The sequence below is a fragment of the Neolamprologus multifasciatus genome, chromosome 14 (genome assembly GCF_963576455.1).
Source record: "Neolamprologus multifasciatus chromosome 14, fNeoMul1.2, whole genome shotgun sequence".
NCBI lineage: Eukaryota > Metazoa > Chordata > Actinopteri > Cichliformes > Cichlidae > Neolamprologus > Neolamprologus multifasciatus.
The window spans coordinates 23,095,516-23,383,873 of NC_140452.1; the positions used below are offsets into that span (position 1 = coordinate 23,095,516).

The following is a 288,358-nucleotide window of genomic DNA, read 5'->3' on the forward strand; positions in this document are numbered from 1 at the left end:
CAGAGAGTCTTAAAAATAAAATAAAACATCATTTGGACATAGTGATTATTAAATATTATCATGGAATCTTCTTCATCTAAATGTCACATTACATTGTCACATAATTGGTTAACACTAGCAAGCAGAGAATCTGAACACTAACACTGCTTCACTCGTATATTAAAATGTAACTTCTTCTAGTTTACAGTTTAATTGTATAAGCCTGCCTGCGTGAGGATGTGTCATGCTGATGATTTGGTGTGGTTGTTTCCTGTCACTCAGGCATGTAGTTAAAAAAAATGTTAAATGAGGGCTGAAACCCATTAAGTTTGACTATAAGTGAACGAATAATGTAACCCATGACTGGAAGGAGGTTAAAAAATACAGAGAAAAAAACAGACAACCTGAGAGAAGGCATCTCAGAGATCAGCTCTCCTCTTGTTGAAAAAACAAGGATCTAAAGGAGGTGATGAATAGAGAGTGAAGGAGTGAAGGAGTTTAAAGAAGAGAAGAAAAGGTGATCATGTTTGTATGTAGTCTCCAAAGGTGATAAAAAAAAGCCCCTGCCTGGCAGCAAACTCTCCTTAAATTTTAATGGAACTGCACCGATCCCCAAGCAACACTGGATAACAGTTTTAGTAGCTGAGAAAAAGGATGTTTCATTTGTGTCTTCTCATACCTCAGCACGTTTGTCCTGTCTCCTGAGCATTAACGCTTCAGCTGTTCTTTTTCCACATTTTCGTTCGTGTGTGTGTGTTTCCTGCTATTGTATTTTGTTTCAACGTCCACCCAGCAGTGTGGGTGTGTTCCACGATAGGTCATGACTTTTTGTCATAATAGGTATTCCTGATTTTAAATGCCCAGGTGATCTTGCCTATAAATCATGATGTCATTAATTTCTCCAAAGTTGTGTGCGAGTATATTGTGTAGGTATTAAATCTCTATTTTAGTTACAGTATTCAGTGTAGTTCTTGATTTCTTTCGTCGCTCATTACAAAAGCAGGAGCAAAGTGCATGTGATAAAAACAAAACAGATTGTGGTTCTTGTTATCACGTGTTCAGGAATGAGTCTGCTATTCAAGAAAGTTGGAAAGTTGGAAAGACTCGCCGGAACTTTTTGTAAAATCGCTGCTGGACCTTTGAAATATTGACATTCATGCAGGCAAATAATCCACGCTTACATCCGGAGAAAGAGGCCAGAAAGAGGGATTCCTAATGCACAAAACTTGTTACTATTTGGATACAAGTGTATGCGAGCCCTTATTCCATCTACTAATGCATCTAATATGTCATAATGAATCTCTTAAAAGATGGATAGAGGGAGTGATATGTAAGGATGAGACGCTTGAGAATTAACTGAATGTGGCAGATGGGAAAAATGTCCAAGGTGACGGGAGAAATGCTGTTCAGGCTAAAACACTTCAGAAACACTCTTCTTATCCTGCGAGGCTAAATATAGGCTCATTAAAAATCTAAAGAGCCCATGAAGGGGGGGGAGGGTTGGGGTAGATGGAAAAAGAGGTTGTCAGAAACACAGAGAGAGTGAGATTAGAGGGAGAGACGGACAGGTAAAAGAGATTTAAGGGGAAACAGCGATGATGAGAGATACAAAGTAATGTTAGGTACAATGAAAAATTGAGGCATAGAGAGTGAGCAGTGGGGTATTTCTGTTTTGTACCACACAGGAGAGAGGAGCATGTCACTTACATCACATAGCAGCAACCAGCTTGCCCACTTCGCCTCTTTATTCTCTGGTCTCATCCAGTATTCAATAGCCTTTCCCCTTTTTGGCCAGCAGAAAAAGATAAATGCCTCTTTGTTATGTTTCACTATTTCTTCTGTAATTGAAAAGTGAGGTGGAGAAGTACTGGATGGGGGTTTCAAAAGAGAGGAATAATGTAGATGAGGCACTGATGAAAGCTGTAATCAAAAGATGAATATTTTTAGAAACATCAATTTAAAACCTTATATTTAAAACAAAGTTGAAAGTACCCAAAGCACAGGATAGAAAAGATGCAGCGTGCAGTCTTCAGAGACACAAGTGTTTCTCATGATTCCAATAAAAATATTTGAAACGCAAGTAAATGGTCCAAACAGTTTGGTACAATGCACAGTTATCTCTGATTCCTGTGGTTTTCAGACATTTTGTGCTCAAGGCACACCAGAGGGCAAGTCAAAATTTCAGAGCAAACCTGCAATCATATCTGTGGAAAATAGCCTCTTTGCCATCTGACATGTTATCAGCTTTACTCTCTTTGGACTGAACATGAGGGTACTTTTAATCATCTTGATGTAGTAAGACAACTCCGTTATTTATTTAGTTATTCTCACTTTACAAATAACAAATTAGCGGTTTTTCAAAACTTTTAGTAGAACCAACACAATTAGTCAATAAAGCATTGCAAATGAAAATTGTCAGTCATGCATTAGACTAGCGACCTGTCCAAGGCTTGCACTGCCTCTTGCCCTATGTCAGGTTTAGCCTATTAGCCAGTCCCTGCAAACCTAAACTGGATAAGCCAGTAAAATGGATGGGATGGATGGAAAACTGCATCTCTTTCTTTATTTAAGAAGCTTGGATGTGTAAGGTCTGTTAGGGATGAAACAAGAAATCTAAGCCTACTGCAACCATAAACTTTGATTAGGAGGAAATCAGACATATGATATAAACTTTTCTTCCATTTTGCTTTCTGCACATGGCTGGATGCCTAATTTGTTCAAACTAATTGAAGTTATTTTTAATCAGAGCATCTTTTGTGGGAGGAGGGGGGGTTCACTATAATTCTCTAATACTAAGGACTGGATAAACTTCTGGGTCATTTAAGGTTAAAAAAAAAAAGGGTGTTTCATTTTAACCCAGAGACTTAAAGCCACTCCTCTTTGATTTTGAACCTGAATTTCAAGATTTTTGGATAAGAGGGTATTCAACACAATACAACAGCAGATGGAAATGGACAAGGAAATGAAACTCATGCTGGGTCATTTTTAATGTGATCAGATAACTAACAGAAATCTAGAGGACACAGAGTGTGTGAAGGTTTGGATTTTGTAATGAGGGCTGAGAGGTACCCAGGTGCAAGGCCATAGATTCCTTTATGGAATAAATGCAAGTACATCACCACAAACCAGAGGATAACACCAACTCAGCTATGAAGAGGGAAAAGAGAAAGAGACAGAAACAGAGAGAAAGGTCTTGAGAGGAATGAGAGCAGAAGAAGAGCGAGACAGCCTTTGAGGAGAGAGCAGCTGTTCAGTGGAACAGCCTAAGGGCAAATTTCAGAATGCATGACAAGGGGAACCTCGAAGGCCCGGGTACATACGCTGACACACAAACACATCCAAGATGGGATATGATTCATGCCGTGATGTATACTCTCATATGCATGGACAGATGTGTATTGTCTCTTTTTGCATAGCCATACAAAAAAGTTGTATATTGCTTCACAAACATATACCTAAATACACATGCATGATTTTTTTCTGATAAACATGTCAGTGTACCAATAAACACCATTTTCATCCATGGGAGGCTAATTTGAACTTTTAGTCAAAGGAATTTCAATGAACAAAGAGGTTTGTTTGGAACACTGGTTGCACTGGATTAGCCAAAATTACTCCATTTAACTCCAGTCCATAAGGTGACAAAGCAAGACGACTACCCGATCCATCAGAAATGTTTAGTACTACAGGTCACAGGCTTGCTTTGGAAAATTTCAACAGGACTTTTGGGGGCATAAAATTAGGTGTAATTTAGACCCATATTCCTGTAGAATACTTGTAGAGTACATGTAGAGTAAATATGACTGCACATTAGACCCTGAAAAGTATAGTGTTAACTGAAAGATTAATATTAGCGTCAATCATATTATGAGTGTTGATGTTGCATAGTATTCTCCACTCTGCAACTTCCCTGTTGACAACAGGGAAATAACTGGGAAGAATAAATCTCAGGGAATCTTTATGGTTTGTGTGTCTGAAAAAAAAAAAGACCACCGAAAAACAAAAAACGACAAATTTGTCGGTATCAGTTTTAAAAGTCTTAAAAATCTAAAATAGAACTACTACACACGGAGCTAGTGACAGTATAATCTTCAGTCTATAAATTGTGCCAGTGGTAAATAAACGGGCACGATGTTGAGTAATATTTCAGGCACATAAAGATGAAGAAAACAGCAATCATTTTAAAGTTTATTTTTTTTAAAAATCCAACTTACCCTGTGGGAGGTCTGCAAGTTTGGGTCCTCTCCCTTGGAGGTTGACGGCCTTGCAAAGAACTATAGCCGTCTTCCTCTTCTTGTCCACCACTACTATATCTGGTTGGTTAGCCATCACTAGTTTGTCTGACTGTTTCCAGAAGTCCCACAGGATCTTAGCCTGGCATTCTACCCTAGGAAGCATATCCCATTTTGACCTCGGGACTTCCAGGGCACACTCAGCACAGATGTTTCTGTATACTATGTCAGCCACTTGGTTATGGCATCCCATGTATGCTCTGCCTGCTAGCATCTTGCACCCTGCTGTTATGTGCTGGATTGTCTCAGGGGCATCTCTGCACAGCCTGCACCTGGAGTCTTGCCTGGTGTGGTAGTCCCCAGCCTTTATGGATCTATTTTACGTGAAATATTTTAGTAGATTGAGTTATTATTATCAGGTCATATCACAAATGTACCAAACAGAAAACTAGTCTGAGTAGTCTACTAAATATATAAATTTACTTTAAAGCTAATTAAGGCTAGCTGTACTGTATGTCTCTGGTATTGGCTCTAATTGGTGTCAAAAAATGACCTTCCTTCCTGTAGGGTCCCAGCGGGTATATTATATTGGTAATGTTTGAAATTCAGAATGGCTCTCAGTCATGCTCCATCAGGTATTGCTTAACCGCCTTATAGTGTCAGAATTTAATAACCAAAAAGGTTAAATGCACAAACGCAAACTCAGAGACTAGCCAATGTTTAATAGTAGAATCACCAGGGGGTCACAATGAACCCATTGGCCCCCTCTCAGGGTCTTGCACCTGAGAGGAGGAGGAGAAGACAATAGAGAGAAATAGAGAGGAAGGAAGAAAGGAGGAGAAGGAGGCAGGCACTGTACCATGACGTAGAGTATCATTCTCTCTTTCATTTCTCTTAAACACATTTCATCCCTTTTACTTACTGTCCTCTCGATTTCACAGGCTTTCAAGGCCAATTGGGTTATTTTATTGCAGTTCTGACTTTACTGCATGGGGAACAACACTGTAAATGCAAATTAGCACACAAAAGCACACATAGACAGACACACACACACACAATCACAACTGCCTGTGTGAAAGTTTTGCTTCATTGTCTGTCCACACCCCTTCAGACTGATCTATCTATCTATCTATCTATCTATCTATCTATCTATCTATCTATCTATCTATCTATCTATCTCTCTCTCTCTCTCTCTCTCTCTCTCTATATATATATATATATATATATATATATATATATATATATATATATATATATATATATATATATATATATATCAAATGCAAGCCAGAGGCCTACACAGAATTTCACAGCATGTGAGCGTGTACATGAGAACATTCTGTCTCTCTCACAAAAACACAGTCGCATGTAAACTGTTAAATATTGCTTCTTAGTCTCTTGTCTGTCAGAGAAAGACTTGGACCACACACTCTGCCCATAACTCTGACTTTCCTCTAGAGGGCTTTATGCTTGCGTAATTGCATGAGAATGTGTGTGATGACTAATACATCAGTCTGATAAAACTTAAAAGAAAACCTTGACTGTTGTTCCAAATGTAACGCCAGCCTTCCTGTGGAATGGGAGAAAAAGAGCTTGACATTCACAGACAGAATGGCACTGCAGAAATTTCTCAGTCTCCTTCAAAGGAAGCCACTCTGCGGTATTTGCTGAAGTGGTAGCATCTGTGTGTGCACATATGTGGGGTTTGTATGTATTTTTAAATGTTAAGTAGCTCTCTGTTTCTTACCAATCTTTAAAATGCATGGCGTAGCTCACGGCTGACAACTAGAAAGTACAAAATTTAAATATATTTCGCACATTTGCATGTGTGTCAAGAGGGACAAACTGAAGGAATTAGTTCATAAAGATAGCTTGAGAGCTGATGAAGAAGTAGAGATGAAGTGACAGGGCAAGTGTTTGTCTTGTCTGTGGAATGAACTGCAGCTTAATGAGCTTTTTTGATTAACTTTGGTCTGCTACAGTTTCACTTGTTCAAAATATAGACTTTCTTCTGCACAGATTATTATTATTATTATTAATTTGATTGTTTAGACAAAGAGAGCACCGTTAAGGTTAGGTGAAGATTTGGTCCAATTTAATGTAGAAAATATTCAGATTGACTTGAAAAACTTTGTGATCATAGATAATAGATAAATTTAAGACAGAAGTCACTTAAAGACTAAAGAGAGCATTTCATTTAATCCACAACCTGTCTTTTGTCTTCCTCCCCTCACCCCCAATTGGTCGAGGCGGATGGCTGCCCCTCCCTCAGCCTGGTTCTGCTGGAGGTTTCGTCCTGTTACAGTTTTTCTCCATTGGTTTGGCTCATTTCTTGAAACAGAAATGACATTCTCAAAATAACATGGACAAACCTCCAAACCTCTTGGCAAATGTTCACAACAGAATGGCATTTCTCATTCATTTTATCAAATGGCAAATGCCTTAGTACATGTCTCAATTGTCTCAGTGCATCTTTGCAAATGATTAAGTACAAGTAGCCTACAGTTATACAGTTAGCCCACATTTAGCACATTTTCCAAATGAATAGATCTTGTAGATCTAAAGTGATTAGTTGATTCTCAGTCTAATGATCATTCTCTCCAAAACATGTCAGCATGATTTCATTGTATAAGTACTCACATGCACAACCGTCTGTTCAATTGTCAAAATTGGTCAAGAACATAATACCATGAATACCATATATGAATTTCTTTGAATATTTGATAAACTGATGACAGTCATTGACAGTCAGGTGAAACTAGGTGTCACACGCAGGTGTGTTCCATGATTGTGTGCTGCCAAACACAGATGTATAGAGCTTGACCAGAGCCAGTCCGATCTCTGAACATGGATAGACAAGGCCAAGCAAACGGACAAGGGGAAGTTCTTCCTCAAGGAAGAGGAGGAAGAAGAAGAAGAAGAGGAGGACTGAGAATGCGTGGTGGAGGAATAGGGGGAAGAGGAGGCCGAGGAGCACGAAGACACTGTGCTGTCCCGAATGAAATTCGGGCCACAATTATAGACCATGTCATAAACCATGGCCTCACAATGTCAGAGGCAGGTCGTCGAGTGCAGCCTAATGTGCCTTGCTCTACAGTCTCCTCCATCATCCAAACCTTTCGCAGGGAAAACAGGTATGTACTCTATGTAATCTATAATGGAATTATATGTTATATAGGACGGGGCACTATGCGTGAGGCAAAAAATGTATAACTTACTGTAGAGATTTTGTGTGCATCTGCCTACAGTGGTAGGTCTATACTAGCAGGTGGAGAGGACTAGTGGAATGTTTTGATACTAAATATGACAAGAAATATATTGTACAAATTACTGTAAACTATGGAATTACCTAATTCATACAGTTTCGAGTAGTATTCCAGTCACTGTGCAGCGGGAGAATTAGTACAGCAACCACTGAATAAGTCCTTGTTTTTTGATTTTGTGTTCATACAATTTACTACTGTAATGTACATTTTCTTTTTACATATGTATGAAACTTTCTTTGCGTGTGAATAAAAAATGGTTATAATTTCCTTGGTAGTGTGAGTGCAATCTGTGATGTCAAACCTTGGAGGCTACTCTTTTCTGTTGTATATTGTTGGTCCTCTGCCATAGTGACAAAACATCTAAACATTTTGTATGGCAGTACTCACACAATGCCAAAGGGATGATGCATTTTGGGGGCACTGACTATTCAGATTAGAAAGAAATGTAGTTTTGACACATGAGTGAACTGTTTTAGGGGAGATATGAGCTTTTGCAGGTGGACCATGTTGTTGTGATCAACCATCCAGGTTTATTTTGACAAAAGCACCAAGAATGATGAGAATGTCCGATCTGTGTCGAGAAATGAGCCAAAGCTATTGAGAAGGATCTTTGCCATTTTGGAGACACTGACTGTTTAAATGAGAAAGAGATTTAGATTGAAGCCTGAGTGAACAGTTTTGGAAGAGATATGAGCATTTGCAGGTGAGCTATAGTGTTGTGCTAAACTGTAAGAGTGTTTTGCCAAATGATCTTAGAGTTTTGAGAATGTAATTTCTGTTTCAAGAAATGAGCCAAACCAATGGAGAAAAACTGTAATAGGGAGTTTTTCCTTCCCACTGTCACCAAAGTGCTTGCTCTTAGGGGGAGTGATTGTTGGGTTTGCTTTGTATTATTGTAGGGTCTCTATCTTATAATACAAAGCCCCTTTAGGTGACTGTTGTTGTGATTTGGTGCTATGTAAATAAAATGCAATTGAATTGAACTGAATTCTTGATAGATAAACCTCTCTCCACCTAATAAAAACAACTTTTTCTAATCTTTGCTCATGATTTTCAAACTAGGAAAAACGTGGCAGATTTTCAACTGTTTTTTTTTTCTTTTCCCTCATTACCTTTTATTTTCCACATACTTGACTAGAGTTCATTTACTTAGACACTGATAAAAGAGATATTTTTAATGCTGTAATAACCACAGACAAAATTTGATTAACTATAATTGTCTAAGGGTGGCACTATAAATCAATAAAACGTTGGCAAATAAAGCCAGAACTATCTGTTTCTTTTTGTTTTGTTTTGTTTGCCAGGGCTAGTGGCAGTTATTTGCCAGCTAATAGCATGGCTAGATGCCACAAGCTATGGCATTAAAAATGAAAAAAAAAAGTGCTTTCTTGACATTTGGCAAAAGAACCTTTGAATTTCATAAAGTGAATTAAACTTGGAAAGTGTTCAAGCATTTCATTTTGTTAAGAAAGAGTTTATTAGACCAATAAACGCACAGCATTGTTCTTCAGCCAAGGTTAACATCCATTTTTTTCAGTACAACTTTTTTAGTTTGGCAGTCGAAGGTAAAGGAAAACTGTATGAAGTAAAAAAAAACCAAAAAAAACCTTATGTTTTATTAAAAAAAAAAAATCATTTGCAGTCAGTGACAGGTTTGATCCAAGACACTGTCATGACTCTCTCACGGGTCTTTGATGAAGCCACCTTCAGCCTTTGCTTGCTGCTCACCTGTTGTGCAGTGTCTTTGCCTACAGTCTGGTCTTCAGTGAGTTGTATGCACTTCAGAATCATCAAGGATTCTCCATCTCTTTGTGCCAGTCTTTTTGTTGCTTTGCCTTTGTCAGCAAATGATCAAATGCCATCTGTGTTTTGATGCATTTCAAAAAAAGTTACGCCAAAGAGTACCTATTTATACTTATGCGTTCATCAGGATGAGTTAAACTCTCTTCTTTAGCAGTGCTGTCATCAGTACCGGTGCAACTTTACCATTTCCATTGGTTGGCAAACATGCCCAAGCCATACCTGAATCACTTTTTGAGTTACAAGATGTTCCTTTGTATTGTTCTTCTGGAGTTGCATCTTTGTTTTAAGTTGTTTTAACTAGACACCTCACTTGTGGAAAGCATTCTTTACTTTGCAGTGATAAAGGGTTTTTCTTCAGCATTCACAATCTTTTTATCCACATTTGCTCCACATTTTAACACATTTGCATTTGAACAGGTCATTTGGTATAGTCCTGTTCATATGTGAACGCTTTGCGATTTATTACCTCAACAGGGCACATCCGGTGATGAAGAGCATCGCTTCCACTTAGACTTATATAGACAGACAACTCCAGCTGAATTAATTGGAAAGTTTTACCTCTCATAAACTGGCCATATGCGATTGCTGCACAAATTTTGTGTGCTTTGGATATCTATCCATTTTCTCATCCATAACTTCTTACCCAGCTGTCATGTGGGCTTGGAGCCTATCACAGCAGACACTGGGCAAGAAACAGTGTCTAGCTTATTACAAGGCTAAACCAGGAAATCAGAAAACCATCATCCATCATTCAACCATTCATCTTTACATTCAAGATTGCAATTAATTTAAAGTCACCAGCTAACCAAACATTAAAGTCACCAGCTAACCAAACATTCATATAATTGGACATGAATTGGAGCAGGAGCACCAGAAGAAATTCCACCTTCTCCAAAAGAACATCCAACAATCCAAAAGTAAAAGGTCACAGCATACCAACAGGTTTGAACCCATAACAATCCTGTGTAAGTACTATAAGAACTTACTTTGTCTCTTTCAGTATGATCGCAAGTCAAAGAAAAACTGAGATTATATATATATATATTGTGTGTGTGTGTGTGTGTGTGTGTGTTTGGACTGAATGTGCATTTTTATTTTTATTTTTTTCTGTAAATGAGGTCACTGAGAGCATCAAGTTGCTTTAGTGTTATTCTTTTCTGTAGCTCTGACTGGACTCCATAAAATTATTTGCTGTTTACTTTGACAGCAAAAATTACATAAATATAGTATCCAACTGGGCTAATCAAAGGTAAAAAATTGATTTAGTACAAACATCAGGTACAAAAACAGAGAAGCCTGCTCCTCAACTGCGTCAGGCTTAAGGATGTTAGAAAGACACAAGAAGAGAGTGGTCCAGAGGAGAATTACTTGTTTGAACAAACCCAGAAAAAGTGGAATTATTAACTTGTTCTCTCTCCCTCCCTCTGTGTATGTGTGTTTCTCTGTGTGTGTGCATGTGGAAACAGGGTTGTCCCACCCTTCCTGCATTAGATGTGCTTCTGAGCACAGAGGCAATATGCAGTCAAGTAGCCATAAACACAACATTCACACACACACAACTACCAAATGCAAACTTTTGTAACTTCTTTTACACCCATATTTACATGCAAGCAGCTCCATTACACAACTTTACAGCTCAGATGTGGAGGGATGCTATTAATCTGTACATCCTATCACACTGACATGAGCATGAGCTTGTTTTCACTAACAGATGCTTGCTTCCTTCTGCAGTGATACCTTTGGCGAGTGTGGTTGTGCAGAAGAAAATATAGTTTCAACCAAAAACTGCTCAGATTTTTGTGAAACGTTGTGAGGAACAGTCAGTAACACTAACAGTCTTTTTTTTCTCTTGAAATAGACATTGCTACAAGACTTATATATTTATTTATTTATTTGGCACTGCGAGCACCACAAGGCAAATGCCAGTTAGTCTCATTATATTGCCAATATCTCCCAAACTGGGCAACTCACACAAAATGATATAGATGGAGAAACTGCAGCAGAGGAAAAATATGTAAATTTGTTTCAGGGGCAAGCTGTCTCTGTAAAAAATAAAATAAAATAAAAATCACTATTTGGTATAATTCAAGTAGAGGAAAAAATACTCTGTGATAAAAGTTGTGTGGTATTTTTGGTATCATAAGGTCATCATTTAAAGACCAATTTACAAAATTAAAGTTTCTTCTAAATTGCTAAAATGCCAGCCCTTTGTGATTGTGACTCACTCAGTATGAATCACAATCGCTGCAATGATAAACAATAGAACCAATTTAGCATCTGGAGTTGTGTGGAAAACAAAAGTGTAGGAAATCTGACAGACTCCAAAAGTGCAACAGCAATAAACAGCAGCAGAAATATTTGAGAAAAACTGGATAGTCAAAGTTAGATAAAAAGAAGAGGTTAGAGAATCACAAAACTCAACTTTTAATAATTCTGCTGGCACATTACCTTTTCCATAATGTAGTCACAACTCAGTTATATTCAAATAGAAAACTCAAACTTGCTCATAAAGGACCTATCATGTTCTGCCTTTGTTGTTCTGTAGCACCAAGAAAAGCTGGTGATGCTGCTACAATACTGTAGCCCCCAGCCAGACAGGAATTAGCAAAGGAGTTATTTCATACCACCATCAGCACTGGAAACACACACACAAAAATGTGCATGAATTTTACATATGTACAGTTTCACCGAATACATTTACAGCCATGAGGCGCTTAATATATTCTAAAGTGTACAAATGTGCCTCAAGCAAAACTTTGACACACCTGAACTCTGCTGAAGAATCATGAAGATAACAAGACTACGACTGCCTTGAACATGTGTGGCTTTAACGAGCTATTCACATTTACTGTATGACATACTCCGTTCATATTTAAACTTTGCATTAGGTATTGTTTTCACGTAGATGTGGTTATAACAGCTGCAACTAGTCTTGTTCCTCCCACATGCCATTTAAAGACCACTTTCCATGAGTCATAAAGTTTTCTTTTCACTCCTGTTTTTTAAGTGGATTTTATTTTCTTAAACGTCAGTAGATTCTGCACTCCCCCCCACCCCCCAATATAGTAGCTACCAGCAAAACAGATAGTGAAGACAAAGATAAATACGCAAGCATGTTAAATAAAGATATAAGGTAAAGCATATATTTTTATGAAACAATAACTTCGCTTCAATATTGTTTTGGGCAAATATGAAATTACAAAAGGACAACCGGAGTTGGTGTTGAGGTGGATGGAGGGGCAGATGAAAACATTAGGAGAGAAGCCACAAGTTTACTCATTCATTTTGGCTTAGCAGAAAGAATTTCTTCTGTATGTGTTGAGAAAAAGCAAACTCCGTCCATCCTTGTTTCCTTGCAGCTTCTGATTCAAAACAGCCTGGCTGCTGTCCAATACACAACCGCAAGAAGAAGAATCCCAATTTGAACCTAATCTCAACATTCATGAAACCAAACTAAAACACCTAATTGTACTAATAAGTCAGACTCTTTCACTACTGCCATAGGCTTTGAAATCTTGTCTGGAAGTTAATTTTATGAAGTGTCTGAGGTTCATTTTTATTTTATTATGTTCCTTCTGCTTTCATTTCTTGAATTCTTGAATCTCTTTCTGCTTGCACCATTGTAAATGCTGATAGTCACGTTATTATTTTGACTTCATAATGCTAAGTTATCCTTTTTTATCTTTAAGCTCTCTTTAACCTAACAGTAAGTCATTACAATTCTTAAATCAATAATTTAACATTTTTATAAATCCCTCAAAGCCCCTGGGTGACTCATTAGCTGGTATAGCCAACTTGCTGGAACTATAACTAACTAGAACAATAGAATAGAATAGAATAGAATAGAATATCCATCCATTCGCTTCCGCTTATCCTTTTCAGGGTCGCGGGGGGCGCTGGAGCCTATCCCAGCTGTCATAGGGCGAGAGGCGGGGTACACCCTGGACATGTCGCCGGTCTGTCGCAGGGCAGAATAGAATATATGCAACTATAATCAAAATCAACCAATCATTGGTTCCTTTGGACAAATCCCTACTGCTATATCATTTTCATTTGACATGAAATGTGCAACAAAAGACTTATCTGCACTATTTATCTAATTTTTTCAAGGAAACATCTGGTTGCTGATCTGCACCACCACAGGACACTGCCATCACTTGCATCACAATGCAAGTTTATTAATTACTTAGCATGTCTCCTGTAAGAACAGTCACATGCCCATGGGCTACTTACTGAAAGTAAATTCATAGGTTTTCTCGTAACATGACAAAAATACATTTCTAAATAAAGAACATGGTGCTTACAATATGTGGCACTGGCTGTGTACTGTATGTGCATAGATGCCTATGTGAGGGTGAGAGGAAAGTGGAAGGGACTTTTTGTGCATGTTCACCATTAGCAGGGTAGAGAGTGGCCTTCCTAATCTTCTTTCTTCTAATTAAAAGCCTGTGACTAAATGGACCAGCACCGGAGCTGTCTGCCAGGGAAATTAAAAAAGGAGAGATGATTAGAGGACAGGGGAAAGATGGAGGTGGCATAGAGGGACAGAGGGACAAAGGATGTAAGACACTGAGGATGGAGCAAAAACAATGGAAAGGGAGAATATGGAAGGCAGGAGTAAAGGATGGCAAAAGGTGTAGGGTGAGATTAAAGTAGAGACAACTTAGAGCAGCGGTCCGGTACCGGTCCGTGAGTCGTTTGGTACCGGGTCGCGAGAGTTGAGGCTCAGGTGTGAAATGTATAGTTTTCAGGGTTTTTATCGGTTTTCAGCGTTATTTTGTTATCGTTTTTATCGTTAACTCAGTTTTCCTTGGTCTTTTCACGTGTGTTATGAATAAATCTTCTTTTTTTGGTACCGGTACTAGTTTTATTTTGTTGTATTTATCCACCACACCTTAAAGGCCGGTCCGTGAAAATAATGTCGGGCATAAACCGGTCCGTGGCGCAATAAAGGTTGGGGACCGCTGACTTAGAGGACATAACAGTGACAGAACCAGATGGGAAAAGAAAGAGACATGGATGTGATGGGATGAGGAGAAGTTCGATCATGGAAAGATAAGAGTCACAAATAAATGGGATAGATATGCAAAACTAGAGTCATTCTGTGGTTCAGCTATACCAGAAGCTAAATTGTAAGGTAAAATGTATAATGTTAATGTTAATGTAATGTTCATTGTCTATCATGTACATGTGCGAACATTTGATACCTTGCTAAACACAGATTCCAGCTTCTTACAGATTAGAACACATTACTTTACATATTTGTGGTTTTATGAAAATGTAAACCTTGATGAAGTCAGAAGATCGACCAGTTTACTTAGTCAGGCTAGAGAGGTTCCCAGTGACTAGAACCATGGAAAGGGTCTTAAAGCTGGGAGTGCTGAAATTTTGTGTAAAGTGTATATAATATTCCATTCATTTTGTCACATTCTTATACAACTCTAAAACGTATTTTATTCTTGCAACTATCAGACCCTGCTGCACAAAACAGAAAAACAAAACGGGTCCACCAAGAAAAATATACTGGGAAACTTTTTGGTAAATCGCTTTTTGGTAGATCACTTTGTGCAAACTAGTGATGGATAGAGTTAACTTGCCATCTTTAATCGCTAAAAATACTTCAAATGCAGCCTCAGTCACTGGAAGAAACACTGAAGATAAATTGAAAATAAAAAGCAGAATGAAGACAGAGATAAAAAAAAAAAAAATGTTGCTCAATGAAAGGTATTATCCATTTTAATGTGAGGAATACTTCCATATCCAGCAGTAACAAGTGTGAACAAGACCTTTGGAGTTGCTGCAAAGAACTTTTGTCCTACAGCACATAAATCTAAACTTTAGAGGAAGCAGTCTTATGTGCTACTAAGCTTTGTAACCATAAGAAAACAAAGATTGAGAGTACAAGAAAAAAGATGAGGGAATGGAAGAAGGGGAGTAAGGGTGAACAGAAGAGACAGAAAAGATAAAGAGAAAAAAGTGCCCTCGAGACGAGACCGTTTGATCATCCCAGCTGAATCAGCCATGTACTTTAGCTGAATTTAAAAAAACTGATGTCGAAACTCTGCAATCCATTTATATGTATCACTCTCTCCCCTCGCTTACCCTGTTTCTAAGGATCTCTTTCCCAGTACTAACGCATGCCAATCTTCTCCCTTTTACACCCAAACCATAAAAAATGTCCCAGATAAGTTTTTTTTTTCCCTCAGCAGGACAAATTACCAAAAATGATTTACCCTGCAGCCTTAAATGTAAAAAAGAAAATATAAATGTAAAATGAAATAAACACTAAGTGAATGTAAGTGGGCGCTCTTATTGAGAATGTCTAGAGGTGCAGTGGGTGAAATAGCAGTAACAGCCTGACACCAGAGTTTGGACTGGCAAGCAGTGCATCTTTTTTAACTGCTTGGAAGAAGGATATCACCATCTTCATTTACAGTTTGCATTTCGTAAGTGCCAATCAAGCTTCACTACGAGCCAAAGGGGAATGAATAATTAGCTGGTAAATAATTGGGCAATGAACACAAGCAGTTGTTGTCTAGTTTGTTTGTCTCAGGGGTGGGACAAAGCACAACAATATCAATCTTCCCTGTTATTCAGCAACAGTTTGAGCGTGGGCAAGGACAAATTACTGTCAGTTCTTTCCAATATACAATGTTTACACGAAAGTGCATCGGCCCTTTATCTTGTTGCTGCTTAAAACTGCTCTGCTATACTGTTAAGAAAAAGACCCCTCCTGAGGGAATATACCACTCATAAAATAAAATAGTTACATGAAAAAAAAGAAGGGCAAAAGACTGCCTGGCATACTGATTGAGAGTCGAACCTGTAGGTTCTCATGCGCTGACATAACTTTGACCTACTGCAATGGTGATCTTGCATTCATTAGCAGAATAATAATAATTATGACCTGATTCACTTGCAACTCAAATTACCTCTATGGTAAATGTAAAGAATTCCTCAGTGACATCATTTCATATTTATGTAGTCTTTTCATGGCAGTGCTTCCGATAGAATAACACACATTTTATTCTTATGATTTTCCATGGCAGCATATGCAGATCTGACAGCCAGTAAGAGCTGAAAGGGATTTTATTTTCTCTGCTATTGCTTAAGTTATTATTAACTATTATTACTTGACAAAAATGCACTACTCAGTCTTAGAATAGCAAGCGCAGAAATCAGACTGCCCCAGGAGACGTTAACGTATCACTGTGGTATCCTCAGCCCAAGCCTGACCAAACATCATCAAAGGCAGCATGATTAACCCCGAAAGAGAGAGAAGAGAAACAAACATAGTATGTCTTCCACAAGTGCAGCGCTGTGTTATCAATGTAATCGGGTCATCTGTTCAAAATATAAGCCTGTAAAAAATTTTATTTTTACTGACGTGTCAACGATGTCTGACAGTTTCTTTTAATGAAATGATCAAGTATACGGTACCTCTGTAAGCAGAGTGCATAGCTGGTCTAATTTAGTTTAAAACAGTATCCATACTTATGTTACAGTATATCATGAGTTTGGTTTACTTATTTTTTTGGTAATGAAAAGCACTTTGTGTCCAAGCACTAGAAAAACAGGTTTTTTTTACTCTCTACAACAAAACAATTCCCAGCAAGCAAACATACTGCAAATACTGCCCTGGTAGAGTTCTGTGTTAGTTTAAATGGTGGTGACCTAAATATGAGAAAAGGCCATTTGAGAAGAGGATCATCATTTTGATTCCAAAGTTCAAAAAAAGCTAAATACATAAATAGCACAAAACAAAAAAAACCCAAGGCAAATAAACCCCTGCTGCTTCAACGGAGGAGCTCAGTAGTCAACGGTGGCCCCCTGTTGTGTGATTATGCGAAATGCAAGTGTGTATGAATGTGAAATAGGACACTATTTAAATAAGAAGTAAACTGAATGAAGAAAGTTTGACAAAATTATCACTGAAGGCAAAATAGGCCACAGACCTGTTTCCACTGAAACCCAAAAAGAGAAAAAAAAAATTCTGAATATTTTAAGAATAATTGCACAGATTCACGGATGGATGTTGAAGTCTGAATGGATGTCCTTGCCTTAACTATGCAGCTGTGTGCTTGAGGATCAGGGTATCCTGTCACATAGCAGAGTAAATACCTCTGCAGACCACCACCAGCCAAGCACGGGGATTAATGGGCCATTTGAGGCTACTTGACATTTCTGACGCCTATTTCTTCTGCAGAGAACAAGAAACACAACCCTGGAAAGCCCCAGTCGCCAACATGAACACACAGGCAAACAACACAGAACAACACAAAAATGATACTTGTTATACTGCAGGTGCATAAAATTATTTTACAGTTTTTATAAATTGAAAATTAAATACATGCCAAGCTACTGTATTACAAATGTTCTTCACATGCACACACAAAATAAATTGTACGAACAGAGAAAGAGATGCTGCTAAATAAAGCTGACTGATGGATTTCCAGTGAAATAATGTACTATAAGCACACATAATAATAAATCCGTAAATCTAGTCAAACTCTCTATTTGCTAAACTATTCAGAGTGCGTGCACTTTGTAACCCGTGGTATATCTACCAAATTAAAAGACCCTTACATTTAATGGAACTTAATCAAACAAAGTAAAAGTTTACCTCTGCGTGGCATGCAGAATTACTGGCCATTAATCTATGATTTTCCAAACACAGCTAGAATTATAGTATTGCTATATAAATTGCTATATAGAAACCCATAACAAGAAAATATATAGAAAAACTCAAAAGGCAAACAAAAGGCTGCCAATCAATGCATTGGTGTTTGTTTTTTACCAAATGCGAAATCTCACAGCTGTTCAAGAGAAGTCACCATCTTCTTTCAAACGGCTAAAAGTATACCGTAACATCATGCTAACTATTTATATAGAGTCAACAAGGATACATTTAGAAAAACAGTTTTTATTATAGTTTGTTCTTACTGTCTTTGAAACATTTCACTAATTAGAAAATGTTTAACACATTAACCTGCTACCTAGGGCTGTGCGATATGACCAAAATCTCATATCCCGATATTAAGACATCTATCGTCCGATAACAATATAAATCACAAAAATGTAACATTTTCTGTAAATTCTGTGAATCTCGGGCAGCTCGACTTGCGGGAAGTGTTTCCAGCTGCGCGTCATGTAGCTGGAGTCGAGTGTTTTAACCGATGCATGAAAAGATACATTTTTAGACATAAGTTGTAACGGCCGCCATTTTCTTTGTGAGTATTTATTACACGGCGTGCTGCGGGGAAAAGCCTGTTCTAACGTTTGAGTCTAAGGTTTATTTTTTAGCACCTGGCGGCTCTTTTTTACTTCTCATCCGTAAATAATCTGCTCTTTCACGTGGTTCAGTTTATTTTGAAAAGTCTCAACAGGATCTTGAGCTTTATTGTGAAAGGTTCATGTGGAACATAAACAAGAGGACACGCGATGGTTGTTGCTAACCATAACGCATAAAAACAGGCGCTTGTCCGTCCGTAGTGTGGCTATATAAAATATAAGAGAAAGAGAGAAGTTTAAGAAATTAATATAGCCACTACAGTGACCATCAACACGGTGAAAAAATATTGCCGTAAACAGTTTATTTTGCGACACTACGAAACAAAAGATAGCATAAAATGAAACAATAGATGTTTTTATATTTCATCTGATATATATCGTTATATTGAACAGCCCTACTGCTATCTATTATCCACACCATTCAAACCACTCAGTTTACCAATTAATGTAATCATACTGTTGGGTATATGTAGTGTTATGACCCAAGATCATGTGGATCATATGTGTGTGTGTGTGTGTGTTTGTGTGACTCCTTCCACCAGAGGATGGCTGTGGGGTTTTTCTCTCTTCCCTCTCTCTCAGGTGTGGAAATGGGCGTGTCTTAATGGAGATGGGTGTGTATTAATGGAGACCAGTGCCTGCTGAGTGGCTGGATTGAATTCATTCCTGTTACGGGATTGGATAATTGGTTGATCAACCAGTACTTAACCAACAGTCTGGGTTTGTGATTGTTACTTTGAGTGTCTCTGACTGAAAACTTAGCAAATTAGTATATTAGTAAGTATAAGTTGATGTGCATGTCTGATGCTAGAACATTACTGTTGTAAATAATTGTAAATTGCTTTGTAAAATAGTAATTTGTACCCTTTTCACTGTGTATATATTGTCCAATATAGTAGCCTGGTAGGAGTGAGAAGCCTTTTTCTGTTGACTCAGTTTTCTTCTCAGTTTTGAAGTAGAACATTAGGTAAGCAAATTGTCTTTTGGTTGACTTTTTTTTTTTGACAGGAAAGCTTAGTAACCTTTTTTGTTTGTTATTTTGGCATTGCTCACTGCCGACGTCAATAAATGGCTGCATAGCATTTTGGAAAGTGGGTAGTGTTGGCTCTCTCTTGGGTGGTGCGTGAGTGGGAGGTCACATTTCTTGTTGTGTTCGATTTACTCCTAGGCCAAGAACATAACAGTAGCTGAACAATTTTGGACTTCATCACAATAAACTAGAAATACGCTCAAACATTTATCTACCAAGTGTGAAGTGACCTGCGTTCGATTTAAAATGTAATGTTGAAATTTAATTTGGTGGCTGAAATTGTGTGTTGTATTTTTATTGAAACCTTTGCTCTCAAACCTTACACTCTTCATCAGTGTCTTTTGAGCCAAGCAAGGAGCGTGGTTCCAGGGATGAAAATCCACCGCTACATGTTTAACTGCAGACGTTCAGTCACCGTGCCTTTACAGAGCATTGCTCCAAAAGACGACTTCTTCTCACAATACAACACTTTGAATATAATCAAATACCCACAAAACTAACAGTCCCATTGTCATACTTACACATGCACTAAGTAAACCGTACCCCTGCTCATGTTGTCATTGTGAGATTGTTGGAATGTTAGTATTGACTATTCTGCTCAAGCTGCACAGAGTAATCAGCATTTCTACTGACTCTTGTATAACTGATTTGGGGTTTTGAATCAAGTAGAGTCTGAGATGTCATTTAAAGTTAAGAAAGTAACTCTGCGTTATACTTTTAAATTCAATGAAAATTGCATTTAGATGCCGGTGGATAACTGGTATTTAATGCTTAGGAAGTAAATAAAGAGTTTATTTTTTTTAATTCATGTAATGGCTGTAAAGGATTTAATTTCACATTGTGTGACTCTGTTGTGTGCTTGATAATAAGGAGCTAAGGCAATTAAGCCTTATCATCTGTGTCGGGAAGCACTGTGTACACTAATCTTTTGTTTGCATATAGTGTGTGTGTTTGTGTGTATGAGAGAGAGAGAGAGAGCGAACGCAAAAGAGAAAAGGGGGGATATGAATATATTCTTGGCTATGTTGTTTTCACATGTGCATTTGTTTGACTCAGGCGTGACTCAAGCATGTCCAGTAAGTGCTTGTTTGTGTATTGTGAGTTTTCTAGAGCATTGGTCCTCATGGATCAGTACGACGCACAATGCCTGTTAAACACTACTTTTCTTGTATGCATGTCAAAGTTTATTTGCTCTCACGAGAATCAGGAATAACTCACCTACATATATCTATATGCCGTACGTGAATGTATGCATTTTAATATGAGTCTTTGAGTGTGTTTGTGTGCATTTAATGTCTCCTAGTTGACTTTATATACAGAATGTAAGTGTGTGGAGGCAAGAGAACTCTGTCAGTGGAGCAAAAACAGTGCTTGAATAATTCTCCCTTTGCCTTATTGCCTTTTGTATCAAACCTGCTAAGAACACCTACCTATTGATAATCTGCTCCAAACACAACACATCAGACAACAGACAACCCTACACAAAATACACACAACACACATATAGAGTAACCGCAATGACAACAGAATACAACTAGCACTATCAGAAATACAAAAACAAACTGTTATTAAAAAAAGATCCTTGATGCTTATTGCTATAACACTACACAAAAGGTTTTTGCTTGAACTGCTTGAAAAAAAAAATGTGTTTGAACACATCCATCAAATTACTGCTTATCCGTTTATTGTTGCAAGGGCTGGAGTACAACTAAAAGTATTCTGAAGGGCACGGAGGAAGCAAACTTTGCAGAGTTTGATACACAATCAATACCCAATCTTAAAAGGTAAAAGAAAACAGGTTGTTAATGTGTAGGTTTTGCAAACTCTTTGCACAGTGGGACAAAGCAAAAAACAATAACAACACTGAAGACCTCTGCCTTTTGTGGATAAGCTCATAAACCAGAGCTGGATGATCCATGTTTTTTTTTTATCCACACCCAACACTTAAGCATAAATTAGCAACTTCTAGGGAGTTGTCTTAACAGATTAATTTAGTGCAAGACGGATATTGTGAGTTGCACAAGTTGGACTAGTGGACAGTCTCTTTAATTTATGCATTATGACCTGATCACCACTTATGCTAGCTTTCCTCTTTAACCTTACTGGCACCTAGAGAGATTACTATTTGTCTATAGGCATTATTGATTGGATTAACAATTTCAGCCTTCATATTCTGAGAGATTACCCTATATAGTCCTGTAAGTCAGTGATGTATGCCAAGATTCCCACAGAGACTGCTTCAAGATTCCCCTGAGAAGTTTCGTGCCTTTCAGCAGAGATGCCTTTAGCCGTTCACTGAATTCAGGCATGCATGAGTGTAGTACAGGACATTGTGGTTATCAAACTATCAGCAAGGCTTGGAGTGATCATATTTCCATTTAGGTGGCTAGATAGCACAGCTGGCTTCATGCATTCTCAAAAGCTGAGATCAGTGGTTATGTATGAACTGTGTTTTAAACATATAATCAAATATCGGCATCAGTGATCGTAAACAGGTAATATTACACTATAGGGAAAGACGGACAAAGCAAGTTCATGTGCTGGGTCACTGTTGGTTCTTAATGGCTGTCCGTGGTTTGTTCCCCCCAAAAATTCAGTCTTATATACTTAAACTACAATGCAAAAGGTAGAACAAATTTTATGTTTTGATTACAGCAAACATTTTTTACTAATGAATGCTTTATATCGTTGGTGTCAAAATCAAACCCTTGTCAAAAATGAGAGCTGATTTGTCTCTGTATGTGCATGCGACCAAGCTGTTGTTACACATGATGGTCAACCTCTTTGCGCTGGACACAGGATGCCATAACTCACACTACAGTTATGGAATTACTAATTGATGAAAACTGGAAATAGAAAGCAATATGTTCCACACATATTTGTGAGAAAACACCCACACATGCAGCACTCAATTAGGAATTCAAATCCACATACTCCAGGGACATGCACTCACCTCTCTTCTCACCTACACACCCATACAGTGCAAGCACAGCACAAGAAACCGGGAAGTGCATGCCTCATTGCTCACATTGCGACACTCACACACACAGCTACGTAGGTAAGCACACACTTGTGTGTTCATGCACACACCGAGAGATGTTGAGCTCATTAAGAGATTCTCACAGGGCAGTCAAGAAAGACAGGCTACTGTGGGAACCAGGAATCTGCCACTCTACTGACCTAAACAGGCACATCTATTATGTACAGGAAATAAAACAACAGAAGAAGACAATATGATGCTTTATTCTGATGAGGGACCATACACCATTGATAAGTAGTCCCACATTGATTTGAACATTTGTTTTTTACTTTTTTTGATACTTTATCCTAGAATTGATGATTTTAGTGGCTTTTTGCCAGGCTTGGGCAAAGTTCTAATGGCTTTGGTCATGACTGGTTAATTTTATGACACTTATAGGAAAGCATACATTACAGGAAAATAAAGAAACATCTACAAGCAGTTGTTCAACATTATCCACTCCTGTATGCACACTATATTTCACACTCATACAAATGTAAACTTAATTCTGTTAAAGCAGGTTGATTGTTTCAGCTAGCTCAAATTACTGCTTCTACAAAGTGCTGTTGTTGTTTCACCTGGACTGTCCAACCTATAACTAGCTTCACTTTTTACAGTTTGACTTGTACAAGTTAATGAGTAAAGATTGCTTCAGTTTTCATGTCATGGCTCCCAGGGAGATCTGTACACACATACCCAAGTTGCCCTCATGCTAGCACACACACACACTAAAACACTGGGCACATCTCCATCTGCTAAAACATAATCCCCCTTCATCTGATACTAAGCCAAAAGATGGAAGGATGAGGAGGTAAACAGAGGATGAGACAGGGAGACAGAACTATGCAGAGAAAATCTAAAGATAACAATCCTCTTCGCCCTATTTCCCCTTGACCTCTGGCTATTAATCTGACACAATGTGTCTGAAGAGATTTTGACATTTTGAGGCAAATAGTTAGTTTAGGTTTGAGACCTGAACTTTGTAACAAAGCTTTGACTGTTTATGCAAGCTTGCATGCAACTTTAACTTAAGAGAATCGTGCATTAATACAAGCACCTAAAAAGATGCAATTGCAATAAACAAAGATGGCAATAGTTTCATGGAGGCACTCAGCCACTAATAGAGACAGTTTCCACGTTTCTTTCCTTCCTTTGATTGTCTCTGGACTACTTTCAGGAAAATACAGCCCAGAGTGAGAATAGATACACCTTTTTGTGTGTCCGGTCTTTATGAAATCATCAGGGCTGCCACATTTCGAGACTTAATGATGAATACATGCAAAACCTAAAAACCTATTTGACTAAACAAACTCAAGTTCAAGTTACTCTCTATTTTTTTACCTTGTAAAAAAGCATCGTCTGACCTCTTTTGGATCACCTCTGACCTCATTACTATATGTGATCATTCTCAGATGTAGCACAGACTCTCTTTTGACTACTTTTTATGGCTTCTTTGTTTTCTTTTTGCCCTTTACATCCTTTTTTGAATTTCCATTCCATCCCTTCTTTCACTTTTTATGTTATATCATGATAAACCAGGAGCTGACCCAAAACACTAAGCTAAGGAAGAGAGAGAGAGAGAGAAGTCTACCCTTAAAAATATTTTGGTTCGCATGTGATTTTGTTTTTGAAAATATTTATTTAACAGAAAATTAATAAGATAGAAATGTTTAAAATGATAAACTTAAAAATAGAGGCTCTAACATGCAAATATTGCTAACTATAGTATTCCTAAATATATCTAAAATTTTCAGAAGGCTAATAGTGGATCACCTCTCTTGGACCAGTAACAAGACAGTGGCGTCCAATGGGTTATAATCAATAATTAATTAATCAATGAATCAATAATCAATAATTCATAAGTCATTCATTCCTGAGCCCAGTTTCATTTTGCTACCGCTGAGGACATCCTGGTAAACCAAGGGTGAAGTCAACATTCACTGTGGACCATCGAGATCACCCTTAAGCTAAATCCGTTGTTTGGAATATTCAGACTTTAAGGCCGAAGTGTTGCTTCACCAGGCTCAGAACTATGCAGAGCTTTGCTCCAAGTGGCTTCCAAAGTTTCAACAGGCCTGTCAGTGCTTAAGATTAAATCAACAGATTAAGCGGATAGCCCACTGCACCCATAAACAAAGACACAGAAGAGACATTAGTTCTACAGCACATCCATACAATGCATGCTTGCTTTAGCAAAAAAAAAAGTTTACTTAGGCTGACACTTAACACAGGCATGAAACACAAGTGAAAAGACAATACCTGCTACTGTAACTGCATTTTAATGTATGTTTGTAGTCTAGATAGAAACTAATGACACAGATTAGCATTATTTTAAAATTCATGGTAATTCAGTTGCGTCAACATGGCTAGTTGGTCTCAGCTGTCTATGGTTTTACATATGAGCAACTTATTTTAATTTAAGATCCAAATATTGCTACCCTGTTACTACATTCTTGGCAGGTTAAAGTTTTAATACCATAAGAAGATTTCATGTCTGTGTGCACATGTGTGCGTGTCCATACACATTGTGTATGACAACAACCGATCTCTACATATACAGTACTTACAAATTCACTCCCGTGGTGCATATGCCTTTGAAGCTCAGCAGGGTAGTCTAATAGCTTTTAATTTTAATTAAATTTCTCTCCCTATTAATAACCTATATAATTCCCTAAGTGGTTTCAAGTTTTAGAGGTGCTACATTAGTCATTAGCCAATTGCTCAGTAATGGGTAGGCTTTCTGCTGACTCAGCAGAAACCCGAAGTTGGCAAGTTCATTTTATAAAGTCTAAATAACTCTGATAATTTTTGTGACTATGCACATGAACATGGTGCAAAAGAAATGAAAGCAAACAAGACATGCCAACAGTATTTGTGTGACCAGGGAAAAAGTGATAAAAACAACAGTGAGTCAAGTCAAGTCTGAAACACACTGATATTTTACGGTGGTGGTTAGATCACTGTTAGGGAGTGATTCCAAACAGTTCATTTCCGGATTTATCACATGTGCTGTGTTATCTTAGATGGGTTGCAACACCTCATTTTGAATTACAGAAAATATATGACATTAACGTCGCTCAGGCAGAGCAAAGTGATGTTGTAACTGCCAAGTGATGAAACGTTTCTCACACTGAAAAACACAACATCTAGATGCTCAGGTCCAGCTTTCCTTACCCAGATGATCATGCATGCATTGCACAATGCTGTCACTTACTGTGACTGCTTGGTTAAAACTTGTGTAACAGATCTCATCCCCTGGATTTACTTGTATCTCATATTTCCTCAGCATGATTCAACATTTAAGACCTGAGGCAAGAAAATTTCCCAGTAAGTCCTGGACAAGTTCATGACACATTTCCTTTCATGTAACTGGTGACACCCCCCATTTCCTCTGGATTTTCTAAAAAAAAAAAAAAAAAAAAAAAAAATCCACTTTCGCGTTTGCTCATTTCCTCATTCAAGTGTGTTTTAACAATCAAGTACTTAATTACAATAATCAGAAAGAAAAAGATGGATCAATAGAACGAATATATACGAAGAAAACTTTAAAATACATTTTATCGATGTTTCTTTTGAAAGGTTTTCTTTCTTTTTTTTTTTCTTTTTTTTAAATTATCCTGTATAACTTTACACCCAAGCATCTCACCCGCACTCCCACAGCAAGCTGGACGCTCACACACGGTGCGCACGCGCCACTATTTGGCAAAGTTTGACGCCCCAACTTTAAAAGTGCAGATGCATTAGAAACTGGAAAACTATGCGGGATATTTCTCAGTGGCAGAATAGATTTTTTTTTAGTTGTTTCACAGAGATAAGAAGTCCGGCGCCTACAGTCTCTAGTCTGACCGTGAGCGTGGCTATATTACCCTCCACCTGCGCTGAGCTATTTCAGAGTTTTGCACTTGGTACGCCTGTGCGCGCATAACTTTTTAAAGAAAGCAAAGACTTCCATATTTTTTGGCACTTTGGAACAAGACGGAGCATAGAGTCCGACAGACTTCAAGCGTTGGAATCAACAAGTGATTCCAATTTACGGGTAAAGGAGAGAGCTACTCAAAGCTCGCAGTTATTGCAAACGTTAATGGAAAGCTTTAGATAACTTTTGAAGTACATCATTTTTCGCTTAAGCCACTAGAAGGCGAAGAGGACATTTACTCATTTTTAACCTAGCATCATTCTCAGCAACATGAGAGGACCGGTGTTTTTCCACATGTGGACGGTTCTAATTTTGGGAACTTTAACAGGAGTCATGAGGGCTCAGGTCTCTACGACCAAAGTAATGAGGGGCAACAACAGAAGAGACGGTGAGATTACCTTTTTAAAAAACTTTCTTTAGCTTTAATATCGATGTAGTTGTAATAACATGTTTTGTGGTGCACAGTGTGTACGTGGATGTGTGTGCAAACGACTGACTTGGTGGTGAAAGTTAAGTGATCTAAAAATAAGCGATGGAGAAACAGGAAGCGCATAAATTCCGTTGAATAACAATTGAATTTTTTTAAATGAAATAAAGAACGGGCATCACTTCGTCCCACTGGGTGTTAAAAACCTTTTGTAGCATAATTATCATGCATCGCTACATAATTTAAGATAAGGTCTTCAGATTCTCAGAGTCTCGTGGCTGTATAAATTTCTGGATGTGTGCCATGCTTACTTTGCGCTCGTGCCTGAGGGCAAAGTCACGGTGAAGTAGCGCTGAGTACCAAGCGCGCGCACATCCAAACAGCTGCAGCGTTGCTTTTGGCTGGAAAGCATGAAAATACCTGTGTATTAGGTTCTGACCTGGATAGCTGCCCCTGAGGCCTGTTTGACTAAACTCTCTCCTGTGTGGGTGTAGAAAACACAAGGTTGCATGGGGAGCTCATCCATGAATAATAATTATAATAATAATAATAATGGATTGGATTTATATAGCGCTTTTCAAGGCACCCAAAGCGCTTTACAATGCCACTATTCCTTCACTCTCGCATTCACACACTGGTGGAGGCAAGCTACGGTTGTAGCCACAGCTGCAACCGTGGCAGACTGACAGAAGCGAGGCTGCCATATCGCGCCATCGGCCCCTCTTGCCAACACCAGTAGGCGGTAGGGTAAAGTGTCTTGCCCAAGGACACAACGACCAGGACAGAGAGCCCAGGGATAGAACCGGCGACCTTCCGGTTACAGATACGCTTCCCAACCCCTTGAGCCACGGTCGCCCCAATAGTGAATGAGTGAATGAAAGTCTGACACAATAAAACCCTATTAGACACGTCTTAAACTATCTTTAGTTTATTATTATTATTATTATTATTATTATTATTATTATTATTATTATTATTATTATTATTAGCTTTTTCATCATTTCCAATTTTATGAATCATCTCAACCAAACCTGTCAACAAAACGGTCAGTATTTGAGTTTTATCATTTGAATCCAACCGTGTAACATCCACCCGAAGGACGTTTCATTGTACCCCGTTACATAAATGCATCTATTTACGGCAAACATCACAATAGCCATTGCAGTGCTCTAGCAGCATTATGAGGACAAGCAGACGGAATAGAAAAGCGGCGAGTGATGGAAGAAATGGTGCAGATTAAAAGTTGGTGCTTTAAAAAGACAGCACTGTTTGGGCGAGGTTCAAAATAGCAGCAGGATGAAAAGTGTTTGTTCCCTCACAGAACAGGAAAAGAAACGGTATTAGCTGCAAAGATCAGAAGAAGGCAGCGTTAACACTGGAGTAAGTTTTCACAATACTGTTGAAATCTGAGTTTTTAATACGTGTTCCAACTTTTGTTTTTCTTTTTACAGCTCTGTAGAAAATCTCCCTTGGTGGTTGCTATTGTTGCTATTGTTTTCAGGTTTTATGTTACTGATGTCTGTCTCAGACTGCAGTTGTAAACACAGTTGTTCCACTCTTTTAGTATTCCAGACACTGATACCAAAGTCAGTATTTAATAATAGTCTTTGACCTTCATGACCTCTAATAATATATTTACAGTTATTTTCTAACAAGCATTTATAACAGCTGCTAAATGAAAATTTAAAAAATAAAGAAACAGGAGGAACACCCTCCAAACGTACTATCAGCGTCAGCATATTTGTTGAAACACCACAAACACAAGAACGAACTGATATGAGTTAAGTAGAGCCTTGTGGTGACATTAAAACAAGATTATTTTTAAAATGCACTGTCATATTATCTCTGTAAGAACATATGAATAAATTCACATACAAAATGTTACGGAAATCCTTTTCATCTGTTGAAAAGAAAAACGACATCATCCATTACATTGGATTTTTAAGTCACAAACGACTGGTAACAGTATCAGTCTTAAAGTTCCTACATCAGTCAAACTCTAGACATCATTGTACATTATACTGTTATTTATGCTCTTGTCCTTCTTGAAATTATTTGACAATAACATAGCTAACCATTGAATGGTCTTGGGGAACTTTTCAGCTTTAATCCTTGTCCAGGGAGGTTTGCTGCAATACCTCAAGTTTCAAACACAGAGATTATTATACCAGCATATCATGTTTACAATGAAAGATTTTTCTTTTCTCTCTCAACTTTTGAGACACCTCACTTATATCTGCTTTAAAATAGGTTAATCAAGCAAATCCAGCGCTGCTTTAGAGGTACTTATATACTTTTTGCAGCAGCTTTGTATTGTTGCAACTATTAAATGAACAAAGTCAGGATAAAAAGTTTGAAGCTTAAAAATCAGTCCCACAAGTCAACACATACAACACATGCATGCATGATTATTCATAAATTGGTAAATTGTTTTTTTCTCCCACAAACTGGTTTTATTCTAACATTTTTAAAAAAGCTGTTATACTAGAGTCTCATTGTTTCCCATGTATTGTAATCCAAACTCCTTAGTCACTAAAACAACAGCGTCTTATCAGTCTAACTTTTTTTACACACTCACACTCAATGAGATGAGGTCAGCCATTCGATAATAGAGCCTCTTGACACAGTTGTCAAACCATCTATATTTTCTAATAATACCAAATCAGACCGATAAGATCAAAGTGAAGTCGAGTCATGTGGAATCGAAGCTGCTGTCCAGTCAGCCTGATTGCAAGATGCTTAGATTCAACAGCTCTTTAATCCATTGCAGAGTCTTAAAATAATACACTGCTACAAAGTTATCTTTACTTGTGTGTTTGTGTCTAGTTTTTGCCAAAACAACCAGCTTATGTGGAATATGAGAGCTTAGTTCTGTTATTTGATTGACTGTAGCTGATTAGAGTTGTTTCCAACCTAAAGCTGATAGGGCCTCCACAGCTTTCTTTCATCCATTAACCATTGCGAATGTGCTCATATGTGTGTATTTGTGTGTAAATGTTCTGACAGAATGTCTTAGCTCATTTCAAGGAATTCCCACCAAGGTTTTGTTTTTTTTTCCTCTTGTGTTTGTTCAGCATTTTTCTCATTCTTTTTGCCTGCTATTGAAGTGAGTCTACGTGTGCTTTAAAGGGGTTTGGGTGGTGTGGAGATCGGGAGGGGGGGGGGGGGGGTTGTGAGCCAGGGAGACGGCGTCTTTTTGTAGAGAAGGAAACACAAAAGTACACATGTAAACACATACAACAAAATAAACACTATTTGGCCTTTCTGCTCAGAGGAATTTGTCATCTCCACTGAAAAGACAAGATGACCCAAATACAATAGAAACGAATACACAAGCACAAACATATACACAGACTCGGCTACTACCATCGAAAACATCATAAAATATCACAGATGTTCAACTATTTCCCATACTGCTTATATTCTGTGAACCACTCTAATATTGCTCAAGATATTTATTATTATAATAACAATTTACAACAACTTGTTAATATGCAGGACTAATAATACAGCGAAATGTTGAGCAACTGATGGTAAAGGTGACTGCTCTGCACTGGTTTTTAACAGAGGTATAACTTAACTAGGGGCAATCGTGGCTCAAGAGTTGGCCGTTTGTCTTGTAATCAGAAGGTTGCCAGTTCAAGCCCTGGCTCTGACAGTCTCGGTCGTTGTGTCCATGGGCAAGACACTTCACCCGTTCCCTACTGGTGGTGGTCAGAGGGCCTGGTGGCGCCAGTGTCTGGCAGCCTCGCCTCTGTCAGTGTGTCCCAGGGCAGCTGTGGCTACAATGTAGCTTGCCATCACCAGTGTGTGAATGGGTGGATGACTGAATATATTGTGACGCGCTTTGGGGTCCTTAGAGATTAAGTAAAGCGCTATATAAATACAGGCCATTTACCATTTAATACTGTCAGAGTCAACTCAGTATTCATCTCAGAGAAATGATATCCTTAGGTATTGAGAATGCAGCAGATGGATGCAAAGCCCGTCCTACATCACATAGAATTGCACATGATAGAATGGCATAGATTCAACAATGTATTGGAAGCATCCATCAGAGATTTTAGTCAATGTTGACGTGACAGCATCACACGATTTGTTGCCTGCAGATCCATGATGATCCCCTCCTGTTCCACCACATCCCAAAGGTGCTCTATTGGATTGAGATCTAGTGACTGTGGAGGTTGTTTGAGTACAGTGAACTTATTGTCACGTTCAAGAAACCAATTTGAGATTATTTAGGCTGATTCATATGGTGCGTTAACCTGCAGAATAGATACACTGTGGTCATAAATGGATGGACAGGGTCAGCAGCAGTACCCAGGTACAGTGTGTTACTCAGCTGGTACTGAGCAAAGTCCCCTAAGTGTGTCAAGAAAATATCCTCCACGCCGTTACACCATTGATTGAAGGCAGGATGGATTCATGCTTTCATGTTGTTTATGTCAATTGCTGAACCCGTCATCTGAATTGAGAATCATAATTTTTTCAATATCTCATTATCCTATTATTTAGTGAGCCCGTGCAAATTGGAGCCTCATTTTCCAGTTGTAGCTGACAGGAGTGGCACCCTCTGTGGTCTTAAGTTGCTGTAGTTTATCGGCTGTAGTACTTATGCTCTTCTGCATTTATTGATTGCAACGAGTGGCTATCTAAGTAACTGTTGCCTTCCTATGAGTTCAAAGCAGCGGGTTATTCTCCTCAGACATCAACATGGTGTTTACTCCTAGAGAACCGCTGCTCACTGGATATTCTTTCATTTTTAGATGTTTCTCTGTAAACCTTGGAGATGGTTGTGATGGAAAATCCCAGTAGATCAGCAGTTTTTGAGATACCCAGACCAACCCATCTGCCAGCAATAACTGTGCCACATTCAGAATAATTTCAAACACTTTTCCTCCCCATTTTGATTTTGATTTTAACTTCAGCAGTAAATCATGTGTACATGGTGTGTGTGTGTGTTTGTGTGTAGATATGTTGTGTATATGTGGAAAAACAGAAAAAAAATTAATCTTTTTAATACACCATCAACAATCCTTGTGAGACTCCTCATATCATAGCCTAAAATTTATTTTCGCGTAAAATAAAACTGCTGATGTCAGCTGTAATGAAAATGTCAAAATGGTCATTTTAAGTTAATTACTCCATAGATATTATATTAAGATTTCTCCTTGTAATATTACATTTTATTGGTGCAGCTGGGCTAATCTAAATGTACACTGGTGTGTTTAGCTACTTAGCATACTGAAGTCTAAGGCAGACAATATGTGACTTTGAGAGAATGTGGTAAAGTGAAATTCTCTAGCGATATAAGAGCACTGATATCTTCTTTTTAACTGTTTGCTTCAGGATTAAAGTTACGCAAAACGAATACACACACTTTGGAGCTTAATATGATAGCATATTACATATTCAGGGGGCTTGTATTATACTGCATTTGTACACTCTTGTCCCTTTTGCTTCCATGTATTCCTCAAAGGAGACAAAAAGGGCCTGAAAAGCACAGGCAGAGGCTATGATGGACACTTTTCCTTGTTTTTAACAGTCACTTTAGCTCTTTGTATGTTATACATGCAGCCAATTGAAAGACTAACAACAACAGAAGTGTGAGTTGCCAACAGTTTGGTTGTTTGTAACACTGCCCCCTGGTGACACTAAACAGTTGTAACATGTGGATGATTTGCAAAGTTGTGCGTAGGCTCTGTGTAGGGCCAAAGCACAACTATGTTTGAGCCATTAGCACGAACGCTAACATGCACCACATACAGAGTTATACTTGGAGTATGAAAAATAGAGAGTAACCATAATTGCAGTTAGTCTCAGTGATAACCAGCTCTCTACTAGCAACAGGTTAGACATACAGGTTTCTGTGTTTTTGTCACAAAACCATCATTTAGTCATGGAGTGCAACGGGTCACTTTGCCAGACAGAGATTAGAAGTGACACATCTTGTATTGAGCACAATATTTTTTTTATGAAGAGTCGTGGCGTATCTTTCTGAATCCTTCTCTTTCTTCCAATAATTCTTATCTTTGCCGTCCTCTCAGTGCCGTCTTATCAGTCTGTGCCTCGCTACATATCACTTCATCTCTGCAGATCCTCCTCTTTCAATGACTCTCTTTCTCATGTCTGTCTCTATCTCTCAGCCTTCACCCATCTGTTTCAGCTGTTTTTAATCAAAAGCTATTTCACCCCGTTGGCTCTGTGGGCAAATACAATGTGACAAACAGTGTCACAGACAGGCATACTAAGACAAAACAGAGACACCTGCACAAGGATAACACATTTAGTCAAATGTATTGTATCAGACACTATGGATGCACTTGACAGACCTTTATTTACCTTTGTATACTGAAAAAAGGGCACAGATTAAGAGAAAAAAGCCACAAGCTGCACAGCAATTCAGATAGATATTTGTACAGATAATGTCCTCGCAAAAATATGTTTGCATTATCAATAACTGTGATGTCCTGCGGGCCCTCAGTGTGTATGAGTGCTCAGTGTGGCCAGGGACACACAGCACAGACACACAGAAGCACAATCACACCCCCATCAAAACAGTCTTGTGGATTGGTGCACCACTGGACTTGTAATACACTCGTGGAAACCCAGTGAAGAACAGTTCAAAGTAGAGATTCATGTTTGACTAAACAATTTCACCTCTGTATCTGTTGGTAGATGTCTTGGAGCTTTTCCAAATGTTCACATTCTTATGGAACTGTGTATTCCATTTTCCATTTCCTAGACCACTTCCGGCTTCCTTTTACTCGTGTTGGCTTAAAAGTTGAGATGCAAAGTTTGTACATACTTGACCTTCTTAAGCATCACCTGTGAAAATATATCCTCTCTAGTGTTTATTTACTAGCTATTGTGGAACTTTACATTAATATCTTCTCAAATCAAAATCATGTCTAAAAAAGCTATTTGGCAATTAGACTCAGATCAGGAATAGGATAGGAAGTAGGACAGGAGTCTAGATGCTGGTGGTGGTGAAAATGAAGATAGAGATGTGAATGATTTCCCTTGTTGAATTTAGACATATGCTTCATCAGGATAATGATGGAACCAAAAGTCAGTGATTCTGTTTTGTGTGTTACATCACAATGTCACTCTGTCTTGTGATATCACACAAGCCTGGCGAAACTGAATAATGACAGGATGTAAATGGGTTCCAAATGTTTTTCTGGGACTATATTAAACACAGGGGTGACAGCAGGGAGGATTATGACTGAGGTTATTTGGAATTCATGACTCACATTTAGGACACCCAACATGAAGCTACTCCCCACCCGCCCACCCAGGCTGAATCAAACACAATTACAGGATCTCCCTTTCAAGGGAATCCCCCAATAAACACTTTTCATCACGCACATACACACACACGCATGCTTTGCCACACACTTTGCATGAGCCAAAGTTACCCCACCTCTAAACGTTTGGCAGACGGTCTTTTCCTCCCCTGCACAGAAAAAAAAATAGGGCGGTGACCACTTGGACAGTGTAGTGGGAGAGGAGTGTGTGCTGTTTGTGTGGCGAGAGAGAGAGAGTAAGGGAGAAAGAGAGGCAAAGGGTGAAATGATGGCTTGGAAATTGAGTGGGTCTAGGTGTAGAGCCATGTATGATATGGTGCTCATATTTTAGGAGGAGGAAGCGAGGGCGGTGGGAGAGAAGTGGTAGTTTTAAAGGAAGCTTAGAGGGCACAGAGGAGGAGAACGGGGAAAAGGTGTGTAGAGAGAGATATGCCAAGTTAAAAGACCTGTCCTTCTACTTTTCTGCCTCGTCAGCTTCCAAAGATATATAGTGAATCCAATTGCAAGCCAAATGGACAGAGAAGATGAAGGTAAGCAGAACTGATAGAGGAGGGAAAGATAAGCTATTTCTGACGAGGGAGGGGGTCAAGATCAAGAACAGTGCCAAACATCAGCAGATTATCTGATATCTCAGTATTTGATTAAAACTTGCATGATGCAAAAAAAAAAATCCTTTCACCCCTTCTCTAAAATACTAATGTCTAAACAAGAACAATAAATTCCTCAATATTATCCAAAGTTTACAGGAGTTTACAGAAAGAAAGAAAGAAAAGAAGCAATGACAGGATCGCCCCATTAACCACAGCAATGTGAGAACCCAAGAACTGTAAATTCATGATTTAAAGAAAAATTAACCGGGACCATATCGTCTTGCAGAAATGTGATTATACTGTAACAATTTAGAAAAACACGATGACAAAAAAGCGGGGATGAGGAAAGTTTTGCAGTAAATGTTACAGTTTTAGGGGCATGTTTATAATCTAATTCAGTCGAGTGAAATAGCTTGTTTGTATTTGTACCAATGCCAAGCTTAAACATTTTCATTTTAGCTTTATTTTTCTGATGTGATCATTTATCTTTATCTTTCTTGCACATGAACATATTACAGTGTTTGGGGAATCTCTGTACACAGTTGCAGACATTTTCTCGAAGGTTGCACACAAAAGAAGATCAGTTGTGTTCTTACTACTAAAAAATGCTCTGGATGGTTTAAGTGAGAGTGCTAGATGCATGGGAATTACCAAAATAATGAATATACATAATTTAAATTATGTGTTGGGTGTAACACATTACAATGCATTACTGCACTAAATCCAGTAATTAAATGACAGTTACAACTATGTTATTACTTGCTTTAAAAAGGTGTTTACAAAGGTGTGGGGGGGATAGAAAAAAAAACAAACCACAAAATTATGTCTCAATGCATTTCAAGTCATTTTACGGAGTAATCAGAATATAATGTAACGAGTAGTGTAACAAATTAAAAATCCAGAAAATATACGCATTACTATTACGAAAGTAACGATTAATGTGTAATAGATTACTATTTTGAATAACAACACTTCCATTTGAATATTTGTATTCTGATGTTTTCCTTATCTTATCCCCCCATAAGATGTGATATATGTATGAGGAAAACAGTTGACATATTTAATGTTCCTCCAGCCAAAGTGAGCTGAAAACATAAACTCTAATGTGCGATCATGCCAAAAGTGGGATAATTCAAAAGTATTGTGGTAGAATATTTTGTAATACTTTCTAGTCTATACTGTGTATAGACTTTGATTACTTAGGGTTCCCATAACTGGCAACTATGGCACTTGTTAATGCAAGCTTGTTATGAGTTGTGCAGAATCATTTATCTCTGTTGATGTGTATTGTCTTCCTTAGCTGTAATAACTGAATTTACAAGCCAACAATGCACTTTTGAAAATGAGCTGAGTTGGGGACTCAGTAGAGGAGAATTAGAGAGTGTGCTAGAAAGAAAGGGAGACAGATGTTTAGTCCTTGTAGAGTGTCAGTCTTGGCAGCTGAGCCATCGGACTGCCAAATAGCAGGGTGCAAATAACAGAGGAGGGAAAGAGCAAGGAGGTGGAGGTGCACAGAAACAGAAAGCAGTTGGACTAGTGGGTGAAACAAAAGAACAGATTCAAATAAAAGACAGAGAAGATAATGAAGGTTGAATAAGATAAAGTGAAGGTAGCTAAACAAGGAAGAAGGGAAGCTAAACAAGTAGAAATGTATAACTGTATAGAAGGTAAGAGGTTGACTGGGGTAAAACAAAGAGGAAAGGCTCAAAAAAGGGTGGTGAGAGATGCTGCATTCTGCCAGTGTGTTACAAAAACAGCTGACAAGCAGACAAAAGAGAGAGCTTGTGAAAGTAAGAGGGATAACTTCAGACAACAGAAACTGAGTGATTGATATGGAGAGAGACTGTAGAGGTGTGAAAAGAGCGATATAGAGTGCATGGCATCAAAAAGGAGAAGTATGAGTGGGAGAGGGTTGTGCTGAATAAGCAGTGAATGTGAGATAAACAAGAGATTGAGGGATAAGAAGAGGATAGGAGGAGACAAAAATTTGGAGAGAGAGGAGGGAGGGAGTCTCTGAACAAAGATTCACAGCACCCCCTCAACCTCAGAGAAACACAGATGAAAAAGAATGAGGAATATTAATAGGGAGAAAACATAGTGTGAAGAAATGGAAGTGTGTACTTTGAAGGTAGTAGATTAGTTGCATAGTGAGCTTCTCTCATGGCGTTTAGTCTGCTCCAGTCCTTCACAAACAAAGCTAATGTGAGTCAACAGTTCATGCATGAGAAAACTTCTCATCTGTTTGTATGAGTGTGTTAACGATACAAGAGAGGAGGACTGTGTAGGTATGAGTCCAATAATACCTATTGTGCTCTAGAAGTTTTATTTATTGATCTAGATTTACATCCCTTCATTTTCCCTAAAACTACTCACCTGTAAAACAGCATTTCAGCTCAAATGTTGTCTATAACATGTGGAAAAGTGAAGTTTACATGTTCAAAGCTTACAGAGTAATTAAGTAACACGTGGAACAAAGTATTAAATGCAGTAAAATGAATAAATAAAAAGATAAGTCGCCTACTTAAGGCGCCTGACTTCCACGACCTGTCAGAACAGCTTCTGCTTCCTATTTACACAAACAAATGAACTCTAATTAACAACGCCACTGTAGTTGTACTTGCAGCAGGTGTGTTAATTACATCAATGTCCCTTGGTGCAAGGTGGTACTTTGAAACATGCTCTCTGAGGGGATGGAGAGTGCAATTAAAAGAGTCTGTCATGCAGCTATTTGGCAGTCATTTGGACTTGAGTTGGAAAGCTGCTGATCTATATCACGCTGCAGGGAACATAGATGCATAAAACCAAAAGATGATAACATCCTCAGTTTGGCACAACAAGAACTGAAACCAAGTGAAAATGATTTCCTGCTGAGCTGCTTTGAAGCAAAATTTGACCTTGCCATCACAGACCTCTCCCCTTATGGCTCTGTAAGGTTTAATTATTGTATTTTAGGTACTATAAGGTGTACGTTTTTAGCATCAATGCATAAATGGTTAACTTCATGAGAATGCGTCTTAAAAACTGCTCACAGTTGGGTCAAATTGCTTAATAAGTCATTTTATACATGGGATTAAGAATTAAAACATAATTGTTTTGTTTTGTTTTGAGTTATTTCCAAATCAAAGACTACAGCTATTGCACTATAACTTTTTTTTTTTAATCTGATAGGTTTATTTTGTTTTTTAGTAATAAAAAATAAAGGACTAATTTTACCTCTGGACCTCAAATTTAGAATTTCAGCAGAAAAAAAAGCTCCCAACTACAAGTTCAACATTTGGAATGAACTCCAGATCGTCTATCTTCTTAGGTTGTGACGAAATAGTGAAAGAGCAGGACTCACTTGGCAGTCCAACTACTTGTCGGTCAGTTGGCCAATTACTTCTCAGAACTGGAAAAGTCTGTGTATATAAATGGCTGCAATTACTAAACAGCTAATGCAATACCTTTTTGATAAACCCAGTAAATTAAAGCTGAAAATCTGCGTTTCAGTCACATCTTGGTTGTTTGATATAAAACCCACTGTGGTGGCAGCAGTACAAAAATAATGTCCTAAAGCTTTGTAAAGCATATTTGCTACCATTTATCCACCTATTTCCCCTAAGGGCTGGGTTATCCTTGGAGAAAAATTATTCCATCACTCCTCAATATCTGCTGTTCTGACCCTGAAGCATCCTTCAGTGGTTTAATGAGCTCAGTGCCTTGAGACCAATAATCAACTCAACATATCCTGTATTCTTAAAACAATCTGTGTCAACTTACCAAGTTATCTTTTTTCAGACTTGTGTTCATACAAATCTTTACAATACAGTTTTTGCAAAAACAAAACAAAACAGTGGGCAGCAAAAAGAATTTACTTCAAGCATTGTGTACAGTGAGAACTCATAAAGGGTGCTGTGCAAAAATGATGCAGAATTTAGCATTCCAGTCATTAATCGTGTGAAAGATTGCTTATGGGTCACGTTTGAGGGTGAAACCGAGGTGAAACACACTGGTGCAGGTAAATGGTGGTTCGATTATTTTCTCAAACTACACAAAGGTATAAAGTCTTTCAGATGTTTTCAATGCCTGCTGAAACTTGAATGAGGGGGAGAACATGACAAATGTCAGAAGTGACACTGCAGAAAGATGAGAGCAGGAGCTGCTCTCACCCCAGGAGATTCGTCCCTGCTGAAGGAAAGAGATAAACACCCTGTGTATTTATGTTTCGTGCTTTTTATATATATGTGTGTTTGAGTGTGCGAAAGGGAAAGTGTGTTTGACAAATCCTCCAGTGCACTGTGAGAGCTATGTCTTTGTTACTCTGACAATGGCGCGCTGACACAAATGAAAAAGATTCCTTTTTTCCTCCTCTGTCAAACACTTTTATCCTTCCTTCCCCTACTGTCAGCGTTTCTGCCCCATATTCACTCTCTGTCTGATTCTCAGTTTGTGTATCTCAGCATTCCTCACACCGTCTCCTACCCTCTACCCCTGTCTTCTCTCTTCTTCATTAGCTTTTCCTCTTCTGTTTTCATTTCATAATTAATGAATATTGGTATCTGAGCAGCAGAGAACGAAGAGAAGGGAGCCGCAAGTGTTGAGGGGGAGAAGCAGGGACTTATTAGTGCAGAGAAATGGGGATAGGGGACCTGGATAGGAGTAAAGGGAAATGGCATTGTTGGAGGGCTATCAAAGAGGGAAAATGAGAGAGAGTGGCAGAAAGATTAAGTTTAAAAAGAAAAGGAAAGAAGGAGAAACTAATATGTCTGTGAAGGTTCTCAGTTATCCAGGTCATCGTAGTCAAAGGAGCTTGCAAAGAAAAGCGTCTGGACTTCTTTAAGTTACTTGAAGACGTTTCACCTCTCATCCGAGAAGCTTCTTCAGTTCTAAGGTCAAATGGTGGAGAGTCCCAGATATAAACCTAGTGGGAGTGTCCCCCCACAGAGGGACAAAAGGACCCCCTGATGATCCTCTAATCACATGAGCCAAGGTGTGGAACTGGGTGTGGGTCCCAATCAGCCAGAGTTTCGGGTGAGTTCATTGTGAAACCTGGCCCCACCTTATCATGCGAATTCCTGAGGTCAGATGGCCCAGGATGTGAGTGGGCGTTAAGGCGTCTGGGAAGGGATCTCAAAACTGGATTATAGATGGCAGAGAGTTGGTGTCGTAAACCAGCGCCTCTGTTCAAAGATGGTCGCTCACAGTGGACATAGATGGCTTCTTTCACTCCTCTTTCAAACCATCTGTCCTCTCTGTCCAAAATGTGAACATTGGCATCCTCAATGTGAACATTGGCAAGGAGAAACTAAGAAAGAAATGACAGGAGGATGGTGCCGTGTGCTACTGTGGAGCCTGCAGAAGGATAAGTGATCCCAGTAGTAGATAGAAGGTCAGATACTCACTGACAGTGAGACCACTGTTTAACCCTGCACTAAGACCACACACACACGTGCACACACGTACAGCTTGTGCTTGCGTGCATGCTTTCTACAACAAACACGAATGCACATTTGCAGACACACACAGCTGACGTGAGGCGGACAGACTGAGAGCAGGATGGCTGTCAAAACATCAGCATCTGCTCAGGATCACACACAGCGCTCAGAGCAAACACACACACAAGCATACATCGAGCAAACAGCATCCAGGCCGCCCTTAGAGGGATTGAGTCTGATTTTTAATAAACTCGCGCTACTCCAGCTGGGGCATAACAAACACACATACACACACAGACACACATGGGCAGATAGTGCCACAGCCCAGCACCATGTCTCCTCATTTCTTCTTTCATACAGTAGAGAAGTTAGAGTTTTTTTGGAACGGTGACAAAATTTCAAGATAAAAATGCTTTTTTTTTGCTAATGAAATTCATTAGATGTTGATCATGTTGTATATAATGTTGTTTATAATACAATACTGTATAATGTGTGTTTAGATCAGTGCGCATTGGTATGCAGCTATCACTGTGTGTGTATGGATATGGGCAAATCAGGGCTAATTGATTATCCTCGTCAGCCCTGCTGTTCAGACTGCAGTAGCTGTCAGCAGGAGCCAACTGCTACTCTAACAAGCCTTACAAACACACACTTTTATATTCTCACAAGTACACGCATTATTACATTAACTCTTAATGCAGAGACGCACAGACTTGTGATAAATGTAGAGTCACAGGAAATACAAATCTATGCAGGAAGACAGCTTAACAGGTATATAAAAAACAGATGTCAGTTCTGATATTTACCATTTGTATTTGAATGATGGATTTTATCTTAAGAATCAGTTTTGAGCTGTTTACCTTCTATTTGCCTTAAAGGAACAGTAACCAACAGTTCACAATGTTACTTGTAAAGGTACCTCATCAAACAAAGTGAGTACAATGGAATATAATGAAAATGGCAAATAAAACTCTGTATCAAGACACACTCTCATATGGGGACGATATGGCTGATGAGGGCTTAGTAAATGCTCTGCATCAAGGAGTTAGAGGCTACGTCGGGACGAGCCCCTCTCATCCCTCATCCTTCCCTTCTCCCTGTCCTGCCCCTCCCTCAGAACCTCCTTAAAATCTGTTGTTACAACTTGAGCTGACTCCCCTCACCTACCTGCTTTCTCCTCTTACTTTCTCTCCTGCTTGCAGGCGGCACAGATTCCTCTCGTGTCTCACTCAGTCGTCACCCTTCCAACATTCTAGTTCTTTCCTCCTGTCAGTCTTACTTTTAACATAATTACAAGGAAATTTTTGCTTCATCTTCCTTATTTAGCAAGATGGGAAAAGATGTCAGACACCATGCTGTGATTCCCTCTCCATCCTTCACTTGGTGCCGCACTGTATTTGTGTATGGCACCACACAGCATGTACAACACTGTGGCAAGAAAAGGATTTATTCATGTTATGCATAAGCCACAATCTGTATTCAGCTTAGATGTCGGAGAAAAAAACCTTCTGATGGAAATACCCACAAGTTTTAGTTTAGTTAGCTTGTTACACAAGTAAATGTAAAAGTTATAAAAATGTTTTTGGCTTTAGTAATGCTGCATTTTTGTGTTTATTTGAATTGTATTTAATAAAGGAGGCAAATATAATTGAAGTTACTGACATAAATTGGGCTCTAATATGTGTAGTTAGTATGCCACGATGTATTGGTGAAGTGGTTGGAATGTGTTGACTATGGAACATGCTTTAATCTGCATTGATTATGCATTTGAGCCCCATCTCCCTAATTCGATTTCTGTGTTTATGTGAATATGTCGCATCTGCTTATGCGGACTGCCTCTGCATTCATGTGTCGAGTCGCTAAACCACAGTGTCTCCGCTGACCTGTCCTCAGTGCTGATTCAGCGAGTTGTCCCCCCCACTGCATTATTCAGCGAGCTTAGCCAAGGTGTTAAACAGGAGCACATCACTGCAGAGGATGGGAGCATGCTAAGTGGACTGGCAGAAGGCGAGGAGAATGTAGAGATGTTAACTTAGTGCTATGGAGAGATTAGCGTATAGAAACACGACTAAAGCTGTATCCTGTTTGGATTTACGGATGTTAAAAACCCACGGTAAATCAGCTTGAGTATTTAATTCAGATTAATACATTATCCTTCTATGTAATGCATAAGTAATGTGGGAGATTGTCACAGTCAAAATAAGATTCTTCAAGGGACTTAAAAACAAGTAATGTGTCTTTAAACGCCCGAAACACTGGCTCGTCTTGATTTTAGTTTGGAAAAGCGTGGAAATTGTTTGTGTGCAAATCAGGAGGAGCATGAAGTAACATTTTTCGCTGTTGATTTAATGCTACTCATTCAAGTTGTTTACAACTTAAAGGTGCTGTTCTCCACTGCTGAACAATGAGGCAGTTTTCACAAAGAGCCACTTGTAAGAATGACCCAAAAGCAAATCAAAGCCAGTCCCATGACTCACACGTTAAAATCCCATCTTAACAGTAGAAGTACAATAGTAACAGCAATGACAAAGAAGCCATGTATCGAAGAAAGAAGTTAAGTTCTTTTTCATCTAGTTTTTTTTAAATTGTCTAAGGAGCTTGGAAAGAAAAGCGTCTGGACTTCTTTGAGTTGCTTGAAAACGTTTCACCTCTCATCTGAGAAGCTTCTTCAGTTCTAAGGTCAAAAGGTGGAGAGTCCCAGATATGAACTCAGTGGGAGTTTCCCCCCAAAGAGGGACAAAGAACCCCCTGATGATCCTCTACCTAATCACATGAGCCAAGGTGTGAAAGCGGGTGTGGGTCACAATCAGCCAGGGTTTCGGGTGAGCTCATTGTGAAACCTGGCCCCACCCTATCATGTGATTTCCTGAGGTCAGATGCCCCAGGATGTGAGTGGGCGTTAAGGCGTCTGGGAAGGGAACTCAAAACTGGATTATAGATGGCAGACAGTTGGTGTCGTAAACCACCGCCTCTGTTCAAAGATGGTCGCTCACAGTGGACGTAAATGGCTTCTTTCACTCCTCTTTCAAACCATCTGTCCTCTCTGTCCAAAATGTGAACATTGGCATCCTCGAAAGAGTGACCTTTGTCCTTAACATGCAGATGGACTGCTGAGTCTTGTCCTGTGGAGGTGGCTCTTCTATGTTGTGCTATGCGCTTGTGAAGTGGCTGTTTGGTCTCTCCAATGTAGAGGTCTGGGTATTCCTCGCTGCACTGTACAGCATACACAGCATTGTTAAGTTTGTGTTTAGGAGTTTTGTCTTTCAGGTCTTTCAGGTGAACCAGTTTTTGTCTACCAGACAAAAACTGGTTCACTACGATGACCTGGATGACTGAGAACCTTCACATTTTTTTAAAAATTATAAGTAAGATTTCCTACATGTTACAGCAGCACACAGGACAACAAAGCAAATTAGAGATATATTAGAAAAATAAATAAGAAAAGCAGTGCACAGATAAACCCATACAGTAACCTACATACACAGAGATTTTTTATGTGCATAAAGTGCAGTTGAAGTGATACATGTATATTTTAGCAAGCATGTATTGTACCGTCCGACTGTAATGAAGTACCTATGATTGGTACTACACGCTGGCTGCACGGAGCTGTTGGGCCACTGCAGTCTCATGTAGCAGGTGAGAGGTGTTGTCCATAATGGAAATTAACTTGGCTGAGATCCTCCTTTCACCCACCTCCTCAGTTTAGGAGACTGGCCAGGACAGAGGTGGCCCTCTTTACCAGTCTACAAAGTCATTTCCTCCTCTTCTCTGTGCTGCCACCCCAGCAGACAACTACATAAATGATTGCAGAAGCCATCAATGTGTCATAAAAGGTTCTCAGTAATGTCCTGGACATCGCAAAAGACATAAGCATGCCCAGCAGCTGGCTTTGACTCTTGTACAGAAATGGGTGTTTTATTTAGAGATTGTAAAGGTGAAAAGCATTTTAGAATCGACTGATAAACAAAGGGTACAACAAAAAACACAAAACCTTACACATCCTAATAATTCATTTATTGTAGAAGAGTTTAAAATCAATTTTAGATCATGTGTTTAAAAGAATTACACAAAAACCTCATTCAAAATCGAATCCACGGGCAATCTTTTCACCTTTACATTGTGCTCCACTCCTGTTAATTAAAAAATCTTTGCTGGCAAATAACATGTTTAGTCACCTGACCTGATCTAGTAGAAATAAAATATAAAGTCTTTCATTCTTGATGGATGTGAATAACACTGTAGCAAAGCACTCCACAGCTGTGAGATCCCTCCACATTTGACATTTATTCTGCTGCTTTAGAAAAAGTGCATTAGGGGCATGTTGGCCATTCTCCTGAAGTGATCATTACGCTCCGTGTTTAGTGGACACATATCTTTGAACAAACAGTATGTGATCGTGTTGGTGATTTCACTGCATCTTTGTGAGCTACAAGAATACACCAATGGCCTGTACAGACTCACATTTATGGATGTGTGAGTTGATGTTTGATGATTCACCTTAGCAACAACCACCGCATTGTTTTTCTTCACTGATTATACTTTTTATGGTGTGTTTTTTTTAGATGGTTGAATAAGTTGCCTTTGCAGTGCTTTGGTTAACATCACAAAGTATTTCCAAACAACTGATGATGATCCACTTTCAGGGACAAGCTTTTTTTTGCCCTCTGCTTTGCCAGATGTCAGAGTTTTGCTTTAAGTCTGTCTCCTAATGTAGTTTGACTTGGCCAGGCTAGTCCAGGAAACATAAAGCTACACAGAGAAGATGTGATCGGCACGGTGATTTAGGGAGCACTTGATTGACTTCAATTGGCGGAGCACACATTTTCAGTATCAGTCAGTTATGTTCCTTTTATTGTGGGAAGCCAAAATCACGATGGAGATTAAAATTTGATTAATTGTGCAGAAGGCATAAGAAACAACAAGTTCAGTGCCTACATTTTAAAATTGATCCAACAGTTGGCTACAACAAAATATAAATGAAAAAAATTATTGTAAAAGCAGAACAGAGAAAGTTTATCATCCACATCAGTCTCCTGATCACCAGACCTGAGGTCTCTCTCTCATCCACTGTTCCCACTGCTCTGCTTTAGTCTGCAGCCCTCCTCAGTTCTGCTCCTCAGGCCTGATACATGTCCGTCGGGCTGCCCTGCTTCAGATTTCCTTTATTATTAGTTCCTATTAGTTTTCCACACCCTGGACTCTCTGCTCAGTTCAACTACAGCTCCCCTGCTGCTCTGCATAGCCAGCAATGTACCCAGTTCTCCACGTATCCAAATGTGTAAACAATTCTTATTTTTTCTTGAGCACAGCATTTTACATTGATTTCTATGGAGTCAAAAACATTATCAGTGGTTTTACAAAAGACCATTTAAAAGAAAGTCACAAAATATCAGTTGATGGGCTTTATTTTAACACTAGAACTGGAGGGCAGTCAGTTTGACCCTGTCGGGAGGCATAAAAAACAACTACAGTCCCCTGTTTAATCAATCATATTCACCTAGCTTTGACTAATGTTATAGCAACAATCATGTTGCTTGGAAATGCCGCATCCTGCAGTAGTGGTTTTAGATTCATTTCTATGAGGTCAAAATGACTTTTTTCTTCCAGACACCCCAAAATTCAGAATTTGGTAAATAAGTCTGATTTAGTAAAAGTTATGAGATGGTGGATTTCATTTTAACAGAGTTACAAGGTTTTTAACAGTGTTAACATGACTTTAAAATCTCAGTGGGTCAAAATGTCATGTTGGTGGTTCTAATGTTAGGAGAAGAAATAAACAGGTCTTCAGCCTGGAAAACAAAAACAAAACAAAAACAAAATCAGCTTAGGACTCCCTTCTCTTTAAGGCAACTTTAAAGATAAGTTGCCTTATCTTTTAGATTGGAGTTTCAGTCAGGTGGGTACCCTCACTGCCAAAACACCAAACTTTAGCCTTAAAAGTGTCATCCACAGAATACTGGGTTATATGATGACTTTTTTGCAGTGTATAATACTTAACATCCTTTATCATACATATCAATAAACATCATTAAGACATTTTAACATATTATCTTTTCAACTCAAACTTAATTCCTGATTTCCACTCACTCAGGCACAAATCATTGAGAGCTGTTTGTCCCTTTTCTTTGTATCCATTAGACTAATTTGCCCTCATCAACAGGTGTTGAGTCATAGATGCCTGAGAGCCTCTTGGAAAAGTTAAGTGGATGCTAATGCTAATCAAAGGCTTAAAAGGATCATTGAAACTCACTGGTGATGTTGTGAGGACCAGCTAAAAAGCTCCAGTACCGAAGGAAATTTAAATGCATTGCTGTCATGGCTTTGCATTGATGTTTTGTCTTTGTTTATGCCTTTGAAATAGATGAAAAAAAACAAGATAATGATGAATTTGCACAAATCTGTGCACATCATAACAAAGCAAGTGGAACACTTACACAAACATACACATAGACTCATATATATATATGCACACATAATAATACATTTTTTGCATATTTATGAGCCCAACTCAGATATGCTCTTTTGTGTAACTTACACAGTTTTCATGTGTTGAGATATCTTGGGGCTTCTCTTGTTGTTTTCGCTGCACAGTAGCCGTGGCCACTGCTCCATCTTTCCTTTTTTGTCCTGACCATCGTTTCCTCTTTTCCTCTTGTTTTTCTCAACATCGCAGAGTTTCCCAGTTTTTCTCACACCCATTCCAGCTTTTTTCATCTCTACTCCATCTCTCTTATTGTTTTGCATCCCATATCTTTCTCTTCCCCAACCCTACCGTCTTTCCCTGCGAGGATGTCCACAAAGAGTTTTCTAGCTCAGTTAACAATAATTTGGTCACATCTGTTTGTCTAACCTCATCTGTCCGTGTCACAGGGCACGCCTTTGTTTCAGCTTCAAAGGGCCACGAAACTCTTTCTCACACATATTCACACGTGCACATTCCCTGAAATGAAAAGAAAAACAAAACTTCTAAATCCACCCTACAACTCACAAACTGTTTCTTATGCTCTGTTTCAAATGCTCATGCTGTCACCCTGAAAACATCCACCCACGCAGACACTCACAGTGGGTGTAACTACTGCTGCGAGTGGAGAATGGAGAGAGGCGAACACCCTACAGTGTTTTGGAATTGCCCCCAGGCAGGGGGTTATAAGGATAAGTGCCCTGTCCTGATAAGTTTGGTCATGATAAGCATTTTCACAAGTGACAAGAAAAATGAATGGATCTGACATGGTAGTTTTACCTGCAGGAATCTGAAAAAAAGAGTGAGAGCGTGATGTTTGCATGTGAAAAGTTAAATATGCATGTAAATCAATGTATTTACAGCCCTGACACTGATATGACTCAGACACCAAAAGCTTTGAAATGCAAAGTTCTGCCTGATAATGTTGCCTGGCAACTAAGAGCTTTCTTAGCAAATGTTTCAAAAGTCAAACGTTAGTGTGTTGCACACATTTATAGTCCAGACGAAGCATTTGCCTCACTTTTTACCTAAAAGGAATCAAAATGAAAGTATGATGATCTGGCAGGTATGGTACATAGTTCTGAGCAAAGTCACAGGGAAGCAGTTGAATGACAGGTTGTTGCAAGAGATGTTTAGTCGTCTTCCGCAGCTTGCAACTACATCGTAAGCGAGTATATCTCAAGATATTTTCCCCTGTTTTCCAGCAAGTAGATGTAGCTCATGTTAAATATAAGCATTAACCTGTGAGCCTTAAAAATGAAGCCAATGTGGTGTAAAAATTGCAGCTTGAAACCGGCTTTAAGGGAACCAGTACCCATATGTGTTGTGGCTGTTACTCAAAATAATATATTACAACATTGTATTACTTTAGTTTTTTGTTTTTAAGTGATGCATGACATTACTAAATTACTCATTTGACAAAGTAATTGTTGACTCTACATTGGACATTACTTTTACATTACTTTTACATTACTCAGTAACAGCTTTCATATAGTTACCAGTTAATAATAATAATAAAGTTTATATATATATATATATATATATATATATATATATATATATATATATATATATATATATATATATATATATATAGCAAGTCATTTTCAGAAACAATAAAAAAGTACAAAAAAAGAAGAAAATTATAACTCAGCTATATTAGGCCAGTAAAATGAACATCAGTTCATCAGCAAACCTTATCATAATGAGGACAAACGGGATCTTTCTTTAAGTCTTTAAGTAAGTTATCCAGCCCAACGAGCACTTCACAGTGATTCTTTTATAGATACTGGTCAGGGTAGAAATACGAGGTTATGGACCTGTCTGCTCATCACTGCTTTTTGGTTACCTGCTGAAGATCACACTCTGGCTGCGTGATGGAGTCAGCATACTCATCTTTAATATCACTCTAGATTCTTCATTACTAATGTTGTATTCGTGTGTTGTCTTTGTAGAGGCTTCAGAAAAGTCAGTGTTGTGATATCAGCAGCAGGTTGCTCTTTCTGACCTGGGCACAGTTTGCACATCATGTTCTCCTTTTTTTAGAAATAAAAATAATTTCTCCACTCCTCAAATGTTGTAGAATGCTCCTCTATTTTCCTCCTTCACTGAAGTTTGCATTAGCAAGTGTGAAGGAAAAAGGGCATGTTATTTTTCCCATCTGCCCATTGTGCAGACATCGTAACAATAGTAACAACAGTAAAAATAGTATTGCAATACTGGCATTACTGTGTTATAAAAAAAATTCATTACAAAGTAAGACACTACACCCACACACTGATTTCCACTGACTTGTTAAAATAGCCAACATGTTTGCAGCTTGGTACAAACATTTTTTGGTCTTTTACCCTTAGGAAAAGCTGTGCAAGTGTAATCATCTATTTATAGTTTTTTAATTATGTAGTGACTGAACCGAACCTCTTAACTCCTTGGTAACTTTTAAAGCATTTTAAATGCAAATATTCTTATATATATTAATGCACATATTCTTTGGTGGTTTTTAGTACGCAGTACATCTAAAGCTGGTCGATATACTTTCTAACCACGACTTGATTGCTTACAAATATGGCAGAAGCTCTGTTTTGTGTGAGATAATAAATGTAGTGTGTCCACACTATATTTGCCTTGGCACATGCATGCCCATGTGGGCTGGTTAACACTATGCAGTCCCATACACCCTTCTATTAAACACATATTTTCATTCTTGATCATCTCACAAGTTATATCAAATGATTGCCGTCTTTTCTCTCAGTCAATTCAATTCAATTCAACAACAGTCGCCTCAAGGCGCTTTATATTGTAAGGTAGACCCTACAATAATAGATATAGAGTAAAACCCAACAATCATATGACCCCTTCATGAGCAAGCACTTTGGGGTCAGTGGGAAGGAAAAACTCCCGTTTAACAGAACGAAACCTCCAGCAGAACCAGGCTCAGGGAGGGGCGGCCATCTGCCTCGACTAAGAGCCGTTTGTCTTTGCCTCCTTCATAGTGCAATCAGTCCACAAAAATATCCCAACACCACACAGTTTGACAATGAATGCAGAGGGCATGCATCAATTTGAATAAAAGAAAATGGCACAGATTAATGTAGGCCAGTAATAATCGTAAAGAAAATGTAAAATATCAGAAAAATATGTAATATAATGATTAATTATAGTTTTTTTTAACTACATACACCACAGGTTTGACCTTGTCACGATTCATGAAATATTATTAAATGTTAAATATAAGACTTAACATTAGGCATCTATTACTAGGGAAACAAGAAAAAAGTGATTCATCGTGATTAGAAACAGAGTGAAACAGAGGAGATGGTGCAGAAATGAGCAAAGAGAAGAAGCCAAGAGGGAGTAGATATGTGGGGTAAGAACTGATGCTGACCAGAGCTGACACCCCTCGGCATGCACTGTTCACCCCAGGATATATATGTGCGTGTGGGTGTGTGTGTGTGTATATGTGTGTGACTTTTTCATGCCTTTGTGCTTGTGTTTTGAGCATGACAGAGAAACAAAGGGGCATGTTTACAGCTGATTTGTCATGAGAAAGTGGTAAAACAATGAGCCTGCATAAGCATTACAGTGAAGCACACACACACACACACATATATATCTATATGTATATATATATATATATATATATATATATATATATATATATATATATATATATATATGTGTGTGTGTGTGTGTGTGTGTATATATATATATAAATATATATATACATATATATATATACACACACACATATATGTATATACACACACATATATATGCCTTGAGCATTTAGCCAGATGGAAAAGGCTTTGGTTATTTCTCATGGGTGGAAATACTCTGAGCATGTAAGTGCAGCTCTCACATCCACAACCAATACACACTCACATGTACACAAACACAGGAACAGCGACCCATATATACCCCAGTTCCTAACAGATATGCCCATATGAACCTATTGCATACACATAAACAACTAATGATAAAAACGAATACACAGACGCACACATTTACACATGCTCGCTGTGTTTATCAGCAGTTTTGCTGTTAATGGGCAGTACACTCTGTTACCAAACACAGATGAATAAACAACTCAGCAGATAACGCAGATGGGTCTGTCGTCAAAATATTTTGGGGGGTTTTAAGCTAATATTTGAAAGATCATATTTTTTATTTATACTATGACAAGTATTTTTGTCACAGTATGAATAAAGTTGGCCAAAGTGCTGCATACAAACTACTACGCAACATGCTGAATGGTTTATTGTTAGTGTTTCCGTTTCTATACTTTTTGAGGCACATCTATCTAAACTGATCATTGAATGCTTTCATGGTGCTGTCGTTATAACATCCTTGCTCTGTTTGCGTACTCAGACCAGAAATAGTCCAGGGCTAGCATTACTCAATTCTACACACAGCTTTATTCTTATCTTTTTATGTTTTTCTAGACACCAAGGTGAGATGCTTCAGCAAATTGAAGTGATGCATATATTACCTTTTCCAGACTAGCTGTTTCTCTCTGCTGTCAATAAACTAGCTGGCTGTAGTTTTAACAGACAGTCTATCACTATGTCATCTTAACTCTCCACTAGAAAGCAAGTAAAGCACATTTTCCCCCCAAAAAAGTATTTTGACCTGTCCATTAAATACTTAACTGTGATTTTTGAAACAGGCGTAAATACTTAGTTAATAATTGTGAAGCACATCAAAAATAAACACCTGCTTTTCTTTGCCACCTTGAATGAAAACAGCAATCTCTGGGTAGTTTTTCACAGCTGAAAGTGAATCCATTACGTGTGTCCTGCTCTCTTGTATATGTGTGTGTTTGTGTGTGAAAGTTATGAGAATTCATTGTTAGGAGATGAAAGTCAGACAGGATATGTTAGACAGGGGATGGCAGATGTAAGAAATGGGGTCGCCTTGTTATAGGTAATGTCCTCTGGGACTGTGTCTCTGTGTGGGAATTCATCATACAGTATGTAAACTGTCACTCAAGAAAAACAGAGTTTGCTTCACACAGAATAGACACTTGAACTAAAAAACAGATTTATTTTTTAATATTTACTCTTTGCACACCTGTGACTTCACCAAAATCTGATTTTAATTAAGAGAGAAATATAAAAGTTTCATATCTTAGCTTCAACATCAGTTCCCTCCGAGCAACTTCAGTGCTTTCTCTAAAGAGCTATTTTTCCTTCCGTGATGCATCATGTTGCTGGTGATTAGAGTGTGATTGGCACCGGGATCAGAAATAGATTTCAGCACCATGGAGAACATTACACTCTGACACTGGAGGTAGGAGAGTTAAATTTAATTAGGGAAAAATTAACCACATACATCCTTCAAGACATGCATGCATCCAAATACACACATGTATAGTCTAAACCTTTTTCTTGTAACCTGCCACATCCATAAACACACACAGCCATGTATCCATGACTTCAGATGACATTGCATTAACTTCCATTCATCTGATAGAAACGTACTCTAACCTTATCAAAACGCTAATGCTTAAGTCAACTTTATAAAGAGCTCTTCATCTCGAAAGGGAAGGATTTAAATTTAAGGTACTTGTTTTTTTGTCTCATAAGGGAGACACAGACCCATAAAGTAGCAGGTTGTAGGTCCTCGCAAAATGATTAACACACACAGAAACTGACTGCCAATTAAACTCTCAGACTCCTGATCTGACACTTAAATAACTGTGACAATGATGCTGCGTGACTGTGTGGTGAGTTTGTGAGTGTGGAGCAGACGACAATGTGCGTGCATGTTTGTGTGTGTGAGCAAGATGGTGGGGGTTGGAGGGGGTGGCTAAATGTAGGATTTGAGTCAGACAGTGATATTATCAGCACAATATAATTTTCTGTGACTGCAGAATGTTGACTTTCTGCCCAATTTCATTTCATATAAATTATATGACTAGTTTAGATTAAAGATCCTATAATCAATAAGTTATAATGTGACTGAGGCTTATGTCTTGCAAAAATAGAAATAACAACAGCAAGGAATAATAATAATTAATGGCAGATGGGTTGGAGTGGACTATCACGTAGCAAGATGTTACAACTCCATCGCAAGACCTATAGAAGAGCCCTATATACATTCACACTCCTACAGCCATAATCACTAATTAAATTATTAATATTGATATTTTAAATAATAATAATAATAATAATAATAGTAGAACCTACACTGAACAAAGCCACCTCACCGTGGAAACAGATTGAAGTTAATCTTATCAGAAAATGAAAATGAAAATATAAAAAAAGACTAATATAAGTACAAACCTGTAAAAACCTGTCCCTGTCCTAATATTTCCAGACTGCACTGCATATCCATCTGTGCCCGCTGATATGTCTGCTGGTTTCCGGATTCTGCTTAGTCCGTGTGAGCCATTTACCGAGAATCCTCAGCAGTCTGATAAATTGCACCAGTTAGTTTCTCCCACTGTTGATTCTGTGGACTGGATTTTTAATAGAAACTTCCTTTATAATCACTGTGTCATTTGCATTAATTTGCAACAGTGTCACTGACATCACCGCATGATTTATATTAAGGTCATGATGTGACTGCAGAACATCATCCAGAAGAGCTCACTGCTTTTCAAGCACATTTGCATATTTCCTCATTTTAGTGTCTGCCCTCTTCTTACACACATAGACCTAGACCTGTGCGCATGGACAGGTGCATTAATGGATGGGTGCATTAATTGGGTTGTGGCTTTACAGCAATTATGTGCTAGATTATTTCATGGTCAGAAGCACTGACTTCTATCTCTTGATGTATTTCAGTAGATCGATGCTTCATGGTGTGTTAAAAAGTGGCACTAACATGTATTTACGGTTATATGTATTGGACATTGTAAGCAATGCACACGCTGTGCTTGCGACCACTTGCAGTCACATGAGATTTAATGCAAATTCTTTATGAAAAGAACTGAAACAGACACACTCTGTTCACCAGGGATATAGTTAGGTTAGAGTTCCTCACATATAAGCACTTCTTTTGACTCAGTGGACTTACACAGCCAGGCTTCTGATCAGCAAAGCGGGAAGAATTTTATTACAAATAAAATTGTGCCCCAGTACACACATGCAGTCACATTTACACACATGCTCCAGACTAGAAGTACATGCTGCATTAATGCCCGCTGCCCATGATACACACTGGAGTGCTGTGTTAACTGTTGGAGCTGGAATTAGCAGACTGTTGAAGAGAGCAGAATGACCGGTGACTGAGGCGGAACTGCGGCACTGTAGAGAAGAGAAACACAGAGAGGAGGTGAAAGGTAAAGACCGGGCTGAGCAAGAGGAGGAATTAAGAGAAGCTCAGAGTGAAGAGGAGGAGGAGGCCAAAGCTTCATCATCACCATCAACTCCCAGGGGTGCAGGCTGTGCCTTGATTATGCATTCAGTGCTCTAAAAAACACACACCACTCAGAAAATACAGCCCTGTCAGCCTACTTCAGCACACAGCCTGACCTTAGGGAATGTGTGTAAGAGCTTTTTTTTCCCCTCTTGAATTTTCAGGAACTCGGGAATAGATTTAGATTCATGATGCCAATTAATGATTATTGTTATGAAATGTCAAAAATAGATTTATGATTGCATTGGTTAGTTAGGGCAGCATTTTGAGTGGTTGTAATTTCATGTTCACCACCAATGAGCAGTCGTTTTACTTAAAACATAACTTTAGAACCTACCCATACACCTTCTGTACATATAAAGTTGTTACCTATATATAAACACGAATCAAGAATATTTCTTCCAGATACTTTAAGTATTTTTGTTACAATAGATTGATGTGTTCACACAGATAATACTCCTCAAATAGAAGGTGCCCAGGAGGCAGCTTAGTCAGATACCGAACCACCCCAACTGGTTCCTTTCGATGTGGAGGAGCAACGGCTCTACTCTGAGCCTCTCCCGATTGTCCGAACTCCTCGCCTTATCTCTAAGGGAGAGGCCAGCCACCCTTTGGACAAAGCTAATTTTTGCTTGTGTCCACGATCTCATTCTTTTGGTCACTATCCAGAGATCGTGATCATAGGTGAGGGTAGGGATGAAGACCGACCGGGAAATTAAGCGCTTTGCTTTTGCACTCAGTTCTCTCTTCACCACGACAGACCGGTACAGCGTCCGCATCACGGCTGCCAGGGCACTGACCCTGACGGTTCGGTCCCCGGCTACCAAAACTAGCAATGACTCTTGGTTCCAAGAGAATTATTCTGAATGATTTTGGTGGGTGACCAGTTATTGTTGATATTCATGACCTTCAGGGAATGCATGTGAATATTTTTTGACCTTTTCTGCAGAATAATAATAGCAAGACAAATTTAGTTAGTGACAAATGTTTACTTGAACTGAAATATTCAAATGTAATCGGTGTGAAAAGGTCAGACAATAATATTGTTATTTGATGGACACCAGTATATAAATACATGTTTGATAGAAACCAAGTCTTTGCCCTATCTGAAAGATATCAGACATTTTTCATACTAAAACCCACATGTTATATTATACACTCTCATTGTACACTTGTTAGACATTTATTAAGTCCACAGTATTGAGTATTAAGTTCCAACTTACATGGAACTCAAAGCATTTGTAGAAATGGTTGAGACAACCTCCTGAAGTTCATCTTGTTGGAATAATATTTTCTTGGCACACTTTGGGCCCTTTAGTACTAACTGAGCACTGTTTAATTATCATGTCCTGACCATGTGCACCACTGTATGACCACAGTATACCATCTTCATTTGGCTGTTTTCAGCAGAATAATACATCATGTCACAAAACTCAGATGATCTTTTACTGGTTTCTTGAACATGACGATGAGTTTGCTGCACTAAATGGCCTCCACTATCAACTGATCAGTATTAGCGTAGCCCAGTATGAGCATATGTCATAATTAGGTTTTGTAGACATAAAATATTATGACATCAAAATGATGCATTGCTTGTAAAAAGGGTTAATAGGATGCAAAAATGGTAAAGATGGTTCACTTTTGCCATCAGCAGGTGGTTTCTCAACAACATGATGATGTCACAATATTAAGACGTACCCGTGTGCTAAGTGTGCCCACTGAAGTGTGGTCCCTTTATCATGTATGAGAAAATCGCGGGCAGACATTTGATGTATTATAGTTGGCTAGTCTTTGGGTAATAGTATATATGTGGGCTGATTAGTCGATAAAACTGCAGTATGGAGACGCCTGTTTAAAGATTTCAGATACAAAGAGTGGGGAGAAGTTTCGAACTGTGAAATGGCCTGCTGGGTAACTACCGCAGTCTCACTTAGAAAACAAAGACAAAGATAAACCCAAACAAATCTACGTGATCCATTTCAATATGTGTGCTCGGCACGCTCTTATTTAAATTAGTCTTTCGGTCTTTGCTGAGGATTGTTTCTGTATGAGCTGTTGTTTATATGTTTTGTGCTCCTCTTTTGCATGTCTTTGTGGGTGCCGACGTCTAAAAAAGTTTTTCTCTTGGGTGTGAAATTGCATCTGTGAACAATCTGCTTTGCTTCTTCTTCTATTATTAAATTGACTAACTAACTGATTAGCTGTAACCACTAACAGACAGCAATCGCCTCACCACAGACTTGTACCGCAAGGAGGAAAACATCACAGTAACGCCACAGGGTGGAGTCATCCACAGCCCACGCTACCCCAACGCTTACCCTCGCAACCTGCTGTTGTCATGGAAACTGCTGTCACCACCAGGAAGCCGCATACACCTGGAGTTTGACGGACACTTTGGACTGGAGGAGGCTGAGAATGGAATGTGCAGGTAAAACTTGACACAATACAGCACGCGAGAAGTAAGGAGGGTGACGTGAAATCCATTTAGGGAAAAAAAAGACAAGAGGAGCAAAGTAGAATACCGGAAACAAGGATTAAGGCAGTGAACAAAAAGAAGAAAGAACACTGATCATTTCTGAGCAGCTGTAAAGGAGAAACATCAGATGCAGGAAGAGTGATTTAGGAACCTGAGAGGGAAATAGACTGATGGAGAAATGTGACAGGGAGGACAGGAAAGTGTATTGTGTAAAAGCCTCGAGTCTGAACAATAGCAGCGGTAAAATATGTGTGAATTATTTGGTACTGTAGTCACATGGATCCACAATAAATTGGAATTTAAATGAACTGAGAGAAAATAATATTAAAAGGTATAAGGTGCTGGAATCACTGTAGGAGAGATGGATAGCTGAAGTTTGCTTTCTTGGCAAGAACTATAAGAAGTTTGTCCTTGAGGGCTGCAGGGAGAAAATAGACTTTTTAATCCCCATATGCAACTCAGCCGTCTTTGTAAGCACTTTCCTGAAAAGACAAGGGGGAGCAGCAGGGGGTGGGGGGGTTGAGAGGAGGGGGAGACAATTGAAAAGGTAGTAAGAAGGAGAGAGAGCTTTGCCCAGTCTTTCAAATCTTGTTTGTCACATTGATTATGTGTGTGTATCTTTGTGGGCTTATTATCATGCAGTTTATGGTGATGGTCTGCTTGGCCGAGAACTCATCATAAACTTCTATCATAACAAGTCTGATTACTCGAAGTGCCTCATAACCCTAAAAGTTACCTGAACCATTACAGAGGAAGTGTCCATAAAGGAAAAATAGGCTTTATTCCAAAGTTGGTGTTATTTGTTATGCTCTGCGTTCAGTCTAGCCATCTATCTACCAGCTGTTTGTGAGATTGGCACAAAATTGGAACAGAATTTCATGGTTGGCATCAGTGACACGTTTAAAATTGCTTCATCAGCCTTTAAAGTCTAGCTTTGCCCGTCAGGCTAGTTATAGCCATGGTGATGTCACATAGACAGTCATATATCCGGACATGATAAAAACAACAACAACATCTAGTCATTTGAAGGACTTAAAAATGTATTTAACATAAACTAAGCCAAAATGTAGAAGCCGTGAGTGAAAAACGGCAGCTTGTAGGTCCGGAGCATCTAGGTGTGTGTTAACAAAAAGTCAAGGAGGAAAGACATCAGCAGTGACCTTACAGGAGTACTGCTGCCTTTCAGTCTAGGAAGGTTTATATGGTCATTTCCAAACAATTTATAGTCCATCATTCTACAGTAAGAAAGATTATTCCCAAGTGGAACACATTCGATATAGTTGCCAGTCGTTCCCGGAGTGAATGTCCCATCAAATTCATGCCAAGGTCAGACTTTTAAATCCTCAAACTACAGCGAAAACCAAAAAGCTATATCTCAGACTCTGCGGACACATGACAGTAAAAGACTGCCAACTATGACTTGTTTGAAAGGTTTGTCAGGAGAAAGCCTCTTCTCTCTAAACAGGGTTAGCACTTGAACAACCACAAGACTTACCAAACAATGTCCTTTTGACTGATGAACTAAATTGGAGATGACCATCACTACAACTACTGCAGCCCTAGGATCTGGCCAACTCGCAATCACTGAGTCAATCCTGAGCGCTATATACCGAAATGTGAGGCCATATGTCTGACAGCTAAAGCTTGTCCACAATGGTCCCAATGGACCAAAATCCAGACCTTAACCCGATTGAAGACTGTGGTAGAACCTTAACCCTGGATAACCCATGGGGTCAAATTTGACCCCATGGTTTCCCTAGTAAACCAATGGGGTCGGATCTGACCCCATGAGTTCTCCAGGGTTAAAGGAGCTGTGCATAAACAAATGCCCACAAACCTGAACGAACTGAAGCAAGAGTGAGCCAGGGTTCCTCAAAATAATGATAGAGGAGAAAGATAAAGTGGCACAGAATACTTCAAGTTGTTGCTCAAAGCAATAACGACTGAATCAGGAGGTGTTTTGTTTTCACACATTGCTTCAGCATTTTGGTTTAGTTTTTATAAAATAAATAATGACATGATGTGATATGTCAAGTTTTTTGTTAGTCTCAGGTTGTATTTATCTAATTCTAAGTCCTGGTAAGGAGTTGATCATTTTTAATGTCCTTATATGCAAAACCTTAGAAGTGACAGAATTGTTATTGTGGCCACGCGTGCTGTGCTAGCAAAAACGGAGCATCAATTCTGCCACAAATCACTGAACTTTTAGCATTGCAGTGAATAATTAGCTTTGTTTTTAAGTCTTTGGGCATATTTATTTTGGCTATTGTCATGCCATAGCATGTTATTTAAAATGAACAGAATCAGAATCATCTTTATTTGTCCATCTTTATAAAAAACAAGTTACAGAAATTCTGATGTAACAGTATAAAAGATCGACGTAGCTACCGTAACCCAGTCCCAGTTCGAAGCCTTGAGATGAGCGTTTCTGTCATCGTCATCTTGGTTAGAAAAACCTAGATGTGACGAGGAATAACACGTTTGACTATAAAACTGCACGTTCTTGTGATTGATTGTAACTCAATCTTTAGTTTCATACCACTAAATAATCCTAATTTCAAAAAACATAATACAGTCAAGATTTACAAAATAGACTTATTTATTTATTCAGAATGACTCAAAATGAGTGACTGAGCTGATAAACTCAGCAGGAAAGTGTTGACAGAGGCCAAGAGTTAACTGAAATTTTGACAGTAGTAATCCTCGTCCCTGCAGGAGAAAATACAAGAATATTATATGAAGATAAATTGGTTTATAAACTGTCATGGCTGTTTACTGTTTTCCAGTTCTCTGGCTGCTTAATCATGACCTTAGCAAGAATAAGTTTTTTATTTCCAGAAATAATGTGCAAAAAAGTACCAAAAATCTAACTACCTGTGCTTAACTTGAACATAGTTTTTTGTGTGTGTGTACAGTTTTAATCCTCAGCCAGTCTCTCTTATTTCCTACGAATTAACATACTTCTATGTTGTTCTCACTCACACTGCAGGTATGACTTTGTTGAAGTGGAGGACCAATCGGAGACCAGCACTATAATTTGGGGTCGGTGGTGCGGGCAGAAGGCACCACCCAGTCTAAACTCGAAAACCAACAAGCTCAAAGTCACCTTCAAGTCTGATGATTACTTTGTTGCAAGGCCAGGATTTAAAATCTACTACACACCACTGGTAAGGGGCACACACACACACACACACACACACACACACACACACACACACGGCTGATGACGAATTATTGGCTGTTATTTGAAACACAACATAAAGTCCTTCATTCAAGTGTGTTTTTGTTTTTAAATCCGATCAGTTTCAGACTCAGTACCACAGCAGTGCCCTAGGTAAAATGCCTCTTTGACCATTTTACTTGTGGCGGCAATAAAGAAAAGGCATGAGATGGAGATAAATAGATCGGAGAGGCAGGAGCAACAGAAAAAACACAGGATCTTGTAACGCTGTCAGTAGACTGCCAACATGTGTAAGCCAACCGTGCTTTTCTCACATGTCCATTCAACAAAAGAGGAGAGATGAAGGGATAGGTGAAGGAGGGCAGGACGGTTGGGGGCAAAAGATGAGAACATGTTCTCTCAAAGCCTGTCAAACAAATTGATAAGGAGATTAGCTTTGTCATTCTGTCGGCAAGAGGAAAGAAGAAAGTGAGGGAATCCGATATGAAATGTTCACCCACCCTATTATCAGAGGGGAAAGGGGAAGAGAAAGATCAGTGGAGAGACGCACAGACATTTAAAGATGTTCCCAGACTTCCTCATTTATGACAGAGAGAAGAAGAGACACAGCATCACAGACAGGGTTGAACTGGTGGCACTGCTTATTATCCGAGAAAAAAGAGAGACAAAAGTGGTGTGAGCACAGAAGGAATAAAGGTCTTAGCTGGCAGAGAGAGGAAAAGATATCGCATTTATTGAAGATCCTTCCCTTTCCTAGTGCCATTTTCATATTACTTTTATTTACCCCTGCTGTTATTACAGTTTGTACTCTCCATAAACTGTATAGGGTGTTTAGGTTAAATTAGCCCTTAACTACCTCGACTGCAAACACTACACAGCAATGTCATTCAACCTAATGTAATGACAATGAAGTAAAAGCACTTCATAATAGAGCACTTGCCTAAATGTACCTACTTACTTCCTACCACTGGCGTAAACCACAAACTGCTCTCTTATCTCTCCCTCTCAGACTCTCATTGCATTTCGCTGCCATCCCTCCCTCCTCAGTCTTTGTTATTTCTCCTCTGGTCAAATAATCACCCCTCTGTACATTTAAAGCAGAATCCAGCTCCAGAGGCTTATCTCATTTAATCAGTTTTACCCATTTTTCAAAGCGCTCCCATGTTTGAGTGTGTGTTTGTCTCTTTCCGTCTTTCACACACACACACACACACACACACACACACACACACACGCGCACATAAACACAGTTTCCCTCCAGCTAGACTGGAGCTTTGTGTGTGGCTTAATTTAGCAGGTCTAATTTGTTCTCTCCAGACCTGTCGAACAGATAAGAAGGAGGAGGAGAAGAGGCAGAGGGAGGAAAGGAGGAAGTGAGAGGCAGGGAGAGGCAGGCAGAGAACGAGGAGAAGCAGCACTGGAAGGAGAGAACAGGTGTCTGAGATGGTATCGGCATGTCAGCTAATGACTAAAACAACCTGAACTGAGAGAGACAAAGAGAGAGAGACTCTTGTGAAGAAGTAAGTTATATGAAGTGGACTAAGGTGGATTAGATAAAAGAAAAAAAACATTAGGGAAAGTGAAACAGTCGGTATAATTGGGGGAAGGTAAAGCAGAGTCACACAAGTTAGCAAACAAAGAAAAAAAGTTAAATTCTTGCTGTGTTGACACCTAAAACACTTTATATCCAAACCTACTTCTCAGTTTGTTTGATAAAAAGCCTTCCTTGGTCCTAATGTCTTAGATACGAAGACCCAACTTTGGGACAAGCTGCATGCAAGCAGAGCAGCAGACTCAGTCCTCCATGAGTGTGACTACTTTGGAGGAGTTGTGGAAGGATAATGAACCATAGCTTTAGCTTTAGCATAAATTTAGCTGAATATTTGGTGTTGATCCATTGCCACATCTTGGGTTTACAGATCTATCGAAGTAGATTGCTGCAGACTCACTAGCAATTCTGCTTGTGTGTACGTCACAATATGAACCCAAGAAAAATGTGTTCTATAAAGCAAAATGAAAATTCTTAAACTGTGACATGTGGGGAAAATGGCACATCGCTGCTCATAATGAGCCTATATGGCTGCTCATTAATTAGTTAGGCTTCATGTTCTCCTTCTTTAAACTAGCTTTCTGGTGTTTATTTGAACCATCAGTATGTCAAATGCTGATCTAAATAAGATAGTGCTGCACAAAATAGCACAAGTCAAAAAAAAGTTGGATATCTTGCTAATGTTTGTCCAATGGGGGTATTTATGTGGCTAGATATAAACAGAAGTACATGGAAATGTATTTCTACTCTATTCTTAAAATCGAAACAGCAATTATAAGTGCAGTTCCATCATTTGGGTCATATTTCAGTTGGTATGCGAGTGTGTGAGTATGTGTGTCTTTATTTCACATCTGCTAAACCACCCAAACGAGAGACAGACAGATAAAACCCTGTAGGCATCACTGCAGTCAGAGGTCTAACTTGTTATTCATGTCAGTCACTGTTTTCTCCTAAAACATTGTTTTAAACTGGTTTTACTCACCACCTGCACTGCAGAATTACATGAAGCAAAGGGTGCATTTCATTGCACAAGAGAATCTTTTTATAAAGGCTCCAAAAATGTCTTTGAGCATCTAAATATGCCATCTATTTACTGTGAAGGGAAGCTTTTCTTTGTTTATGTTTGTTGTTTTCATTGGTTTTCATAGTGTTCCTAGTAAGTGCTGGTACGTCAAGCACAGAGAGTATTAGTTGCAAAACTTTGTGTCTTTTCTTTTCAGCCATGCTTGGGATCATTGTCCTGGTACATAACCCAATTGAGACCGAGCTTTAGCTTTCAGATGGTCTCACATCTGACTCTAGAGTAATTTGGTATACAGAGGGGTTTAGAGTCAACTCAGTGGCTGCATGGTGCCTGGGTCATGTGGCTGCAAAACCAGTTGAAGTCATCACCCCTCCACCACTTTGTTGACAGTTGTTATGAGGTGTTTGTGCAGCTAATATGCTGGGTTTGGTTTTCACCAAACGTAGTGATGGGCGTTATGCCGTAACAGCTCTATTTTGGTTTTCTCTTATGCTAACAGAGTCTCAGATGCAACTCTTTGATTTTTGGGAGTTTCTCTGAACATTGAATGGTCCAACCTTGGGCTAAATTTGCTTGTAGCACACATCTAAATGCTTCAGACCACCAAGTTGGTAAAACGTCTGCTTTTATCGAGGTGCTAACACTTGCTGATAATCAGTTAATCAAGTGCATTTGATTATCAGCACCTGGCTGCTATTTACTCTTTTAAATCCTACAGAAACAGTAAGGAGCCACTGCATATGACAGGACATATGTTTTGCATACTGACTAAACAGGCTCATACTTAATGTAATCCATTAAATATGAGCCTGAATTATTCCTAGATCAGGAGTGACACCAGAGGGTCCAATCGGGCCCACTGAATGTTTTTGCCAAGTAGAAAAATTGCAGTAAAAGTGAGTGGGTTTTTTGAACTGCAAATTTCATTTGAGTCAGAGGTGTGAGTCATCATTGCTGACAAAGGCATTACTTGTGGGTTGCCATGCCACACAGAAGCCAGGTGGTAAAGCCAAAGAGCTTTGCCCATGGTAATTTGCTTTGCAACAATAGCTTTTCTGGTAAACAAAATACTGAATGTGGAAAATCTGAGACGTGTTGTTGGAATTGCACTTATTTCCTTCGAGGCTTCTCAGACAAGACATCACCTGTTTTTTATGTATAATCTTTCGTGAAGAGTTTTAATCACTTGAGATCTAAACAGGCCGTGTGGGGTCCATGGACTAAAATTTCCTGCCACTGATCCACAAACCAAACCTCAATTGACACAGCTGCAGGAATAACTGCATTAGTTTCTGGTTGAATATGTATTACAAAAAACAAGAGAAATAAATAAATACAAATTAAACAAGGAACTGTAACAGTAAGTCTTGTCAGTTCTCTAAGCTGAACATTAGCGCACGACTCAAACATAGATGAGACACCATAAAATGTGGTCAGTGTGATTTAACTTCTAACTTAAATGTCCTCTGGCTGTGAGGGAGATAGCTGCTCATGCAGGGTAAAAGTCGACAGAAAAATGCTCTCTCCCTCCTCACCATCTACTGCTCACTTAATCCTCAGCTGCTCCACAGTCCAACTGTACAAAATGGAGGTTGAAAAGGGCAGCTCCCTGATGTCCCTGCCCTGGGCTGCTACTGTAAATAAGACTGCATCCTCTCAACATTAGAAAATGTGGTATAGTGCCTTGAAATATTAACGTTGCTTCAGTGATTAGCATTACTTTGTTGTTGGAAAATGAGATTCTCCTCTCTGTGTGTCCTTAAACTTTTCTCCTGACTTTTACTTCCTCTTCTCTGTTTTATCATGTGATATTTACAAAGAATCTTATTTAGATCTGCTAACATATATTGTTCAGGGCACATTGCAGAACTTTAATGAGTTAATCTGAAGATAATGACCTGACCTGCTTTTATGTTAATCACTTAGGCTTGTGTAATGCTATAAAAAAATACGGATTTTCTGATAAAGCATGACTTAAACATTTGTGAAGCATCCGTCTTTTCATCCATTTTTGATCTACTAATCCAATTCACAGTCACTGAGGGTTTGGGACCTATTCCAGCTGTCACTGGGCAAGAGGTGGTGTACACTCTGGACTGAATTGTAGCAACAAAATGGTGCTACAATTCAAAATCTGTTTTAGTGAATAAGTTCTTCCCCCGGCTCAGCTTGCCCACCATATGAACATAGCAGCAATCTGCTCCTAATGCTCCCATTTCCAGAAGAAAGGTGTTTAATCCAATATGAGAACTTTAGAGAATTAAATATCCTCTGGACCTGATGAGTTTGGTAGTGAATTTGGATTATTTAATCATTCATTACTGCAGATGCATCATTTTGTTGCTACAGTTCACAATTAATGATATCTTTTCAGTATCATCCAGGAATTCCCTCCTACCCTCGTGAGACCAAACTAATTCATTATGTCCTCTACAGTAGACAAAAAAAAAAAGAAAGTTACACTGAAAGATGTCTGTGTAGGTTCTCAGTCATCCAGATCATGGTGAACTTCTTCTTCAAGAAGTCCAGTCCTTCTCTTTCCAAACTCCTTAGACTAAACTGAAAGACACCGTTTCCTCAGCTCTCAGGAAAATAGACAGGTTGATGATTTAGTGCTCTCTTTGGATGCCGAGAAAGCTGTTGACCAAGTTGAATGGTCTTTTTAATTCATTGCTTGGACAAATTTGGTTTTAAGGACAATTATAGTGGATGGCTTAAGGTCCTGTATGAGGCCACTATTCTTGTTAATGGTCTTAGATCAGATAGCTTCCCAGTACATCAAATGTACTGAGACTCATACTGGTGAAAGGGCTAGACAATAAAAGAAAATACCAAATAGACAAATAAATAATGAAACATTAATAATGAAGCAAGCATTCTGCATTAATATGACATTGACCTTGAGTTGAGTTGAAAAAATTCTGTTTTTCATCTTTTTACTATTGAGTACTGAAAATTTGTTTCCATTGCACGAGAACACATTTTTAAAAAGAATTATCTCTATCCATGCCCTGTGATGAGTCAAGTCTCTTAATTCAATCCTATTAAGGATTCCATATGGTTGACATGAAGCTTTTGATCTTAAAAGCAAACGGGACTAGGCATCTATAAACATGCATTTACTCAAGCACACAGGCGTGTTTTTATCGCTGCAGAGGACATTGCATCAACGTACACTCATATCCTGTTGTATGTTAACCAGGCGTTAGGTAACCAAACATGACATAAACCTTACCTTACCCTAACCTTACCATGAAAATTTCAAAGTATGAGTCCTCATAACATGAGTAATATGAGTGCAAACACACACATGCTCTTACACAAAACCTTCTGACCTCATTCACAGCTGGTTTGAGTGTGCAGTTATTTGTATGAGTACATTTATCCAAAGGCCACATGGAAGAATCTGTTTAACAAAAAACCTTTGCACACCGACTATCTTTGATGTCAACTCTATTACTAGCACACACTAAGACAAAGCGAGGGCGCTGTGTGTTTGAAGTCCAGTCAAGACAGATTTACTGTTCCACATTGACTGGGGATGGTATTTAAGACTCTTCAAGGAGAGGGATTTGATAGCTAGAGAGATTTTATGTGTGTGTAAAAAGTGTGATCTCTCAGGCATTGTGTGTGTGTGTGCGCGCGTGTGTGTGTGTTTGTCTGTGTGAAAACAAAAGGGCAAAAAAGACAAGGAATGTGTGAATGAGTGCCAAATAATTCACTCGGATGAGCGTTTAGCGTCGAAAAATGCTTTGACCAGAGTCTGATTACGTTCCCAGACAGATGCACATACAAAGGCATGCTGTGACCGGCATCATTGAAAATTCTTTCAGGATTTCACTGACACACTGACAGTTTACCATCTGGACAGGCAGATACCTGAATATCTTGGAAAACATGCGAACGCTCCACCCCGTATCCTGCAAGTTGACTTCAAGGGCAGCGATGTGAGAGCATTGAATTGATAGATGGAAGCATTTACCTTTAGCAAGCAGAGTTTCCATTCTCACTCATCTTCACAGTCCTCTCCTAACCTTTACCTTGGATTTTATTTGCCTGACTTCAAATCCAATCATCACTTACAATAACTGTAGTTTCGCTGATATGTGAAGAAAAACACAGTTTGAAAAGATGTGGAAATATGTGCAGTATGTCTGTGATGTCTGAGAGATTTAAGAGAAAAGGTCACTTAGGTGGCATTATCACTACACTGAAATACATACCAATAGTGGCTATAGGTCAGTCATTCACCCCATGGAGCAGATACACTTAGGTTTCTTCACATAGCAAACCATGCATTAGAGGCGTATGCTGCAAAAGGTCACAGGGGATGGTGCAGTGACTGGGTGGGCTTAGAAAATGTTACTAAATGTTACAGACTTTACCAATAAAGAAAATTTTTAATGTCCTCTTAAGCAGCATTTAAAGGTAATTCATCTCATCCCCACAATCTTAACCTCAACTTACTCAGTTGTATCCACATTTCTGCATTGTCAGTCACCTTTGATGTGTCACGTGTCATATCCATGTAGCCTCTGTGTGCAGACTTTTTAGGAGCTTATTCAGCCATAAGCAATAACATCAGTTATTTCCATTTTCTTTTTCTGCAGTATGAGTCTCCTTTGCCTGCATCGAACACCAACTGGGAGGCTGTCACCGTGCCCATGTCGGTAAGCCATTCTCACGCAAACTTTATTCATGAGTTATGAGTATAAAAGCCTGCCTTCCAACACTTCCAACCCGTGCATAAATGCATTTGTAAGCACACCAGGAACAATGACTTGTAATTGTAACATATGGACCATTTGCATAGGCCAACACTCGCCCACACAGAATACATTATTGCATGCATGCACTGTATTTAATATGCATGACCTTAAAGTGTCAAATGACTTGCTTCGTTAAACTAATGTTTAAAGTACGTTCCGGAAATCAGTGTAATTTCTTTGACTTATCTGATCATAATAATTAATAATAAGTGGGCTTCTGGCTGTGAGGAAATTTTAATACATATGGGTTGGTTATATAAGTATGTGGGTGCACGTTTTACTCTGGTACATATACTCTTATACTCTTACAAGGATTAGATAATCCAAAAAGAAAAGCTAATACAAATGGTAACAGATGACAATGTCTTTATTTAAACAACAATGCAAATGGGCTTTAAACATTTTATTTCAATCTTCAGTTGAGCTCTTGTGAACATTTATTTTATATGAGCTTATTTCACATTTTGATAGGAAGATTTACTGATACTGAAATTATCATTTTTATAGGATACTTATTAAGCCACTTTATTTAAGAGCTTACAATAAATCTTAATAAATCTCAGCGGCTCTTGCCTGTTTCTACATTGGATGAATCCACGTTTCCCCCTTAAATTGCTGAAGCCTCATTAGGACCAATGTCCTCTGACCTTAATGAAAGTCATTGCTGTAAAGGCAGTCAGTGTCATACCTCTAATGTCCAACATGTCATAATGATTATACTCCTAGAGTAGTGATTATCCAAATATCTTTTGTTTAATCTGGTGCTACGTTTTGTGCACCCCTGTCCTGACTGTTGTTGGGAAGAACTGACAAGAAGGAGATTGTGATTTCAAGAGTGTATGTTCGATATAAGAAAATGTTTTTAAATAGCAGAAATTCTGTGTTTAATGTTTTCCCCCACATGTGTATACCTCAGACAGTAGGTTGACATATGCACAAACAGGTGACATATAGTTAAAAAGCATTGTTGCAAAGATTTTGGCATTAACAATATTCACATGACATAGAATTATGGAGTGATTGCAGGTTTAATAGGGTGTATTGTATTGTTAATATGTGCAATATATGCTGTAATGCTCATGTTCAACCATGTGATGACTGGTAGCATTTTCAAGTTTGATACAAGGTCAGCCTCTCACTCAAGATCGCTTACAGGCCTGGATGCACTCCTTCATTTGAGCAGAAGCGCTGTGTGTGTAAAGAGTGAACATTTACATTATAGTAAATGGAGTTTCTTAAAATCCAGATTTTGCTAAGTTTATAAATCTGATGTTTATTCAGATTTTTCAGAAATCTGTACAGAATTCTGATCAGAAACAAACAACAGCTCCAAAGTTATGGCTGTTGCTTCAGCTGTAATCCTTTAACTGTGGAAATTTAGGATAAACTGTGGAATTTAGGATAATTTAAATAGAATTATAGAACTAGTTTTACTTTTGACCTTTGCAGGACAGTGGTGGCGGGAAGGTGTCAGCGGCGGTCACAGAGCAGGCACCTTTTTCACTCGATGATTTAGACAGAACCATAGCTGCCTTCGACACTGTGGAGCAGCTTCTCAGATCCCTCAACCCAAACACATGGAGACAGGACCTGGACAGCATCTACACTCAAACACACATACATTATAGATCCAGGGCCTATCACCTGGCAGGCAGACATAATAAAGGTAAGTTTTACACTTTATGAAAGTTTGACCTTATCTGACCTTACAGAAGAGGTCAGACGCCCAAATTAAGGTTATATTTATGATCCCCATATATAATTCCCTATATGCCTATACACTGTCAATATAAACAGTGGCAGTAAGAACATAATTTTGAATACTCTGTATAGCATTATTATCATTTTGACCTTGAAATCAATCTGTTGACCTTGAAGGAGAGATCAGAGGTTAAATGGGACATGATATTTTAAATCTTTATATATACTTTCTATATGTTGACAATACAAACCACACCTGTAAAAATCATAGTTTCTAAGTTATAAGCTTATTATCTTTTACAAATAAATCATTAAGTTGACCTTGAACACCTCTATGCTCGTTATCAGTGTTGGGCAAGTTACTTTGAAAAAGTAATTAATTTACTTCTTCAAAAAAGTAACTGAGTTACAAGATTCTAAAAGTAATTAATTACTTGAAAGGTAACTATTGCATTACTTTTAAAAAAATGGTTAACCCTCTGGGGTCCAGGGTATACTTGGCATAAATAATTGGTATAAATGGTCATTGAATCATATTTCATAACTTTAAATGCAAATATAAATTGTCAGTTTTAAAATCATATGCACAAGTTTTGCAAACAACAAAGTTATTTGCAGCCATTCACCTTTTACCCTTTTTAAAATAACCATTTCAAACTATTTACAGAGCAATCAGCTGTTCTGCATTCAATAATTATTTGTGCCACTCCAAAAAATAATTTCTGTCCACTATAAAGGAGAACATCACAGCCTGATCCCTGCAGGTCTGACAGCAGGTGTATCACTCCTGTTTTCTACCTGGAGACAGCAATCGCCTCATTGTTCTGAAACACAACACAAAACTATCCACAACACTACACAAGACAACACATTAACTACACACTCCAAACACGCTAAACGTCACAAATCTCTCACATCTCAAAACTCGCTCTCTCTCTCTGTCTGCTGTCTTTCTCTCTCTCTCTCTCTCTCTCTCTCTCTCTCTCTCCCTCTCTAGCCGTCACTCCTAAAACTTCCCCCTCTTCCTTAACAACCAAATGTCATGTTGCCATATCATTTTTTGATTGGTCGACATGGTACATTTTTCCACCAACACGAAAGGGCTGGGGTTTTTGTTTTGTTTTTTCATGTTTTGGTCATAAGCAGAGAGTGCTTCCTAGCGCTGTCCTTAGACAGTAAACATGATGAAAGTATTGAGGAAAAAACGCTGCGTATATATTGTTAATCATGACTCTGATTTTACGTGGCCTATCAACACAATTTAAAAAACTGGTATATATCACCTTGTTGCTTTGTCATCTTGAAGTGGTCATGTGATTGGCTTACCACGACTACTTTATTCTTTCTCAGTCAAACAGCAGCACTCATGCGATTGTTTTGCCCCCTTAGCTCCAGGTGTTGTGCTAAAAAGTGATCATCTGCCAGAAAGTGATTGCCATCCGCAGGAGTGCGCGCAGCTGCTTAAAGCTGTAGCGCCCAGATTACTTACAGCTACTTCCGTGCAACTGATATAAGATGCGGTAAGCTGAACACAGCTTCAACCGACTGTTTGTTAAAAAATAGTAACTGCACCGTGTTTTCTTGTTAGTGATGGTAACGGCGCTGTAAAGATACAAATAGTAATTAGTTAGATTACTCATTACTGAAAAAAGTAACACCGTTAGTAACGCTGTTACTTGTAACGCTGTTACTTGTAACGCTGTTACTTGTAACGCCGTTATTCCTACCACTGCTCGTTATATAGTGTCTTTGTAGACTTATGTGTTGTAATGAGACCAGCTAACTAGTAGTAATATTGAATTAGTTTATCTTCAGTCAGACAGTCAGTACACAAGTGGATGCTGGGGTGGTGGAGGGGTTGAAAGAGCAGACAAATGTGGCGCTGACATGTCAGAAACAGAGATGAGAAATCTTGCAGCTGAAACAGGGCGTCTGGTATATGACACGAGGACGACGAGGCTTTTTATTGCGTGTGCTGTGTGACGCAGTGCAGTTCCTGAACCACCTCGCAGGCTTCGCTTCATTTGATGCCGTAGGATGAAAGTCATCCCTTTTTATTGTTCTACAGATGGTGATCCTCAAAATCTCTGCTGCGTGCACAGTATTTCTCCTCGTGCCGCTGCGGTCGGTCTCTGGTAGCTTGAAGGGGAGGGGAAGAGCGTGAAGCCTTGTGCTGACCCAGACAGACCCAAACAGCAGGAGGCCCATTCTAACATACCGAGCTATACATAAAACTCAGTGCTACACCACTGCAGAAGAAGTCTGTGCTGCTGTAATTTGAAGGAAATTAGTCATGTAATAACTTTGATGGAGCAAAATTGTTGCTGGATGTTCAAATATAGCACAGATGACAGCCAAAGACATCCCATGAAAAGGTGTATTAGCCAGCCTCTGTCACTTAAGAAAGAGATCTGTTGTAACATTAGGCTTTCTAGTAGGTGAGTGCATTAATACTTAATTTGGCTTTTAGGAAGGAATATATAACAGCAGGAAAAACACGCACATGCACTTCCAGCATAGTGATCAAAGTAACGGTGACAACTAAGAGAAGTCTGATTGACTATGATTGAAAAAGGAAACTTTAAAATATTTTTTCTGTTTATACCAGAGATCTTTTTTTTCGGGGGGTGCTCCATTTTATGTGCAAAAGTATTGCCGTAAGTTGTTGCATCATCGAATTGCCCTTTGGGAGGGTTTATAGTGAGTCAGTGACAAGTTTAAGGCGAGACAGAACAACGCAGCTCTTTACTGTGAAGTCAATGCCAGCGACCTGCAGTCATTCAAGCAGCAGATTTTATCCTTGGGGATACAGACTGCAGATGTCTTTGACTAGATATGAAAATTTATATGCTTATTCCATACACAATAGAAAGGGAGTGTTTGCGTGTGCATGTCTGTAAAAAAATGTTCAAGCTTGCAGCATTTGCAGTGCTTTTGAGCCATCTCTCTCCTGTTTCAGTCTTTCTACCTGAGGGCTGTCCTGTTCCTTAGTAAATATTTGTACTTGACAGCAAATCTATCTCATTTATTGCACGTGTGCGTGCGCATGCTGGATTGGCACAAGGACGAGGCGCTGTGTAGGGGCAGTTAGTGCATTTTGCAGGACTACCTAGAGCTGCATAGATGCTGCAGGTCTTCAATACACCAGTATAGCTCTCTCTAATTGGGAATTCAACCTGTGCAGTGGAGCAGAAATCTGCCACAGTCAGCAGCTTGGCTTTGCTTTCATTAAGACACACACACAAAGACACCCACCTCTGTTCTCATGAAGGACAGCGAGCCAGATGATAATATTAATTGGGTCGGCTCCAGGTCCGTAAAGTAACTCACACACATTCAGCCTCAAACATAAATCATTTCAAATGACGTCGTCGTAATGCTAATACAAATAAACTAATCTTCAAAGAAACTGAGGGGTAAACACTGGAGCAGAATATGTTTTATGATTTTCCACACGTGCTCAGACGCTATGCTGTGTTCACGTTGATACTGTGTGAGTGACACAGTCATTCTTGGAGTGTTGCTTGCTCATCTGTCAATGTGTTCTTTCCCTCCCCTTTCCACACCAGTGCCTTTCTGGGATTATACTCATTCTCTTTAAACAGACACAAGCTCAGCCCTGCAAGTCTCACACATATACACCTGCAAGCTCACAGCATAAAAAAACCCTAAAGAACCCCGTGCCTTCACCGTCAACCGTAAAAGCATGTGCCTTACCCCCAAAGTACACAAACACACTTACCGGTTACTGGATTTGCTCATTAGAGGCAATGCAGTAGCATTAGTCCGAATGTGCTGCTGTCACATTGTAAAATCTAAAGAAACATTACCTCACAATTCTGTCACCAGACATGAAATTATCCCTTGCTGAAAATGTGTCTTTTTTTATCTTTAGTAAAATCGCAGACTACCTACATGATGGGTTCACTGTCATTTGCAAGCATGGACAAGGAATAGAGGCTATAATATGGTTGTAAATGTAGATACATTTAGTTCAGCTGTATCCACACTTGACCATTCTCCAATTCAGGGTTGTGGGTGGGAGGCTAGATCCTATCCACTTGTCATTGGGGGGAAACAGACAGGATACGCCATGGATAGTTCATCACAGGGCTAATACGGACTGACAGAAAACCTGATACCCTCCCATCCACAATCTAGGGCCAATTTAGAATCACCAGTTAACCTGACAAGCATGTTCGAGCACCGGGGACCACCCAGAGGAAACCCATAAAGACACACAAAAGACCCCATCCAACCAGATGGTTCAAACCAGGAGTCTTTTTGTTGCGAGGTGCCAGGCTCCACATGGCAGTTCTTTCCCTTGTTAGAAAGAATTTGAGTAGCAAATGATCATTATTTTTAATTTCCTGACATTTTTATATGTATAATAAGATTTATTCAAATGAGCAGATAGCTTTAAACTGATTTCACACTATCTTCTCTACTTATCCAATATTGTCACACAGTTGTCCTCATTTAACCTGCTAATACTCACACAAATGCTGACATAATCCACTTTTCATTTAGTCTGATGCAGATGTGCAAATATCAGCTGCCTGTAAGACAGAATGTGAGGATTTTAAAGGAAGAGGCAAACGTGTGCAGCACCTCAACTAGAGATAGCTTTCATTTGATGCATTTCTTTTCTATATAACACATAAGTCTGTTCTTAAATTCTTATTACCATTTTACTGAAAAAGGAGGCCTAAAACAACCATCATCAGTGTTGTAAATGCAATATATATAGAGCGCTATCTACCTTCAGTTGTCCTTGTCTCTGCACTGCCAAAGGAAATGATAAAATCTTTCCTCGCATTTTCATAATGGCAGCCATGCTGTCTTGCTGCCAGTGGTTTGTTTTTTGTTTTTTTGTTGGGTTTGTTTTTTTTTGGGGGGGGGTTACAGCACTACCTGAACTGCTAATGAAGCTCTGCTAATGCTGACAGTTTTACCTTTAAATTGTTTCAAGTACATATATATGGACAAAAGCCCTGCTAGGGTTTCAGTGCTTAAGCATTTTTCAGGGAGGACAGTTGCTTTCTACTATTAAGGTGAACGTATCAGCAGTATCTTCTTGTTATGTTGCTTTTGCGAAGCTCCGACTCAGTCATGCGTCCCTGAAGTGGTTTCTGCAGGCGGTGGAACATCGGACTGTGGTATAGTAAGTGCTGAAGCCATGGTACTCGAGTATGACTCCAGCAAACTCTAGGAGACCACTGAATAAACATTTACAACTTTTACATCTACTTTTATCAATGCGATAAGTAAATCAAAGTGAACTGTGTATTCATTTCTTTAAAAAATAAAAAAGAGCTTGTGTTCTTATCCACTTTACGATCTCTATGCCGCGTGTGTTGTAAAGATTCACTGCCCTTGGTATGGACAGTGCAATGATTATTATTCTGCTGATGACCACAATCAGTGCGCAATCAAAGCACCACTGATTGTTGCTCTGCTTCAGCTGTCTTTTTTCTATTCTTCCTCTTATCATTTTGCCTTCAAACTGCCTTTGGTCTCTCTGAATTGCTCCCAGATTAAATTAAAACACTCGTGCTGTTTTTCATAGACAAAACAACACGAGTGTCGGTTTCATTTCTCTCATTTGTCTGTACACAACTGAGATAACTGTTGTAGTTCTCTGCTTAACCACATTACAAATCAATCTTTTCATCACAGTAGTTTGTTGGCATCAGAACAAATATTCACCTTCTACATTTTCACCGAGCAGACTTATGTGAATAATAAACGTATAAAGATTCTAGTCGAGCTCTTTAGCAACAAGTGCTTTAATTAATTATTTTCTGTCCACCTGTCAAATAATTCCCTTAATTCCCTCAAAATTAGTTTTGAGTCATTGCAGCAGGTCCAGTGTGTGCTAACTAGGTGATTTTTCTTCAAAGCGATCACACAAAGACAGGCTGTGATCTTCAATCAATGAATGTCCCCTGCTTTTTTTTACTGTCCCCCCTTCTTCATCTTTGTGTCTCTTTCAATCCTCTCTCCATCTCTACAGTCACTTGTCATTGAAGTTGTCCCCATAACTAATAGTGTCTCCACTTCTCAACCATTTTCACTCAGTCAATATTAAGGATATTTTCAATGTAAATCACTCCCGTCCTTCCACGCCATTCTTCATTCTGTGCCTCCACTGTCCCACACATTTGTCTTTATCATCACATAAAGCAATAACTGACCTGTCTCTTTCAATCTTAGTGTTAAAGGGAACTTTGCAGTGTAACACAGTATAAAAAGAGCTATTTTCCTGTATTTCTGTCATACCATAAAACACAACAGATTAAAAAAAGAGAAGGTAATTTGCTATTGTAAAAATTAGTAAGTCTTGATAAAAAGCACAAAGCGAGAGGGAAAAAAAATGTGATCGTTTGTTAATTTGATACTTTTCTGCATTATTGTCAAGTTGATCTGAACCGGCTTCACAACGATGTCAAGTGGTACAGCTGTACTCCTCGCAACTACTCTGTGAACTTGCGAGAAGAACTGAAGACCACCAACGCCGTCTTTTTCCCTCGATGTCTGCTGGTGAAACGCTGCGGGGGCAACTGTGGCTGTGGCACTACTAACTGGAATAATGGTTGTACCTGTCAGGCCTCCAAAACAACGCTCAAACTGCACGAGGTAGGTTTAGCACCATGGTAGCACTCACACAGAGTTCAGATAATTACAGATTTGGCAGATTACATCACAAAGAAAGAAAGAAAAGACATGCAAGCTATACAGACACCCACACAGGCACACTAAGATATTTGGATCTCACAGTAAACCAGCAGAAATCTTTTTTATATGGGGAAAAAGAGCAGAAAAATTAGAGGGTGTGAAAGGGAAATTTGCTAAATATTCCCTCTACTGCATCTATCTGGTGAGCAATGCCTTTCAAAGATGTTTTCCATAATGGCTCATGTGATATTTGAGACTTTTGGTGTAAGAGATGGTTTTGCTACTGTTACTGTTGAACTATGATGGAACCAGATCAGTCCACCAGAAGAAGCAAATTGTAACAACCATTACACTGTTTGTTAGTAAAACCGTTGTTTTCAATACATTCTGTTTCAAAAGAAAAAAAATGTTTCTTGTCCATAAAAACAATAGTTCAAATCATAAACGGTTTAATGGGGTAAAGTAAGATATCTACTCAATATTTTTCCGTGTATGTTTGTGCATATTGCAGCTGTAATTATGCAGCAGTACACGGGATCGTTAAGGGTTCTTCTTAAAAAGTCTGAAAATGAATTCAGCAAAAAATCGCCCTAAAATGTCTCACACTCCACAAACTTTTGCTGTCTTCATTAAATACTAACAGTGTGTTACTCCAGTCATCCGTCTTAACCACTTCTCAGACTTGCCTGTGAAAAGTGAGAGCTCACTTTGAACATGAGAGGGAGCAACAAATCATATTAACCTTGGTCACACATGGCGATGAATGAGTCAATGGACAAAATGTATAATTACAAATGTACTGTAATATTCACAAAGCCCAGTAATACAAACAGCGCATATATATATATATATATATATATATATATATATATATATATATATATATATATATATATATATATACATTTATATATATATATATGAAAATTGTGAAATCTTTTTCAACTCCATTCACCCCTTTCTGCTCATTGCTTCATTTAAATTCAATTCAATTCAGCTTTATTCTATTCATGTAGCACCAAATTACACAAATTACAACAACAGTTGCCTAAAGGCACTTTACATTCTAAGGTATAATATACAGAGAAAATCCCAACAATTGTCTCAATTATCGTATTGAGTGAAAGAAGAAAGGTGAAGGTGAAGAAGAAACACTCAGTGCATCATGGGAAATCCCCCAGCAGCCTAGACCTAACTCAACTGTAAAGGTTGAGAGGGTGTCAGGGAGCTAGTTCCACAGAACTTATCATTAAGCACTGAGATTTATCTGCAGTAGTTCTGTAAGAACATTTCTGCATCTATTACAAACAAAGAAAAACATTCCTATAATACACTTTTATTGCTAAATGTAATATATCAGAACTAAGACTAATATCACATCAATCATATCAAATTACAGGCCCATTGTAGATTTTTTTTTCTTTGTGTTACTCAGATATATGAAAATCCTCAGATACATAGCAACATTTTAAGCCCAGTGAAATGCTGAGCTGGCAATACACTAATAGGACTTTTTATTATTTATTTTTTTTATAATTATTTTTTATCAGCACTCCCAAATCCAAACAAAAAAACATCAATTAGGCCACAAAAATCATTCATTTAGATTTGTTTTTTTGTATGGTGCAGCGAGTCTGGTTACAGAAATGTTACAGAAAGGTGAAGCAGATTTATTCAAGCACGAGAACGACATTTAAAAGTTCCACTACGTGCTAGGTACACGATGCTGCGGAAGGAAGAGAGTGAGCGAATGAAAGAGGGACTGAGAGGACTGAGAGGAAGTGATTTAGATGCAGAGTGAGGAACAAGCAGGGAGAAATTGGGCGAGTAGTAGCGAGGGCTGCATCAACAATGAAACAGCAATGCACCATCAGTCTCGCGCTTTCTCCCCACTTCTCTTCTCAGTGCTTTGTATGCCGCCTCTGTCTTTCTCTTTCTAATCTCTCCATATCTCCATGCATTGTAAGCATTCTGTCTCTCCCTTCCTCTCTCTCTCTCTGGGTTTCCATCATCCTTTCATTCTACCCAATTCCCATTTTCAATTTATCCCTTTGCAATCCACCATTCTTGTTCTTTAAGCCTGCCATTCATTCTTCTCTGTCACTTCCCTCCATCTCTTTGTGTCTTTGTTCTTGCATAGCATCATTATTGAAACATAGTCCATAGGGCTCTCTCTCACTGTCTCTCTTTCTCTCACTGTTAAAAATCATACAATGACAGTTTAGACAAAAGTGGGATTTGGGGTTGTAATGGTGCTATGCTATGTGTGTGAAAAGGGAAAAAAAAGTGTATTGTGTCGGCACATTGCACTGCAGAGTACAGAACCACTGCAGTTTGGGTTCTCATGAGTGTGTTTGTGTGTCTAAGAGAGAGTAGGGTACAGAGACTGTGACGTCCTTTGTTCACTCTTCTCCTTGCCGGTAATCACGGACCTGTAGCTGCTTCCTTCAGTGACTTAACTTCTCTGGAAACACGTTATTACTCACACTAACGTTTCACTTCTGGGAAGTCCTGACATTAATCATTGGTCGCGTCTCTTTCATTGAGCTTTGGAAAACAAATTTGCTGCATCATTTGTGGAACAGTTTGTACCTTTGCTGTATTTTTATATTAACAGGAAATGCAGCCAATGGTGACTAAATCAAATTATGATTTCAGTGCTATATATTTCCCAGTAAACATTTCTTTTGGTAACTTGTGTTTTCCTTATTACCTGATAATGGGAAAAGCTCCTGCTCCCAAAGACTCTGAACATAAATAAGAAGACAGGTTAAGACATGAACAGATTTTCAGTGTAGCCACTTACAATAAACAGGGAGAACAGAAACTCCCGAAAAGCCAGGAGAAGATGATTTTCCATGACTACCCCATCATCATTGACTTTGTAATCTACATTTTTGACCTGCCCCACTTGCTTCAAAGCCAAGTTTTATGACATATTCAAATCCTCTCAGGTAGCAGTTCCTCTTTTTTGTTGTTGTTGTTGAACTCCTGTAGTGTTTTGTCACGACTGGTGTGCTTCCTCTTGATATTTCCTCTTTTATATTCAAACAGGATTCAACAAATACAATCACTTGACAACACAAAACAACGTCTGGGAACGAGACGGAAAACAAGAAATAATTTGTGCCCATTTTCATTCCCATTCTGCGTCCTTACCATTTTTTTTCCTTCTGTGCCTCTTCTAGGTGCTGAAGTACGCTCCAGACCCCATTCGGTATCAGCGCCATCAGAGTCCAAAGGTTCGCTGGGTCATTGATGAAATTTTCCTCTCACATCATGAACAGTGTGAGTGCGCGTGTCCCTCCCAGCCCCCTCGCTGAGGTGGGCACATCTGGAACTGTTAGACGAGTTGTCCTTTCTATCTATTTTGCAATGGACTTCATATAATAATAGCACCGCTGACAAACATGCAGCAAAGAAGAAGGTAAAAATTGACTTGTAAACTGCAGCTCGCGTCATGACTTACCTTTCCTCTGTCTATGGGCCAAACCTGTAAATCCTGTAAACGCAACTCCCATCCCAATGTTTGCTATTTACCATTCCTGCAACTTGGTATTTCTGTCTTCACTGTTCGTGCTGCATTTAAACATTACATGTATGGTATGAGTGTTCACGTCTTCCAAAGAAATCCCCATTAAACTCAATCCAATTTCTTTCCTCACAAATTTTAAAACGTCATTGTTGTAAACTTAAATTTACATTTTGAAGAAAGGATTTTAAGGGAGGCCAGCCTGATTGAACTGAACCTGAATTTTTCTCTAAGGCCTAGAAAAGAAGTCTTTTACTTTTATTTCACATGTTTTATTGCATTTTTTGTTTTAAATAAGACTGTTTCTAGAAACTTCAGGCAACTGCCAGGAGCATGCTGAGATGAGTGAGTATGAAACAGAAGGGGGGAGGGTGGGATGGGTTGAAGGAAGTTTACACAAAAATAACACTTTATCTTGATATGAACTACAACCTCCAGGCTAACTACAGCCCTCCACATTAACACATTTACATGCACACACATCCACTCCAGGCTTCCAAAACCCAAAAAACTGTAGTTATTTATACAGGATCCTGAAGCTTCTTCTACTTTGTCTGGATATCACGCTCCTCGTTATCTGTCCGTCCATCCACACAGCTCATGCGTCTTTCTTTTCTTTCTCTCTCGCTGCCTCCGAGTCGAACACATCAAAGAAAATGTCAGATCCGGCTCCTGCCCCGTGCCCAATTTTCCAAGCATTCCTGGCATTCCAGCTGCTAAGCGGAATTCTGCTAACGCGGATAAAACCGCGACACTTAGACCCTGAACGCACAGCAGAGGAAAGAGAGAGGGAAACAGGAAGTTTATAGGAGAGGAGGCTGATGGAAAAGGGGAAATCGAGCCTTCTATTTGTAGATCACCAGCACGTCGGGATAAGAGGAGCGCGATGCTTTTATGATAGATTCAAATTTTTTCTTGTATTTCCTAAATGCTCGTGTGTGTCACAGTCTCACACGCTGCCCTGTAAGTTTGCAGAGATCTGTGGGAATTACCGTGAGCGATGTTCTTGATCTCTGCTCATAACACGAGCAGCACTTGAGTGTGTGTATGCGTGTCAGTCCCCCTGTAGCAGCGCAGGAAGAGGTCCTTTTGTTTAAAGGGTGGAGGGTTACCAACAGTCTGTAAGAGCTGGCAGCGGATCCAAGGATGTGAATGCTCAGCATGTGACTGTGTGCGTGTGTGTGTAGCTGTCGGTTGAATGGAGAGTCAAAGCAGCAAAGCTAGAAATTAAATGAAATGCTCACATTGTAACACTGATGTATTATTAATAGATGACAAATCTGTAAAAGTTTAGGTAAAATGACAGATTTCTGAGGCTCTGCTGGAAAAGGTGTATATACATACAGGTGTATGTAGAAGGGACTAGAAGTGAAGTAAAGTACTTTACAGAACAAACATCTAAACATAAATTATGATTTTTCTTTAAACAAAAGCCAAATCATCTATGAATCGCTAATATATATTTTTTAATTTCTATGTGTTATTTCATTGTTAGACTTTTGGTACGCTCAGAAAATTGTTTTTCTTATCGATTCTCATTGGCTTCTCATTGACTCTGCTTAGAGTCATCACCATCACTAATCAGCATATCAGAGACATCACATTCTGCAAGTTAAATTCATGTTGTGTGGCCGACACACAGCATGAATTTAACTTCAGTTTTCCCCACTGTTGTCATTGTGTTGGGGTCATTACTCAAAAAGTAATGTTTACACATATTACACAAAACACTTTTTAAAAGTAATGCAGTACGTTACTTAATTATAACCAGGAGAAAGTAAATCATTAAACTACTCGTTATGTTACCTGACCCATGTCTTTGGACTGTGGGAAAAGGCCAGAGTACTTTCACAGAACCCACGCAGACGCTTAAAGAAGATGCAAACTCCACATACAAAGGCCCTGACTAGATGGCCAGGACCTTATTTCTTACCATGCCACTGTGCCTCGTTTACTCAAGTCATTTATGTTATTTCAACAAAATGCTGTGTTTTGCCAGGTCAACATTTTAGGCTAAAACGTTTTTAAAGGCATAGTATTGTGTTGAAGTAACACAAGTGACTCAAGTTAACTTTCTCCAATAAATCCAACTTAAGCAGAATCTTTAAAACCAACAGTAGTGAGGTTTGTTTTTTTAGAGCGCAAAAGGACATCGGCTGCTGCAGTTTCTGGACCATGCATATAAAATAAAGGAATAGTTTTTACATGCAAATTGATGTATTATAAAAGTAGCAGGACCTGTGGTTGTGCACCCGTGTGTGTGTGTGTGTGTGTGTGAGCGTGTGCATCCTGTGTCTGCCAGTTTGCTGCTGTTATCAGCACATTCCACTGTTGCATGCACCAGTGACATGCTCTTTTTTCCATGTAGCTGTTTTGTTTTCTCCTGCAGCTCTTGAATATGAGATCACATGTATCTCAGCGTAAAACTTTAACTAGTTTCTTAGATCAAACACAAACAGAGGGCCTTTGGGAACATTTGAGATTATCGTACCTTTCAAAGAGATTTGTTTCAGTTTCCCTTCCCAGAATTTCAACAGGTGGCTAAGTAGTTTTAACTCAGAGAAAAGCTGCTGATGTCTGTTTTAACGAACAAAAGTCAACCTCTGTTGCTCCATTCGAAATATATTAAAGACAAAACTGTATGCTTTACCTAAATAATTTATTGTCTTTTTCTGTTGTTTTATTAAAAAAAAAAATCAGTCTGTTGGTTTTGATAAATAAAATATTTCAAGCATTATTGGCTGGAATGCTTTGTGTTTTGTTATTTTTCCCCAGCCAAAAAATGATTTTATCAGGTCTTTGCCCAGGTTTGATATGCTATGGAACAATGACTTGTTTGATCACCTGTGCAAAGCAATGGCAAATCTGTGGCAGTTTTTTTTTTGTTTGTTTGTTCTTTGTTTTTTAGTGGATACCTCACACCCGATGTAGAGAAACACTGAGAACTGGAAAGAGCGAACGCAAACATAAGAAGAAGCTGTCAGATACCTTCTTACTCACAGGACACAGGTCACACAGGTCACCACTGAAACCGCAAATGCAATTTTTAAGAACAATGTAACACTAGTAGGTTCAGGAGGGGATAAATAATTGAGCCGATCGAGTGTTTATTAGTTTTCCACAATCACTTTTCAGGGCCGCTTCCACTTTGCTCTGAGCCGGTGATTCAGCTGCAGTCCAGCAACTTGGGAAAGATTTGGACAGCTGGATAATCGGACTGAGCTTTTATTTTTTTTCCCGCTTCGTCATTCACTCTGGGGAAAAATAAAAATAGAAAAACAAAATCTCTTCATTGCCGCTTTATTTCCTGTAGCTGAGGGACAGATGTTACGTTGAATACACAATGATGCATATTTTGTCATAATAATGCATTTTGTAATTTAACTGCATCAGTTTCATCAACACTTCTCGTAACGCTGGCACAAATTATTTTGCAATGTTGTCTGTGTGGTTGTTTTTCCAACATAATATGCTCACAGTTACATTATGGACATGTTAGTTTACTTTAGTTTGCTACTATCATAACAAGTATTAATTAGAACTAACCAGGAAGTCAACATGAACTTCAGAAAATATTAAAAAGATGTTGAGGAAACCAAATCTAATGCTGCTCAAACTTCTATATTAAAAGGCACATTCACACATTGCTTTAAGTGTTATTATTTTTAAACATCTATCACAGTGGTAGTTTAACCAAAAACCATTTGTCATGTGAACTATAGAAGCTTGAGAATTGAACCGCAGCCATCCTCTCTATGCTACTACCTGAATCATGGTAAACACACCAGGTGAGCATAATCTTTCATCATGCAGGATTAATGCGCTAAAAGGAAATGTTATGACCAAAACCTCCAAGACTGTTTTTGCTGCCTGACCTCTTAGCAGTCTCTTCATGACTAATTTCTTTGCTATCATCATTCCCAGCTGAGGATCGTTAAACAGCTGCTGTTAAACTGAAGCGCGTTCTGCAAACGCAGGTCACGCTTCAGTTTGAGGTCAGGTCTCTGGTCCGGCCAATTCGTCCACACCAAACTTGCTTTGTGCAGTTGTGCACAGTCATGTAGAAACAGGAAGGGGCCGTACCCAAACTGAACTTTGCAGTTGGCACAATGCAGTCAGACACTGTGTCAGCTTTTACATGGCCCACCACTATGTAGTTAAGTTCCTGTTGTTCCTTATCGCTTCCACTTTGTTATAATACCACTAATAGATTACAGTGGAATACTTAGTATTTAATTTCACAACTGAACTTGCACAGGTGGCGTCCTATCACTGTACCACGCTGGAATTCACTGAGCTCCAGAGAGCGACCCATTCTTTCACAAATGATTGTAGAAGCAGTCTGATTTTATACAAACATGTGGACATGAAAGTGACTGGAACACCTGAATTCAATGATTTTGATGGGTGAGAGATTACTTTTGGTATTATAGTGTAACATTAGTGGGCTATGAGCCTTATTAGGTGCCGTGGTAATCACACAGAGCAGATTAAAGCGAATCGGCTGTGTGTGATGTTATACAGGTCAACCTCACAACAACAAAGTAGAATGCTTAGGTCATCAGTAACAAGGGCTACCAGCTAATGTGACCCATGGCACTGTCACTGCCACTACAAGGCTAAACATGCACATTGTTTGCTGGATTCATCTGTAGAAAAGAGTTCGCTGTTTCAAGTTGTAATACTGCTACTCTTCCCATTTTATCCAAGTCTTTTTTACATATCTTAAGGCTGTTTCCTGTCCCAGTTGTTGCTGTGGCAACCCTTCCTGTGCTCTTATCGTTAAACAGCAGTCTCCCCTTATACAGCCCGACAGTCACATCCCAGTACAAACAGCCAGACATTTGTCCATCCATCCACCATACATCCATCCATAACTGAGTAGTTTTTGAGTTACCCAAAGAGAGAGAGAAAAAAAATCCAACAAAGTACACTGCTCTGAGTCCCTATGGACACGGAAAAGACTGAATATGAAACATAGCGCGAGATAAACAAGAGTGACCAGAATTAAGATTAAGCTTTAAAAAAGTGAAGTAAACAGAGAGAGACTGTAGGGAAAGGCAGATCAATCAGAAAAGAGAGAGAGTGAAGGTCAGAGAGAGACGGGGCATGTTGTTTGTTTGAGCCCATCATTCCTACACGGCTATTTTCGAGCCTGTCAGCAGCTTCTTATCTTTTCCTTGTGGGCAAACACACACAAAATGTCAACTCACTTTGTCTTACAGATTAGGCTGCCCTCGGGCTATTTTCATTTTTTCTTAAACATGCATACATTTAAATGACTGTCGTGCAGCCCCAGTAGTGAGGCTTTCTCATTCTTGACCTGATTCTCTGCTTCCTCATCTGTGCCTTAACCCTCCACTCAGTCTCTACTCCACTCACTCACACTCGTTTAGCACTTTCCTTTAGATCGAGGTGTGTTTCACGCGGTCTTTCTGTTATTTCCTTCTTATGTGACTCAGTCTCCCCTCTCTGTGGCGTAATGATTTCTGTCTTTCTCACAGCATCAGGATCACCCAGCGGTTAACTGAGAAACCAGGAAATTAAACCTGGAGGGAAACATTCAAGGACCTTCATTCAAACCTCTGTTATGATATTGGTCTCCTGCCACTTCTTGTATATTTTATATTCCTTTTGTCATCTCCCTTTCTCTAATGGCGTTTAAGTGTACTTCTGGAAGCAATGGTAAGGAGGCTGTCAATCTTTTTTTGTGATTTATTAATAATAGAGTTAGTATCTTATGATCATAATACCTCCCTGTGCTTGTGCTCTAACTGATTTTATATATATCTCCGTCTCAGCTGACTGGTGGTAATCCTAGATGATTTAATCTGGAAGATCTGAGGAGTCTGACAAAAGCAGAGGCAATGTTACAGATTAAACTGCTGCTCTCCCTCCTTATTTCTCAAGACTTTAAGTTATTCATTCCATGTGTTTGTGTAATGTGTAATGTTTAGTCACATTACAATCACCCATATTTTTCTAGTTTAAAGGTCAATCAAATGGCTGAATTAAATTGTAAAAGTATTGCTCATAGTGGCCCTTCAGCACTACTGAAATGTTGAGCGTCTTTAAGCTTGTTTTGGTTTATTGCCCTGACAAAGTTAGCATTAGAGAGTACATGGTCATTTTAAAAGCTTGCTTTTTAACATTTTTGTGTTCATACGAGCTGCAGTGCTGTTAAACTTGTCAACACTGAGTGCGTTTTTGTCTATCAAGACTTAAAGTTGAGTCGAAAGCACGATTTAATCTAGGGAGGAGGTTGAATTGTGCTTAATTAGCCTGGACAGTAGCTGGGATGGAAAGAGTTGGGTGAACTGATTAAGCGACAAACAGATTTCAGTGAGAAGAGAAATACACTTGACAAAGACAGACAGCGCCAGACAGGAAGATTTGAGGGGGCAAACCAATGGGAATTGACGGAGAGGAGAAGACTCACGAAGACAGAAAAAAAAGGCCTTAAGACAGAAGTGAGCATTTGAGAAAAAGCGACACATGGGCAGATGATGAGGAGGTGGAGGATGGCTGATGAAGTCATTGAGGCATGTAGGAAAGAATGGTGAGAATATGACCCTTAACTGAGACACGCTGTAGCGAGACAGCATTGCCCTACATCACACACAGTGTGAACTGACATGCAGCAGAGATGAATGGGAGGAGCGCTGTCAATCTGTCCTTTCTTTAAAAAAAAAAAAAAAAAAAATTATCTCTTTTTCTCCAGACAACTTCCAAGATAACAAAACAGCTTCTTTATGAGTATTTAGTCTTCAGCCACTTATATCACTCACAGAGTAACATGTGGCTGTTTTACTTTGTTGCCCAAAACGTGGGTGAGGATTGTCCTTTGACCACTTTGGAAAACATTGCACAGTTTTTCTTCCCTTTGACTGATTCCTCTAATTACCCTTTTTACTTATACGCACACACATACAAACACTCGCGACCTGCAGCTCTTCCTCCTTTTCCCTTGTCTCTTTCCCCTCTTTCACACTACATTATAGAACAGCTTTCATTTAGGTATGAATATTAGATATTTCTTTTGAATAATGGAGAGAGACTTTATGTGAGGAATCTGCAGACATAGGGAGAAAAAAGGACAGTCCTGCTCGCGGGTCTTCACTTGCACATTTAAAATAGTCCAATAAAAATGACATTCTCACATCCAAACTGTCCCATTAAATAAATGATTTACTTAAAGTGCAAGGCAAGAATTCAGGTCTGTGTCTTTCTGTACACTGTGTTGCTTCAAAAGGTGGGAAACTGGAGGTGTCTGCTTGCGATGCAACTGCAGCTCTTTCTGATATACTGCAAAGAAAGAGTACTGTGTACTCTGAGTGATACCATATTACAGCAGTTAGTGAAAAGACACCGATTTTTTTCTTTATTGGGACATTTTATGGTGCTTGGTGCTCTCTAGACTTTATGGCGGTGGAATGCATTAAAAGTTTCACACATGGCTTCTAAAAGAATGGAGACAAAAAACAAATATCAGACTTTCTTTTTTCAGTTCTCGAGAAGTCAGGTTTGAGAAATTACGTTTATAGTTGCATGATATTGGAAGAGAACAGGGAATTACAGAGAAAAAAGGAGAGCGAGGAGGGTACAGGAAAAAACAAATAACACAAGCCCCAAGGCGCAGGATACACTCAAATTTGATAAAAGTGATTCACTGCTGTGTGTGAGTGTGTGTGCGTGTGCGTGTGCACAGGTGTGTGTAGGTATTACTTATAAGAGTTCATTCTGTCAGGAACCTCATGGCACACTTGATTCTCGCAGCCTATTCAATTACCTGAATTATCCGGTGCACATACACACATACACACACACACACACACACACACACACACACACACACTCTGCTGTGTTTTTGGAGCTTGACAGGACATTACTTTGACTCTCATTCATTTAGTTGGGAACTTACCCTAATCACTAGTCACCATTATGTTCACAGGATCAATCATATCCATGCGTCTCCTCATTGTAACAAGCTATCCAATATGCTCTGGCATAAAATGTATTGCCCAGCTCCTCATTTGCATAATCATTATGTCTTTATGCAAATCAGGAGAGTCAAGTGTGACTCAGCGCCTCTGAAAAATCCCAATAATCTTTTAAACTAACCTTTTCTTATCTAAAATGAACACAGAGTCAACTTTGATTACTTTCAAAAACATGCCAGTGAACTGTTTCTGTAATAGAAGCAAATTTTGCAACCGCATTGCGAAATTTACAGTTTATTTTAAATCGGACCGTATGTAAAGGATGGACACCATCAGCATGATATTACCAATTGATTTTGGCCACCACCCTGTTGTTTTCTAAGGAGCTAAGAGTGATCATATTTACAAGGATAGGAAGTTGTATCCATAGATTCATTAGCATTTATGCACAGTCGCACATACCTGTTAGTGAATGTTAAATAAGCTAATAACTTCTCTTATCAAAATTGGTGCTCTGACCTCTTGGCCTATAACACAGCGGGCTTTGATTTTTTGTCACATAATCCCACACAGCAAACCTGGCTCATAACAGACATGAAACTTAGCAGACAGCTGTCAGGTACAGCTGCCAGTCACAGAGTCGTTGCAACTTTAAGTCTTAGCGGCACCTGAATGGATGAGTCATTAAAAAGTTGATCGCTTTAGTTTTGCACAGACTACATGTCTTTAATGCTTGTCATGTGGGCATTGTAACACTGCAGTCGCTTTACTCACCAGCCTCAAGAACCTCCAAGAACTGCAGTTTTTGGTACCTCCATGAAAACCTGCAATTAGTTTTTGTTCAATTAGCTACAGCTGAGTGTATATATGGTTGTAGAAGACTGCTGTACAGGGATAACACCTGCCAATTATAGCATGTTCATCTTCTTTTGAAAGCTGTGAAGTGGCAACAACACCCTGACGTGAACATGTACTATCACACCTATCCTTGTGCTTATTTTAAGCTGCATCTTCAGGCAAAATTTTAATAATTGACACCATATGGGGTCCAGCTTTTTAAAAGCACCTGTGTCAGCTGTAGAAAACCCAGCAGTGTGTTCTACTGGGTGGGCCATTTATATGGATACACCGCAATAACATGGGAATGGTTGGTGGTATTAAAGTCCTGTTTGTGGCATATTAGTATATGTGAGGGGGCAAACTCCTCAAGATGGGTGGTGACCATGGTGGCCATTTAAAAGTCAGCCATCTTGGATACAACCTTTGTTTTTTCAATAGGAAGAGGGCCATGTGACACATCAAACTTATTGGTAATGTCACAAGAAAACAATGGTGTGCTTAGTTTCAACGTAACTTTATTCTTTAATGAGATATTTACAAGTTTCTCTTTGTTCACAGCCATTGACATGTCGAAGAGGTTAACACGTGAGGAGCGGATCGAAATTGTGTTGATGTCTGGTGAACGCAGTAACCGGGTCATTGCGGCAGATTTCAATGCAGAAGACACCCTACGAGACCACCCATCTCCCATGCTACAGTTAGCAAACTGCTTGCTAAGTTTCGTGAAACTGGTTCAGTGTTGGATTTGACTTGAGGCGACATTTGTTGTGATTTGGCGCTATATAAATAAAATTGAATTGAATTGAATTGAATTTGCCAAAATGTGGACACAAGAAAACTGTCACTAATGAAGAAGCATCAGTGGCTGTCCTAGCTTCATTCAGCAAGAGCCCACAGCGTAGCACTCGCTGCATGTCACTGGAGAGTGGCATTAGTCGAACATCCCTTCGGCAGATATTAGCTACTCACAAATGGCACCCTTACAAACTCCAGCTACTGCAGCATCTCAACGAGGATGACCCAGATCGGCGCACAGAATTTGCAGAATGGGCAAAACAAAAATTGGAACAGGACCCTCAGTTCACGCAGAAGATTTTGTTCAGTGATGAGGCAAACGTTTATGTGAATGGTGAAGTTAACAAGCAAAACCACCGCTATTGGTCTGACACTAACCCACATTGGATGGATCCCTCCAAGACTGTTGGAACAACAAAAGTGATGGTTTGGTGTGGTATATGGGGTACAACGATAGTGCGTCCATTCTTCATCAATGGAAACCTCAAGGCCACTGGATATTTGAAATTGCTACATGATGATGTGTTTCCCTCTTTATGCACTGAAGCTGGCACGTTCCCTGAGTTTTTCCAGCAAGATGGTGCACCACCACATTATGGGTGCCAGGCCCAAGCATTCCTAGATGAACAGTTTCCTTGAACGTGGATTGGTCGTCGTGGGCCACTTGAATGGCCCCCAAGGTCTCCCGATCTGACCCCCTTAGACTCTTATCTTTGGGGTCATCTGAAGGCAATTGTCTATGGTGTGAAGATACGAGATGTGGAGCACCTGAAACTACAGATACTGGATGCCTGTGCTGGCATTTCTCCTGCGTTGTTGCTATCACTGTGTGAAGAGTGGGAGAAGAGGGTTGCATTGACAATCCAACACAATGGGCAGCACATTGAACACATTTCATAAGTGGTCAGAAACTTGTAAATAACTCACGAAAGAATAAAGTTACGTTGAAACCAAGCACACCATTGTTTTTCTTGTGACATTACCAATAAGTTTGATGTGTCACATGGCCCTCTTCCTATTGAAAAAACAAAAGTTGTATCGAAGATGGCCGACTTCTAAATGGCCACCATGGTTACCACCCATCTTGAGGAGTTTGCCCCCTCACATATACTAATGTGCCACAAACAGGACTTTAATATCACCAACCATTTCCATGTTATTACGGCGTATCCATATAAATGGCCCACCCTGTACATTACATTAGCAGTGGAATGTAGAAAGGATTAAGGGAGGATGACAAGAATGTTACTTATATGCAACAAAAAAATAACTTTTATATATGCTCTTTAGGACATTTTCACTTGAATTCATCATAAGTTACAAACTCGTAAGCTTCAAAAACAGAAAAGCCAGAAACTCTAGAAGAAGTCATTTCTATACTCAGATAACAAGCCTCATGTGGAAAGTGGCGATAAGACGAAGCATCTCATCCCAAAGCAAACAACGTGATCTGCCAGACCTGCTGATGGTTCTGTTATTGATTTGCATGTATTGCAGCCAAACAAAAAACACAATTATTATTATTAATGATTATTTAAAAGATGTATATATGAGTATTCTGTACACTCACATTTAGCCAAAACACTGAATATTTCAATTATTAGTGAATCAATGATCTTAAATGTAGGGCTAATTGTAAAGTTGAATTCTGCAATTCTCTGCACAACGTAAAGTGCTCCCACATACTTGCTAACTGTTCAAATAATTACTCTGAATTGGATATGTGAACACGGACCTTGCTTTGTTTAATGGGGACAGGATGGTGAGAGCAAAAATCCCCAGAGGGATTTGCACCCTGATCCTTCATGTTGTGAGGAAATAAGGCTAAAATAAACGTGCTTTCACCCAGGTTCAAATCTTGGCAGCGATGTATTTGGCTCGGCCTGTGCAACAAACAGAGTTGGCAGTGACTGCAGATAGGAACACTGCCAGTCATGTCCTGGTCACTGTATGGCTGCCAGCGGTTGATCAGGACCCCTGTTTTGAAGGGATGGAGCAATCTGCACGAGGCAACATGAAACTCTCGATGTGAAGCTCCACACTGTGTATCTGGTAACGGCTGATCTATGCTCTCTTCAGAGAATGACAAGGCTTGGCCTGGACACGGAATACAAACATACATGATGTGAATTTGTTAATGAACTGCTTTTTTCTTTTATACCACATGCCTGTGTTAACAGTGCTTTGTGTGCTACTTTTGGATGGCTATCAAGCAACTACAGATGAAAACTACTTGCAGAGTCAAAGTAAATTTCAAGTGCACATGCATTGGTCCTGAGCCTGTGCTATAAAATAAGTTTAACATCTTTATATCTGCATGCACTTACCCCAACATCTTCAGTCAGGATAATACACAATGCTCAACTAATTTCAACTTATTTATCAACTCATATCGACTCATCAAAAGTTAGCTCAGGGTTTCCTCTATGGGTTTAGATGAAAGAGGTAGTGTTGGCAGCATCTGACCAATCACAAACATGGATAATTACTTTCGGCAGAGCTGCTGATTTCACTAAGAAAGATTAAATTATAATATTAGAAAAAATATGAAGCTATTAGACTCCAAGAAGGCTGCATAAGCACACAATAGTCAGAACTCATTCCCCGGCCGGATGGTGCAGGGAAATAATCCTCTCATCCACAGGAAAAATCCCCATAGTTCAGGTAGCAAGTCGAGGAGATGCAAGAATACCCATCTTCCCTGCAACCTCTCACTGAGGGAATTTGCAGACTGGCACAGAGTCCATACCCTCTCCATGAGACTGGTTCCAAAACCCAAGATGTGCATTGAGGTGAGCTCAGCTATATCTCAACTATATCAGTCTCCTTCCCCACCAGAGAGGTGATATTCCATGTCCCAATAGTTAGCCTCAATAACAGGAGATTGGACCACCATGGCCCCCGCTGCACAACATACATTGCACCCAACCTTTACAGCGACTCCTGGAAGTGTAAGGCCAACAGGTGGCCAGGCCTATGTTGTTATTTTGGGCTGGGGCCCATGCACAAAGGGCCGGCTCCAGGGAGGGGCCCCGGTAAATGTATCCCAGGCAGGGTACATTGGTACGAGAGAGTTAATCATGAAAGCAAAGTTGGAGGAGATGGCTGGGGCGAGGAGGTTCGGACGTCCCCATGGCCTGGACCCGGACAAGTGAAAGAAAATGGATGGATGGATGGATGGTTGGAGTAGTAAAACACATAATACAGACTGAAATCAACACAGCTGCTCCAGACAAAGCAGCAATATAAGAGGAAAAGCACTGTACAGTAGTTAAAAGTGCTCTATGAGTGTGTGAGTCAGTAAGACTGGAGAAAACTACTATATTATTAATGTTTTGGCCTATTTGAGGCTAGGAAAGAAAGCTAGCAAAAATGCTACCTGTATAAGTTAACCGACTTCTCAGCATCAGAACTCTATTATTAAGACACGGGAGAAACTGATGGATTATAATGAGCATCTGATTCCATTAGTGTTTAAGAGGCAGTTATATTGCTTATTCTTTCAGCTGCAGCCTCAGTGGTGTCTCCCAGTAACAGTCTGAGAGAAACTAAAGAATAAATCTATAAACAGATTTTAAATACAGAATCAGTCTACTTGCAAATTTGATGTAAGGTCAGTTTTAGGATCATATATTAATATCTATCAAAAAATAAAATCATAAAATTGTTTGTAGCCAACAGGGAAAAAGTTAAGAAATAAAATTCCTTGTAAGAATTTATATTTCTTACTAATTATAAGGGAGATCTGAACACATTAGACACAAAAAAGACTTTACGCCTCCCTATCATTGTTTTCATATTTCCATTCAACACTCTGGCCAAGCTCTGAAAATATTCATGTTTTCCATGATCATACTCTTGTTTATCTCTCTCTTGAGGAAAGAATATCAAATAAAACAGAATCAAACACACACTTGTCCACTTCTGCAGATAAACAAAGGGAACATTGTGAAGACTACCACAATAAAAGTATAATAGAAGGAAAGCTCTTCAAAAAGAACACTTTGATGATCTCACAATCGTGTTCACATCAGAGCAAGAGTGTGTGTGTGGTATGTGGCTTCTCTACAAATTACAAATGATTTTTGTGTGCACGTGGAAAACCCATCCTGGAGATTAGGTTAGACAAAAAAAGGCAAAAAAAGAGGTGCAAAAAAACAGGAAACACATGTTAGCAGGGGCTACATAGCTCACCTTTGAGTATCTATCGCACACAATGTATTCTGAGAATGCTTTGATTGCCCTAGGGTTGTGTTGATAGATTCATACAATAGAAACCCAGAACATACAGAGCAATGTCTCCTATCACATCAAAGTAAAGGTAAGGTAAATGTGAGAAGCACCGCGCCTCATCTGTTTAATACCAAAAACTGGAAAAGAAAAATGCGATTTATCAGAGACAGGACTTAGAGCAGGACTGAGATCCTACTGTCACACCAGCTGTGGGCCATTAGCAGATTAGCAGCTCTGGCTCAGTGCGCCACTGTCAGTGAAAATGCTAATATGCTAATGTAGGTATAATGTGTACAAAAACACAAAGTACAGCTGACGCTAATGGTAATGTTGTGTTATGTTTGAACCAGAACTCCCAAGACACTGATGACGTGACACTGGAATTAACTTAAGAGATTTATGACAGTAATTCAGACCGACTTAAATTCAGGGTGGCTGGATCGAGAGGCCAAGGATTGTGAGTACTGCAGAGTGGGCATGCCAAACTAGAACGGAGCACTTGATGCTGAGACGCTTGCTGGCACAAAGTAAAGGTCTAGGGCACAGGAGAGCCAAGGTTATTCAGACAAAAAACAAAAAATCAATACACAAAACAGAGAAGGAGAGATTCACGAGGGAGCCTGAGCAATGCGAGTGACAGAACGATCTGGAAACGAGTGTGAGAAAGAGCTGACTGGAGACAGATGCTAGAGCTAGAGAACCAGGAGGAGCAGGTTGCCAAAACCCTGGGGAGACACAGGACCCCCCACACTCTCACACACACACACACACACACACACACAGTGGACAGATAGCAAGAGGCAGGTACGGATGGGAAGCATAAAGGACCAGATATTTTTGAAGGCATTGGATAAACTGAAGTGAGAAGACCTCCAAACTGATGAGGATTCACCTTCAGTGAGATGAATGTGTGTGCTGGTGTCACTGCAATAACAGTAGACCAGCGGGTTAGTATTGGATTTTGTGATAGGAAAATATGTAACAGGTCCACCGGCGAGTCATTACTCGGTTAACTTTGAAGGTGAGCTCTCTAATACATTTTTCACTATCAGATAAATAAATGTTTTTTTAGTCCAAACTACAATCTTTTCTTAATTCTCCAAAGTAATTTAGGTGCCTAAATATTAACCATGTGAAATAGTAAATGGACTGATACATATTTATACACTAACTGAGCACCCAAATCACTTTTTTCAAGCCTCATTCACCGAATCACACACATTCACACAAGCGCCTTTTCTATGCTTTAACAAATTGTCTGCCATGTAAGCACTCCGATGAATGGATCTGAGGAAACTCAGGGTTCAGTGTCCTGCCCGATACTTGGACATGTAGACTGGAGTAGTCGGGTATCGAATCGCATACTTTTTGATTGGTAGACAACCTGCTACCAGCCAGCAGCTATGGCTCAGGAGGAACAAGCTGTGTCTTTTGCCACCTGAAACCTAAGCATCATAAAAGTGAAAGTAAACATGGGCTGAAAGCACCAACATACGTCCAAAAAGTGATGCCATGATCCAAAGTCATATCACTTGCCTCCACCAACCTATCTGTCTTCTTACATCCAGCGCTGCTTGTTTTTTTGTGTGGAAACACTTTACTCATTATTTCAATTTAGCAAAACAGCACAACCACCATGAAATGAGATGAAGAAATGAGAAGCCTCCACCACTCTCAGCACTGGAGCCCCCTGCTGTACTCTTTGTACACATGTGACTGTGTGGCCACTACCAGCTCCACCACCATCATTAAGTTTGCTGACGACACCGTCGTGGTGGGCCTGATCTCTGACAACAACGAGACGCCCTACCTGAAGGAGATTAGGAATCTGGAGAACTGGTGCCAGAGGAACAACCTCCTTCTAAACGTCAGTAAGACAAAGGAGTTGATAGTGGACTTCAGCTCAGGTGGCAGAGCAGGTCAGCCACTAACCAGAAGGTCGGTGGTTTGATCCCAGGCTGCTCCAGTCTGCATGCCAAATATCCTTGGGCAAGATACTAACCCCGCGTTGCTCTCCGATGCATCCATCGGAGTGTGAATGTGTATGAATGGTAGACTACTTAGCACTTAGGTCAGAAAAAAGTGCTTGTGTGAATGGGTGTGATTGGGTGAATGAATTAGTTGTATAAAGCGCTTTGAGTGCTCAGACAGAGTAGAAAAGCGCTATATAAGAACAAGTCAATTTACCATTTACCATTTACTAAGCAGGAGAGGAACTACCAGACCCCTGTCATCAACGAGTGCCCAGTGGAGAGACTGGACAGCTTCAAATACCTCGGAGTTCACATCACGCAGGACCTGTCATGGTCCTGTAACATCAACACCGTGGTGAAAAAGGCCCGTCAGCGTCTCTACCACCTCAGACACTTGAGAGACTTCCAACTGCCCTCCAAGGTGCTCAGGAACTTTTACTCGTGCACCATAGAGAGCATCCTGACGGGAAACATCTTAACCTGGTTCGGGAACAGCACCATGCAGGACAGACGAGCTCTACAGAGGGTTGTGCGTTCAGCTGAGCGCACCATCCGCTCCGAGCTCCCTGACCTGCACTCAATCTACAGCAGGCGGTGCTGGACCAAGGCCAGAAAGATCGTGAAGGACCTCAGCCATCCCAACAACAGACTATTCTCTCTGTTGAGGTCAGGAAAGCGATTCCGCTCCCTGAAGACCAACACAGAGAGACTGAGGAGGAGCTTCTTCCCGCAGGCGACACGGTCTCTCAATCACACCACCACACAGTACTGACCCACACATATAGTTCTTACACACACACTGGACATTCTGGACATTGTTTTCACTTTATCACTTAAATCACTTTAAGCATATTTGCACTGCACAAGACACTAAATAATGTGGATTGCACAACACTGGACATTATATTCCTCATTTCCAGTTAATACTTGTACAGCTGCTGTTATTGTGTATATATATATATATTTATATTTCTTCATACATTCTTATATATTTCTATACTGTGTATTGTGTATTTTGTTGTACAGTTATTTTATTTTCAACATTTTTTTTTATATTTTATCTTATTCTTTCCCAGTTAAATTTACCCTTCATTCTAATTTGTGTTGTACAGTTATCTCATTTTTAACTTAATTTTTATATTTTATTTTATTTTATTCCTTCCTAGTTAAATTTACCCTTTTTAATTTTCATATTTATTTCCTTTCTTATTCATAGCCTTTTCTTTTTTTCTTTAGGTCACGAGCAGTTGTCTAAGCATTTCACTGCATATCGTACTGTGTATGACTGTGTATGTGACAAATAAAATTTGAATTTGAATTTGAATTTTTGAATTTTTGAATTTGAATTTGACACATCCATATTCAGCCTGATAATATTTGGAGGAGGATTTCTTCTGGTGATACTTGTGGGATCAACAGCTGTAGAGACATGTGCCCAGAAACAGCAATAGAACAAATCTAGAGATCACCACAGTCATTTGTCTGCATACATGTACCCAACAACTGACAGAAATTGGACCAATAGTGGACCATTAGTACATTTCCTGCCATTTCCTGCCTACCTACAAGGGTAGGTCTTTCCTTTTCAGGGAAAATAAACTGAATACTCCCAGTGCAGTGTAATGAATTTCATAGGTTTGCAATTATATTCCCAATTGCTCAGTTTCAAATGCTCGAGTGCTGTCTATACTCACTGATTATAGATTATAGTTAAAATATGCACAACTTTATCACATCAAGATAGAAGATGTCATTAAATTTAACAAGGAGGCATTTCTGATCAGCTACACGCAGCAGTGTGTGTTAGTGAATGACTGAGGCTTGAATTGACAGATGGGAAGCACTGATCATTCAGATTATCACATCGATGTCCTTTAAAACAGTGGTCCCCAACCCCCGGGCCTCGGACCGGTACCGGTACCGGTACGTGAGTCGTTTGGTACCGGGCCGCGAGAGTTGAGGCTCAGGTGTTAAATGTATGGTTTTCAGGGTTTTTATCGGTTTTCAGTGTTATTTTGTTATCGTTTTTATCGTTAACTCTGTTTTCCTGGGTCTTTTCACGTGTGTTATGAATAAATTTTCTTTTTTTCGGTACCGGTACTAGTTTTATTTTGTTGTATTTATCCGCGACACCTTAAAGGCCGGTCCGTGAAAATATTGTCGGGCATAAACTGGTCCGTGGCGCAAAAAAGGTTGGAGACCGCTGCTTTAAACTGAGAGTGACACACATTTTGTGGACATAAACCTTCCTTTCTGCCCCAAATTTCAACTTTGATTAAATTAAATCACATGGAAGATCTGTCATAAGAAAATCTCTGTTTGGAGGACAACTTATATATTAGGAATGCATTTTAATATTGAAGAAGTCTTGAAGAATGTTCTGTCCTGAAATCTTGAGTTTACCTTAAATACAAAGGATCTGCACCAAAAAGCCTTTTTACTCTGTGGCTCTTATGTTCTAGCATTGTACATCTCATGATGCTTGAATGAGCCTGAGACTTATTTGATAAAACTCTATAAGCAGCTAAATAAACAGCGAATAAAAACTCCATCTAAACTGCAGCTGCAGAGACATCTGTGCTCTTTGCACAAGTAAACACAACAAGCATCTCACTTTATCCTTGGCTACCTTCTAAAATCCCTTTACATTCCAAGGTTGTTTCCCTGACTTTGTGGATAAACACACAGCCACTCATGTTATGGGAAAGTTAACCGCACTAAAGACCCTGTTTACTTTGGGCTTTGGTATTTCAGCAGGTGCTGTGAAAGAATGCAGCAGAGTTTAGTGGAGTTTTTCTATAATAATGGTTATATAGAGTTTCAGGATGAAGGTGAAATGTCTCCTAAGGAGACTGGATTCAATATGACTGTTGTTCAATATATGTAGCATCAATATACAGCAAATAATAATTCTTATTCATTCTTTAATTCATTTCATTTCAATTGAATTGATTTGATTTTAAATCCTTATCCTTGACAATTAGACACTTAGGCCCCATCATATCTTAAAGATTTCATAGTGTCCTATAATCGAAGCAGAGCACTTCGCTCTCAGACTGCAGTCTCACTTCTGACTCTGAGTTCTGGGAGGCAGAGCCTTCAGCTTTCAGCCCCCTCTCCTGTGGAACCAGCTCCCACTTTGGATTCAGGAGACACCCTCTCTACCTTTAAGATTAGACTCAAAGCATTCTGATAGAGCTTGTAGTTAGGGCTGGGTCAGATGACTCTGAATTACTTATGCTGCTACAGGCTCAGGCTGCTCATATTATACTCTACAACCCTTATGAGCTGCTGAGGTTGGCCCAGAAGTCAACAAAAATAAAAAATAAAAAATACAGGACAGCAGTAATCCAGGAGTTTCAGCTGTTAGCACTTTTGCCTGACATCAAGGAACTCTCGGTTTGAAACCTGAGTAGGGCCCTTCGGTGTGGAGTGTGCCGTTAAAAACCACACTACGTTAAGGCTGCCCCTGTCAGCCCAGGACATTCCTGGAAAACACATTTTTAATCTCAAGAGTTTTCTGGTTAATAAAAGTATTTAAAAAAAACAACAACAAAACATCACATTATCATTATATCAGAAGTGCAGTGGTGCAAATACCCAATTGTACAAAATATGCAAACACTTACTGGCGTTGCTGTCATAAAAAACAAAATTCTTTACATCAGATCCTAACAAGATAAAATTGAAAAGCATCTTCAGAACAGCTTGCCGAAATAGACCATTCCTCCAGAACAGAAGTGTCTTCAAGGCCAAACAAATCAGACACGACTTCACCTACTGAGTAAGCAACCGGCACAAACTGAACACCTCCGAGCAACGCTCCCCTCTGCACAACAAATTTATGCTTCCCCACCAGTATCGGCTTTTTGACAAGATCTCCAAAATGCAATCACTTCCTCCTTTTTATTGCTGTCAAAATCCTTTTTGTGCAAAGCAATTTCAAAAAAAAAAAAAAAAAAAAAAAGATGGAGAGGATAGACCTCAAAGCTCAAACAAATTCTACAAAGCCATTTGGAGGGCTAGGTGACCACAACCTCCTCTAGTCTATTCTCCAACTGTGTGGGCATTGCACAAAGCTGTGGGGGTGGAGCCAAAAATGGCCTTTTTACTATTGTAAGACAAGATGTTTCCCATCATCTGTATTGTTAGAACACAGTCATTTCAACGACAGCTTTACCTACATTTCAGTAATAATAACTGTTATTACAGTTTATTATTGTATTGTTTGCTGTTATTACCTGGATGTGAGCATTTTTCCCTAGTGTGATAATCAGCCTGCATATTACAGAATAGTGTAATGGCATTTTGCTTATCTACGTGTGTGTTTGTGTGTGAATGCACGAACCACCCACCTCTCCCCCCCCCCCCCCCCCCCCTCTTCGTGGACAGGTTATCTGCCCTATGAAAGGAAGTCTGCTCTCTGACACCTCAGCGTGACTGCCATAACTCATAACTTACAACAGCCACAACACACACACGGGCACGCACACAACAGATACAGTGTGCAGATAACGATAAATGAATGCGCTCAGCTCAACACACATTTAAAAAACAGAGGCAGTCAGAGAGACACACACAACTCCACTAAATAAAGTCCAGACTGGCTGCCCTGAATGCCCTTCAGCTACATAATTTACGGTGAGTGTCTGCGAGTGTCTGACCTGTTTTTGATGATGTTGGTGGAAACTTGCAGAGCATTATTCATGTCTGTACAGAATCCTGACTCAGGGACACGCATTTTTTTATTCGAATGTAATACAATGTGCTTGACGGGAAAAGTTTATTTAGCTTTTTTTGACTTGGCGCTTCTAATGTGAAATGTGTTTATCTGAGATAATTGCAACCACATTCTGCAGTGCGGAGAGTCAATCATGTGGTGTGATAAACTGAGCTCGAGGCCCAGCTGCTGATTCTCAGTTGCGGTGGTTAGTATTAACAACCAAGTTGTTTGATCAAACCTTGACATCGGCAATATAATTTAACGGCGCTTTAAGAAATGACAAGGCATGGCGTATGATTTATCTACCCCTGTGGTAATTTGCTATCAAGATTCATCACCCTTCCATATTTTATTGAAAACTGTGATTATGGTGAACTTGATAAAACATGCAGACAGGATGTTTTTGTGCTGTACCTGTGATGTGCAAGACTTCATTCGCATCATAGCGTATCATTCAGATGTTTAATGCATACATGCACGACGTAGCAACAGATTCACAGTGTGAGGGAAATCTTGTAAAAATGACAGATTTATACTTTAATGAGGCAACTTTGAACAGACTTCAGCTTCTGGACAGATACAGTTCTTAGCCATTAATTAAATCTCCCTTTAAAGCCATAATAAGAGAAATGTATTACCCCTAGATGTTGTACAGCATACTAAACCAAAATAAGGTCCGTCAACCACACTTTCTACTACTACTACTAGTATGTTGACCAAAAGCATAAAGAGTTTCTTCAACCAGAACTTAAAGCCTGAGCCCAACATCTGAAACACACCAACCCCACACCCTAATCTCCCCTCCACCAAACTTTACACTTGGTACAGTGCAGTCAGACAAGTACTGTTCTCCCAGCAACCACCAAACCCAGACTAGTCCATTGGATTGCCAGACAGAGAAGCGTGATTCATCACTTCAGAGAACATATCTCCGCTGCTCTAGAGTCCAGTGGTGGCATGCCTTACACAACTGCATCTGCAGTTTGCATTGTGCTTGGTGATGCGGGGTTTGCATGCACCTGCTTGGACATGGAAACCCATTCCATGAAGTTCTCTATACACTGTTCCTGAGTTAATCTGAAGGCCACATGAAGATTGATCTGCAGCAATCGACTCTGCAGAAAGTTCTCAACCACTGCCCATTATACACGTCAGCATTCACTAATCCTCCTCTATGATTTTACCTGGCCTACCACTTTGTGGCTGAATTGCTGTCATTCCCAATCACTTCCACTTTGTTGCAATACCACTACCAGCTGACTGTGGAATATTTAGTAGTGGGTAAATTTATGCCTGGGCTCATTGCACAGGTGGCATCCTGTCACGGTACCACTATGGAACTCCTGAGAATGACCCATTCTTTCAAAAATATATGCAGAAGCAGTTTGCATGTTTAGTAGCTTAATTTTACTTTCCTGTGACCATGAAAGTGGTTGGAACACCTGCATTCAATGAGTTAGATAAATGAGTAAAATCTTTTGGCAATATAGTGTAGATTTTCAAAGGGAGTGATCCCCTACTCAGATCACAATACTCCCAGAGGAGTGTGGCATTAATATACTGGTAAGGACACAGTTGTATTTTGCTAAAAGATCTATAGTCACTTAGAAAAGTACATTACCCTTCTCTCTTTTTACTTTTACTTATACATATATTGTGCTTTTTACTCAATTTTGGCACTAGTAGTACTTTTCTTACAATGTGCATCATTCACCCCCTCACACAAGTGTTGTTTCCTATGCCTAAGCACTTTTTACCTAACATTTCACACTCCAATAAATCCATCACAGGCAACTCAGGTTTCAGTAACTTGCCCGAGGAAACTTCAACATAAAGGCTGGAATAGCCAGGGATCAAATCGTTGACCTTCCGCTCTACCTCCTGAGCCGCCTCCTATATCCAGTCAACCACTTACTGTGACACTCTCGGAATTCCTTCCACCAAGAAGGTTTCGGTATATAAGCTAACTGCATGTTGTGTATGCTGGTACAGTGTGGATTGAGACGGTACGTAGGTGGGTTTTTATATTTCACATGGTTTCTGCTTTGTTACTATGTTTGTTTGTTAAAACATGTGAAAGTGACATGTTTGCAACTGTTGTGAGATGCTTTATGAATACAGAATAAAGTCCTAATAAAACAACTTTCTTTTTTTTAAAGCCAACATTGTATCTTTACAGAGCTCATAGCTGTAATCTTTACATGACTCAGTTGCCTTTCTTTTCAAACCAAATTTGAAATCAAGAAGATTCCTTTTGTCTTTAAAGCACTGAGTAATGTGCTTTCCTTTCTTAAGCTCTCAAGCTATGAGCTCTCTATAAGAGCTCTCTTGCACTCTTGTCGCCTTGTTTCACCAAGGTCAGCTCATAGTTTGAAGTGTTTCTCCTGTCTTTTTATCATGTTTATACCTTTCAACACTGATGATGCAATTCTACATGTGCAATCTGCAGATAGAAGAAGTGGCTGATATTACAAAATCCTACCAGTGACTCAACAAAGGTGGACTGCAGTATAGCACAGAGGCACTTGATGCATAATAGCAGGGTGCAAGATGCTATCAGGCAGGGCATAAAAACTGAGCGCAGATCTTGTGGGACTTCCAGATACAGACAGACAAACTGGTGATGGCTAATCATACATAGTCATAGACATAGTAGCAGTGGACAAGCAGAGGAAGGTGGCTGCAGTGAAAGACTTAGCTACAACAAGTGAAGAAGGAGCATGCAAGGTCAAGCAATAGCAAGGGCTGAGAGAGGAGCTAGGGAAGGTATGGAGACCGAAAGCAACACCGGTCCCCATGGTAACTGGAACCATGGGGGCAGTGATCCCAAAACTGGTGGCTCCAGCAAATCTAGCTGATCCAGATCTAGAAGCTAGTGTAGCCTAATTCAAGCAAGTTCATTCACCCTGAGTTCAGCTCAAGCAAGTTCAGCTCAAACACCTTGTCTGAAATAAAGAGGTGGATACTGTCAATGGCTACAGGATTTACTAGGTCCAATACACAGACACACAAGTCATTTTTCAAAACTCAGAAACAGGCTGAAAGGCAGTTTCCAGCACTTTGTGGAACCACTCAGGAACATCCTAAGTTTCTGACAAGGTCCTGAGAATTGTAATAGCAAAAAGCAAGACAGGAAAGGCAGAAATCTGACTTGTGTGCATAGGACTGTTAAAAGCATTTCAGAGCCATTAACACCATTTTCTCTCCCTGCACAGTCTTTTAAAGGCAATACAGTCTGACACTCTTTCAGACTTGATGTGTGCTGTGACTGTGTATCTGTTTCTAACAGAAAGAGTGAGATTGTGTTGGATGACGATGAGTCAACTTCACACTCCTCCCTTAAAGAAGTTGTCATCTTCCTCAGCCTATCCCTCTTTTTCTTTCCATCTTGTCCATATTTGTCTAACTCTAGGCAGATGTGAACGCTCTCCCATTTCTTTCTTCCATTAGAGGAGCCCTATTCAGGCATATTATTTTTTTCTGACTCACAGCTTCCATCAATTTCTCTCTCTCCACGTTGCCCTCCTGAAATTCTTTCTCCTTAGTGTTTTGCCCTCGTCTTCCATCATATTAATTCTTACTTTTCATCTTATCTTGTTATGCTCTTATTTCATCTTCTATCTGCACCAGTAATATTTTCCCATTTTCAATTTTATGCTAAGAAATGTGACAATGAAATGCTTAGCTGTGCTAAGACATTGACATTTAACCTTTTTTACTTTCTCCACAGCTGATGGACTAAAAGCCTACCACGAGAAGGCTATTAACAAATACTTGCACATCTACTCAGTATTTGATATCGCTGAAATGTATTCAAAAGATGCCAAAATATAATCCAACCCTAAATTCACTGCATGTCTATACTCACATTTCTCGGCTTTTATCTTTGCTAATGAAGCATATTAGTGACAGAAATGCTGAGCTAATCTTTCCCTGGCTACAGCACTGAGCAGAATTGCAAAGACAACTGAAAAGACAGTTTCATGCTGGCTGTCTAAACTCTGTTGCATGATCTGATCTGAGTTATCTGAAGTTCAAATATTAGCATCCCAACAACATTCAGCAAACTGGCGAGAAGGATTTATGGTAATGATTTAAATAAATCTAAATCACGAACAAAATATCAAAGTTTTCAAGGCATTTGGGGACAACTGCAACAATTTTGTGTTCCTCAAGACAGAGGATTGGGAAAAGATACTGTGGGACAAGTCTCAGTAACACTCTGCTGATGCAATCCTGACGATACAGACGAAAGTCAAAGATAGCAGTGTCTTACACTGAGATTCAGTGGAACATGCACACAAGAAAACAGTTATGAGCATCATTACTGACTCACAGTCTGACACGAAGCTACATAATTATTGTTTCATATACACAAATATATAATATATGTTAGCATGCACAGGAATTAAAATTTTGTCAGGAAATGGTTGACAACAGGCAGTGGAAAAGAAGCAAAATTCTCAAAAGGGTTTGACGACAATGGCATTTTTTCAGCAATGGACAGACACCTTCCTCACTGTATTCATTGTTAAGTCAATCAAAAAAATGGACACGTCTTGAAAAAGAATGTGCATGATATCTGAGACTGAGAATGACTTGAGGGCGAACCTTTAAAGCATTTTGGGCATTTGGAATTCCCCAATCCTGTTTAAAGCTGGAATTAATTTAATAATCATTATTATTTTAACTTTAACCTTGTTTTCGATCAAGCTCGCCTCATAAATTAAAGGGCAACTCACCTGACATATTACAATCTAGTTATAAAACGCAATCCATTTTTTTTGTTCCTGGAAAAATAAAAGGGATAGAGGGACAGAGAGCCTGCTGTGTTTGTTTACAAAGTAATAGGCAAATTTATCAATCTTATTTTGATATATAGCGGGTAGAGCTTCCTGAAGTGCAGTGCTATGTTGCTTTAGGTCTAATAGCTCAGTCACAGTAAAGTGAAAATAGGATAGCAAACTTCCACCTCAGAAATCTTGACAACCACTTTGCAGTCGCAAGACAATTCCACAGGTACCTGATGGGAGGCGAATTTTCCAACTGCAGTCACACTCAGACAAATTCACTAAACTCTCAAAATTATTGCCTAATTTATTAACATAGATTGCCAACATGCTGACAGGCTACACTGATGAACACTGATCTGTAATTCTCTTTAGAACAGGAGCCTTGGCTCAACCTCTTATCAGATGGATATATTCTGGTTATATTCCTATATAAACACAAGGTTACAGAGCACCTGCATGATTTCACTGTTAAACTACTATCCCGTGGCAATTACATCACTATCTGTGAAGGAAATTCTGAATTTCTGTATCAGATCTATGAAGTTCTGGCTGGACTCTAAATGCAAGTAGTTAACGTGCATTTCTGTTTGTAACACTGTGAACTGTTATCATACAAAAACCCACAGACGCTTAGATTAACTAGATTAAAGTAAAATATTTGCAAAGTTTTATGTTATTTCCCCTTAACACCACAAATCCCCTAGCTTCTGAAAAATCTACCTATTAGCCTGAGCAATAAAAGAAGCAAATTGTGCACAATAATCATATTTATTTAACCAACATAAGCAACACAAAAAATTGAGTTTCTGGTGTTCATTTGAGGCATTAATTTATGCAACTTTCCCATTAATTAAACAAAACAAAAACAAACTTCCCTTAGCAAAAAGGGTAACCAAAAAAGCTTTAAAAATCACAGGTATGGTGCTTGCATACTGGTAAAACCTGCAAAAAACATATTCAGCGCTGATAACACAGTTAAGTAGAAGCTATTACTAGTTTTACAAATACATTTACATTTGTGTGAAAAAGTAAAACACCCAGTAAACACAAATAAACTCATTGCAGGCCTGAGTATGATGTACTGCATGTAAGCGAGCACACCATCCTTGCTCACTTGCAGTGCTATAACAGGGTTTCTCACCCTAGGCAATCAATGCTCCTTTATACTGTAGTTACTAAGAGTCCAACAATCCACAGTGGCAGTGAAGAAAAAACACAGCCAAACTCTGCACCCATGAAAAAGCAACGTTGGTCTGCCCAAGAGCAAGAGCCAAACTATGTTTCACTACTTCCCACTCTTCTCTGTCTCTCTCAGTTCATCCCACCATACCAACCAATCAGAGATTGCTTGGGTAAACACTGGATTATACTGCCCCTCTTCTAAATGTATCGATGTCCCAACCAGTCACTTCTTTTTCACTCTGAGGTCTAACAGGTCTTCTCTCTCTCGTTGCCATTTGCGGTTGGGACAGCGAACTGTGAAACACTAGAAAGATGAAGGCACACCAGGGATTACATCTGCTGTAACCTTGGTGATGCATACTCTCATCCCTCTGTGAATAATCACAGGAGGCTTTTCTCTGCTGGTTCCTGGTAACTCAGACAAATCACTGGGCTTACAGCTCGTTTAGCAACAGGAATACTCTTAGCATCCTCCCCATCGCTGGACATTCGGATAGCTCCCACGTCGAGTCCTCTGACAGTTGTGTAATACCATCAATTCCCCCTCACGCAGATAAATCAAGGTCACACATCCTTCCATCGCTGCACAAAGTAACTTGGGTTATTACTTCCCTCCCCACAGACTGTATCAGGCTTAGCCTCAGCCTGGTTCAGTGGACGATATGAAGGGGTCTAAATTGGCTATTCACAATTATTACTGAATTCCTCTGCAAGAACAGAGAAGATCCTACTTCTCGCTCTGGGAAACATAGTCCTTTTTGCTCATCAGTTACTTGTTCCCCAGTGTTTTTTCTCTTTTATAAGCTGGGGAAATTGAAGCTCTGGTGGATGGCCTCTGAGGTGCACACTTCTCGTCTTGCGTTTCTTGAATCCTCACCAAGAACCCTCTTTCCCCCTTCAGGCCTCACTTGGTAGACAGTTAGGAACTTAACTTAACTTGTGTCTTCCAGGAATGCCAAGAGCTTAGTCTGATATTGTGCCTCCTTTTTGCAGGAGTAGACTCTAACCTGGTGTCGTAGCCTGGCTTGTTTTTCTGATTCTTGTGTGAAGCTTCAGATACTAGAGGCAGACATGATGTAACTCCTTTCTCAACTTATCCACATACTGGTACTCTTGTTTCACCATACTTGGACATGCTGAGCTGCTAGCTGCTATAGTCTCATGTCTCCCTTGGCTAGTCCCACTAGAGTAACCAATCAGAGTTTGAGAAATGTGGAGTCACTCCACATTGACAAATCTTTGACAAACACACAGAAACACTTTACATGTAACTGCATCTACATTTACACCAACTATGAAAATGTGAAAATCTCAAAGTATCATAGCGGTTATGTCAACAACAGTTTTTCCATGTATTTGAACATTTCACCATTGGGGGGTGTACCCCACAGTTACAGCATGCTGACTGTCTTATTGCCATTTTATCGCTGTGTTGATGCACTTTGAAGATAGCAGTTGCAAGTTTGTTGCACACAGTTGCAATCAAAACTGATGTTTTGAGCCAACTTTAAAAGAGGAAAGTTCAATACATGATTAAGAGAAGTTAATTTGAGCCAGAGTTGTTGCTTTATTTTAACTGGTAGGGCTAAGTTGTGGTTGAGCTGAAGGCTGAGCTCTAATAGTCATGGTTTACATGTGTCAACAGCACAGCAATCCTTTACTGAGTAAGAAACTGAGTTTACTCTAATGTGGGAAGTGCAAAATCATCACGCCTCACCTTAAATAAATGTGAGAGAACATGTTCTAGTAGAATTGGAGGAGAAACAAGACATTTGATGCTATTAAAATGTAAAAGAAGAAATTCAAGAATATCAGGAAAAAGATATTTCTAAGGAAAGCAGACTGTATCGTGGTGAGTACTGACAGTTCAAGGCGATAACGTCAATAATTCACTGAACAAAGGCGCTTTTTTACTTCTCTTCTTCTTTCAGAAATTCATGAGTCAAATTGGCCAATGTCAGCCCACAGCAGGCATTCACTGCTTGATTGTTACTGACACAGAACTTCCCCAACTGTGACTCCTCTCTGACATAACAGCAGCCAAGGTCATTTTGCATCATAGAAAAACCAACAAACAAAGAAACAAAATGGGCACAGGTGAGGAAAAAAAGGTGATGACAACGCTTTGGTGGTGCAAACTCCCCCACTGCGCCATGCTCTGTTACAAAGTTAGATCCCCTTTGAGCTGGCAATTTCTGATACTTTTATCGCAAAAGAAAAAAATGATTGAGTTCCACAGTTTGCCACAAAAAAATACAGAGAGAAATCATGGTTTCTGGATGTGGAAATAACAAAATAAATTGCTAAATCCTGCGAGAAGTGGGTCTGATATTGCACCTTAAAGTCTCTACTGCTACACAAGCCAGCAATGACAAACCTCAGATTCATTAGACTCAAATAACTGCATGCTCTCAACTTTTAAGTCACTTTTTTTGTGTTATTTAGTATTTATCCAAAGAATTTCATCAACTGTAATACCACAATGCTTCTCTGACACATGCAGATTGGATCTCTTTGCATGTGATGGTTGGTCACACGCGAACACAACAAAGGCCTTTTATGCTGTCTGAGCATGTGTATCGTCTCCACTGTAAGACGTGACCGTGTGCGCTTGTTCCAGTGATCCACGGTTTGTCTAAGGACTGGTAGACAGGCCGTGGTCATAAATATGCCCAGCCGTAACCACGGTGATTTGCAGGTTTGGAGAAGCCATAAACACGGTCACTGAGCGGCCCGCTGTTCCTAGAGGAGGCTGAATTAAGTGGTGAGTGTGTGGCTCTGTGTGTGCTTGTGTCTATCCATACTGGAATGTGTGCCTGTGAGCTTCCTCAAGGGTATTCTTCATTGGAGATGGGAGCAGTTTGGTCACTGGGTGAGGGTTTGAGGAGTGGTAGGGGAGGGTCATTAATCTATGCTGGTCCATTGGCTGTAACGGCGGAGGGGAGGGGTTAGTGCAGCTGGTCAGTTAACTGCTGTCAGCTTTCTAATATGGAACATTCTTCAATATTAGATGGCGAGTGCATGATCACTGGGGCCCAACCAGATCCACTAAAACACTACATCTTCTCTGTCCTGCATCTTTTAACCTCTCACATTTTTTTTTGTTGTTTATTATGCAGCACGGTCTCCGGGTAGGTTGAAGATGGAAGATCATACTTGCTCTGCATTTCAATAATGCAGCAAGAACAACCTCGTTTGAACTGGTTAGCAGAATTATTGCAGACTGCATTGCAATAAAGTTTGGCTACACAACCTGAGATGCAGAGGATTAGGCTAGTGTGATCCACATGCTTCAAATATAGAACTCTATGTGACCTCTTCTCAAGTTTGACATGTCTTTATTGTGTTTTTTACCATTTATTTAACCAAAATGTCAAATTCTTGATATTATACCCAGCACCGGAGCTTCCAAAGAAAATCCACGCAAGCAAGTGAAGGATATGCTCCATCAGGAATGTTTCAAACGCACGACAATCTTGCTGTAAGCCAAGAGTACTAACCCCTGAGCCAGTGTGCTTCTTACAATTAATTTGAGCACAGAAAAGCTATTCAATGTTCCAGTGATACATACAGTACAGTATGGACAGATGCCAATTGTGGTCACAAGATGATTTCTGATTGATTCCGACTGAAGACCGTATGTAAAATCAATGCAGAAAACAGCTTTTAGATGGTGTGTGTGGCCTGTGATGGTGGGATCGATGATAGATGGGAAAAACACAGCAAATAGTTTGCCCGAAAGTTCAATATCTGTGATGAAAGTCTCCGTCGCCTTCAAATGGATTTCTAAACAGTGTCAGATCTTAGAAAAAGAACAACCAAGTCCAGAGAAACAGTTTGCTGGAAAAAAAAAAAAACATTTAGATGATGTGACTTCACACTCCTCTGAGAGATTATTACACCATTATATGCCCTAATGGACTCCATCTCTATTATGCTGGCAACAGCACTTAAGCTAAAAGTTCTCAGCGAGTTTGTTTCATGTGATATACATCAAACACGTTTAAACTGAAAATGCAGCTTGTGATTAGCATGCCTTTATTTCATATCAATTCTATACAACGCATAAAGAGAATTTATAGCAGGAAGTCATGCTGGCGTCCATTAACTTTTGTTGTTTTGAATAGGTACAAAATAATACCCTGGTGCTAAGTGCTCTTAGCAACAGCCTGGGTCATCTATTGAGTACATGCATTTCATAAAAATGTCTTTACAACCACAATAATTTTGGCCATAATGACCACTACATAGCCCACTGTAGCTGACTTTAGACGGATGCTGGGCAAAGTGCAAAAACCTCCAACCCATATTTTTAATCTCCTGTGCAAATAGCCGTCAGAACAAAAGATAGTTGGACATTTGCTCTGAAAGCTATTTGGAAAATGAATGTGACTTTTTTCTATTTTGTAAGAGGAACTGGCTCAGGCAACATTTTAAAACACTGATCGAAGGAAACCACAAGATACTTTAAAAAAAATTGATAAAGGATTTTCTGGGTAAGGTAAAGTAATTTATCTTTGCAGGCTTCCTTAGATAAGACCAAACTAAGCTATGACTTATACGTATATAAGTAAGCTAAGTCTGATATAGAAGCTAAGCTTTTAAAGGAATGTCAAATAGAGCCAATACCTTATAGAAAAATTTTTTTTTCTGGAGCAGAACGCCCCTCGAACTATCCTTATTTTAAATTGTTTGGATCACAGTAATATACTGCACAGTGGTGTGGTTGTTACCAGTGTTGCTAACCAAAAGGTTTTGGTTTTGAATCCTGGGTGGAGTTTGCATGTTCTGCCTGCACCTGTGTGTAATCTGGCTTCTCACCACAGTGGCTAGGTAAGTAAGAAAGTAAGGTTTATTTTTAAAGTACCTTTTACAAAAAGTGGTCAAAAAGCGTTGTACACAAAATGGAGCGAAACTAAATAAGAAAACATTAAATAACATAAAAACAATTATGATTCAGAACAAATTCAATTAGAAAAAGAAACAACCAAAAAACTCTGCTGTCTCTGTGCTGGCCCTGCTACAGACTGACTACACCCCACCCCACACCCCAGGACCTCCGGGATAGGCTCCAGCCCCTTAATTGGTGACCCTCAATTGAATTAGTAGGGAAAAAATTGGGTGAATGGATGCATCAGAGTGCATCAGAGTTAAAATGTGCCATAGACACCTTGGGGGTGAGGTTGGGTGAGGGCTGAGCTACCACTGCCAGAGTTTCTGAAAGTTTTCTGTGCTGCCTAGAAATCAGGATGCAGTCCCCAGTGCTGCTTACTGATCACACAGCGATACTTCCCAAAATCAAATCATTTAAGTTTAAATCCCTTGAGTTATTCACAGAGAGTAAAACGAACCAAAGCGGTGGGCCTCTGAAATTTCCCCCTGTATTAACAGAGGGCAGAAATCATTCATGGGTCCAAACTGCAGTCAGTGCGTGAGACATCACATTGTTTACACTGAAGCCAAGAGCAGAGTAAATGTTTTTCATGTCATTCTTTTTATTTTTTCACAATATTGAGTATTTTCTATGTACATTTTACGACAGAGCAGACTCAAAATGATGATTTTCTTCCTGAACAGTTAATCAATAATCTATGCTGCTCACATTGTTAATACAAACCACAGAGTGATTGCAGGTCGCTTCTTGGTTCCCGTCCCCTCTGTGGACTTGTGCATGTAGCTCAAAACCTTTGATCATGTGGATTGTCTGCAATGCACAAACTGTACAACTAAGAAAGCAATTTTTCCTCATGTTATTTTTTCTAGCATACATGCATATATGTGCACTTCATATGTATAAAAATTAGCAACCTGACTGGTCTGAGTTCAAGTCCACAGCTGTCAGTATTTTTGCATGAGCTGGCTTTTAGTTTTGGCAAGATCTCACATAAAACATCAGAGGACAGTAGTTCATTTATGATTTACAGTTACACAAACTCATATTCACATACTTTACTTTAAAATATCTCATTTTTTCAAGCTAGTTTACAACACTAAATTTTAACCCCATCTCCCTGGCAAAGGTAACAAAGTCTCATACAAAACATGACCTAAAAAAAAAAAAGAAATCTTTTGATCTGAGCCAGTTCAACTAGACAGTAGGTCTCAAATATTGTATCAGAGCTTGGATGAGGTCTTCAAAGGAACCTAGTTAATACAATAATCTCATTAGTTTGCACAAAGGTCATTAATTCGAGTGAGAAAGGGGCAACGACGTAAGAAGGGAGTGCAAAATTAGAAGTTGTAAAGAAAAAAAACTCAGAAGGTGAGGCAAAAAAAAGGGAAAAGGTGATACCGCAGAGGGGAGAATAAGAGGTGTGAAGGAGGAAAAGATAAGTGCAAATGACAAGAGAACAAAGGAAAGTTGAGACTGAAGGCAGCAGAAGAGGAGAGGAGCGAGGAATAGAAGCGATTCAAAGCAAAAAGAGGGAAAAAAGGGGAATGAAATCCCTCTTATGGGTGTTTGTGCCTCCTGAGAGGGTCACAGATTGAGGAGATGAGTGACCTTGTGGTCATCTGTCAGCCCCTCTGACTCTGCTGGAGGCAGGATATCTCTCCAGGGAAAGGACGCACTAAAACACACACACACATGCACACACTTGAACTCACAAACCATCGTACAGTATACTGAGGAGAACATATGCATACTCCCACATTCTCACTCACACGTTTGCACAGGAACAAAACAAAAAGGATGAAATCATTTGGAGCACAACACAAAATACGTGTTGTGAGGCAACTGAAGGGAGACTGCACTCTTTGCAATGAACAAACAAGATCGCTTCATGTCACATCCTGAAGGCTTTCACTGTAAAAAACTGCTGCCGTCAACTTTTCTGTACTAGGCTGTCTCATACTGGTTCCCAGAGGTTTGTACACAGGCAGTTTTACATATGTGACACTCACATGAGAGGAAAACATGTTTTTCTATAGATATTTTAAATGTAATGTCGTGCACAGGCCAACAGACTGATTTTAAAGGACTTCAGACAGGGACAGGGATATCTGGCAGTAGTTAAAACTGCATCTCGTGCCCTTCATCAGCATGTAATCATGAAAACCATCAGCCTGTGGTCACCACTCAAAATGTATGTAGAAAACTGAACAGTGAACAATTTTCATTACTATTTTATACACATAAAAAAAAAAAATTTAAAAAGGAAAATGTCTCTTTGAAAACGTCTGTTTCATGTTCTGTGCAGTCGCTCCAAAAATCAAATGGCTCTGCACATTATCAAAGGAAATTACATTAGCTACAATACTGAACTTTTTTTCCCCTGCTATGATTACACTGTATTTGTTCTCAAGGCACAAGGCCAGAGCTTCTTTTACACATATATATAGGATATATAAGATATATTTAAGATCACTTAGGCCTTAAACCTTTTCGCAGTGGGTCCCTTGCAATTATTTTAATGGGCTCTGGGGATCCTATGTTGTTATTAGGAGAGGAATGAAATGATCATCTTGGCTAAAGCAGCAGCTGACCACTAATACATTGTCACATTATATCTTGTACTCTCATCTTGGATGGCAGCGCTGTGACAAGGAAAGGCCCATTACAAGAGGAAGCTAGCATGAGGTAAGTAGTGCTCTTCATAATATGTGGGACAAAGACACAACCTTTGTAGTTTAGCCTCTGTAACACCACCATAGTGGATTGTAAATCAAACAATCAATATGTTACTAAAGGGCAGACTTTCCGCTTTAATTCAAAGGGTTTTAGAAGATTGTTTGCTTTGGGGTTTTGTTTTTTTTTTGCATGAACTGTTGAAGAATTACAGACATTTGAATCTACAGTCCCCCTTTTTTAGAAGTTCAAAATGAATGGGACAATGGACCAACAAGCTGTTTCTTGACCAGTTAATGTCAGATAGGTTTGATAACTATTAAAGGTCTGCAGAAGGGCAGGTCTGAACACCCAACAGATGCTCAAGAAAACTTGACCTTTGACCTTCGCCTTGAGGTCGAGGTCAGTGAGATTCTAACTGGTCCAAGATGTTTAGCAGATGAATCCATGCTATCAATTTCAAAATCCTAATCGCCTCGTTCTCGAGTTACCACTTCCACAAACTTGACTGTCCACCCCGTCTGCCCGCCCGCCGGCATGGTGACAACACCCCAGTCGGCATGTTTATGCTGAGGGATAAAAAAGGAAGTATCAAGCTCTCCAGGGCCAAAATAATAAAATACAACCTGACACACTATTTAATAACAAAAACTCAATATCCTACATAATCAATCAAAAACCACTATCTTTGGCTCCTCAGTCGGTAACACTGGAATTGAACAGATAACGGACAATTAACAAGTAACAACTGGCAGTATTTGTGATGAGGGGTGTGGCAGACCCAGTCTGAAACCAGTGGATCTGACATTATGATAAAATAGTACAAAGCATTAAATATGACAGTATTAAGGGATGTCTTTTCATATCACCAGGAACTTTAATATTGCATAAAGATACACAGACACTATATGTACAGCTGCAGAGCGTACAATATTTTTCAGCTGTCGTTGCCTTCGGGTCAGTCGAACTTGCTCACTGCCAGGTAGATCCCATTTTTCCTCTCTTACCTCCTTGCCAGTAGTGTTCGCATCTCTCTCCACACCGCCTCCATTTTGCTCTCCTGCAGTGTATTTTCTGCATGTTTCCATCCTGCTTGACTGTGTTGGCTTCTTCCTCTCACTTCCCACCCCTGAAGAAAACTCTCTGTTGAGTTTGGACACACTGAAGCGTTTCTGTTGTTGTTGTTTATTGGGAAAACAGCGCAGTGAGACTTCTGAATCAAATTGTGAAGCCCATGAAGGTTCCAGTCCTGTACTGCTTATTAAAATATGGCAAGTGCCCAATAAGGGAGTGTTCCTAACATTTTAAAATCTGGGAAGCAGATATTTTATCAACCTTGTTTTATGGCGAGCCAACACATGTTGGCCTGGTTAGCATGCTGAATGCCAAAAGTTAAAATACCATTCGACACGCCATCAAAGGAAGACTAAACGTAGACCAAACCCGACTCCAATCTGAGGAGGCCTGATTGTATATTTTACAGTATAGGAAAACAAATGACAAGGTCCTGTTCATTCCTCTTTATTTCTTCATGTTTATTTGGACAAAAAAGCCCCCCACAAGTGTTAGAGACATTATCAGACTGAAAACAAAATGTTTATGTCTCACATATGCACGGTTTACATAAGCATTATTGAATAGTTGCTTAAACAACACAGAAAATCCCCAAACACTTGTGGACGTCATGGAGGAAGCTCGGGAAGAATGGAGGGCGGGTCAAGACAAAGGCAAAGAAAAGGCCAAGATTTTTTTATTATTATTGAAAAGTGGGAGTTTTTTTAATGCTATGCGCGCACTAAATGTGGCGGTTTAGAAACGGATTACAATGCTTTGCTGAGGTAAATCAGAAATCTGTCTATCGCAGGAATCTGCAGCGTGCCGCGTTTACATCATTGCTCTGACGTTTCACTGGATTACTCATGTCGTGTGGGTTTGTGATCAGAACTCCAAACAAACAACCTGCAAAGGCAGCTGCTGAACACCGTCGCAGCAGGAGTTTTATCACAATAGTTTCTCAAACCTGGAATGCTAATTTGAGATAAAGACAAAACTCTGTAAACACATTACCTTGGAAACAAGCCCTTGGCAAAAGCCTTTTTTTCTCCCCCCCTCTGCTGCAATGCTGATGTTAATTTTCCACCGCTGCCTACAGGATTAGAAGTCATCAAAACGTGAGGAAGAGTTGTGAAACAGCGCTCACTGTTTTGAATCCAATTTCAACAATGTCTCATTTTTGAGCAGAGAGAAAATAATCAGCCTTTAGATTCCCATTTTGACTTGTTACAGTGCAATCTAATGAAAACATTAAAGATCTTAATGCTGTTAAGGAAATACAGGACAAACTGGCAGAGTGTCCAGTACCGTAGCAGGTATAAACCTTTCTATAAGCTCCCTGTGTTTCACTCTCCCTCCCCTGTTGATTCCCCATAACTCACTCACTACTTGTCTTCACTCCCTCCATCCATCTTTCCCTTTAACCTGTCCTCCCAAACCCTGTCACCTTTGCCACACTCATTTTCCTGTTTCTCTTCAATTTTCTTGCCCAAGTTTTACGGCCCTTTTCTCGCTCTTTCCCGTCTCTGCATCATCACCTCCCTCTCTCCTCCTCTGCCTCCATCCTTCTGTCTGTCTCTCGCTCGCTCTCCCTCTCTGACCCAGAGGGCCATGTTTCGCTGAAATCCAATCCTCTCTCTTTTTTAAACCTGCTGTTCCATTTCACTCCCATTTTGTCACACTGCAGTTCACACACAATACCCGCTCCTCCCTAATTTCAACTCTCCTCTCCGTCTCCTCACACACACACACAGATGTGATCACACTTTCATACACTCACATTAACAGACATTTGCGCAAAGGCATGAGAAAAATTGAAAAAGTGAGTGGTGGTGGTGGTGGGGGTGGGGGGGGGGAATTGTAATTAAGCCATCAATCAAGCTTGATGCTTATGATTGGATTCATACACAAGCGCCCATACACACCTTCCAAATCGCACGCCCACACTTGCAGCTCAGCGGCCATCCATCACAGCTTCACTGACTCCGTTCAACCTCAACTCAGAACCAATCACACAGAGGTTAGGGACTAACTTGTGCATGTGTGTGTATTTGCGTTACAGAAAGAGAACTGACACTGAAGTGCATCATGTCTGTAAAGCCCCTTTCAGCAGAGCTGTGGGAGAGGCAGAACACAGTGAACTGAGATCTGTACAGTTCACTGTCAAACAGTTCTGACTACTAATAGTATGTGACGGAGGGGTCAGCGCCATGCTGAAACACCATGCACAAACACACACATCTCTTTTAGTACTTTAGCAATGTTATTCTATTAAAAGCAGGAAAGATGGTTTTTATTTTACCTTTATTTTGAATAAATACGTCCAAAAGTACAGCAGGGAATACAATGCCTATGCAAAAAACATCTTTTAATATGTAATAAACACAATTTTCTTGTGAGACTGGAAGCAGCAAGACTTACTGACAGTTTTAGTGTAGTAGTGTTTCTTGGGATCCAAATAATAATGCATGTATAGTTTATTAACAGTATCACCGCTGTTTGTCTTTTAGCTTTTTATTCCGTTTTAGTGTCGTAGCACAACCCGAGAAAGCATCAGTTATTCTTTCTTCCTGTTTTCCTACACTCTGGTCCTTTCCCTTGTACTCTGTTATACAAATGATATGATATAAAGCAAATGTGTTTTAAAAGGTTTGGTCTATGAGCTAATGCGCTTCACTGAAAAATTACCCTGACATATCAGAGTGCTAACAATCCATCCGGTCAGATACTGAGAACAGAGAATCCCTTTTCTCTCTGTGAGTCTCGCCACAACCAGATCCCATCCTCTTACTGTTGTTTGAGAAAAAGAGCAGCTCCACACTGTATCCACTGGTTGGGGTTTGCTCCACAGGGCAGAGAGATGTGCGTGACCACCTTCACCCTCTCAGAGCTGGTATAGAGAGGCAGACAGATACTCTCCTCTGCTGCAGTGCAGGCAGCAACAGAGTTCTAGGATGAAGTAGAAATTTAGTGTAGGAGCGTAAGTATGCACAAATACTGTATAGTCACAGAGTTTCATGCTAAATGATTAAAAATGGACACATCTCACAAACGTGATAACAAATAAATGACAACTTTCTGCCACTGCAATGTAACCGATTAGATAAAACATATAAAACTTCAGTCACTGGTCAGTGAAGACCTGGTAAACTCTGGTCGCTAGGGAAAATGTGAATTCCTAGACCAGTAGGCGAGTGGTTGCTGGAACTTGCTGGCTGCCTCTAGGTTAAATCAGTCGCAAAGAGAGAGTCGCAAAGCAATCGCATTTCAGTGTAGCCTCTTTGCAACCAATCTCACAGCAACTACTCGCCAACCAGCCGAAAGGTCTCAAGACCAGCTTGTAGAGCCCAGTCAACCTCTTAAGTCTGACATCATTCAGTCTGACGTCATGACACCATTTCTTAGCCCAGCAAAGATGGAGGATGAGGATTAACTTTTTTCCCCTCAATAAAAGTTCATGTGCGGGTCCCCGATAGGCAGAGACAAATGCAATCACATGGTAAGAAGTAGACGCCAAAAACAGACCCAACTTCAGCAAGAGAAGACCTGAGACAATCCATCCACAACATGAGGTTAGACATTAATATGTTGCTGCATGGTTGGATGACTTGCTATGAATAATTCCTAAACCTAAGCTTGACGTCCACACTGAAATTTTAGTCAGAGCGATTCTTTTCTGGAGCACTCATGGAGTCTGTGGGCTGTAGTTACGTGGAAGGGTTTTAAAAACTGACCATAAAGACATGATGCACATGGATAGTGCTAATAAAAAGCCAGAGAGACCGACAATGACCACTAATTATTTTTAGGGACTGACAGAAGATTTTTAAGACCAATACTGATATTCGGTCTTTTACAAATATGGCAAACAGTCAAATGTTTTTTCCTTTTAGACACATAAAGCTAACACAAATTTCCCTGTTAATATTTGTCACATGTAGTTATTTATGAATTGTTACTAAAATAATTAACAATCCAAGTTAAAAAATAAACATGTCTCAATGCCAACACTGAAGCTGTATAGCGCCCTCTGTTGGACAAACTATGCAACATCAACACTGAAAAATGTTCTAACGCAGTTGAAAGACGATCCTCTCGTCTCTTCATTACTTTTTAAATGAGTATTTATCAGCTGTTACATGTTAGCAAATAACATGTCAGTAACAGTCAGATATTTGGCTGGGCTCTACCTGTGTGACTGAAGTCTAAACAGCAAAAAACTCACATTTGCACAAATCCCCAGAGCGTCCTTCAGACTTTGTGTAATTTTGATAAAAATTCATATTTCCACCATAACGCAACATCCCAGGTCAAAGAACAAGTACTTCATTAACCGAGTAGTCAACTGACATGAGAGCACCTGGCAACTGTTTAAAAAATGATCTAGTCATTTGTGTCACTTTTCAAATAAAATTGCAAACAACTGCTGCCAAAACCCTAAAATGTAAACAAAAAGAATTCTGTTTTATACAATTTATTAGCTTAAACTGCGCATGTTTGGGTTTTGAAAGACGACATTGCTGTGGGCTTTGGAACAAAACATTTAAGATGATTACTGTCAGGTGCTGCACAGTGTGGTTCTCTCTTTTAAGAACACGTGCATACCTGTGGAACCCAGGCCATGTAGCACGTTGGGACAGCTGACACGCTGGGAGAATCATGCTGGTTCTCACAAAGATGGACACCATCAAAACTGCAACCCTCCAACTGGAGACCTCCAATCTACAAAGAAAATGCAAATGATAAGATGAACAAGAGAAACAGACACGCGAAAATGGAACAACAGCTACTCTGTGACTTAAACGCTGAACGCTGGTGGGAGCCCTTCCCAGATTAACTAGCATGCTACATACTACATGAAAGAGACATCAAGTGAAGTCAGTCCAGTGACTCAGGGATTTTCCACAGTAGGACAGACAATAAAGGGAACTCTGGCGTCAAATCAGACACACACATACAAGTACTAAATCACCATAATCTGGGAAAGAAAAACCCAGAGAGTGAGAGCAAGACACAAATCCAGAAAATGTTTTTACATATTGTGTGTGTGTGTGTGTGTGTGTGTGTGTGTGTGTGTGAGAGAGAGAGAGAGAGAGAGAGCTCATTGCTTCACAACAATTATATCCTTTCACTTTCTCTGTCAGACGTCTGAGTGTTTTCCCCTTCCCTCCCTGCAGCTGCAGCCTCTTTGTCAGCACCAACACCCTTTCCTTCTCTCTTTGTGTATTTTAACTAAGCGCATGTCAAACTGTGCCAATTTTTATTGGCATGAGAGTAATAGAAGTATTGCCTCAAAGTATTATATTAAAGACAGTCATATCACCCTTAAATCAGAACATAAAATGAATAACTGATGGCTGAGAGGAGTGCTGCACAGTTCTGTTTGGTCAGAAAGGACTAGAATTACACAATATATCCAAAACGCACCAGAGACCTGAGCTGGCTGCTGTCAGCAGCGGCCTTGTCCTTAATAAAGGCTTTACTCACACCAGGGGGATCTTTGCTGTGCCCGAGCACATTTCCAAAAGTGCAGTTTGGGTTAGCTGAGTGATCCCCATGTACCAAGATCAAGATAATTCTGGGTAACATACCCTTCTTAAAGAGTTGAGTTCTGGCACAATGGCTAATTCTTTGCTTTTCTTTTACCCCCAGTTTCTCCTTTTTCTTCAGTCGTGTAACTCCTGCCTCCTTATCTGCATCTGTATCTATTCTTGCTGTTTTCTCCTCCAATAATTATCACTCAGCCAGTGTACATTGGTTATAGCACTTGTATTCTTCTGTAGATGGAGGTGAGGATCTGATGTTTGCATGCATGAGCAGTAGATGACTGGCTTTACCTTTACTTGTAGTTTTGCTTGTGCAATTGGACTCCTCCATGATGAAACAAACACCAAACTATCCATAGAACAGGACATGGTCCTTAAAAAAAGCAAATTGAATATACGTATTTTTAACATTGATATATATACTTATTCAATCCCCTATGAAGGTGTCCAGTGTGTGTATGTGTGTGTGTGTTACCTGGCAGTTTCCTGTCTCAAAGCATTAAGAAAGGTATCAGAGTGAAATAGCTCAGATAGATCTAGGATGTCTGACAGGAGTGCCTGTCTATTTGCACGTTCCACCCAGCTCTGTATGAAAAGAAAGACAGACAAACAGAAACAGAGAGACGTGTAGATGCAAAGATTAATGAGCCAAATGCTTTGCAAATTACAAATAAAGACTCAAAGCTAACACATAATGCAGGCATAAAATCTGTTACACAAAGGTGTCACAGTTTTATGTCACATGGAAATATGACACAGATTTGAATTCTAAAAAACGTGTTTACGTTCCATGCTTGTGTCGAGCTTCTCATAAAATAAAACATACAGTTAGATCCATGTGCTTTTGGGGGGGTTTTTTTGTGTGTACCAGAGCTTATTCTAGTTTCAGTTAAATTATGACTATGGGGTTAAAGTGTAGCACAGTTTTAATTGGAGGGATTGAACAAAAAAAAAACAAACAAACAAAAAGTGCATGAACCACAGCAGGTGTCTTTATAAACAGAGGCTCAGATGTAATTGGATACATAATTATAAAGCTGTTTTATGGCCAAGTGTGGGCTACATTTTTTCATGAATTAGGTAGGTCAGAGGTCCGGATATAAGCTGAAGAGTGGAAGCTGTTTGGGTTAATCCAAAATATGCTGTCAAAGGAGCACTCACTGCAGGAGGAACAGGCCGTCCTCAGGCTACATACACTAAACAAATCCAACAGAGAGGTAGCAGGGACTTTAGGAGTGGTCAGATCAAGAATTGAGTGCATTTGGGACACACCGGTGAGCACCGCAACATAAAAAGGTTTAGACATCCACTGAAGATAACAGTGCCAGATGACCACAGGGTCCTTTCCTATGAAAAAAACCCTTTAGAACATTCAGCCGAGTGGAAGGACAGTCTCCAGGAGGGGACATATCATTATCCAGGTCTACCATAAAGAGAAGCATATTCATTCCATGATGCAAACCAGTCACCAACCTCAAAAACAGAAAGAAGGAACCCAGAGCTCACTGATGAAAGAAAAAGGCACAGAGATGGGCCTGAACAGCTTAGCTACACCACATCACGTTAACACAGCGTAGGACTTTATTTATTTAAAAACTGCATTTTATATTTGTTTGAGTCATCTTTCTCTAATATTAAAGCTTGTTGTGATGATCTGTAACAGGTGAATGTGACAAATATGAAAAAAATAAACAAAACGAAAGAAAACGAAGAAATCAGGAAGGGGGCAAATAGTTGTTTTCATGGCAATGCACAGATGGATCCAAAACATACTGTAAAAGCAATCCATCAGGTTTTGAAAAGTAAATTAGCGGAATATTCTGCAGAGGTAATCACCTGGTCTGAGTCGATCAACAACAACTGAATGGAGCAGCAGTAATGGCCAAAAACACACACACACAGCAGGAAAACCATTATTTGGGGAGGGCCACGAGTGCCACACTTCAGGGGATCATTTTAAAGAAAAGGATTTTTACAAAGTATTTATTAATATGTTGATTTGTCCAATTACATGTTGAACCCCTAAAAACACCAAACTGTTCAGAAAAACATTTCATCTAATATTTTTATTCAAACCTTTAGATAAAAGGTGAAAGGTTGAGATTCAAACTCATATTCATCATGTAACTGTAACTTGACCACATTTTGGTGAACAGCTACAATAATAAGTAACGTCACAGTCCAAAAACACATGGTTCCTAAATTGGACAGAGTAATTTTTGTCTCAGTTATTGTGTATTTGTAAATTGAAGCCCAAAGGGTTACAAAGGGAGAGAATAAAATGCACAGCCTAATGTGGCTAATAGACCATTTAATGCCTCACCTTTTTATCACCGCATCAACAAGCTGATAAAACTGGAACACCAATTATGCACTAATGGGAACATAATACACATACAGACGCACGCCCACAAACCTTACAAAGCCCAACGCCATTTTATGAGCGCGTGGACAGGGTTAGTGGTGTACATTAACTGAAGCACTATTCTGAGGTACAGTTTTAATGTACTTGATTGAGGTACTTCTATGTAATGCCATTTCTATTTCTATCCTTCTCTTTTAAGTAATGAGTATGTGTTTCAGCACTTTGTAAGAGAGTAATTAAATACAAAACAACGTGCAGTGCTGCTTTTCCCAAACTATATCTGTACAAGGTCTGCGCATGAGACCAAAAACCATGCAGAATATTTTCTACAGCAATTTCTTAACTGTATTTATAATCAAGTATTAAGATTTGCCACCCCAACTTTAAAAATAATCCTGGAAACACTCCCAGATTCTTGGGTTTTGTGCAAAAACAGTAAAATAAAATAAATGCTTAACCCAGACAAACAGTGATGTTAAACATAATTCTTTGCGTAACTCTGCACAGATGGACTTGGAGCTTTGTTAGCCCCGTCCAATATGTTGATGCAGTCTGCTATATTCAGCAACATCTGCTTTGATTAGATGTCGGCCATCTATTGTGTCACAACAAAAAGGGATAAAAAATAAAATAAAATTATTAAATTGTGTGGCAAGCAAAAATACTTTACTTTATTACTGGTAAATGCTGCAGAGCACAACTGTGCTTTAAAACTTTATAAATACAAACGATTATTTAAGCCTGATTGGCTTCAGCTCTAAGATTTAATGTCAACTGAAGAAAAATGCTGACAAATGGAGGCAGAATGAGCAAACATTTTATCTCTCCAATAGAGATCCAATCTCTTTTATTAATAGATTCACTTTTACCACAGAATCAGTCTGCACTGGCTTTAGAGATAAACTGAGATGAGCTTTATGTCAAGAAGAAATGTGCATAAATCCTAGCTTCACATACACACAAGTACACACTTGCAACCGGGCGCATGTGGGCACACATAATCAAAGCGAGGCATGCACCAAGAAAGATTTGGGGGCATTAATAATAAAGCGAACCGAGTTGTGCTGATGTTGCTCATGCTATTTGTGCGTATATACTGTATGTGTGCAAGCATTTGAGTGCTGTCAAGGTCGTCCTGTTCGTCTGGGTGCACTGCTGTGCTGTTGGCTTTTTATTCTTCAGCAGCTCCACACAGCTGCAGCTCTGGAAGAGTCCGCCTTTATAGCGCTGATTAGCTAATAGAATACAGACATGTTGCAAACAGCGATATCACTCAGTGCTGATGGGCAGAAACAGACAGTTAAGGACAGCGCAGCCTCTAGACAGACACATACTAAGACAGATGGAGTGCAGGTAGACAGGGAGGCAGACAGGGCAAAAAAAAGAGAAAAAACAAAAATCGAGTATCAGGCAGACATACACGCAAACAGATGGGTAGACAGGCAGGCCAGCAGACAGACAGAGGCAGGGAGGCTCGCCCACGCAGATAATGAAATGCATCCACACAGAAATAATTTCTGAACGTGAGGGTGTATGTGTGCATTCTAGTCTGCCAGAACATATTGAAGTACAGTCAGACACAGTTGAGCGGAGATAGAGAGGAATTTCCGCCAGAACCCTTATTTCCTGGCACCAACCTAAGGCTGACACTTCCCAGAACCTCCTGCTTTTATAGAATAATCGCCTTTTATTTATGTACCCCTATTGAAAACAACAAGAAATTTTCTGGCAGCATTTTAATAAACATTGCCTAGACCACCCTGTATGTCATAACGTAAAATACCGCAAATTCAGCTTAAAGGCCTCTTGTTGTTTTGAGATCCGTTTATAAAAAGTGGAATTCCACTTCATATTTTATGATCTCTGAAATGCGAGGTTCTCTTTAAATCCTTTGGAATTTAATTTTTTAAAAAAGAAATCTGTTAATATTCATCACTGCTGAATGACAAAGCTCTGGGTAGGATAAATGCATGATGAATTTAAATGGATCCCTCAAAGGCTGATTAGAAAACTCTTATACTTCTTAAGTCTCCTTCCGTTGAGAGCAGCACTACAGAGGATTCTCAAGGCCATCTCAATTTTTAACTTAGGCCATCAGAAAATACCATGTTTTGTTGAGGACAAAGGTGCTCTTATAATAGTGGGCTCTTGTGAATTTCAGCCCTTGAAGAAATAATTAAAACTAAATGATAACAACTGTTACACGCTATGGTGCAAAGACTTTTTCTTTTGCTTCTATGGAGCCACAATTTCTTTTAATTTTTCAAAGTGATCTCAAGCAATAGTTCTTCACATTTTTTTGAAGGTTTTTCAGTGTTTTTCTTTGGACATTGGCTGCTTTTACGCTCAGTTTCACTCCAGTCCTTGTGCCTGACCATTTTCAGGGAAATGTTTGGGTTTCTTTTTGGTTGTCAAGCCACTTAAACACTGAACTATTATTCATTCATGTGTAGAAAATTACACCTAACTTTAAGAGATAAACCTGTGCAATGAACCAACACATTATTTACAAAAGTGGAAAAGACAACACATATTTGCACGAACAAGGTGATTCCAAAAGAACAATTAGCCAAAAACATGCCATATCTCGGAACGGTGTATAGAGTTTCGTTAAAAAGCCTGAGCAAACTGGTAAGTAGAGTACAGGACTGTCACAGTCCTCTATTTCATCTGACCCTTCAGTTGATCCATCTACTGAAGCCTCATCAGAATTGCTCTCTGTGGAAGGGTAGCTATCAAGGAGCCATTCTTGAGGAAGGGAAACAGGGAGAAAATGCTGAGGTATGCTAAATTACTGCACACTGCCAGTGTAGTAAAAACATACCTGGAGAGTAGAAACACATAGTAGAACACTATCAGTCATGGACTGGCATTTCCAGAATACAGACTTCAACATTATTGAAGCAGTGTGGAATAATCTTTATAGAGAAGAGAACAAAAGGAAGCCAACATCCAAAGAAGAGCTTTGAATGTCCTTCAAGAAGCCTGGAGACCTATTCCAGAAGACTACTTAAAGAAATTACAAGAAAGCCTGCCTAAAGGTGTTCAGGCTGTGTTACAGGATAAAGGTGGCCATAACAAATACTGAGCTTTGTGCAAACTCTTTTTTTTTTTGCCTTATGTACTGATTTTCCATATATTTTGGCACCCATTTCCCATTGTGGCATTAAGCCTCAAAACATTTGCACTTTTCCATCCATCCATTCTCTTCCTTTTATCCTTTTCAGGGTTGTGGGGGTGCTGGAGGCTATCCCAGCTGTCTTAGGGCGAGAGGCAGGGTACACCCAGTACAGGTCGTCAGTCTGTCACAGGGCTAACATATAGACACACACAACTATTTGCACTCACATTCACACGGGGCAATTTAGGGTTTTCAATTATACTAACTCCATGTCTTTGGACTGTGGGAGGAAACCAGAGTATCTGGAGAGAACCCACGCATGAAGAATGCACTATATTTGTCATGTATTGCATAGCATGTTAATAGATGTTTGTCTACTTTTTATAAATATTCTTTTTGTGACTGTGGTGAAAAGCAGGTTCCTAAAGAAAGACAGCAGATTATGTCTTTTTGCTATACCATCCATCACGTGTTACCTGTATGGCGAGGGCCCGTGTTACTACAGCTCTGAGGTACTGCATTGGCTCCTCTGGTCCCTCCCATTTATTCTGCCATGTTAAAGGACACTGAGACAAGAGGAAACAAGCACAGAGAATAAAGGTCAATGCAAGCAATAATAAAAGCAAAAATCACAAAAATGAGTATAAGCAAAAGAGTGATGTAAACCATGTTTTAAAAAAAAAAAAAAAAAAAAAAAACCTCTGTAGGAGTACTCTGCAGGTTTACTCTGCCACTATGTGAACCTGCCTCTATTTCCTTCTCCTAACCATGCTGGCAGCCAAGCCACAGTTAATCTGCAGGAGGACTGCAGCAACATCAGCCCCTGTCGAGAAGCCTTGACATGATTCAAAATACAAATTTAACAATATGTGTAAGTCACTGAAGGGCACGCTGCGCCCAGCTACATCCTCACTGTGGTCCAGCTAAAATGCAATCTATATTTAAGTTTCTGTGTTGTCACTGGTGACATGTCCTCCTCAATTTCTGTCATGACATGCAAAAAAGTTAAAGCTGGGTGATACTGAGATAAATCTCAGGCACTATTTTGTATATTGTAAAAATACTGAATATATTTGTGACTTGTTACAATGCTAACTCAAACTTCACAATTGAAAAATACTCTTGTGTACATAAACAGTACTGTCTGTCTGTCTGTCTCCTGACATAAGTAACTGTTGCAGATCCACAGACAGTCTTGTCTGTGCAGCAATATCTGTAATGTCTTAATTTGGAAGTCACAGACAAATGTAAAATGTTTGCAGGGTTGGGAAAGGAAAGCTTTCCTCAGGAGAAGAATGTTAACTCCTGAACACGTTAGGCCGTGTATGTTACCGTTAAACAGAGATCAAAGATTTGACTCACACACACATGCACAAACATGCACAGCAGGAGGCTGAGAATTGAGAATTTGGTGGTATTTAGGCATGAAAGCCATAATGGAAATAAAAGAGACTTTGCATGTCTCTCAGCTGCAAGTCAACCATTCACTCACTCTCCTGCTGCGGGGATGGGTGTGTGTATGTATGTTCGTGTGTTGCACTGAAGTGTCTCAGGAGGAAAAACATGCTGGTTTAAGTTAAGTCACTGCCATTTGTAGGGTACAAATAAGTGTAAAATGCTGTTTTAATTATTATTTTTTAACAAGATAAGGGTGGCAGAAAACAGAGACACAAACCAAATGTATACAGGAGCGCAATCAATATACACCGATCAGACATAACATCATAACCACCTACCTAATATTGTATTGGCACCCCTTTTACTCAATTGAATCCTGGATGCTCAATTGATTGAAATCTGGGGAATTTAGAGGCCAAGTCTGCACCTCATACTTGTTGTTGCTGTGCTCTTCAAACCATTCCTGATCCATTTTTGCTTTGTGGCATGCCACATTATCCTGCTGAAAGAGGCCACAGCCGTCAGGGATTACCTGATATGTTAATGAAAGTGTGTACAAGGTCTGCAACAATGCTTAGGTAGGTGGCAGGAGCCAAGGTTTCCTACCAGAACATTGCCCAAAGCAGCAAACTGCCTCTGCTGGCTTTCCTTTTTTCTGCATCCTGGTGCCAGGTGTTCCCCAAGCGAGCAATGAACACACACCTGGGTCATGCACATGATATGCATCAGACCAGGCCAAATTCTTCCGTTTCTCCATGGTCTAGTTCTGATACTTATGTGCCATTGCTGGTGCTTTCAGCAGTGGATATGGGTCAGCATAAGCACCCTGACTGATATATCCCGCCCACTAACAGAGCTAATGAAGAGAAAATCTGTCTTAATCACGTCACCTGTAAGTGGTCTTAACGTTGTGCCTGATCAATGTATGTGTTGATAATATGTTGAATAACTACTTTTTGGTTACAAACCCAAGCTACTATGATGATGATTAGTATTGACCTGCAAATTACTACAAGTGGTACTGAAAATATAACTGATACCAGAGATTACTTCACCTTTAATCAAAAAGCCATTTCCTCATCGGTCACCATGTCCTGATAATCATGCTCTTTCTATCAAATGAAGGTAGTGGTAACACTTTTTCTGTCTTGCAGCACTGCTTATGACTCTCATACAACCCAAGCCCCCCATCGGAAAGTAGGTAGTTTGGGTTCTTTCCAATCATGTAATTATTTTTTACTGCACAGCTGAGAGAAAGGGCAGCAGAGCTGATCCCCTCAGAACTGTGCCTGCTACACTTTTACATTATCAGAACCATAAATGGAGCATTTTTCAAATGCATAAATCGCATCATCAGCTCATTCTAACCTTCTCTGATTTAAATGGGGTTAATTAGTAACAGTCGGGCATTAATCCATGTGATCTGCTCATTGTATGCAACAGTATTTCCTGTAAAGACTCCAATCTAATTCATATTCTGTTTTGTTATAAAAGACACTAAATGCTCACTTAACTGTATCTGTTGTATGTAATTACGATTTTTTTCCAGTAATATTAAAAAAATTAATGTGTAATACAAATTCAAGGCCTTACCTTAAGAAGCACACGCTTTTATTTTACCAGTGCTATCTCATATTTTAATTTTCTGCTTGTGCAAAAATGCTTCTGTTTGGTTCAATTTTCAGTGACATTTGTAGTAGTAGTAGTGCCCAGTCGCAACATAAGAACTTTAACAAAAAGAAAAGAAAAAAAAACACAAAACACAGTGATTTTCTCAGCACCAAACCTGGCCACAGTGAGACAGAAAAACTCCTCAGTCAGGCTCATGGAGGACAGCCAACTGCCTCGAACTTTAGGTGTGAGGGAAGAATATCATTGTCTGTTTAGTTTGCCCCCCTGGAAACCTTGACTTTATATAGTCATAAATAACTGAAGCTGTACATACGTAATTACTTACTGCTTGGACAGTGATAAAGTTTCTTTAAATTACTGAGGTTTAAAATAATGTTAGAACCAAATATTATAGTCATGTACTGTAGCATTGCAGGGAGAATCGCATTTAGGCCAATTCACTCAGGGGCTTCTTGTCAGTGATGTAAAAATACTGACAGCTAGGGTCACAGAAGTCATCAGGTGTTTGTTAAAAATTTAGCTGCCAGTAAATTCGATGTATGCCGAGAATTTTGTGTTTCTGCAAAATGTGCAGCAGGAAACATAACAGCTGCTGCTTTTTCTATGGTTCAACAACCTTTTTATACTCTAGGCAATATCTTTTTTGGCAAAACTCTGATTTAGTTGTCAAGAAATGCTCCCTCTCTGGGAGAAGCTACACATCAGAGAGCTTCAAACAATATTGCGGGTCAAAATTAATGATCTTTTTTTAATATAAAAAAAGAAAAAAAGCTATGATAAAAAGATATGACATTGAAAAAATTCTCCTGATCTATACAGCTAACAAAATGCATTCTGTCTTTATCAAACAAGTAAAACACAGTATCTTGATTATGCATATTACAGAGAGAAAATCTTTAGACAGACCATAAAGGAAAAAGCTCAGAATAGGCTGAACAGAACTCTTATAAAACTTGTATAAAAACTGTGACTGCATCTATTTCATATACAGCACTGAGGAGTTACATAGGTCAGTTAAAATGGACAACAAGGTATGTTCTTTTAGGAAAACAATGTACATAATGTTAAAGGTTAAACACTTAAAAGTGGAAATCAGACTTTTTAAAAAAAAAAAAAATAAAGTTTTTATTTAGACCATAGTGTGCTAAAAGCTGATGGACAGTGTTTTGGGGGTTTTTGTGATACAGAATTATAATTGAGATATAAATTAGATGTATTACAGATATAATTATAAATTATAAAACAAATGGCTTTGTTTTGTTTTATACATTATATGTACAGTTCCCATTGATAACTGACTTAATTGTAATTACATATATTTTTAAACCACTAACATATTTTATTATTTGGAAATTCGGAATAGATTTTAAATATCAGAACATGATAAAAAGTCCAGTCTTTAGTAGGTCTTATAATAAGGTACACATAACCTGAGATGAACTACAAAGGATTACACATTACACAGTGACATTTATTAAAACAAACAAACTACCCAAAATGTATAAGACGTGTGGAAAACGAAGTAGACCCTTCTTGTTTCAATAGCAATTAAGAGGGTAAGTACCAGCAAGGTGGTGATAAACCAATGCAGAGTGGTCATCAGCAAGTACGAACACCTCTATAAAAGCAAAGGTTCTGGTAGTTTGCTGGTCTGGAGCATGTTAAAAGAAGTGTTTGTTGTTGCCCATCAATCTAGGAAGAGTTCTAAGGCAATTCAAAAGAATTTAAAGTCTATCTATTGATAAAGATTATTCACAAGTGGAAAACATTCAAAATTGCTGCCAATCTTCCCATCAGTGAACATCTCAGCAACTTCCCCCAAAAATCACACCGTGCAATGCTCAGGGAAACTGCAAAAGGGTTGGATCATAGATTCTATAGGTTTCAGAATATTATATGTAGTTCTTTGAATAGATGAGACCAAAGTGGAGATGTTTGGCCATAATTTTGTTTGGAGAAAATCATACACAATATATCGGCACAAACACTAACTGTCAAGAATGGTCACAGAAGGGTGATAATTTTCGCTTGTTCTGAAGTCACAGAACCTGTGCATATTGAAGTCATTGAGTTGACAGTCAAATCCTTTGTATACAAGTCAAATATGATGCCGTCTGTCTGACAGCTTAAGCTTGGCCAAATTGAGTCCTGAGTCAGTGATCCCAACCGCAGCAGCAAACAGCAGCAGTCCCAGTCAAACTCCAAACCACAACAGGAAAGAAACACGTAAATCCCCGCAAATGTCAATGAACTGAAGCAACATCATAAAGAAGCATGTGCCAAAATTCCTCCACAATGATGTGAAATACTGATAACGTCATACAGAAAAAGTTACTAATGCAGCTAAAAGTGGTTCTTTGGGCTACTGGATCACCGGGTGTTCCTTGTCTTACACACACCATTTCTAATTTTTGGCATAATTTTTGTTAAACAAGCAATGACACAATGAAATATGTTGCGAGCTGTTGTTTATCTGAAGTTGCATTTTCCTAATTTTCCTGGTAAGAACCACATGATCTTTTATTATGTCCTGATAATATAAAAACCTTAGAATAGACAGAGGGTGCACTTTACTTTTACCATAACTGCATATTAAAAGAAAAAGCTAGCAAGATAGAGAAAATGTAAGGAAATCAAAGATTGGAAAATGTGACAGATAAAGACTGGAGCTGGTCGAGAGGGCAACGGGGATAAGACTAAAAAAACCTGCTGATTAATACAAAAAGAGAGAGAAGGCAAGCAGTGAAACAGGAATTATGCCCAAGGCTTCTCTCTGGAGATTACACACAGAAGGAGTGAAAGGTTGGCTGTGTCTCTTCTTCTCTACCTCATAATATCCCCTTTGTCCCCAACTCAGCCTGAGGACATACAAGGATACATATTGTGTTTGCTACATGTCTACATGTCAGCTCTGTATACTGTGTATGGGCCTGTCCCTGTGGCCTTCATTTCACCACAGAATAAAAAGAATTGCAGTCCCCCTCTAAAACAATATGGTAAAAAGAAAGCTTTACTTTACATTGTCACTGTCACTGAAGACAGAGCTAACTGTGTATTTTATGGTAAGCGCTAGAAACCTACAGCAGCATTGTAGAAAGATTTAAGTTAAATGTGAGTTAAAAGATGCATTGCATACAGCAATTGGGACTCTGTGTGCATTTGTAATAATATCAGGGTAAGGCCTTCCATTTTATTTTCAGTTGTATTCCACATTTATTGCACTAAGCCCCATTCAATAAATCATCATGAGAAACATTAAAAAACTCTAGATAACACATGTACTCAAAAGCATAAAATAGCACATAGAGTGTTAGGGCTGAGTTTCTCTGTCTTTTGCCTGTCTTACCTCTTGATTTAGCAGGGCAGTGGCCAGTTTCTGGACTTCTGGAGTTAACAGTTGAGTCCCTCGGATGACCTTGCTCAGTGCGGCCAGGGACTGGTGTATACTCTGTGATGACACTTACAGTTTACATACAGTACATACTGTGCAAAAAAATAAAATCATTAAAGTCATCAAAGTCATTAAAGGTATATGCTGTACACTCAAGCCCCAAATTACCATGACATTCATTCACATGATCCTGACCACAACTGTATGTTTCATAATGACGCAAACAAACAAATAACTGTGAGTGTCTAGAAATGAATAAAACTATTCCATGAGATAAGTAACATATCAATGAAGGGAAATTAGCTTATGCATCTTCATGGCTTTTAATCTTAATCAGTTTTTTCAGAATAAACAAAGCAAGCTTTATTTACATACAAGTGTCAGTCTTTTACTCCATGTTGAATTCACACACGGTGAGTACCACTACCTAACACCCCCCCCCCCCCCCCCCCCAAAAGAAAAAAAAAAAAAGTAGCTACCATTTCTAATGCTTTTACCCACCTGGACCAAGCGGATGGCATTGAACTGTTCCAGAGAAATGAATGAAAGGACTGGTGATTTCTGACTCTCTGTAGGTGGGTCCACCTTCTGGTGGATTAGTGTAGAGCCCTGATAGATGAGAGACATGAGAGAAACTATGAGAGAGCTATAGCTATTTGAGTCTACTTGTTCCAATACAGAAATGATCACTGTACATCAATGTGAAGTTGTTCAATGTGATCACCTTCATCCTATGAAAAAATATTTCTTTCTGACGAGTGCTCTCTTTCAAGATTACAATGCTCTCATCTGTAGTTAACTGTTTACAAATTGCACTGACGTGAAATGACAGTGCTCTGTACCACAATCATCGAAACAGAATGAGGTGATGGTTCCACCCAGTAGAGTTCATAAGACTTTCTGAGGGGCTTTTAATGTGTTCTAGTTCAGTGTATGTCACTTAATGTTGACTTCTCATTTCATTTGCAACAAGTATTGTCTACATAATACTCAGAGTAAGATGTATGTTCACTTTAGGAACTCCTGCTACATTAGCATGCTATCTTTTCCCCCCCTTATACAGTACAATGGTAAAATATTATCTATGGATTTCCATATGGATCTATGTATATATGCATATACTAAATTCCTACAGTAACATCATATTACTAAACAGAATTTTTTTTTCTTGCTCCACACAGTGCAAACACAGGGGTGGAGGTTGAGCACTTGTTTACATTAGATAAACACTTTGTGTTCTGTATACAAAGTATACCATACAGTATACAAATAGGTTACAAAAAATATACAAATAAAAAATAGAAATGCTTGGATTTTGTTGTAATCTATTAGAACCATCACACTCTATACCTGGATTCTATTTTGCTTTCCTTGCAACAACTCAGTTAGAGAAAGAGGCAAAAAAAGAGAGGAAGAGAAGGATAGCAGGACCAAGGGATGAAGACAGACAATGAAGAAAAAAGCTGGTTGGATGGGATTCAGATTGACTAGAGCTCAGCTATTGTTTCCATTTAAAAATGTAACTAAAAAGCCAAATAAACAGTCTCTGCTGTATCATGCTCTGCCCATGTCTTTCCAGACTACATAATGATTTGCCAAAAATAAATGTGTTTGTACATTTCCACACACACACACACACCTCACACATTTTCCACAAACCATAAACGTTTGCACACACAACCAATGCACACGTGCAAGTACGTGCATTTAAATGGCACACTGGGAAGTTCAGATCCACTGAGGGTCAAACAACAAGGTTGGCTGATGACAAAGGGATAGTTAATTGAAAGCAGCCAGAGGTTGATTGTGATCTATGGAAAGCTTGCTGGTGACACAATGGCAACAATTAACACAGTTAACCATTTTCCTTTCAGTAAGTACAAAACAACTCCATCTACAAGAGACTGAAAGAGCAAGAAGAGAGACAGAAAGAGAGGAGACATAAGTGTAAATGAGAGAGAAGGAGACAGTAAGCATGTGTGCTTGACAGCATGAGAGGCAGAGAGACGAGATTGATACATGGTGACTAAATTGTTAAAGGTGGAGGCAGATGTCCTTTTAATTTGAAAACGTGCCAGTCTTCAAGCAACTGCACACAGCAGTACTTCTTGGCCAAGCAAGCCAGGGGCTAACACACTGTGTGTGACAGCCTTTGACTGCACTAGTAATATCCGATTACTTCCCACAACTTTTAATTAGGTGTCACGAACCTTGTTGTCTGTTGGTTTTGTTAAGTCCCTTTGTGTTCCTAGTTTTTCCATTACCCCCCTGCCTTCTGTATTCCCTGTCCCCTGTCTTCATGTTTAATGTTAGTCTTCATGCTTCAGTTATTTTAATCGTCTTTGTGGTAATGCTGTTTTACTTGGAAGGTTAGTTGTCTCACCGTGGCTTTACTTCCTGCTTTTGGGTCTTTCCCTCTGCTGTGACCCTCATGTTGACCTGTGTTTGATTGTATTCAAATTTGAACAGTCTGCCCTGTCTGTGCATATAGCCTTGCCTCTCCCCTTCTCCATTTGCTTCCTGTATATCTACGTATTGTTCTTTTTTGTTGCCAACTGGACTGTGTGTTTCTCCAATTTTTGATCATTCAGAAGTTTTCCTTTTTTATTTAAAGCTACAGATGCAGCTTTCCAATTTGGTTTGCAGGAAAAGGGCAACAAAAAGTAATGGGTCAATAAAAAGTCAATATGAAATGGTAAAGACAGCTAACCTGGTTGAGTTTCTTCCATAAGTTCAGGATAGGTGACAGTCCATTTGACCAGAGCTCCCTGTCAAACTTTGAACCTGTTGCGACTGAGCGACTCAGGATGCGCAGTTGAGAAATTACCTGTAAACAATTAAAACACAAATAGTCAGTGGTATGCTGCATGTGCTCCTGTAAGAATAAACGGCCTATTTTTTTAAAACACCACTCATATAATTTGAAGTAGGCACATGAATTTTGACTCCCATATGTAAATCCCAAAACACTGTTTCAGGCCCTGTAATGTTGAAAAAAAGAAGAAGAAAAGAGAACCATAAACACGCCTCCTTACATACCTAATCAGCCAAGCTTAGCTACAGGATTATAATCTTGGACAGTACTTTTATCTAGACTCAGTGTGTGTGTGTGTGTGTTTTGTGATAGTGCAAGTTTCCACTTATGTCTGCGTTACAAGTAAAGCAGCTTGTCTGATAAATGACTTTCATTTGGTCCAGGAGAACTCTTTACTAACATTTGTTTTATCTTCTCTGCTCAGGAGGGAAACGGCATTTGCCCCATGTCTGTTTGAGTACATCAAAGAGGGAGATGAAGGTAGGATTAAAAAAATCCTAATCTAAAATTGAATTGACAGCAATATGAAGGAGGTTGATATCAAATATAAGGTGATTCAAATAGTAATTTAAATATATTAAGATAACCAAGATTTTAATGAGCTGAAATTTCTGCCATAATTGTCTGGGGATAAAAAGTTACTGGACATTATACAACTTTATTGTATGCAGTCAATTTACTCAGTTTTTCACATTATTTCAGTATAACAGTATTCTAGTTTAGGGTTGTTAATAAGTCAAGCTGATTGATAAATTGAGCATAACAGAGTGAAAATCACAGATGCCACAGAAGGCACAGATGTCATTATATCTAAATATATAATCAGAAATGAACAGAAGCAGTATATGAGAGAGCTTCTATGTGTATATGCAAGATTTGGAGAAAAAAATCTCTCTGCATTTAATGTCTTTTTTTTCTGTATTGTAGTATTGTAGTTGTAATGGCACAATGATACATTTTCACATGCTAGTTTTATCCAAAGTGCTTATCTTTGACATTGTCTATGTCTATGTAAAAACTATGAATGCAGGAAATCATACCTCAAGCCTTTTGTAAAGACATTTCAAACCTGTGTCAGGTAATTGGTAAGATTAGACATTTATATTTAATGGTTTCCACGAAATCTGCAGACTTTTCCCCAGGACCTCTTCAGTGTATGTGGTTAACAGCAGAACTCAAATACAGTGAGAGTAAAGAAGGGACACATTTTGGGGAAAAGGGAGAGAAAAAGAGAGAAGATGAAAGTGACAGTGACAAATGACACCAGGATGGGAGACAATGACATATGGGGGAGATAGGTAGAGAAAGAGACACAGTAACAGACTCACATAAGTGGTCTTGTGGGAGTCGTATGAATTAAACTAGGTTGGTGGTTCCAGTGATCAGCAGACCACACTATGAGTGAATTTAATTGTATTAAAACCCACATGGGGATTGTCCTTACAATCTGTAAAGGTTGCGTGTGGTTGAACTGAGGATAATTACAATCAGAAGACACAAAAAAAGAAGCAGCAGCTACTTTCAGCTGTTCACTTATTCACAAGATTTTGCCACAGTGGGAAGTTCCACATGTTTGATTTGACAGTTGTTTTTTTTTCTCTTAAATGTTGGATGTCCTTACTCATCCAAGTCCAGAAGGATTTGGGTCATCTCCTGGAATGAATGGATCTTTTGCTTGTAAACTCCGACAGTGTGGAATCACTTAAAATCACAAGATATGCAAAGTGTAAAAATCTTCTGAGAAATCAGTATCTGTATCAGTAGAGATCTTCAATGCAAACCACCAGCGACCACAGAATTACGCTATCGATCAAAGCAATTATGAGGAGATCTTTGGTGCAGCAAATCTCTCCTAGTGACAGCCAGCAACCAGTTGCCAACTGGTCAGGGAATAGACATTTGTCCCTAATGCAATGCTGACCATCTCCAGACCTGTGTGACTGAGACTCTACCTGATGTAAATGTGGCCAATCTCACATTGAAGGTCATCATCTCAGACACTGACCTAAAATCTTCAGTATTTTCAGTGGACTGTAAGGGGCACAAGATAAGATCATCTGAATGTTCTCCTTCAGACTCCTCAGGATGATACAGTAGATCTTTACACTGACATCCTGGGGGTCAACTGAATGCTGCCTTTGAGCTTGGAAACTGCAAAATCTTCAACAGAAAACCGCTTGGTCACAGTCAGTGACAATCCTTCACATGAAATTTGGGTCAGTTTTAACAAGAAGATGATGCTAGCTCTAAGTTTGAGGCCAGTGGTAAAATCACATAGGGCATAAAACAGGAAGTGGCAGGAGCAATCTAAAAATAGCTGAAAGCTCTCTGGATATATCCCAGAAGATGATCTTGAATGTGAGATGAGCAAGACTTTAAAAAGATCACACCTTGTACAAACAGAAAAACGCAGCAAAATGAGCTCATTGTAATGTCATCGCAATGTCACGTATTACATTTTCATTTCATTCTTGCTTTGGTTCTATCAGCATGTTTCTTACGAAAACAATGATTTGGTTCTTTAAAATAAACGAACCCTTATATGTGCTCATGTTTTGGTTACTCATCCAATTTACACTAAAGCATCTTTATTTTCAAAAATGAATTCTCAACAACGATACCAGGCTTGAATGGAAAACAATGGAAACACATATACATGTTATTTTCTGCACAAACGACAATGATAACAAACATGCTATTGTAAAAAAAAAGAAAACTCTTTCTCTAGTGCATGAAAAAAGCAAGGTTTAATTGTGTTGTGTGTGGCACATTTATACTATTTATACTCTTTCCTTTAGGGTTAAAAAGATCTTGGATTTTGCTTCCTCTTATAGATTTTGTAGCATCTGGCCAAAGTCCAGGCCAGTTCCTCAAAGACAACTGGCTCTTATGCAGCTTCCTTCACATGTATTATAGGTCAACCTTTCTACCATTTCGACATTTGCACAATATCACAAGTGGCAGAATCAAATCAAAACATATTTTTCTGCTTCACAGAAAATCTGTAAAAGAATAAAAATCAATAAGTCTCAGCCTGAAAAAATAATTACCTGAATGTGTAAAGTAAACACCAAAGACAGGTCCTATCCAAACACTACACACAGATTCATATATTACAATGCAGCCATGCAATCTTCAATCTATATCCTGCTTCTGTCTTTTAAGATTTTCATCTCCCCCCCACACACACACACACACACACACACACACACACACACACACACACACACACACACACACACACACACACACACAAAAATTATAACACTGAAATAAAACATATTGTGTGTTTATGTGAGACTGTGTTACACTGTATTACATCAGAATCTGCAGTGACCATAAACCATTAAACACATTCGTACATACACACCAGGGTTTTTTCCATCCTCTATAAAGGAAGAAAGTACTTGGCAGATTCAACTTACTATGCAGATTTTGCTCAAAGCGCCAAAGGCTGAAAAACACCAACATCCATTTTAATTAGCTACAATCATCTATACAAACTGTCAGACTCAATATCTGTGAAGTAGTGGTAAATGTATTTATGGCTGAAATGTTATTAGAAACCCTCAAGTTGCTTCGGTTTATTGTTGTAAATGAACAAAAGAGTGCAGCTTTTGCAGAGTTTGCTTATATAGCTCAACGCAACAGCTAACACAGATACACATCAATCTTATCTGATGCAAAATATATGAAATATTGCCATACACTTGTTCGGATGATAAACGTCAACTTTCTGATGTTATCAAATGTGCCTTAAAATGATAACTACATGCAAAAATCATCATATTGTGAAAAATGTTATTTTGAGATTTTAAGGTTTTGGTTTTAATTTGCATGAGACGTGATACTGCATATGCCTTATAACTGTCTTAAAAATAGTGCAGTTTTAAAATAATAATTTTTCATGTCATTAATGGTTTCTCAACTCATTTGTTTTTATGTTACACTTATATCTTTAAGTATTTTGGCAAATGTAGCAATTAGATTATTTCAAATAAATCGATAACACTTTATAATAATTAAATTTAATGCATGTTAAATTGTTAGTAAAACCTATTGTACTGTTAATGTAACAATGAATTTATGATTTACAAAATTAGGAAAAAAATATTATCAATGTTATTATTTATGCAATTAGTTTATGTAAGAAAAATATTTTATTAATTATAAGTCATATTAATATGGTATCAAAACTAAACAGATGGTTCACAGTTGATTTTATCACTGCCATACCACCAACAAACTCATACATTCTTTAAACTGAATTATAAAGTATCATAAATACAAGTTTCAACTTTATAATATCCAGGGTTCATTTATTTTAATGTTTAATAAATACTGTGTAATGAATGTATAAACGGTTTTATAAATGTCAGCTGCAACTTATAATGACATCCTGATAGTGTTTACAAACTAACTATTAATCAAATATTGAACATTTTTAATTGTCAATGACTTGTTCCCTTGACGAGAACAAAAGTGTTTGTATTTACTGTCAATGTGAAAGTTACCGCCGTAGTACACTGAGTCTCAAATACCCAGATCCCTCGTCTCCTAGGCCAAAAGCAGACTATGCTGGATATGTTTCAACTGAGACATCTGCGTAATTCTACATGCAACAAACTTTCAACAACCATAGCTAAATGAGTACTTACAGCTTGCAGGTAGTTACATTACGTGCGAGTACTGTATGTGCTTAAGTGTACTGGGCATTTTTTATGAGCATGCAGTACTTTTGAGTCTTTTCTGGAGAATATTCTCATTCGTTGTCATTGTTTTGGAATGTTGCAATAATAATAAACATACATGTGAATAAAGCGAGCATATTTGTCCACCCGAATACTGGTAAAATTCTGTTAAAATACATGTAGAATAGATTAAAACATCTGCTATAATTCACCAGGGTGAACGGGCAATCATATGATTCATGGTGATAAAATATTTAAATCAACTAAAAGCCCTAGCCAGTGGGCAAAGGCGGTATTTGTCATTGGATGATTGGAAAACAGACATGAAACAAACGCCCAACAGTTAGCAGTAAGAGAAGGGGTATCTTTAACCAGACTGCCCTGGACTCTATTTTTCCAAACTGTGTTACACCTTCTGCTTAGCTTCTCTGTGGAGAAGGATATATACTGCAGCAGAATAAAGACCCTAACCTCAAAGCTTTGCGCCTTCTGCTTGAAGATCAAAGAGGAGGACTGACTTCAATGATTGTGACTTTTTGACAGTCACCTGACCTCAACTGTACATCTGTGGCGGCACTTGAAAAAGTGGAAAAAGCCAAGTATTCCTGACATCACAAGGAGCTCTTTGGAACACTGTCAAATCACGCTGAGATAACATGGCTTATCATGTGGAGTCTACACCAGCACTGCCAGAATTGCTGCTCCATCCCTCCAGTGGAGTTCCACTGACTTATGGGATCAGTGCCAAGGCGCACTGAAGCTGCTCTAGTGACACATGTTGACCCAACACCTCGCTAAGACAATTTGAGTTGATTTTCTTTTCATTTTTCATCTGTATACATGCAAGACTGCTGTGAGCTGCAGGCAATGTGAGCACATGTGCTTGTGTGAATAGGCAGACTGCTGTGTGTGGGTGCACCTGGGAGCTGACGATTCTCTGGGAGGATCTCGCTATGTTGGCAGGCAGACCAAAGAATGCTGGCCTGTCATCCTCTGGGAGATTCTCTATTACTCTGCGGTAGTCCTGGGAAGACACGCAGACCCATACAGGTCACATATTGACACACACCCATATAAAGAGAGAGAAAATTAAAGCATTCTGCCAATTTATATCATGGCTTGATGACATGACAAAAGACATTTTTCCATTTCTAAGCAACATGTTATTAAATTGAAAAGTAAAATCTTGTGGCATGCTTGTTAGATTTCTGTGTGGGTGTATAGGATTAATAATGCAATACTGAGCTTACTGGGGTGTGTTGTTTGTAACAGTTTGATGCAGGTTTTTTAACAACAAATATTTGCCTTGAATAGGGCTTTAAAAGCCTAAATTACTAAACTGATCTCCCTCATCACTCACTGCTAAATGCTGAATTCTAGCAAAAGACTGTCAATTCAAATGATAGATTTCTACATTGATTGTTTTTTTAAACAAATGACCTCTCAGTGATTCTGAGGAATGAACTAACATCTGGAAAAGAAAATATAAACAGAAAGCAGAGCAGCAGAAAAACAGAACCACATAACCACTTACTTGAGAGTAATTGCTGACATTTATTTGTAGTGGCTACTTTATAAACCAAGTGAAAATGAAGCTAACACCAGACAGAAGTTAAACACAATCCCCAGCTAGTGAATCTAATCAACCGTTATTGCTTCTTTGTCACTGGACGTGGGCTCATGAAGATGTAAACAAACTATATAAACTTTCACCTTGAGCTTAAAGATACATATAATTCTAATGCACATATATTTCTTATTAATAAGTATATGTACAAATAGGTGTTACATGGTGAGTGTTCCCAAAAACCTACCAATATGGCACAAGAGTTTGGGAGGCTGATCTGAGGTGGAAAGAATCCTCCTCTACTTTTTCTCTGTCCAGCAGAGAGGGAGGATGAAAGGAGACGTGCGGAAAAGAACTGCTCAAGGTAGGAGCGCAAGATGCGGAGGTCAGACGGGTTGTCAATACGTCCCCCATAGATAGCATTCTCCAACAGACCATGGACAAACTCCCACTGAAATTGTTTACCACCTTAGAGAAATCGAGACATATAAATACACAAATAAAAAGCGGGGTCCACACAGAAGGTAAGTAACACAGAGATGCGAATGCTGAATTGCCCAGGGTATGCTCTTTCATAATTGGTCGTCAAAGAAACACTGTCATAAAAGGCAATCAAAGAAACAAGAGATTACCATGTGCAGACAAAAATGCAGAGCTTTCTGCTGAATTTACACATTTCATCAGCGTCCTACCTTCAAAAAGCCTGTCGATAATCTCAAAGCCAGCACGAAGGTCTGACAAGGAAAACTCATAGAACTTTGTCCAGCCCTGCAGATAAATCAGAGATAAGCGTACAAGTCAGTACAGAAATGACAAATGAAAAGTGACAAAAAACCTCTGGACTTTATTTACATCCAAAATTCCATCGAAATTTAAAATCCAGATGGAACTGAAAGTACAAAGTTTAATAAGTTGATAAAACACACATTTTCACAGCACTGACCATTTCTGTAAAAACAAAACAAACAAAAAAAGGAAAAAACGTTTTTATTTTTTTATTTGATTACATCACTTCACTTAATCACCTGTTGTAAACTGCCCACTGTAGGTGGATGAGGTGAGAGGTGGAGGAACACTGTGTGGGCATCTTTCAGTGATTAAGTGTATGTTGTTTGCCCAGCAATTGTGTGCCTGAATGTGCATTCAAAGACTTTGGTGGGACACGTTTCGCAGGGTCTAATAAATTCGCTTACAGTATAAGTGTCAACATTCACAAGTTTGTAGGCTTTTGTATTAAGCAAATGCTGCTTATTGAGCCACTGTTTAATTTAATGTATGGGTTATATTTGTGCTCACTGACTGTAAGCACTTCAGATGGTGTGCTATAAAATCAGTAATTTACCAGACATAGCTAACCAGTCAGCTTGTTGTCATTTGGCCAAATGTTAATCATTCATACACACACGCACACAGACGCGACTTTACAGATTCCCTTTCATTAGGAATATACACAACCTTGGAAATAGAAGCCTGTCCGCTTTGCTTCATTTTAATTCTACTGCCTTTGTCTTTTGAAAAGAAATATTTTTTGCAGTGGCATGTAAAGAGGATGAAAACAAGAGAATAAATGAGATGGGGAAGAAGAACAGTAGATGAAGCAAGAAGAAAATGAGTGATGGTGGAGTGGACAAGAGGCGCTGTGACTGTTTCAGTAATTAGGTGATCATGTTCTTGGATGAGAAACAACATTACCATCTCAAATGAAAACACTTACCAGAGATTCAGTGACTGAGCAAGAAAGAGAATGAGAGAGATAAAAACAGCAAAAGAGAGACAAGAAAACTGCAGACAGGCTAAAACAAATATCGGGGGGCCGGAAAGGAAAATGGAATTTAAATAAAGGGGAATGCTGACAGACGAGGTATTCTATGATTGTTTCCTAAATTTGAGAAATGCATCAAGTACCATATATTGACACATTGTCTCTTTTTATCTTTATATTTCATTAGAATGTACTCAGATTGCTTAATGTCAAACAAACCAGCACTTCTAAAGTTAAAAAGCTTTTTTTTAGTTGATTGGTTCATAAGGACACACGAGGAAACATGGAAAGGTAAAAATCAGCCAAGACTGATTTTCAGTGAATCTCGTTTCGTTAGGATTTGAAAGGAACAAGCATAATAATACACACCTTCGTTTTTTTTCTTTTATAATGTTGTACTCAGCTGTACACGTCAAAAGGGTACAAAAGTCACAATGCTGCATTAAGAAAAGAGCAAGAACATGCTTACTTTCTCTCCCCCGCACACCAGAATTCATGCAGACATTTTAAACCTTCAACTCTGATTTAATACATGAAATATAAAAACAAGAATTAAATACATTTTTGGAGTTGTTGATTAAAAAATTGTTATTGGTGTTTTTACACACGTTTTAAAGCTGTTTTGGGGGCATTTAAAATTTTAATATCGAAAAAAACTCCTTGAGCTAGGTCCTTCAAATATTTTAGGGCACGTGATTGTATGAATATGGACTCTCAGGAGTGTCTCAGGTTAACATATAAAGATGGATGCTTTAAGTCTACAGAATATTCCCATATCCAGTCTCTGACAGCAGATTTGAAGGCCTGTGGAAACCTGATTGTTGTGGGTAGGCAGATTGTTGTGGTGGGCAGATTTTTTTTTTTAATTACAGCTTCTCATATACAAGGTGCATAACATTAAAAAAAAAAAACACAGTCAACATCAGGTAAATTATTTAACAGATATTAAAGCTTGATTATGAGATAAAACATTCTTCCATCCATCTTCAGTGTGACATTCCCAGAATGTTTCTATTAATATTACATCCAAAATTTGGCATGGCATTCTCTCTCATTTTCCTAATTTTGGCCTGAGGCTCTGAAATTTTGTATGATTATCATTAATAAGTGTATCTTTCATTAAGACGTTTTCAGGCAAATCAGAGATCGTCATTTGGAGGGATTTGATGAAGTGATATGGAATGACCTCAATACATCAATGCCCGAAACTGAGAAAATAAACAGCCAGATTTTATCTATAGAAAAAAAGAAATTAAACAAATCTTAAAATCTTAAATACTGAGAAATACCTCTAAGCACTTGCTTTTAAATAACATATCAGATGCCTTTATTTTCATGCCATGGTCATTTTTAACCTAAAAATCTCAAGTTTGAGCTTTCCAGCCTTTATCTGGATTTCTTTTGGGAGCCTGGGTGACTTTTAAGCTTGTATGTATCCATTCCCAAGAGCACCTCAAAGGACTCAAATCCAGCACGTGTTCCTACTTCAATACTGCTTAAATACTTTTATATACGTTACACATTCTGAACTCCCATGGACTAAAAAAGCTCTGCTTCCACTATGTGCCATGAGTCAAGACACAGTTGAGACAATTTAATTTCCTTTAGACTGGCCACCAACATCAAAAGTATTCCATATTTCACTGTCTTTTATATTAGAAATAGTGCACACATTGCTCTATAAGCAGTATGCATGACAAGCATCAGGTGCCTCACCAGTGTGGGGTTTATTGACCAAACTCAGTGTGTTGGCCAGCAGACTGGGTTACTACAAAGGCTTATATTGGCTGGATGTAAACATTTACACATGCATGGGTACATGCACACAGCCATGCACATACCCACACACACACACACACACACACACACACACACACACACACACACACACACAGAGACTCAGTTTGTGTGTTTGCCCAACATAGCTGTCATGCTTTTTTTCTGTATATTTCTTTTGTTTTTTGTAGGTTTTATTTCACATTAGTTTAAGGTTTACAATTTTTAAATGTTCATTCATGTTCAAACCTACATATTCAGCAGGGAATCAGGTAGTTATTTCTCCCACTGTATACTCTTCAATACTACAAACCCACTGAACATGCATTTTGGAATCTAATGTAAAATCCTTGTCCCACAGATGGCATCTCTGTATGTTTTACAATTGATTTAAAGATTTTACTGATTTATTGTGCCCAAAAACTACACAGCAATGATGCCGATTCAATATAAGCTGGTTTGGAGCCTTGGAGCCTCAGGTGGGTACCTTCTGGCTGTCCCAAAGTCAAGGATTTAATCTAAAGGTGACCCTTCATCTTTGGAACCACCTGCCTGCAGAGATAAAGCTTGCAGAGTCAGTGACTTGCTTTAAATCCCTTCTTGAAAAACATTTCTACATAAAAATGTGTTCAAAGATTCTTTTTATTGCTATGTTGCATTTCTTTTTTTCTCTTTTATAATTTGTAATTGATCTGTTCATGTTTTTTATTATTGCTTTGATAGGTATTAATTATATTAACATATTTCGTATTTCTTGTTGTTTGAAGTCTGTCTTAAATTAACCATCATTTCATGGCTTCCTTGAATACTGGGCTTAATCCTAAACCACTATTTGAAAAAGGTATTTTCCAGATACTGTCATGGTCCGTGGCCCGGTGTCCGAGGAGCTGATGGGATGCCCACGCCCACGGGTGTGGCTGTTAACTCCACACCTGCATCCCATCTCAGGCGATTATCAGGTGGACTATTTGATCCAGCCCAGCCAGCTGCTCCACGCCAGTCGTCTCACAACGGTAACAGCGCGGCGTGTTTTTGAGCCACCTGCCCGTCTGGAGTTTGGATCGCCTCCGGTACCAATCACCTCTACTTTCCTGGTGCTCCCCCACGTATGCTGCTATTTCCCTGCTCCCCAGTAACTCTCTTCCTCTTTCTGTTGCAGCTTCCCACAGTCCCGATTACGGCGTTCCTGCGTAACTCATTCCCCGGTCCCTTGGTTTTTCTAGTTTCTCGTGTGTTTTCCTTTAACCCTTCCGGGGCACCTTTAGTTGACATAAAATTTATTTTTCGTACTCCTGTGCGTATTGTCTCTGCTTCTGGGTCCAGCTTGTATACTGAACTTCGGTTCATGACAGATACTGATAGGTCTGGGAATGAATTTTGGTCATCCTAAATTTTAGAAACTCATAGCAGCAACCTTTCACCGCCCCTCTAATGTGACATGTTTACTATTCACAACAAATATTTTTAATTGTCCAGTGTCCGAGTAGGTTCTCAGTCATCCAGGTAATGGTAGTCCTTAAAAGCTTGAAAAAAAGAAGGTAACTCAACTTCTTCAAGTTTGTTTAGATGTTTCAGTTCTCATTCAGTTCTGAACAGAAGAGCCTCTTTAAAGTTGCCTAATCATTTTGTACGCCTTGATTAAATGGGTTAGACACCCTCTCTCATCAGAGGGACTAATCATTTTCAAATGATTTGGAATTTGAAAATGTGCTGTGTGCGTAGTAACAATGACAAGGTTGGAGTACTCACTCACATGATGATTAAGCACTAAGAACTATGATTACGTTATTTGTTTAAGTATTTTACCTGTGGGATGTAGTTTCGTCTCTCTTGACAGACGGCATGGAACCAACCCAGACAGAAAAGAGACTGGGCTCTGGCCAGAATACCTCCTGCACACAATCAGTCACGACGTCACAACACAGAAGCTGTGATTCTGGTTCACATGACAAGCTGCTAAAGCTAATAGGCAGTGATATCACAAACAGTGATTATACTAGTGCAAGAACACTTATATTATAATCAAAGAAAGTGAACTGTCATCTTACAAGACAGATTATTTATAATATAAGCATCAGCTCTACTTGTCAGCTATCTCAAAAGGCTGACACATGATGAGTTCAGAGATGTATATTCTACTCTGAGGTATCAATTTCAGAGAAGAGAAACAACCTTTACTGATCTGCTCTGGAGTCCAGGACTCATATGTCCTCAGCAAATTCTTCTTTAATCCAGGAGGATCCTGGAATTGTGAAAGAAAGATGTTGGAGGAGGAAAAGTGAAAGTGTGAAAGGTGTTAATTCTGCACATTATTCACATGTAAATTCAAAGCAAAAATTGCAAACATAAAAAAAAAACCATCCTAAGCTCCAAACACATAAATATTTTGAACAAATGCATTCATACAAAAAATACTTATGACCGTAGCAAAAATCTGGCAAAGTATGACAACTGCGAGACACTGAAAAAGAATCATAGCAGGAAGGCTGAAAATCCTTTCTGCACTGACTTATTAAAAAAAGGAAGAGCTAAATTAAATATAAAAATAATTCTTTAGTTCGACAGTGTTGAACATATAATTAACCACAGGAAGGACTGGGACAGAAGCTTCTTGACACAGAGTACTTTGGTACTCTTGCAAGAACAGACTAGACTATACACAGAACTACTACATGTGCACATAACTACTGAATATAAATGATATAAATGTTTTGGTATAATTTAGCTGAAGCATCTGCCACATGATCCAACATTTCATTCCTCTGCCAAAAATATGGCCCATTTGAGTTAAAACCAATCAGTATACATCGACTTTGTTCAAACATAAACAGCTTAGCTGAAGATCTTGTACACCATCTGGGGGGTTTCACAATGCACACTGCCAGTAAGGCGTACACAGAATTTGCCAAAGTTGATCAATGTACTGGATAAGTTACCAAATCAGTAGATTAGATATATTTGTTTAGGTGTAGCACAAATCAACCAGTTCTCCTCTGCACATACCCATTTAAATAAATATTACATACATATATTAGTTTATAGCTTCAGATATTAATGTTAACACTTATCCTGGAGCTGAGACATTTTGTATTGCAGTAAGCCAGACTGTGTTATAATGTGTATAAACACATGTAAACTAAAAGATTTTTCCAAGTGTTTGTGAAGAAAAAGAAAAGATGAAAATAGGGAAACAGACAGGAAGTTCATGCAGCATGCTTGGCTGCTGAAGCAGCTAACCCCATGAGCACAACTCGAATCAGAAACACACAGAGCACTAAAACAGCGTCACTAACACACAAACTGCAGGCTTCTGTATCTCCTGGCGTATTATATGGAGTAGGGGAGATACATATAGATAAATTCTGTTTACAGACACCCACATCCAAGGATGATTTGAGATACTGTATAAAAAGTGGTAGTTAAGTATAAGGATATGTAAGCATGTGTACAGAATGCCTGCAAAAATGTGTTGAAACAGCTCTAATTTGTGCAGTGAGTTAAAACACCAAACTTATGGTACTGGATGTGTATTTGTGTGTGTGTGTGTGTGTGTGTGTATACCTCATAAGTGATCTTAAGGCTGGACTGCAGCAGAATGGGGGGAAATCTGGGATGAACTTCTGCTGTCAGCCAAAGACGGAAGCCTGCTTTGGGCCGTAGCACATTTAGCTCCTATAGAGGAAAAAGAGTGTGCACATTAAATAGATTAATATATATACCAATAAATCAAAGCTGAAACCTGTGTTTTATGACATGCATCCAGCACCACTGCTTCCCAACCCACATATGTGTGCAAATCTTAAATATTTCAAACTATAAACCTTACTCAGTGGTTGACATGATGAAACAAGTGCAAGAGTCTAAAAAAGGCACCTAACTCAAGAAATGCACCAGTGTTGTGTCTATGCAAAAAATATTTTAGCACAGAACCAATGTTAAATTGTATCTTTAGGCACAAAACATTGTTGAAAAAACTCATTACTTTCAATTTCTTTGGCTGAATATTTGAAAAGTGCCTAAAACACAGTTTGACAGGCATAAAATTGTATTTTTGTATAAACACTGTGATTCCAAAAGAGCTATTAGCTGAAAACTTGGCATATACCAGCCTGGTGTGCTGTGTGTCATTAAACAGTTTGGTATGGTGTGCCAAGATTAATAAATAAATAAAAAGAGAGGAGTAGAGGACCAGAGAAGTGATGGTTTGCTTAAAAGATCTACATCTACAGCACACAGATAGGATCTGAAAGTTATGTCCTTAAGAAATATGAAAAAAATAAGCAAAGATCTGACACAGGAGCTTGGAGATGCATCGTAGCTGGATAGAAAAACACACACTGGTACATTATCACACACGGATTGGCCTCCCAAGAGTTCAGAATTTAAGAATATTGAAGCAGTATGGAATGATCTTGACAGAGCGGAACAACAGGCAGCCAACATCCAAAGAAGAGCTTTGAATGTCCTTCAAGAAGCCTGGAGAACTATTCCTGAAGACTACTTAGAGAAATTACAAGAAAGCCTGCCTAAAATAGTTCAGGTTGTGTTACAGAATGAAGGTGGTCATACCAAATACTGACCTTTTATATTGTATGTTTGCAAATTTTAATAAATCACTGCACTTATTTTCCTAGCAAACTATAAAGAAATGAGAGGTGCCTCAAGACTTTTGCAAGGTGCCGCATGTAGGGAAATTATACTAATTAAACTAGCCTTATGAGCAGTATACTTCGAGTAAATACATTTCATCCTTTCATGTTTTCCGTCTGTCTTTTTATGTAATTGTTTCTCTTTTAGAATCATTGCACTGTGATAAATTCTCCACAATGACAAACCCATTCACTTCACTTCACATTCACTTTTCTTTTTCTTCTTTCGGCATCTTTTTTTCTCCTGACTCCATTACTCTCTCAATTTCTAGCTTTCTTTCTTTCACGTCTCCGCTTTACATTCCTTCCCCATCTCTTTCTATTTTTCTCAAAGACTCATGGTTAAAAATAGCCTGCTGGCACCTTAGGGTCTTGTGTCATCTGATCTCGTACAAGCACAGACACACACACACACACACAGTCAAACTGTAATCAATGTGTTTCTGCATCATTTAGAGCTCAAGTCATCCTCATGGCAGCTTACATGATCCCCAAAAAATCAAAGACCACAAGAACTGATGTCCCTTGCAGAAATATTTGATGTCTCCCATTGTATGTGGGTGTGTATTGCGTAAGTGTGTCTACGCGTATGTCTGTCTGAAGAGTTGTCAATCAGAATTCCATTGGAACAAATTATAGCGTTGCAGGATGGTGTACGACCAAGAAGAAAACAACGAGGAAAAGAAAATGTGTAGATGTGTAGATAGAAAGCAGGAGCAGGAAGACGCCAGAGAGAGCATAAATCTATTTGAGTATTCACAAATCAAAATCTCTCTTTGTTGGAATATAACCACACTGTCCAGAGTGTGAAAGCCAAACCACCCATGCACAAATAGATAAACCAAATAGGCTCTGAATCAGCACATCAGTGATAAGAATTATCCTTGTAAAGACACAGATATCATATTTCGATCAGTTACTAATTACATCACAGCAGATATTCTGAAACACATCACTGGCGGTATCTGATTTATCATAAAAAGTGTGGATCAAATTTTGCCATTGTCTCCTCATACTAGAATAATACAGACAGAAGCAAATTGATTGCAAGAGTGAGGGAAGGATCCATAAGTAGACAGATGGAGTGAGTGATGTAAAAAATGAGACAGAAAATAGCACAAGTGGAAGAATATGAGTAGACAGCAATGAGAGGACATCTGCCCTGCCAACTCAGATTATGAACACTGACCACTCTTCTCTGCAATCTCTCCACCTCTATTTCCATCTCTTTAAATGGCCAACTGCTTCAGTGAAGAAAGGAAACACCAGAGAGACAGATGGGCAAAAAAAAGAAGCTGGAAAACATAGAGCGGGAGAAACGGTAAGCAAAAGGACGAAGCTACAGAAGCTGAAGCGTATACTAAAACACACCCCCTCTCTTGTTAGAATGTTGTGGTTCAGTTCATTTTCCCTGTTTTTTTCTATTTTCATCTTCAGTTTCTCCATTCTTTCCTACGCTCCTTGCCTCCCTCGTTCCTCACGTTGCGTCAGCTTTTCATTTCAAACTCGAGTGCTGAGGCCCCAACTACATCGGTAGCTGCGCAAAGAGGGAAACAATGAAACAGCGAGAGAAAGGGAGAGACGGAAAGAAAGAGTTATACTTGTAAAATTTACGGAGGGGTGTGAAAATCTGGTGAGAAGATGGCTCGGGTATAGAGTTGGAAACAAATACAGAAAAACAGGCAGATAAATGCAAAGTAGAGGAGAAGAAGTAGAGGAGAGCTGTAATAAGCCATGGTTTAAGTCACACTCAGGAGGGGGGCGCAGAGCTGACACGTGGGATCTCTTGGCTATCTCCAAGGCACGCACACAGGCACACATATACAGGTGAGAGCTATGCACAAACAAACACAGACAAGGGGGGTAATCACAGCATGAAGTGGTTCCTCTCAATATGGTACCGTTATCATCCTGCACTGTCCCCGTTGGGTTAGGCAGGAGGAGACTCGGATTCCCACTCTTCGGTTTGGTCACCTGTTGCTCGACACTGTCATCAACTTAAGGACAGGCTCCAGCATTCAGAGTCCACCAGGTTGTCTGGCTCTTCAGAGTGGTAATCAGGCTTTTTTATGGCTCTCCTGCATTCACGCAGATTTTCTAGTGTAATATTCTTGTTTTCCTGCTTTTCACTACTTCCCGCGTGGCCAAAGAGTGGCTCCCCGCTCAGTGCAACTTGCCTGTTTCCATCGAGCGGGTCTGTTCAACTTCACTGAAGAAGTCCATGTCTCAACTCACCGGTCTGCCTGCCCAACCTCCTATAACTAAAACTAATCATTCCCAGACTTACAAATTACTCCTCTCCCAGTGACTAAGCTGCTCAGTCTTTTGGATCTCTCCGCAATGACATCTTCTCTCCTTGAGTCAATAAACCAGCTAAACTTTGAAACTGTCTGCTTTGGGCTTTGCTTCCCATTATTGCCTTTTTTTTGGCATCTGACAGATGCGGCCTGCTACAGCAACAAAAAAATGAAACTGAACCCCGGGAAAAAATAAAATAAAGAAACAACCAAAAATTTGCAAGACACAAAAGAATCCTATTTATTGTAACATAAAAGCCCATCTTCCCTGAAATTAAAATATACAAGACATCACAACATGATAATCCACACATACTTAATGCAAGATCCAAACACATATACACATAGACACACACACACGTAAATGTCCAGAGAGACAAATGTAGAAACACAGTGGCATAAACAATTATTGTGGGCAGGCAGGATACAAAATGTGTATGTGTAGACAAAGGACAGAAGGTAATTTTAGATATGGAAATGTGGGCAACCAGCAGAATGTGTTCTTGGCTTTGTTTTTGTATGTAGCAGTTTTGTAACATTACAGATAAACACAAGCTGAAGTGAACGCCCCCCCCCCCCCCCCCCAACACACACACACACACGTTGATGTAATGTAATATCATTTTACATTAATGCAGAGCTAGTTAATAAGGTCCAGCTGTTGACTGACACAAGTTCATATCCATGAATAGATAATCTATTCAGACTAACTAACCGACCCCTTTTCAGGTTCTATTGTTCAACCATTATTAACCCAAAAAATAGTTCAAAATACAAAAAAAACTCACTCAGACACATGAACACAGATAAAAGCTAACAACTGATCCTCTGGCACTAACACAGACAAAAACTCACTGAGACAGAGTACTCACTTTTTCCAGGAGGGGAAGCCATGCGGTGACAAGGTGAAGGTTTTTCAGGCAAAGCCAGTCTCCATTTCGGGAGCATTCTCTGAGTGTAGCTAAGGCTACATCAGCCTGCCCCTGACCCATGGAGATCTACACAGAGGGGGAGAGCAGGAGAAGTGGGGGGAGAGATGGAGGGGTGAGAGAGAAACAGAGAAATTGGTATGAAACTTGATTACTACACTGTAATAACTCACAAGTTAGGCACATATCTGATTCAAGTGAGATTATCACTGAGTTTCAGCTTTTAAATTGTGATAATAACCACATTGTATTCCTTCAGCTGTGTAAGAGCATCTTTTCTCAGACTTATATGCCAAATAAACATATGTCAACAACTATTTAGCAACAGGACATTTTGTAGCACCTTCTGTTTTCCCCTTTAAGGTGTGTAGTATATTACTAGATTCTAGGCTAGACTAAATTGAATGGGCTAGATTCTATAGTTGTGATCTTGCTGTTATGTTAAGAAAAAAATCCACCTGCACTTGTTAATCTGCTGCGACTTCTACCATTTTATGCTGTTATTCGCTACCTCATGATAATTGTCCCTGCCAACAGTTTCGGCTGCTAGTTCTGCGAGCTCCTGGGAAGGGTCTGCCCCTGGAGAGATGATGATCAACACTGGCTCCCATTCCATTGTCTCGGCGTAGAGACGCCGCAGATTCAGAGGAGGGGGTGAGAGCTCTTTCATAGCTGCACAGAGGAGGAAAAAGGGAGTAGGAAGATGACAAAAAGAGTCAGAAAAAGGATCTGTAAAATGTGTGTCAACATTACGTTCAAATTTGATACGGTACTCAGAGTCAGAGTAAGTGGATATATTGTGCAGGGAGGATAGTAGCAAAGTATAGAGCAAGGGCTGAACACAGCAGGAAAGAAGAAATAGAGGGAAATGCTAGTATATAGCAGCAAAGCGGTATTTTGTGAGGGCAGATGGGTTAGAAGGAGACAGAGGAGATAGACAGGGAGACAGAGACAAGGAGGGGAAGACAGCACCTAAAGGGGTGGTGATGTGAAGAGAAGTCTGGGGTAAAGAGGAAAAAAGGGAAGGATGAGGGAAAGTGGAAAGAAGGAGGTAATGGAGAAAGGGAGATGGGGAATAAGAGGAAGACACTATGAAAGACAGAGAGAGAAAGTTTAGGAGGGTGATGTGCTATGCATATTGAGTACTAGGTATGCAGCAGAATTCACCACACAGAGAAGAACACCTTGTCAGCCCTCTGGTGTTGAGAAGCCAAGCTCTTACTATATCAGTGTGCGTGTGTGGTGTGCAACCCCTTATTGAGAATACTTAAGCTCTAATCCCGCTGTAATATATTGAATCCCATATCAGATATGGGTTAATAGTGACACACATGCAACGATCCAGGCACGCAGAGCACGAGTGGCTGTGTTAGAAATTCTTCTGTGACGTTTTTTTGTGCAAGTAACAGCAGATATTGCTTTCAGATACGAGCGTGTGCACACAAACAGACACACACACGCACAGTGCTGTCTTCTCTGGTTGGCGCAGCTGCCCCATCCTGAACATTCTTTTGGTGTCTGCTGCCAAATGCAATCTGGTGCACTGAAGTACACATGCATGCACATACACAAGGTCTTAGTGGAGAACATCGCCGAGTGACCTTTTGCCACATCGCTATGGCAACACTAAGAAAAACAGTTCTCCGACCACATGGCTTGTGATGTCTCTCTGCAAAGTAAGGGAGAATTGGCAGAACGTGGGCCTGCACAATTACATACACAACTACCTTTGACGTGCGCAGGTAATCAGTATTCATGCAGCAGACCAGCATCCTCCGTCTGAATAGCAAAGTTCACCTTGGCCTTTACAACATGCTATCAAAAAACAGTGCTAAGATGAGCCTGGAAAAGGACAGTACTGGTCTCTCTGTGGTTCAAACAGTGTTGAGGAAACACTGAGCGACTGTGAAAGAACAGTGCTCACATACAATCCTTGGCATTATGAGCATTCAAGTCTTTCTATAAAAATTTCATTATCTTTCTGTCAAAGTCACTATTTTTGTGAAAGAGGTTTTGTGTGTTTTGAGAAGTTGTATGAGCAAGCACCGAGTCTCTATGTGTGTGTCTGTTGTATTCACTCAGGCATGCCTGGGTGTGTGAGAGCAGTGCCCAGGCCTGGACTGGAGGGATTGAGTGAGATTAGCTGTAAGAGGATTACAGACCATGCCTCATTAGCATACTGATTTACTGCCAAAAACACATACACATAGACACAAAATCTTCTTCTCTTCTGTTTCTTTTTCATCTGTCTGTCGCTCAAGCTCTTTCAAATATACATGCACTATTATCCACCTCATCCATTGTACACGCAGTACACGGTTATCAGTGGGTTACTGCGCGTGTAAGGATTGTGCAGATGATCTCTGTAGAGTGATTTTTTTTAAAGTCTACCTATGTATAAAAATGGATACAAAGATGTGATACTTGTGTTTGAGAAATAAGCTCAGTCCACAACAGAAAATAACACCACTAGGACAGAGAGATGGTAAATACATACACTCACCGGACCGTTTATTAGGTACACGTTGAAAGTATTGCCTTCAGAACTGCTTTAATTATTAATGGCAAAGATTTAACAACATTCTTTTGAGAATTTGGTCACATAGTTGCTGCAGATTTGCCAGCTGCTCATCCATGATGGGAATCGGCCGTTCCACTACATTTCAAAGAAAGCAGTTTGAGATTATTTGAGCTGTTGAAAGAAACCATCAGAAGATGGGAACAATGTGGTCATAAAGGGATGGTTGTGGTCAGCAACAATACTCAATTAGTCAATTAGTAAGAGGCCCAAAGTTTGCCAAGAAAACATTTCCCACACCATTACACCACCAGCCTGCCGATTCAAGGCAGGATGCATCCATGCTTTCATGTTGATTACTGGTCCTACCATCCGAATAACGCAGCAGAAATCAAATCTGCTCAGACCAGCAGGGTTTTCCAATCTTCTGCTGTCCAATTTAAGGGATCCTGTGCAAATTGCAGCCTCAGTTTGCTGTTCTTAGCTGACAGGAGTGGTACGCAGTGTGATCTTCTGTTATTCTAGTCCGTCTGCATCAAGGACTGATGTGTTATGCATTCAGTGATGTTCTACTGCATAACCTGGTTGCAGCAAGTGGTCATCTGAATTACTGTTGGTTTCCTTTAGCTTGTAGCAGTCTTGCCATTCAGGTCTGACCTCTACCTTCAAGGCCTGGATCTCACAATTTTGATGACCAGTTTAAACTTCAGCAGGTTGTCGTGATCATACAGCAATTTGCCTAAATGCAAATTGCTGCCATATGATTGACTGATTAGATATTTGTGTTAATGAGCAGCTTAATACGTGTACCTAACAAAGTGGCAAATGAGTATACATTTCAGTTAGGAAATTATTTTGGAAATGTTTGACATTCACTGCATTCTGATCATATGGAACTGACAACAAAATGAAATGAATTCAAATGATTTTATTGTCAGTGCAAAATTTTTATCTGCAACTAACAACAATGCCAGAAAATGGAAAACCCACAGGGGTCCACATCCATTCCTTGATGGTTTAATGCACCGGTGCAAAGGTGACTTGGAAATATTTGCACAACCAAGGAGCCATTCTGTTATGATAGATATGTGGTTAAGAAAGCAAACTACAGGGACGAGTGCTTCAGACTTGACACGGGGGTCATCAATGGAAACTTTGACAGATAAGCGCAAGGACAGTGCATAACTCTGACCTTAAATTCAACAATCTAGTAAATTCCTCAAAGAGTGGGCAAAGCTGTACCCAGAGATCACACTGCTTAAGTGCAATATTTTCACTGCGTGGTTTCACAGGTCAAACAGAGAATTCAAGTATAGTTTTGGTTGTTTTGGCTGACTCTTTGGTCTGAAACTAAGGTATTGGTTATCCTTGTGTTAGAAAACATGGCGCAAAACAAGAGGTAAAGTTATTTTGGATTCGTCTGTGTCAGTATGAGAGAGAGAGATGAAAAAAGAGCACAGACAGAGATTTGTGTGCATGTGTGCGTGTGTGGCATTTACTTAAGGACAGTGACATTCTTGCAATGATGAAAGACAAATAAAGAGAAGATGCGAAGGACTATTGTGAAAAAATATAATAATCACACCATTGATGACAAGTGGGAAAATACGGCTTAGAAGTCCTGAATAAAAGCCTTGTTTGAGTAGAGTGTGAAAGCAGAAGGTGCACTTGAAAAACAAAGCACCTTTCTCTATAGTGGAATGAAAGCAGAAAAATACTTTACTGAAAGGAATAAAAGAGGACATCTTCATATGTTTATATCTCATTATTCACAGCAATCGCAATAAATTTCAATTTGCTTCAGTTTATCATTTCAGTCACATTTTGGTTTGTTTACTTTCAACATCTGCATTATATTTGGCATAAGAAGAGAATAAAGAGTGTTGGTGTATTTATTTTAATGATCTTGGTCTGACTAATTAGGGCAAAAAAGAAATCTTGTAAGCATCACTAAAGATGAAAGACACTGTGAATTTGTTGTTTTTAACTGGGAATCTATTTTTTATGCTATTCAGGTGCACAGCAAATATGAAAAGAACACACGGTAGTAATATGAAACACTTACCCAGGGTTTGAGAGGCAAAAAAAGTCATGGCACTCTGCAGCCGGTCTGGTCTGACAGCCTGAACCAATAACAGCTGAAAAAAAAAAAAAAAAATCCCCAAAACCGATAAAACAAAAACCTTATGTCAAAGCAGTATGCGACATATTCCAAAGAGTCAGGTATTAAGAAGTAATTCCCTAAATTATTCATAGATCCGCAGTCTGACTCACAGGGTGAGGGTTTAAGATCTTCTTTTTAATATATTTTAGAATGAAATATATATGCAAACGAGTATGTCACCTGCAATGTAATGCATGTATTTGACTTTACAGAGTGGCTTCCAGTGTCTTTCTTTGTCTTGAGAATGGGTAATTTTTTATTCAGTCTGGAACCAGGTGTGGAATGGTTTTCCTTTCTATTTGACCATGGATTAAAAAAAGAAAGATTAAAGAATTTTTTTATTATACTAAAAGAAATTAGAGGGCGAGGTCCTCATCTGAAGCTGCCCAATCACTTTGGCTACAGTCACACAGGCCCAGAGAGGGTTGGCAACCTGCTGGCAGCCACTGGTTGCAAGGAGTAATTTGTATTCCCCAACTGGTTGGTGAGCGGTTGTCTGAGGTTTTGGGTAGTTGCAAAGGGAAATTGGTCATAAAAAGGTATAAAAGTGCTGCACTGAACATCTCCCTGTGATTGGTGCTGGAAGTTGCCTGTAGTTTGCATGCAAGATCGCAACTTGTCTGCAAGTGCTCAGCAACTATATTCAAGTAACAGTTAAATTGTGAAAAGTGTGTCACAAGCTTGAAATGGAAACTATTTGCCTTCACAGTAATACCTGTATCTGTTAAAACATGTTGGTTTTAGCAGTGAATCACACCTTTTACTTTTAAGGTCCCACTGGCCTTTTTTAGTTTTCTGGTGATCAACTGGCATTTGGCAAGTGTTTACAGACAATCAGCATTTTTCATGCAAACTATGGGAGAGCTCGGCAATCTGCTAGTGACCAAAGCAATCACAAGGCAGCTTTTGGTGTAGCAATCACTTTGTGACATTTGTTGACAGTCAGCAACCTTCAGTAAAAACCTGCCAACCTAATACACATTTTTCTGGGGTCCTAGGTTTATGTAACCTAGATCTTAAATGTACTGTATGTATAATATGTGTTAAGCAAAAATCAATTACACGAACAATTACATCTATAGCCAAGTTAATATACATATACATAACTTCTGTACCGTAATATTATGTATTTGTACATATTATCCTTTTAAGTAATTATGATAATAATTCAAAATAAGAAGAATTTGATAAAATTTATATCTGGAGGGTATGTTTAAAATAGTAGGCTGTCTGTTATTGTAACAGCAATCAGTTTCTAAGCAGAAACAGGAGTGACCTATGCTGAAAGGTTCATCTTGAACCAACAAATGCGGGTGTTCAATGTTTCTATGGCTCACAGCTAAAGAAGTTGATTGAAAGCTGACCTGTTGGAAGGGAGTAATCTTCTTGGCAATGGAAGATGGGATTTCTTGTTCACAGTGTGAGCTCTGCAAGAAGGACAGCCAAAGGTCTGAGTCGCTTAAACAGAGGGTCTGGTAGAGAGCCGGGAACGTAGCCTGCAAAAGAGAGGGGGCAAAAGTTAAAAGGGTGAGAGATGTAAGATGAATAGATCCAATCTTTAGCTTGGTAAGGACTGGTTCACTGGCAATCTATTTAAACACCTTTAAAAATGCATTTTTCATGTCAGGAGGCAGTATTCTACTGTTATGCCTGTGCTGCATATTGCGGCAGATGGTAGATGATGTTAACATGGAACTTTTAAAAGAAAATCCATTTCTATCCGAGCTGAGCATGTATGCTTTGTTTGTTATTTTCTATATCAGTGTATTTACTTTTAAAATGGCCACTGCTCCGTGCCTCTCCTGATCAATCCAAGAAGGGAACTCCTACCAAGACAGGGGAGACGTTAGAGAGACAGAAAAGACAAAGTATGGTGTCTTCTTGTTGTTACAAGAAAAAGTTGAATTCTTACCTCTTTCTTAAACATTTCTCCTACGATGGACCCAGTAAACACATCCCATTCCTACAACAAGCAGAAGAGTTCACATTAACACAAGCATAGCGATCAATTGTCATTGGAATAGGTAATAAAATCCTAAAAATGAACAAACAAAATGACTCACGTTCTCGAGGAAGAGTTCGGGGTACATGCCTTTCACAAAGTGTAAAGCAAACATCAACTGGTCAGCCTGCCACAGATGTAATGAAAGGAAGTGATAGAAAAGGAGAGAAAGAAAGAGAGAGAAAGAGTGGGACAAAGGGCTTATTTATCACTAGTGATAAAAGTTGAGTTCTGACATATCCAGGGCTATACTTTCTGCTCAGATTCAGCCAAATGCTTCAAAACCGACGCAATGAGCCTTCAAAGTGCAAATGGTTATTTTTCAGGTTTCAAGTTTCAAGTTCCCCCTTGTGTTATTTTTGTCTAATATTTAAATTTTAAATATGAAATCAGGAAGGGGGCGAATGCTTTTTCATGCCACTGTACACACTAGATGAAGGATGCACAATCACCTTCTTTTAATTTTTTAACAAGTTTAAAACTCCCTATGATAAAAGTGAAAAAATAACACTGAAATATATTCTGTACGTACGTAAAGGCAAATAGTACAAATACATGTAAAATAAAAAAATAAACCACTTTGAAACAAAGTAATTATAGTAACTTAGTTGCAGCAGTAACTCTCAAGAAGTTCTTTCATTTCGAACATGCTTGATGTAAGATTTCAATGAGTCACGACTTTCTAATATAGCTCACATCTTACGTCTGTGGTGGTATAAATGGCCCATAACTGGCATTATATAAATCTATTGATTCTACTGAATTCTCATCATTTGCATGTAACAGTAGCACAGTACTCAATAAACAAACACACAATGCACCTAATAACATTCACAGTGGAATACACCCACATTGCTTCTGTGACCGCCACGCATATTTATGTTAATCTAATTTCATGCACTTAACAGCTGGCAAGGGCAACCACATTAGAATTAGCATGCTTGTCCGTAATAAGTCTCAATGCTCTATAAAGTGGGCAAAAAGAGGTTAAATGTGTTAATCAATTCAGCCGGGCTATTCATACAAGCTGATGTCACTGCTATCAGATGCAGAGATTGTAGTCTGTCAGAGAACAGCTATTCATCATTTGGGTGTCTTTATTGGATGATTATCTAACGCATGGTAGCAAAAGAGGAGGTGCACACAGGGCTCAAGAATCTATTTATAAATTAATTTGGGTGCATTTTTAACTAAGCACTACTGGCAACAGTTATAGCGAAGTTATTGTGAAGAAATGATAGTATGCAGCGCTTTGTTTCATCAGTCCAAATGCAGTTATTTTTATTGTTATTTATTCATTTGTCACTTCCAAAGGGGCAACCACACAGGAACTGGCTGGCAGTGGCAACCAGAGACAGTAGAAATGCATTGTGACCTATGGACAGCACTGAGCAACACAAAGTAAACTTTTCTTAACTTTGAGGTGAGAGATTGAAGCGACTACCAGTAAGAGAGCAGCATGAAGGATAATCTTAGTTGATATTTGAAAGGTGGTAAATAAATTAGAATGTTACCTAGGTAACCAGAGCCTGGTATATCTGCTAGCTATTAACCATCAGCTACAAAGTGATGATGAGTGAATTGCTTCCTCTTTGTGTGTGTGTGTGTGTGTGTGTGTGTGTGTGTGTGTGTGTGTGTGTGTGTGTGTGTGTGTGTGTGTGTGTGCGCGCATCTGTGTACCATGTTTACATATCTTTGTGGGGACCAAAAATTGGAATGTTACTATTTTACTAAATATCAGTAAGTAAAAAAACTAAGCAAGTCATTACACAATATATATTTAATATTTGATGACCACCTGTTAGTTATCTATCCATCCATCCATCTTCTTTGAGCATATTTTGTAAAAACAACCATGAAAATATTAAATAGCTAAAGGAGGTCAAATGGCATATTCTCCAAGATTTAAAACAACAGCGGTAAGTATTTCCTGAAACCATTCGGTTTTCATGGAATTTAACACAGGAAAATATGGGCCTGTTAAAATGTGATATTCATGATGATGATTTCTCACATATTTTGTTTATCCTCTTTCTGTCCTGCTCATTATCAACATCCCCCCACCCCTCCCCTCTTCCCTTCAGAGTTATCTCTTTTTCAGCACACATGTTGACAGAAGGACAGATAAAGTAGACCAGTGTTTCCCCTTTGCTAATAACTAAGCTGCTAACGATATATGTACATGTTTGTGTGTAGCAGGTAAGAAGATAATGTATAGATATGATCAGCAGAGAACAGTCAACCTGACTCTGCTTGAAATCTCTATTACTAAACTGAGAACACACACACACACAGAGTAAGAAAACTGCATTTATCACTCTAGGATCAATGCAACGATTGCTGTGTTGTTTAGTATTTGACGCTTCATTATTGCATTAACTTCAGATTTTATAGACAAGCCTGTGTGCTCCTTTCTCCTTTCTATTCATCTGACAGTATGTTTCTGAATGCAAAACCTGGTCAACTTTCCACAAAAGTTGCAAAGTTAAAAATACAAATTTATACTTGGGAAGGCTAATGCATTACTTTCAACAAAGAATAATAATGAACAGGCAAGTAATGATCAGGAACACATGACTATACTTCCTGTAGTCTGCAAATATCTTATATATGTCTTCATAACAGGACCCACTAGCCAAGAATCAGAATGGGGAAGAAAGGTGATTAAAGAGTTGTTTGTTTTTATTTTTATAAATTTGGCATAGGAATTTGTGCCAAATAGTCTGATTGAAACCAGCTGACTTATTGGGATTTTCCCACACAATCATCTCTAGGCTTTAGGGTGAATGCTCTAAAAATATCCATGAAGCATCAGTCCTCTGGGTAAAAATGCCTTGGTGATTTGAGAAATTAGAGAGACAGACTTCTTTGAGATGATAACAATGTAACAGTAATTCAAATAACGACACTACCAAAGTATGCAGAACAGCATCTCTGAAAGCAAAGAACATTGAACCTTGAAGCAAACAGGCTGCAGCAGCAGAAGACCACACTGGGGATCACTGCTCTCAGGTAAGAACAGGAAACTGAGGCTTTGATTTTCTTGCACTCACCAAAGTGGACAAAAGACAACTGGAAAAATGTTCAACATTCAGATGAGTCTTAATTCGAACGGTAAGTTCAAAACTGACTGCATATACAACATGAAAGCGTGGATCCATCCTGACTTTAGGCTGCTGGTATGGCATACATTGTCTTGGCATACTTTGGACACCTTAGTACCAACAGAGCATCCTTTAAATGCCACAGCCCACATGACCATGTCCATTTGTTTTATATATTACCCACTGATAACATACAAATCACCAAAATTACCCAAATAAATTATCCAAACAACGTTTGCTTTGTAGTTCTGTATAAATATGTGCTTTACCTTGAAAAGAGACCGACAGACATACTCATAAACCATATTCTTCAAGTTGGCTCCTAATGCCGCAATCCTGGCATCAGTATTCTCTTCTTCCTAAAATGTAAAACAAACAAACACACAGACATAAATGAGCTGAAGAAGAAGACACTGGACATTAAATAGGACAAATTCATGTTACAAAAGGATGTCGTGTCACAAAGTAAGTTTTTATTAATACCAAGCAGGAAAAGTGTCTGTAACTGTATTTCATAATAAATAACTGTGTCCTAGATGTACTACCAAAAGTAGAATAATTGACAACAGCATTTTTATTTTAGTGTGTTCTTTTTTTCTGTCATATCAGAGGAACCCAATTGTCTCAAGGCTATTCTGGAGTGCATGCGCATCAATTACACCATGATAATAACACATATAGAGAAAGACACAAAAGAAACAAATGGAAATAGTACAAATAAATAAATAATTTTAAAAAAATCCAGATGGACTTATTGTCTGCCTCATCTGTTTTTCTTTCCATGTATGTGTCCTTCTGCCTCTCCTATCTGAATCTCTGCTGTTTTAAACCTTTGCAAAAGCTAATCTAGGCTTCGTAACCTGCTTCCATTCAAGGTGTGTGTGACGTTTTTTTTTCTGTTATATAGTTATATTTGAATTCGTGGTCGTTTGAATTTGTGGTCGCCCCACAAATATTGATTTGTGGGGCGACCGTGGCTCAGGGGGTTGGGAAGCGTATCTGTAACTGGAAGGTCGCCGGTTCGATCCCCGGGCTCTCTGTCCTGGTTGTTGTGTCCTTGGGCAAGACACTTTACCCTACCGCCTACTGGTGTTGGCCAGAGGGGCCGATGGCGCGATATGGCAGCCTCGCTTCTGTCAGTCTGCCCCAGGGCAGCTGTGGCTACAACCGTAGCTTGCCTCCACCAGTGTGTGAATGTGAGAGTGAATGAATAATGGTATTGTAAAGTGCTTTGGGTGCCTTGAAAAGCGCTATATAAATCCAATCCATTATTATTATTATTATTATTAAAAAAACTCTTCTTTTTTTTTAAAATAAACAACACAAGTCTCTTCTGTTTCATTTCCACATGGGTATGCTTGTTAAAGTGAATCTATATATGTAGGCAAACAGAGAAGTGTGTATGTCAGCCATGAGAGGGCAAAATTCTCTTGTTAGATTTCAGAAGCCATCTGCACTTTGTGGCAAATTAAACTTGCTTATTCAACACACAAACCAATGGATGCAAAGATAGAGAGTCCATGAATCAGTGCACTAGTCTGACTATACTGCTGACTGTAAGACAACATACACACTCATACGTAGAAACATGTAAGATTAGTGACCAGCTGCTGCCTGGTGACATTCTTGGATGGCAACACTGGCTGTAACAACCCACACAGAATTTGGGAGAATTAGTGTTCAGTCTCTCAACCCATTCTGTGTGTGCCGGTGTGTATGTGTGGGCACATGCATGCGTGCACTCTGGTTATCAGACAGTGCTTAGGGCTCAGATGGGAAACAGCAGTGTGATACATGCACGATGTGCTCCAGCTGTACAGGTCAGACTGAAATACTCAGTTGCAGAAGAACACAAAAATGACTTTAAATGAAAAAAATAATCCTTCAAAAAATGTAACAAAGTAAATTAAGCTGAATTTATCAAAACTGAACTGAGCTAGACAAAATATTCTTAAACAACTACAGACACCATATATCTTTTGCAGTCTGCTTCAGTGTAAACATATTGTCTTGCACTCATGCTTGTACTGATGAGTAATAAATGTATTAAAAAAATAAGCAGTAGCAAAACTGCTTTCCTCTGTACATGCCAAAAATAGCAGTTCATATTATTGTGAATAAGTTTGCACAGCAGTTTTTTTTGATGTATGAAACACTGGGGGGTCTACCTATCAGATGAACAGTGGATGGATCCCAGAGTCCTCCAGTCTGATTGGTGCCTTTGGGCAAATTACTGAACCCCAAGTTGCCCTCTGATGTGTGTGAATACTACAAAGTGTAGATAAAAGCGCTGTATGAATGTGTGTGTGATTGGGTCAATGAGACTTGCAGTAAGAAAGTGCTTTGAGTGCTCAACTGCGTAGAAATGCGTTACATAAGTACCACTTTTTTTTTTTACCATCAACGTACAATGAGCTGTGATGGAAATTAAGAAAATTAGACTTTCCCGTATAGTCTCTTTCCCGATAACAGTTTGTAAATGAATTTCTATGTCACAGAACCAGCCTTTCCCAGAAGATCTGTAATGATGCGACTTTTTTTTTTTTCATCTTTGAGGGTGCGTGCCTGATCAGAACAATCAAAGAGTTGCTCTGCTCTTAGTGGTTGTTACGTCATTAGACTTGCCCAACAATGGCCTGGGCCACTTATGAGGCTGACAAGTTGAAAGGTACAAGGCCAACTGAAGAAAGAAGCAGAACTATCTGGTCAGAGCACACAATGCACTGAGCAGAACTGTTATTATATATTGGAAAAAAGTGAACAAGCTTTTTTGAAATTTGCTTCTACGTTTTTTCCCAGGCCACTTTGCTAATTTAGAGGTTTAGGCTATCGCTTGAACAGAGTTAGCATTGTGCATAGCTCTGCCCAATAGCTGTGTGCATATATATCTATTGTGTATGAGCAGTTGCCAGGCAACCACAGAGACCCTCTGTTAAAAAAACTTCTTAATTAGCAAGCAGTGTAGAGGGGGATTTTTTGTATGTTTTTTTTTTCTGCTGGACAGAGTCGGGCTAGGACAGTTTCCAGTCTCTATGTTAAGCTAAGCTGACGAGCTGTCGGTGATACTTTCATATTTAGTTGACAGAAAAGAGGAGGTGTCAACTTTCTCACTCAACTCTTTGCCAGAAATTAAATAAATGCATTATCCAAAATGTCCAAAGCTATTCTTTGAAGCTGAACTTTTTCTATTTCATCCATACACACATGGTCCATCCACACTGAATCTTCAACTACACTAAACTTGCTAAGCATCAATTAGCTGGTATATTAATAAAAAGGCACGGATTGTCCATATATCCAATAATACACAATGCCACGACAGAAAACACATGAACACACACTGAAAACAGTCAACTGTTATTTTAAACAGTTTAATTTTACGCCCTGATTGTGAGACTATTTGGAAGTGTGCGTATTAACCTTTTTTTAATCCGTTGAACAAATTTTTGTTTATTCACAAGGAGATGTTTTGTTGATGCTGATTTCACCTCAAGAGTTTATTAAACACAATTATTAAAAGTGTCTTAAAACATGAGTGAGTACTGTAAGAGCTGTGAGGAATTTCTTGCTGCATTGTATACATTTTATTCTGTATACATCTTTTTTATTTGTTGTATTGTATGTATGTATTATTTATGTATGGTGATCTGCTTGCATTTCTTTTACCACCAGTGTGGGACAGTACTCCAATTCCATTGTACTATTGTACAAAGTATGACTGTGCAGTAACAATAAAGGGTTAAAGTTAGAGCTAAAAGTATTTAGTTACCTTCTTGGCCTGAAGAGCTCTTTGGAAGAGGCGCAGAAAAGAGGCGAGGCTGAAGCGGTACATATTGTTGATCTTTGACAGGTCTGTGATAACAAAATACATCTTGCTAGCACTCTCTGCAAGAGGAAGGTAGGCATCCCGTTCCTAAAGTAAAAGCAAAGAAAAACAGAAAGAGAGAGAGAGAAAACAATGTCAAAAAGAAATAAGGGACAAAACAAGGAAACAGTGAAAGAAGGACCACATATGTTGTGGAGTTACAACAGATGGATGGATGAAGACAGAAAATTGGACTGATATGCAGAAAACATAACATGCGCGAAAAAGCAATTACAAGTGTTTATTTCAATCAAAATGGAAGAATAGAGGGATAAATTAGGATGGACTCAATGACTTGTAATGAGAAAGGAGTTGTGAGAGAGAACAGAGGTGCATGGGACCCGGGGAGAAATAATAAAATACACACACACATAAAAAATTTTAAAAAAGAGTAAAGTGCAAAATCAGTTCTGGTATAACACTGCACCCTAGAGGATGAGTATATAATGCATTTACAATGTGCCTACACTTTTACATATGTGCAGTCCGATGCCTGCAGCATTATATTGCACATTTTATTATATTTAATATACATTTGGCTTACTTGCTTAGGTACACATTCTGTGAAATTGACAGCATGTTACATCTACCTAAATATCTTGTTTTAATAATTAATTAGCAACTGTTTTACAGGGTCTCAAATCATTTATTGGAAAGTAGAACATACGTGGCAAAAAAAAAAAAAAAAAAAATTGAACTGTTGCTCTCAGCTAGCGAAGTTTTCAGGAGTCATCTGTCAAAGATTAGAAGTTACAGCCTTTTCGATTTTCACTTAAAGCCTTTTGAACTATGAAGAGTCAGAGTTTGCCTGACAAACATCAAGGTATGACATCCATGTAGAAGGCCAACATAACTGATACTGTTGATTCCCAAAGTGTTACTCCTTTTAAAACTGAACCCCAAAAATGTATTTAGTATATAGCATTTTCATGGGTTGTGTGTGTACCGCTGTTAAAGGTACCGCTGTTAAATCAAGTGTAAGTGTGTGTGTGTGTGTGTGTGTGTGTGGTTGAAATACCTGGTCCAAGGAGGCCTGCAGCCTATGTGATTCCAGTAGTGACTCCTGGATTAGGGCGCTGCTTGCTTTGGTCTGGTTTAGGCTGTCTATTAGCTCCCTGTTCTCCAGAATATTCCCCTGAGCTGTAGCCAAGGTCTGACAACCAAAAAAGGACAAGTTGCAAAAGATCAGCAGGAAATACGGAGAAATTTAAATTACGTAGAGAGAGCTCAATTGGATAAAATCTTTGATCTGATAAAAGTTGCAGGGAAAAAACAAGTTGTTTGCATCATGTGGGGTTTTTATTTATTTTGTTGTATTTAAGCATTCATTGGGTGCCAAGAGTCTTCCACTAAATCCTGTAGAATCTATTCTCTGAAACCAAGTGATAAAATGTATTCAAATAAATTCAAATACAATAGATGAGAAAGCAGCAGAGCATGGAAATGTCAAGTCAAATATGCTCCAATTCAAGAATAATTATATGTCTAGTGCCACTGAAGCACTGACATCTTGGTATCCGTGTGGGTGTGTGTGTGGGTGTGTGTGTGAACAGATTTCCCTTAGACAAAAAAAATGATCATTAGGGTGAATTCCACAATGTCCATCGCTGATGTGTGCACGTTTCTCTGACTGTGACTGTATACTGTATGCATGAAGCTTTCGTTCAGCTGTTGTATGAAAGTAAAGAAATGAAGGAATCTTCATTGGAATAAAGCACTTGGCCAGAAAGAATTTGATGTTTTGCTCTATATTGTCATTACAATATGTGTAAAATGACATGTCCACACAATGCTCACCCCTTCTTATGGCTACATCTTCTTAAACCAGCAGTCTTTATGGACACACATGGGACAGATTCAACAAGGTGCTGAAACCATTCATCTGAGATTTTGATCCATGTGACGTGACAGCATCAAACAGTTGCTGTAGATTTGATGGTTGCTCATTGAATCTCCTGTTCCACCACATCAACATGCTCTCTTGTAATGTGATCTGGTGACTGCGGAGGCCATTTCAGTACACTGTCATGTTCTAGAAACCAGGATTAGGTGATTTGAGCTTTGTGGTATCACCGTCTCTCTTTGGACCAAGAAAGTAAGTCAAATAGAAGCCTCTGTTTCAATGGAACCTTTCTCCAGAACTGCCGTGTTTCCTGCCTCAGAACAAAAGCCTTCAGGGCATCTGTGACAAAGGTCATCTGCACCCCACTCCAAACCTGGAGGCTGAATTGAATTGAATTGGAAACTGTATCCTCTGCTGAGGGTGGTTTGCACCCAAGGGTCGAAGACCTCCCAGACGTTGAAGTGTTGTGGAAGAAACATCAGGCATCAAAACATTGGCAGTCAGGCAGTTACAATGCCATGGATTAATTGAAGGCACGCACCGCAAATTGGCAAACTGTTGCCTGACTTTGTTCACCTGTGCACTATGCTCTAGTCTGCTGAGCATAGTGGGTCTGCTGGGCTGCAGGGTTGAACATCGGACCCTGAATTACAGGCAACATCCTAAGCATTTTCCTATGAGCCACAGAGAAGATGTACTAAGTAAGCTACACCTGTTGCCATGCCAAAGTAAAGGTAGACATCAGTCTGCCAAGCTCTTTGGTTATGAAAACAAAAGCTTGAAGCAAAGGTCACTCAAGCTCTGTGTCAAGACATCAGCCACAGCAGCGTGGAGAGTCTGGGACAGAGCTAAAACCACATGGGAAGAAGAGTTCCCAATATGCCCCATGTAAGTCGCTATAGTATAACTCGTGGTAAGGAGATCATCAGGGATTCTAACTTGTGGCCATAAGTAATGCTTATTGGGACTGAGGGCTTCATCTCGAGATATTATCAGTAGCAGCATGGCCTTGAGCAAGCTTGTGGTGTTGAGTAGGTAAAGGGGAGCTCCATGCAGACACCCCTGAAAAAGGCAAGTCAGCCTCAGTAAAGTATTGTCAAACCAGGCCAGCCTTGTGATCCTGTCAGTTAATGGCATACAGCTGGAGTTGATGCAAACATCATCTGTCAGAGCCTGCCTGAGATATTCAATGCCAACACACAGTGGACATCTGTCATGGCCATCCTCCTGGCTTAGAGGGACCAAACATGCCTGCAGGATACAGTACCTGTGCCAATTTCAATAAATGGTGTTAGCAGTGAGGCACAAATCTAACACAAGCAGCAGGTATAATGCTGCCAAATTAGCAATGTTGAAGAAGAGCGATGAGCATTCAGCCTCTAGTTCAGATGTACCGGTAGTAGTTATTTGAGTTACTGTTGCTTTTATGTCAACTCAAAGCAGACTGCCCATTCTCCTCAATGGATATTTTCAGTTTTTTAAACTATGATGGGATGATGATGATGATGATAGAAGGTTTGTTTTCTGTTTTTAGTCTTTATGCAGTTCAAGTAGTTGGACAGAAGAAGGTTTGAATGGGCTTTGGCTGTAGCTATTTAAATTATCTGTGTTGAGAACAAAATGAACACACTGTGTTGTCAGTAATTGTTGTGTTCATATTTGTCTGCAATGACCAGAATACAGAATAACTGGCCCAGTTACTGATGATTAAGATATCACTAGTTACAGAGGCTAAATCATCAGAAAGCAGCCCCTCCAGTGGATACATTGTATCCAAAGTTTTCCATTTGGTCAGTCAATTTTCACAGATTCATTGAACTAAACTTCAGTACTCAGCAATAACAGCTTCTGGTTATGATGAAGTGCTCCATCAGACATATGCGTCAGCGTTCAGGGGAGGGAAACTGATCGCGACAGCAGCAACTCCTCCTGCTCAGTCTGTACACACCGTTCTATTTTGTCTACCATACCCTCCTCAGGCTTAGTCCTCATCAGTGGGTGGGAGCAAAAACAAGATCTGCAGTGCAGAGAAAACTGAGCATTCACACTGGAAGAAAATGAGGTTTCACCAACATGAAATCATCATCTCCACATTCAGGTCCGCAGGTATTTGGGCTCTGACATAATTCCGAATTTGCTTCTGCACACCGCCAAAGCAGATTTGGTGCGAAGTAATCAACACATGATTTGAATGTAGACTTTTATCTTCTATTCAGGTGATTTTTTTTTTCAAATATTACTTCTTTTTTTAGGCAATATTAAATGGCCAAACTAAAATAAATTATAAACATCAGAACAGCTAGGAGGATGTTTTTGCCAACATCCAAATACTATGAACTCAACAATATATAGCTTTGTACTCCATTATGTACAGGGTGGACCATTTATATGGATACACCGTAATAACATGGGAATGGTTGGTGATATTAAAGTCCTGTTTGTGGCACATTAGTTCATGTGAGGGGGCAAACTCCTCAAGATGGGTGGTGACCATGGTGGCCATTTAGAAGTCGGCCATCTTGGATACAACTTTTGTTTTTTCAATAGGAAGAGGGCCATGTGACACATCAAACTTATTGGTAATGTCACAAGAAAAACAATTGTGTGCTTGGTTTCACCGTAACTTTATTCTTTCATGAGTTATTGACAAGTTTCTCTTTGTTCACAGCCATTGACATGTCGACGAGGTTAAGACGTGAGGAGCGGATCAAAGCAAGAGCCCACAGCGTGGCACTCGCCGCATGTCACTGGAGAGTGAAATTAGTCGAACCTTCGGCGGATATTAGCTACTCACAAATGGCACCCTTACAAACTCCAGCTACTGCAGCATCTCAATGAGGATGACCCAGATCGGCACACAGAATTTGCAGAATGGGCAAAACAAAAATTGGAACAGGACCCTCAGTTCACGCAGAAGATTTTGTTCAGTGATGAGGCAAACTTTTATGTGAATGGTGAAGTTAACAAACAAAACCACCGCTATTGGTCTGACACTAACCCACATTGGATGGATCCCTCCAAGACTGTTGGAACAACAAAAGTGATGGTTTGGTGTGGTATATGGGGTACAACGATAGTGGGTCCATTCTTCATCAATGGAAACCTCAAGGCCACTGGGTATTTGAAATTGCTACATGATGATGTTTCCCTCTTTGTGCACTGAAGCTGGCACATTCCCTGAGTTTTTCCAGCAAGATGGTGCACCACCACATTATAGGTGCCAGGTCCGAGCATTCCTAGATGAACAGTTTCCTGGAAAGTGGATTGGTCGTTGTGGGCCAGTTGAATGAGTCTCTTGGTGAAAAGGCAACACAGAGGTATCGAAACACGGGGGCAAAAATGCTCTGGCCACCATCACAGCTGTCGTGGACGCCAGGGGTACCGCCTCCGGCCACCTGGTCGTGCGTGAAACCCTGTGACTGCGGCAAGGGACCAACCAGGTCAACATGAACGTGATCGAAATGCCTATCAGGGACACGGAAAGGTTCGAGGGGTGCCTGCGTGTACCGGTGGATTTTTGAGCGTTGGCATGGGATACAAGCCGCCGCCCATTCTTTCACCGTTTTGCGAAGGTCCGGCCAAACAAACCTGGCGCTGACCAGCTTGACCGAGGCCCGGACGCCGGGATGAGAGAGGGCATGCACCGAGTCAAAAACACGACAACGCCATGAAAGGGGAACCACCGGGCAGGGGCGACTGGTGGAAACGTCGCAAAGCAGGTGTGGACTGCCGTCCCACACAGGGGTGTCCTCCAGCTCGAGGCCCATTTTTGTTGACGGAAGGGCAAGGACTTCCGGGTCAGCACGTTGCTCAGTGGCCATGGCAGCTTAGTCCACGCCGACATACACCGGAGAAACCAACACGCGTGAGAGACAGTCAGCGATGTGATTGGACTTACCAGCCACATGCTGAATGTCTGTGGTAAACTCTGAAATGGCCGCCAACTGCCGATGCTGGCGTGCGCTCCACGGGTCAAAGACCTTGGACATGGCAAACGTCAAAGGTTTGTGGTCAACGTATGCAGTAAAGTTGCGACCCTCGAGAAAAAAACGAAAATGTCATGTCGCGAGGTGCAGGGCAAGCAACTCCCTGTCGAAAACACTGTACTTGCGTTTGGCATCCCGGAGCGTACGACTGAAAAAGGCGAGCGGTTGCCAGAGACCTGAAACCCGCTGTTTCAACACGACACCCACTGGCACGTCGGACGCGTCGGTGGTCAACGCGATCTCCGCCGACGGAAACAGGTGGGCCAGAAGGGCGGCGTCAGCCAGTCAACGGGGTCTTTGTCTGTTTTACCTTTTAAGGCAGCATAGAGTGGCTGTAGCAGGTGAGCAGCTCGGGGGAGAAAGCGGTTGTAAAAATTTATCATCTCCAAGAACTCCTGCAACGCTTTAACCGACGTGGGACGCGGAAAAGCCGAAACGGCCTGGACTCTGTCGGGCAACGGAACCACACCTTCAGCGGAAATGCGGTGCCCGAGGAAATCCAGAACAGGCAACCCAAACTGGCACTTGGAAGGGTTGATGATCAGGCCGTGCGCTGCCAAACGCTGGAAAACCTGGCACAGATGGGACTCGTGCTGGCTCGCTGAGCAGCTGGCCACCAATATATCATCCAGGTAAACAAAAACGAACGGCAGCCGGCGCAAAACGGAGTCCATCAGCCGCTGAAAGGTCTGGGCGGCACCTTTCAGGCCAAACAGCATGCGCAAAAACTCGAACAAGTCGAAGGGGGTAATGACAGCGGTTTTAGGAATGTCTTCGGCACGCATGGGAACCTGGTGATACCCCTGCACCAAGTCAATTTTAGAAAAAATCCGGCGAGATTGGCCGAAAAATCCTGAATGTGGGGGGTGAGATGAGAGATGAGATAGCCTTTATTTGTCAGTTGCAGGTCTTTTGCCCACAACCGAGATGACAGAACTTGCCGACCGTACATACAATACACAAACATCACATTGGGGAGACAGGTCAGGCTAGGTAGCGAGGAAAAAAAAAAAACATCGAAATGTGTAACACAGAAGGATAATACAGGAATGCACAGATATCAACACACCATAGCACAATAAACACAGACAGCAACATGGGAAAGAGTTCCAGTGTGTACATCTGATCTGGGACCGCTGCAATCTTTCGACTGCGCCTCCAACTGACCCGATGTTCCAAAACGCTGATGGTAGAAACAGATGCTCTTTCCGTGGTGCCGGCGTGTAGCAATCCCTGCCGTCAGCAGGGGGCGGATGCTCTGGAGGAGGCAGGTGGAGGCGTAGAAGGTGACTGAGCCTCCACGTGCACAAACCACGACGGGGGAATGTGGAGCCAAAAGTCCGGCAGTTTCAGCGCCACAGCTGCAACCGGAGGCGGAGGACCGGCGACCGCTGATGCATCCAAAGTGGAGTCTGTGTTAGGGCTGGGCGATATGACCCAAAATTCATATCTCGATATTTTTTACCTGGACGGCGATATAAGATATATATCTCGATATTTTTTAAGCCATTTTAAGCCATAAAGTAAGAACAAAAAGAGAGTTCTTAGTCAAAGCTGTGTCCCAGATGTCACACAGGCACTTTTATTAACATAGAGCATAGAAGTTGGGAACCATAAAATTTACTCAAAAATAAATTATGAGCATTTATTAAATAATAATGGTCCATAAATAAAAGAAAACAATGTTGTTTTTGTGCATAACAAAAAGCTCACAATTGTGCAGTCAAAATGTAAACTAAAAGACGCAGAGCATAGTAACAAAGACAGATTTCACAGCTGCTTTGTTCCCAACTTCTACTGTGTGACTGACAGCATTGAGTTTGAAATCCTCTTCATAACCACGTCTCTTAACAGGTGCCATTTATGGTCCTTATACACAGTAGGGTAATATTACGTTGAAGCACAGTAGTATCACTCCGCGAGGCTCCTCGGTCGCCGTAATGCTCTGACAATCCATCAACCGGTGCAGCACCGTAGCTTACCAAAGTCGTACTAAAACATTTTTTGACAGATTGCTGAGCGCCGTGTACCACATTAAATCGGTTCGCGGCCATCAAGCACAACCAGAATTCATACATAAGGCGCGCTGTCAACTTTTGAGAAAATGAAAGGATTTTAGGCTGTGCAGCGCCTCTGGGCTGCATGGCGTTAGCGTGGTTAGCTCGTTAGCGTGGTTAGCTAGCTAACACGTTGACGGCGTCCAGCCCCACGCACGGGGCGATGCGCAGTAACTCGTTAACGGAGATTTGCCGTGTCCATCTTGTCACTTCCTGCAGGTGAAGCGATGGGGGAGGAGGGGGAGTTGTGTTCAGTGAAGGAGAGGCGAGGCCGAGTAATGTTGCGTAAAGACAAAAGTGGACGAAAGAGAGGCAAACTTGTGGCTCCACAAGTATAGTTATAACGTAACATAGACTATATCGATATAAAGGATATTGTCACATCTTATATCTCGTATAAAAATATATCGATATTTTTTAAAAACTCGATATATCGCTCAGCTCTAGTCTGTGTTATCTTCGGCCCGTAGCATGCTCGAGTCAGGGGTCACCAGTGTGGAGGTAAGCATGGACGACACAGAGCTCTCAGTTCTCACTCCTTCTTTATTCCTTTATTCCTCCAACTCCAACCCCCGACGCATGTGGCAAGGACTCCAGACCATTACAGACTACAGGACCACCAAACCCTCCCCCGCATCCTCTGATGTCTCCTTCCTCAACGAGCTCAACAACTTTTATGCTCGTTTTGAGCGAGGGAATCCAACAACCACAACCAAAACAGACATGACGCCAGACCACCAACCTCTGACTCTCTCCCCCACCGATGTAGGAGCGGTGCTGAGCAGGATCAATGTCCACAAGGCTGCAGGTCCTGATGGCATCCCCGGGCGTGTTCTCAGAGCGTGTTCTGGGGAGCTTGCAGGAGTGCTCACAGAAATATTCAACCTGTCCTTGGCCCACGCTGTGGTACCGGCCTGCTTCAAATCCACCTCCATCGTCCTGATACCCAAAAACTCCAACCCATCAAGCCTCAATGACTACCGCCCAGTAGCACTCACCCCCATCATCACTAAGTGCTTAGAGCAGCTGGTCCTAGCACACTTCAAATCCTGTCTCCCCCCCCACCCTGGACCCCCACCAATTCGCATACTGCCAGAACAGGAGCACAGAGGATGCAGTCTCCATCGCACTGCACTCTGTCCTCTCACACCTGGACAACAACAACACATATGCCAGAATGCTGTTTATAGACTTCAGTTCAGCGTTCAATACAATCCACCCCTCACAACTCATCAGGAAACTGACAGACCTGGGCATCAGTTCCCTCATCTGCAAATGGTTACTGGACTTCCTGACTAACCGCCCCCAACATGTCCGGCTGGATAACCGCTGCTCATCTACAATTACAATGAACACCGGTGTACCACAAGGCTGTGTGATGAGCCCCTTCCTCTACTCCCTCTTCACCCACGACTGCCGGACCGGAAGGCGTTGCAGAGGGTCGTGAAAACTGCCCAGCGCATCGCCGGAGCACCACTTCCTGCCATAAAAGACATCTACAGGAAGCGGTGCCTGAAAAGGGCTGGGAAAATCATCAAAGACCCCAGTCACCCATCACATAGACTCTTCACCCTCCTGCCCTCTGGGAGGCGCTACAGGAGCCTCCGGACTAAGACCACCAGGTACCGGAACAGCTTCTTCCCCACAGCTGTTAGACTCCTGAACTCTGCCTCCTGACATCTGACCCACATTAAACTCATGGACTGGACATACACACACCCACAACCACCTACACACACAATGGACAACCGTACCCTCAAACACACAATACTAACATGGACTGAACCACCACTCACAACCACTAGCACTTTATATACCTCTGTAGAAATTATCCACATATCTCACTTATCTTAACTGCACTACTGTATAGCTCTGTGTAAATAATCATTCTGTACATACGATAATTTTTAATCCTACAACTGTTTATAACTGGCATAGTTCACATTTCTGTATAACTGTATATCTCAGATTTCTGTATAGTTTTTTTATTTCATATTTATATCCTGTTCATAGCCTGTACATAGCTTGTACTCACTACAGCCTGTACATACTTATAGTTATAGTATAAGTACAAGTAACAAGTATGTTATATTCATAACATACTTCATACCGTGTACATTATAATATACCATAATAGACCCATTTCTGTAACATACTTACATATCTATATTATTGCTAATATATATTGTAATATATCTATATCACTAAAGCACTTCTGGATGGATGCAAACTGCATTTCGTTACCCTGTACCTGTGCATGTGCAATGACAATAAAGTTGAATTCTATTCTATTCTATTCTATTCTAAGATGGCCGATTTCTAAATGGCCACCATGGTCACCACCCATCTTGAGGAGTTTGCCCCCTCACATAATATGCTGCAAACAGGACTTTAATATCACCAACCATTCCCATGTTATTACGGTGTATCCATATAAATGGCCCATCCTGTAGAAGAATCCTTGTCTATATTTCCCTCACAGTATATGTTAGCATGAGTACCTCCAATAATGATTCTTCCAGCTGAGCCAGCTGTATCTTCTTGTCTTCCTCTTGTTGTAGTAGCCTTGTTTTCTCAGTCTCCAGCTCTGGCTTTTCTTGCTGGATGGTCAAGGCTAGCAACTAACATACAGACACACAAATAAAGAGCCAGTGGGCACACTGTGTGGCCACATCAAGTATATATCCCATGTATTTGTGTTATTAACTTTAAAGTTATTATTGGACATGATTATGCTCAATAGGTACATTTTAAATTACTGGCATTGTACATTTTATATGCATTTGTATTTGTGTGCTGGTTGAATGGGTTACCTGTCCCCGCAAGCCTGCCCTGGTTGTTGTGAAGTTGACCTCAGTAACCACTGAGACGGCATCAGGAGGGATGAAGGGACTGGGATTCCGTGTTGCCAGGAAGAGACGGAAGTCCTCATTGTAATCAATAACCTTGTCTCCTATCTGGACCACATATCTAGGACCTGCACATGTGCAAATGTGTCTCTTAACAAGGTACCTTGTATCACATCAACTTTTAACTTTATCCTACCTTCCGTCCTTTTACTTTTCTCCCTCTACTTTCTTCCCCTTCTGTCGTCTAGATGTCCGCAGTGCAGAACTGTCAATTTTTTGTCTCAGCACTTTTTTTCTTTCTTGTTCAACACTACTTTTAAGTGGATAACTTGCCCTTTCGCATACTGTCTCTGCCCCCGCTCTTTCCAATTCTGCTTCAAATAGTGAACCGCCTCTCCCTGGATGATTCAGAGCCTTATGAATCACACATCATTTTTACAGGTATGTTTTCAACCTCTGTTTTTTATATATGTGATTGGAATGCAATTACCTAAACTAAAGTATTACTGGCTATAGAAGACACTTCAAAACCAGACGTCTATGAATACACGCTGTATTTGGGGGCTTTTTTTTGTCCAATTTTGTAAGACAATTTCAAAGAGTATTCATCCATAAAATGGAATGACCAAAGGACTGCACTGCATGTTTTTTTCTATGGACAATTTTAATATCCAACAGCTGCAAAGTATTTGAGCTGTCTGAAATATTACGTGGATAAAATAACTACCATTTTGAGATTTTGAGACTATTAATTGGTGATATTTTTACTACATAGAATTCATTAGGCTTAAACTGAAGAAAATGGGTGGATGGACGGATTTTAATAACATATTATGTACATACAGGCTAGTCTTTGTGTAAAATAAGAGATATTTATGTCTAGTGCATGCATGTTTCTCATGTGTGAGATTTGCATAAACCTGTGGACACTAAATGAGACAACACCAGGGTTCTACAGCATCTTATTCTCATGCATACAGAAAAAACCCTCAAAACTGAAAAGTCTAATGTGCTCTTTCTCTTTGCTGTTTCTCTTGCCTTTCTAAAAAGGCAAGGAACAAAGACTAGGTAATTCAAGGAAAATCAACGAGTGAGCTCCTACTGAGAAACTACCACACTTTACCTGAAAGGTCCATTTCTGTGATTGTACAAATAATGAGAAGTGACACACGGAAAGCAATTACTTCTTATGTACCACAGTGTGATAATGCAGCAAACCTGTTTTCTTTTTTCACTTATTGTTATTTATCCACCGTCTCCTTCGTTCACACTTTTCTTTTTCATTTGTAATGCTCACCCACAGTATGTTCATTAATTCTTTCAAATATAACTAACACTCAAAATAATGGACATGGTACAAAGTTTCACAGGCGTTTGTTGAGAAAAAAAGTAAGTCAGGAGCAAGTTATTAATAAGTTATTAATATCACTGACATTAAGACTCACTATCAAAATGTAAGGCTTGAGACACTAATTTGAATCTATTGGCTTTCAATCATTATCTACAGTTTGGTAAAAAATAAAGTACACACTCTTTAAATTCTAAGGTTTTATGTATCGGGACATAGTAAAAACAATCTGATCCTTAGCAGGTTTTACAACTGGCAACATACAAATTTAAACAAACTACAACTGCTTCCACAGGAATTGAAAGCGTGAGTACCGACCACTTTAATCAAATTCCCTTGATTAGCTGATCATCAGCAAGTGTGAGCATCTCTATAAAAGCTGAAGCTCTGGCACTTTGCAGGTCTGGTGAATTCAGGTCTGTTAACACAATGGCAGGAGTAAATCTTCAGCAATGGTCTTAGAGAAGCAACAGCTGCTGTGCAATAATGTGGGAAGGGTTATTCTTGTGATTTCTTTAAGTTTTCAACATGATCGCACACTGCTTCAACAATGTTGAGGTTTGGGCCCTGGTGAAGCTAGTCCACGACTGGTAGTGATCCACTCTGTGTTTTTGTATCCAGGGGGATCAAGATCTGACGAAACTTTTCTATGCTTGTAAATCCATCAGCTTTGATAAGATCCACAACACCACTGGCTGAAATTCAGCCCCAAACCATGACAGAGCCTCCACCGTGTTTTATAGAGCTGCTACCACTGATTTCTGTCCAGCTCTTGAGTAATTCAGCATAGCTCATCCTTTTCTCCCCTTTTGCCTTCCTTGAGAATGGCTTCTTAATTGCCACTGTTCCAATGAGACCATTTCTGCTGATGCTTCAGTGAACAGTAGATGAATTGAGTGAAGGGCCAGATGCATCTCTGAGGTCCTGTGTCAGGTCTTTGCTGAATACTTTTTTCTATTTCTTGATGACATGACTTTATGATACTGCTCATCTGCTGTAGGCTGTTTTTTTTTAAGCCTGCCACTTCATCTTTTGTGATCATCTTTGTAGTTTCCTCAAATTGTTTAAGATATATGCCAAGTTTTCAGCAAATAGCTCTTCAATAATCACCTTTTTAGCAGAAAAATATTATTTTTTATGCCTGCAAAACTATTTTATCTTTTCCATTTTTCATAGATTAATTTCATAAAGACAGACATAGACATTTCATAAAGAAATGTAAACAAATTATGTGTTTTTGCATCAGGCTTCTAATTGGTTCTTTATCAAGTCATCTGTAAACGATTCACAGGTCAGTGTTAAGCAACCGAACAACAATGGTAAGATAGAAGGCCTAAAAATGAGTGGAAAAAAACATGTCCAAAACTAAAACACTGAAGACCAATTCAAACATATTAGAAGTCTGGCAACTTTGAAGTAAATTATAGAGAAATGAGGGGTGCTTCTGCATTTTGGCTGAGTTCTTTTAACTTTCCTTTTACTGTGACTGTATTGTGGAAAGGTCTTGTCTGAATATAAAATAAAACATGAATAGTCAATGTTTAACCATTTGATTTACTTAATATTTTACAGAGTAAGGCTTTTGAGAGTGAGAAGAAGTACTGTGATGGCCCAATGCACTAGTCAGGATTGGTTAATTAAACTTTGAGGCAATATCCCTCAGAATGGGATTTCACTACGCTGCAGAAAAGTAGCCCCTGGATAGAGGTGAGTAGTCAGCAACCTGAGGTTGCTTAAGCCTCTGAATTATGCCCAAAAGAGTTCTTCAGCCCAACTTTGTATGAAATTGGTGTTTGTGCTTGTGAGAATGTGTGAGTACCCTGTGCTATTAGGTCTCTCCTCAGCAGCGGATAGAGCACAGGTTCAACTCCATCCATCTCTTGGATGATAAGGGTTTTTCCAAATCTGACTGCCAGCTCTAGGGATGTCATGAAGTTATTATCCTATAGAGAGAAGGCACACAGACACACAGTACTAAGAGATTACATTAAATTCTAGAGGTGGATGGTAACACAGTTCTCTCCTGTATCTGGTGGATGGAAGAGTAATTATAGTTGTAGTACGATTGCGATTAAAAAAAGAAAAAAAAGAAAATAATTTACAGTTGGAAGGTGAATAAATCTTATATTTTCTTTCTAAACAAAGCATTTACATCTAGAGTGTCTAGAGAGTTTTAACAAGTTATTAAGCAAAAATCAAACAATTTACATACATATACAAAAAATAAATAATTACATGAGTGTTTTCAGTGTACCTGATGACACTAATGCAGTAATTAATATGTAACAGTTAAGTGATAAGTAATGGACACCAGTGTTAATTAATGTGATCATCATAATTTCTTGCTAAAATCATTACCTGGACCAATCAAAGTATGGTTAAGGCTTGCTTCTAAATGATTAAGATATTCTAGTAGAGTAGAGAAACTTGGATTCATTAGACAAGAAGAAACTGATCAGTCAAGAATGGAAAACTTAGAAAAAGAAGAAAAAATGGGTTAGAATGAGGGTTAACTGATTTAAACAAAGCACATCACCAGTGTGTGCACAGGATTTTGCAAAATCTAACAGATTAATGACCCTCCATTCCACGACACATGTTACTGATTGTGTGTTGTTACCTGCTGGTTGATAACCTCTAGTCTGTGCTGTTTGAGATGTGTACATAGCCACTCTGTAGCTCGGGATGATGGGTCGATCAGGAATGGACACGCAACACTCTGAGTCAGAAATGAGGAGAAAGCAGGACATTTCAGCTGAAGTTGTTTTAGGATAGTTTTACTTATAAAGCACACAACTCACCTAGAAGAATTATGTGCACTGCATGTGTGTATGCATATGGTTTAACCCCGTAACAGTGCTATCATACTTACCATTCAATACCACCTTCCTATATCAGGCACAGGAGTCTTTCTCTCGCCGTCTTTCTCACTCTCTCACATACACACCAATGATTACAGTTTGTTTATACAGTGAAAGCTGAAACCAGTGTTTTTGAAACCTCTAACAGGATAGGGTCCACTGTTCTTGTACCAGCTGAAGTGTGCAGCAATATAAAAAGACCTCTAATGCCTTTAGAAAAAAAAATGGTTGTGAATGCTCATGAGCCTGACAAATCAGTTGTGAGGCAAATCATCTACAAGTCTTGTACATGGAACCACTGACAATTTGCCCACAAGTAGTTACGGCACATTCAGCGAGAGAGCAGACCATTTGATGTCTCCAAGAACCCCCAAAATTTAACATGATCTATGTCATTTTTGCGAGAGTGTATGCGTACACATACTCCCTAGACACTTTATTGGGTACACCTATCCATCTGCTCCTTAATGCAAATTTCTAACCACATGGCACAAACTCAATGTGCCATGTCAGAAAGGTCAAATAATCTCAAACTGTCTCATTGTTATGTTTCTTGAACATAACAATGAGTTCACATGACTGAAATGGACTCCACAGTCACCATCCCAGTCCAATAGTGCACGTCTGGGATGTGCGAGATCTATGCCACGAAGAATTAAGACAGTTCTGAAGGCAAAAGGTGTCCAACCTGGTACTCTCTAGGTGTACCTAATAAAGTGACAGCACATCTCTTTCTCACTAGTTTCAAGGCAAACACAAAAGCAAAAGAGAAACAGAGAGACAAAGAAACACTAAATAAATAAACTACCCATGTAGGAAACAGCTAAGAGGATGAATGATGGACTTCTTACCTTCAACTTGAGTGCATTGATCTGGTGGTGGCGATGATAAAAACAACACACAAACACGATACAACCAAATGGAGCACAGACGTATGGCAACAAGGACACAACTTTCGGTACAGCTAGACTTGTTTTATCATGTTAATGCTGGGTCTGTATTGTACTCTGATCTCTTTTTAAATAAATATTTTATACAGTGATGTGAAATAAGCAAGCCAATGCATAAATAGTATTAATAACATCCTTATATAAAGTAGGCAAAAAGAGACTGAAATTAGTGTTTATATTTAGTAAATCCCTGTGTCATGTTGTAGATGCAGATTTGAAATATTAGTCTAACCTGCAGTATAACCAGTGCATTCTCCATTGAGAGATCATCTGATGGCAGCCCTTGACTCTTCCAGATCAACTGTTCACTCTCCGAGCACAGGAATGATCGCAAGTCAAACTCTGAAACAAGCAACAAAAAGGCTTGTGTCTTTATTTGTATTTATTGTCACCATACCTCAGTTTAAATATCACTGAGATAAAAATTAGTGCTTTTCGTGTACAATTTCAATACATGCATATTAACGTAAGAGGAGATCAGTTACTGGGGTATTGATTATTGATGTAGTATCATATCATTAAAAAACACAATTAAAGTTACAAAACAGGATTATCAAGTACTGTGATGCTTTCTGAGCCTGGGATTAAAACATAACATCATTATAAATCGCAAAATTACCATTTATTTAGTTAAATGGCAAACAAGCTCTTCGAGAAGACCCTGAAGCTGTAACGTCTGTATGTTCCATGTTGTAACAGTAGAGTCCGTTATGTTGTGTGTGGGCAGCGGTGTCTGAGTAGGCTGCTTGGGACAGGACTTGGCATATGCTGTTGCTAGTGTGGTAAAAGAACAAGTGATATATTTACTCTGTAGTCCAGAGTGAGCCATCCACGAGTCCAGACACTGTCGTCTACGGTCTTCAGAAGCTGCAGACAGGTAGGTGATGAAGGCTGCCGCAAGCAAGGCTCTAACAGGGAGCGTATCCAACTCATTCTTTATCTCTGACATCTAGGACAAAATACAGGTAGGTGAACAAAGTATAAAAACTAATCACATTAGAGTGACGGGCAGTATCGGGAGTGGCGCAAGGAGAGAACTGAAGTTGGTACATTGCTCATATGATGCTAATATGGCCCAGTGCAAAACATGTTTGGTTTTTGTTTGGGTTTTTTTCCTAATGACGCTTTAATACTAAACACAGACATAAATACCAAATGACCACATAAAATGTTTAACTAGACGAAAAAATGCCAACCCACAAGTGCAGGACCTGGAACACACTTGCTGTTCTGCACCAATTTTACTGACACAGCTGTAAAGACTTCCAGGTTCATCAGGATTCCTTTGAGGTATTTTAATAGCATGTCAGGGGAACACGGGCACTCCCGCACATCTCTGTAAAATACTTAAACATCAGGCTTAATTGCTAACCCTTTTCCCCACTTATATCCACATCTGAGGTTGCAAGTTTTCATGACCTTGAGATCTCTAGTCTACTGCATTAATACATCCTACTTAAAAACTTGCATCTGTTTCACTTACACTGTAGCTGTGTACACCTGACTCATTGGTTTTCCCTTCCTGAGAAACACTAAAACAGCTTAGAAGTATTGATGTATAGTGACCTACAGCTACTGTACAGCGTTGAAGTGAGTGTATGTGTGTACACGTGAGAGTATATGGTAATACGTGAGTGGAGAGCAAACTGGCTCTCTGGTGTAGTCCTTGAGGGAGGCGGTGGGACTGAGGGTGTGTGTACGAGTGAGCGTGTCAGGAAGAGATTGAGTGTTTTAATTAAGGTGCAGACAGATGCTGTGGAGAGGAGTAAAAACAGCCAGAAGGGACCCAAGACAGCGGGATCCATCCCCCCTGTCATACACACACACACACACACACCCACGAGCTCTTAGACACTCACGGCTCCTGTTGCTCTTACATGGTAAATGAGCCTCTTTTTGAGTAAATGTGTATAACCTCCCCCACCAATACATATATCATCACACCCATACATCAAACTACCTGTGCATTCCAGCGTGTGTGTTCTCCGTCCAGTTGTGATATAAGCTGCTGGGCAGCAGTGATCGTGTCCTGAGCTTTTGACACATCAGCCTCCAACTTAGCTGCCTCTGCAGTGTGACACTGAAACCTGCAGAGAAAGTAAGGAGAAAGAAAAGCCAACTGAAAGCAGATGTAATGTAATATTTACCCAAGACGATAAGATGCATTGTAAATATAACAGGCGAGACTTCCTCTATGACATTTACAGCAAGTAGATTCATATAGAAAATGAGTGTAGTGAAAGTAGGACATCTTTCAGTTATAAGATGATTGTATTATATGATTGAACATGGATGAGGAGGAGGAAAACTGAAGACTAAAGAGGACAGAGCGCAGGGAGCTCAGTGACACTAATGTAAAGTGTGAAGTTCGACCCTTTGTTGTGCTCTGATGTCATAAACACTGAGGCTGGTAAATTTCTGCCCATGTTTGTTGCTGTAGTTGTTAATTTTTAGGTGGCTCATCATCGCATCAACAAATCAACAGTTCAAGATTAAAATAAACCACAACCCTAATCTCAATTTAAGACAACGGCACGCAAAAACCACAAGCAAAACAAACTACACAGTATAGAAGGATTAATTGGTGAAGGAAGGATGCATACTTCTCTTTCAACTCATTGACTTTGGCTCCAACAGTGCTGAGCTGGTCTTCTAGTTTATTCTTCCTACTCTCAGTCTTCCTCAGGTTTCTGGACACATACAACACACGCATTGATTTATTGACTTACTTTATGTATCATTTATTTCATGTGTAGCGTCGAGAAACTGAGTGTGAATTAGAGTTGAGTAGAATTAGATGAAGTCAGTGATCACAAGTTTGTTTACAAGAATACAATCTAGATCAAAATTACTTCACAAAACTTAGCAACTTTTGAATTTTTTTAATCAAGAACTTCAACTTTGTTGTTTTTTGTTTTGTTTAAACATACAGCGTTTTACAGGTTGAAAGCATTTTCGGTCTTTTATAGAGTTGTGTTTGTGTGTTTTCCTACTCCAAAAGTCCAGCCTGTTCTCTTTCCAGTGGCTCTATCCTCTCTAGGACGCGGGAGTATTGGACATTGGCTTTGACCCAGGCAGCCAGAGGAGCAGCTGCTGCACTTGCACGCTTTGCATTCTGAATGAAACAACAGTAGCATTACAAATCAGTGAAACAGCCACAATAACTTCTTTAGAAGACAAACACACTAACAAACCACCAACAACAACAACAACAACAACAACAAAAACAATCAAGCTGTAATAACAACCTCCAACAGTGCATCTAATTCTGATTCTGCTACTATTGTAGGCAGACCTTAGGGTCGAAAGAAGCCCTGTTCCTGTTGAGTAGCTCTTCCACACTCTGGCGAATCTCAGGAGTGATGTTCCTGGCTTCAAATGTAGCTATGTCCTCCCTCACACCACGTTTAGCTAGAAAGCTAGAGAAGAGAGGAGTTTTCATGTGTGAGTTCAACATTAAAGCCAAACACAGATGAAATCAGGAAGAGATAAAACCCATAAAGCAGATAGTTTAATGTTAATTCAAGCCTAAAATATGAGCCTTTTTTTCCTTAATTAAGCATGAACAGTTGCCCCCCCACCCCCAGCACCACCCCGCCCAAATATACGCACACAACCTACACTCGCTCATTAGCAGTGCAGAAAGGCTTTGTTTATCCTTCCCTTTTCTTCCTTGTTTCCCACCCATTCTCTAACACCTCATCACCTCCTAATGCCTCTTTTTGCTAACCCGAGAGGTGTCGAATATCCTCATCAATTTAATTACTCCCAACAGGGTAACTCTTCATCTTCCTATCCATCTCTTTACACGTTCTTCCTATCTCTTTTCTCTCACCTCTTCATGCTGACCCAGGAGGTGTCAAAGATGCCCATCAGCCTCAGTACCCCCTCCAGGATGTCTCTGATGACATCGGGAGGCATGCGGAGGGAGCGGATCTCAGACAGCGCTTCAGGCTTGATGTTTCCAACTGCACGCTTTGCTTCATCTACCAAAGGCTAGAGGGCAGCAGGGGAAAAGGCAGCGAGAGATGCACAAGTACGTGAAGGATAAGCACAATGGGGATTGCAAGCCTTGAAAAGGGGGGATGTTTTCTCGTAACTTACAGAAATGGGCATGCTCACAAAAACAGGCACCAGACCACTTACCTGTACTTCTTTCAGCTCGTCGTCGATTTTGGCTTTTCTCTCTTCAATCTTGGACACTTCTTGAGCCATTTTCCCTTTCAATTTTTCCATCTCTGCCTTCTGGTCACTGGCATTCTGGAAAATCCAAAAAATAAAGAAAATGTTCAGTACACTAGATTAAAAAACAGGCTTTTAGCATTTTACATCTATAGGATTTTTTTTAGGAATATTGTGACACTGATGATGAAAAAGCAGTGAGGACAAATGTTTGGCCGCATCATTTTCCAACAGGTCCTCTCTCTGACCTCTTCAAACGTGAAAATTTTATCACATCACATTTTCATCTAAAGCTAATCCCAACATTGACTTTTTTTTCCATCCCTATAATTCTTCCATAGTCAAGGCTCCAGGTCTTGCTATATGCCACATATATTCCCCTTTTCTGCTCCAAATCTTATTTTCCTTCTTCCTTAACGGCTCTCTTAATATTTCCATCTTTGCCAAGCCTCAGTCAGTTTTCCATCTATTTTGTTTACACTCTTCCCATCGTTGTTCCAGTGTTCCTCGCTTCTCTCCCTGCTGTCTCCATCCCCACAGGCGACATAGCTACTACAGACCAAAGGGATGAGTCTAGTTCTTAATTATCACTCTGCAAAACTGACTCCTCTGACAGTTATTTCTTTTTCTTTCTTATTTTTGTTTCTCTTCTCCTTTCTTCCTCCCTCCCTCTAACTCAACAAACCCAATCCCCACAGAGTGAAAGATAGAAAGATATCATAACTAATGAACAAGGTTCATCTCCTTTTCCCCCTCCACATATCTATTCATCCAACCATCCATCCTCGAGACAGACCCAGCAGGAGGAAATGGAAATGGGGGTATCAGGAGATGAGAATGAAAGGAAAGTCACAAAACAAACAAATACACATACGTACACAAACTAAATAAATAGTGTCTTCACAGCAGGGAGGATATTGCCATGGGAAAGGCAGAAAGTTTCTTGTATAATGCAATGCAGATGAAAAAGAAAGCCGGAGAGGAGAGGAGAGGAGAGGAGAGGAGAGGAGAGGAGAGGAGAGGAGAGGAGAGGAGAGGAGAGGAGAGGAGAGGAGAGGAGAGAAGTTGGATAGATAGACATAGAATAGATATAAGTTAGAAAAGACATGAAACTCTGCAGGACTACTGTCCTGAGCCACACACGTATACCCACATGCACCCATCCACACATACCAATACACAGTCACTAGTGGACAATGCACCAGCAGCACAGACATACACACCTGCATGGAGGTTGTGATTTCCTGCAGGGCAGAATCTGCCTCCTGTTGTTTAGTCCTCAGCAGTTCGCTCTGCTCTGCAGCCCGCCTCTTTAGTTCATCAACCAATGTTTTAGCTTCATTCAGCTTAGAAACGCCTGCCTGTAGACATAACATGTATTACTTTACAAGTAATGTCAAACTTGTTTCCTCTTAAAGATTCAATGGAATTTGTGTGTGCAATGTTTACCAACAACATTTACGGTTGCTTTGTAATTGTACTTTCTCATATCAGTGTGTAAAACTGCAGTAAAACTTTAAATAGAATACTACACAGGATGAATGCTTGGCCCAAGCTCATCTATCAGGGCTGGATACGGTTCCAAAAACCAAATAACTTCTCTAATCTATGTCTTTTATTTGCTGTGTGTCGTTTTCACCGCAAGGCTCTTTTAAAACTCTTATCGTCACTAAAAGTCAAATCAAGAGCTATTTTATGTGTAGATCTATCGATTTTCAATTCTAGGATAAACAATTCTCATCAGTTGTTCCGAAAATAAGTTGCTTCTTACGGAAGTAGTAAAAGTCATACTACTTATAATTCTGTATCACAGGGTAGATTTGCAATTTTACCTGCAGATGCTGCTGTCTTGTAGTAAGCTGCTTTTGCTTCCGACTGTATAATGCGGTGTAAACATGCAGAAAGGCCATGTACTTGCTCGGTGTTGCACCGTGTTCGCGACATGACTCATGGACCATCAAGAACAATCGGCACAGATCCCCCTGCCCAGACCCTCCTGAGAGTCACAGGTGAAAAAAAACATGCACAAAGAGAAAAAGTTGATATAAAGTCATTCTGATTGCACTAAAAATATAGAGCCATTAAATATGTCTAAGTGTTATAAGCTTATGATACTACTACTATTAATAAAATAAGATAATTCATCTTAATTTATCGCATGGTAGCGACTAAATGGAAATATGAGAAAAATAAAATAAACAAATAAATAAATAAATAATAATAACAATAATAATAATACTAATAATAACAATAAAAGCCTTTATGGTAGACTGGTCAGATGGAAGCCCCTCCTCAGTAAGAGGATAGCCCACCTGGAGTTTGCCTGAAAGACTCTCAGACCATAGAAACAAAACTCTATGGTCTGACGAAACAAAGATTGAACTCTTTGGCCTGAATGTCTCATGTCTGAAAGGAATCAGACACCGAAACCCGACTGAACATCTCTGGAGAGATCTGAAAATGGCTGTGCATCGACACACCCACCCTATCCACCTGATGGAGCTTAAGAGGTTCTGCAACAAAGAATGGGAAAAACTGCCCAAAAATAGATGCGCCAGCTTATAGCATCATACTCAAAAAGACTTGATTGCTGCCAAAGGTGCTTCAACAAAGTGTTGCGCGGTCTGTGAGTACTATTACACTGTAGATAAATAGATAATCAGTCCCATATTTATTTTCTATTTATTTGTTTAAACAACATTGACCAGTTCTATTTTTTACGTTTTTCAATGTGATTAATCATGCCAACAGCATGAAGAACTATAAAATGGCTCAAATGCACTTTGTCATCACTCCTATTTCAAAGACACTCACATTGTGAAGGTGATAGCTTTGCGTGTACACAATTCTGCATCGGCATATTTATCAGCTATCTGACAACATTTTAAGTCCAGAGATTATCAATCATTCGTGAACTCTGACTTGATGTTCATGTGCTTACCTGAGCTTTTCCTCTTGCTGCCCTTTTCTCTTTCGGTCTCCTCCCCTCCCTGCTCAGTTTTTGCCAACAACAGCTCGGGTATCTGACAAGCAACACGTTTAGGTTTACCAGATTTGCAAATGTGACTATAAAAGAACTGATGTGTGCACAAATATGACCGCAACACCTTGATTTTTAAAAATAACTTGTAAAGTAAGAAAAAAAAGTTTTCAATTTTAAAATTCCAACAATGAGAGAAAAACAATTCATTATTTAGGGCTGCTGTATTAGGTCAACAGACATTAGTAGAACAGAATTACACAGGTCTGTCTTTAAAGGTTGGAAGGAATGTGCATTGCTAATTTCATACGCAACACTTAGTGTGAGCTTTATTAACAACTGATGATTTAATGCCCATTTTGATCTTGCTGTTCTGATAGTAACCTTTTTCATGCTGCTTTCAGACCATCCTTCCATCCACTGGACAGAGCACTTGCGGTAAAAAGCTGGGTTGCTCTCACAGTTGATGGTGAAGTTAGAGTTGGAGGAGTCCATGATCAGAACAATGTGGAGGTTCTGCTGGATTCCTGAGTGGGATGTGAGACAGTGGTGAAGGGAATTCATCAGGAAATTTTGATGAAAGATGGACACGGTGTGGGACAATGACAGGCATTGGTATTATCACTAATAGCATCTTTATTAACTCGTATCTGGCAGAGTTGGAAAGAAAAGGTGAGGAGTAAGCTCTTTAGTGGTTTTACTTTGCCAATAATGGTTATTGATTTGATTCACAAGCAGCAACCTCTGTGACATTGCAGCATTTATACAGTACCAACAACAGTGCGCAGCAATGAAGCAGAAGAACACAGTCGGATATAATCAAGGAGAAAAACAGAAAAAACAATCTCTGTAACAAAATGTCACATATAATAGAGGTTTACAGTGAGAAGAGGCCCTAACGAAGGAACAATGAACAACAGAAAGACAGAGGGACCATACTGTCAATAAAACCACAGTACTGACTGTGAGAGAAATAGTTGTAGAGAGGTCCGGTGAATCCATCCTGGGAAGCACCATCTTTCAGTGACGAGAGGAGTGGCTCCAGTTCCTCAGGGGTATATAGACCTGGAACTTCACCTGAAAAATGTCCCCAGGATACATTAGAACTACAACTTAACTACAACTGAGAAAATTCTTGAGTGCATGATCCATATTCAAATGCACATCTCATATATAGTTTATAATTTTAGGAGACACACATTTCTTTCTTCTTCTTGTTCAATGATTACCTGATCTCAACCCAACAAAGCACACTTTTTCAGATGAAACTGAACATTAAAAACAATGCTCATATTTAAAATTTTGGTAGTTTGTCCAGTTACTTTTGAGACTCTGAAAATGATTCCTGAACAGTAAATGAAATACTTTTGGTAAACCCCTTGAATTAGAGCTGAAAGTCATTTGACAAGACTTTGTACGCAAGATGAACAATATCACCCAATAACCACTCAGATCTGTCTGCTCAGAATGAAGCTGGAGTGGGGGATGGTTGGATGGTTAGCCTAGCATGAAGTCTGTGAGCAGGAAGAAAATTCTGGTCTGACTAAACCCAAAGGTCAAAACAATTTCTTCTATCAGAACATAAACCCATCTAAAACCATAGTCCAGCTATATATTGCAAATACTGTTTAAGATTTGCAGTGTGACAATCGCAGTTTAAACTCTTAAATTAAGCTACAATTTCTTGAGTCCCAATAACTCACGTTTCTATAAATAAAAAAATAAGGCAAAAGCATAAATAAACACAACACATACCTGATGACAGCAGGCTGTTCACCATCTCTAAGAAAGCTGGGTGGACAAACTGATAGTCCTCTAATAGTAAAACCACCTGTTGGCCCTCCAGACCTGCCAGCTGCATCACCTAATCACACAGTATCCACACAAATATATTATATAGTGCCATCAGCTGAGATTACATAGTTTATGCTTAAACCTCTGCAAAGTGAGACATCTGTCAACATGTGATAATGGGTACTGATTTAATGCATAAAAATCAACTAAAACGACAGAAAATTATTTTATCAGTAACTATTCACGTTTAATGGTAATTATAGGTGTCACTCAATCTGAAAAAACACACAAATGCTCGACAGGGAGTTCTTCAGAATAGGAACCGTATAGCCTGCAGGATTAGTGTGTAACGTGTGATTATCTCTAAGAGCATTTTGGAAATGCAATTTATTAAAGTATAATGTGAACCAGATAAAGAGATAAAATCTAATAAAGGAAATCCACTTACCGTCTTGAGATCACTGTTGAAATGCTTCAGGGTGTAACCACGGGAGATTTTGGGAGTAAACAACGTGTATCCGTGCATGTGTGACACCAGGCACGTGGCTGTGTGCCGACCCACTCCGCTGAGCCCTGCCAAAAGCAGAGACCCACCAGGTCTGCTTAGGACCCGATCTACCCTGGACACAAAGTCGCACACTTCCCAGAACAGGAGAAGATCCAGCTCTCTGTTATCTCGACTGTACAGCACGACTCCCTAGAGGAAAACGAGGAACAGACACACAGGTGAAGGAGGTACACAGCGGCAAACACAATGAAGTGAAAATAAGAAAACAAAGACAAAGAAATGCAAACACAGAGTGAGACATGACGATGAAAACAGAAGCACAAAAACAGGAGTTTAATAATTTACTAAAGCAAAGTGGCAGTACCATTTTTTTACTTTAAATTAGGTAAAAAAGTTTAAGCTTTTTTAGCAAAATATGACACTAGTGCAGATTATCCTGTCTAAAATGCTATTGATATACTGATGATTTATTGTATTAGCGCATTTGCACATAAGGACCATATCAGTGTTTTAGCTAAGAAGAATAAAGAGAAAATCCCTATAGTTGCTGTATCACTGTGTAGACACATCTTTCTGTCCACAGTTAATCCAACAAGTCTAACGACAGTCTCTTACTGCGTACCTTCTGTATAACTTGTTTTAAATCAGTAGAGTCCAGGCGTCCCAGTTGTTTGCCATGAGGAGGCAGAGACTGGCCAGGAGTGATCACAGCCCCCTCAGACGCTCCCCATGTCACATAGAAACCATCTGCAAACAGACAAAATAACAGACTATTAGTGGACATGTTAAATTACATTGAGGTTGTCTAAGAAAAATTAAAAGTTCTGCATAGACAGTGTTGTACTAGCAATCAACTGTGTATGAAACACAGAAGTGCAGAGAGTGCATCACCATCAGGGCTAAATGGCCCATTTTGTCAGTTCAAAGAAAGTGATCCAGATTTGCAATCAGCTTTGATGGGTTTTTACTTTGCCCACGATTCACATCTTCACCAGATTTCCTAAAATGAGGGTGGTTAATTGTTGCACAATGTTGTTGACAAACAAACAGACATCAAATTGTTTTCTCAAATGTAGTTTGTGCCTTTATAAGCAACTTGTGCACAAGAAATTTGAGTTTGCAATCTGTGTTTTCCAGGTTGCCACAGTCTGGGAGAGGCATTCCTCACTGGGGATACAAGGTAATCTACAAGCTGATTAGATTAAAATGTAGATTAGATTTAAAAGCTTTCTACACATTATTGGCTGAACTTTTACTGAGTTGGTTCTTGACATGACACCCTAGCCTCATGAGCCGATGTGATGAAAAGATCAATTATCTTTTAAGTTTCTGTCTGTGCTTCATAGTTGCCAGAACTGGACACCTTTGTTAAGCACATTCAAGGGCCTTGGGTACAAATATGTTGTTATATTATATTTATTAAGCAGCCAAGACCTGTTTTTCTGCCTCTTTGTAACCGAGCCAGTTTTCTCTATAAGGGTTTTCAGTGCTATTTTTATGACAAAAGCTAGCAAAAGCTACATCCTTTCACAGATTTCCAGACTGCTGTAAAGCACATTATTAAACACAGTACATAGCATTATTGCTAACACAGTGAGCTGGTTCCTTTTCAGTCGATTCACTCGGTACAACACATAAGTATGGGATATCACGCCCTTGCGTGTCCTGGCTGAAGAAACCTTTATTCACGCCTTCAGGGCAGATGACATGTGATGACATGTGCATGGCCCCTCCTCAGGGATGCGGTTTCTCTTTGCACGACAGCAAACAGCACGATGCCTGCCCTGTCTGCCTGGAGGTCGTCCACACTAGGAGAGCATTGACGGAGCCCAAAGCCTGTGCGTTTTGTCGCCAGCTCCGGCGCTCGACCCTGGAAAGATGGGTGACATTTGTGGGAAAAGTGCTGGGACGCTTGGCTGTCGCACGGCATGACCCTCTCCTTTCTGGGTCTGAAGACGAGGATTATCCAGTCGATGTCCTAACACTGTCTCCCAAGCACAAACCCCCTGCACACAAAATGCCTCAGGTTGTAACTCCCTGTTCAGGTGTGTTAAATGTCCAGGTGACCACATCAAGTGTTCCTGCTGTTTTTCATTGTTGTGCCCCAGAAAAGGTGCATCCAACAAAATGTGTGAATGTACATGTTTCCATGTTACAGTCAATAAAGAGTGTTGTTTATTCTCAAATAATCACAAATGCTCAGCCTGCAGGCAGAATGAGCCAGGTCAGGCAGGTAGTGCAGTCCCCTGCAGACACACCGGGGGGCAACAACGCCCTGTCGTTGGTGCTGCAGGTCAGCCGCGCTTGTGCCCCCTCTCCGTGGGTGCTGCGAACCTTTGCCATGGGTTACCGGTTTCGGGTCAAACTGTCTCGTTTCCGGAGACTCGTAGACACGACTGTCGGCACCGAGGCAGCCGTGATACTCAGAGACAAAATAAAGGCGCTATTGCAGAAAAGAGCAATACGAGTGGTCCCCACTTCGGAGACAGCCAAAATCTGGTACAGCCGTTATTTTGTTGTTCCGAAAGAAAAGGGGAGGGCTTCGTCCCATCCTCAACCTGCGAGTCTTGAACACATATCTACGAACGTACAGGTTCAAGATGCTAACACTCAGACAACGCTTGAATGCAGTCGGCCCGGGAGATTGGTTTGCAACAATCGATCTAACAGATGCTTATTTTAATGTGGCTATACACCCGAAACACAGGCAGTTTCTGAGGTTTGCATTCGAGGGCGTAGCCTACGAATACCTGGCGCTGCTGTTTGGGCTGTTGCTCGCTCCTCGCACTTTTGCAAAATGTGCTGAGGCAGCGCTACCGCCCCTCAGAGAGAGAGGCATCCCACATCTTAGCCTACCTAGACGACTGGGCTCTTGTAGCTTTCTCCAGAGAGCAGGCGGAGACACAGCTGTCGCTGGTTCTGTCACACATTCAGACACTGGGGTTCTCTGTGAACTTTCAAAAGAGCTCGCTAATCCCTAGTTAGCTGATTTCTTTCCTCGGTTTGGAAATATGCTCGCTTTCCAGCAAGTTTGTCTGAGAAATGTTTACTGTCTCGCTCAGTTTCAGCTGGGACGCAGACTGCGTTTCCAGACGATATTACATTTGTTGGGCATGATGTCATCTATGATCGCCATAGTGCCACTTGGACAGTTAAAGATGAGAGCATTTCAACGCTGGACTCTCTCTCACCGCCTGTTTGCATCACGTCACCTCCGGAGGAGGCTGACGGTAACCGCATCTTGCATGCTAGCTCTCCGTCCTTGGAGGGAGCCCGGGCTGCTGCATCAGGGCTCTTGGATTGGGAGGGTGTTGTTTCGCAAAGTGGTGTCCTCAGATGCTTCCCTAAGAGGGTGTGGAGAGCTGTGCGAGGGTGCATCAGTGAGAGGGATCTGGTCCGCAGCCCAGCACGGGCTGCACATCAACCACTTAGAGCTGTGTCTCTAAGAGCCACCTGAACCTGGGGCCGGACCTTCTCTCCATTGGTGGGGGGGGGGGGGGGGGGGGGGGGTCCTCCATTCTCTCTGGTGATAGAATGGAGGTTACACCCTTTAATAGTGGCTCAGATTAGGGATCTATTTGGCAAGGCGCAAATAGATCTTTTTACCTCCAGGGTAAATACTCACTGCCCCCTGTTCTTCTCCATAATCAACCACGATGCACCCTTGGGCATGGACGCACTAGCGCACCAATGGCCAGATGTGCTCCTGTATGCATTTCCCCCAGTGGAAATGATATCTCCAGTTCTAGACAGAGTGTGTCGGCAGTCTCTCTCTCTGATTCTAGTGGCCCCTTGGTGGCCCACAAGGTCGTGGTATGCAGAGATAATCAGCCTGCTAGTAGCAGGTCCTTGGCAGCTTCCTCTCTGCAGGGACCTCCTCTCTCAGCAGTAGGAGAAGTGGTTCATCCACGGCCAGATCTGTGGCACCTTCATGCTTACCTGCTGAGAGGTTAAACTGGATTGCTAAGGGTTTGCCACCTAGTGTGATAGCGACAATTCAGAGCGCTAGGGCCTCATCTACTAGAGGCTTGTACGCTTACAAATGGCGAGCCTTCGAGCAATGGTGCCTGGTCCACCACACTCTCCCATTTCAGTGCTCTATTGTGGATGTTTTGACATTCCTGCAGGAGCTGCTGGATAAGGGTCTTTCATTTTCGACAATTAAGGTTTATTTAGCAGCTATATCTGCTTGTCATATTGGTTTTGACGGGGTGACACCAGGTGCACATCCCTTTGCCATACGTTTTCTGAAACGGGTTCGCTGGCTGAGACCCGTGCTTAAGTCCAGTGTCCCTGCTTGGGACTTGTCTTTGGTGCTGGAGGCCCTATATAGCCCCCCGTTTGAACCCATTGAGTCTGTGGATCATATAAGACTGCATTGTCTGCGAAGGTTCTCAGTCATCCAGGTCATCGTAGTCAAAGGAGCTTGCAAAGAAAAGCGTCTGGACTTCTTTAAGTTACTTGAAGACGTTTCACCTCTCATCCGAGAAGCTTCTTCAGTTCTAAGGTCAAATGGTGGAGGGTCCCAGATATAAACCTAGTGGGAGTATCCCCCCACAGAGGGACAAAAGGACCCCCTGATGATCCTCTAATCGCCTGAGTCAAGGTGTGAAACTGGGTGTGGGTCCCAATCAGCCAGAGTTTCGGGTGAGTTCATTGTGGAACCTGGCCCCACCTTATCATGCGAATTCCTGAGGTCAGATGGCCCAGGATGTGAGTGGGCATTAAGGCGTCTGGGAAGGGAACTCAAAACTGGATTATAGATGGCAGAGAGTTGGTGTCGTAAACCACCGCCTCTGTTCAAAGATGGTCGCTCACAGTGGACATAGATGGCTTCTTTCACTCCTCTTTCAAACCATCTGTCCTCTCTGCCCAAAATGTGAACATTGCCATCCTCGAAAGAGTGTTCTTTATCCTTAAGATGCAGATGGACTGCTGAGTCTTGTCCTGTGGAGGTGGCTCTTCTATGTTGTGCCATGCGCTTGTGAAAGACTGCATTACTTCTCAAAGGGAGTGGGTGACCTTCATGCGCTGTCTGTGCATCCCTCCTGCACACAGTTCTCTCCTGATGACCACAAGGTCGTATTGTGTCCAAATGCTGCCTATTTTCCCAAGATCATGCTTGCATCTTATAGCTCAATGGAGTTTGAGTTGCTGAGCTTTTGCTCCCCTCCTTTTGCATCTGAGAAGCAGAGGAGGATGCTTTGGATCTCTTTGTCCAGTGCGTGTGCTACGCACCTACATTGAGGGCACTCAGAATGTGCATTTATGTGACCAGCTGTTTGTCTGCTTCACTAATCCAACTAGAGGTAGAGCTCTGTCTAAACAGAGGCTGTCCCACTGGAGTATAGAAGCTATCTCACTGGCGTACAGCACCAAAGGTCTTGCTTTGCCCCAGGGGGTGAGAGCTCATTCCACCAGGAGAATAGCGACCTCATGGGCTCTTTTTAAAGGGGTGCATGTAGCTGATATTTGTGCGGCAGCTAGTTGGGCATCACCGCACACGTTTGTCCAGTTTTATCGGTTGGACGTTATAGCCCCTTCAGTGGCTCCTACTGTCCTTTCTGCTGGGTCTACCGCACACTAAGGTGGTGGTGGTCCGATTCCGCTTCGGTGGCTGCTCTGCAGGGTGTATATATATGTCCCATACTTATGTGTTGTACCGAGTGAATCGACTGAAAGAGAACAAATGTCTATAACTTCTGTTCCCTGAAGGAGAGGAATGAGGTACAACACAAGGTGGTCCCACTGAGAAGTTTGGCTCAGTGAAGAGCGGCTATCAAACTGAGGGATGACTGTGATGACAGCGGCTATATGCGCAGGCGGGGCCTTGCACATGTCATCACACGTCATCTGCTTTAAAGGCGTGGATAAAGGTTTCTTCAGTCAGGACACGCAAGGGCGTGATATCCCATACTTATGTGTTGTACCTCATTCCTCTCCTTCAGGGAACAGAAGGGTCAGGGTTTATCTTTTACTCTAATCTTTGTAACATCACAGCGTCCAAAGTAAAGCTTGTGTACAACATGGACAACACTAGATGTCATTCTGGTATTGTCCAGAAGAAATCTCAGAACTTTATCAATCAGTGAATAAGACATACTACTAGGCACAGAGTTGGCTCTGTTGACACACTGAAAGCAAGCAAAGCAAATGGGAAAAAAATCAATAATTAAAATCATCACTAGTTTATTATTTAAAACAGACCATTAACAGATATTGCCACGTGTAAATCTATATGCAGAGCTGTCAAAAAGCGCTCTAATCATATACTGCTTTCATTCAGACATGCCCAGCCAGTAATATTGACATTAACTGCTTAAAAGCCTCGTTCAGTAATAGTCTTTCATGGTCAGACCTAATATTTGGCTTATGAATTAGAAGCAAGAGCACAGCCATCCCATACCAGTCATGTTATCTAGAGCATCAGAGCCCCAGTCCCCTCGGATGATGGAGGAGAGGATGTTATCAAAGGTGTGAAGGTCTTTGGAGGAAACTAGTCGGTCACTGAAGAGCCTCCTGGCCTCGTATGCTACCACCTCCAACACGCTGTCTGTCACATTAGATTGAGCTAAAGGGAACCAGTGAGATACACACACACACACACACACACATATGAATTAAGACTTAACAGAATATAGTTTAAAAAAAGACCTTTACACATTTACACAAAATTAAGATTTATTCATTTTGTTAGACCCCCCCCCCCCCCCCCCTTCCCCGATAATTTAAATATTTAGGTGATCTCATACCAGGTGTTAGCTAAATTTATACGTTAAATATACAATCCAAATTTTAGTCTGCCTAAACCTGGCATTTAGTTTCATAATAATCACACTATTACTCAGCATTTAATATGAGTCAAAGGGCTGTTTCTGACAATGCTCAGTATGACAAAACCACCTCTCTGGATCACAGATCACAGATATGTAATAGATTTCCCCACGAAACAGCAGAGTGTTACTTGCTGAAAACTGGAGGGACAAGCCAGATTTGTGGTACTATAGAACACTGGTTTCGACAAACACAGACACAGTTCTGTCTCTGGGGTTTTCCTAGCAAATTAAATTCTAAAAACCATTACAGGAAAAAATAAATAAATGTAAATTTTTCCTGCATTTTTTTTTAATTCCCATGACTTTTGATTTCCAAAATCCACTTTATAATGATTCCGCCACCAGCAGTAAAGCAAATAAATCCTCGCTTATTTTGGAGTTTTAAGGCAAACACTGATATTGATATTTGTTAATATGAATAATTAACAATATTGGTTATTTAATAAAAAGGCAATGACCACAAAAACAAACAAAAAGCAATTCTAATTTATAATTTGTACATTTCTGAGTATAAACAGAATGGGCTCCACAAGCTGCATCCATCTAAATCTTGTCAGTGCTCTCTTGTGGATACTCTACATAACGGCAACAGATGTTCTTAAATGGCCTCAAAGATATGTTATTTTTTTTGGCATTTTTACACTGATGTTTTAGTAAAATTGTAAAAGTGGTATGTCAGCATCTATGACAGTATCCAGTCTCAGTATCAACCCATCACCTCTAAAACACATCAAATAAAACTAGGAAGCACAGATAACACTGCCTAAAGGACTTTATTCAAGCTCAAATTCACCGTAGGCACAGAAGAAATATAAAGAATAAGGATTTTTTTTTTACATACCGAAAAGAAGGTAAGCAGCAAACCGGGCAAAGAATTCAGAAAGAAAAAAAGAAAGTAAAAACTGATGAGGACAGGAAAAGGGAAGTTTCTCTGCTGACGTGTTTAATTAAAATAAATGATTGGACTCACTATCACAGCAGGAACACATTGCAGAAGGAGAGAAAGAGTGACAGAAGGAGAGATGAAAGGACAGCAAAGGGGGAGGATGATGAAAGAGTGAGAGACAGACGAGTGGCAGAAAGGGACTGGGGAAAGAGAAGAGAGGAATCAGAGAGAGGCCGACAGAAAGAAGGAAAAAGGTGAGAGACAGAAACGGTGGCTCTGAGCTGAAAGAACACAGACGAGTAACTAACTCTGTGGGGCTGTATTTTTTTGTATTATTCTGGCATTAAAAGGGAATTATTAATGTTACTCGGCAATATGAATAAACTAAGAAATTAGTAGTGAATCAGTGGGTCATTAAATGCAACCTTCTGCTTTTGTATGTGTAGTGACTAGTGCCTCAAAATAGTCCCCTAAGTTTTTAACTTAGAGAAGGCTGGGCCGTGTTATTTGAAAAATCTTAACCTCATAAATCTTACTCTGTTTGCTAAAACACATACATATTTATATCGATCTATTTTTGGTTTGATTTTAGTTACCTGCAGTGAGGTCATACCGCAGCAGGCTGAGAACCCATTCTGTGAGAATACAAGGTGTAAACACATAATGGCTGTGGTCATCCACTGTGAACTTGGCTTTTACCTAACAGGAAAGAAGAAAATACAGAAAGGGGTTATTATATTATATTATTATATACACTCAGCAGACAGTTTATTAATCAACTTAATTAACTGATTGTTACCACAAAAAACCACATGGCAGCAAATTGATGCATTTAGGCATATACTGAACTTCAAACCGAGCATCAGAGCAGGGCGGAAAAATGACTTAATTGATTTTGAACATAGAACAGATCCATCGTTTTTTTCTATTAATGGTAGTGGTGTAACGATGTGGGGGATATTTTCTTTGTTGACCTTGTACACATGCTTTATTACCACAATGTATGTGTCTTCTGATGGCTGCTTCCAGCAGGATAAAGCACCATGCCACACAGCTCAAATCATCTCAAACTGGTTTCTTGAACATCACAATCACTTGATAAAACTGTGTTCCTAATAAAGTTCTTTGTTCTGCCCACATTGCGGTTTTATTGTGAAGCACTTTGATGTACACTAGTCTTTTAATTGTGCTATATAAACAAACTTTGACTTTGACTTAATAAAGTGGCTGTGAGTAAATATCTATAGGATACAGATAAAACCCCTTTTTATTACACATTTCTATCTACCGCAAACTAGATTTGCAAAAAGATGACACGATTAAAAATAAGCACCTGAATTTCCACATTTATCACTACGCTGCATTTATAATCCTAATAATCCAATGGCATGAAGAGCAATATCAAAATAGCAACAGAACAAACATTCCCCCCTAAGTGCATACACAAATGCATAATTACTTGAAAATGTCACAATTACTGAGAATATCTGACATTTGTGGCTGCAATAAAACAGTAAGAAGCTCCTATGAAGGCGAATAACAACACAACAGATTTCTTTAACTGATATTTTCTAATGTCATGAAAGCAAAATCTCAGCATTCATCTGGACACATTTCTGAGTGTCCAGTTATCTTATGCACAAGTCTCTACAATGTAATGTCTGTACCTGTATTTAAAACCAGCACGAATTGTGTGAAAACCTAATGTGCTTTTGAAAAGACTGGAGAGAACTTGGCTAATACCCATTAGTTAAAAATGGATATCTGTGAAAATACAAGGACTTGGACAGTGTGATTTTGCATCACATAGAGACTGTTTTAATCTGGAATTACTCAGATTTCTTTGTGCCTTTTTTATGCTCTTTGTATCTCAGGAAAAGTGTGTTTTTACAAACCTAGTTATAAAGTTGAATGAACACCCTGTGAAATGCAGTACCTGTTCATAGAGCTGCACAAGAGAACCAGCCAGCTGGTGAGTTTTCCCTGTGCTAGCCCAGGCTGCCTGGCTGCTCAGGCTGTGCTGGAGAACTGGCTGCAGGTAAGCTGAGTAGATAGTCTGCAGCTGCTCCCTGTCTGGATAACTAAAGTCAGGTAAAGTAAACAGTAGGATAACAAGAATGAATCACTGTCAAGTTTGAAGGAGCCCAAGCAGAGATGGGAACAATGACAAAGTGCTATTTTACTGGTATTCACTTATATGTTGCTTGTTTTGTACTTACTCTATTGTGCAGATGCGTACTATAGAAGAGAAGCGGGTTGTGAGTGAATGGGTCCCGACAGCACCCCCTGTGGACATGGAGGCCACCACTTGTATGTTCTCAAGACTGACCCACTCCAGATTTTCATCATAGAACCCCTTATAGGTCAACACCTGAAAGAAAGGTTAATATATATTGTTATGCTTGGTGGTGGACATGAAACAGTCTTAAAGTCTAAGTTTCTGAGAGTGGGCACTTGTATCAAAACTGTTTCCAACACATCCAGCCATTGACTGACTTTTTAATTTATCTGTCTTTTTTACCTGCTGGAGGAAGGCAGTGAGGTTGCTGGTCCCCCACTTGTCTGGTTTGGGTAGGTTGATGTCTTTTAAATAAAGGACCAAGTTCTCGCAGTCCTTGGGTCTGAAAACTCGACCAGTGTTAGAGCTGAGCAACAGGCACGTCTGGCTCAGTTTCTGTAGGACGTGGCGTGATGATGTCTGGGCGCTGCAGTGAACCACAGCAACTTGGGTGGAACGCAGCCGAGAGAAGGCGTAGCGCAGGAGCATGCTGAACAGGATGAACAGAATAAGGTCAGGAAACACACAAGAACTCAAAGTACGTGAGGTGAGACATGAGCGCAGAGGATGGCAACAGTTCATCCATATGCTTAAATGTTTTAAACAGTTCAGCTTCACCCATTTTTAAGCTGATCTAAGGACAACAAGAAAGGATGAGAGGATGAAATCTGTGTTATTGCCACATTAAACAAAAAGAAACTTTTGGGACGTCAAGAAGATTGTTTACCTTTGACTCTAAGGCAAATTAAAGAAAGTAAATATGACGTGTTCATGGGCATGCACAGTCATTATCAGAAAATCTGTACTTTTATCAGAAGACTAAGTTGACAAATCTTGTGCCTTACTGGCACCATAATGTTTCAGACAAAGTGAGGCAGGGCATGAGGATGAGAAAAGACTGAAAGATACAAAAGTGGAGTGTAAAAGGCAAACTAAGGGACCCTTGCTCTTTTATACCCAGGGGAAGGACACAATTACTTGTGGGGAAGTTCAGAACTTGATGTGTACACGTACACAATCCCAAGCACAAACAGCGCGCACACATACCCAAAGATTTGATCTTTATTCTGAGCTTTCAGTGCCTTTACAAGAAAGGTCAAGTCTTGAATAAAAGCAGCTTCTATTTCACTGTTGATTATGTGATTGTGTCATTCTGAGTATTCATATTTGAGTGCCTCTGTCTCACAAACCACACTGCACACTCTGACCTCACCAGTGATTTTTGTACTAAAGGCTAACATGAGGATAGAATAAAAAAAATACCCTTTGTGAATTGCTTCCACAGAATGCCATTTGATCTTAAGTCAGGATAATGGAAGGTAATGTAACAGTTGTTCAGCAATCATGGCTTTGTGAAGGGCTAATGGTTTTTAATGTGTTTTTGTATATGGATCCAGAAGTAATTACCCCTTTCCACAACCCTCTGGCCCTACGACCATGAAGGGCTGCCTGTGCTGTGTGGTGAGCCAAGGAGAGAAACCCTGCAGACCTCTCTGCATGCCTGGAGTCTCAATCACAGGTAGCATGTGTGTATGAGAGAACTGCTCCAGCGTGAGACCCTCAGGACGCTGGAACATGTAACTTGTTAGATGACCACTGTCAGTGTTATAGCAAGTATCCAATGGTTTTCTGGGGTCTGGTGAGCTTTCCCTGGCCCAGCTCAGCAACTACAGGAGTGAAAAGACATAAAGACAAACATTAGCTAGTTATCCATCCTTATAATTTGCAGCAGTTACAATTAAGACAAGAATACAATTTAAATCCAAACATAAAACTGTTCTTGAACTCAACCTTTATTGATACCAAACGAGAACAAAATGAGGTCCTCACCTCTTTGGCAAACTCCTGTCGTGTTTTGAGGTTGAGGTTTCCTCCCATACCTCTCAGTAGACCAACGATGAACTGGCCCCTCTCCTTCACAGCATTGAGGTGAGACAGGCAATTGAACACTGTGCCCACTAAACTAGTTTCCACCACAAAGTCATTCTGATGAGGAGAGAGAAAGAACAGCATACAGATGTAAGGATCAAAGATCTTTTAAGATTTTCAAATAAACCGGATGAGCAAAAGAAAAATCCAGTCTGTAAGGATTATGTAAATTAAAAGGAAATAATAAATGGATCTGTTCATTGAGCTGAAAGGTCACAAGTCATTTCAGTTACTTGATTGCACTTTCATAATGTTACCAATTAAATATATCATAATAAATACTGCTAAGTATAAATGAAGTTAACTGATCAAGGTTCTAAGTTGCTCAGTGCATACGCACTGATGACACCACTGTGTCAGGTTCCAAACAAAAGATGTGTTTAACATTTAGAACAATGAAAAGATGTGACTGCTTTTCATGCACTGTGTAGCAGTGGGACGCTGACCTGCTTGAGGACCCAGTCCAGAGATCTTTGGAAGTAATCGCCCAGCCAGTTTTCAAGATTATTGTGACACTCTTCTGGCTGACCCTTTAACCACGACTTCACCAAGGCACCCACATCAATGTCCTCATCACTTTAGATATGAGGAAGTAAAATGCCAGTGAGACAAGTACTGAAAAGGTGGGATTTGGTAGAAATAAATGCTTAAAACTCTTTCTGCATAGGCTGACTGACCTGAGAAAGATCATGCCCATGCGGGATATGGTAGCTGGTGAGGCACAGCTGAGGTCATGAGTCTCAAACAGGAAGTTAACATTAGGTCCAAACTGGATGCGTTCGCCACTGGGCATGGTTAACAGTCGATTATCATCAAGGACAGAATTCAGACTCTCAATCCACTCAGGATCAATGTCGCCATCACACACGATCCAAGAGTTCACCTCTAGAAAACACAAATACACATGCCTATGTTTACAACGCGTGCATACAGGATATTAATCACGACACTGGGTGTGTCTGAAAGAATCATCTGATTTCAAAAGTTTTACATACAAAACTTGTTCACAAGTGCTTAACATTGCAGAATTAAAGCACTTTGAAATTGGATGATTCTGGTGATGGCCAAACGCTTTTCCAGTTTCAGTGGGCAATAATGTCAAACATCTGGTTAATCACAAACCAGCAGTGTCCCTCTCTTATTACCCTGAGATTCTTTGACCACGTTCCTGGCACTGTGGGTGAGGACGCCATCAGACCACTCTCTGGTGTCCATGTCTATATGTCCCAACAACTGTTGTCTGGGCATGGCCTTAGGATTCATTGTGTACTGCTTCACCTACCAAACAAAAAAAAGTGAATTGGCAAGGAACTCAAGGCAGAATTTCTTTAATTTTGAAAATGTCGCTTTTTAGATTCTTTTATATGCTAAATAACACTGGAACTCAGACAGTGATAATGCAATTTTAGAGGACTTGTATTACATCACTTTTTCCAGTTACAGCATTAAATTCAAGACGGGAGGTTCTCCCTCTACTCACCACTTTTCCTGTCTTGCCGAGAGCCGCCCTGAGCATCCTCCACAGTGTGGACTTGCCTGCTCCGCTTGGCCCGACAACAACTACGCCCATACGTTGTCTTAGCTGTTCATTTAGCTCCAATGCCTTCTTTAGCTATAAATGACAACAATTATTCCATTTAACTATCTCTGATTTTCTTATACCATCTTTAAAACAAACAATGTCAGTTCACATAGTGTTTATTAGAATTCTTCATATACACACCTGGCTGGGTATAAGTTCAAGCTGTGCCTCCTTATAAACTTGTTCCAGTGCATGTGTTAGTATCTGGTCCTCCACGTCAGTGAAATCAACCCCAGAGAAGACATCTCTCACCAGAGCATCAAACCGAGAGCTATCGGCGAAGGTCAGCTTGGACATTGTGTTCAGTCTTAAGGCCTGCACTACCAGACTACTCTCTTCAACTGCAAGTAGTAGGACAGAGAGAGAAAATGAGTTAGAGAAAGAAAAGAAATTAATATAAATTTAATTTCAATCCAAAACAGGGATAAGCATAAAAAATACTTGAATAAGAGTATGGTTAACACTATAAAACAGCTATAAACTATGAAAAAGGCAAAAAAAGGAAATTATATAAAAACACGGTGAGGAAAGTTTAGTATTGGTTTGCTCTTGCAAATGTCCCCAGTGAAAAATGTGCTAATTACCAAAACTTGTCACGATTTAAGACACTGTCAATACTTTTGATCTCTTGTCTTTCTGCAGAGAAGCGCACTTGGCCAGACTACATACAGAGACAAACACAAGGAAAAACCTCAGGGACTCATCGACAGACAAGAGGTTCACACGATGTGTCTGTGAATCTGTGTGTGCGTGTGTGTGTTTGTGTGTTGGACAGATAAAAGGTGGGTGGTGGAGGAAGAGAAAGGTTTAAAGGAAAGAATGATAGAATCAGGGAAAGGGTGAGTAAAACCAAGGTAGAAGTGGGGGAGGTTATTGAAAACAAGAGGCGGGAAGGGGACCTTTGGGGTGAGAAAAAGAGGGCACCGATTGCGAACGAGCGGGACGAGAGCAACATCGACAGCCAGGTATCAGAGAAAGAGAGCGCTAACAAGAGGTTAGAGGAGGGAGCAGGAACTGAGGAAGAAATATTGAAGAGGTAAACAACAACACTCTGGCAAAGTTGTTTGGGGATGAGAGAATGCAGAAGGACAAAAGTACAGACAAATGAAAAACCCGAGGGAAGAAAAGTTTTTAGGGAAAGTGCTTGAGCTAAATGTCAATTCATGGCATGTCCGTACTAGAATATTTAGAGGGCAAGCGCAGCATGTGCACAGAAAAAGAGCTGGACAAAAAAGGCTTCTGTTTAAGTATACTCGTGGTGTTTATCCGGCTGCATTCAATAGATATCCACACAAAGAGGCACATTTAAGCCAAACACTTTTATTGTATCTCTGTTGAGCAAAGGATAAGCATCTCCAGACCAGTCAAATTTTTAACTGTAACCTTATCTTCCGATGCTTTACGTCAACTCGAAAACTTTCTATCCCTCAGGTCCAAAGGTTGCTATCAGTATAGCAGTTTCAGCACTTCCAAAAAGTAGATTTTCAACTAGACTTAGAAAAGTTGCCACTTTTTTCTTTTTTTTTATTATCAGAGACTGCGTCGAGATTTCTGTTACAGCTTCATCTACTTCTGAGGTGGATGAAGAAGTTAAAAAGTCTGAAGAGGCTAAAACTTCTTTTTCAATAACGCCAATGAGCCAAATATGTCAGTCTGACAAAGGGTGTTATTATTATTAAAAGTGTCAATAGTCTTTTGGGCTCCTTTAACTTTAGTCGATTAAAACAATCAGATTATATTAAAAGAGTGGTTTGGATGTTACATGACAGCACAGTTACGCTTACTTTGCCTTTGAGATATATTTATTTATGATGTGTTGAATGATCCTTCACCAGGACAAGAGTCCGGTCTCCAATAAACACAATGGATTGAACTATATATTTTTTAACATCTATCCATCCATCCTATTTTGCTTATATTAAGTCATGTTACAGTGGCAGCAGGCGAACCAGACATCCTCTCACTCAGTGAGACTCGACACTTTGGGATCCCTCAGTTACTCCATACCCCAAAGTATTCCCATACGGAAAATATAATTTCTCCTATATGTTCTGGGTGTACCCCAGGGTTAGGGTGAACAACCGATATTAAAAAAAATAATAATAATAATCTGAGGACCTGCACTCTGTTCTTGACATATACCATGAGGGGATATGATATCCCATACTATATGTGTTCTCCATCAAGGAGCAGAAGTTTTACACATAGCTGCTTTTTATGTTAATTAAATGGCCCAACTTTACCCAATCACAATTACCCCCAAGTCACTGCTAATCTCTTGGATCCAGCTGAGTGACACACCAGTGGATGAAATGTTGACTTTGATTTCTCATTGGAAATCATGTCAGGAGCGTGAAAACCACACATCATAATGTTTCCCTATGCCAACAACAGACCAGTGGTGCCAGTATGAGGCATCGAGGTAACTTAAGGCTTTTGGGTTTAGCTCCCAAGGTCATCATCAGCCAGGGCAGCTTTGAAGCATCTGTGCAGCAGCTGCCCACAAGGGGAGTGAGAGAAGCCCATAGCAAAAAGTTATTTAGCTGGAGAAACAGCAACAGCCAAGAACCCCTAAAAAAGTGTGTCTGTTTGTTTAAATTCAGCCTCTAGATGAGAAATGTCTTGAATACAACAGTAGACTTTCAAAACTCTACCCAGAGGGATGTTCTTTCTAATTATGCCTATTTTTGTTAAGTACAATACATCACTGTAACTCATCTGTAGGACTAGAATAAAGAATGTGTAAATTGACTAAACAAATATGCAGCCCACAACTTTCAGACTTGTAGTCTCAATCAGTGTTGACTCAAGTGGCTTAAGGCAATTTCTCAGATTATGTGCAGCTCCCTCTTAAGTATAGATTTCATTCTCACCCCACCAAATGATTTCACAAATTAGCACAACCTCTGCTTCAGACAGAATTAAATCATTAATCAAATCATCAGGTGCTGCTTGGCTATAATGAAAGTCTACCATTAATGTTGTGTACTTATAAACCCAAATAAAACACATTATATTTTATAAAAATCCTAGTACTTTGCATTGTTAAAGTTTTGACCCTTTGTACTTGGCAAAGAGTTTGATTTTGACTCAAAGATTAACCCATTTCCTCCTAACTTTCTTTTAAAATATATTTTTGGCCTTTTTAGCCGTTGTAATGATGTGACAGGCTGAAGGTGGACAAGAAAGGTTGGGGAGAGCAGGGGGAAGGGATGTAGCATTTGGCCCGGTACGAAATCAAACCTTGGTCTCTGGAATAATCTTGTGGCATATGAGTTGCCTGCTCAACCCAGTGAGCTATACTGGCACCCCTCAAAACTTTCTTGACACAATATTGGAGAAGAAAAAAATAAAAATGCCTCACAGAAATAATCTATATAAAAAAAAAGGAAAAACACCCAGAGGGGGTCTTACTCTTTTCTTTGTTGCGATTCCTTCTGTGTTGCTGCAGGAGATCGCCGCAGGCCTTCAGCACTGTCTTTAGAGCTCGCAAACCCCAGTCATAGTGTTGCTGAGGAGTCAACAACTCTCTGGAGAAAGAAATAAAGGCACATTTTTACACATCACACACTCGCAGTTGGCGGTAGCATTGTCTGTAACAGTCAGTGGTGGGAGGCAGAAAGGGTAATTTATCCACAAAAATCAAGCAACAGCATACTATTAACGCTAAAACGTAAAGTCCATTTAATAACACGTGAAACACAAAAATCACACACAACACAGATATCAGGTGACGCACATTGCATGTCAATTTGACCCTAATCCAAACCAAAAATGACTTAATTCTACCTTGCCAGGTTGAAGATTGCTACCAGTTTGCATCCCAGTATTTCTCCATTTTTGAAGCCCTCGGAGTAGAGGATGACTTCAGCAATGAGCTCATTGTCTGGCCTGCTCATGGCCACAGGCCTGAACAGTTGCTTTAGGTTGTCTGGAAGTTTCTGTCTGCCTCCATAGCCTTTTCCTGCCGGGTTTAATGTGATAAAGACTCCAGAATTAGGGTCCAATTCCACCTAGAGGATGAACAAAGTAAGAACATGTTCTCAATATTATGATTTTTTAAAACTGGCATGAGTAAAGTTTAAGCAGTTCCTTCTTGAATTATGACAAATCCCGTTTTTACGCCATATATGAAAACATAAATAATTTACTGTGGGACTGATTTGACTGAAAGACAGTTAAAAAAAATAGAAAAAAATAATTGTATATCATGAGAAAGTGTCATAAATTACTGAGGTGGGCTTGAGAAATCAGAATGACCTGGTGTTCAGCATTATTGTTTTTGTCTGCATTTGTTTATTTTCTGACCTCCTTCCCTAGCAGATCACATGTGTTCTTATGGTGTTTGAGAGAGTCTTGAATGGCCTGAATCTGCATGGAAACTGCAGACAGTACTGCTTCCTCTAAACGGTTAAACTCGTCAAAGCAGCCCCATGCTCCACACTTCACCAACCCCACAAAGATCCGTCCCATTGACTTCACATCGATACCCTGAAAAACAGACCAAAAAAAACAGTCGTTGTCATTTGTACTCAATTTGCAATCCTACTTTGTTTGCGCATGTGTGTGGACTAATCAAAAGGTTAGTGTATGTGTGTGTCTACTACTGCACATATGTGATTCATGGATATATTGTATCCACATGTCTTTAGTTGTAGCTTTCGCTTTGTATATATTTTTTGCTTTTCACAGAAGCATCTATACACCTCGTCACAGTTGAACACCAGCACTTGACGTCCAAACAGCCCTCCTAAGGCTTTGATGGACTCAGTCTTGCCTGTGCCGGCTGGCCCATAAGGGTTCCCCCCGAGCCCCATCTTCATTGCCTGGGTCAGAGTCAGGTAGCATTTATCAGTCAGTGGAGTATGCACCAGCTTAGCCACATTCCCCTGGGAGGCAGTAAGAGATAAGATTAAAGATTAAAATTAGGAATAAAGACAGCAGAGGAAAGTGATGGTGGCCAGACAGAATCGGAGATATGGGTGAAGGGACACGATGGAGACTGAAACAAACTCGTCAAAAAATAAAGGAAATGAATGGAAAAGGAAAGACGTGACAAATGAATGATGGACGGGCAAAGAAATGAAAAGTAAACGGGAGTCTGGATGTGGTTGTAGAAAACTGCAGAGTGGAAATGCAAGAAGGCACTGTATTACACGTGCTCCTTATCCCTGCATAAACAGTGCCCCCCAAAGGTTAAAAAAATAGGTTCAAATACATTGATCAACACCTACACAACAGCTCCCATAAGCAGGATACAGCCTGCCACACTGCAAAAACTGTTTAACGATAGCTTGTGATAAAGCTGATCCAGCCCCCAAACTCCTGCCTATAGTGTAATTATTACTGATATAAACTGGGATTAAGAAAATGTATGTGCTCCTAATACTAGCTTACCTGGGTCATACTGAAAGTAGCTACAGAATGAACAAAATGTTATAAGGCTTCACCTGAATATTAAACCCTTGCCATATTTTGGCTAGATTTAGATATTTGGTTTCCTTTTTTTGGTTGTTACACGTGAATATAGTAATTTTTGTTATGGTTATAAAATTAGACATGATGTCAGTCATTTATCATCTGTAAAAATAGACTAATAACAAATGGCACAGCTTGCTGTTGAAAATGTCTGCTGCTTTCCTCCATTGCAAGTCAATGTGCTGTAAAATGAATGCTAAGAAAGCAGATTTAATTTCCTGTGGTTTAATATTCTTAATTAGCAAAACAAAATGTCAAGTAAAGATTAACTGGAGTGCAGGAAACATCACTGAATGTTTTGGTTTGTCCCATTTGTGTAATTGAAAAGAGGAACGCATATACAACACGTTTGCACTATATCACACCTGGTATTCATAGGTATAGCTGAATTGTGCATCCACCATATGTATGTGGCAGCATTGGTCCGGCCCCATATAGAACCGAAGCTGCTTCTTCCAGGCCCAGGCGTCAGTAGTGGTAACTCCTGCCTGGTTAAGTTGCTTCACCACACTGATGTTGTGGATAATATCCAGGATCAAGGCCTTCAGCTTCAATTGCAGGACACTAGACTCTGTACAAGGAGACATGCATAAATTTTAGGGTGTCAGAACCTGTAAAAGTACACAAATATCACATTTCTGACATAAAAGAGCATTGTATCTGTAAACGCAGGGTGCTGGATTTAACCAGGCCAGGAAATAGTTAATATTTGTTACAATAGTGTATTGAATTTGAATAAACCACAGTGTAGAACTGAGAAATTCTGAAATAAACAATATGATTTTTTTCAGCATGACTCAGGCAACACATTTAAACATTAAAAACTGTGCTGCATTACCTCTTCAGTTCATCACTGTTCAAGTTTTATGGAACTGATTAGACCAGCAGCTGTAACCCTGATTTTACATTCTTGCTTGATACGGGATTTCTCTCTCTTTCTTTTGGTAAAGTGGTGATCATTCCAAACAGGTGTCAGTTCTTGACTTCAGGGGATTGTAATTTGTATTAAAAATAGCATTTGAGCTTATATAACAGAAATAAGCAAGGCCTTCTCCCCAAAAGACATCGCTGGAAAGCAGTAAATGTTCTTTTAAAGGCCAAAGAAACCACATACATATCATTCAGTATTAAAAGGGCCTTTCAGTATGGGCAAGTTGCCCGTGCCCTGTGCACTAATGCGCACTGATACCATCAAGGATGCTGGCTTTTGTACTGTGTGCTTACAACAAGTTGAGTGATGGCCCTTCTGTTTAGCCTGGAGGAGTTTAAAATTTTGACCTGTCAGACCACAGGAATATTTTCTGCTTTCCCTCAGTCCGAACAAAGGCCCAGAGAGAGCACTGGTGCTTCTGGGTCTGTTTATATGTGTATTTTTTTTGCCTAGCAACCCCCCAAAATCAATTATGGCTACACTCCTTTTTACATTTATCTCTGAAGCTGAGAATGACCACTTCAAGCCACCTTTTATGCATCTTTTAGAGTCTTGTTGACATGTATGCATCAATAGTGACAGCCTAGCTAGAGATGCATACAAATTACTTCAGCAAATGTATGCCAAATGTATCCTGTCTTGCCTCACCAACAAATGGCTCCTCACTTCCTGTGGAGTTTATGGACATTTTAGGCAGACTGGGTAATTAGATTGTCTTTCTTGCCATTACTTTTGCTGCTTTAATCAGTCCCAGCACTTTATAGCCACTTGAGACAAACTAGTGTTAAAAGAAAGCACATCACATAGGGATTTTACCCTTTTTAACCCCTTTTCACAACGGTGTCCTGCATCCATGATTTCCTCTCAAAATGAATCATAAATGAGCAAAAGTAAGACATTGTTAGTTAAGTTAAAACTAATAAGCGACACGACCACTCAAAATAGTCCAAAATGAGCCTTTGCAGCCTTTACACTGGTTTAGTCATAATAACCTTTTCAACTATCAAAAGCCCCCAATTTGATACAGCTTGTCATTTTCAGTAGAAAACAAAATGAAAACTTCCCCAGGCGCCATCCTGACACAAGAAGTGAATTACTCCAAAGCCTTCTTTTTTTTCTTTAACAGCTAAAAGAAACAGCACTTGCAATATCACAGTACATCACCACCTAGGCGTGTCAGTCCTATCTAATGAAATCTCTAAGAAACATTGCCATATATTTTGGTTTTTTACACAGAAGCCAGTAATTTAATAATGTATTATCATGGAAATAACTGCTACAGGCATAAATGGAAAAGGTGTGCATGTAAGAATATAATATCTCCATATAATATAATCCAGTGCTGTACTAAAATAAAAGGTATTCTACAACTGTGTGAAAAAGTCTAAAAGCAAATTTAGCCCACACGCTGAAGTTAAGCATGAAGAAAATGACAGAAGAGATTTGGAATTTGACCATTTCCCAGAACGCCAATGTCCTGTGAAATGTCGGTACTGCTGGCGCTTTTCATCTCATGAATGAGTAACTTGTTTAAATCTAAAAGTAAAGCAGATTTGAGTTCTGAGGCAAAAGTCGGCTGTTATGCTTTATGCAGCCATATATTCATCCCCGGGTCATTAAATTCGCCTGTCAGATATGTTGCCTACAGATTTAAAGCATGCTACTGCCCCTTTGCAGCTTCCTAGGAGACTATGAGTGATACACTCATTTGGAATTAATTTCCCACTCATCTCATAATCCCAACAGATTCAACCAAGCCTGAGATTTGGATCAGTATCTGATATAGATTAAGTACACATATTAAGTAGCAATTGTTTATCTGGACTCTCACAGAAAGGTCAAAAACTAAAATAAGGGTTGTGAAATTAGCTGTAGAAATAACCACAGAGAGAGAAAGAAAAATCACACATCAAGTGTATATTTTAAGACCTCTTGGGGAAAAAACATTGCATAGTTCCTGTTTATCACAACTTCTTCTGTCTTTCTGTGTATTACCCTTATGTCAGAGATCGTAACCAGTCAATATTGGCAATTCTAATTGCCAATATGGCCACTAGGGGTCATAGGACTCCACTCAAGTAGCCCAGTTATATTGTATCACTTTATATATAATGTTAAAGCTAGCGTCTATGTTTAGCTGAATACTTGGATTAGAGGAAGAAAAACTGTAGAAACACTGGTGAACACAGTGACATGGTGATTACTGTTGCCTCAAAGCCTAACAGTAAGATGGTCCTGGATCTGGCCAGGGCCTTTCTGTGTGGAGTTTGCTTGTTCTCCTCGTGTCTGTGTGGGTTCTGTCCAGATACTACGGCTTCCTCAAGCACTCCAAAGACAGGCATGTTAGTAGGGTTAGGTTAATTGGTGATTGGCTTTAATATGCTTCAGATGTGAATGACAGTGTGAATGGTTGTCGGTCTCTCTGTGTTAGCCCTGTGACAGACTGGCAACCTGTCCAGCATGTACCCAACCTCTCGCCCTATGGCAGCTGGGATGGGAGATGAAGTCAGAGATGCAAGGCTGAGACTGTTTTGGACATGAGCAAAAGAGAGGTAGTGGATATATTGGGCAAAGGACGTTGAAGACAGCTACCAGGCAAAAAGAAAAGAGGAAGTCCACATAAAAGGTTCAGGCATGAAGTAAAGGAGGGCCTGCAGAGGGTTTGTGTGACAGAAGAAGATGCTAGGGATAGAGTGAGAGTAAGATGACCTGTTATGGCCATCCCTAAAGGGAGGAGTGGAAATAATAAGAAGAAAGAAACTGGCTGGTTGTAATAATCACAGATTTGATGTTTATTCATTAATGTTGGTTATAAATTGCTTTTAACTGTAAGTTTTTTTAATCCTTGTATGCACACACTAAGCTAAACGTATATGTTAAATAAAATCCATATCATGTGTGCAGAATTTCATGTAGTTCAGGGAAACGTTACACCGGTCTGAATGGGCACACATACTTTATCTTCCTCGATGCTTAAACACAAATGTGGTCCCTACCTGTGTTATCAGAGCTGGTGTCCACTGTGGTATAGACTTCTAATTTGCTGTTAAGCTCCAACTCCAACTGATGCAAATTTTGTTCTTTTATAGCTCTTTCCACATCTTCAGTAAATTGGATTTGCTCAGCCAGACACAGGATCTACACGAAAAAATGCAACATTGTTTAATGCTGGGGAGAAAAAACACATTTTCTTTTACATCACAAGCTTTAAAGAATTTTTTTAAAAAGCAGTATAAATGAGTGTGTGCACCTGTGATGGATAACGAGAGGGGTCCACTTCCCCTTTCTTTGCTGCCGACACACATTCATACAGCAAGTGCTTTAGGGTCTCCTTCATTTCCACAGACAGCTCACTTAACCACACCTAGAAACGAAGGAAAACTGTTTATGCAGAACCACAAAGGAAGGTTCAAAGAAAAAGCGTATAAAACGTTTAAAATGAATAAACATTTGTGTTGCTTAGAATACATTTTTAAAAAGGATAAACATACTACAAGTACCTCTTTAGACCTCCAACAATGATAATACTATTTATCCATTTATATACATTCATAGCTTTACCTCCACAAGGCTGGAAATGTGTACAATATTTCTGAGTGGCACAATTTCTCCCTCCAAAGAACACATGGCGACAATGTGCTGGCATTGCTCATCAAACACAACACTGTGGATGCCTGCAAAGGGAATATATATGCAGACTACCTTCACTATCCAATACAACCACTATGATTCAAACAATATGAACAAATATAACAAAAGGGGGAAACGGGCAGAAGACAGAGCGACAGCAGATAAATGCAAACGATCATCAGCAACAACAGAATGTAAGAACACACATGTCTGACCTGCAAAGAGTTTTTTTAGGTGTGACTGGATGACACTAGGGTTGGTTGCCTGCCCAAGAATTTCTAACAGATCATCATCTCCAATGAAATAGAACCGTGGGAAGGCAGACCGTTTCTCCTGTGATGCAGACACAAAACCACATTTAGGTAGTGGTGATATTTGAAACCCATGTGAAAGAAAGCAAATGTCTTTTCACACGTGCGTATTCACCTCCAGGAACTCATTGAGTGACTTTTGGCAGCGCTGTAGTTGGTCCAGTATGGTGACGAGGGAGTTTCTGATGCCAGCCCTCGAACTCAGAGAAACAACTCTGTTGTCTCTCTGGATGTCTGACATTATAGACCTAAGACACGGAGCGAGAAAATGTTCAGTTATGCCAGTTTCTATTTGTCAGCAAAAGAGAAGCCACATGTGGTTGGTATATTATGGTATATTATCACATGTAGTATATAGTGGTTTTCTAATCTTACTGAACACTCAAAGTGCTTCAGACTACAAGCCACATTTAACCACACAGTCAAATAGTGTTTTATTCTATACATTGCAAACATGGAAGTCTTTCAACTGTCAGAGGAAGCTAGACTACCCAAAGAAAACTCATGCACTCATAGTGAGTGCGCACATTCAGGAAGGAAAGGTCCAAATCAGGAACGTTCTTGCAATGAAGTATCAGTGTTAGCCACCATTGTGCCTAAATGGGCAAACGCTTCATTTGTGTTATTACACAGAGCTGCACACACTGTACCTGAAGTCTTCATCAACTCGTTTGAAGCGAGCCTCCTCTCGGGGCAATGCTCCTCGTCCAAAAATGGGCTCCAAATAAACCCAGCGCCTCTGGATGGCATTCAGACTGAGCAGATACTCATCCAAGTCGGACAGACGAACTTCCCACAGACTGACCTGGATATACGTGGAGTAAATACTCAAACCTTTGTCACAGTTTCTTCATCAGGGATTAAATGTTAATATATAAATGAACCAATTTTTTTTTTTTTAAAAACTGCATGTACCAATACAAGCTGAGAAAGGTATGTGAAAAGTACTTTTTCCATACATAAAAAAAATTAAGTTTAAAGTTTATTCATAGATTTAAAGACCTTGACCTGACCTTGTCATGGAAGCTGCGGTAATAAGGGGAATCCTTCAGCGACTGCAGCAGACAGCGATTATCTCCCACCTAGATAGACAGAGAAATGGTGAAAACGTAATACCTAATACATAAGATGTCATTTAGGCATTTAGTGTCAACTATGTCTCCCTAACAATTGAGTCAAGTAAGCTCTTTTATTTGAACTGCCTGACATAACATTTCACTGATGTACTGAAACCAGGGCAACATTTACATGTAAATATGGACAGCAACATTTAAAGAAGCAAGTACTAATTATATAATATTTTTTTAAAAAAACAATAACACTGTTTCACAATCAGACACAGTGGGTTCGATCTTGGTAAGCCTCTACAAACCTTATGTATGGGTCATTCTAAAGCAGGGGTCTCAAACTTTCAGCCCGGGGGCCACTTGTGGCCCACGTCACTCCTACTTGCAGCCCGTATATTGACGTGAAGAAATGTAATGCAATTACATATTGAACTTTTTTTTGTTAGGCATGGTTTGTTTGTTGCTGAATGCAATGTTGAAATAAGTTCTTTAAAAAGCAAAAAATTATTTAACATGAAAACAATATGAGCAGAGAGTGCAAACATGTTGAGGGATTGGCTGTGTTGGTTCCGTGAGAGTTATTTGTAAAGAAAACAATTTTCACTAGAAGTCAAAAACTAATGTGTACACTTACGTCTGCATTTTTATTTTGTTAAATACAAGCAAAATTAGAGTAGAAGTGCTGCCACACATTTGATCAGAAAGACAGTAACAATTTTATTATTTGTTAGTTCAAAGTAGTAGCAGTTGAAAGGCCTCAGTTAAGAGTGAGGAAAAAAAATTGCGTTCACATTTGCAGATTTGTCTTACAATATTTGACATTTAAAGAAAACTAGCTGGAAATATTTGTGGGTGTTTTTGTGTTTGTTTGTTTTTTGTATTACTTGAACACTAAAGTGGCCCTCCAATGAGATGACAGTGCCAACAGTGGCCCACAGCCCATTTTGGTTTGAGACCCCTGTTCTAAAGAGTTCATTGGATTCAAGTGTGGCACTGATGCAACAAGTCAGCTTGTGAAATTTCTTCCCTTCTAAATATTTCACAATAAGTGGCATTACTACAAAGTGGAAGTTTTCCAGAAACCACTGAAACTCAGCCTCAAAGTGTCAGAGCGGCAAGTGCTGAGGTGCATAGTCCGTAAAAGTTGCCCTCACTCTGTTGACTCAGTAAGTCGACCAGACCGCCTTTGGCATTAAGATCAGCACAAAAACTGAGTTTGCTGAGATGAAGTTTCCATAGCTGAGAAGCTCCTGTGCTGTATGTGTAGGCAGTCTTGTACTTTTGTCCATATGTGGTATATTCAGGGCTCCTGTTCAGATACATTTGTGTTCAAGAAGTATCTTAAACCACATTAGCCTAAATCACTAAAAGCAATACTTTAGTACAAAAAAAGTGTATAATTGCAGCAAATCCCTTTGTGGCTCTTTTTCTTATTCAATTTCCTCTGATAAATTAAACTAGAGGAAAGAAGCAGCAATCTTGTGCCACCCTATCCAAGGATATAATGAAGCTCAATTATATCTAGAGGCCATCGCAGATTCAATAGTGAACAATATAGAAAATTTAAAACAATCCAGTCTAGACAGGCAAAAGATTAACTACAGCAGGACAAATGTAAAGCAAGATGAGGACGAATGAGCGCAGCAGATAACTGAAGCTGTTTTTCAAAAAGGGATGCAAGTGCCAAGATTTGCCTGTTTGTCTCTCTGGAGTCATTAAACAGAAAAATCTCATTAGCCACTTGAATGTTCAAAATGTCTAAAGTTTCCTATTTGGCCATCATTTCCATCTTAGCAAAGAGGTGCTTCTCTAATGAATTTCAACAAGTGGATACATTTCAGGGGTTTTAATCTCGATTTGTATTCTTTTTACTATAAGTAAGTAGCTAATTTCTAGCTTATTTCTCTGAACTATCTCAAGCACTGTGCTGCCCAGCAATTTCTTATAGGCTAACTGCACCTGATCTAACTACATTAGATCTCTGTGTTCAACCTTCTCCTAGTTTAGTCCACAATAAATGAACTGCAATTTATACAGTACCTTTTTACACTCAAATTTTTAATGTAACACCTGCAAACCTAGATGGAGGCATCAAATGGTAATGACGATTCAGGATCTTGCCTAAAGGCACTTAAATTTAGCGTTGCAGGAGCTGAGGATCGAAACATGGACCTTCTGAATAGCAAGGTCCATCCAGGAGATGTGACTATTTTTCATAAAATGATTTATGGTCAACTCTAACCAATTAAAAAAAAAACTCAATTTACTTTCCTAGTCAAACTTCAGAGGTTCACTGTGGCATTGTGAACCAAATCTGCATTTTATTTTTGTACACAACAGCTGAGTTGATGTCTTTTTTTTTAATGTGTGCTCCATATATCTACCTGGTTGACAATATCCTTCCAGTCCTTGATGAGGGTGAGAGTGCGCCCACTGCTGTCTGTGTACTCAGTGAGGGTGAAGGTAGCTGCAGCTCCCCACAAATCCAGCTCCCTCAGAGCTTCTCTGATCGTCACCTCCGCCTGAGCACGACTGTTCAGATCCTATATCAATGTGCACCACATGCACACACAAAAAACACACGCCTTTGCATCAGTCATATTGGGTTTTGCGTGTGGACCACCCGTTTGCCTCATTACATTTCCAGCACATCACTGAAATCTGCCAACATGTCCAAACTTTTTCCAAAAAACCTGGAAGACTAACATTTCTCAGCTTCGAGTCGTGATGTACTGACTTTTTCACTTCCATTTCTGTGTTTGTTCGTGCACAGTGTGAGAGGTTGCTTTAATACCCTCAGGATTTCAAACAGGTTTGATTTTCTTGCAATTTTCTTGATCGGGAGCTGGTCGTGAGGTGTTAATCGCTTCTCGTTACCCCATGTATACTACATGTTGCACGACACACGATTAAGGCTAAACTCGGGCCAATCCAAATATACAAATGCAGGCCAAAGCAGCTTTATAGATATCAGTTACGATCTTTATCATGCCATTACTGAAAATTACTGAGTTCTGATTCCCTAAAGATAAGGGCACTAAAAAATACATTTATATCCAATTTCAAAAGTGTGTTTGTACAGACCTTGAGCTCCATTGCTTTCTCTATGATGGTATTTGCCACAGCAAGAAGGTCACTAAAGGTTAGTCTCTCTAAAGTCATCCCTCTTGGGAGGCCTAGTAAACGGAACATGTCCAACCAGTGGTCCTGAGACAGGTGGTCCCCACGTACATACTTCAGCACTGGAATCATGTTCTAGATATTGAGACGAAAAAAAAAAGGAAACAAAAAACAAACAAGATATGTAATTAGCTCACTTATAAAGTCAGAATAAAGATTTCCCTCACAGCCGTGTAGATTCAAATGAGACGTCACAGCCAGGGCGCCCCCGAGGGAACATCCCACCTTTGCGGGGATTCCCCATCGGGGGTGGCATGGTGGTACGACAGGGCAGCACTGTTGCCCCTTACTGTTCCCTGATTTCAATTCCACCATCAGGCCGGGAGCTTTCTGTGTGGAGTTTGCATGTTCGCCCCTCATTTGCGTGGGTTCTCTCCGGGTACTCCGGCTTTCTCCCACAGTCCAAAGACATGCAGTTAGTGGGGATCGGTTAAATGGAAACTCTAAACTGCCCATAGGTGTGAATGTGAGTGGGAATGGTTGTCTGTGTCTATGTGTTAGTCCTGCAACAGACTGGCGACCTGTCCAGGGTGTACCCTGCCTCAAAAAGGAGAAACGAGGAGAAAGGATGGAACTGTGTACATTTTTAAGTCATGTTTCCACTTAAACAAACTGTATATCAAAATGTAGCAGCTAATTGCTGTGACATTTTCTGAGTAAACTCCAACAAGAACCAGAATAACTTTTCTGGATATCTGATTCAGCCGATATATTATTACTTGAACTGTACTAGTATATACCTTGTATTTGTCGACTTCCCCTTGTAGTTTAACAGACATCACAGTGGGTTGCTCTAGTTTTCTTAGTCTGTCTTGCCAGGTAAACAAAAACTCCTCAAATACATATGTTTTACTCCTGTAAATTAAAAGAAACAACACACAATTACATGACTAAACACATAGTACTGATTAAAAAATACTCTACGTAAAAGTTAAGATATGAGCCCTAAACATCACCCCCCTCTACCTGAATGATATCCAGTCTTCCTGGGCCTTCTCTGAGAACCCTTGGTGCCACTCCTCATACAGACCCCACATTTGGCTGCATTCCTCCATGTCTCTTTTTGTCTCTTCGGCCACAGAGAAAGACAGAGTCTCCAGATTGAAATAGGCACAGTCTTCACTGAGGAGAGCACAGGAGAGTCAAACTTTTGGCCGTAATTGAACTAAATGCAATCTCTTCACACCAGATTTAGTCGCAAACAAAGTCATAACTGAAAATGACCTTGTACAAGTTTTTCATGTGGCACATGATAAAGGAAATAAAAATCCTAAATACTTTCTAAATCTCTTAGTGAATAAACCTGAAAGAAAATAAACGTACAGCAGCTTAGTGCGGACAAGCTCTAGCTCCTCAAACTCTTGCTGTTTGTCCCTGATTGTCTGAAGACATGCAAGCAGGGCAGCATGATCACCAGTCTCAAGCATCTCATCTTTAGGTTTTAGCTGATCCCAGCGTGCCTTAAACCGCTCCAGATCTGCCCTGTAAACATCGATACGACTGGCCGCATAACTTCGCATCACCTCCACCTAAGAGAGTACCATGCATGAAAAAGAAGGAGTCATTCTGAGGAAAACAGGATCTGAAAAACCAATTGGAGCAATAAGCTGATCTAAGTGTGTCTGTATGAGTATATGTCACCTGGTCTTTGACCATTAGCTGGTGGCTCTCCATGACAAGCTCCAGTTTGTCCCACTTGGCCCTGAGTGAAGAGAGAGAGTCCAGCCCAGCTCCAGCCACCGCACGTAGCAAGCGGTTCTTCTCCTCAGCAAATTGGAACTGAGGTAGAATCTGTGTATAGACATGAAGCAGTTTGTTTCAAATGACATGGTTAAATTTTAGACCGTTCCTTGTGGACTTATAGGACCAATGCTATAAATCAATCAGAAATATAACAAGACATACTGTAAAATGCATTAATGAAGACAAAGCTTTTATTTCTTTGACAGGGAGCAAAATGTTTTACTAGATGTATGAAAGTTAACCTTTAATTCTAAAATTACCCACAAACAAGGAAGGAAGAAATTTACAAAAAACCCTAACGAACTGGGTTTAGGAGTGCTTGTGTCTTACTTCAGGTTTGCGGTCAAGTATCTGGTTATATTTGGCACTAGCCGCACCAATTTCCTCCATACTCTCTGGTCGAGTGGACAAGGCCTCCATTGATTCTGTCACAAAAGTTTCTATTGCTTGTGTGTGGCCTGCAAGCAAGAAGGAAGAGAATATACTTTCAAAAAAAGAAAACAGAAAAGGAAAGGGAAAGTGAGAGCAAAGGGGATATCTTAGAGCTGAAGAAATGGAAAACAAATTTTCAAGACACACACAAAATTGTGAAAGAGAAATAAAACAGTTTTTTCATTGGTGAGAAAGACACCTTTAATAATAATAATACACTTAATGTCTTTTATATAAAAGCATTTATTGATGCAAAGAGAGAAACAAAGTGGGGGCTTGGCTAGAGTGTTTTTGTTCTGCCACAAACATTACATACTGGAAAAAACAAGGAAAATCAAGGTGTCTGTGTTTACCTTGTATAGATTTCCTAAGTGAGAGGAGCAGCATGTCAAACAGTCTCTGAATCAGGTCATCTATGGCGGCTTTTACAGGCTCACAGTTGACGGTGATACAGTCCACTTTCTCCTGACTGACAAAGAAAGGAGGCCAGTGACAGAAATGCAGTTAAGTGTTACATTTGTGGTGTAAGTTCACTTTTAACTGCACGAACTGTACCCAATAAAGAACTATAATAACTAAAACTATAAATGGATAAAGCCGGTCACTGACTCAGACAGTGAGACAAATTCTTAGTAGAGAACAGAACATAATGCCTTGGGCATTTCTGGAGCGCATCATTTTCTAAAAGTTATGAATCTGATGTGTGATCTTTGCTGGTATGATTAAACAAACCTTCCCAAGCTGTTACAGAGAAAAACACTTCAGAGGACTCGATTAACGATTAACTTGTAACAAACAAAATCACTTAAGATATCAAAGCAATCTGTGAATGACCTAGTTATATAAACAGTATATAACAATACAGTCTATACACTTTTTGCGATGTTTACTATCCTTATGTGTAAGCATAAATATCATTTTCATTTCACCAGGTTTAATTACATTAGTTAATATGTGATGTGTACCTGGGTAAACGTTCTGACTCTTTTCCCTTGGCTTTCAGGGCCTTGAAATTTCTTTCCCAGTCCTGCACAGAACTCAAATGCTTCTCGATCAACTTCTCTAAATCAGTCTGTCCCAACACCACCCACTCCTGCACTCACGCACACACACACACACACGCACACAGGATCACAGTGAGGCGGGGTGCAGTGCATATTTCCTATTTTTAAAGGTGTCTGTGTTAAAGGTGACAGTAACGATATCATCCATCAAGACACAGATGACTAAATAAAAAGAGAAGTAAAGAGAAGATCAGATAAAAGAGAAGTCTGGTGCGGGCGGAGGGCTTCCCCCTGCAATTTATACATGCATGATCGCAGACTAAAGGGAAAAGACAATAAACTGTTCTGTCATGGTAGTATGCAGGGGAACACAGCAGTGAAACAACAGAGCTTCAGTAATAAAAAAAAAAAGAGAACCATGACTGATCCAGGTTTCATTCTTTCAAAGACAGCAATACAGTTATTCCTCAGTGCAGTGCTTCAGTGAGAAACTTTTGACAAGTGTTTCATTATTTACAATATACGTACATATATAAAATGGTACGCTGCTGAAATAAACTAAAATCAAGTCAGAACCATGATGATGATAATACTAAATATTTAAGTGCTGAGCCAAATAACTGGTCGGAAGTTATTAAATCTCGAGTCCGAATTTGACCAGCCTCAAATCCGGTCCAGGTGTCAAAGAGTTACACAACATGCAAATATTCTTTTTTGTACATAAAACACTATACAGAGGCTCTCTTAAAGGAAAGTTAATAACAAAATCACTCTCAGAGTAATTATAAAAGTCAAAACACCTTGAACTTGTGTTGTATAGCTTCCAGGCGACTAAAGAGGTCCTCAGCCTTGCTGAAAATTGTGAGGAACCCAGACGCATTCCTGTCAATCATGATGTTGAAGATGAGCTCCTCCCCCTGGGTGCTGACCCCTCTGAACTGGTTTGGGATCGAGATGAAACGCTTCATTTCTCTAAAATAGCGTGCACGCACCTCCTCAAATGGTGGCGAGAACTGTAAGCGGGCCTGCCTGTTAACAAGAACAGGATTAAAACGATTCCATGGTTTACTCTTAAATCCACATTAATCGATGATACCCTTTTAGAAGAAAGAGGAAGTGATAGAGAGGTAGAGAAAACTGTTGATATGACCAAGGGTGAGAAGTGAGAGGTGTGGGGAAAAGTCAGTAGCTGCTGTTATTGACAAGAGAAGTTGAAAATGCAGATGCAGAGAAAATGCAGAGGAGGGAAAAAAAGATGACAAGAGTTAGAGGGCAGAGAGAGAAAGCGAAACCTGGACAAGAGAAATTTTGGGCACTGACTTGAAAGTGAGATCAATGTGTATTTCTGGCAAGTTCTTGTTCAGTGCTTCCAGCCCAGTCTGATACTGGTGTTCAAGAGCTTTGTACAGCTGATGGTTCCAGTGCTGACGCCATGCCCGCATGTCATCAGACCTGAAGCCCTACACACACACACACACACACACACACACACACACACACACACACACACACACACTTTTTATTTCCTATACAAAAAATATTTTAACTATTTATCCAGAATGATTTATCCTGAAATAAGAATGTCATGCTGAAAACATGGAGACATATTTACTTCCGTCTTTTTAATTTTTTTATTTACTATTATAGCCAAATCGATGCAACTATTTTTTTTTTTATATTTTATGCACAAAATAAAAATCCTATTAGGCAAAACATCTGCGACACATTCCATCCAAGACATCTCCAGTCAATACCTGAGCCTCCAGAGTGGCAAAACCAGCACGGAGCTCCTGAAGACCATCCTTCCATCGCTGCTGATGTCTCAGTAGGTCAACATTCATCAGTGTCACGACCTAAAAAATGTACCCACAGATACGGAGAAGAACAAAGAGAATAGTAAGACTTTTGCTACTTATTCCAATTTGAATGGGGAAGTGTTGTTGCAAAGAACTGTACTAAAGGCCAAAAATTTAAATACTGTGTCTCTGCTAGCACCTTCTCAATGAAGTCAGTGTGCCATTTTCGTAACTTCCTGTTTTCGGTGGAGAGTTTTTCAGCAGCAGCCTGCAGCTTGCCAATGTAGACTTCTAACTCTTTGGGGTTGTCCCAGGTGATCTGCAGCTTACTTCCTGTTTTCTTTGACTGAGAACGAGGATTCTTACAAAGACAAGCAGACCGATTATCTCCAGGTCATGACACATAATCGCTATATATATATATATATATATATATATATATATATATATATATATATATATATATATACATATATATATATTAGGTACTGGCAATTCATCAACTTTGACTCTTATAACATTACACATAGAAAAAGAATAAATACAATTAGTGTTATAAAACAATACTTTCAAACGTGTGCTGTACCTTAATGACATGCTCAAAGGCCAGGGCAAGATTTAGCATCATAGGTCTCTGAGAGGGAATCATCTGCTGGTCAATGGTGTTGTAGAAATGAGCAACCTATGAAAACAGTAATATGTAACAATACGAGCATAAAAAAAAGCAATAGATATACATACAGATATACACAGATATACCCTGGCTACTACATTAGGAATACATGCTCAACTGCTCTTTAACAAAAATATCTAATCAGCCAATCACATGGCACCACCAAGTCTGAATCTGAGCGTTTCAGAAACTGCTGATCTGCTGGGATTTTCCTTCACAACCATCTCTAGGGTTTACAGAGACTGGTCTAAAAAAAGAGAAAACACCAGCAAGCAAACTAAAAAGGCCTTGTTGATGATAGCGGTCAGAGGAGAATGGTCAGACTAATTCCGGAAGGCAACAGGAACTCAAATAACTATTTGTTACCACCAAGGTACGCAGAAGAGTATCTCTGAACACAAATCACACCAAACCTTGTTGCTATATTGGGCTTTACTAACAGAAGAGCATTCTGCATGCCATTCCTGTCAGGTAGTAGCAGGAAATTGAAACTAAAATTCTCATGGGTTCAACAAGACTGGACAATAGAAGATTAGAAAAAGCATTCCCTGGTCTGATGAATCTCAATTTCTGCTGCAACATCCAGATGACAGAGTCAGTATTTGGTGTAAACAACATGAAAACATGGCTCTATCCTGCTTTATATCAGTGGTTCAGGCCAGTGGTGCTGGTGTAGTGGTGTAATGGTCCGAAGGATATGTTCTTGCCACACTTGGGCCCCAGATTAAATACTGATCATCATTTAAATGCCATAGCTGGTTCTGCCGGAGGTTTTCCCCTATTGAAAGGGAATTCTTCCTTCCCACTGTCACCAAAGTGCTTGCTCATTTGGGGTCACCTGACTTGATTGTTGTGGGGGGGGGGGGGGGTTGTACTTTACAACATAAAGTGCCTTGAGGCAACTGCTGTTGTGATTTGGCACTTTATAAACTGTACTCAAATGGCCTCCACAATTACCAGATCTCAATCCAACAGAGCACCTTTTTGGGGCAATGGGCAAACTCAGGATGTAACTCAGGACTTCCTGCGCGTAACAACTGAAGTGGCAACTGAATGTATATAAATAAATTAGGAAAGAAAAAATATTGCATGTCTTAGCTTCCGCTCTCACCTGTTTTAGGACAATGGCTTGTCTGTAGAATTTATCTGCAGTATTAGCAGCCAGTTGTATCTTGGCTGGGATGGAAAAGCCCAGGGCAGAGAGCTGCCTGACCTCCCTGAGCAGACTGACTAGTCTGTCTGAGTACTGAATCTTGAGTCTGCCATCATCATGGTCCAGCTCCATCACACGGTTACTGGCCTGAAGACTATACAGGGTGTGAGAATAGAGAAGTGCAAAATGTGACATCCATTCAAGCCAATATTCGTTCCACTCTGGGTATTTTAAATGATTAAATAAAAAATACAAAAAAACAGCATACAATTGCAAAAGGATTTAATAATGCTGTAGAACTGCATGCCTCTTTCAAACTTGTATATTAATGACCAACATACTCTTCTGTGATGCTTCAATTGAAGATTTTCATTTCTAGGATTTTGTAACCTAAGGTCAAAATATTACAGACCTGATCCCTGATTTTGGGTCAGTCAGCTCAGAAAGTATATCTCTTGACCAGTCCTCAAACTGCTCTTGTTCATAGGCCCTCAGAATCTCCAGCAGGTCATCACAGAAATGCAGGAACCCTTTGAGCCCAGAGAGATCTGAAAGCAGAGCCTCAGCTATGCGGACAGAGTCTTCCACCTATTGTAAGAATGAAAGACATGAAAATAAAACACATTTTCTTTTGACTGTCATAGAAATTATTTTGTATTTGACATATTAGAAACAAAAAAACCTGCAAATGTAACAGTTGTTTTATAGCACTGTACAAAAGTCTTGAGCACTCTACATTTATTTATATCTTGCTTTCAGGAATGAGACTGTCTCAAAACTTTTTAAAGTGGTCTTGAGCAATTGTTCTTCAGGCTTTCTGAATTTTTCCAAAGTTTTTCTTTAAACATTAGCTGCTTTTTCACTCATTTTCAGTCCACTCCTTGTACCTGACCATTTTCAAAGTTTCTTTTTATGTTTTTAAGCTCCTAACACTGACCTATGACTTATTCCAGTATAAAAAAGGCACCTAACTAAATATATAAGCCAGCATTGTGTCTACATATGGGAGAAAACTTTATTTGCTATCTTTGGGCATTTTGAGGAAACTGGGCAATTTGAGGACTTGAATATTTTAGGAAATTCAAGAAGTTGAGGCCTAAAATTATCTACAGCACATCAACAGTATCTGAAAGTCTTGTCTTTAACAAATACGAAAAAATCCAGCAAAGAGCTGACACAGGAACTGAGATATGCATCTGGACTATCAAATGACCCAAATAACTTCTGAAGGCTCATCAGAAACGGTTTCAGTGAAAGGGTGGCTGTCAAAGGCCATTCTTAAGGAAGGGGAACAGGAAGAAACAGCCGAAATATGCCTCATTACACAAAATTAGACTGAAAATCAGAGGCAGGTCTTATGGAGCAATTAATCCAAATTTGAAAATGCTGCTTCACATTGCTTTTCATTGTCATCAGTATGTAAGGAGGAGGCCAGGAGGTAGATACAGCAGTAAGTGTCTACAGTAATCTGTAAAAAAAAACAGTGGAGGCAGCATTTCATCCAGCAAGGTTGAAAATTTTGATTGAACTATGAATGCAGAAAAGCAAATGAACAAGAAATTGTTCATCATTAAAGCAAAAGTAAGTGGTACATCACCAGCTATAACACAGTACCTCATGTAAATCTTACATTTTGTTGGCATCCTTGTTTTTGACCAGGATATGTCCTTCAACGCACATATTAAACAAATATGTAAGACTGCGTTCTTCCATTTGCGCAACATCTCTAAAATTAGAAATATCCTGTCTCAGAGTGACGCTGAAAAACTAGTTCATGCATTTATTACTTCCAGGCTGGACTACTGCAATTCATTATTATCAGGATGTCCAAAAAACTCACTGAAAAGCCTTCAGTTAATCCAAAATGCTGCAGCAAGAGTACTGACAGGGACTAGAAAGAGAGAGCATATTTCTCCTGTTTTGGCTTCCCTTCATTGGCTTCCTGTTAAATCCAGAATTGAATTCAAAATCCTGCTCCTCACATACAAGGTCTTAAATAATCAGGCCCCATCTTATCTTAATGACCTTGTAGTACCATATCACCCTATTAGAGCACTTCGCTCCCACTCTGCAGGCCTACTTGTTGTTCCTAGAGTATTTAAAAGTAGAATGGGAGGGAGAGCCTTCAGTTTTCAGGCCCCTCTTCTGTGGAACCAGCTTCCAGTTTGGATTCGGGAGACAGACACTATCTCTACTTTTAAGATTAGGCTTAAAACTTTCCTTTTTGCTAAAGCATATAGTTAGGGCTGGACCAGGTGACCCTGAATCCTCCCTTAGTTATGCTGCAATAGATGTAGGCTGCCGGGGGATTCCCATGATGCATTGAGTTTTTCCTTTCCAGTCACCTTTCTCACTCACTATGTGTTAATAGACCTCTCTGTGTTGAATCATATCTGTTATTAATCTCTGTCTCTCTTCCACAGCATGTCTTTTATCCTGTCTTCCTTCTCTCACCCCAACCGGTCGCAGCAGATGGCCGCCCCTCCCTGAGCCTGGTTCTGCCGGAGGTTTCTTCCTGTTAAAAGGGAGTTTTTCCTTCCCACTGTCGCCAAAGTGCTTGCTCATAGGGGGTCATATGATTGTTGGGCTTTTCTCTGTATCTATGAAGCGCCTTGAGGCGACATTTGTTGTGATTTGGCGCTATATAAATAAAATTGAATTGAATTGAATTGAATTGAATTTACAGTGTAGGGCCATAAAAGTCCCAGTAGCAATAATTTTTGACATTAATGTCGTGTCATAACAATAAAGTTGACCGAGAGTTTTTTTTAATGTCAGGTAAATCTATGAGCTGCCACTGACAGCCTGGGTTGCTGTGGAGAAGCCTGGGTTTGGTGCTATTTGGCCAGTAAGGTAGGGTTAGGAGAGGTGTGCTTGCATGTTGGTGCCATACTCTACATCGCCATTCTGGCAGCTGTAAATAAACCAGTCACCTTGTGTAGGAGCTGCCGCACCCAAACTATTTTGTTGACCACCTCAGGGAGGTTTCGGCCAATAAGAGGGCCAGACTTGTCACCAGGATTTCCATGGCAGCGAGTCTCAAAGTCAGTTTTCAGACCTGAGAAAACCAACAGAGAAGAGGGGGGGTCAGAAATCAGAAGTGACAATTTATTACCACCTAGTTTCCCAAAAGAGAGAAGACATATTAGACATATTTTTAACATATAACACTCAACTAATACCAGCATTCCTAGACACTTACCATACTGCTCTCAGGACATTCACTCTAACATCTATAGAATTTTATTGCCCTATTCAAACAAAATCATTTCTAAATTTCTTTCTCCCAGCCTTACACAATAAAATCAGCTGTTATGGACAATAACAATGTTAAAACAACATTAATTCAGCATTCACTGTCACATAAATATACAGCATGCATAAACAGGATTTATTCAAGGTGTTTGTATTATCCTCCAGTGTTTAGACAAATCACTGTAAAGTCAAAAACCGAGAAAAAAAATTATATATATGTGTGTGTGTGTGTGTGTGTGTGTGTGTGTGTGTGTGTGTGTGTGTGTACTATGTACCCTTGTTGTCGTCTAGTAATCTCGCCAGTAGGGTCTCTCTCTCTGACTGCAGTTCTTTGCTGATGGTGGGACGTCTTATAAGCTCCTTATGTTTCAGAAATACCTGTAATAGCTGGGAAATAAATACACACACAGGCAAATCCAGTAAGTTAACTCATCAGCGTACACCCACACAATATTTCACAATTTGAGCTGAAGTGTGATGTTTCACTACCTGTTGTGGATTGTCCTGTACATCAGCTATATAGCTCTTCAGTCTGCCAGCAACCTCCTGCACTGATGGAGCCATTAGACGCTCAAATTGAGCCACTGCTGCTCTCCAAAGAGGCTATAAAAACACAAAAAAATCAGAGTAAGCACTGATCGCAATTATTAATCCTCTGCACTTCATGATCACTAATGGTGACCATTCCTTCTCTATCTATCTATTCCTGTCTCTGTCATTTCCTTCATTGATCAGCTTCTCAAAGTACTCTTTTCATCTTCTTAACACACTCCTGTCACTTTTAAATACATTCACAGCTCTATCTTTAACCATCCTAACCTGCTGCACATCCTTTCAAGCCAATCTAAAGAAAGCCCCTTTTATCTTCCTTAGCACCCAGCCTTACATACAATTCACTATAAGCTTTTTCATTTACCTGTCTACTATTCTTCTTCTTCTTGACAATCCCAATTTTTCTAGGATCTCTACTGCCTGCGGAACCTGAGAAAAGCCCATCTCCCACCATCCATTCTCACCACCTTCTACAGAGAGAGAGCGTCCTGAGCAGCTGCATCACTGTCTAGTATGATAACTGCACCAAATTGGATCGCAATACCCTACAACAGATAGTGAGAACAGCTAAAAAGATCATTGGAGCCTCTCTTCCCTCCATCACAGACACTTATCGTAACCACTGCATCTGCAAAGCCACCGGCATTGTGGAGGACCCCACACAGAACATACACTTTTCACCCTGCTGCCTTTTGGCAACAGGTACCGTAGCATTCAGGCCCTCACTGCCAGACTGCGAAACAGTTTCTTCCCCCAGGTCGTCAGACTCCTGAACACTCAGTGACTGGACTGACACACACACACACACACGCACACACACCTTCATACACATCACTACCAATCACTTATCTGCAGAATCTCATACACACACACACGCACACCTTCATACACCAAGTGACTTTTTGCACAATACTGAATCTTTTGCACATTTCTATTGCACTGTTGTGTCTGCACTGTTTTGTGTCTATATCATCCTGTTCTGTTGGGTGTTGGACTGTCTTTGTTTTTGGGTTTTGCTTTGGTTTTTAAATTTATGCACATTGCACTTTATGTAATCCTTTGTTGATTGTCTGTTATATATGTAGCACTATGATCTTGGAGGAACGTTGTCTCGTTTCACTGTGTATTGTACCACTGCACATGGCTGGGATGACAATAAAGCCACTTGACTTGACTTTTGTTGGACAACCTCTTTCTTTGAATACTTTCCTGTGCTTCCTCATTCCACCACCTAGTGTCTTTATCTACCTTCACTGGTTCTGAACACACTAAATATCTTCCTGGAATTTGGTTTCTATCACCAGTTCAGCTGTACTTTCCCAGCCATCTGGTAGCACGTCTCTGCCACACAGAGCCTATTCAGTGGTAAATGTGGTTTAAACTGTGATTCTTCAGAAGTGATAAATACCAATGATTCACTTAAACTGTTACCACTCAGTCTACCGCAATCAACAACAGTTGCATACAGATGACAGAAACAAGATACACAGACACGTGAAGTTCTTTATATCTAACCTCTGTATAAGGGTTGTAATGCAGAGGGTTGAGCCCAGAGAATGGTTCGAAAACACGCTCTACAGTCAGAGCCTGTTGCTTCGCTCCTGGTAGCAAACACAGCAGCTTCTCATGAACCACACGTAGAGTCACAACCTGGAAAACATAAACAGAAAAGTGTACAGTGTGCACAACAGTGTCCAATATCCATTCACAAGAGTCAACAATATGACTTGTAACTTCTTAGTGTAGAGTAACAAACATCCATGTTCCATCCATGGAAAACAGGGCAGATAAAATATAGTTGTCAGAAAAAAAGAAGAGGAAAAAGGCATCTGTGTGTATGTGATAGTGGCTACATGTGTTTCAATTAATAAAACCTTTCTGAAATTAAAAACAAAAATAATCAAATACTCTATTTCATAACAGGTCTTCTTTATAAGAGACTGACAACTTATGAAATGACAAAACTTAGGCCTGACTGTATTTTAACAAGAGCTCCAAAACATTTTTTCTATTTATCTATTTATTTTAAGGGGCAATCTCTTTTACTGGCCTTATATTATACTTTTTTGTGTTCTGTTCTTCAGTAGAAAACATGCAAGGGAAAATTCCACTTTGAAAAATGTCACGTCTGAAAAAGTAGCAAGAAGGAAACTGATTATTAAAAGTGTGTCTGTAAGTTTCATTTAATCGCTGTATTCAAAGCAAACAACAAAGAGGTTGTGCAAGAACAAGCAAAACAAAACAAAAATTCTGCCTGTTCTAGTTAAAGTAAACAAGAAGTGTTCTGGAACAGAGCCACAGTTTACTTCATTCAATCTGTTTGCGAGGCATTGCAGGGTTTCCGGGGAGTGTTTGTTTCCCTTCCAGGGGTGGGGGGCATGTCTCTTCCACACCTGGGGAAAAAATAACAAAAATGATTTAACAGGTTTCCGGGACTGAACACAAATCATCTTCATCTGACTTTTAATTCACAAAATGAAGAAACAGTATCTGTCAAATTTTACACACTATTTCCAGCTTGAAGAAAATAGATTTCTTATACATACAGTACATTTGGAGAGTATTCACAGCGCTTCACTTGTTCCATATTTTGTCACGTGTCAGTTTTCACCTGAAGATTTCACAGACAACACCCCATAATGACAAAGTGAAAAAAGTTTCTGTGAAATTTTAGCTGATTTATTAAAAATGTGTAACGTGACAAAATGTAGAACAAGTGAAGCCCTGTGAATATTTTCCAAAGGCTCTGTTATTTTTTCTCATTTTCTGAAGCTTCCCATACCTGTCCAGTTAAATGCTCACAGGCTACAACCCACTGTTCACAGATGGCAAAACCCGTTCTCAGGTTCTCTCTCACTAAAACAAATGGTTCCTCAAAGATTTTAAGACCGCTCAGCTTCCTCTGGACAAATCTCCCCAGGGCCCCGCCTTGTACAGGTAGATATAAAGAAATGCAAAAAGAAGATTAAGAATACAGTTGCTACATGCATATGCATATTAAAAAAAAAACCCAACAATTTAAAAAAGATTTCACAGGCACATAACAGGTATATTTGGCAACATATTATCCAAAACCCAGAGGCCTCGATAGTACGTCACTGCAATCTAAAGCATGTAAGCATTTTATTTTTGGCATAAGGTACGTAATTGCAGTGCGTAGCAAGTACAAAAAAGGACATTTGTTTCAGTTCCCAAAATATGGCCAATTATTACTTTGTAATATAAGGAATAAGTAAGTACTGTCATTGGCAAATATTTTCTTTCATTTCCCTTTTTTGGTTTGTGTGTGTCTGAGAGTCCTACCGATGACATCCATGAGGCGGACCATGCGTGTCTCTGGGTAAGGGTCGTAATCAGTCTGCCTCCAAATGTCATCCAGAGCGTCCCTGCTCTGTTCCACCAGATCCATAACATCAGACATAGACAGGCTATCGAGACCATCGTATTCCTGGTGGCAACACAAAGAGACCAGTGATCATTTTTAGTTTCCTCCCGGTGTGTTAACAGCTATGTAATAGTAACAAATTACTGTTGAAAACAGCACTTATACAGTGCTAAGCTTTAAAGATTTTAAATGTCTAAATTTGTCATATTGTAAATAACATTGCTTTACCAGCTTATTTATAGAATTATTGCTTAGTACAGTAACAGAATACAGTTCTCATCTCATAGTTTAATTACCTTCCCCCCTTTGTACAAAAATTATATTTAGCATCATATAAATGTATTCATTTTTATTTGTATTCATTTTTTAAATGAGTAAGTCTTGACACATGCATTCATACCTTTTGTATTGGTTTGAAGTGCTCAGTGAAATGTTGAGCTCTTTCTCTCAAACTACTCTTCTCTGCAGACTCTGACAGATCTGCCCAGTACTGGAACTCATCGCTGGGAGTCAGGATGCCTGCAGAGTGTAAGAAATATGATGTACAATGTTTAAAAGTCATAACGTAATCAGTGATACACAAAATGATATACACATACTCGCAAGATGTTTTACCACTCATAATGTATATGATTACATCGCTCCAAAATCCAACAATTTAAAAAACTATCATAACCATTCATTAACACCCTTTCTGCTAAAATATACTCTACAAACAATATGTGCGCATACCCACGACATCTTCCTCTGTGCGACCCTTCTTGGCAGAAGGTTGTGTCCCAGACTGGCGAACTACTGAACCCAGACCCAGCTCCAGCTCACTCAGGAGGCCAGCCAGTTTAGGGTCAAATGCAGAACGCCAACGCTCATCCTTGAGAGAACAAAAGGAAAGTTAAAAAAAAAAACAAAGAAAAAAAACTTTCTTTCTTAGTCTAACTACAGGTAAAGAGTTTTTATGTAACATATCTGGAACCCCTCAATGCACAGGTACAGACTCACCTTTAGCAGTACAGGTGCGAAAACCTGTCTGACAGCCTGATAGAGGGTGTTAATGGGAGACTCCAGCATGGATGAAACCAGAAGGCTGTGATGAAGGTTATCTTCTGTGATCACTGTGGGACGCAGCTTGAAGAACACCAGCACATTCTCTCTAGTCTCCCCCACAGCTTCAATCTGTGTCAAAGGATGGAGTTGTTTTTTTTATTTATTTTTTTTATTAAAAAGGCACTAAACCGTCAAGTCAACACATGGAAGGTAACTGTACAGAATGTCAAATAACATTTTGTTATTCGCCCCTCCAATTAGCACCTCGGTGTCAGACAGAGACCACAGTTCAGAGCCAGAAAAAGGTGCCCACCCTAGGTTGCAAATTAGTTTCTGCCTCAAGTGGAGAAGTTCAAGTATATCGGATGTTGTTCACAAGTGAGGGGAGAGTGGAGCAGGACACTGACAGGCAGACTGGTGTGGTGTTGGCAGTGAGCAGACATTATACTGGTGGGCTGTAGTGAAGCGAGAGCTGAGCATGAAAGGAAAGTTGTTGCTTTACAGCTTTCCCTTTTATATAAGGACCAAAGTCTAATCAAACCATCTAGAGAGGGATGTCTAACATCTCTACTTCTGCTGCCTCTTTGATGAACACCCAGATAAGTTGGAGAAAGTGAATCATGTATAAAAAAAACCCAAATCAATTTCTTTGTTAAGTTGATATTTAGAGATATAAATAATAATTGCATTAGTATATTTATTGATAATTCGTTTTTAAATATTGATTAGATTGAAAAATGTTATAGATTTAAACACTGCATCAGTTCAAAAACTATCGGTGTGTAATGTGACCCTTAAGACAAATGGTTTTGCATTTTAATAACTTTTTTTTTTTAAAGAAAACTTACCTTATTTGATAAGCGAAGGTCATTGTCATGTCTGCTGACAGATAAGACAAATTCATTTCCATCATCTAAGAAGTTATTGAGCTCTGGGCTGTCAGTCAGTGATGATGATGGCTTTAATCCATAGAAGTTTCCAGTTGTGGTCAGAATAAACTTCTTGCGGACATCATCTGAACCATGTGGCATCTTTCTGCTGGAACTAAAATACTGGCAGTGAGAAAGCAAAGACATCCACATATAGGGATAAATAATTGTAAAGGAATACGTCTTTAAAGAGTAAACAAAATTTTATTGCTTACCAAGCAAAGATCTTGAGACTAAATAAAAAAATAACAATAATTAAAAGTAACCATAACGAGTGGCTTTGATATACATGGTTATTCAGGATAATCTCGCCTTTTTGCCGTTTTATCCAGCAAGAAATATGCCTTAATATCAAATACTATCAAACTAGAGCCTACCGTTGGTAAACCCCCAAAACCTTTTACATTCACTGGTTCAGTGTACAGCTAGAGGTTATTGGGTAGTATTTAGAGTCGCTGAACTGACCCAGTGCTGACATCCCTGCTAAATTAATAGCTGTTATCTCTGTGTTTGCGCTGAAACATCGTTAGCAAATCAAACCACTAGCTTTTTTCGTTTTGTTTAAAATCAGACTTGTGCCTGGAAAGCAGCAGTACCAGGTTGTGGCAAAGGAATGGCCACGGGCAGAGTAAACCATCAGCTAATAGCTAACACTAGCTTTGCCTGTGTACATTAAAGTGCAGTGCATCAGTTCGCTGGCTCACTTTCGGCGCACAGTCAAGCTACAGAATATCTGGTTTTATACCGTTATGTCTCCAAAAGAAACCAAACTCCGAAAGCTTCTGAATGCTTAATCCATGGTTTGAAGTTTTAGCAAAATTACCCCTCTCTGTCTGTAAGGGAGTTCGCCAATGCTAGTGTCGTTGCCAGGTAACAACGACGAGCTTTTGTATCACGTGACACAGCTATTCCTACGTAGTTTTTATGCGGCATTTAGGTATGCGGCCACATTAAATTAGATGTTTGTTTTGCTTTTGTTTACCACATAGAAATGTTAGAATGCAATAGTATTTATTGCCTTGTTACTTTAATAGTGGAGTAGTATATGCTTGCGATTCGGCTACTGTTTCAACGGCGACATTCCGGAAGCTACGCAAGCAGATTTAGATTTTCAAACTAAAAGACCAAGATACAGTTTGTAAAATACTCGTAGTCTTATCAATCCGTGCAGCGAACTGAGCGAAACCGCGACGGCAGCTTCAAAGACAACAAAGCAGTGTAGTCCAGGAGTTAGCTGGAGATTGCAAAGCTCTTGTTATAGCGGACGTCGTCACAGTAGAAAAAGTGTAGGTTTTATATTAGCATTAGGAAATGGTCAGGTGGCCTATTGTGAGCCAGTGTGAGTTGCAGAGGTAAGAAACCTTAAATAAGCATGCTTCTGTGTAAGAATAATGTTGCAAAGGATTCAAAACAATAATGACGCGTTTATTAATCTTATTTAGTAAAGAAAGTGGGACAAATTGTAGACGTTAGATGTATGCTGTCCCCCCCCCCCTCCCCTCCACGTTTGCTGTGTGCACTTTAATTTTCACACAATTTAATTTAAGAACAATGTAAGTAAGCTGTGTTAACTGAATCAGTATTGTTTTATCTAATGTGGCTAGCTTCTTCTTTAAGACAAAGGTTCCCTGCCAAACATAAATTACTCATCCTAGACTGACCATTTTCGGTCTTGGATAAGAAACTCATACTTGTAAACATGGCGAAAACCACTTCACTTCTGTAAGTAGTTTCGTTTCTTTCACTGACTCTGTGTTGATTTATTTGGCACACACTGTGCTCATATCGCGTTGCGCATTTACATCATGAATGAAGATATTGTTATTATTTTCTGTTATTATGAAAGTAAATATGTTACAAAATTGCAACTTATCTTTAATGCTGAGAAGCTAGTAACACTGAAACACTGACAATCGAATCTGCGGTCACACATTTTCTCAAATCACTGTCTAAAGCAATCTTTTCCGTTATACGAGTTCAAGTCAATTTTGTGTTCAGTCTTCAATCACTCGGTTACTAATACAGCACGTGCAGAGACCCTAAAGTGGGACTGATGAATCAGGGTGGCAAGAGAGGAACTGTGGTACTATATGAGGATGTCAAGAATGACAAAGAAATATGTGAGTGTGGTACAGGACATATATGAGGACAGAGAGATAGTGGTGAGTGCCACAATATAAGTGACACATTGGTTTAAAGTGGGGATGGGACTACATCAAGGGCAGCTCTGAGCCCCTTCTTGTTTGTAGTAATGATGGACAGGTTGACATACACTACCAGTCAAAAGTTTGGACACACCTTCTAATTTAATGTTTTTTCTTTATTTTCATGGCTATTTACATTATAGATTCTCACTAAAGGCATCAAAACTATGAATGAATGAATACTGAATTTTGTAGTAAACAAAAAAAGTGTGAAATAACTCAAAGCATGTTTTATATTTTAGATTCTTCATAACTGCCACCCTTTGCTTTGATTACAGCTTTGAGTACTGGCATTCTCTCGATGAGCTTCATAAGGTAGTCACCTGAAATGGTTTTCCAACAGTTTTGAGGGAGTTCCCAGAGATGCTGAGCACTTGTTAACCCTTTTGCTTTCACTCTGTGGTCCATCTCATCCCAAACCATCTCCATCAGGTTTAGGTCAGGTGACTGTGGAGGTCAGACTATCTGGCGCAGCACTCCATCACTCTCCTTCTTGGTCAAATAGCCCTTACACAGCCTGGTGTGTTTGGGGTTATTGTCCTGTTGAAAAATAAATAATGGTCCAACTAAACACAAAGCGGATGGGATGGCATGTTACTGCAGGATGCTGTGGTAGCCATGCTGGTTCAGTGTTCCTCAATTTTGAATAAATCTCCAACAGTGCTACCAGCAAAGCACCCCCACACCTGCTCCTCCATGCTTCATGGTGGGAACCATGCATATAGAGATCATCTGTTCATCTTTTCTGCGTTGCACAAAGACACGGTGGATGGAACCAAAGATCTCAAATTTGGACTCATTAGATCACTTCTGCACAACACAAATGATGGTCCCAAGCCCATTAAGAAGGCAAGAAATTCCACAAATGAACCCTGACAAGGCACACCTGTGAAGTGAAAACCATTTTAGATGACTACATCATGAAGCTCATTGAGAGAAGGGCAAGGGTTTGCAGTGCCATCAACAAAGCAAAGGGTGGTTACTGTCAAGAATCTAAAATATAAGACATTTTTAGATATATTCCATATATCTTGCTTCATATATTATCTTCATTATCTGATATCGTCAGTATGCATCTACAATGTAGAAAGTAGTAAAAATAAAGAAAAAAAACATTAAATGAGAAGGTGTGTCCAAACATTTGATTAATAGTGTATGAGGTCAGATAAGATCAAGCAGGAGTCTCTGTGAACTATGATGTTTGCAGATGGGCAGTGAGACCTGCTGTGACATTTGGTTTGGAGAGGTGGCACTTACAAAAAGACAAGAGGCAGAGCTGAAGGTGGCAGAATTGAAATTGTTTTTCATTTTCATAGTGAATGAAGTGAATGTACAGGATTAGAAATGAGTATATCAGTGGGACAGCTCGGGCTGAGCGGTCTGGTTAGAGAGGCAAGGCTGAGATGGTTTAGACAGGTGCAGAGGAGGGAAAGTCGATATATTGGATGAAGGATGCTGAATATTGAGCTGCCAGGCAGGAGAAGAAAAAAAGAATGCCACATAAAAGATTAATGGATTTAGTGAAGGAGGACAAGGTTGGTGTGACAGACAAGGATGCTAGAGATGGGGTGAGATGGAATTAGATGATCTGACTTGGATTGGTAGACATATGTAAATCGTGGTCATCATTTTTTTAGGGAGTATAAGCACATTTAAATGGCTTATACTGCTGCCATAAACATGCAGCTTTATGCAGGGACGCCTGTAAAATTATTTTAACAGAGATATTCAGCCTTTGCTTGGTGTGAGGGGAGTTTCACACATGGTACGAGCTGATTTGTTTAATGTCTTGTTTCAAATCTTAGAGCCTTTCCTCCCACATAGTGCTCATTGCCAGCACGTTTCTTTTTCACCAAGCAAGTAAGACAAAGTTTCAAGGTAGTATGTAGAAGATCTTTATATGAAAGTTGTAAGAAACATTTTTATTGTTTTGTTTTCCCCTTAGAAGCTCATGCTTGATATCAACTTTTTAATATGTGGAAACGACTTCATCAGCTTTATACTTTATAGCTTCACATAAGTAGCTTTTGTTCCACAGTTATGTATTTTATGTGCATTAAATCATATTCCTTTTCATTAAAGGTTTGTCATCTAAATGTTAAATGAAAAGCATAAGGATGAGTCTTTCACAAACAATACTGCAGTTTCTTAAATTCTCCCTGGATACATTAAAAAATTCCCACATTATCTGATAAATCTTTTCCACATTGTTTTGTTATCAAATCCCAGTATATTTGCCAGGTGCTGTGGAGAATTTTTTTCTCTAAATGGGTGTGTCAGTGACCTCATGGCCTCGTGAGAAATTGCTGGCTTATCTTGGGTATTCCCCCTATTCCTCGCAGCTAGACACTCCCCCTTTTAACCGAGGCCACTCTAACCAACGTGTTTTGAAAAGGTCAATGCAAAGGAAAACAGAACTTTTACAAGAAATATCCCAAATAATTTCGTATGAACAAAATTTTTATTGAGCTAAAGGTCACTTGAAGGGAAATGCTTTGTGTGTAAATCTTTATCATTTACATGTTAAATTTAAACAATAACCTTTCTAATACACTAGAAATGAGAAATTTCTCCACCTGGAAATGTCATATATGGAGAAATAATGAACTAATAATTGTGTCATCGGGCACATTGTAATTATTTAACAAGAAAAACAAAAGAAGTTCTAGAAAAGTTGGCAAGAATTCAAAGAACATAATGTCAATGTGAAACACTTTGTGGTTAGTCAAAGAGATGATATGAAAAATCAGAGGTGGGCGTGTACTGTACACTCACAGGTCACTGCCTGTAATAAAACTTCAAAAGCCACAGAGAAAGTCCATAACTTGGCAACACAGAAAGCCACAGTCTTTGTGTTTGTGTGCGTTAACCAAGACTTCTCTCCAGTTTTAGCGAACGTCAAGTACATAGGCCTCCAAGTACATAGTCACATAGGTGGCACAATGAAACATTCACTGTAGTCTGTCAAACAAAGTTACACATGTTAGCTAAGATTCAAAAGGAAAATCATAATGAATATTGCATGGTGTTTCATCTAAAGCCTTTTTAAAAAATGTGAATTTTTATTGTGTTACAACAATAAAACTGGGGTGCTTGCTTATGTCTATGTTACTGTGCAACCTGAAAGAAAATATAATTTTCTTACATTTGGTGAAATTTGACTGAAGCGCATTGATGTTCCTGGCAATACCTTAAAAGGGCAAATAAACTAAGGTTAACTTTGCTCTTTAGTTTCTTTATTTCTCATTTATACAGTCTGTTACCAGGAGAACTATTTGGGATTTCTTCAGAAGAATTTCTGTCACATGTTCAGATGAGCCAGAAATTGATGTATACGGAAGTGTTTTAGGCTGATTGTATTACCACATAAAAAAAGCAGGCACGCACAGACACACACACACCCACACACACAATCAAAATCTTCACAGCTGTGTAATTCTTTATAAGGCTTGTTGATTTTGCCAAGTGAAAGAGGCAATGATTTGATTTAGATTTTCTAGTTATCGTTAACTACATTTTCAAAACAGTGATCATGCCTTTAGCCTTTATGCTAGTATGCTAGTTGCTAGTTGTTACTACCATATGAAAAAGGAACTGAGATGTGGCTCCTCCCCCCGCCCCCTCAGCATACCAGACTAGTTGAGAAGTTTACATTCATTTAGCGTTCATTTTAACACAGAGAGCACAGCAGCATGATGGTAAGTGTTTGCGTCATTTGAAGTTTGATAATGTCACATACTTAAACAGTGTTTGAATTGATTAGGGCTGCCATCATCGTTCATGCTTATGCTAGATGATAATAATAATGTGAGTCACTCGATATGTAAGCTGTTGTGTAAACAATCGAGGCTATGTGAAAGTGACAGAGAAGCGGAGTGTGCAGGCATGAGTGTCAGGGTCTCGGTGTTTACATTGCTTTATTCTAGCTTGCCTCAGGAGCAGTGAACAAATTAACAGTTCGGTTGTAGCTTGAGCTGAAGTGTTCAACTGAAACTAATACTGAGATCACTGATACAATGGCAGAAATAGGCTTTCCTCGAAAGGAGGATGGCTTCTCCCTTAGAGATACGGTGAGGAGTTCAGCCGTCCGAGAGGGGCTCAAGGGTAGACCCAGGACAGAAACTCTCGGCTGGCCTGGGAACGCCCCGGTGTTCCCCCGGATAAACTGGAGGAGGTGCTGGGGAAAGAGGGAGGTCTCGGCGTCCTTCTTAGGGCTGCTGCCCCCACGACCTGTCCCCCGGAAAAGCGAAAGATAGGTGGATAGCTGGATGGATAGAAAAGAACAAAAATGGCATGGTAAAGTGGAAACTGCATCCAGGACAGAAAAAATATACTGCTAATACAACTCTTTGTAACCAGCTGCACAGACAGCATGCCTATTGCAAAGCTAGCAAAGAACCGAGAAGGGTTTTATAGCTAAATGAATGCGGATAACCGGAAGAAAATGGATGGCTGTATAGAGGGATGAATGCTTCTCAGGAAATGTGTTTAAGCTCTGGAGTATAAATTGTGACGGTAATGGTAATGACTAGTATAGATGTGCTCTCAAAGAGAAAGCAGAGAAAAAATCCTGAGCGTTTAACACAGATAAACAGATAGACATTCATATGTATATACATATATCGAAATTGTTATATGTAGATATTTTTTCAGCACGACTGAATGTCTGTGTGACTGTACAACCTTTCTAGGAAAACGACTTTATTATGAAACAGTGTGTCCACCATGCATGACACAATTGTGAGTTGAACCCAAATAATTATGAGAATGAGAAAGGAAAGAGAAAGTAACTTTTGTGTTTTGTCTATCTCTGGGAAAAACAAAGGTGAAGTGCAGAAAGTGTCAGCATTAGAAGACAAACAGAGCCACTCCACAGAATTCTTTACAGTCTGGCTTGTTGTTTAGTATCATTTAGATTAAAAAAATCTAAAAAGAAGAAGATGAGTCATGAAACTCCATGTGGATGAATTCAGCTGATTATGTGAACCAGGTGTGAGGTTTTTAATTTGTAAGACAAAGGGGGTTTAGAGGAGAGTATGTGTGTATGAGAATAGCTCAGCAGAATGAGTGTTCTCTCCAATCATTACGTCAGGGGAATTCCCATGTACTGCAAAGCCTTGCTGATTAATGCTGTTCAGTTTGCAAGGCAGTGTAGTGATAAAGCAGAAGTTGCAAAAACAATAATGAAAAAAGGAAAACAAAATACATTCACAGATTGATTTGCAAAACAGAATCAGAAATTCTATTTTTAAATATACTTGTAAGTACTGTAATTTGCATTAGAGTTTGGAGGTGTGCCCTGTTGTTTTAACATCAAAGATCTGTAAATTATTTTATGTAACATTATATCAAACACAATGCTATTCACAGCTTACTCTCACATGTCTCATTAGGGAAATGTAACCACCCTCCCCCAATTGTCACTTAATTTGAGTCCTTGATTTTTTAAAAAAAAGAAAAGAAATCCATCTGCATTAGTATCACTTCCACAGTTCATTTTGTATCAGTATTCCTGAAACTAAATACACCATGCAGTTACTTGACCTTTGGGATTTCCCTCTGTTTTTATTTCAACTTATGACAGTCACTGCTGCTAAATGGCCACTTGTGAAGGGTAGGGGTGTTTCCACTGGTCAGCCTCTTTAAAACACCTTCACTTCAGATACTTACTGACAATGTGGAGAGAAGCATATGTGATTTTTTTTGTGCTTTATCCTATTACACCATATCCTACAACTGAAACAATCCCGATTTGATTTTCCAAGTGGGAATTTCCTTAGATTTCTGATCACTGCCAGCAAAGTCACATAAAAAAAAAGATCACTTCCTCATGAATAGTTTTAGAAACAATTTCAAGTGAAACTAGTTCATCAAAAACAAATAAAGTCTGTGCTTCTTGTTGGAGGAAACAAACTGATCTATTTGTTTATTATATTTCATTTTTTATTTTTCCAAATTTATATAACACAGGGGAGGATATGTAATAATCTGTGCTTATGTGGTTAGCATTTGGTTCCTATGATACCAAATGCATAGTAAAAGAAAACTAGAATGTTGTTTTCTCCTAGCAGGTACAGGAATACACCCTTTTAGAACAAGCCCTCTCTTATACTGACTGGGACTTTCCTTTTGCTTCTTGTATACTGAAAACCATTTGGGTGTGTTCTTTCAGGATGAGACAGCCTGTTTTCCCCCAAAACATGACTGTAAAGAGCCAGTCAAATGTTTCAAATAAGATTCTAGTTCACTGAAAGGGTAGGATTGGGTGGGTTTCGGGGCTGGGTGTTTGATATCGCCCTTGTGTAGCATTAATGATATTTTAAGACAAAACAATCATTCTTCTGACAAATGACAAATGTAAATGGTGAGAAATCACTGCATGCAAGTTATTTTTGAGTGTTCAGGTGTACATGTGCCACTTGATGGCATCTCACACTACATTTAATTTCAGTGATTAACCAGTTTGTCTTTCTAACAGGCGTCTACCTGGAGCCGGTATCATTTTCTGTAAGTAGTGCTCCGATTTCCTATTCATTCCTATCATGATTTCAGCACAAGGCAGCGTGTGGTTAGGGCACTTTTGATATTTTAACACCCAGTCACATGTTCCTGTTATTAACTGTTGCTATGATACATATCCATGTGCCACTGTTGTGACTGGACTTGTAAGACTTACAGTAAGTAAGGCCCAAAAGGATTACTAGGAAGTAACTACAAACATGCTTTAATTTTGGAATGTAATTTTCTGGTGTTCTGATTTTAAAAGCAGTTTCCTCCTATATATCTCCTGTTACTTAAATATTATATTATTAATTATTTATAGTAGCTAGTTATGGACATCAACGTAAGGTTAATGTGAAAGCTTTTGGATCCAGACATGAGTTTGTAGCCTTCCCACTGATCTCATGTGTGCGCTTGTGTTGTTACTTGAACTGAAAAGAGAAGTGATCATTTTAGCTTTAAAAAGTTGGTGACAGAAGAGAGCAAATCTGGCTCAAGTTCATTATCTGTGTTTTACGATCATTGCTTGGCCACAGATGTTGTTTACTGAGATGTCTCAATTATTTCCTGGTTGTTGTTACTGTCAGCTATCTCAGCTATCTTTAGGCACTGACGCAAAAAAAGTGTGTGTGATTCTTTATCTCTGCGTGCCACTTTAATCATTCACCCTTTTCTGTGTTCCTAGAACTCAAAGGTTTTCCCTTGATCTGCTGCTATCTCTAGTTCTGACGCTGACTTGGCCCTTCACTGTCACAGGTGAGCAGTTCTGCCAGCAGCACTCGTTCATTGTGGTTAAACATAGAAACCAGTTGTTTATTACATGAATAAGAATGTGTGATATGACATATGCTTGGTTGCACATCACTAGCTAAGGAAAGAAAGCAAAACGTGTGCTCCCCAACTCAGATTTACATAACTTTAATTTTTTCTCAGTTTGATGGAGTGGTCTTATGAAGAAGTTAAACTTTTTAGGAGATTTCCTTTCTTTGTAAAAGGTGAATATGTAGATCAATGCTATTCGCACATCTTTGCAATGAATAGGAAGCTGCCAACCACATGACTGGACGAGCCATTACAGCAGCACCCAATGCTAACACAAGCTAAGCTAATGGGTTTTTGGTTTTAGCTTCAAATTTAGTGTATAAACACGAGTGTTGACTATTTCTTCTCATCTGACTCTCACCAAAAAAGCAAGTAACCCAGTTTTCCAAACTATTCTCTATGTCTTCCTTCAGAATATTATAGCTTTCCTGTCTTAGTCCCTTTAATGTTCAGTTCAGTTTCCAGCTACCAGTCCAGCCCAGAACTGCTGGAAAATGCAATAAGCAGAAAAATCTAAATATCTGGAAGCTAAAGCCAGAGATGTTTTCTTACGAGTTGGTAGATAATCAGTCAAAAACACTCACACTTCAAAACAGGAAAAACGAAATAGTTCTCTCCGTGTATTCTGCACAAAAAGGAAAGAGAAAAGAGCTTATGAAGAACTGAAATTAGCCTACCCCGTCATGCAGCGGAACTCTGCAGGAGCTTAAACAAAACCACATGGAAACACATGTCTGCCCCAAAATAAAAACTGTTTGCACTCCCTTTAGATATTTTCTTTAATAAAAGATATATGCCCTAAAACTTCACCCCTGTTCCTTTTTTGTTTTTGTCTTTTTGTTTTTTTTAACAGGAGGTGCTGCTCTTCTCAAAGGGGAGGTCGGTGGAAATGTGACTTTTCACTGCTCTGGTAAATCAGTAAAGAACATTGACTTACTTTACCTCCAAAGAGACAACGTCTTTGTTAATGGTTATTATGAATCTAAAAAAGTATCAGCAACGTGGAACAACACAAAGTTTGATCGCAACACTTCATCTGTGTTCATGGATAACCTAAAGGTCTCACACAGTGGGGAATACAAATGTCACATTCGGTATAAAGACGAGCACCATATTAACGAAGACTCAATAACCCTCAGTGTTACAGGTATTTATGTCTTCAATTCATCTCATGCAGTTCATTTTTATATGACCGTCAGTGTCAATAGACCTTTAAGATGAAGCGTTACAATAGTGTAAAGTATGTGCATATAATATAAATATAAACAAAGAAAACAGCTGTTGTCTTTGTTTATATTCATATATACGCCAGTCCCTTTGTACATGTTGGAAACACCAGGCTGATATCACTTTCCCTGTGTCTTTCTTCTAGCAAAGTACAGCAGGCCTTTATTCAGTCCTCCAGTCTGCAGCGAGGAAACCCGGGGTCAGAATTGCCAGACAAGGTGTACATCAAATAATGGATACCCAGAATCCAGCATGATAGTTCAGGCTATAGTTACCAGCACTAATGATACCATCAGGCAGATATGGCAACATGTGAAGTCTGCCCCTTACCATAATCCAAGTACATTGCTGTATAACATTACCACCACTGTGAGTTATAACTGCTCGAACGGGGAGATAAAGTTCAGCTGCTCCGTGGGTGACGTCACTTCGGATGAGTTCTCAGTCTGTGAGTAGCCTATTCATCTCAGAAAAGACAATTATTTCTTTATCAAAGTCGTTCCCACAATTAGCTACTGGACAAGTTTTGGGAAGTTTGAAAGCCAGTGGAAATCTCTTGGCATATATTCCCTTTATTGTTTTATTTCATAGCAACATCCTCTTATTCTGTCAGCATTTGTGTGGCTGACACAGAACAGTTTAGGTTGAGTTTTGGTGATTTTTGAGATTTTTAAAACTTATGTGAGGCTACTAGATTACATTTTTCAGCAAGACGAATGAAAGTGACTGAATAGCAAAGCATTTCCTGCAGAATCAAACTCAAATTACTGCTGAGACTGATGTGATTAAATTACGTGCTGTATTTATTCTTAAACTGAGGTATTATGGAAATGTAAATTTTGTTTGAGCCTAATATATGTTTATTAATGCAACAACAGAGTGGGTGCGTGGGGGAAGTTCCAGGTTTTTTAGAGCTTTGCAGTTTTACTGACAGCAGTAGTAGTGTAGTATTACTGCTGTGCCCAATGTAAAAAGAAAGATTAACAAGTCTTTTCTGCATATGCTAAGAGTGTGCTATAAATGTTCCAGAATCAAGAATCATACAGTTTAATCATACAGTGGGGTTTGTACTTATGTTAGTTCTGTGAAAGGAATTCAGATTTAAGGAAAATGATTAAGTTAAAACATTCGGCAGTTCATTTTCATTAAATCTAAATAGTTTAACTTGACTTTTAAGTTCCCCAGCATGGAAAAGTAAAGGCAGACATGCCTTGTTTTTAGTTCAGTTCACTTTTTTGTGTTAGTTCTTCAGGGTAATTAAATATAATAACTCTTTTTTTTCTGTATTTCATAATATTTGTCATGTGGGGTTCTTTGTAATAATCTTGATTCTGATATACATTTGTTCTCATTGATAGGTGCTCATCAGGAACAACACAGCAATGATATAGTAATTATGACAGCCATTTGTATACTGGTGGTGGTGGTGGTCATGATTGCAGGTGTTTTGTGCTGGAGAAGACGGACAGGTGAGCACAGAGATTGCACACAGGTGTAAAACTGCAGGGACATGAAAATAAGAGAATGAATAACTCAAAATGTGCAGAAACTCATGGCAGGCTCTGTGTTGTTTTTCAGGAGGCAGTATGAGGCTAGAGAGAGTAAATACAAATGAGGCGTAAGTAAGTGTTTAATTGTCTATAACAGTGTAGTCATAATACTTTGATTACACAGTAATCTGTGTAACTTTTCATAGAAATCAAAATTGTACTTTTGATTTCTGCTTGTAGATTAGAACAGATAGTGCTTTCCTTGTTCTTTCCTTCTGCCTAATTATTTCCTTCTGTGTTTTATTTAATCCAGGGTGGAAATATCACTTTGTGAAAAAAATGGAGAAAAAGAAGCTGCTTGAGGGGTGAACCAGTGAAGGACAACATTAAAACCCACGTTCAAGGATCTAGAGCGACAGATATCGTCTCCTCTGTGTCAATTACACACTGTGATCAGCTGGTTCCACGCAAAATAGAAATAACCTCAGCAGGCCTCGCCAAGAGTGAGTGACCCATCACCAGGAACTACATGCTATTAACATTTCACACTCAACACTTGTGACTTTTAGCGTTTGAGGAAGTATCATATCTTGTTCTTTTACTGGTGAAGCAAAGTGCGTCACTAAAGTGAGAATGGCTGACTTCACTATGTAAAAGCAAAAAAACAGAGACTTGATCAGCGGTGTGCGGTTAGGTTGTTGTTGAATACTGGAAAACTGTGACAGAAATACCTCCTGACGCCGTGTGACGATAGACGAAAAACAAGAAGTTAGAAGAATGATACATATGTATGTTTGTATTTGTATACTATGTATATGTGTACTTTGTTGTTACACCAACCACTGCGGGAAGAACCTGGCACACTCGCTACAATGGTCACTTGTGGACTATGAGTCATTAAAAAAAAAAAAAAAAATACTGTCAGTGCTGCACTTTAAAATCCCCTCCTGTACATTCCTTCTGTAGCCAATTTTTAATGTTTTTTCCCTAGATTTTTAAACAACAGTGTAAATACTATATTTTTTTTTATTTTAATAAACAAAAAAGAAAAGTCCACAGTCATCTTAGTGTTGATTTTTTTTTTGGTTTTGTTTATTTTTTTAATAGAATAGTACTACATTGGGGTCAGAAATAATAACTGACATGTACTGAAAAAATATGGATGAAGAAAAGCTGGAATTCAGAACATTTTGTGCAGATTAACTTGTAATTTTAAGCAAATTTTGTGTATTGTACAGTAAGTTCCAGTATTTCCAGATTTCCTTGTAAGGTGCAATGTTGAATACAAGGGAAATGTGTTTTTTCTGTATTTTATTTAAATGGCTGTTAAACGTTCCCTAATGGGGGATATTGCGGTCTTCTCCACAATTCTGACGTTTTCTCAGGTGACTGTTCTCAGGTTATTACATGTAACCTTTTGTATGCTATTAAGCATAATATTTATTTCAGTCTAACTTTTACTTCCTTGAAGATATTTATCGGTGAAATGTTTGTGCTATTTACAGTTTTTGGTAAGAGGAGCCTGTCTGTTATTCCCCATTCCCTGGAATTACCAAAAATTCTCTAAAGGGTGTTTTCATTTCCTAAATTTGCTTGAAACACTCTTGTTCGGTGCCTAATTTATCTTTTCTTTTTTGTTTTCAGAGTTTCAAATTTTGTCTGTGTCCCTTTTCAACCAATAAAAGTTGTGTAATTTAACTGAAGTTGTGGGAAGAGTTACACTCCCGCTTCACTACACCACACGCAGCTTTAAACCTCCAAGTTCACCTTCAGCTGCAATGTAGTCAACTTGCCACTAGATGTAGTACGAGCACCACAAAATTGAGCTGACTCTTGCTCACGTATATGATTGTTTTTTTCAGGTTTATGTGTACTAGTGTCTAAATGTTACTGAAATACCTCATGATCCCAAGCACACTTGTCTTAAGATAGCCTGTGAAAAAAAGTTAACTTCCTTCTGCCTAAGAAGGAAACTGTGTTTAATGTGTAGTTATATCAGTGTCTGCACTTTCCTTCCCAGTACAAGAAAGGTGGTGTCGAGTAGGGTATAGGGTAATTCCCTCACTATTAAGTCTTTGAGCGAGGAGACGCAAGTGAATATGGTGTACACATCACACTGAACAGTCTTTTTGTATATACACCAAGTTTGTACCTACAGCCCTGTGCAAAGGTTTTAGGTGGGGGGAGGGGAGGGGGGGATGCTGCAAACAAAGAACACTTTCAGAAATATAAATGATTGTTTATTGGCCCCAAATGTATTCTGCAGCAGGACGACAACCCCAATCATACAGCCAAAGTCATTAAGAAGTACAGGAAGTACTGGAAGTGATCGTGTGCCACCCACATCATCGAGTGTGTCTGGGATTACATGACGAGACAGAAGGATGTGAGGAAGCCTACATCCACAGAAGATCAGTGATTAGTTCTCCAAGATGCTTGGAACAACCACCAGCCGAGTTTCTTCAAAAACTGTGTGCAAGTGTACCTAAAGAATGGATGCTGGTCATACCAAATACTGATTTCATTTAGATTTCTTTTTCTTGTTGATTGATGAAAATAAATGATTAATACTGCCGTTTTAAAAGCATTCTTTCTTTGCATCATTTTTTCTCACCTGCCTAAAACTTTTACACAGTACTATATACTCAGCAGCCATTTTATAAGTTACACGTTGCTAGTACCACATTGGACACCCTTGAGCCCTCAGGAATTCCTTAATTTTTGATGGCAAAGTTTCAGCAAAGTGCTCCAAACATTCCTCTGAGATTTTTGGTCTATTATGACAGGGTAGCATCACACAGCTTCTGTAGCTTTATCAGATGCTATCTATGATGTGAATCTATCATCACACTGCCTGGAAGATGCTCTATTTGATTGTGATCTATTGACTATTGAAGTCACTTGAGTACAGTGAACTCACTGTCATCTTAAAGAAACCAGTTTGAGATGATTCAGCTTTGTGAGATAGTGCATTTTCTCCTGCTGGAGCAGACGTCAGGAGGTGGGTACGCTGTGGTTGCACATAGATACAGAAGGTCAGCAGTGATTCTCAGTTGGTACTAACAGGCCCAAAGTGTGCCAAGAAATTATCCTTCACAACATTACAGCACTTTGTTTGTACACGGCAGGATGGATCCATGCTTTCATTTTGTTTATAACAGTTTCAGACTCTGCCATCCAACGGTTGCAGCAGAAATTGAGACTCATCATACCAGCCAACATTTTTGACCAATCTTCTGTTGTCCAATTTTGCTGAGCCACAGTTTGTTGTTATTGATAGGAGTGGCATTTGGTGTGGTCTTCTGCTGCTACAGCACCAGGTGCTTTATTCCTTTTTTCACTGAATTTGTCCCACCTAAAGATACTACTGCCAGGAGGCTGGGGGTAGTACTAGTGGCAGGCAGTATTCTTTACATTTTATTGCTCCCCTTATCGTTCTCATTTCTCCAGAAGCAGATTTTCTCTCACTTTCTCTCATCATGAGTCACTGTGACAGGCTGTCAGTCCACGTCTCTGCCCTGTGTTTACATTGCGCAGCAGAGCAGCACCAGGCTCGTTGCACTTCAGGAATGTAACCCCAAGGTCCGTGCCTTCCTCCTCCTGTTTTCCATTTTCTCCCCACTAACTTTCCCAATTTTTTCCTTCCATTCCTTCATTTTTTATTCCCTCTTTGCAAAGACTCAACCCTTCCCTTTCTCCAGTCTTTCCTCTTCTACTCCCATCCTCCCAGAAACATCCTTTCCTCTGCCATCTCACCCCCTCCCACTTGTCCCATTCTCTCCTACTACCACCTTTCTCTTCTCTTTCCTTTACCAACCCTTTCTCCTTTCTCTTCGCCAAGCCTCCACTCCCTTTCTCACCCATGTTTTTCTTTTCCCCTTTTTAAAATTCAGAGCATTGTCCCCGCTCACTCACACCCCCTTTCCCCTGTCATCATCCCCTCACCTCCCACTCCGCCCCATCTCTGTCCTCCCTCCTCTCATTCCTCTGCTGTCTAACCCAAACAAACCAGGGAGGACCTTCCTCTCTGGTGATTGTAAGAGAAACACACCACATGTCAGAGTTGGTTTAAACATAAACATTAGTCAATCTGAAGTACTGAAAAAGAATATGAAGTACTTAAGTTCAGCATGAAGTGAAATTACTATTTTATGGTAAAACTAACCACCGAATAGACAACAATTAGAAAACAAAATGTCTTGGTGTATATAGGAAAAAGTTTATTCCCTTCTCCATTGTTCTGTTTAATGAACAAAAACCACTTAATAGTACTACACGCTAGCCTACAAGGAAAACAAAAAAAAAATCTAGTTTTCCCTTTGTTTATAAAGCACAAGTCTTTATAGACACATTAGGAGTCAGGGCAGTGAGAGAGGTGTTATGATCATCATAAAGAATCTAAGCAGACTTTTGTGTTTTTCCAGTGACGCAGCAGAGCGTGTAATCTACTGCTTAATGGAGAATGCTCTCAGTCAGAACACAGGCCTGTGGCATTTCTCAGCAAGTGGTTTGTGACCTCTGCCACACTGTTCTGTGTGGGACTTATAATCAGATTATACTAGTTATGAAAGTCAACTAGATTAGTTTTAGTGGAGGGAGCTGGAGCACAAAGGCATCAATTCACAGCAGGAGAGGGGAGCTGATCAGCTTGAGGAGGATTGGTAATGTTTGCTAAATACACAGAGAGTGCAGTGTAGCAAGGCAAACAACGTAGAATAATGTAGACAGCTTAACTCAGCTCAAAACTGTACTTTTAAAATGTACTTTAGAATTGCATTGGAGTATCAGTAGTCGTAATGTACTCATAAATGTGCCCAAAATACTACAGCAATTTGTAGGTATTGTCAAGTAATACCAGAAATTGAGTATTCTGATTGGACAAGAGAATGTTTGTATGTTTGCAGATACTGCTGATGTAAATAAACTGTCACAAAACACTAATAAGTTGGTGACTTAATGTCTGTCCCTTTACTAAAAGACCAGCTGTTTCATTCTAGCCTTGCACTTTTTTCGGTGTCGGCTTTTTAAATAAACAAGCCGACATACATTTGAGGCTGTAGGCTGTACCAATGGCCCTCATTTCCCATCATGCCTATAAAGGACCTACTAGTTAGTCACTCAGTCTGTGGTCTGTTTAGGTCTTCCGTCTCATGTTTACAAATGTTACTTTTAGTTTATATTTTTACTTGCCAATTTAAACCCCAGTTCCAATAGAAGATGGAAAACATTTCAAAGGTTTAAAATGACACTTCACTTTCATAAAAATATGAGCTCATTTTGAATTTGATGCCAATAACAAACCTCAACAAAAATAGTTGGAACTGGAGTAACACAAGGCTGGAAAGGTAAGTGGTACTAAAAAGAAACAGCTGGAGGAACATCTCGCAACTGATCAGGTTAATGGTCAACAAGTCATTAACATGATTGGGTATAAAAAGAGCATCTTAGAGAGGCAGATTTTCTCAGAAGTCAACATGGGTAGAGGTTCGGCAATCTGTTCATTTCTTGAGGTTAGGCCGTCGGTCCACGTCTCTGCTAATTTCAAATGGACTAAGGCAAAGTAGAAAACTGTTCTGTGGCCAGATGAATGAAATCTGAAATTCTTTTTGGAACACATGGAAACTAAAGGGAGGAGGCACCATCCAGTTTGTTAACAGTGCTCAGTCCAAACGCCTGCACCTCTGATGGTACAGTGGTGCATTAGTGCCCATGGAATTAGCAGCTGGTATATCTGGAAAGGCACCATCAATGCTGAAAGGTATATACAGGTTTTAGAGCAACATATACTGACATCCACACAACATCCTTTTGAGGGAAGGCCTTGCATATTTCAACAAGCCACACGAAACTGAAACCACCAACTAAAAACATCTGGCGCATCATGAAGCAAACATGAGATAAGTAGACCCAGGACTGTTGAGCTGCTAGAATCCTAAGTCAAATGATTGTGATTTTAATTTCTATAGGAGTTTATTGTTTTTTAATAAATAGTGAGACAGCTGTTATATTTCTTTACACCAGCTGCAGGAAATATACGGCAGTTTCTTTTTCATTCAGTGCTGCCTGCACACAACCTTACTGAGAGCCACTGAGGGAAATGGGCTCCACATCAAGAACCCTAAGTTAGATATGTTTTCTAGATGGTGCTCAGAGAAGAAACATAATGAGGCTGTTGGAGCGGTCGCAGTGAGGGACCAAGCAGGTCAGGAGGTTCAGCTCTGGTGCTGAGACTGACTGATCATGTTGTTGCTGTCACTGCAGAAACCCTCTCTCTCTGACCTCCAGAGACAGGAGAGGTGACCTGGAAGCATTTATCACCTCTGTGCTTTGTGACCCATGGCCTGGTGCCTGAGAGAGGGAAAATAACACTAACACAAAAGGAGAAAGCAAGGAGGAGATAGAGAAATAGATGAGGAAAATTGTGACCTGGACAACAATCTGTCACTTTTAAGCCAAATTCGTAAATTGAAAACCTTTTTTTAGTGTTTCATTAAATGAGAATGTCCATATTTGTGAGAAAAGAATCTCATTCTACATTTAGAAAATTCTAGTGGCAGGTTTCTGAAACTGCTGGAATCCAGTACGGGCTATTTGAGTGTGCATTTATGAAGATATTTCTTAGTCGGAGGATAAAAGCATTGCTGGTGCAAATGTGTGGGCCTGGTTTGGTTGAGCCATTAGTTATCATCAGAGATTTGAAAGAACGTGAAGTATTGTGAGAGATAGCTGGCTTCTAGCTCAATAGAACTATTAACACCCCTCTGTAATGATGATCCACCAATGGAGCTCTTGGCGAGGGCTTTTTTAACTAGGCAATAACCCAATATCTAAAGCAGTGTGCATGTGTGTGTGTGTGTGTGTGTGTGTGTGTGTGTGTGTGCATAAGCGAAATTTGAGCAGACATTGACTAGAGTCACATCTCCTTTGAATATTTATAGTACTGCTTAAGATTTGACCTTCACATTCGCACACTCATGCATGCAAATATATAGAGAGAAGACTATATTACCTATCTGTCTATGTAGCCATCTATCTGTCTAGGGTAGGTGTGGAGTAGACACTGGTTTGCGGCCTGAAACACTCAGACAGGTGATCACACTTGTGGGAAGACTCTATGAGGGGAGATAGTGTGAGAGACCAGTGAGCAACTAATATCAAGGAATGGCTGGTGGGATGCCCAGTTGGCTGCAGATACTTGGCAGCTTCATGTTTCTGCAAAAGCTGAACATCAAAGACTACCAGAAGTATTAGTAATGTGTGTTGTGGATTGCTCTGTAGTGCATACAACAACTGCGCAGTCATAAGCTATGTATTGAGTATTGGCTTGTGCTTGCCTTTATTAATATGAGTAAAACGAAAATTAGCACAACCTGAAAAATGTATGCTATCGCTTTGTTCTTGCTACCTTATCAAGCTGAAATGATGAACTAGCTACATAGCCAAGATGGCAGCCAATGAGGGTAAGAAATGTACCGCATTCCATACTTTTTAACCAGTCTTTAATTATTAAAAATTTGACCCCCCCCCCAAAAAAAACCAAACAAACAACCCCCCCCCCAAAAAAAAAACAAAAACAAAAAAACACAGCTAGTATTTTGTTATCAAATCAGTTGACCAGAAGCTAGTAGATGAGCCGAATTTACTTATAGGGAAATCCTAATATATCGGTTATAGTTTTACATAGATGATTGCTGTTTGGTGTGTGTTTTTGTGTGTGTGAAGTGCATGGATGTATGCCATCACTTCATCATGGCATCATGGCAGTAGCTGTTGCTGCATAATCTTGACTAAGCTGTGCTCTGCCAACAACATATTTTCTTCAGTCATACCCCCCTTCACCCTCTTTTCACAGCAAGTGTTTTCCCCTTTCTGTTGCTGGGTGAAGTTTCATCTCTTCTGGGAGCAAAAATCTATATGAAGTCAACACAGTTGATGCCAGTGTTCTATAGCTACTATGCAATTAACTTTTACTGCTTAGTGATAAGTTAAGGAGGGAAAAAGCTGTCTTTTACCGCTTAAAAAAAGTATGCTTTTGTGTTACATGGGCTAAAGGGGACATAATTAGCAACTGAAAGTTAAGAAAGATGTGAAGAAAAATGGTCTACATGCTCTGCAAGCAGGGGATACTTGACACCAAAGGGTCCCTGCAGCAACCTCATCTTAAATTTATCTCTACATCCCAGACATGTTGAGGGATTTGAGGAGGGACATGGTGTACAGACACTAATGTGGAAAAAACAAAACAAAAAATTCACCCACAAGAGAATTTTGTTTCCATATGTTAGAAGAGTTTATCAGATTGAAGCCCTGTGCATGAGCTTGCATCTGTCTTGCACGTACGTTTGTCTTAGTGAACGAAGGTGTGCGTGCAGTATGTGTGCAATAATTGACACCTGAGACAGTTAGAAGGTCATTCCTGGAGTCTGGTCACATAGCTTTGATCATTTTCTCATCGCCTCAGAAATAGACCAGAGAGAACAGAGTTTGCACAAACACTCCCTTGCTGTGTGTGTACTTATGTCCAAGGGGGAGGCCAAGGGAGAGCGTTCGTCTAACAGACTGACAGGGAATGTGCACTTGTTTGCAGTGCACAAGCCTTTGTTTGCATGACTGCACTAATGCATTTGCACCCATACTTTTGTTTGCCACTGCTTGCATTTATCGTGTGAAAAGGCTCATGCGCATGTATGCAAATACCCAAGGGGGAAGTCTGTGTGCGCTCATGTGAGTGTTGAGAGGCGTGATTGTGGTTTCTCAAGCTCAAAAAGAACTTTGAGCTCTAATTTTTGTGTGTGTGTGGATTTCTTTTATGTACAATGAACATGAGGAGTTTGGATTGGTTAGATTTGAGCTAATAACATATAGTAAAGGACGTAAATAGTATAAAATATTTATCTGCAGATTCGTTGGTTTAATCTTCCTCATCAGACGTTTTTAATGGAGTGTGGTGTTTCTTTACTTTGAGAACAAGTTTTACAAGAAGGTGCAGTGATTGTAGAAAGAGATACTCGGCTCTTTATGTGGTTTATGGAATTGTGGATGCGGGAAACCTTGTAAGGCAAGGACATCGTCTGGGGGAGATGACTCTGAGAATCCCACCATACAAGTGTCCTTGTAACAAAAACAACTTGCTCTAATCTTCAGAAAATAAGTCCTATTTCTTGTTTGGTTTTTCACATTGAATAAACACATATAGACATATATTGGTGCAATTGGAGACATTGTCATGGCATAATTAAGTCCAAACATTGCTCATCAAAGTGTCTTTTTGCCACTTTTTGTGGTAGTAAAAATTGCGCTTTCTCACACAAAAGCACAGAATTATGTACCTAAATATACTTGACAATTACATAGAGTTTTTGCTATTAGTTATACAACATTTAAGCCATGCTATGCAGCATGAGAGTTTGTCAGATTGGCACAGCTAGTGTTTTAAATAGTCACGTGTTTCCTGAAGATTTCATCCATAAAAGACCAGAACCTAATTTAAACAGCTTGGTCTATAAACAGTCTGGTGCTTATCCTTCTTAACACACACACCTGCACTATATCTGTGCTTGTCCTACAATAGCCACCAGGAGGAACTCTTTTCTCTCAGTTTTAGGACATACTTGTAAAAATGTTATTTTTTTAATCTCCTTTATTGGATTTACACATTTACTAGATGCTCTGATAGGTTTAGTCTTGGTGGTCTGATGATGTCTTCAAGAGAGTGAGAGAGCAGAGGAAGAGGAAGCATGCATGGCTGGAGGCAGCTTCTTTAAAACACCCATGTTCTTGTTATATTTAGTGCTTGCAAAGTTCAGCCCCGGTCCTTTCTTTTTTCTTTCTCTCTCATTTCTCCATGTCACGATTGTACTTGACATAGTGAATAAAGTCGCCAACATTTGCAGTTAAGTACAAAACACTTTTAATGTTGCAGAGTAGCACAGTAAAATTTAATTCTCAGCTCTAGTCTTTTTACTCAGCCGTTCCTTCCTGCTGCAAGGAACAGTAAACGTGCAACATTAAAGAGAATGCTTATAGTTTTTAAAAAAAAAAAAACAACGATGATTTACTATCAATTTTTGGTTCAAAACAAGCTCTATAAAGACTTCTGAGAAGGGCAAGCCAATTCTCTTGTTTGAATAATACTCAAACTCTTGCCTCGAGACATAAAAATGAACACAAATATAATAAATAAGCAAAAGCATCAGTCTCAGCCATTCTTAAGTCTGAGTGGACCATGTTTTTGATATCAAACACAAGAAGACAGCTGAAAATACTAAAACGCTTTTGAAGTGTGATCGTAAAAATCCCGCTTTTTCGTGTAAGTGTGTTTGCCCTGGCAGTCCGCACTTAAAAAGATGAAGCTCAGCGGGATCCAAATCTGTGAAAAACAACAATAAATTTTGTGAACCAACAAGTCACCAGGTGTTAAACTTGATAAGAGTTTTGGGGCAAAGGGGAAGATCGCTCTCCCTAGATTCTCTGTAGATTAATACTCCTTCTGTGGATTCTTCAGCGCTGAGTTTTAACCACACATGGTCTTTGTCAGAGCTAACCTTTGCTTGATGAGGACTTCGCTCTGCTTCATAGCCTTACATAGAAAAATCAATGCTTGTTTGAATAAATGCCCAGAAAAAAAAGGAGTATCTTCATTTGAAAGTCTGCACAGAGACCATGTTTGGTTGTAGTTCAAATCACTGAAAGACCCGCAGGCACCATCAATCCATTATAAAGGTATTGCAGCATCTCATCTTTCTCATAGCAGAACAGAGCATCGGGGGAGGATGGACTGCATGTTCGGCCAACTCTCCCAACTGCTCCAATGAGACAAATTTCTGGAAGCAGAATACACATTGTTAAAGCACGTCACCATGGGACGTGGTCAGGCTCACCTTCCTGTTTCACAACCCAGAGAATAGCTGAGAAATGTACATGCATAGAGATAAATGCACCCAAACATGCAAGCATTCACAGCGAGGCCGGAGGAAAAACAAACATCGAGCACACAGGCCCGCACTCACATTCACAGGGGACTGGGTGTAAATCAAAAGCATGTTATATGCAAACAGACCAGGGGAAATCAGGAGCCCTGAGGATGAGGAGGAAGATTGTGAGAGAATTTATAACGAGAGAGCGGGGAATGTTGGTAATTTGTGTCTCCTTTAAATCAATTTTTTTTCTTTTAACTGTTCCTGTGAGAATTTTCCACCCACATCTGTGAACATTAACAAGTCTCCAAAAGAAAAGGTAGAAACTGAATAGCCCAAAGTGTTCTCAGCTCTCAGTACATGTATTTAGGATGGCTGTGGCTCACGAGGGAGAACGGGTCATCGACGCAGATTCGATCTCGCTCATGTCGATGCACCCTGGTCTTGCCCAAGGATGTGTCTGAACCCTAAATTCCCCCTGATGCATCCATGCAAGTTAGTAAGTTATTTTATGGTATAGAATAAAATGCTGTATTTGCATGAAAGAGCAGAAAAGCACTTTTTTTTTTTTAGGAAGGACACAGCATTTTTTTATTTGCAGCATTATGGTACCATTAATGTTTCTGGCTAGGATGCTGACAATTTGAAATTCTGTTGTTGGCTCTTTTATTCTGTTGATTGAGTGTTCACAAGCTGAAAAAATCAAATGTGAAGAACACAATGTAAAAAAAGAACCCTGGGAGTAAGATGAATTTGTAGGCAGACATTACGCTCAGATGAGTGTGCCAAAAGGGCTCTGATAAAGTAGCTGGGCTGTGCAAATCCAAAGTTTTTCCTAGTTGAGTATTTGTTATTCCAAGTTGATTACTCAATCAGTCATTGTATGTTTATGATATGAATTTAAATGGCCTGGCATTTATATAGAGGTGTTCTATTCACACTGGCCACTCAAAAGACACTACACTGTAAGACACAGTCAGCCTTTTTCTCAAATAAATTCACAAAGGACTTTCGTCTGAATATTTAAGTACTATTCTCATTTTGCATCCCACCTAATATCCATGTTCATGCTCTACATATGCCAGATGAAACCCACACAGACACATGGAGAACATGCAACCTCAACCTCATGACTGACATATGTAAGTACTGTCTTAAAGCCATTGACTGACTGCGTGAATGTCGTCCCTTCCTGTGTTGACCAACAACCAACCGAAACAACAAAAGTTAGTCAACTAAAGCCTCCGGGACACAGACCTAAAGAGCACTTATTGACCATCTGGCAACCACCAGTCGTGACGGAAAATGAGTGTTTTCTGATCCCAACTTTGACTGGTTGCTCACTGGGTGAAATCAGTTGGAAAGTGGGTGCTACACTAAAACTCTTGTGATTGCTTTGATTACAAGCAGGTTGCTGCAGGCACCCCTTTGTTTGCATGAAAGATCCCAATTTATCTGCAAACTCTTACCATTTCACTCTGTTGTTGGAGCGAAACTTAAAAAGTGAAAAGTAAATTGGAAACAGAAAACGTTGGTGCAAAGTTTACTTTAAAGGTCTCTATTAGCTTCTATTGTTTTTAGCCGAGTCGCTATCTTCTGTGCAAACTATGAGTGACTGAGGTAACCTGCTAGCGGTTGAAGCAATCAAAATGAAATTTTTGGTGCAGCACCGTATATGGATTTAATGCAAATTGACTTTCAGGAACCTCCAGAAACCATCCAGATGCAAAATAAACACTTTTTCTCTTATCTCACACTTTAATAGCCCCTTTAGATCTTTTGTGTTATTGACACGATCTCACCTAAAAGAAAAAAGAACTGAGATATCTTGATTTTTGCAACACTGAGATACATCAAATATAAATCAAAGAACCCCTGTGATTCATGATTTTAAAAGAAGGAAAAAAAACACAAGCAAGTAATATCAAAGGTGAAAAGAGTAGAACTCCATACAAAGTCTAGCAAAAGCAGAACCAATAATTAAATAAATAAATAAAATTAAAATATAGAAAAAATAGAAAATGCACAACTGACACCAGGATATTATTCTGGAAAAATATATCTTTTGGTAGCGTCATATTGTCTTTGGTTTCTGGATAGCATTTGGAAACATCTGGAAGACAATAGAGACCAATTTCTTATGACCACATGATCTTTTTGTGGACGGGGGATTTATTTTTGGCTAACAGAAGTTCCCAAATAGCCAAAATGTCAAATAACAGGCAGTGTTACAATAGATAAGGAGACCCTGCAGAAAATCAGTGGAAATGTACACATAATAGATAATAAAGAAGGTGGGGTAGAGGGTTTGTCTCCTATATGCAGACATTCAGTTGCTACAAATGGTACAGATACAGACCCAATTTTATCTTGTTTTGTGCATTCAAAGCCTATCTTACCCAGAACGTTTATAAATCCTCAAAAGGATTGGCTCCAAGAAAGTCTGCTGACTATCTGCAACAGTCAAAACACATTTTTAGATTAAAATATTGAAAAATGATTCAAGCTGTATTCATAAGAACAAAGTGTAGAATTCTGATAGAAACCAAAGAATGCCTCTGTGTTTTGTAAAAACCTTGTGCCTCTAATGTAGTGAGAGTGTTGCATGACAAATGTCTGAGCCAAACTCGAGAAAAATACTTTATCATATATCAAAAATTCATAATCGTCGATCAGAAAAAAAGGAAATAAAATAGCCTGATATATTTTTTTTCCACAAAACCAAAGCTGGAAAGCAAAACTGATGAAAACCTAATCTCAGAATCAGAATGATTATCGTCTTTCATGTTGTTTTTGGCTGCACTCCTTAATAGCGAATAAATTGACTTTGAAGCATTCCCAATGCATCAGTCTGTCCGCCCCCTGTCTATCCAAACTACCCTCCTCTCTTGGCCTCCTACAATTACCCCTCCTTCCCAACTCTCCCCCATTCAGGCAACCCCTGTGCCCTCTTGTATCCGGCTATTTAGCGTGACAATCCATTATTTTGATGGCTTCAGAGGAAAAATAAGAGGGGGAAAGAAATGGATGAACAGGCAGCACTTTGACTTTCAAAAAAGGGACACAATTTCTTTTATTTCTAACCTTTCTTCTTTTCTTTCTTTTTTAGCTCTCTGCCTTTATCGACCTATTTCTACCTTTCATTTGTCGATTCCTTATTCTAGTTTAACTTAGATTTTACCGCTGTTAAGATTTAACACATCCTCACTTTTTTTTCAAATATGTTCCCGCCTCCTACTGCGCCCCATTTCTGCTTGTTTCCCCCCCCCCTCCTCTTCTCTCTCCCTCCAGACCTACTTTACCCCCCTTTATGCTGACCCCTGCAACCACTCTACACCCCTCTGACTTGTGAACCATCTCTTTTTTGGCTCTCTATTGCTTTGTTGCTAGCAGCCTTTTTGGAAACCTGATAGGGCCCATAGAAAGAGAGGAGCCAGGGTTTAAAATGTCTGAAGTCGACCCCCTCCAATCAGCCTCCACTTATATCTACTGTACAACCACCCTACCCCTCCCAAACACACTTTAAGCAACACGGGGTGTGTTTTCAACTTCAGAGCCTTGTGGCTGGAGTGTGGAGGTGGGAACAATAATTGCATATGCATCCCAAAACGCTATGAAAGAAACACTGCTCCATACTCAGCATCGCCTTAAACCAATCTTCCTTTTAATCTACATTACATTCATCTATATCTACATTCAAGCATTTATAGTACATATAGTCCATGCCCATGTCCTGCTCTGCTAAATGTCACTTTGGTCTCCGGGCTATGCTGGGCAATGTGATGACATCATAATATTTTATATAGATAATGTTACATTTTAATGTTGTTAAATTAAGGCAATATGATGCTTTTATAAGTTGTTGAACTGCTAAAAAATGCCATTTTAGCTGTATGCAGATTTTTGTGGTTAGTAATGCATTTGCCAAGTATAACTTTTATGAGCTCTGAGAAATGAATTTTTACATTATTAGTGCTTCAGTCTTGACTTGTTCACGTTTGGAGAAACAGCTAGGTCATCAGCTAACATTAGCAGTGTTAGATAACTGTTATCTGACAAATAACAATTCCTGCTATGTACATGATAGCATTAGTGCTATATCAGTGGTGCTATAATAATTCATGTTAGCAATGTCAGCTAGCTATTATCTGACAAATAACATGGCTTGTTATACAGACAACGGCACAACCAATAGCAAAAAAAAAGCATCAGGACTAGCAAACAGGCTACTAGCTATCAAGCAGCTACCAAACTGTAACTTTTAACATTTTACCATGAATATCTTGCTTGTTCCAAGTGGCCATTCTAGGAGTTGCCTTTTTTTTTTTTTTTTTTTTTTTAGCATTTTCACATTGTGTCTGCTGCTCCTATCCTCGTCTCATTGTGCAATATGTCCTGTTCAGAGACTTGTCATGGAAAAAAATCCACCTTAAACTGAATGCAAGAGGATTACCAAATCTTGCAGATAAATAATTGAAAGTGAAAGGAAAAGACATTTACAATAGTTCTCCAAAAGTTGATTCTGTTCATCTGGACGTAGCGTTTTGTGGGAGATTAAGGAACTGACCTCCCAGCCCATTGTTCCTCAGTGGGCTGGTTTCAGTCATTATGCAAATGTACTGTTTATAAGATTTGGGGAAACCTGCAGTCAGCTGAGACTGAAGAAGTCACTTGGATGAGTGACGAAACGTTTCTCCTACAAAACGCTACGTCCAGATGAACAGAATCACCTTTTGGAGATTTACTTTCCTGGATGATTGAGAATGCATCAAGACATTTACAATAGTTCCATGACCTAAGTATAATCATGTGAGTTAAATCAGTGGAAAGGGAAAATAATTCATTCCTTTCCTTTAAACTGTGCTCATTCTGCATACAAAACCAACAGCCCCCCAAAGCCTTACAACATTCCCCCCGTGGACTGTGTAAAATGTGTGTCAGGGGCCTTAGAAGTGTGGCCAAGGCAAACACCTGGCACAGTTCAGTGATCTGCTGCATTTCACCATCTACCACAGAAATATACACACGGGGAGTTCATACACAGACATAAACTCAGTCTGTGTGCAGTCACAGTTTCTGCCAGCATGTGTGCACATTAACACACGGAGCAGATGCTGCTAAATGCAGAAACATTTAAACGCACACGCGTGTTCAGTTGCATACACGCGCTCAAGCAAGCAGTCACTATAACACAAGTGAAATGTGGGCTCAAGCGCCTTTTCTGTTTTTGTCTCTCTCCCTGGTGGTGTGTCATGTTTCGGGGGATAATAGGTGTCACAGTGAGACCCCTTTGGTCTCAGCGCTCTGGGGGGACTCTAATGGCACACACACATTCAACCATGTGAGCACAAGCAGCTCATTCTCTGGACCATGGGAACCACAGATGACTTGCCACTGCTCTCATCTTTCTCTACCTCTACCAGTTTCTTTCTTTATTCACTCCCCTCACTTTCTCTTTTTTCTCCTTTTTGCTTTTATCCTGCACACACAGTCATCGGCCCCATTTATAAACCACATTTGTGTTATTAACCGTAAGAGCTCGCTGTCTACTTCTTTTGATAAGTTTTTGTTTTTAATCTTAAGTTTCTTTCAACACTGTTAAATATAGAAACTATCGGGTCACAGCAGGATGAATGTGAATAATCCCTGAACTATTTGCTTAGGTCCGGGAATCCTACAGCAACAGAAAAGATCATAAAACTAAAAATGTAAGAGGAAATGAAAATGAATGATAAAGTACTTACTGTTGTAACAGATTACATATAAACGTCCTGGATCAACTTAAGAACAATGATTTGAAATTGAAGCATTATTGCAGATAAGTGTGAGCAGTCTACAACAAAATATCAAAATATCAAATCGCTTTGCTGAATGAAACCAGTCTGTGCAGTTCACTTCAAAGATTTCTAGTGATGAACTATATGCAATCGGGTTCAATTAATCACTTTTTATCATTTATTTGAAGCAAACCAGCTGAAACACCAACAGCACGTTTAATTTAGCTCAAACTTTACAATTACACTATACATCAAAATTAAAATGACCTAAAGCACGATTTCTCATTAGAGTTCTAGGCTGGTGGAGAGTTGTTACTGATCGGTGCTGCTTGTTGCTAAGCAAAGCTAATTAGCACTTTCCTTTAACTTATGGTAGTTGTTTGCAGACACTGTTTTGCTGTGCAGTAGCATTGCTGTGTATTAAAAAGGGGTTTCATGTTTTGCTAAAGTGCTGGGTATAGTCAGCCTGTGTTATTTTAGCATCAAATGTCCCTAGATTTAGCAATGACACCACATCCATGATAAGTTACCACAATTAATTAATTTTAAAAAATATCAGAATTTGACACCACATCTTACCTACTTTGTAAACTGGAATTATCTTTGATTGCTATTCCAGTAATATACATAGTTATAACATTTTTGTGATGCATCTCCTGTGAAATTTTGAAATATCTGACAGTGAGACTGGAGTGAGGTAAGCTGTTTTATATTTAAGTAACAGTATATACAGGGATGGGGAGCAATAGCATGCATATTTCTCTGATTTTAAGGATTTTGCCTTCAACACCATAAAGAGCTTTAATCACAGGATTTTTTCTTTAGCAGCTGCCGTTCAGGATGACAGACACTTGATAAACTGCTATGACCTACACCAGTATTAGCTTTCATGTATTATATTACTTATCCTCCCTCTTGTCCTTTCTAATGTGACAGGCAAAGTGACAACTACTCAAAGCCACAAGGCAGGGAGAGAGGGTGGATGACAGAATGAATTAAAGGGAGGAGGGGGAATATGCCTCCAGGTAATGTGTGGGAGGCTCCTGTCTTTTCTCCTCCATCTCCTTTATCTACTCGCTCTCACCCAGGCTTGAATAGTGCGCTTCGTGTGAACATTTTAAGTTTGTTTTTATATAAATTTGTTTATGTATAAAGGTATTAGTCATTACTTACATTTTCCTGTATCTTAGTGAAATATTAGCCAATAAAAGCATCTGATCTTTCACACCTCCCAGGCACTTTGGTTAGGTGAGCATTGGGCCTCAGCCAAAAGTTGGATTACAACACCCCAAACAACCTCATCTTACTTCTGCTGTCACTTAGCTGAATCCATGGCCAGACAAGATTCCTCCTGTCTTTCTTGACAATACTTGCATTTTGTTAAGACACAATTAAAAATTAAATTTTATTTTGGAGGCAGAGGAAAAGCAATCATGTTAAAAAAAAAAGAGACACTTTTTAAATAAATAACCAAATTCCATTTTGGTTTTGCATGTGATTCTGGATTCAAACATGATATCAAACTTTTTTCTTACTTTGAAGAGACAAATATTATTCAGAAACAAAAAATGGCAGTAGAGTGATGGAGGGACAAAGATATATCAAAAATATGATTCAAGCAAGAAAATGTGAAAATTACCTAGAAGTATAATGAATTTCTATGAAAATGATCCATGCGAAGCATTAAGCATTTATATGAACATATCTTTAAATGAGGGTTTAAATATTACACAGCTAATTTGTTTATTGGTTGATTTTGACCCTTTTTCTTTTATATAGGTATAAAAAAAATGGCTGTAATTCCTAAAAAGTTAGTGCAAAGTTTTTGTTAACTCCCTTCAATTAAAGCTTACAGTTGATACTGTAATCACATTTTGATTCCTGATTTAAAACCTACTGTTGTGGTGTAGTATCATTATATAAATACTCATGGACCTAACTATACAACTTGGATTGGACTGACCTAGTACCACATATCAAACTGCACTGTTTTTATTGTGTGAGCGTGTGTGTGAGTTTAAGTGTGTGTTCTTCCTGGCAACAGTTGTTGCATGCGCTAAACAGACAAGGTTGTAATTTTATAACCTCGTGTCTTTGAATCTAACCACTGGTGTGTGGCGAGACGTGTTCACACTTCTACCCTTAAATGCTCTCACTCCACAGCCAGATCATTATGACTTCATGCTGGAAACTCATCCAAAGGTTGCATAGAAATACAAGATGCTAAACATTTGGTATGGCAACGTTTCTCGGCTTTAAACATCAAGTATGTGTGTATATATATATACAGCAAAGCTTAGGTAATGACCATTTTCTGTTACTAAAAGCCTGATTTTTTATTTATTTTTTTTACATGTTTTGAAAACACCCCTGCAGTGTACTTTAAAGCAATGGCAGCGAACAAGTCATTGTTGTCTCATACCTTTAAAAAAAGAAAGCTGTACATCATCAACACCTGGCGGAAGCAAACAGACATGAGATACGTGAGTAGATAATCTTTTCAAAGTGGAGGCTATAATTTATAACTTGACACATTGTGTTTGAGCACAGAACAAGAATGATGATTTTATGCCTCGCTTCTTAGCCAACACTGATTTTATTTTTAACTCGTCTCTATGGAAGCTAAGGTAATATTTTTTTTAACATTCGTTGCCCTGAATTGCTCCAGATAGCCCAGAGATTAGAGGACAAAACTCTTTTAAAGTCAGCAGGCACCACTCCCACTGCAACCATGACATCAGTCAAGGCAACAATGACTTTACTTGTTTTTGGCTTCCACAGACATGAATATATGTGTGCACTCAGCAATGTTCCAAGGAGAATCGTGTAGTCATAAGAACCTGGATTTTCAATCGCTGTCTCATCACACCGCTACTTTTAAGAGGCTCCCAGGCTTTAGTGCATGTGTGTATATATACAGTTTTTTTCTCCATTTCACTTAGCCGAACAGTACTAATTCTTACCACAACACCATCAATACTCGAAATTATAAAGAAACAAACCAATAACATAACTTTAAGTCGATAGAGGTCTTAACCCTGTTGTATTAAATGTACATTTTTGTTGCAGTTGTACTTTGTCATGCACATGTACAGACCCACCTTAAGTTTGTCAGTAAACATCTAAATGATTCAGAGAATGTTTGAGAGAAAGTGCTGTGGGTCAGAGTGTGACCCAAAGAACCTGTCCTCACAGTCAAGCAAGGAAGTGGAAACATTATGCTTCCAGACTGTTTTTCTACTAAGGGTACTGGATGACTTCACCACAAAGTCCAATTATGGGGGTCGTGTGCTATAACATCTTGGACGCGAACTTCGTTTAGCCAGAACACTGAAGATGGGACGTGGATGGGTCTTCCAGCATGACAACGGCCCAAAATACAAAGAAGAGTCACACAATGAAGTCATGGAGTGGCTTAGCCAGTCACCAAAACACAATGTTATGAAAAATTTGTGGAAGGAGCTAAAGCTGCAAGCCAAGAAACTAAAGGATTTAAAGAGTTTTGGTAAAGAGGAGTGGGCCAAAATCCCTCCTGAGGTGTGTGAGAACCTTGTGACATCTACAAGAAATGTCTTATGGCTGTGCTTGGCAACAAAGGTTTTTCTTGCTTTAGGATCAAATGCTTATTTCATTCACTAACATGCAAATTAATTCATAACATTTATGTCTAGTGTTTTTTTTATTCTTGGTTGATACATCTCTCTCTCTCTCCATTAAAATGAAAGTACTATAAAAACTAGAGTCATTTCTTTGTAAGTGAGCAAACTTACGAATTCAACAGGAGATCAAATCATTTTCCCCACTGTATCCTCACCACACATAAATGCAGAGCATGCTGTCATCTCAGTCAGCTGCTGCACAACCTGTCCTCCTTCACGTGAACACACAGGTACCCGAAAGCAAGTCAGTTTGAGTGCATAAGGAGAAAGAAACACAAGATAGAAGACAGAAGAAATCTAAGAATCAAAAGGTGCTTGCATGTAAGTAGGGTCAGAGTGGCAGTTAAAGTTGTAATCTCAGGTTTTGGTCACTATGATCTTCTTAAAAGCACCACAGTGTAATCGAAAGGTCAGCCATTCTGTTCTTCTTTTATTTGTCCTTATCCACTGTCACATCCTTCTCACTCCTCTCATCCATTTGAATCTCTCTTTGTGTCTTTCTTTAACCCCCCGTGCCCTGTCTCCACCTAACTCATCTCAAAGTAAGTAGTTTGTCTTCTCTCCAGGAGGTACAGTGAGGAACATTAAATTGTAAGGGTTACCCCACGCTTTTTTCTTCTGTTAAGAAAAAAAAGAGCCCCCACCCACCCCCACTCTCCCTTTGCTGTGTATTTAAGTCCCTTCATGTCAGTGCTTCAATCATCCTCTCCCATAGCTTCACCTCAAACAGGACCATGACCTGCTGACCTGCCCACTGACCCCTCAATAGACCACCTCCCCCGAATGTTGCCACAGTGTGGGCTCAGGATTAGCTGCTAGGGAAACAGTAGCCACTCTAATCCTCATGCTTTTGTTTTTCTTAGATCTTGAGAGTTGCAGTGACTATTTGAAAATGCAGTTTGAAAGGTAAAACTTTGAGTTATGGGGAAAGGAATGTTTGTATAAGCGTGTGTGTGTGCGTGCGTATTTGTGCGTGGGATAGGGGAGTATGGAGTGGTAACCTATATGACCCTTGGATTCCTGTAGACTCGAAGCCTAATCACTCCCAGCAGAAATAATTGGAACACTAATACACCCCGTGTGCTCACACACAGTGAGCTATTTCGACTCTGTGATAAAGTGTTTCTCATTTGGGCATGCACACAAACTCACACACATAGAGGATGAATTAGATAAAGACAGACTGACCCTGGACTCTTCTGTATTAACTATCTAAGTTTTAGCTTTTATCCACTGAGAGAAAGGCAGGGAGAGCAGAAATATCCATATTTTCCATCATATTTCTCTGATAAACTTAGATGAATGTTGTTTTGTATATAAGAATGATTTGCTTATCTGTGCTGCGGACTGGTTGGAAACATTTTTCTTCTAAAATTATATTCCCAAAATATTATTTTTAGCCAGGATTAAAAAATAATCATATTTTTTTGTTTGTTTCCACTGACAGTAAGTCATATTTAGTTATATGGCTGTTCTTCCACAAACAGTACAGATCAGGCATCAGTGATACTGATTAAGTTAAACACAGCTTGAAAACACTTGAAAACACCCTGACCCTAAAATCCTGGGTGGGTACTGGCGGGTAGCAAACATGGATACCAACTTTAGGCAGGCCAAAACAGTGTTAATGGTCAGTCAGATATATGGAAGGGTCATCATCTCATGATAGGTCATGCAATCAAGCTCACCCCACAATCCTATCTGCACTAATGTTATGTCCATTTTCTGGGAGTAAAAGGTTTCCACGCAGATGGTGTGTGGAGGTGGGGGCGGAGTTACTAGACAGAAGCTAGCAGAACATTCTCAACAGAGATGGAGCACTTCTTGGATTTAAATTTTTTGGTTTCAAAGAACTCCAAAGCACTCTCATTTTGAATATGATTCAAAAATGCCTTTGGACTCCTACAACTGTCAAGGTTTCAAAGTTTCCCCCTTTGGTGGGGCACCACTGGTGGAATATTCCACTGTTAGCTAGAGGATTGTTATTATTGGAACACCACTAAAAAAGATCTAGAGTTTTCAGAAACTGTGTTTAACTCCTGAATGAAAGCTTGTACATTGAAATGCATCTGAGTTTTCGAGGTCAAACATGACCATAAAGGCATTTTGAATAATATTTGAAAAGAGAGCGCCTTGGAGTTCTGAACAGTCCGTCATATAAATTAAGATGTCAAAATAGGAGTCAAACATCATCCCTGCACATCATTGTAAACACACGTATATTTACATTTATTTAAATTGTGTTTTTGGAAATGTCTTGTATTTAGTACATTGCATGAAAATACCAGGCAGATCAGTGCAGGCTCATCTGGTTAGTTTGCAGTCTTGTGGTAAAGTTTACAGCGATGCACTATAATAGACTGGTTGCATGTAGGGTGCTGTTGATAGATTATATTAAGAGTAGCAGGCATACATTTTTTTTAAGTATTTATAACGATAAGGTTATTTCACCCATTTTACCTTTTACACTAGCTTTATACTCTCTAAAGATTAGAAATCATCCATATATTTTGTGTAACATCAGCTCATTCCTTCTTTTAAAGAGCAGTGAATATTTGAGTAGCAGCACAAGTCAACTGATAACAGTCTGTACACAAAGAAAAATCTGCTGGAGCTTACCAAATAAATTATTATGTGACTTACTTCTAAGTGAGTCTTTTCCACATGCTGCGCTGTTACACCTGATTTTAGCATCTCCTCGTCTCTGACAAACCCCTCTTAAACCCCCTATTAAGTGCTGTCAGTTTTTGACAACACACACTAAGAAACTCACAAATAACTGACTACCCACAAATCATCCGAGCCTCTTGCTTCCAGTTATGAGTGTGTGCAAACAAAAAACTATACTCACACATGAAGGGCACATGCTGTTTAAACAAAACTCTGTTTTATGTTTTCTGGCAGTTGACACCATTACCAGACATGTGTGTAAAGCAGCTATCAGTCTGTCTAGATAGAGAGAAATAATTATTAACTGATGAGGAATATGGTATAAATTTAATGTTTTAGAAGAAAAAACAAAACACAATTACATTCTTCTCTCACCAGCTGGGAAAATTTCTTTCACATTGTCTATTTTGTGGCAGAACAAATGGAAAGAGGAAGAAGAAAGTGCAAGGGGTCAAAAGATTATATCTGGTCAGTGGCAGGAGTGAAAGGTTAAAGCTAGAATGCTTCCTGTCAACAAAGAGTCAGTGGGGCGATGTTATCAGCCAGGATAAAACCATGTATATTTATTTATGCATAACCTGCTTTCCCTTATGTTTAAAAGTATGACACTTAAAAGTAATAGACATACAAAAAGAAAAACCTGCAGTGTCAAAAACAACAAACCGTTGTCGCCTTTGTTCCTGATTTGGGTAAAATAAAAAGATATACTGTAATCAATACCCTTACCCAACCTCTCTCTGTAAATCTGTTCTCTCCTCGGGGTTTACCACATGCCTGGCACTACTTAGCTGTGGTATGAGGGAGTATACGGGCAGCAACAATGGAAACTAGCGTTGGTAACCTAATAGGGTAGTTTTAGTATTCTGCATTAGAGCTAAAATCTGCTATGAGATCCTAAAGTCTCAAAATAAGAAATCATGTCACAGCAGATTTGTTATGAAAATAATATTGTAGTTTAACCCACATATAGATTTAATAGAGATTTGGTAACATATAGTGGTTTAGGAGTGATTACAAAGTGAGCACACTTCTAGACCGGGATTCTCTGTGAATAACAGTGACATGATATCTGTCCAGGAGCTCAACCCCCCCCCCCCCCCCCCCCCCAAACCATGTGGATTAAGCATGTGATAATCATCCCATGTTTTAAAAAGTGAACAAAAACTCAAATGTCCTACGTTTAATGTACTGTGTGGAGGGCTTTTTTTTAAAATAGTTTGTAACCGGATCTGCCTTTTTTTCCACTCACCCATGAGAAAACAAACCGATTCCCCTGAAATAAAGTGGCAGACAACCAGTGAGGCCTTACAAGGAAGAGTTCGGTTCAACAGAAACGCTAAAGAAACTGAGAAAATGCCTCACTGACAAGCGGTTAAAGAAAAAGAAAAGAGGAAGGTGTGGAGAAGACAAGGAACAGAAAAAAAGAGATGATGATGGAAAAAAAGTTTCTTTTTCCTTGAACAAATTCACTTCTCTGATCCTCTTAGGGATCAGTCAACTATTTGATAGATCAGTTTGTTTTTAAAGCAGAGCAGTGTAGGCTCATCAGAGCTAAGTAATCTGTACAAAAGATAGAGGGAATGAGCAGGTCAATAAGAAAAAGGTAAAGTAGCAGTGAAATCTCTTAATTCCTCATACATTGTGCTATGACTAGTTTGCCAGTGATTTTCAACACTCATGCTGTATATTAAAGTGGAGTCATGCATGACATAATAATTTCACATAATTAGGTTAGACTGGTTTCCCCTCTGAAGCTTAATGTGAATATCAATCTTAATTTCCTCTGATAGAAAGCATCAGAAGTTCAATATGAAAACACATTTAGAAAGCATTATGTAACACATTGTGACATATTAGCGCTTTTGTTTGTCTTGTGTCCCTGAGGAAGATATTTCGAAATCTTAACAGGTTTTCAGAAGAATGACTCTAACTATTGAGTGAAGAAGCCTGATTATCAATCGCACGTGACACGATGAAGGGAAAAAGTGAGAGATGACTGGGGAGGTACACATGAACCAGTTAAAGCCTCTCTGGGATGTGGGTCCCTTTGTCATCAAACACGTGTAATGTCAGCTGAACAAGAGGCCTAAGTAATCAACTCGGAGGTAGGTGTCCCCATCTGTACCCTCTGATCTAGCCCCAGTAAGCGAGTGCAGGGAATTACTGGATTAACATGACAAAGACGTGCTGTGATCCTCAAAGAAAGACCAGATAGGAAAGTAGTAATCCTCAAACAGCTCACATTAAACCAGCCTGTGCTTCTTAAGCGATGCCATGTTTGTGTTATCATCACATCTGTGGCATTTTGGGTTTAAATGTGGGCATCTGAGCAGTCGATGACTACAACAAAACTGTGTACCACCACCTTTTATTCTTTATCTTTTCCACAGTATTTATAGGGCCGGTGCAAACTGATGATAACATCACCGCAAATACAGCAGTGTTATCTAAGTGGCTAATGTTCAGCTCTTGTTCCTTTGCCAAGTAATAAAATATCCAATAAAAAGCAGTGAAGCTGAGGACTTGTCTTCACATGGCCTCAAACAGGGCAAGTGAAGCATCAAGCAGCATGACAGAAGTATGAATAGTCAGGAATAATAGTAAGGATACTTATTTGTAAATATGCTGTTGTTCACGTTCATGTTGCCTTGACAACAGAGACTGTAACAGGAGTTACTACATGATGACTGGGTGCCAGCATGTGATTTAGGGCTGCACAGGGAAAACCAGTTTAATGTTTTTCAAACCATCATTGAGGGGATGGTTATATATTTCTCACATTTGCTGCATTTGTCTGCGATCACATGCTTACAAAGCACATAGCTAACCAGGTGGACTTGTCACACTTGTAGGCTGCATCGGTGTAATGCACAGTTACTTTTCTGGAAAGGTGCACATCAAGCGCTGACGTAGACTGCAGTTTAAGGTTTATGGTTCTGGCATGGCAACAGTGTAGATTTAACCTAGCACTACAAATCAAGCTTTAAGGCCACTGGAAATGTGTAGGCCAAGGTCCCACATTCTTTTTCATTTTCATTGTATTTGTAACTCCCTTTATGAGGTATCTTTATTTGGTGAATAAACACCAGGCATGAGAACACACTAGCAGTTGTACAACTTCTTGACATTGGAGCAGCGTGATCCTGTTTCAACATAATAAGAGAGGCTGGAATGGTATGATCTTTTTATTTTTTGAAGGGATGACAAGTCGCGATAGAAATATGGGGCTGAAAGAAAATAGAAAGAGAGAGAGAGAATGAAAATGAGCAAGGGAGCAAGAGATGACAGAAAGTGAGGCAGAGGTCTGTTTTTATTGGACTGTTTCTGGAAGCTACAAATGTTCCCTCAACTTTACAGGGGAAAAAATTCTCCCACAAAGATTTTTTTTTAGTGTGAGAAGAGAAGAGAAGAGAAGAGAAGAGAAGAGAAGAGAAGAGAAGAGAAGAGAAGAGAAGAGAAGAGAAGAGAAGAGAAGAGGCCAGTTTGCCATTATACTTCCGAAAGCTGAGACAGAATGTTTGTTATGTCATGGAAATTAGCAGTAGTCCAGCACATGTCTCTCCAAGCACCGATTTGTTACCATAACAATAGATCCATTTGGTTAAACATTTCATTATTTAACCTTTTCCATGTTACGGTGCTGGGCGGCCAATGAATATAGATGCCATCTTGGAACCAGATGGTAGAAATAAACAACAGGGAGAACCATCAGGATGGTCTGTGGACCAAGGCAGAGAAATAAAATGTGTGTGAAGAGCTACCAGTGACTAATTTTGTTGTCCAGCATCTATGCTCTTCTGTTTTTTATCTCCTTTGTTGCAAATAGCATACACACAGCTTTTCTCATCCCCCATCAAAGGTCAGGGGACGAGTGTGTTTTTCTACATTTTCCCTTTCTTCTCTTTTCAGCTCTTTCAGTCATTTCTCCAAAAGGTGAGCTCCTCATGGGACAGGTGTGTCCCCCTCCATCTCCCCAGTCTTCCTATTTGCCCCTCCCTGGCACCAAGGGACAGGTGTGGGATGTAGTGGCCTTGCAGCGACCTCCTTTCCTGTGCTGTGGTCCGGGGTCTCCTCCCCCCACCATTCCTCATTCTTTTCTTCCTGTGCCTACCTATAGTCCTGCCTTCCACCTGCTGTGACCCCACCTGCCTCTGAGGAGAACGTTTATATCTCGGAGGGGGTAAAGTGATGAGACAGCAGGAGAGATGATTAGGCTAAAAGAAGAAGAATTGTGGAGGGGGAGGTTGGAAGACAGGACAAATGCAGAGAAGTCACACATCTCCTGGAGTGAATACTGAGAGTGCGAGTGAATAACAGAGCAAAGAGTCAGAAAGAGTGAGACAGACATGTGATACGCCACAGCCGACCAGTTTTCTTTGTTCTTTCCCTCCAGCGACTGACAGACAGGACAATAGCACTGGGCACTGCTCCTTCTCGAGCTCTCTTTTGCTCCTCCACGCTCTTTCTACGCATTCTCCTCACCCATCTCTCTGCTCCATTCATCCGTGGCTCGTACCGTGGCGCATAGCGTTAGATCTGAAAAAAAAAAAAAAAAAAAGCCAACAAAACCTAATAATCATGTGTTTTGGTAGCATGTGCTTAGATGACTCTCACACTAAGTTTCCACCATTATCTCAGTGCCCCGGGAAAACATAAAGACAAAAATGGGAAACGTGGTGAAAAAAAACAGAACCGCATCTGTGGAGCGCTGTGAGAGTAAAAATACATTTTAGGGAAGAAAAAATAGGAAAAATGTCCCTGAAATTTCCCACACTTTCCCAAACCAGTAATGCCCACATGATATTTAATGTGCATTCTTGAGCCATATTAAAAGAACATTTTTTGTGGGGTATTGAAGGAAAATGTTTTTTTTTCCAAATATAACAAACACTGAAAATTACAACCAAGATCAACCAGTAAAAATAGGCATGTCTCTTGTTGCTAATAAAAATGCTCTGTTCTGCATATAGTGTTAATATCAAGGAACAAAAAGTTACATTCAGTTCAATTAAATGTTATTTACAAATCACAACATCAGTCGCCTCAAGGTGCTTTATATTGTAAGGTAAAGACCCTGCAGTTATACAGCACCAGGCTCATCTCCAACGACTGGTTGGGGGTGAGAACAAATACAGTGTTTCATTAAACTATAGTGAGACAGTCAGTCACTGAAAGGAACGTTTCAATACGCAACTTCACACAGACATGTGAAGTTATGCGTTGATGTACAGATTCACTTTTCCCTGATTTACAATCTGTCAGTAAATTTTCATGTGATTTAATTTCATCTGCAGCAAAGTCCGTCAGAAAATCGGTGAGGATTCTTTGTAATTAGTGGAAGAGCAAATTCAATAACAGCTGTTTCATTTAAAAAATGTACAAAAAGACATTGAGCAGCAGCAGCAGTTGTTTTGATTTTCACGTCTTGAGTAAACATCCTCTCGTTCCACTTCTGAATGTTATGAAAGTCCAGACCAATGTCTTTCACATGGTCTGACAAACACGTTCATTTGAACCTTTCAGAAACATTTCTACTCTGTTTTTGTATTTTTCCTCTTTTTTCTGTCCCTTTGCTTTTTTACTTACTCTCTGTCTGAACTCTTCACCCCATGGCTGCACTTCTGACTCTGTCTCAGCTTTACTTGCCTACCTAGCTCGCACAAAGACTCATTCACACACTCGTACACCTGCCCTGTATTCAAACACACACCCGCACATATGAGCATGTAGCAGAAATCTGCTTCTTTGTTGCTTTTATTGATGGTAGACAGACAATAAAGGATGTAAAAGTCATTTAAATATGGCGTTGAAGATATAGAGAATATGTATGCTTTAAAGTGAAATATGGTGGAAACAGATCTTTAAACACAGAGCAGGGAATATGGAGTGGAAAGTATGGTAAGGCCTCCGTTCCACACTAAGACTCCTGAGACCTATCCATTGTCCGGCCGACATCCTCTTTGTGTGTGTGTGTGTGTGTGTGTGCGTAACAGGATGTCCCTGACATCTCTGAAAAGCAACTTTACCCCCCCCCCCCTCCACACTCTGCACGCCCATTCCTGTGCATTGTTTCCTACAGAGGAGCAAGAGGCAGAGAGAGGGATATCATACGTCTAAGTGTGTCTGTGTGAGCCGGAGGAAGAAACAAAGCAAGGTAGTAAAAAGGTGGATTCAAAAAGGAGATGGAGCAACCGTGCACATGGGAGATGCTGTTGCGCAGCAGAATGTGAGAGAGTTTCTCTGAGACAGAGAGTCGGACAGAAAGGGGGAGTCGGGCACACATGACAAAGGGACTGAAAAGAGCGGAGGAGAGATGGATAATGGATGATAATGTGAGAAACAGGAGAAGAGCCAGTGAAAGAGATGATCTGGATGATCTGATCTGACTGCTCCCCACACAGCAAAGACACGGTGGAAACACGACAAAGGGCAAACATGAGAGGAGAGAGGAAACACTAAGGACACATCCACACATATACAATTTACTTTTAAAATGTTTCACTTCTGTTTCTTTGTTTGCACCTAGCATCTGCACCCATCCAGCATTTAATGACCACTTAAAGTTTTAAATTGCTGAGTTATACCCACATTTACTTTTTGGCTCTTATTAGTTATGAAGATTAAGCCAAAAGCTAGCTGTGCTTCCATACCATGTTCTTTCTCTGAAACATTTTCATTTCAAAACACTTTTTAAACATAATATCAGTTATTTGCAGCACTGCTTCACTTTTTGTGCCACTAAACCAGAGTTGGTAAGATGCCAACTTGCCACCACACTGTCAGGAACATCAGTGCATGTACAGGCATGAAAAGTAAGACTGGATTTAAAAAAAGAAAGCATAATAATCTGGGTTATATTTATATATTTGTTCATTTAGAGCAGGGACTTTACATTGAATCTTAATTGTGTCGGATAAGTGAAACTCCACATAAAAAACATTTAACTACACATTTAATTCCTGAGATATCTTAACATAAGATAGAGAAGTTCAAGTTCAACAGCATAAGTGTTAAATGTTTTAAATGACAGAAAGAACCTCTGGTACCTCACTGCCCCGACCATCGTTTATTTATAAAACAAAGTTATTGTTGGTTGATGAAAATTGTCTTTTTTCAACCAAAATGTCCATACCAGGCAATGAAAAACAGGAACTTTTCTGTCATTTAACTGTTTATCTCTTTCTTAACTACATTGGTGTAGTTTAAATGGCTGTGGAGGAGGTCTTTATCTTTATTTATCAGCAGGACAAGCTGTAAAACTTATAAAAATACAGCAAAAAGGTCAGAAATTTATGCAATTCTTCATGTTTCCCAAAGCTGTCCAGTGGACCAAAGTGGTGTCATTGCCGGGCCGATTCTGGCCCCGTGGCCTTATGTTTGACACGCCTGATTTAGAGAGCTGCAAACTCAAAAATCTAAACCTGATTTGACTATAAAAGTTCCTTTCTTTCCCCTATTTCTTCTCCACTTGATCACCGTTTTCAAGAAACTTGGCAGACAGGTGGTTCCAAACATCTTGAAGAACTTTTTCTGTGGATTCAGGCAGACTCAGTTATTTCTGTGTCGTCATGTTTTTACTGAAAAACAGATCTGTGATGTTTTTCTTGTTGCTGAAAATAGTTCTTTACTTCAGTTACACAATCCTATATTTTTGGCACGGGCGATGTTCCTCAAAATTAGGACCAATTTTTGGACCCTGTTTTGGGATATAATGTCCACAAATCTTAAATACTGCAATAAAAACATGAATCAATGTTTTCTTAGGCCCTAGATTTAAACTATTCTCCTTTCTTTAAGACAAATATAAAACCACAGCCAGTGCAGTTTGCTTAGCAGCTGAAAGGCTGACAACAGGACAGCTAAACTTGTTCTGCCAAAAGGTAACAAAATCCATCTATAAGGATCTCCAGAGCTCACTCATCATGGGGTTATGTGGATAACTAATTTTTAGCTTCGACTGGGCAGACTACCAGTGTTACCCTGGCACGGCAGCACAGGAGTCCAACTCAGCCCACACTTTGAAATAGTAAGATCAGCCTGCCTGCAAGTCTATATAAATGATGTCCATAAAAGATGGACAGAGCTTCCATGAAAGACTTGAGCATTTTTCACCGTCACTATTTTGGTTTCGACAAAACCAGACTAAGGAGGGTTGGCTGTGAAACCACTTGCTTATTGGCTAAAGACTTGTCACTCATACGTCATTATCCAATGAGCATATCAGGAATAATCCTCCTTTTTAAACCACAATATGACCAAGATTTACAAAATCTTGTAAATCTAATTCAATATACCCTGATTTAAACTACTGAGCTCATAAGCTTAGCAGAAAAGTGTTTACAGAGGTCAAGTTGTAGGACTAGAAGTCTTTTTGCAATCACAACTATCACCATCTATGTTCTTTAAGGAGAATCAAAGAACAAAAGTGCTTCTGCATTGTTTTTTTTGGACCTGGAAGCTACATCCATGTTTTATCTTGAGTGTGGCAATATCATCTTCTATCGTCTGCCCCCGGTTTACCCTATCCCTCTGTCACACTAGCCTCTGCATGTCATCCTTCACTACATCCATGAATCGTCTCTGTGGGCTTCCTCTTTTCCTCCTGCCTGTGACCTCCATGTTCTGCATTCTTTGTCCAGTATATCCACTATCCCTCCTCCACACATGTCCAAACCATCTCAGCCCACCCTCTCTAACTTTGCCTCCAAACTGCTCAGCCTGAGCTGTTCCTCTGATGTCCATCCTGGTTACTCCTGATGAAACTCTTGGTATCATCAGATTTGCCATTTTTAGTTTGGCGTCCTGTCTTTTTGTCTGTCTGTCTGTTGACCTCATGCATTTAAAGTCACTCACTACCTCTCCTCTTTGCAACTTCACTGTTACACGTATGCCTGCTGGACACTGGGGAGGACTTTCTGCCTTCAAAGTGTCCTTCAATATTTTTGACACCAGACATGAGAGAGAAAGATGAGTTTCAGTTTTTGATTTAACCCATACCATTAAACCCACTAATTTATTTTAATGAGTAACTGATCCCATATTTATAAATAACGCTCCAGTGTCCAACAACCAGCACCAAAAACCCAACTTCAGACCAGATACTCAAATGAAAAATAAGTTACGTGACACACTTCCTAGCCTATACCGTTATGCATGTCTAGTATGAATGGCTCACTGTGGGGATTTTGTCGGCTGTCGGCTCTCTGGTTCTTTGGGATGCTGGGTGCTTGCCAGACTATTTGTCTGCCTGACTTTGTTTTGACTGTCTGTACATGCATTCTTCGGTTTCATGTACTCGGCAACCAATGAGTCACGACTTTGTATGTTTGAATCTGAAAGCTCTACGAAGTGCTTCTTTATGCATGAGGCAAAGTTAAAATAATAAGACCATCACTTAGCCCAGGCCCTTAAAGGGTCTTGAACAAACACAGATAAGCAATGATGAGATTTCCAAACAGGAGGGTAACTCCATAGGCTCAGTTGACCAGGGAACATTTTAGGAAACATGCCTCAGAGGCAGAGAGGGTAGAGGTTAACAAAATCGGGACAGGCTATCACAATTTGACCATGAGAACATTTCCATGTGTGTGCTTGACTTTTTGAGCACATTTTTGTGTGCAGCTATAAGCGGCATATGTGTGGGCACTGCATGTGTGTGTGTCCATGTGTCTGTCTTTGCTTAATCCATATATAATGAGGGATGTGTATAATATCTCTTGGACTTTAGCCTTGATGACAGCAGTGTGTTTCCATTAAATCACCCTGTCTATTTCTCTCTTCTGTCCTTTCTCCTTTCTCGCTCTCTTCATCCCCCTTTCTTCTTTTTTATGTTTCCATGCTGTCTGTCGCTTGTCCATCTCACCTCTCCATCTTTCTCCGTCTTTTCCTTGACCTTTTTCCTTTTGTACTGCTCTCCTACCCATCTAATTTTGTTGTCCTCTCCTTCCTCCGTCATCCTTACTCATTCTTGCTGTATGTTTTCATGCCTTGTATGTGCTGACAGCCCCAATGAGGTGGTCTACTGGCAGACATCTGAAAAATGTACCTGTGCAATTACTACCACTCCTATGTAGACACAGACAAAGAAAATAGCCCCAGAAAAAAACCCATCAAATTCCACAATGGAGATACATGTAGTTAGAGTTTCAACACTTAACACTTAGGTGTCCTAAAAGTTAGACAGTAGGTGTTGTGTGAGTTGCCAAAAAGAGGCAGACTGTACCTGTCGGTTTGAGATGATCCTCTGTGTGAAAGCTAAAACATGCACGTATCTCTCCACATGGGGGGTTACATACATACGTAAAGAGATGGTGAGTGAGTGCTTTGCTTTTTTTGAAGCAGCTGTGGCTCAGGGGGTAGAGTGGGTTGCTTAACAATCGGACAGTTGGAGGTTTGATTCCTGGCTCCTCTAGGCTGCATGTCAAAGTGTCCTTTGGCACGATACTAAACCCTGAATCCGTGAGAGTGTGTGTCAATGTTAGACAAGGTGCTTACAAAAACCTACTTGTGTGAAACACACTTGTAGTGAAAATTGCTCTGAGTGGTCAGTCATAGCATGTAAGTATCATTTATCTTTTTTCTGCAGTGATTGAGTTGTTTTCCTGGTATCTCACCGGAAAAATGCACACACTCATTCTCAGTCTCCTAATCAACCACGTCAGCAGTCCACTTTCGATGATGACAGTGTGGAGACATCATTTTTTGGCAGGCACTTTTGTGGTCCACAAGACCCACAGATCAATAGTATCTTCCACAGCGGTTGCGTCTATGTGCTGATTTTTCTGTTAGGAAGTGCTTTGACATTCTCTGTATGTGGCTTTTCTTCGGTTGCCTGAATTGACCATTTATTTCAGTCTAAGGCATCCTCCTCACAGGTGTCGTCATTTATCGCAGCATTCTTCACATGATGGAAATCTTTATGGTGGAGTTTCTGTTACTCTGGTTTCCTTTTTCCATCACTGAACTCTCTGTAGAGAACATGCCTGACATAGCCAGTCCATCGCAGCTGAGAAGCCGTAAGGGATAACACACTGACTGTCCCAGCTCATTTAAGCACTTCAACATGTGGCATTTTCTTTTCCCGCTGTATTTGCTGTACATGCTGCAGGTGTCTGAGTTGAGTTCTGGCTAGCTTACTGGTTGACAGTGGAAGAACAAACACGCTACACACTTTGATTTTTCTTTCCATTTTGATGTCATGAGTCATTTATGTAATGTACTAAGGCTTTTTGCTGCTGAAAGGATTCTCCTCTCACCTTCAATGTTTGATGAGTTGCTGTAGGTGACTGCACTCCCCAGGTATTTAAACAACTCTGCACTTTTTAGTGTTACCCCAGTGAGCAGTATGTCAGGTGGATGGTTCTTCTCAGGGTTGGGTGCAAGTTCTGTTTTTGAGACATTCACAAACAGAGTTGCAGCAGATGAGAAATGATCTACAATTTCTTGAATGCCATCAACATCAGTAGAAACTAGAGTAAAACAGAGTGCATCTGCTACTTATCTGTGGCCCCCACAATGAGAAGGCTCAGATAAAGTAAAGGCTAAGATCTGTGCTCTACCAAAATTAAATTGTACAATGTTACTCTTTAAAGGGAGGATCAAACATGGGGTCAGATCCTGTGTAGCAACAAGAGGCGATGCAGAATCAGTTGTGATATACATTGTGTCTTTGCAGTTCTGTATTTTTACTGTATCACATTCTATCTTTATAGTGAAAAATGCCTGAAATATGTTTGTGACTGCAACAGATTTTTGGGTATTTTTTAAAATTTTAAAATGCTTTTTAAAAATTATAAACAGCAAGTCTTTTCTTTAAGACATGGCTGAGTGTCAGAAAGCCTCAGAAATATTTATTTTTTAATTTCATCTGTATGTTTGTATGATCTGAAAACAGTGTCCATGAATAAAACAAATTTGAAGAGACTGGTTTGGCCAGTTTCACGTCGTGTTTTCTGTTTACACTTATGAGAAAATATGAAAGGTTTCAGGAAATGTATCACGTTATTTGTGCAGTATTAAAACAAAGTGACAGAAGGTTTGAACATTGCGAGCTGGTCGTGTGGGTGCATGAGTACAGTATAATGTTGCTGTACGTGTTTGTGTGTCATGATGTAATGTCCAGCCTTAAAGCAACTGTCTCTTGGGAAGTTTGGCAGTGTCAACTGTCGCAAAACAAAGAAGAAGACGACATCCCAGCGGAAATCTATGCCTCCATCCATTTATGCTGTTGTGTCTGTGTGTGTGAGAGTGCATGTGAGTAAAACAGAGATAGAGGATATCATATACAGCCTTTCAGGAAGAGCCTTTGTCTGTTAGGAAGGTTTATATTGTCAACTGTGCCAAAATAACAGAATAGGGGACATCCCAACGGAAGTGTTTGTGTGTCTGTGTCTGTGTGCATGGGAGTATGTGTGTGACTATTTGTCGGTAGCTTATTGTGACAGTCAAGCATTTGTGAAGTTTTATTTGAACCTCGCAATATGGCTACAAATTAAAAACATAACTTGTGTAATTGTGGTTTTTGTTTTGTGATGTTGACATGTTGACATGTGGTTTGTTTCCAGCTACAATCACATGCTGGCTACACGTTACTTTCCAGTTACATTTTTTTTTTTTACGAAGAAAACGATCATAGCTGCCTGGATGTGTCCCACCTCTCCTTGTGGGCTATAAACGGCTCCATATAAGATGAAGACACAGTTATGAGACATCTGCTGATGATTCATTTACTGGACAACTGGAAAGGTTATTTAGATGTTACATTACACTGCACATGTTTCTCATTTTATCAGTTATGTGATAACAGAGTTAACAGTTTAATATTTACACATCCAGCATTACCACTAACTAATACTCACATTTTGCTTTTTTTTTCTTGCTGTCTCTGATGCTTTTCAGCTTCAAAATGCCCTAGAAATGCTTTGGTGCTGGAAAGGTACTGGTAATTTTAACATTTCCAAAATGTACTCTTCCTGTGCAGTACTGTGTAAACATGTTGAGCCAACCCTTGTTTCTTCATATTTTGCTTCTAAGGAGACTTTGTAATTTTTATAGTGGTCTTGAACAATAGTTCTTCAGGCTTTCTGATGGTCTATGAGACATTTTCTTATTTTCAGTTTAGTCCTGTCCTCGCCATTTTCAAAGGAATATTTTTGTTTTGTTTGCTTGCAACTTAACACTGATCTATGAATCATTTAAACATAAAAAGGCAACTAAATCAGGAGAAGAAACTATTTTAAAATGGTTCTTCGCAAAGTGGTATCGGGGATCTTGTTAAAATTGATGTAAATATGAATGAAGAAAAGTACTGTCAGATAATTATCCACCATGCAATCCCATCTGCAAAGCATCTGATTGGCAGCAGCTTCATTGTTTTTGCATGACAATGATCCCAAACAGGCTGGCAAGTAAGTAAAAGTATACCTGAATAGAAAAACACACAGTGGAACAGTATCAGTCAAGGACTGGCCTCCCCAGAGCCCGGCCTTCAACATTATTGAAGCAGTGTGGGATCATCTTGACAGAACACTGAACGAAAGGCAGCCAACATCCAAAGAAAAGCTTTGAGTGTCCTTCAGGGAACCTGAATAACTATTCCTGAAGACTGCTGAGAGAAATAATTAGAAAGCTTTACTAAAAGAGTTCAAGGACTGTGCCAAAAAATAAAAGTAAAATAGTGACTTTCAATTCATTAGAATTATACAGACGCTGCTTTATACTGTATTTCCATGTACATTTGCACTCGTTTCAATAGATCTTTTTGTCATCCACCCTTTTCCTATTTTCCTAGCATCGTATAAATAAATAAGGAGTAACTCAAGATTTTTGCACAATACTGTAACTTTCTGTTTAAGCCATCTAGCTTTGACATAATGTTACAGTTTAAAAAAAAAGTCCCACCAACAGTCGTTCAAGAATTTAGATAAAATCATTTGTTTTCAGAGACCTTGGAGCCATAGTTTGAGCACTGAGGTTTACAAAGGACCCTCCACCCATGACAACAGGACCAGAGGTGCAGCGAGCCGTTTTAATTGCCCGAAGCACTCTGTCTATGCTCTAATTCTTTGGAGTGCTATATACACCATTTAAATCAGCACTCTCATTCACCCTTTTCACTTTTCCTCTAGTTCACTCGATGTCTCTCTCATTCCCCAACTCCCCTCTCCTTTCTGTCCTACCCCCTCTCTCTTAACTAGCTCTCTAATTCTTTGCCTTTTAGGAATTTATTCCATTCAGCCTATCCTGTGAAACCAGCAAACTGATTCATCTCCAGACAAATTGCCAATCAGCTGAGGACAAAGAGAAGAGGAGAAAAGAGACTGGTCCTCAATAGAGCCGATCGCTGTTTTACTAAATACTCCTTCAGAGGAAGGGAGGAGGATGAACGGGGGAGGGAGAGGGGAAAGTGCTTTTAAATGTGTGTGTGTTTGTTTGGGTTTCCTTGGGGTGTGTATAATTTTGGTGTGTGGGGGTATTTGTGCATGTCAGTGGGATTGTCTGCGTGTACGTGTTTGTGTTTATTATGGCAGTGTGTGTCCTCGTCACCCCCTCCCGCCAGGGTTCACCACTTTCTGTATGCAGAGGTTAACGACCTCGCCGTCCAATCACATTCTCCTGTCAGGGCCCCGTCGCCAACAGCAACAGGTGGTCTGACCAATTGATATCCTGCAGAGCGGAAAAGTAGTGGGAGAAAGAGATCGGAGGATGAAGGATGGAGAAAGGGTGAATGGAGCAGACTGGATCATGAGATCATAGTTTACCCAAAATGATTTACTCTTTTATCCATTTCTATTGGCTCTCACCATAGAAAAGATCACTTTTTTCCTTCTTTTTAAACACTTACTGGACCCAACTGCACTAGCAAAATCAGTGCCTTTAAGATAACCCCCCCAATGAACAAAAAAGACAGTTTTTGTCATTTTACAGCAGATATTTCTTTAATAAAAGTGTTTTTCAACCTAAGCCAGGATTGCCTTTCAGCTAGAACTACCATGGAGTCACCACTGTGTACAGTGATTTCTAAAATGCCAAGACTGCACCCAAATCCAGACAATTCTCCACCTAGATTGTTGCAATCCCACATCCTCAAACCCTACCCCAGGTACAAAGCTGACTCGCATTTTATCCTCCTGCTCCACCACTCACAACATAATCGACTCGACTCAGATGACTTGCTGTGGAGTAATTTTAGCCCAATTATCATCAAGCCAAGCTCTCCAAGTCCTCTCGAGCAGAAAAGGGAATTGATTTTTTATTGATATCAAAGCGATTATCAATTCTGCTCATCAATTTCCTAATGATTCCCACTCAAATTTCTTTGTGGGAAACAATCACATCCCCACAGGTTTTCACCGTCAGTGCTTCCAGCTGTTTTGCTATCGCTTAGTCCTGCTGAACAGAATGGGGAAACGGTTGAAAACAAGTGATTTGAATGTCCAATAATTCCATAGTTCCCCTGCTATTTAACTGAAATGGCTAATCATATCCGCTTCCTTTGCAGTAAGCAAGACAGGGTTTTTGTCACTCGGAGCTGATGGGTGAGTGGAGTTGTGTACAGACTGAACTATACCAGCAGTCTGAGGCATTTAACAGCATCCTTCTTTTAACAAAAGATAACACTCATGTGTAATTGACACAATGTAACACATGATTTGAATGAGTGCATACATAAATACGAATGCCATTGTCAGAGCATTGTATTCACGTATGTCTATTTTACTTTAATGTGTATTGGCCAAGCCCTATTCATGGTGCTGTGTGTGAAAGCAGACTTTTTCCTGGTTACAAGAAACTATCTCATTGTTTTTTCCCACCTAAACCTCTGGTTCCTGCAGAGGAAGAGAGTGAAAGTTGTGGTCGTGTACAGGAAAACAAGATGTGAGAATTGATGGACAGGGCCAAAGAAATGGTGGAGCCGTGACAAGTTAGGTTATCGCTCTCTTAATCTTTTTCTCTATTCTTTCTTCATTCAGTCCACCTCCCTCTCTCTCTCTTTGGCCACTAATTAAGCAACAGACTGAGGAAGAGGAAGGAGAAAAGCTGCATTAGTCTGGGCTGAGTGCCCCTGTCTCGTTAGACAGAGGGGGAGACTTAAAGTGAGACTCAGCTCCAGTATCTGTTTGATCATTAACTCAGTTAGACAGATGGGGCTATAAAACCCACCTCCCCTCCTCTATTTTGGTGTACTCATTTACAATTATTGAGCTCTGTCATATCCATCAGCCACTTCCTTCAGTTTGTTTTTCTCATGAGCTTGTCGATCTTGTTCTTCTTCTGCTTCTACAAATGTGACTATAAGGTATACAGTTCAGTCTCCGGTTTCTGTTCACACACATCTGTCCACCTGCTATAAGAAGGCTATAAGAGAAGCAGGGTAAAGTGTCATTGTTGCGAGTTTAGCATTGTATTTAGTACAAGAGACTGCCCGAAGGGGAGGGGGCGTAGACTTATGTGTGCTCACACATTACACGCAAACACATGCTTACAAACAGGCCTGGGATACGGAAAAACTGGACAAGGCAGTAGAGGCTGATAGTGAAGTGTTTCAGACAAGAGAAGACAAAACTAGAAGAGGAAGACAAGCAACAGATAAAGAAGGAGACCAAAACAATAGAAGAGGAAGGAAAGAGGATTTGGGCACGTTTCCCAAATGTGATTAATACCCCTTTTGAACCAATACAGTGACGAGGCTTAGACCTGCGTCAGGGGACTATCAAAGATTAGGAAAACAGGCAGACTGAATATAAGCCAGCGCCCCTGCTCCCACCATAAAGCCCCTGCTAAGTGTGTGCACGTGTGTATTTGCATGTGAGCATTTGTGTGTGTGTGCATGCACAGTTTTCACTGGTCAAATGATTAATTCTACCTTTTTTAATTTGTAAAGTCAACTCTGAGAAGTAAAGCTGGGAGGTTTTCCAGAGTAAAGGTCAACCTTGTAGACAATATATGCAAAACACATCAGCAGAGGATGGTGCTGCAATGGAGGACTTTGCATTTGATTGTACTTTACGGTTTCTTTCATAAGCAGACACTATAAGAAGCTCCAGTGAAATAATGCTAGGTCAGTATCCTCTCTTATAGTTGCATGTACCGATCAAAGAAATGAATCATATTTGTATTTTGGATAATGGAACCAGTGCTGTCTTCTTGTTGTCATGAACTCCACAACTCCCATTTGCAGCATAGGTTTTCTATTAAACTCCAAGCCCCAATGACATCAGCGGGATCCTTCGATCAGACTTGGAAAAAGTGAGAGCCACAGCAGGTATTGCACAACTGTTTTCCCTGGCTTAGTATCAACATCTTGACTTGTGAACAAACCTGAAATAATTTTATTGCCCCAGTAAGTACAAAATAATTGGATGAAAGATGGCTGTGACATTTTGTATTTTCTTCTAATTTAAGCTTCTGTTAAGCCCTGAACACCTCATTTTTTCATGCTGGTCCAGAGGTAATTAAACATGGAGAAAAAAAGTGCAGCAAACAACAGCCTCAGGATTTATACACCAGTGAAAAAGTTTTACTTCATCAGTACACAGCAGAAACACCACAGCAAAAAAATTAATTGTACACAATGTAGAATGAAGACAGCCAAAGAGAGAAATATCAGATTGAAAGAATTAAATGCAGCTGGGTTTTTTTTTTTTTTTTTGAAACAAATAGGGCTAATTTGGTCATTACATGGCTGTGAATAGAGCATCAAATACACAGATTAGTATTTAAAGCTGCAAATGTTTCTGTATGTTTAAATTCTCTCTCGTTTGTTGCATGCCAAACTTAGCACGTTGGAAAGCCACCATATAGCTCATCGTGATGTCATCATTTTATACCCTGAGTGTTGAGGGGCCGAGGGTTTGGGGTTAGCTTAGTTGGTCCCATTTGCTGTGTTGAGTTTAACAAGAACATCATAACGTTGGCATGGCGGTCACTTTCAAACTATTTTTAGCTATTGCTAGATGCTA

At 39.6% G+C, this 288,358-nt stretch overlaps 3 protein-coding genes across 9 annotated transcripts; 2 read left to right on the forward strand and 1 right to left on the reverse strand.

The window, feature by feature from the left end:
• Positions 1 to 26,255: 26,255 nt before the first annotated feature.
• pdgfd (platelet derived growth factor d) lies at positions 26,256 to 81,746 on the forward strand. 2 transcript variants are annotated; one of them, XM_085183857.1, is made up of 7 exons: positions 26,256 to 26,924; positions 56,317 to 56,527; positions 59,565 to 59,742; positions 66,940 to 66,999; positions 68,548 to 68,764; positions 75,221 to 75,438; positions 78,666 to 81,746. In XM_085183857.1, the coding sequence occupies exons 1-7, from the start codon at positions 26,807 to 26,809 to the stop codon at positions 78,798 to 78,800; spliced, it is 1,137 nt and encodes a 378-aa protein (XP_085039983.1). In that variant the 5' UTR covers positions 26,256 to 26,806; the 3' UTR covers positions 78,801 to 81,746. The 2 variants fall into 2 exon arrangements, with proteins under 2 accessions (XP_085039983.1, XP_085039984.1); XM_085183858.1 differs by having other exon boundaries at positions 26,259 to 26,924; positions 56,338 to 56,527.
• Positions 81,747 to 116,398: 34,652 nt separating this feature from the next.
• Positions 116,399 to 236,076, reverse strand: dync2h1 (dynein cytoplasmic 2 heavy chain 1). Of its 5 annotated transcripts, none has more exons than XM_085183854.1 (97): positions 235,956 to 236,076; positions 235,052 to 235,255; positions 234,159 to 234,332; positions 233,892 to 234,030; positions 233,560 to 233,678; positions 233,078 to 233,222; positions 232,557 to 232,702; positions 232,081 to 232,167; positions 231,290 to 231,424; positions 229,712 to 229,825; positions 229,498 to 229,609; positions 228,901 to 229,025; positions 226,380 to 226,555; positions 225,926 to 226,121; positions 224,728 to 224,823; positions 224,341 to 224,502; positions 224,100 to 224,198; positions 223,666 to 223,805; positions 223,146 to 223,374; positions 222,307 to 222,434; positions 221,695 to 221,810; positions 221,240 to 221,367; positions 220,808 to 220,957; positions 220,490 to 220,695; positions 220,133 to 220,288; positions 219,907 to 220,021; positions 219,071 to 219,241; positions 218,371 to 218,529; positions 215,928 to 216,001; positions 215,570 to 215,719; positions 215,035 to 215,167; positions 214,824 to 214,941; positions 214,540 to 214,652; positions 214,229 to 214,342; positions 213,975 to 214,116; positions 210,413 to 210,618; positions 209,276 to 209,458; positions 208,878 to 209,060; positions 208,359 to 208,582; positions 207,984 to 208,099; positions 204,711 to 204,910; positions 204,468 to 204,599; positions 204,133 to 204,265; positions 203,665 to 203,872; positions 203,434 to 203,563; positions 202,889 to 203,044; positions 202,466 to 202,725; positions 201,302 to 201,548; positions 201,000 to 201,151; positions 200,717 to 200,861; positions 199,377 to 199,479; positions 197,465 to 197,629; positions 191,681 to 191,805; positions 190,999 to 191,247; positions 190,512 to 190,620; positions 189,720 to 189,833; positions 189,141 to 189,283; positions 188,718 to 188,799; positions 187,609 to 187,772; positions 187,000 to 187,137; positions 185,741 to 185,854; positions 185,430 to 185,590; positions 184,890 to 185,013; positions 184,588 to 184,709; positions 184,198 to 184,284; positions 183,555 to 183,681; positions 182,402 to 182,543; positions 181,827 to 181,936; positions 181,496 to 181,516; positions 180,404 to 180,502; positions 179,603 to 179,726; positions 176,400 to 176,563; positions 176,088 to 176,207; positions 166,719 to 166,853; positions 165,605 to 165,748; positions 162,105 to 162,194; positions 158,793 to 158,858; positions 158,642 to 158,692; positions 158,502 to 158,555; positions 158,094 to 158,225; positions 156,631 to 156,703; positions 152,559 to 152,719; positions 151,991 to 152,116; positions 147,734 to 147,844; positions 146,345 to 146,414; positions 145,979 to 146,064; positions 141,327 to 141,402; positions 140,882 to 141,102; positions 139,987 to 140,091; positions 134,272 to 134,388; positions 132,063 to 132,170; positions 131,517 to 131,618; positions 125,617 to 125,706; positions 120,130 to 120,239; positions 119,946 to 120,027; positions 118,714 to 118,830; positions 116,399 to 117,057 (listed from the first exon to the last, which is right to left on the reverse strand). In XM_085183854.1, exons 2-97 carry the CDS (start codon positions 235,232 to 235,234, stop codon positions 116,896 to 116,898), a joined length of 12,921 nt encoding a protein of 4,306 aa, XP_085039980.1. In that variant the 5' UTR covers positions 235,235 to 235,255; positions 235,956 to 236,076; the 3' UTR covers positions 116,399 to 116,895. The 5 variants fall into 5 exon arrangements, with proteins under 5 accessions (XP_085039980.1, XP_085039981.1, XP_085039978.1 ...); XM_085183855.1 differs by having other exon boundaries at positions 197,465 to 197,611; positions 235,878 to 236,028; XM_085183852.1 differs by having other exon boundaries at positions 235,878 to 236,028.
• Positions 236,077 to 238,395: 2,319 nt separating this feature from the next.
• LOC146504070 (uncharacterized) lies at positions 238,396 to 251,429 on the forward strand. 2 transcript variants are annotated; one of them, XM_085183860.1, is made up of 8 exons: positions 238,396 to 241,034; positions 243,815 to 243,843; positions 244,523 to 244,593; positions 245,513 to 245,806; positions 246,032 to 246,334; positions 247,245 to 247,355; positions 247,465 to 247,508; positions 247,690 to 251,429. In XM_085183860.1, exons 1-7 carry the CDS (start codon positions 241,029 to 241,031, stop codon positions 247,506 to 247,508), a joined length of 858 nt encoding a protein of 285 aa, XP_085039986.1. In that variant the 5' UTR covers positions 238,396 to 241,028; the 3' UTR covers positions 247,690 to 251,429. The 2 variants fall into 2 exon arrangements, with proteins under 2 accessions (XP_085039986.1, XP_085039985.1); XM_085183859.1 differs by having other exon boundaries at positions 247,465 to 247,504; positions 247,690 to 251,420.
• Positions 251,430 to 288,358: the final 36,929 nt, after the last annotated feature.

Bases quoted from the DNA above. Each gene is read 5' to 3' on its own strand.
- LOC146504070 (XM_085183859.1), top strand. The intron at 243,844-244,522 runs GTAAGTAGTGCT...CTGTGTTCCTAG, and splicing joins TGGAGCCGGTATCATTTTCT to AACTCAAAGGTTTTCCCTTG. The intron at 247,356-247,464 runs GTGAGCACAGAG...GTTGTTTTTCAG, and splicing joins GTGCTGGAGAAGACGGACAG to GAGGCAGTATGAGGCTAGAG.
- pdgfd (XM_085183857.1), top strand. From the start codon at position 26,807: ATGAGAGGACCGGTGTTTTTCCACATGTGGACGGTTCTAATTTTGGGA. The intron at 56,528-59,564 runs GTAAAACTTGAC...CTCACACTGCAG, and splicing joins GCTGAGAATGGAATGTGCAG to GTATGACTTTGTTGAAGTGG. The intron at 59,743-66,939 runs GTAAGGGGCACA...CTTTTTCTGCAG, and splicing joins AAATCTACTACACACCACTG to TATGAGTCTCCTTTGCCTGC.
- dync2h1 (XM_085183854.1), bottom strand. From the start codon at position 235,234: ATGCCACATGGTTCAGATGATGTCCGCAAGAAGTTTATTCTGACCACA. The intron at 201,549-202,465 runs GTAATTACTTCT...CATCCTGTTCAG, and splicing joins CCAGAGGGTTGTGGAAAGGG to CATGCTCCTGCGCTACGCCT. The intron at 165,749-166,718 runs GTATTTCAACCA...CTTTTACTTTAG, and splicing joins TGCAGGCCTCCTTGGACCAG to GAACGGGATGCCTACCTTCC.